The 253,461-nt window shown below is 29.2% G+C and overlaps 1 protein-coding gene across 4 annotated transcripts; it reads left to right on the top strand.

Annotated features, from left to right (window-relative positions):
* Positions 1–76,477: 76,477 nt before the first annotated feature.
* On the top strand, positions 76,478–251,107 carry LOC129974931 (leucine-rich repeat serine/threonine-protein kinase 1-like). Of its 4 annotated transcripts, none has more exons than XM_056087731.1 (35): positions 76,478–76,681; positions 78,179–78,296; positions 109,196–109,298; positions 146,198–146,238; positions 146,334–146,499; positions 203,783–203,818; positions 209,837–209,960; positions 211,433–211,577; positions 212,964–214,622; positions 217,968–218,310; positions 219,972–220,192; positions 222,153–222,451; positions 225,328–225,448; positions 226,133–226,300; positions 226,399–226,521; positions 227,791–228,040; positions 229,159–229,288; positions 229,465–229,559; positions 229,664–229,786; positions 230,607–230,803; positions 232,700–233,492; positions 234,759–235,065; positions 236,948–237,146; positions 237,411–237,524; positions 237,637–237,729; positions 238,763–239,014; positions 239,801–240,055; positions 242,599–242,721; positions 242,803–243,001; positions 244,634–244,734; positions 245,311–245,405; positions 246,243–246,518; positions 247,379–247,557; positions 247,646–247,765; positions 249,210–251,107. In XM_056087731.1, the coding sequence occupies exons 2-35, from the start codon at positions 78,192–78,194 to the stop codon at positions 249,557–249,559; spliced, it is 7,905 nt and encodes a 2,634-aa protein (XP_055943706.1). In that variant the 5' UTR covers positions 76,478–76,681; positions 78,179–78,191; the 3' UTR covers positions 249,560–251,107. The 4 variants fall into 4 exon arrangements, with proteins under 4 accessions (XP_055943706.1, XP_055943707.1, XP_055943708.1 ...); XM_056087732.1 differs by having other exon boundaries at positions 76,533–76,556; XM_056087733.1 differs by lacking the exons at positions 76,478–76,681; positions 78,179–78,296; positions 109,196–109,298; positions 146,198–146,238; positions 146,334–146,499 and adding an exon at positions 153,826–154,014.
* Positions 251,108–253,461: the final 2,354 nt, after the last annotated feature.

Here is a 253,461-nt window from a genome sequence, read left to right as displayed (position 1 = left end):
GACAGATTTTTTATTTCTTTATATTTAGTGTAATCTATCTATACGAAAAGGAAACTTTTTCTTTTGGTAATACGAAAATAAATTTCAATAGAAAAATTTAGAAGTTTACTCTAATCAAGATCCAAGCATAAACCATAAAAAACGACTGCATGCATTAACTTCACTTAAATTTGTTTGAAGTTATTATTTTTGCATTCTGAGAACTGACCCTTTACAGCACCCTCAGATACAATTGCTTCAGTTTTTAAAAGAAATATTGGTAATATTATTGACATTTGCCTTTTGTCCATCTAGAATTTAAGATTATTACTTTAAATAACTTTTTATAATAACAATTTGATGCAGCTCCACGTAGCCTCACAGCCCATAAAAAAAGCGTTTTCAACTCTCAGGTTCAGCTCAGAATTATTCGAAAAATAAATAAATGTGGGTGAGATATGAGCTAAAGCGATAAATAAATGTCCAAACGACTATAAATGGTGTTATTGGCGTTCCAGAGTTGAATATGGTACACTTTCTTCTACTTTTAGTTATGGCTTTACGATTAGGCAAATTAGAAAGGCATTTAAGGCTACAAGCAAGTCATTTAAAAATGACTTCTTAGCCTAATTGTGACATAAATAAATTTGTTAAAAGAATAAAGTCCCTGAATTATAAAATATTAGGAACCTGACAAAATTATGCTTGATATTATGAATTATGAAAATTATCACTTTTTATTTTTTGTTTGCAAAATCGACGAATTTTTCAGAAAAGAGTGTCGGTTTTGCCATTGAAGCCAATTTTCACGATGTAAAAAAATCCTTATTACAAATTTAAAAAGTTTAGAGAAAAAAATTAAAAAGTAATTTCAGTCTTAAGCACTTCAAAGCGATGTAAACAAATCCTTTGAAAAAAAATAATGATGGAAAAAAAAAAAAAAGAGCATTGGAGATATGTGATTTAAAATTTAATCTCAATTAACCAAATTTTCGATTTCCATAATGATTATATCTCAAAAAATCCAGATAATTGATGTTATACCAATGCTAGAGCAATGAAATCTCGATTAAATAAACGTATTAAGACCATAATCATCTGTTTTATTGAGTTTCCATAGAATTAATTAATAAACTCAGAATTCAAAACGGATCAAGAAACAATATTGCGCAAGAAATATTTATCCGAGATTATTTGTAATATGAAAAATTAGAATAAGAACTAGAATATAAAAAAATGGGACTTGAAGATTGCCACATTTGAAAGCCTGTCTTTATTAAATGTCTTCAGTTTCCTCAGATATATATATACATATATATTTTACAGGTTCTATTAAACTTCCGAATATTTCATGTTTTCAGACGAGCACAATAAAAATCGTGGCATATTTACACTTTTATACATATTTATTTAACTTGACTTATTCCAAATATCAAAAATGAAACTTTGTTACCGATTTTTCTTTTATTTCTGCTGGATTAGAATTTTGAAATTTTGCACATTTTCGTGTTCTCGGCGATAATGTAATATTTTAATATCGCCCAAACTTGATTATAAATTATTCGATTTACTGAATTATAGTTTAATTGGAGATTTAATTGATTGGGAGGCTTCTCTTGGATGTGAATTAGAAAAAAAGGGGATTACAAAATTCTGTACTGTTTATAACAATTAATTCTAAATTAAATTCGAAAATAAGAGCGTAGCTAATTTTTTCAATTATACTCGTTAGTGCAAAAATAAAGTTGTTAAAGAATTTTTTATTTAAGGTGTACATACACACTTAAAACTTCGAAAATCGTTCAAAATATCGAATATTTTTTTTTTTTATTGTTTTAAAATGTTCTCTGGTTCTTTAGCTTTCAAACGATACCAAGATGTTGTCAATATTCGGAATATTTCTCGAGTTATAATTATTTTTCTTCAGATAGTTTCACTAAAAACTATTGTTCCGGCTTTTTTTAAACTCATTTTGTGAAGAATGATATTTTTCCACTATGTTGCTTCATTCAAACAATCATAACCCAACAAGAACCAAATATAATTATTTATATATCAAAATAATCTGTATGAAACAATGGATGTTTTGTGCCTCAATCAAAGTTATGTTTAAATAAATAAATTTTTAATTGCTATTTAAAAGTTAAAATTACAGAAAAAATCTCGCTTTTTCTATTTATTGTTGATGAAAAAATGGTTTAAAAAAACTATATATTTTTATAACTTGATTGAGGCAGACAACATGAAGACTAATATCAGGCATCATTTCCCACTAGAATTGTGTGTCTGTACAAATGAGAATTTAAGATATCGTGTTTCAAAAAATATGCTAATTAGCTCATTAAATATTATTTAATTAATAATTAGTTTAATATAGTTTTTTCTCACTGAAATTAGTTTAAACATATATTTATGACCTTCTGTGAAAAAACTGGATTTTTAAAGTTAAAATTTTTAAAAAATAATCTTCTAGTGTGTAATATTTGATTAATGCAAATTAATTCCAGAAATGTTAATTATAATTTTTTTTGAGATTCCATTCATAAATATCTCTCATTGATAAAAATATCGAAGCTAAAGGCGTACAGACATTTTGAAATGGTGCCAAGCATCCAGACAAGAAATCTTTCTTTAGGAAGTAAAAATGTTCACACGCCCGTTCAAAATATTAATAAATCTTTGTGAACGAACTTCCGTGGATATTACCTTTCAAATTCTTGACTACTGTTTTATCAAAAATGTCAAATGTTATACTACCTTTTTTACTTTCTCGTATACGATGTACAGAGAAAATATTGAAATTGTAGAAAAAATTTGAATTCGGAACTTTGATGAATATCCATTTTCAGACCACTCTGAATAAAAAAAAAGCATTATCAGAATAATGTTTTAATGAATATTTGCTAACCAACTATGCTGAACGCTTTGGGATAAACAGACGACATTTGAAATAATTTTTCAAAAATGTTTGAAAATATTTTTTTCGCCAAATTTGTAGACTTTTACCAAATTTTGAACAAAATCCTATACATCTAGATGAGGGCAAGTGAACACGAAAATGTAAAACATAAAAAGCTAGATGGATAAAATGTGCATACAGTTTTAGGTAAAGTTTAATATTTGACATGTAGGTTTGTACAAAATTTTGTGCCAAATCTTTCAAAGGGTTAGTAGATCTGTGCATTCGCGTGAATGTAAACGAAATAATTTAAAAACGCAATGATAGTCTGATATGTGATCTTGTTTGTAATTCTGTTCAAATTTTGGTTTCAGTTAATAGACAAAAATATACTCAAAATACTAACTTAGTTTTCTTTACTATACTATGAAGTACAAGACGCTTATGATTTTGAAAATAAGAATGAACACTCATTGCGTACCTTGTTGAAGGTTCGCAATTTTTAGCCTGAGGAGAGGGAAGTCAGCCATCTGACTCTCCGACCCGCCACGAAGGCACACGGATTTATACCATAAAACTGAATGACCGGACGGCCGCAACAGCAATATTGGCTGGAACTATGGATGAGTCCTAAGGGCCATCACCGGCCACGGTACAAACCACCCCAAAGGAAGAACGTCCCGTCATCGATGTGAGGAGTCAGATCCCCCACCTATTTGTGTACCCTCCAGGGTGGCGAGTTCCAACCACCATGCCGGAAGCATCTCATCCTCATTACGAGGTGCCCCCTGGGGGTTCTGAGGAGAGGGAATATATAAACAATACGAGAAGGAATATTATACGAGAATATATAAACAATATACAAGAACATTTTGCGTGACAAAACTTCTGCTAATTACTTCATACAATATGATCAAAAAGTGATACATTTAAAAACCTTTTTAATTTAATTTTAACTAGAAGTATATCGGCATTTCCGGTTATTTTTAATCAATTCCTTGTGAGAGACAAGAAATGAAATATATATATATATAATAACATATTACTGATTGATAATATTGTTACGAAAAAAATAAATCATCTGTCCGTTGGTTGTATGGTGAATGTGCAATGTCTTATAGGCTCAATAACGGACACAGATGCTTTATTCTGTACGAAAACAAGAATATACAGAAGCATAATACAACCGAAGAGTGCACAAGAACAGCACTTGCATTAAATATCAGCACACAAGAAGACAATCGTTATTTAATAACGACAACAGCAAAGAGCGTCCAGAAGATACTCGTTTGAGCTTAACTCATCTGTCGACTATTCTTGATTCGATTATTCCTACTGATTCTGCCACTCGGAGTTTCCGTGACGGAGTATCGAACGTTCTAGAACACATATAGGAACTCGAGTCAAAATGTAACTGTCGCCAAAATTCTCAAAGTTACGGGATCCTTTAGTTTTGATTCGAATTCGCTAAATTCTTCGCTAAGTCGCCAAATGGTCACTAAAACAGAAAGTTATTAACTCGACATCCATTCAATACCCGTTAGAGATATCTGCAAATCTTTCTTCCTTATGGCGAAACTAAAGGTGCAAAGAGAAATAAAAGAAGAATGATTAAAAGTTCGTAAAAATATTTTATTCACTAAATATTGCTTGAATTCCAGAAAATAAGAATATAATAATTTTCTTCTTGATAGTACAATAACAATTTTTTCATATCATTTCTACATTATGTGGCCAGTTTGGTGTTTTCTTCATAATTAAGGAGTCCTGAACATAAAAGTTTCATACTAATCACTTCATTTGTTATTGTCGTCGCTTTTCTATCATTTATCTTCAGATTTTTTATATTGTAGATTATGAATTTCAATCTTTAGATTTAATTTTAACTCGCCATACTTTAAGTTATACGAGTTGAAACAAGTGAATCAAACATCTAGACGGCTCATATCCATCCTTCTTTGAAAAGAGAGGTATGAAGTGGCTCGCTCCATCAATATTTTAACCTACCAATGACAAACAAAGCATAAAATTTTATCAAAATTTCTCCAGGCGATCTGGTCAAACATTTCTATTTGCCTTACGGAGAGTTATTATAGAGAAGATGTAACTTAACCCAACTATATTTCAATTCTATGAGCTGAAATACGGGAAGCAAACTTCGTGATAATAGGACATTTGTTATTTTTATTTAAACGATTCACCCTCATCCTCTCCAGTAGGGAGTGGTTTGAGTTGATTCCCTTTCAATACTGTTAGTCAGTAAATGAACAACTTGGGAAAATTTACATCAAAATTTCTTCAGTTGTTCTGTTCAAACATTCGCATGCATCTTAAAGATAGTTATTATCCCTAAGGCTACCTTAGAGGTGATGTAATTTAGCCCAAGCATATTTTAAGTTCTATGAGGTGGAATATATGATTCAAACGTCATGATGACAGGTCATTTGTTATTTTTATTTAAACGATTCATCTTCATCCTCTCCAGTAGGGAGGGGTTTGAGTTGATTCCCTTTCAATACTGTTAGTCAGTAAATGAGAAACTTGGGAAAATTTACATCAAAATTTCTTCAGTTGTTCTGTTCAAACATTCGCATGCATCTTAAAGATAGTTATTATCCCTAAGGGCACCTTAGAGGTGATGTAATTTAGCCCAAGCATATTTTAAGTTCTATGAGGTGAAATATATGATTCAAACGTCATGATAACAGACCATTTGTTATTTTTATTCAAACGATTCATCCTCATCCTCTCCAGTAGGGAGGGGTTTGAGTTGATTCCCTTTCAATACTGTTAGTCAGTAAATGAACAACTTGGGAAAATTTACATCAAAATTTCTTCATTTGTTCTGTTCAAACATTCGCATGCATCTTAAAGATAGTTATTATCCCTAAGGCTACCTTAGAGGTGATGTAATTTAGCCCAAGCATATTTTAAGTTCTATGAGGTGGAATATATGATTCAAACGTCATGATGACAGGTCATTTGTTATTTTTATTTAAACGATTCATCTTCATCCTCTCCAGTAGGGAAGGGTTTGAGTTGATTCCCTTTCAATACTGTTAGTCAGTAAATGAGAAACTTGGGAAAATTTACATCAAAATTTCCTCACTTGTTCTGTTCAAACATTCGCATGCATCTTAAAGATAGTTATTATCCCTAAGGGCACCTTAGAGGTGATGTAATTTAGCCCAAGCATATTTTAAGTTCTATGAGGTGAAATATATGATTCAAACGTCATGATAACAGGCCATTTGTTATTTTTATTCAAACGATTCATCCTCATCCTCTCCAGTAGGGAGGGGTTTGAGTTGATTCCCTTTCAATACTGTTAGTCAGTAAATGAACAACTTGGGAAAATTTACATCAAAATTTCTTCAGTTGTTCTGTTCAAACATTCGCATGCATCTTAAAGATAGTTATTATCCCTAAGGCCACCTTAGAGGTGATGTAATTTAGCCCAAGCATATTTTAAGTTCTATGAGGTGGAATATATGATTCAAACGTCATGATGACAGGTCATTTGTTATTTTTATTTAAACGATTCATCTTCATCCTCTCCAGTAGGGAGGGGTTTGAGTTGATTCCCTTTCAATACTGTTAGTCAGTAAATGAGAAACTTGGGAAAATTTACATCAAAATTTCTTAAGTTGTTCTGTTCAAACATTCGCATGCTTCTTAAAGATAGTTATTATCCCTAAGGACACATTAGAGATGATATAATTTAGCCTAAGCATATTTTAAGTTCTACGAGTTGAAATATATGATTCAAATGTCATGATAACAGACCATTTGTTATTTTTATTTAAATGAATCACCTTCAACCTTTCCAGTTGGGGACGACTTCAGTTGATTTACATTTTCGACACTGTTAAGCAGCTAATGAGAATCATGTAAAATCTTACATCAAGATTTCTTCAGCCTTTCTTTTCAAACATTCGTACATGTCTTAAAGGTAGTTATCATCTCAAAGAACTCATTAAAGAAGATGTAACTTAGCCCCAAGTATATTTTAAGTTCTACGAGTTGAAATACGTAAATCAAACTCATGACAATGGGTCATTTGTTATTTTTATTTAAATGACTCAAGCTCATCCTATCTCGACTTGAGCTGATTTATCTCAGCAGTAGGCTTAATTAGTTAACAAGAAATATATGTCACATCTTTAATCAAAATCTCGAAAGAAATAAGTTTCCTAATTCAGAGAGCAGTAAAATGCGTTCCACAGGTCCAAATGAGATAAAATTTGAACTACAGATAATTGAAAAGATGAGCTTGACATTTATTAAATAAATAATTTTAGCACCAAAATTCATCAATAGATCATGGTACAATACAAATGCTACTTATTTGCATTTTTGAAAATGTGAAATATCATGCGATATATGCTTATTAGCACTGTTCTTTGGATTAAAAAAATAGCAGTTTCTGCTCGAAACTTTAATTCCTTTTTCGTATATCATACCTACAATACAAAAGATTTAAAAAAAAAAAATGTGAATCGTGTGTTTGTAAGCATCTAGAAGGTCATATCTATGCAAACCCATTTTTTTAAGCTAAGCTATACATTAATTCAAAAGATTCTACTCGATTGCGTCAACATATCTTAATTCTTGAAATCAGAAATTCATTCTTTCTAATTCAAAGAATAATTTTTTATTCTATAAAGATTCTTCTAATGTCGTACTTTTCAAAAATTATTTGTTTAACCCTTTAAAGGGCCATTTTTTTCTAGTCATATTATGTTAAAATATTTTTAGGCTTGAAATTAGAATAAGAAAAAGGGATTCATTTAGCTTATTAGATAAATTTAATTTGATTAATTAATTAATTGGTTAATTAATAATTAAGTAACTAATTAAGACACATCATTTTGTCTGAGATGAAGAACTGAATCATCTAAGTTTCTGAATTACTAAAAAATTTGTCAGAACTTATGCCAACTTACGTAATTTCATACAAAGATTGAGAAATTTGGTGGGAAGCATACTTCCTACGGCCCCAGAAAGGGTTAAATAACGCGCTATGGGATTTTTCATACTTTTGTTTATTTATATTATTCTAATTACATTTTATTTTATTATTGTTGTGATACTTGTGGTTCATCATAATTGATCACTAAATTAATCTTATTAACATTAGCCGTCTTCAGGAATCATATCAATGCTATTAATGTAGTCATGTCGACCAAATTTGATATAATAAATTTTATAAAACAAAAGAAAATGCTAAACATTTTTTCTACTTCTTATTATTATTGCGTAATAAAGAAGAGCGTACTATTTAGTTAGCTATGCTTGCAAAGTGGCAAAATCAATCGTTGTTGAGATTAGAGATTCTGTCAAGTTTTAATCTTTATAATATCTCTTCAAAATAGAGGAGGAGTGGCAGAGGGGCCCTTGATGACTTATCTAGGGATCATGAGTTGCCATATGAAATAAAAATGAGCGAAATCAGTTACATTAGATATTTTATGTAGTGGTTATGATTAGAGAACTCTGTCAAAGTTTTTCTCACGCACAGAATATACACTGAAGTAATGTTCTCAAAAGTGGTCGGTATTGTAATCAGGGAACTTTTGAAGAGGAAGACATGTCTAGATATCATTAATTTTTAAATGAAATAAAAAATGGCGAAATCGGTCCCTGATTGTCTGAGGGAGTGGTCCTTTGGATTTGTCAATAATTTTAAATATAAAGGACAGGGATGAGATGGTTATTTAAAATTGAATGTATAGATAATTTTATGTTTCTGAAAAATAAAATTAAATAATATCTTATAATCACCACGATATTATCACATGAAAAATACCCATTTCTTAAATTAAGGGCATGCACCTTCTGCGAATATCTGCGTTCTTGCAAAAATGTTGTTGGGTACTAAAAATTCACTGCGAATTTTAGACATTGAAGCGTCAACATAGCAACACGGACAAAAATGAACATGCTTCGAAGCAGTCCACGTTCATTTTTTCAGATTTCATCCTCATAATTTTTTAATTAATGTATAAAAATATTAGCAATAATCTTCAACTTGATCTGTGAAGGGAGAATATGATGAATTACTATAAATATAAAATAATAAAAAAAATACAGTCCTCAGTTCACCTTTTCTATTTAATTATTTATTAGCATACAAACAAGTTTGTCAACTTAAACAAACACAAAACTGCCTCAGTTGCTAGACACCAATCCAGATGTTAGAATTTCGCATCCGATAAGGACACAGAGCAAAGGAGTGGGATATTTATAACTCTGCCCAGCATTATAGACAGCTGCGTACGATTATATGCACTGGTGTTTTTTGAAAATCAATCGATAAAAAAATAAGAATTTTTCTTTTTAAGGATATAATTTTCTCCTTTTGGACCAATACGATGCCATTTCAAAACGTAGGAAAACGCTTTTAGAATACGTTTTTCTTTCTTTTTTTTTAAGTCTGTGAATTCTAATGATAGGAAAGCATAACAGTTTTTCAAGAGCTCGAGATTTTTTGGATAAAATCGAATATTTCAAATACTAATGCAGATATCGGTCTAAGATTTATACTAAATATGTATTTTTTTTAATGTAGCATGTATTTAAACGAACTTCTGACATTTTCGCTAAAATAAAAAATAAAGGAAAGATTTTTTTTTTTTAATTTGCATCTTTAAAAACTTTACTCTTGATCTAATTAAACTATCATTGCAGTTTACAGCTCGCTATACAAGTTTCGTTTATATCTAAAGCATTTTAATTTAATGTTTTTCTCTCAGATAAATAATTTTTTATTCAAACGCGAAAAACTGTTGTTCAAACTTCCACCTCTTTATCTCCTTATCCAGTAGCATATCCGGATGCAAACTTAGTGGCATGCTTTGGATAATTATTTCAACAACTTAAGCTAATAAAATTGCCGCTATATTACGAAAAAGTACAATATACAAGTTTTCGTTTATATCTATAGCATTATAATTTAATGTTTTTCTCTCAGATAAATAATTTTTTATTCAAACGCGAAAAACTGTTGTTCAAACTTCCACCTCTTTATCTCCTTATCCAGTAGCATATCCGGATGCAAACTTAGTGGCATGTTTTGGATAATTATTTCAACAACTTAAGCTAATAAAATTGCCGCTATATTACGAAAAAGTACAATATACAAGTTTTCGTTTATATCTATAGCATTATAATTTAATGTTTTTCTCTCAGATAAATAATTTTTTATTCAAACGCGAAAAACTGTTGTTCAAACTTCCACCTCTTTATCTCCTTATCTAGTAGCATATCCGGATGCAAACTTAGTGGCATGTTTTGGATAATTATTTCAACAACTTAAGCCAATAAAATTGCCGCTATATTACGAAAAAGTACAATATACAAGTTTTCGTTTATATCTATAGCATTATAATTTAATGTTTTTCTCTCAGATAAATAATTTTTTATTCAAACGCGAAAAACTGTTGTTCAAACTTCCACCTCTTTATCTCCTTATCCAGTAGCATATCCGGATGCAAACTTAGTGGCATGCTTTGGATAATTATTTCAACAACTTAAGCTAATAAAATTGCCGCTATATTACGAAAAAGTACAATATACAAGTTTTCGTTTATATCTATAGCATTATAATTTAATGTTTTTCTCTCAGATAAATAATTTTTTATTCAAACGCGAAAAACTGTTGTTCAAACTTCCACCTCTTTATCTCCTTATCTAGTAGCATATCCGGATGCAAACTTAGTGGCATGTTTTGGATAATTATTTCAACAACTTAAGCTAATAAAATTGCCGCTATATTACGAAAAAGTACAATATACAAGTTTTCGTTTATATCTATAGCATTATAATTTTATGTTTTTCTCTCAGATAAATAATTTTTTATTCAAACGCGAAAAACTGTTGTTCAAACTTCCACCTCTTTATCTCCTTATCTAGTAGAATATCCGGATGCAAACTTAGTGGCATGTTTTGGATAATTATTTCAACAACTTAAGCCAATAAAATTGCCGCTATGTTACGAAAAAGTACAATTCAGCTGGACTCTATTTATATATCCACTTTCTGAATCAATACTGGCCCCAACATAGCAACGTAGTGTAAATAGTAACTAAATGTAATAGTTAAAGATTGCTGCCAGACCTTGACTCGTTAGCATATAAACGGAAAAGCGTCTTTATACTTACAAAATTGGCATTAGTTCAATTTTTACTTTCTCGTATAAGTATAAAGTATAGTAATCGTCAAAAAAATACGAACTCTAGATTTTGATGACCCTTTCTACACGTTTTTGACCTCCCTAAGTTCGAAAAACACCTTTTTAGAAAATGTTGTCCGTCCCTCTGCCTGTCTGTCTATGACGAAGATAACAAAGACGCTTCGAGCTACACGGTTGACATTTTTTGAGTAAAATTTTTCAACAGTCGATAAAAGTATTTGAAATACCAATTCGATTTTCCTGCATGCCAGGGTTTAAGGTTTAATTGCCAAGGATGACACGACAGATACAGTAAAAATGCTAAGTTCACACCAAAAGTTAATATTTCGTAACTCTTGAACGCCAATGCCGCGTAAGATGTTTTTTAGCATGAAAAATTTATTAAAGAATGCATGAGAAAGTTTTGAAAGACCACTCCCGCTGTTTGACTGGAAGCCATTTACAAGAGAAATTTTATGATGCTGTTTCACCTGTAGAGATTCACGTATTAATCTATGACAAAACATTAATTTGCGATTTGTGCAATTATTAGCAATTAGATATGTTATAGATAGATTAGATAGATTAGTGCAATTAGTGCAATAGATAGATTAATGTTAGATTGATTAGTGCAATTAGATATGTTATATTACACTTTAAACGTCTTGAATGTTTTCTATGAACTTAATTTAATCTTAAGTGTTATGCTTCAGCAATATATAACGTTTAATGTCACATTATAAAATAGTAACGTTTTTATACCCATCTTTAATCTTATATAAATAATATCTATGCATAATTCCAGCAGTTTTAAGGTATACTAAATTTGTAAATAAAAAGAAACTCGAGTTTTCATCGAATGTATTGAAAACCATAATTGCATGTTGTATTTCACGATTCCAATAAAAATAATTAAATCAGAAAGTATACTATAAACTGCTCTTTAGAACATACACACATCACGAAAAGAACATTTGCAGCAGATGATTTTCAGAGATGTTTAAATATTACATCTGCTTTTTTACTTTTTATTTTTACCTATGAGAATTTTCCATAATTATTATCTTAAAAGAATTAATAGATGAAAATTCTACAGTTCTTAATGCATAAAAAAACGATTTCTCCAATAAAGAATTTTTTTTATTCTCACGATTCAAATTTAAGCCAAAAGGATTTTATCATTTTTCCATTTATTCATGAGAATCTCTAATAATTTCCCATCAAACATAAAATGTTTAATCGCAACATTAGTTTTGAATTTCGAATGAATTTGTGGCAGAAATTCTTCGTTCAATTCATCAAAACATTTTGAAAATGAATATTGAATGTTTTGATATTTTATATTCAACATTCTATGTCAATTCTTATAGTGCCTCTTTATTTTGAAGCTTATGGAATTTTTGGACATTTTATAAAGAATTTTACTTTCTGTATATATGCTTATAATCAAGGAATTTCGTAAAAGATATCTCTCTCAATTTCTCTTGAATTTTATAGTTGTTTATTACCGATAATGATGCATCATATTTTGGACTTTATTATCAACCAATAGAGTAATTTTAACTGATTTTGATCTTATTTCAGAGGCGCCGTTTGGGAATTTAAAGAAAATATTTATTACAAGAAAACTTTTATAAATATAATACAGTGTTATGAAATAAAGTAAAATTTTTGAGGGTAGAAAATAATAGCATAAAAATATTTATAAAACACATTTTTTTTAGTTCATTAAAAAGAAGACTGCAGTTTTTTTTTTTTTTTTTTTTTTTTTTTTTTTTTTTTTTTTAAGAAAAGTCTAGAGGATTTAGATAAAATTATGAAATTATTAAAGCCAATACTTTACAGAAATTCCATCGCAATAAATACTATAATGACGAAAATTCCAAAATATTACTTAAAAATCAGAAATATATCATAAAAGTGATTAAACTTCCAATTCACATAGAGAACTTGTATATTAATTGCAACCTTTTACGATTTCGTTTTGATATTCATATTTTTAATAAAAATATTATCTCTTACTTTTTAAAACATGAAAAAAGTGTGTGTGTGAAAATTTTTTTTTTATTAATTATGAACTTTATATGATAAAAATTTAAAGAAAATTCGAATCTCTAACCCAAAAAATCGTAACATAATAATGTTTTTGGCCTTGATTCTTCTATATTTATTTTATTTTTAATATTTTCGCTTAATTATATAGTATAGAAGCAAAAAGATTGTATTAAATATTGTCACAAAGCGCGTGAGTATAAATTTAGAAACTAAAACAAAGAAAAGAATTGCTATAAAACGTACTTTTTATTATTAATAATTAATAATTTTAAAAAACGTAAACATATATATTTTTTAATTATTTGTATGAGAGAAAAATGAATAGAAATAAAATTTTTGTCATTGAAAAGGAATATTTCATAGAGATTCGAAGTTTTAAACATCGTAGAATGATTTTTTAAGGCTTAATTTTCTTGATTTTATTTTTAAAATTTACTCTTAATTATGTAACAGTGGTAAGGTTCACATAAAATTGCATTAAATGTTGTGGCAATGCATGTGTAAATAAATACATTGACTAGAATTGTGAAAAATATTGTTAAAAATATGTTGTTAAAAAATGTTGTTTAAAATTTATTAAAATTACAGGAAAAGAAATTATATGGTATCATTTAAAAGTTTATTTTTTGAATTCTAAAGTGATGCAAAAAAATATGCAATGAAATATTCAGAAATTGTCGAAGGAAAAATGTTAAAATATTGATTAATTTTTAATTAAAAATCTAACAAAATTTCAGAAAAAAAAAAACCTTTTCTAAGGAGCATTTATTGCTCAGAAAATAACCAAATTCAACCGAAAGTAACCAAATTCTAAAGGAACATTTATTGCTCAGAAAATAACCAAATTCAACCGAAAGTTACCAAATTCTAAAGGAACATTTATTGCTCAGAAAATAACCAAATTCAACCGAAAGTTACCAAATTCTAAAGGAACATTTATTGCTCAGAAAATAACCAAATTCAACCGAAAGTTACCAAATTCTAAAGGAACATTTATTGCTCAGAAAATAACCAAATTCAACCGAAAGTTACCAAATTCTAAAGGAACATTTATTGCTCAGAAAATAACCAAATTCAACCGAAAGTTACCAAATTCTAAAGGAACATTTATTGCTCAGAAAATAACCAAATTCAACCGAAAGTTACCAAATTCTAAAGGAACATTTATTGCTCAGAAAATAACCAAATTCAACCGAAAGTTACCAAATTCTAAAGGAACATTTATTGCTCAGAAAATAACCAAATTCAACCGAAAGTTACCAAATTCTAAAGGAACATTTATTGCTCAGAAAATAACCAAATTCAACCGAAAGTAACCAAATTCTAAAGGAACATTTATTGCTCAGAAAATAACCAAATTCAACCGAAAGTTACCAAATTCTAAAGGAACATTTATTGCTCAGAAAATAACCAAATTCTAAAGGAACATTTATTGCTCAGAAAATAACCAAATTCAACCGAAAGTTACCAAATTCTAAAGGAACATTTATTGCTCAGAAAATAACCAAATTCAACCGAAAGTTACCAAATTCTAAAGGAACATTTATTGCTCAGAAAATAACCAAATTCAACCGAAAGTAACCAAATTCTAAAGGAACATTTATTGCTCAGAAAATAACCAAATTCAACCGAAAGTTACCAAATTCTAAAGGAACATTTATTGCTCAGAAAATAACCAAATTCAACCGAAAGTAACCAAATTCTAAAGGAACATTTATTGCTCAGAAAATAACCAAATTCAACCGAAAGTTACCAAATTCTAAAGGAACATTTATTGCTCAGAAAATAACCAAATTCTAAAGGAACATTTATTGCTCAGAAAATAACCAAATTCAACCGAAAGTTACCAAATTCTAAAGGAACATTTATTGCTCAGAAAATAACCAAATTCAACCGAAAGTTACCAAATTCTAAAGGAACATTTATTGCTCAGAAAATAACCAAATTCAACCGAAAGTAACCAAATTCTAAAGGAACATTTATTGCTCAGAAAATAACCAAATTCAACCGAAAGTTACCAAATTCTAAAGGAACATTTATTGCTCAGAAAATAACCAAATTCAACCGAAAGTAACCAAATTCTAAAGGAACATTTATTGCTCAGAAAATAACCAAATTCAACCGAAAGTTACCAAATTCTAAAGGAACATTTATTGCTCAGAAAATAACCAAATTCAACCGAAAGTAACCAAATTCTAAAGGAACATTTATTGCTCAGAAAATAACCAAATTCAACCGAAAGTTACCAAATTCTAAGCCGAACAGTCAGCACTGTAGAGCATTTTGAAATTTTTTTTCTCCTTTATACAATTTGTGTCCAGTTTATCTCATTATGTAATCTGACAAATATTATGCAAGCCTATGATTATCAGTGGTGGATTTCCAACGAAGTTACTAGGCCTATTACTGCTGGGCTGAAAAATAGTCCATTGGAAATATATTTAAAAACTTTCTTTTTCCGTTTGCCAAATAAATAAATCAGTGCAAAATACAAGTTCTATGAATGAAGAAATATGAAAATAAAATCAACATTTTACCAAGCTCAATTGGTCAGATTGATTTCATTATGTTCCCTTAGTTATTAAAGGCCGAACATAACTTTAATAATATTGTAAGCAAAAATACATGCAAGGTAGTCTGGAATCATCTGTATTTCTATTACTAATTAAGACGAACGTGTTTCTCTGTGTAATATTGGAGCTTTTGCCTTGCAACAACCAAATTTGGCACATATATACCCTGGAAAGTAAAAATGAGCACCTTGAAGAAATGTTTTAAATTTTTTTAGAATTTTAATGAATTAAAAATTAAATTGAATTTTCCGTTTTTTCCCCCGAGATAACTTCCGAAAATATTACTGCACAAAAATAAATTTTATATCGTTTGAAAGTTTAAAAAATTGTCTCTTTTTAGTGATATCAGATGATCAACAGCTGTTCAAAATTTTACTGAATCACGGCAATTTAATATATATATATATATATATGTACTATGAATATGTACTGAATATGTATGAATATGTGTAATATATGTACTTAATACTATGAAGTTCTTTTTTTGGTTTTAGTTTAAATAGGTTATAAATTTTAGTTGCGATTTCGAAACTGTTTTTGTTTCGTTTTCATTTTAGTTTCGTTTTCAAACTTTTTCTTACTTAAGATTGGTTACTATATATATATATATATATAATAATCATTTTCATTGCTTCTTCAAATATTTAATTGCATGAATTATTTTTCGATTGTTAAAAGCTAATGAAGAAGAATTTTGTTTAACATTTGTATAATTTACAAAGCGAATAAAAAAAAAAGAGAGATTACAATAATGCGAAATTTTGAAGATAGATGAACCGAATATTTAAACTTTTAATAGCGCCATAATGTTATGAGATTGTTCTCCAATAGAAAGCTACATGCACGGGTAAATAAAATTTAAGTTTCAAAATTAAAATAACATGGCACTAATGTCAGTTAATTTGGCGGAATCATTTACATGAAGTTATATCCAAACGATCTATTTGCAATCAAATATAACTAATATCCTCTGCAAATCAGCTAATCCCTTGGGACGATTAGTAATCTATATCTATACTTATAACAAAGCTCAATGTGTGTGTGTGTGTGTGTGTGTGTGTGTGTGTGTGTGTGTGTGTGTTGGCGCTCTACAGGCCAGGTCATTTGACATACAGCTATCAAATTTGGTACATGTATAGCTTAGAGGTTGGGAATGTGCACCTGGGGTCCCTTTTTTTGAAATTTTAATTATTAATTAAAAACTAACTTTACCGCCAAAAAAATCTTCCATTTTCCCCACCGCCAACTTTTCCGCCAAAAAAAAAAATCTTCCATTTTCCCCACCGCCAAATGAGTAAAGCTTCAGTTTCTTTTTTCTCCCAACAGTAATGAGGCTAGGGTTAACATTTTTCGGCGGATTATTTTAAACGATTCTGTTTATTTTCTTAATGTTTTATGCATTTACAATTAAACATTGTTAATTAATCCATGTTTCAGATTCATTCTGAAGTACTTTTGAATTAAAATAACACAGAATAAAGGAAATTAAAAATGTATAATCTGAATAGCGTTACCCCAACTGGCGTAGAAAAATTCACGCATTTGCGTTACCTAACTGGCGAAGAAAATTCACGCATGCGCATTGTTCTGATTGTTGTCATGACAACCACTTCCAACGGATGATTTAAATTATTTTTAGGTTAGTTGCATGCTTTTGTAAGTAAATTGTATTTATGTTAGTTATACATTTTTTTGTATATGCTTATAGTTTTAAGTACATCGTTTTTAAAGTAGTTTTTTTAAACCTGTTTTAGACCGATTATTTTAAACGATTCATTTTATTTTCTTAGTGTTTGATGCATTTAAAATTAAGCATTGTTAATTAATCGATCTGTTCACGATGAATCTGAGAAAATTTTGTTGACAAATTCTTGAGATATTACATAAGAAAGATATTCTTTAGTGCCCATAAAGTTTAAACGCTCAGTGACTCTATTATCAGTAATCATATTATTAAAAAAATGCTTTGTTTCAGTACAAAATATTATTATATTAATTGCAGATTAATCATTTACACTTTAATTTAAAGTATAAATTCTACGAGGGGTAACAGTAAATTAGAGAGATACATATCACGTTATGACTGAAGTCCTTTATAATATTATGAGTGAATTATATGACTATCAAAATGTGAAGTTTTAAAATATTTTGCTGAAGAATCTATTAAAGTTGGAATTGCATAAAATATTTCATTATTAAAATTTTAACGAACATTAAGATTGGCGAACCGGCTGGTCGCCAAAGGCGGCTAGTAAGTAAATAAAAGCAGATTTACAAACTTAATAATATAAAAAATATTAACCTAAAATAAATCATTAAAACATAAAAAATGCGCCGAGATTTGAAGCATTATATCTTATTAAAAGAAGAGCATCATAATGTGCACACCATGGGGCCATAAAATACCTAAATCCACCATTTATATTGCTAAAACTCTTCGAGAACGTCGAGATCATAAACTTTCCAACTTGTCTCTTATGTAACATTATGTTACAAGCTAACCGCAAGAAAGTCTTAATTTTTTTTACTACCGCGACTTCCCAGGTTGACAGCTTGAGAATCGGAATGAAAGTAAAAGCGATCCTCTCTTTGTTTCTCATTTAACAGAGCATAAAGTATGCGGAAGAAGAAGAAGAAGAAGAACCAAACTTCTTTCAAGGGAAGGAGAGAGAAAAAAAAAGCAAAATCTGTTGAGAAAAGCTTTTTTTCTCTTTTTTATATATAATTACTCGAAAGGTTAGTAAACCTTTCTCTTGGCCACAAGCCATATCATCGCATCAAACCCACAATTACTGCTTGTCCTTAATATGACAGCCAACACACATTTTGGCTCGTAAATACTTAATGACAGAATCAGACGATTTTGACATGCGGATATGTTTGTGGATAGTGTATAATTCTTTTGCTTTTTTTTTAGGATGAAATTTTATTTCTTCCGCATCTTAAGTGATTACTTTTCCTGGAAGTAATCATTCGTTGGCGAAATGATCGATACTTGTAGGCACCAATGGATATAAGGCAGTAATATTATGTTTTCTGCACTTTTTGTAAGTATTGAACACTCAACCGGCCTCAATAAAACAGCCTAACTCCACTGATGCATCATATCTGAGTGCAGTGATGGTTTAACTATGGGCGGTGTCGATATATGGCCCACTTATAGATTCTATACAGACCACCTTATATTTTAAAATGATAATTAAATTAAATATTATGTAATAATATATTGATGCTCAAAATTCAAGTCATGAAAATTCTGGTAATTAAAAAAATATTTGATTTATTGCAACAAATTTTGACTCAGAAATATATTATTACTATTTGAAAAAGCATATAACAACATAACAATATAGAAAAGAAGAGAATTGTATGAGGACTGACTTGAGGAGGAGACTGGGGCTCATATTATATTAAAATCCATTAAATCTTGGTATATTTTATATCGGTGAAAGGGCCTTCTAATATGGAATGTGGCCATTGTGCACTAATCTGCATGAATTACAATAGACCGTCATGAGGATATCAAGAAATGCTTGCGCCAATAAATATCATTCTTTTAAAAACGTGCATTTTAATGCTTAAAGGGTCCGGGTGTAACGTTCATTCGATGGCTCTTCCTAGACCATCCCAATTATGTTCCAAAGGATTTAGATCCAGAGACTTCTCAGGCCATTACACAAGGCGAATATCCTCTTCTTCAAGAAAATCATCCACAATGTAGATTTTGCAGCGTCCAAACAGGCGATAAATGACTGTTTGTTTCGCCAGCTGGCGATAAGCATCAATCATACCTATGGAGATGAACTTTGCTCTCCAACGAAAACCAGTGACTCACTTCCTGGCTTCGTCGGCTTGCTCCGAACTTCTGCCTCGTGCTGCTCGATGGAATTACGGCCAATGTATCATGATCTATATTTGTTAATTTAATTTGTAATTAAAATTTATTTTTGTAATCTACATGGCTGGCAGTTTTCATTAAGTAAAAATGTTTTAATACTTTAATTTAAAGTAAATTTGACAATGTGTGTTAAGCCACGCACCAAAATTTCATCTGGCTTCGCATTATCATCCATAAAAAAGGAAGTTCGTGCCTACAGTACCCCGGACCTCACACAAGCTTCAAAGGCCCAACAGCGCTATGCGGTGACACTCTTCTTATCAATGGCGTGCAGCTGTGTAAGATTTCCCAGCGTGTCATTCCAGACAAGGATTTCTTTCCACTAAAATGGTCGATTTGCCTTATGTTGTGAAAGCAAGATTCAGATACTTTCCTGATGAAGAATTCATCGAGAATCATTGTCGGTGCTGAATCTCAACTCACCAGTGGAAAGAATACCCTCCCCATCCATCCGATTCCTGGTGAGTCCAATAATAGTGTGTTCGGTACACGACAAATGCGTTTACCTGTGTCATACGCGTAGGAGGACATTTAGATATTGTACTAAATTCCGGTTGGAAAAGGCCTTGTCTGCTAGGTATCTGTCGTCGGGCACTTAATGTCAGGTATCGACCCTATGCATATGTCGTCGTTCTTGGGAAGCTTTGGTCGCTCTCCTAGTCATTATACCTTTCATTTGGAATTGATTCCACAACACGGATATCACTTTTGATGGCATCTATAACTTCCGCTTGTGACTACGTAATTTCAAGACTGTCAACAGCTCTCCATCTCAATGGATAATCTAAGCGATTAGTGCTCATTCTCACTGCAAAAAAGACAAACTGGTTCATTTTAATGCAATATGCACACGTTGCAGCAAAAATCTCTCAGATACTTAGACGGTCAAATTTCACATTCTGCTATAAGACTTATGCTACACACCATTTATTCAAATATTATCACCATGGTGATAGTATTGAATTACCTATTCAAAAAGTATACAAAATTTATCAGTTTTACTTGTAGCAGTTCTGATTTATTGAGAAAACATGTTCGTGACTTTAATTTTGGACATAAAGGTATAATAAGTACATTCCGGCTCGAATTAATATATGAAGAACTTGGGAAAAAAACTAATCCCATTTTCATTTAAAAGATTAGTTTTAAGGGATTTTGAAAATAATATAGGGTGGCTATTAAATAAATTTTCCTGCTTGGAGGCATGTGTAGCTAAAACTAAAAAAACGGAGTAAAGAACAAATTTCATAAGTAAATTGTCAAAGGCATGTCAAGAAGAATTTTTTAAAAATCTAACAAAAAATAGTAGCAAAAGTTACCAACAAGATAGATTTCTCCACTTTCGGAAACAACAAAAGCTTGGTAAATGGAACATGCAATATTTCATTAATGATGGAATATTAAAAAAAATATTCACATGGAAATACAGATAATATGGAAATATAGATAAAAATATACATGCAGATAATACATAGTAAAAAACTCACAAAAATTTTGTTTTTTCTTTAACAACGTTAGGGTTACATTCTCAATGAACCAATCTTATATTTCTGTGCAAGATCAATGGTGGACTTTTAACTAAGTAGCTTCCTAAGACCGATTAGCTGAAGGGACCACAAGCAGGTCGATTGAAAAATCCTGTTAAGTTAGTTGCTAAACAAATAGATTTGTAAAAAAAAAAATAATAATATGAATTATAATATTTTAGGACAGCAATTTGAATGAAAAACATTAAGAAAAAAAATAATTTATTACTTATTTATAATATATTAAAATATTGATTATTCATTTAACTCGCTATGTTATGTTCCATTTGGTCGGTCCTGAAAAATAATAATTTTTATTGCTATATTTGTTCGAAATTAATTATTTTCTTATAATATAATCTACTATAATTATTAAATGCTTTAACTAGAAAGTAAGAAAGTAGTTAAATAAATTTGTCTTTCTTTCCAAATATCAATATAAAAAATTAAATATATAAAAACATGGTTGCAAAATGCTACTGAATTAAAAATATTAAATTAAAATAAATCATTTACATGTTGATATTACATGTTGATCGGGTTACATGTGAAATTAAAATAGCCAAAAAATTATAGAGAGCTCTCATAATAGAGAGCTCTCACTTACTGGGACAACAAAATTCCTAAAAGTGATTTCTAAACGGCTAAAAATATTGCATCGTCAATTTTTTTAAAATCAGAATCCATCTCTCCATATCATTAAAAGTTTTCATGTGAAATTTAATTTTATTTATTTCATTAGTTTTAGCTGCGGATGCTTAAAAGCAGGAAAAACTACTTCATGGCCATGTTGTGCTTTTTTTAAAAAATCTTTATTTTATTTAAGTAAAATAAATAATATTGGCAAACAAAAATCTTCCTTTTTTTATTCAATCCTGAAAATATTTGCCAATTTGCAACAGTAATTTTTTGTGATTCTGACTTTTTTTCGTGTTTTCAATCTCTCTTAAACTATTTCTTTACAGAACCTTAAATCACCTCGATTATAATAAAGAGCACATTCCATGAAAGGTTATCGGAGCATAGAATCTTCTTGGAAAATATTCTTAATTCTTCGTAAAGATTTTTTTTTTTCTTAAATCAATTTTGAATGTTGAGATTTGTCTCGAATTACATTGCAACATTATTGTTAGTATATTTTTATTCCTCAGAAAATCGGAAATCCAACAAATTATAATCGTTACTTCTTACTCTAAATAATAAGCCAGACGAATTTCTCTATTTTCGAAAAGGCACACATTATGAAAAACAAAAAAACCACATATCTCTACTTTTGTCTGCGTCATACCTCATCAAGCCATAAATGGCTTTTAGAATTCTTTCAAATACAAGGCTTCTTTACTAATTCTAGAGAAAAAGAGTTGGGTCTGCAATGCTCGATTGATTTTCAAGCAATTTTCAATACATAAGAAAGAGAAGCCGCCGAAATTTCAGAATGGTTGTTATGGCGTTATCTATCCGGTCACTGGGTCCTCAGTCAACAAAAAATATGAGGACATTGGATCACGCTGAACTGCGGGAATGGCTTACTTCACCTTTAGTGTAATGAGATTCCGTGTATTCTTCGAGACATAAGAACGATATTCTTGTAAAACATTTCAAGATTACCATCTTAAAAAAATAATCACTTGAAGCCAGAAAAAATCACTGATCCATATAATACATTTCTGAGACATCGTTTGTTGGCTAGCCTAAACTTTAGAAGACTCAGCTGAGCATGCATTAGGGAAATGAACTGATTTTGAAGTTAGAGATGAGTTTAATTTAAAAGAAATATTTGTGCTATTTATTTAAGTGTATGATTTTTGAATAGAATAAAAAAATAATCAGTTATCTGCTAAAAATTGCAAAATCGAAATTGGAAGAGTTAAGCTTAGAAGAATAATAACGGAATAAACAACGGTAATATAATTAAATTTTTCTCGAAGAATGATTTCTATTATTGAAAAGTGACCAAACGATAAAATATTTCATCTTTAAATCAAATGAATAATAATAACAGAATAAACAACGGAAATATAATTAAATTTTTCTCGAAGAATGATTTCTATTAATGAAAAGTGACCAAACGATAAAATATTTCATCTTTAAATCAAATGAATAATAATAACAGAATAAACAACGGAAATATAATTAAATTTTTCTCGAAGAATGATTTCTATTAATGAAAAGTGACCAAACGATAAAATATTTCATCTTTAAATCAAATGAATAATAATAACAGAATAAACAACGGAAATATAATTAAATTTTTCTCGAAGAATGATTTCTATTAATGAAAAGTGACCAAACGATAAAATATTTCATCTTTAAATCAAATGAATAATAATAACAGAATAAACAACGGAAATATAATTAAATTTTTCTCGAAGAATGATTTCTATTAATGAAAAGTGACCAAACGATAAAATATTTCATTTTAAAATCAAATGAACAATTGATTAATTCAACCAAAATTGAAGAAAAATATTGTTGGGAAATTATGAATTGAGTCAAAAAATAATTTCAAAATTAAAACCGAATTTTTTTTTTGATTTAACCAGTTTTGTAGTTATTTCCTGTAACTTATAAAATTTCCTTTAAAAACACAAATTCATTTTTTTTGTGAATGGGCAATTGCATTTTAATTAACTATAAGCTCACCCTTCAGTTTCGCACGTTATAGTCGAAATATGATTTTGCTTCAATAAACCTTTGACAGACCAAACCAACTAATCTTTTTACTTTCTCGCATATCTAGTATAGAGAAAGTATAGTAATCATTAAAAAAAAAAAAAATCGAAATCGAGATTTTGACGAATCTCCGCATTTTAGATCTCTCTTAGTTCGAAAAACACATTTATGGAAAATGTCCATCTTCTGTCTGTGACAAAGATAACTCAGAGACGCTTTGAACTAACTGTTGACATTTGGTATACATTATTTAAATCAAATTTACCAATATCTATCAAATTTTGAACAAAATCTGTTCAGAGGAAGTCCATCTGTCCGGCTGTTCGAATATAAGTAAACACGATAACTGCAAAATAAAGAGAGCTAGATAAATAAGATTTGGTACACATATTTAACAGCTATAATGTAGACTTCTGTCAAATTTTGAGCCAAAATCAACTATGGGTTGACTGTTTGTCAGCCTGTACTTTCAGAAACATGTAAACGCGATAATTCAAAAATGTAATGGCTTAAATATATGAAATTAGATATGGGATTTTGTGACCTGCAGGTGCAATTTTGTGTCCGAACTATGTTTCAATAGATTGAGAAAAATGTGTTTAAAGCACAAATTCGATATTCGGATACTATTAACCGCATTCTTGGGATTCATCTCAAAAATACTCGCCAAGGATGGTACGATAGATTCAATAAAAAGGATAAATTCAAGCCAAAAGTTAATATTTTGTAACTATTGTACGCCAGTGCCATGTAAGGCGTTCTTTAAGACGACAAATTTATTAGAGAGTATGAGAGAAAGTTCTAGGGAGACCACTATCACTGGTTTACGAATGAAATACTTATGCTAGTGACCTGTTAACAAAAATACGACGAAGAAAAATTTTTAAATGTTCGTTATATATTAAGTTACAGCATACTTGGATTATGTTTATTGAAAATTTTAATATTTCGAAATCAATCTAGATGTGGCATTGTTAGCATACTTTTGGAAGTAGAAACAAAACGTTCGAAAATATTGCCATTTTATTTTAGGGTGGGGTGGGGACAACTGTATCTCCTTCCTGGAAGAAGCATGCATTTAGAACCTTTGGATGCTCTTCACGTAGAGTTAAATAGGGTAATAAATCAGTCATCATTTCGAAGGGTGGAAAATAATTTCACTCCCAGGCATTAGAGGGTGGAGTAGAAAAAAAATCAATATGAACTAGCTGGAAAACTCAACGGAAAAGTTATACAGTGTTCTGAATACCTGAATGGAAATTTCTTTTTTCAGAGAAAAAGAATCCATTAGCCATTCCCTGGAATTCGTAATGTTCTTTTTGAAATAAATGATTATAAGAATTTGGATACGAGACTTTGTTCTTCATAGGAAAAATGATCATCAAAATGAAAAGCAATATTTGGTTAAATCATAAACAAATTAGGTAGCAAATGCACGTTTTTTTTTAACTAAATCAGTAATAGAACTGCCTTATATCTCACTTCATACCGTTAACGTTTACTTATCTTTAGAATATTTTTCCTCATTCAGTAGGTCATCTTTTTAATGAATTTAAATTGTATTAGTCAGGCGTCAAAATTTTTATTTATTTTTTAGAAGCGTTGCTTTGCTCTGGTAAGCACCCATTAATTATTTTTCAAGAACAGAATAATATTGCATGGATTCTTTTAATGATTTTGTTCCATTTTTTTTTATTAATCTTCGTAGAAACATTTCTTTTAATAGAGTTCTGAAAAAAATATGATAAAAACTGGATTTACAAATATATCAAGTATTATGATTATTATCTTTTACAAATTGAAAGATTAAATAGAAACTCCAAAATAAAATAAAAAAAAACACAAAAAATAAATAAAAATCCGCGAATTACAAATTTGTAGTTAAAAGACGAAATGTAGCTAATTTCCTTGATACTTCCTCCAATTTATTTCAAATTTAAAAAAAACTAGCAGTTTGAATGTTTGGTGATTTGGTACATGTTCAATTAAGAATCCTTTAATTTATAAATAGATTTTTTTTCTTAGAAAAGAAGTCTATCAAGTTGATAATGATAATATATAATAATGTCCAAGCAAACAATACTTCAAACAACCTATATTTTATATGTCAATTGAGTGGTACAAATAACTAAATTTCTTATAATAAAGTTGTTAGATTCTTTAAGATGTGTTTTTCAAGAAATAAGAAACTAATTCATGAAAGAGATTCAGATATTTAGGAAAACTTATGTTTTTATAATCAATAGAGTCATTTCTATCAAAGCAAGTTTTAGTAAAAGTCTGACTTATAATTCAATAATATTCTTAAGTTATTACAATCGAGCAACATTACAAACACACTATCTTTTTGAAAGATATATATATATATTTTCAATATTAACATGGCCACACTTACACTCTATAGTTTTTGCATAAATCCATTATTTCAGAATGTTTAATTTTAAATGAGATATATATATATATATAGATTTCGCTACATGATTCTAGCATTTGCAAAGTTTATTCAACATTTTCATGAAATATATTTCAAATGAAAGCTTTTAATCCTAAAAAACTTTATTACACAGAACGATATAGAAATCAGAAAACTATAAAAATCAATAATTAATAAATAAATGAAAGTACAACGAGACAGTTTGTTGACTGAAGAAATAAAAGAAAAATCATATGATTTGCTATGGAACGAAAATTCACTGGAAGCGTAGTTTACAATAGATACTATCTGAAGCTGGTGAAAAGATGAATTGGATAGAAGAAGTTGCTGGATGGATTAACAATATTGAAATGTTATTCAAAGGACGAGTGCGACTTCTGAGCTGGCACCCCCTCTCCAAACTTCCATACCACACTACTAGCGGTGGGACGTTTGGCCCCAATGGATTTAACTTACACCTTACCAGTTTACACGACGGTTCTTCGAATATGGTTCTTGAATCGAGTCTCATGCCTGAAACCCATCGGTTCCGAAGCCGAGACCTAACCACCAGGCTACCACGGCCCCTTTGTTTGAGAAACACAGCTGTCAGATAATTAAATCCCTTATTCATAGCGTATTTATGTAAGTAAACCAGAACAAATATTACCGAATGGAATGTTCCACTGTCGTGAATATATTAGATGATCCAGACACACATATGAATGATTCGTATTCAGTTGCCATCGAGAACACCATGAATATGTGGATGAAAAGCTGACGTATAAATAAGTATGATGGGTACAGCAATGTCGAACAATCCACTTCAATGATGAGACGTAACTCCTATGTGAGGGAATAGGCAGCGACCGGTATTAGCCCTTAGGACTAAAACTTCAATTTCCGTCTGATGAGTGGATAATCTCCAGTCTGAGATATACTTGGATAATTTCTTTATGATTATGATGCGAGTATTTCAAGTTGTCTTTCAGCTATAAATCATATGGTGATAGGTCGAACGATCTAAATAACTAGTCCTGCTAGTGTGATTAGATAGCACGTTTTCCCTTAAATGTAAAATATAGAGATTGTTGTAATGCAAGCAGTTTGAGATGCAGCATATGCCTGTATACAGTCAGAAGTTGATTTAGATACTTTATAGCTCTATGAAATGCACATTATGAGGCGCCTTTTTTCAGTAAGATGATCAATTTAATCTCATATTTCAGTATATTTGTACCATATGAATGACTTATTTTAGATTAATATTTTTTTATTTTATTAAGTTCGTGAAATATTTTTTATAATAAACGAATCAAATAAGAAATTGCTTTTGAATCCATGCAACTGATACTTTTTGTTGATATAAGGAATCATCAATTTCAGTACATTTAGCGTTGCATTTTGTTCTGTAATATTTTTAATTTTAAATGAGAAACTAACTGTACTAGAATCAGTTGCGAATTTCCGACTAGATAGCTGATTAGGGCAACTAGGCTGAGAAAGTGGAGCCGACAGTTGGATTAAAAAAATTTCCTAGTTGGCAAATAAATGAATAAGTTATAATTCTATTAATTACAAAATATTATGGTAATATTAACACTTTTTTAAAAATGTAACTGGAAGGTTTCGATGTTAGTTTTGTTACGCTCACTTTTATTATATTATTTAAAAACACTAAACTTTTGCTTCAATGATAATTTTTACAAAATTTCCGAAAAACTAAACTTTGCTCGGCAGTTTTTTTTTTTTTTTTTTTTGTAAAACTATGTTTTTTTCGGAGAAAATGTTTAGATACGAATCAGATACTGATTACATATGAATAATTTTCGGCCTTTCCTCATCGCACATCCATCAGCGCCGCCTCTAAAAATTTTGAGATACCAATAACTTAACACCCTATGGCAACAATGCAAGTAAGACAAAAATTTTCGAAACGGCATTACATGACATTATCAGCATGAGAGCAGATAGAAAAATGATCTAATATTTAGTTATAAAAAATGTTTTGTGTGTGTAACATAGCATTTTTTCAAGAAAGATACCTACATAGATAAAATTAAAAAGAAAAACTTTATTTAAGTATGAAATTTGATCCAAATTGTTTGAGCCGTTTCCAAGATACATGAAATAAATAAATTTATATATGTATGTAATGATATTTTAAATTTTAATTTCAATTTAATTAATTTCCAAGATTTTATCTTAATTTAGCCCATAGTAAGTTCTTTCTCTTATTTCTTGATCCAATTCCACTTTCTCAACTTAATTAATTCAAGAGAAGCTTTATAAAATTGCTGACTCGACTACACGCCGACACATTCTCACGCTCCACGTGAAGGGTAGGAAAGATGTCCAGAAAGCACATTCTTTTTAAAAGATCCCTGTGTTTCCTTTACATGTGATTGACATGCGTGAGAAATCCCTATCAGAAACTTAATAATATATTAGCACTTTGAAGAAATATTTTCCCTATCAAAATCTCAGGTTAATTAAGACCAGGGATAAAATGTGCAAGAGCTTTTTCCTCATTCCTTTTCTGTTTCGCTCTGTGTGCTCATTGCTTGTACATATGCCTGCTTCTTCAAAATGAAATAAAACGCCGTCACGAAATCACGAAATCAAAAGTATCTTCACTGTCTTCAAAATTTTCACAAAATTAATGAAATAATAAATAGCTTAAAATAAATAATTAACATGTTCATCAATTAAAAAAATGCATCATAATATAAAACTGAAGTTACCAATTTATTAAAAGAAGACCCTCATAATGTAGGCTTCCTAGAGCCACAAAATGTCTAAATCCACACAAACTGGAGTGAAACCATTTGATTGAAATCATGCATTGTTAGAAGGTTACATACAGCGAAATTAGTATTATAATTAATACAGAAACTTTCTGTTAGATCTGGACGATATGTATCGATAATTTTGTCATGTGACTTTTCCCGATTTTTACTTACCAGCTGTATAGAAACATTTAAGTTCCTTAAGATAACCATAGCTTATCATTTGTTGAACAAAATAAAAAGATATATTGCCCAGATTCTACAAGGCCTTCGTCAGACAATAGATCGGCAGCATACGCACCGAACTTGACCTACGAAAAGGAAAGAAAAGAAAAGAGAAGGCGGTCAAGCGAGATTATTTAATCCCTTTGTTAAATACAGCGGGGATAATGAAAAAAGTTTTTTATTAGATTGAATCAAAGGCCCAATTACCTTTCCCTTTTTTTAATTAAATCAAAATTCCTCTCCGCTCGGCTGTGAACATACCGTAAATTAGTTTTAAACCAATATTGCGAAGAGTTCGTTGAACTGCTGGTGCAACAGGTTGGATAAGCTGCATGGAAGCACGCTTGACTTATGGTAGAGTCTCCATGAAGAATCTGCCCGCAATAGTCAGGTATTTAAAAAAAATAGTAATAAGTGGAAGAAGATTACTGCTAAATAGGATTTATAATCGATAAATGATAGAAACTAATCTAAAAAAAGATCCTCTAATGGGACGCTCTTTTTTTTAAAAAAAATTGATGCTGCTATTTTTGTTAAGCTGTTCAACAAAAAATTCTTTTCATAAATTTATCTTTGAAGAATAAAGGAAATAATCTGTTTTTTCTATTGGGATGTTTACGTGGATTATTTCACTGTCTGTATTATGGTATTAAATTTATTACAAGCTTTTCTTTTGATAACGGAAAAACTGGCTGTTCAAAAAAATGTAAGCTCATTATATTCAATAACTGATGATATGATATATAACCAATAATTAACGTTTAACATTGAAGTAATGGACACAATAATTAAATATACTTTTAACAGAATTTCAACTAATGAAGGTATTATTGTTATATTATATGAAAATAAACAGATTCATATTTTAAGGAAACTTTACTAATTACTTTATTTAAAGAAGGGGCTAATTACCTTTTATAAGAAAGATTTCTTTTAAAATCTTAAATGTGGAATAAAAAAGAAAAAACAATCGTTAAAACTCGACCTTTGATGAATCACCCCAGCTTAAATAAACCGAAGTTTAAAAAAATGGAATTATGTCCGACGGTACATTTTAACAAAGCCAATCTCAGACAATAAGCAAATTTGCAGCCGCTTTAGGTTCGAGAAAAAAATTATATAGATGTAGTATAATATTGCCACGAAAATTCTAGAAATCGTAAAAGATAGTTTACCAATAAACTGGATTAATTATCTCAAAGTAAGCGATGGCCTGGTGGCAAGGTGGGAGGGTTTCAGGTTTGAGACCCGATTCCAACGAAGAACCTTCGTGTAAGGAGATCTGTTGCACGTTAATTCCATCAGGGCCAAATGTCCCCCAGCTGGTGTAGTGTGGAGAGAGGGCTGCCAGCTAAGGTGTCGTCCTCGTCATCTGACCGAGGTTCAAAATTACGAGGCCCATCCCAAAATAGCCCTAGTGTTGCTTTACAACGGGACGTTAATATAACTAAACTAAACTAAATTAAACTAAGGTAACAGAAAATTTCCCATTTTTGGGAATGAATTAAGAAAATCATGAGCAATTACCTAGAATTCTTAAGAAAGATCTATAACATGAATAGCAGCAAATAGCATTTGGACTAAAAATCGCACTTTTTATGGCTGGTACTCGAACAATAAACAAACAGAGACGCAGTCCTATACTTATTGAACTACGTATAATACGAGAAAAGCTTTTTTAAATGCCTCAAACTTCATAAATATTGTACATAAAACAATGATACATAAAAGAAGCATCAACCTTATAATACAATCGCTGCGCCAGTTATAAATTCATTCAACGATAATAGTGTAATTGGGCGTCTATCAAATTCTGAGGTGTAGTTAAACATAAATATCTTAAGGTAACTTTCTTGTAAACAAACGAACAAAAAATGCATTATAAATAATAAATTATATTATTATGAATTTGTTTGAATATTTTTTTTTTCTGAATGGAACGAATGCATTGTTTTTTTACATGGATTTCTATGAAAAAAAAATGTTTTGCTTAATGAGTGTTTCTTATTGCGATTAAGATTCGGGAAACATAGTTAAGAAAACTTTCATTGCACAATAAAAAGAATCGTATTGCTTATAATTACCACTGAGTTGAGAAGAGACCATTTGCGCGATCTCTTTTCCCCCCTGTGGAATACCTCAGACCTACGCCGTGCAAAATATGAAGGGATGAGAAATTTTATTTATTAATTCTTTCTAATTTTATTTAATTGGATACATTTAAGATGCTATTGTAAATAAAGTTTACTTGAGAGTGGAGGAAGATTTCATTCACTTTGGAGTAAACAAATACAATACAATATATTGAGATATGCCTATCTCACATAAATTTCTTTAAAGTCCTTTCCTTGTACTGCAGCACACTTTCCTTTAGTTCTGTCATTAAAGGAAGCAACGCTGAAAAGTTTTTTTTTTTTGAAATATTGCGCAAATGGTTTATAGCATACTGTAAGCAGAAGCAGATATAGGCATTGTGGCTGTAGTAATGCACTTTATAAGGATAATTTATTATTAAGATAGCTTATTTAATTTTACAATTCATGTTTTTAACTTAATCAACATGTTAAAGATCAATCTCTGATTAAATTTTTTTGTGTGTGTGCAACTTTGAGAAAAACTATACGTTTTTATTTGTTTATCATGACTCACAATCGCGTGGCATTTTTGCTTGTAAACAGTGCGCGAAAAAAGTATAAGGACAACATGTAATTGCATGAAAATATGCTTTATTTCCATTTCACTTAAATGAACTTTTTATATTTCTTACTTTTCTGCATAATTTTGTGATAACACTTATATTACATAAAAATATAATTTAGCTTCAAAATATTGATTTTACAAAATATAACATTAAAGGAAATACGGAAAAAATTATAAGGACATGTTGTAAAATACTTAAAAAATGTTTCAATAATCAAGAAAACTACCTTTTTTTTTCAATCACTTGAATAAGCCGAGAAGTCATAGATCCTGAAAAATCTTTTAAAATATCCACAGATATTTTTCCCAAGCGTCTTTGATAGCGACGACAAGATCTTGTGTACATTGATACTGTGTGCCGTCTTTATAAACTTCTCGGGCTAGAAGTCCCCATAAGTTTTCGATTGGATTAAGATCGCGACTTCTCGCCGGCCAATCAAGTAAATTTACAGAATTAGCTTCAAACCAGAGTTTTGCACTCTTAGAAACGTGTATCGTAGCATTATCCTGCTGAAAAATATAGTCCCCTGAAGTAGTTAGTGGCGCTTCAGGTAACAAAATTTCTCCTAACATATCAACATACCTGTCCGAATTCATGTTACGGTTGATAAATACAAGTGGAGTGGTTCCATTTGCCGCAAAAGCGCCCCATACCATAAACGAGCCACCATCATATTGACGCCTGAAAAACACTTCCTTGGTCTTTCGCAGATCATACCAAAAATAATGAAAACCATCAGGTCTATCAAGATTAAACTTTTTTTCGTCCGAAAAAATTACATCAGCCCACTTTTGACCAAGAGAAATGCATTTTTTGGCAAAGTAAACTCTTCTTTTCTTATGATGATTTGTAAGAGGGGGGCGTGACACTAATTTCCCATAAGAAACTTGAGGATGTTTACTCAAAACATTTTGAACAGTCCTTGTTGAGCATGGTAAACTCAAATTTTGTCTAACTTCATTTGCGGTTTCTCTTTTCTCGCAAGCTCTCCTTACAATCATTCTTTTTTATCGACGAGTGAGAATTTCTGGTCTCCCAGTTCGCTTTTTCATACCATACATCCCAGGATTTTTTAGAAAATTATAAACCACCGTTTTAGATATCTTGATTCTTTTTGAAATTTTCCATCCACTTAATCCATATTCTCGAAAAGCAACAATTTTTCCTTTTTCAGAGTCAGAAAGTTGAGTTTCTTTGGGCATCGTTTAAAAATTCACACTGAAAGTCACCGAGTGGGAAATTCTTTTCGCAAATGAATCTTTTAACTCGGAATTGTCATTTTATGTTTTCAAATATGCAAATGTTTAAATAATTACTGGAGAAAAAGCAATGTTCTTTATAATTTTTTCCGTTTTCATTTAGGTTTAAAAATCAAAATTTAAATTTTAGCAGATTTAAAATTGAAAATTTTAATTACTTTACGCATAAAATATTTTAGTTTTACTTCTATTTTTGCTACAAAAATTTGCATACGATTCTGTAAACAAGGCTTCTAGATTTGGCGATTTTTCGCGTGTCCTTATAATTTTTTCAGGCACTGTAAAATAAGAAAACAGCAAAATGATATTAAATTCTTGAAATATAATTGCTCAAATAGCTGTTGGATGAGAAGCGTTTCATATAGTTTTATTTGTTTTATAGATATAAAATGATGCAAAGATTTTATTTGTGGAATATAAAATTATTCTCAAAGATCCAATCTTTTGTTAGTAATTCAGATAATTATATTTTACTTTGAAGAAGCGTATTCAAAGAATTTCACACAATGTCGTATTTTATATCGTCTTTGGTATATCAAAATAAGGTATTTCTAATTTTTCAAAAGATATACTTGATGCAAAATTCTTGCATAGGTTCATCTGTTCTTAAATTTGAGTATGTTGTCGTATATCGCTATTTTTTTCAATCGTAAAATCAGTATTTTATTTATTTTACTACATGTGAATTTTGACTACGATATTTTGTTATGATAATGAAAGATTAAGTATTAAATTGGGTTACAAAATATATAATTTTTTCACATCTGATGCTAAATTTGTTGATCATATTATAACATATCTGCAATTCTTTTGATTCTGTGACATCTGGTTTTTTTTCCCTATCTCAAAATATCTCTTAAAGAGAACAGAGAATATGTAACATAGGCGTATTTCATCAGAATTAATAGACATTTTGAATAATATGTCCACTAATTCTGATGAAATAATAATCTAAATTTCTTGCTTTATTTTATTTTTATTGCGTTAATAAACACAGAATCCTGTTTGAATAAGAATATACGTATGAACATAAATGTAATAAACTCTTTTCTTCTTATCATTGCCTAATAGCATCGATTGCAAATGATTTTAAGTAACAGTAAAGCTTGTCTATAATTAACTGTGTATGTGAGGCTTCGATGACCAGAATATCCAGAATTAGATGATGCACAAATTATGATTTGGAACAGAGGGTCGAGATAGCAATAAGGTAACTGAGTGAAATCATGGTCCATGAGTCAAATGAGTCTTATTTAAACATTATATCTAGCCTACAGCAGATTTTAAAATATTAGTACAAGAACGTTTTAGCAATTAGAAATGCTATAATTAAAGTAAAACATATCTTTTAGGAATGCAAACATAGGTGCCTAAAAATAAAGAATTTTAAAACATTTTGAAAGTCTTGATTGGTTTTATAATAATTTATTTGGGTCGCTAAAATCTATTGGAAAGTAGAGTCCACGAAAGCAACATATGATTGCACATCGATCTATTCATATGACATCATAACCGTGTTAAAAACAGAACTACACACAAGCCATCTGTTGATGCATTTGTATCATTTAATGCAGATGTGTCTGTCATTATGTCCTATGCTTTGTTTATACTTTGCGAAACTTTTTGAGTAGAAAAAATGCATTTTCATTCGTTTTTGCTGACATAATGCAAAAAAGAGACTTGACACACGCGAATATCTTCAAATTTATATTTAATAATCTTGATTTATTAAAAACCATGTATTGTGATGATTCAGTGGAATTTTTTAAAATACAAGTTTCCCACTGTTCTTTTGGGCTTTAATAATGACGATATTCATGTTTATTAACTGAATGGAAGATTTTTTTTAAGTACAAGTTTTCCCTTATTCTTTTGAGGTTTAATAATGATCGTATTCCTACTTATTAACTGAATAGATGATTTTTTAAAGTACACGTTTTCCAATGTTCGTTTGAGCTTTAGTAATGTTGGTATTCTATTTGTTAACTGAATAGATGAAAATAAAATGCCAACTTACAAATAATTCAAGCAAAATTCAATTAATTAACTAATTATGTCGTGTTAAATATATTAATAATTCTAAAAAACATTAATATATAATTTCGATAGCACTTTTAAAAAAATAATAGTAGCGAAGACTAATATTTCTAATGTAAGGAGAAAAAAAAAAGGATATAAATTAAAACAGGAAAATTAACGTAAAACGAAACGAAATTAAGTTGATCGCAATTGTGCAAGTTAGAAATATTTTACTGAAGAAACAATACAGTAAAAAAAAAAAAAGAGAGAGATTTATTTTAATCTTCAAAGAATTATTCTTACTTTCAAAATAAGTAATGCCATGATGAACAATCAACTCAAAATTCAAAATAATATGTGTAGCTTTATGTTTATAATGTGAGTATTAATTGATTCTATTCCCTCGAAGAATCCTGCACTTCCTATTTAGAAATCGACACTTATATATGGACTACATGAGAAATACTAACAAATACGACTTGTTAATTCAATCTACCTTTTGGACCACAGAAATTATCTCTACTAATTATTAAGAAGAATATTTCTGTTTGCTGATGCTCTATATCTCAGACATTTTGACCTTGAGTCACCAAATTTGGTATAAATATACTTTGAAAGGTGAGACTATGCAGCTCGGAGTGACTTTTGTTGAAATTTTAATTTAATTAAAAATTAAATGTGATTTTGGTGGTTCTTCGCTATAATTTTCAGAAATTTACTTGCACAAAAAGAATTTTTACACTATTTTAAAATTTAAAAAGATTTCTCTCTAATGATGGTAATTCATTAGACATGTAGGTTTTTAATTTTTTTATTTTAACAATTTCTTAAAAAAAGATTGGTTTGCATGATCTTCCATTTTAAAGTTAAAAAGATATCTCTTTAATAATTGTAATTCATTTGGCATGTGTTTCGTTTTTGTATTTTAACAATTTCTTAAATAAAGATTAGTTTGTATAATCTTCCATTTTAAAGTTTAAAAAGATTTCTCTTTAATGATGGTAATTCATTAGGCATGTAGTTTTTTTTTTAGCATTTTAAAAATATCTTAAAATAAAAGATTGGTTAATATAATTTTCCATTGTTGCACGAAATTCAAACTGCCTTTAATTCTTTCGTCTGATTTTCTTCCATTACTGATATTGAAGAAACATTCTGTTTATTGTGTGGTCAGTTTGCATGAGAAATACGAAAAAAGAAATTACTGAAAAGTGAAAGGCAACGTACAGTTAGAAAGACACTCGCATTTTAAAGGTTCTATGATGTAATGGGACTTGATACAAATAGAAAAATTTAAGTTAGCAATATAGAGAACAGATGCAAGACTTAAAATAACACAGAGTTAATTTTAATCACAATTTAATGTGTGAAAATATTTTGATGAGGTATTTTTTTAAATCATGAGCATCCAGTTATGCTAAGAAATTTAACTGAAATGAAATACAATCATTATTCTGACGAACCAGCTAGTTGCCAATACTGAACGCACTGCATTTTTTTAGGATTTGGTTCATCTAATGAATTCTAAAATCGTCATTCTTCAACCAACCGCACAAAGACGTGGCTGGCGCAGGAGGAAACGTTGGAATCTCGCCAAAAGTTTCGTCAGCGATGAATTTCTTGTCGAAAATGGGTCTCCCACTCTAATTTTTAAAGGAATTTACATCGTAGAATCATTTATTGGTCAGAAGCTAGGATGTACCGACCACTAAACCAGATTGACATCATATTTCTAAATATTCATGTATTTCAAATGTTCTTTCATATGATGCTTACACTATTAGAAGAGATATTTTATTGGGGAGGTAAATTCTTATTATTATTCGTAAATGCTTCAATAGATACCTTACTTGTTGACGGTAAACATGTCGTAAGATTTAAAATTAATTTTCACAAGTATGTAAATAGGATGATGGAAAAATATAACGACTTACATATTTAAAATCTAACATGTAATTTTGAAATTACAATTGCAATTATGAGTTAATTTTGGCTTCGGTTAAATTGGCTAACGAAATTGGACGTTCAAAATTCCTATTTGGTTTTATGTTGCTTGTGCATTAGCGTCACCCCAATGATTAATTGCCAGAAATATACGCTATTAGTTTCTTTCGCAACTTTTGCTCGCCCGTAACATGAATTTAATAATACACAAATACATTTACTACAGAGTATAAGAGAAACTTCAGAGAAACTACTCCTGTTAATCAATGAATTAAATTCATTTACCAGAAGTATTGCATTCAGCATTGGTAACAAAATGTTCCAAATAGGCACTATAATATTTTTGATTGGATGCATCTCATGAAGCATCATCTTACAGCAAATTTGTATTTCCAGCATTTATTTGAAATAAAATTTCGTATCGAATAGTATAAAGATTATGAAAGAGCAATGTCTAAAAGTTTATAATGGTTATTCTAGCATAGAAATTAAAAAAAAAAAAAAATGTATGAAGATATGAAAGATCTTCATGTGCTATAGAATTTACAATCACCATTGACTTATGATCCGGAACATATATAAACATGAAACACAAGTTAAACAAACTAACTAAATCAACATTGCCGATTCTTTGTTCTGAAACAAAATTAAGGATTTAAGAAGTGATTCTGCCCCTCCCCAATTGTGTGAATGGAAGCGCCCACAGTCTATTGCTATGGTTACATCGCTTACTGACTCACGTAATTATGTGGGGAATGGAAGTAATGCTCGCTTCCGAGAAAATCGCAGACTTATTATTAGATCAACTGTAGAAGTCGCATCCATCAGCAACAAAATGATTACAAATAAATATCAGTTTATTTCTTGCTTTTTGTACATTTTTCACAATATAATTAACTTTGTTTTTAATTTAATAAGTATGAGTAGAAGTGAATATGTATTTTGTTTCTTTTCCCAATGACCGATCTAGTCCAAAATTTGATAAAAATCCAAAATTTTGGTATCAAAACTACATGTCTGGTTATAATTTGTCTGGAGTTTCAAATTACTTGCACTCACGTGCATATTAACACACAAACAGATGAACAGACTTCTCTTCAACAATAAGTATGAGTAGAATTTACAAGTAGAATTTAACACTAGAATTAACACTATCTGTATTACAAGTAGAATTTAACACTATCTGTATTTTGATATAAAAGACTATTTGCTAAAATTCATTCTTCTGACTAGTTCCTTTTTGAGTTGTTATATTCACCAACAGGCAGCTACATTTCAAAAATTGTTTATTTTATTTCCTTCTGACTTCTAAGATCTAAGATCCTAGAAATTTAAAGAATCAAAAAATATCGAAGTTAATTTTTTTTATCATTATATTACTCGAAAAATCAAAAATAACGCGGAAGCAGTGAAAAAGAATCAGGAATGATCCAGGAAGAGTCTGGAAAAAGAAGCAGGAATTTTGTCAGAAAACATTTTCTTTTATTTATATTTTACCCAGAAAATAAACAGAGATTATTTTTTTTTTTATCTGAAAACAACCTTACTATTAATTTTCCTTTTTGAGTTTTATATTTACTGACAGGCAGACGCAATTAAAAATTATAGAAATTTATTCTTTATTTTATTTGCTTTTTTTTTTCTGAATTCTGAGATCCTAGAAATTTAAAGCAACATAAAATATGGAGGTTAATTTTTTTTTATCATTATAATGTTTTTTTTATTCAAAAAAAAACAAAAATAACGCGGAAGCTATAGAATGGAGTCAGGAATACATTATCTTCTCGGAAAACATTTTCTTTTAGTTATATTTTGCTGAGAAAACACACCGAAATTTTTTTTTATTTGGAAACAACCTTACTATTAACTTTCCTTTTTGAATTATTATAGACACAAAGAACAGGCTATTATGGAGTTATTATAGACACAAAGATAGGGAGACACAATTCGAAAATTGAAGGGTTTTATTCTTTATTTTATTTATTTATTTTCGGAATTCTGAGATCCTAGAAATTTAAATAATCAAAAAATAGCAATGTCAAATATTTTTTATCATTACAATATTTTTATTTCTTATTCGAAGAAACAAAAATAACACAGAAGTAGTTAAAAGGAATCAGGAATTCATTATCTTGTCGGAAAACATTTTTTAAAATTATTTTACTAAAAAAATAAATAATTTTTTTTTTAAATCTGAAAACAACCCGACTGCTATTTTTCCATGAATTGTCTGATACAAGCTGAAAGAAAAATTTGCAACAGATGCCTCTGTGATCTGATGACGAAGTTGACGCCAAAACCTGTGATACCTCTGGAAATATGGTATCAGATTTATTTCAAGCCCAGATTTATCCTGATCTAGACACGGTTAACAAATTCTGTTATACATTGAGACAAGTCTTGTATTTCGTCTTTGACCGAAAATGTCCGAAACTATTGCTGCTGAAGCATAAAGAACATTGCATATGCATGTTTGAAGATTTCTTTATTTACTTGTTTAACGCCCACAAGAGAAAGAAAACGCCTGCACTGCCTGCCTATTGTCAGGTAAAGGAGATACGGTTGAAGTACAAAAGAAAAGGAAAGTAAACGTAATTTACCTCCAAGAACATACTTCCGCCGTTCACTCTTCTAATGCATCAACAATTCATTTGAAATCTCATCTTAAAGAAGAATAAGAATCATTAGGAATCTTTTTTTAAATATTTTATTTTATCTGTTACTCATTCTCTACTTTGCCTCAATGAACTCTCCCGTTTTCATTACAGAAATCGTTTGCGCTGGAAAGTGATCAGAATAATATCGTTTGCAGAAGAACGCTTTTCACATATCTGCTAGCTTTATTATTTTATTTTTCATTGTTTTTCTTCCATTTCTATTGGAAAGATAATTTTTTTAACCTCATTTTTTCCCCAAAGGTTATTATTGGAAACGACTTAAACCTATCATTAAGTGTTCACAGTTCAGCGATAGAGCTTTTACAAGCTGCAATTTTTTACATGGTATTTCAAAAGTACAATTTTTCGAAGTTGTGACTTAAAAGATTGATCTGCTATTGAATGGAAGTAAAAAAGGTTTACTATTACTATCATTGCTCTTTTTTGTTTTTAATCGTTTTTAGTACATTTTCAGTTATTTGCATACTCTTAGAAATTGTAATCGGACCAGTAAAACACCTCTCTGTATAACTATAAATGTTTCCAGGACTTATATAATAAAATTTAGTTTTTGACCCGTTTTGATGAAATTTATTTTAGTTGGTTTCTAGAAAATTGGGAGATCACTGTTATATTTTCAAAGACCAAAAGATAATTAAAATATCACTAATTAAAAATTCAGCAAGTTTTTTTGTATTTTTCAACTGTATCTTTTGAAAATATAATGTAACAAAATGATTTTTATTCCATCTTAAGACTTCAAAAAAAAAAAAAAAAAATTATATTTTTAATGATGCCAATATCATTTCAGAACAATTTTCTTTTAACTTCGGCAATTTTTAAAAGTTTAATTTGAAAGACTGTCTGTAACTACGTTATTTTATTATAATGAAACTGGAACTAATGCCGAGTTTACACTCGGCCAGTTATAAGACGGCCAGTAAGCAGAGCATGCGTAGAAAAGATGAGATGAAAAATGCTATTCGGTCGATGGCAAGTAATTGTCCCGACGGGGCAACAACATGCCGCTGCAATGTATTTTTTTCTTATTGCGCATGCTCTTGTAGAATTTTTCTTTTTTGGGGGGGGTGTGTGTGAAAAAATTGATTACTTATCATAGACTGATTCCTGCATTTTTTGCTCTTTATTCTTTCTGATGCGACGTTGTTGTTTTTTATTTGCCATTTTTTTTATTGTAGTTTCCAAATTTAGATATGTTGATTAGGTATTTTACTATGTTTCTTTGTGTAAACATCCATTATTTTAATACAATACGCAGTGGAAAAAAAAATTCAGAGACACCAAAACGGCAGTTTATAGCCAAACAGGGAATACCTAAATTTATCTTATGAAATTAGGGCAAACATAAATCAGTCTCCTTCTGCGCATGCGCTGCGTACTGGCCGTCTTATAACTGGCTGAGTGTAAACCCGGCACAAGTCTTTGTTTGACCATTCAATCGCACACTTTTGCCAATGTTAAAATTAAACTAAAATGTTGCTCTCTCTTTGGATCTAATTCCGAAGTAGTATTTTCATTTTTGCTGTTATTTCAGAAAAGGCACTTCCACTTTTAATTAGTAAGCCTCACAATTCGAAAAAATACTGCTTCCACTAAACTTATATTTTTCAGTTTTATCATATGGCAAAGTGCAATAAATGCATTCCTTAGTAGTTTAACAAGCAGGAAAGCCAATATTCTAAGCTAACAAGCTGGTTGCCAATGGCAACTAGTTAAATATATTTATATAAATGCAAGATATTAAGATTAATTGTAATTAAAATGAATTTTAAAAAAATCGAGGAAACCAGAGGAAAAAAGTAACACGCAATCAAATAAGAATTAATACCCAAATATTATTTTAATTTTTAGTTGGCATCATTTTAATCTCCCTTTTTTTTTTAATAACAGTTTTGTCATTATCACTGGAAAACATTAAAATCAGGAAATTTCAAAACCGACATTAATAAAGTAGTGTTTATACTCAGGCAGCTACAATCTATCAAGACCAAGACCAGGCATGTACACAACCTGTACAATAGCAAGTACTTGTCTTGTCAAGACAAGAACTTGCTATTGTCCGCCTTTCAGAGCATTTACAATCTTCTTTCTGCTCATTCATGACTTACTGGAATCTTATTACTGGCTGAATGTAAACACATCTTAAGTCTTCGAGGCAGATGATTTTAAAGAAAATAAAAACCTTAGTTGCACAGAATTTTTTAATTATAAAAAGTAGAAAAAACATTAATTTTGATGATTTAACATAAAACGTTAGTCAAAATAAGAAAGAAAAATAATAAAATTTTAATGTCCTTTTTTTTTTACTGGGTAGGGCATATAAAATCCCCCCCCCATTTTTGCAGCTTCAAAATTTTTATAAAAATATCTAATAGTAGTTTTTTATTATAAAACAATTCATTCATTCGTAATAAAACAACACATGCCGCTATGAAGGATAAATTTTAGTTTAGTTTAGTTATATTAACGTCCCGTTGTAAAGCAACACTAGAGCTATTTTGGAAAATTAAAGTATAAGTTTTGAAAAATTTTTATTAACATGTTCTTATTTCGTACCTTCTTTTGAATTGTTTTGCAATGTGCATTGTTCACTTCTCTAATAAGCAAAGAATTAAACCACGTTTCAATTTTTTTGGGACAACCAGTAATAAAAATCTTTTTAAAAGTTGATTAAATTTGGGCTAAAGAAATTTTCAGCAACTAAATTGGTATCATTGGAAATATAATTTTATGTTCTTTAAAGTGGTGTAAAAATCATTTTTGTGCGTTAATATTTTCGCTGGTTATTGCTAAAAACATTGAAACCTAGCTTTTTTGTTAATTAAGTAAAATTCTAATTGTTTTTTTAAAACAAACCTAGATGCATATTCGAACTTTATCTCTCCACACAAACACTTTCTCTTTATTATAAGTAAAGGTAGAAAAATAACTTTATTTTTTTAAAAATTTGCAATTAGAAATATTTTACTGACATCTCAATTTTTTATTTAAGGAATTTTTCCTTTTTGGTTTAATTCAAAGGAAACAAAAATCTCATCATTAACATGTCTTGCTTGAAATTGTTTTCAAATTTGCACTGAATGCAAAATTTGTTATTATTATTATTATTTTACAAAAACAGGATAGAGCTGTCGTTTAGTGTTGAAGATATTTTCCCACGCTTCTGAGTACGACATCTGATTAATCATTAAATATAACGAACTGATTTTCTTTCTATTCTCCATATATAAGTATTATATTTAACAAAACTTGAATTTCTTAAGGTGGACAAGTCATTTTAATACTGGAAATAGTTATAACATTTTTTTCTCATATCATTAAGTTTTAATTGTTATTATTCTCTTTTTTAATAAAATAATAAAACATTTTCTCATCCAGAAAATAAGTTGTTGCTTCCTAAAAACATAGGAATGTGTTGTGATAAGTAAAATAAAACTGGCCAAATTCTGCCTTGCTTTGAAAAGGCAAACATATAAAATCTTGATAAAAATCAAGAATATAAACCAATTTTAAAGCAATTTCTACTTTCCTTGACGATAAAAATTTTAACTGCCTTTCGAAAAACATATTTCATATCATTTTGATGAATAATGTTGAGTAATGAAAATTCAGACAGACAGAGAAAAAAAGAAAAAAAAAAAAAAAAGCCAAACGATAAAACAATGAGACTATGAAGCATTAACAAAGCTGAAAATTTTTTATGTCTTTATCAAAACAACGATCCATTTTCTCAACGTATATTGGAAAGCTAAAAAAGAGTAGCATTTCAAAACATGTTCGCCATTTTATTTTAATTTATTTTTTAATTTACTTTTTCTGGAGTAAGTCTTGACTATACCTATATGGTCATAAAAGAATCCGAATGAATATTCAAATCTACATCAAATAAAACATTCTTCTGGGAATCTATATGGATTTCCCTGATGTCTGTATTTCCCCAATTTCTGCGATGTAAATATTCGATGTATAATATTGGATAATAAATATAAATTGCTATTTTTTATTATTTTGGAACTAAATAGAGCTCTGCATAAGTATTCCTTTAAATTTAAATAGAACTTAAAAACTAAGCAGTTAAAAGAATTTGTTTAAAATATGCATGTATACACCTAATTTGCCAATTTCTGCTAAAACTGCGTCTTCAATCTCCTTCTAGATGAACAAATGTACAAACAGTCACAAAAAATCTCTGTTTATAAGCTTAGATCTGTGGTAATGGACTGACTGGCTGTGTAATTAAACACACACACACACACAAAATGACCAGGGAGCGGTGATCTAACAGTCAGCTCTAGGCTTTAGGGGCGAAAGAATCGAGATTCGAACTACTACAGATTCTTAGTGTATGCGATTCTGGTACGTTAAATTTGATGAGGGCTAAACGTGATGTCCGTGGAATCCTTGGTGTAATGTGAAAATTTGGAGAGGGGGGGGGTCAAGCTTAAGCACATCCTTATCATCTGATTGGGACTCAAAATTACAAAGTTCGTCCTAATATACCCCTAGTATTGCTTTCAAACGGGACTTTAAGGCAATAAAACCAAGATGGATCGAAATTTTATAAATATACATAGATTTTTTTATTCATAGATAGATTATGGAAGTCACATATCATTTTCTAGTTAAAACTTCATAACATTTTTTTTTTTGCTAAGTATTTTCTGCGCCTTTTATCAAGCTGTATTTCTCTTTCGCACTTAAAGATTTCCATTTATAAGATACACGCATCATCAGAAATTTAAAGGTAAGCTGAATAACTGAATAAGTAAAGTTAGTTTAATTATATTAAATCCTGTTTTAAAACAACCCTAGGGCCATATTTCGGCGGAACCTCGTGATTTTGAAACACGGTCAGATGATGAGAACAGCACCTGAGCCGGAACCCCTCCCCTTTCCAAACCTCCATGCCACAGCCACACCAGCGGAAGGGCATTTGACCCCAACGGGTTTGACGTGCACCAGACCTGCTTACACGACGGTTCTTCGGTAAAATCAGGTGGTTTTCCCTTTTGGGGCTGCAAACATATCTCATGACTACTACTAAATTTCGGAATGAAATTCCATGCACGTACTTGAAAAGTTTCTGCATCGAATTATTTATAAATCTCGATTTTCGTAATGGGAGAATTTCGAAATAATAGTTTATTATTATTTAACTATTATTTCGAAATAATAATCTTATCAATTTGTCTATCTGAAAAAACCTGCCCCTTTAAGCCATTTCCATTGACACCAATTTTGCGAAGATGTAATAATAAATAAAAAAGTTATAGTGGTATTGACGATTGGTATATATTTCTTATTGATGGTATATATTATACATACAGTACATACATATTATACATGGTACATATTATACATACATATATTATACATATTGTAATCCGTTGGATTTTCCCTATTACATACTAGTAAATGTAACATCTCCTTTCATGTTTCCTTTCACCCCTATTTTGAAGAATTACTTGCTGAACTATATATATTTCTTATTGACGACTGTACAAGGTCAAAATAATTAACTGCAACATAATAGTCTTAAGTTTTGCATTCAGTCGCAACGCTCATGTGATGCAATTCAATTAACATACATGCGGGGCCGTTTTTTCTTTTCTCCTAGAATCCTTTTAGATGGTGACTGAAAGCGTTTTACTCTATTCAATTTAAAACTTGAAGCCTATTTCAGATAATCAGCAAACTGACGAAAAAAAATCTGCAAAAATAAAGTGAATCATGCTAAAGAGTAGTAAGGTATTTTGCATTAAGCTGAAACAAATTTCAAAAAAAAAAAAAAAATCTTTTGCTTATTCTATTTTTAAATTTTTGATCGCCTCGAATCTGGAAAGAACATTTTTGGAATAAGGTCCTTCTTCGAATATTATAATTCGATAACGGGACAAAGAATTAAAAAAAAATTGATGTACAATTTCTACATTGTATTGACATTACAGTGTGCTATTTCCTCCCAGATTTGATACAGATTACAGATATATACCAAATTTGGTAGAAAAAAAAAGGAACTTATCATGTCTTCCTTATCTGTGCATGTCAACATGATAATTCAAAAATATAAGAAGCTAGATGGATAATTATATTTAAAATAGTGAATTAACTCCATAATTTGGCATACTATCTAACAGTTTGTCTGTAAATGCGGCGCTTCAAAAAGTCCAGAAGCCAACACAATAACTTTAATACAATCAAATTGCTAATTGGTTTCAAATTTTCGACAAATTTGAAGAATAGTAAATTGTATTATTTTTTCCATGTACGTGCTAACACAGTAAGAAGCCACAAGCTGACAAAATTCATGTTAGTGTACTGTTTCTACATTCAGTTTAGATCTGTTTTAAAATTCGTGTCCCAATAAATAATGGGAAAATTCTAAAAAAAAGAAAATTTAATTTTCTGCCAAATGGAATGACATGAAAAATTTTGTATTCTAAAAAAATGTCGCATGCTATTTTCGTTTCGTAATAGTATTCGAAATATTACTGCTAGATACATTGTGAAAACAGTGCCTTAATATAAATCGGAAACAAATCAGTTTAATTGTTGTAAATAGTCGAATTTCTCGCCCCCAAACAATTGTTGTGATGAGTAATAGCTCATTCCAATAATGAATTCATTATATCAAAGGTCTCTATTGTTGCAAGCAGAATACTGTTTATTCTGCAAAACACAAGAAAACTCAGAATGTAATTTTACATTGAGAGAAAAGCAACATAGCCTTCTCACTGCGAATTATCATATTATTTGGACTTAAAAAACTGAAACTGTATTGAAAAAAAAATGAATGTGAAAAATATGGAAAATACTGTGCTGCTCTTATGGGTCTGGTTTATCATCAGAATGTTTTATTTCTCCTTTTTCGATCTTATCATCAATTTGGCACTTTTACTGATAATAGAAATCACCGACGACAAAGAAGAATTCCAAGCAGATCATCATCAGCAGATTTCAGAAAAATACAAAAAAGAAGCATCAAAATTAAACAGCGAGGAAGAAGACATTATTTCAATAGATTGCAGATTAGTTCCTATAGAATTTTGGATGTACAGAGAAATTTTAAAATTTGAAGAATCAACAATAGGAAAATCAAAATAAGAAACTGCAGCATATCTGCGAAAAAAAAATAATAAAAGGAAAGAAAAGGACAAAAAAAAATTAAATTGATGGAAAGGGACAAAAAAAAAAGACTCATCCAATCATTGAAATTATGAGAATCATTAAAAATTCTTAAAGGCAGCAAAATTTTTTCAATAGACGTATTTCAACGAAGCAAAATTTTCGAAAATTCAAATTCTAAATCATCAGCCGGATAGTAAGAAAATTGTGAAATAAGAAGAAATTAAAATAAAAAAGCATAAAATATCCATCCAAGAAATCACCATAAAAAAGAACAAAAAAAAAAAAAAAAAAAAAAAAAACTCAGTACCTAAACCAGAACCAGAAGAGCACTACAAAAAAAAAAAAAAAAAAAAAAAAAAAAAAAAACCTTTAAATTTTTTTGAGAAGCTATGTTATTTGAAAAAAGATTTTTAAAAATTTTGTATATATTGTAAATATCTGTGTGTTTTTTTGTCCTTTTGTAAAAAGTTGTATATATTGTAAATATCTGTGTTTTTCTGTCCTTTTGTAAAATTTTGTATATATTGTAAATATCTTTGTTTTTCTGTCTATTTGTAAAAATTGTATATATTGTAAATAATTTGTAAATACTTTTTGTGTATATAATTATGTAATTTTTAACAAATATATAAAAATAATATTATAAACAAAACATGAAAAAAAAATTTTAAACGTATACTACGATTAATAAAAACTATATAACATAAAAAATTAAATATTAAAAATATTAAAAATTTAAAAATAAAATGATAAAAAATAATAAAAATGTAAAAATATAGAAATTATTTACGTTTTTTAACGTATGTTTGTATACTGTTGGTGTATAATAAATATACACGAAAAAATATGTGTTTGTCATTTATTTTTTGTTGTTGTGTGAAATTATTTTATACAAGCTCTCTTATAATCTTTCTTTTCAATAAATTACCCTTTTTCTATAAAATAACATTCTTCATCAGAAGAGAATACGATAGAACGAACATTTAACATTTTTTTTTTCAAAATTATTGTTCCACTGTTAAATAGCTGCGCGTAAGAATTGAAATAAATGAAGGAAGTATTAAAAAAGTTTGCAATGCATTTATACAAATAATTCAAATTCTTTGGAGACCGAAAGCAATTCACATCAGAATCCCAAATTTTGACAATTAGTGAAAGCATATTTCAACATATTTTCAATTTGAGTCACATGCTAATGTATCATTTTAGTATAATGTTTTAATATTAATAATCTTGTAAAAAATATTTCATTCGTTGTTTTTTTTACCATTTTTATCAAGACAAAATAATAAAAGAAGTAAAATTCTTGAAAAATCAGCTACAATTATTAGTTAATAAATTCCAATATAGAAATAAAAATAGTTAATTTTTTGACTAATTATAAGGAAATAATAGACTTAGCAAAATATAGAATTAAAATTATTATTTTACTTGAATTTTAAAAAGAATGAAATATAACCTGTTAAGTAATAATTATCTTTTCATTATGTTATAAATGAGTAATTTATAATACTTTAATCTATTCAAAAATGATTTTATTAACTCACTGTAAATATAGATCGTAATCCTGATATTTCATAATTCATAGAATATGTATTTTTACGAATTATTTATCTGGTTATCAAAACTAATAACATTTTTTTTAATTAATCAGCCTGCTTTCCAATTTCCACAGTCTGAAATTAGTCATAGTGCAGACTGGGTTAAAGTTTTTATAACATCCTACTATCATGGGGGTGAATGTTTTAACTAGAAAAAATAATCTGTAGTTTTAAGAAATACGCAATATGTGTTTTTATTGAGGATATTATCTGAGAGATTCTGAGAGTTTTAAAAACTAATCAGCAGAAGTCACCTGCAGCATTTGCTCTTTCATAGTATATTATGAATATAGTGAAATGGTCCCGCGATTCGTAAATATTTAATTATTTAATCCTTCGCACCACGATGTAACAAACTGAATGTACAATACATAGTACTACACATTATACCACTACACAACGCACATTGAGGTAGTGACTTTTATTCATTTACCTGAGCTTAATTTACCAATCAGGTCTCATATGAGCTCCTTACTAAAGCTCATATGGGCTGCTTTACAAAATGCGCATGCATGAAATTGACCGACCATAGGGGGCTATATGGTCTGCCTAAGCAAAACGAAGCCTCAGCCAAAGGTTTGTCTCTTCACATCGAATATCGCTGACTAGTTTCAGAATTAAATGGACACAAGCAATACGTGAAATGCTACTCGATCATGTACGAAGCAGGAAAATGAAAGTGACGCATTATTTAGTTTTTATTTGTACAATCTTTATTGTTGTCTTTTTTTCAAAGAAAGTAATATCGACATTCACTATACATTCAGAATTTTATTAACGAAATAATTGAATTTATCGCTGAATCATTCAATAGGACAAACAAGTTTCTTTTAACTAAGAAGAAATCATCCTTGTTTTTGTTATAAAGTAACTCAAGATGGTTTCTAATTGTAAATACATTATTTAGAAGTCGAAGAATGGTATTATAATAATCGGGACGGGTACAATTAGTTAGCATATCGTGGTTATGTCATTCGAACCGGATCTATTATCAATGCAATTGGGGGGATCCGGCATTTTGAGAATTTCTCAAAATACCGGAAGACGTTTACAAAAATGAAATATATACTTGCATGTGGGTTATATGTAATTCTTAGCTTCTGTTTTCATAAATCTCTTTTTTATCTAACTTCGAGCGAGTTTTTTTTATTTTAACATTAGCTCAGTTTTAGTTTTCTTATATTGGATCTGGCACCTAAATGGAGATCCTTAAATGTGAGACAGAAGACCAGCTTAATAATAAGTGGTCCAACGGAAGTGGTTGCCCCCAAATTTTCTCGTGTACTCTCTAATATACTAGTCAAGACAGAGAACGTCTTGCATGACACTGGCATACAATAGTTACGAAATATCAACATTTGACGTGAATTTAACATTTTTACTAAATCTACGGGGTCATTCTTGGCGAGTTTTTTGGTGATTAATCGATTGATTTGGTGAGGCAGTAAAAAAAACATTATGAAAATTCTAGAAATCTGACTTTAACAATATTGAAAAATCATTGCTATCTGCCTTTTTTTGATAGATTTTTTTTGCTAATTTAATAATTAATTTTATGTTTTCATCAATCCTGAAAAATTAATTCTATCCGTATTAGTTTTTAACTGAAAAAAATGTTAAAAATTTTTCAGTGTGCATTTTTGCATATTGAAATAATTACATATCTAAGTGTTTTTTTTTTCAAGAATATTCAAATTTGATGTATAAAGTTTTTTCTTATTTTGAGTCGAGTACATAATAGTATACTTAACTGTTTTGGACCAAGAGAAAAGCTTTCCGAGTATTCTAATTCTAAAAACGTTTCTATATATAAGGTGTTTAATAGAGGCCCAACATTTTGTTTCTGGTGAAAGCTTATAAGCCAGTTAACAGCTACGCTATCCGAGCAGTTGCTTTTGTATTGTGGTCATGTTACTGGGCTGCCAACCACAAGGTCCCAGGTTCTATCCTCGTTCATTCCAATCCGCCAGAACAGACATATACTTCCAATTGTCAAAATGCTTTAAAAGTTGTATTTTCAGTTGTTTGTGAAAATGAATGCACTACTGAAAATATTATGAAGTTTAAATTTTTATGAAATCTTTCGGTCCTATTTCTCATGATTCGTAAAATATTTTTCTGGGACTAAAACCTATCGATTCATGAAGCTCTGCAATTTGTTCATTTGACGCCATTGAAAAACGCCTCCAGCTAGCTGTGACAGTTAATTGACGGATTTTCCTAGAGGTGGCCATTGAAATAGTCTAAAATACTGATATTCGAAGCAATTTAAATCTTAGTATGTAAAAATTTGATTTCTAAATAGGACTTATTATGTAGAAGCCACAATACTGATCAGAAGATTCTGCAAAATATAAATAAAATTTAATTTTTATCTAGGTATATTTAATTACTAAAATTTTAACTTCTTATGTTTCTTTTGATGGTATTAAATGATATTTTACCTGTATACTTCTTTGCGAGGAATGGTATATTGGTATAATCTTCACTGTGACATTGAAGGCCTCACGGAATCGGCCCAAGTATTTCTTGCAGAAACACCCATGCAATAGAAAGTTTACAACTAGAAGTTACATTCGCAATAATTATATACATTTGGGTGCAATTAAACTATAGGGAATGTTATGTACTTTACGTTATAAAAGTGAAAAGTAATTAACAGCCCTATTGTGTACTAAATACATGTAATGCACTATTTAATTTGGAGTAATAAAGCATCATAGGTTTTACATTTTGTTATACGAAATACAAAACATACTCTTATCGTCAAAAAATTCGAGATCGACATTTTGACGAATCTTTTTGCTTTCGACTTGAAATTCATATTCTCGGCATCAAGTTTGTTTTTCAAATTCAAATGGACTTTGAAAAAATATAATGCAACAGAAAATTTACCAGAATAAATTGTATTCGCTAAATTATAGACATCTGGGTGCCTTTAAGCCATAGGGAACCATTTTGCGAGTATTGATTTCAATACTATTTCAATAGTAGAACATAAAAGTTAAATTACATTTAATGCATTATTTTAGTTGGAGAAACTGAGGATCACAGTTTTTACTTTTTTTTTCATACGGAATACAAAAAAATAATGTTAACATCAAAACAATTACAAATGGAATTCTTGACGAATCTTCTCATTTTAGATCTAGAATTTACATTCTCGTAATCATGTTTGTATTTCAAACTCAAATGAACTTGAAAGGAAAATAAACATAATGAAGAATGTGCCGATTGGCTTCTTGCACATTTCCAGAAATCGAATAAAACTATAGAAAACCATGTATGGAAGGTATAAAACCCATATTAGGAATGAAATTTCATTTTTCATTATACCAATATACGATTTTTCATTATACCATAAACTTATTTAAGAAATACTGTATAATTAATGGGCAAGGATAATCTTAAAAGTTAATATTTTCGTTCAGACATCTGATCTCTCTCCGTTACTTTCATTGTTTCTACTTCTGGAGATACTTATAGTGGACACGATAGGACTTATAGTGGAGGAAGGGATACTTTCGCCTCAAAATGGGAACTTTTGACTTTCATTTCCTTGAAATCAACGGAATATTTGACCAAATTTTACAACTTTATATTTCTTTCTTTTTTTAAAAAAAATTATCTTTATATTTTTTTAAGATTGATGTCGATGAAAATTACTCTGGAAAATAGATTTATTCCAGTCAACAAACTGATTAACCGAGTTAATTAACTGCAATCTATAAATTTTTCTGTTACGGAAATCAATATTTTTACTAAATAAATTTTTTCGTCATGAAATTAACCACTCAATAAAATTTTGTGGAATTCTGATGATAATTTCGGAAATTACCGGATTTTGAACTTTCTGTATGAAATTTAGTCTGATGAACTTTCGATAACGCCTTGGAAACTATTATATATTTCTCAACATTCATTAAAAGAAAGTTATCTTTTTTTTAAATTGAATCATGAAACAAATGCATAAACAATACAAATTTAATATTTTTTTGAATTTTCAAACATGTATGTGGGAAAAAGTGATTTGTGACATGTTAAAAATTTTATATGAGAGTAAAATTGACTCGCTAAAATGTCAGAATCCAAAAAAAATAACGTACACACCCCACATAACTTTCAAAATATTCATAAAAATTTTTAAATTTCCCCAGTCAATCAGCAACGCTCTCTTTTTGAAGGACTGTATAAAAATATATTTGTATTTATATATCTACCCTTCGTGCAACAGGATCTTCAAATCCCATTATAATAACATAGTTGGTTAATTTTCTATTTACTTTCAGATCAAACGATTTAAATATAAATTTTGCATAAATTAATTTAAATTATTTTATTAGTTTTTTTAAATTTATCTTTGTATTCACTCAAATGATATAAGATTTGAGTGCACGAAGATTGGTTGAATTAATATACAAAGTATCCTTGAATACACGTACAAATTTTAAGTATAGTTTAACTTCATATAAAGATTCATGGATTGGAAATGGAAAGGGTAGGCGAAAAAAACAAGAAACTCTGAGGATCGGGGATCCACAGCCAGTTTTTTTGACATAAAACGAACCCTTCTCGCACAGTTGGACATGTAAATACCGAAAATTTGTGAGATCCTATTTTTTCCTATTGGGAAAGTATTCATGGAACAAACTTCATGCCTATTGTAACAATTTATAAATGCATATCTGTTTTCTCAGAAACCTTAAATTGCTCCATTATGCGAAACTATTCGAATTGAAAAGAATCGTTTGAAGTTCACTTAATGTCATACAAACTAAATAAAAATGTTTTTCAGATGACTGGAAAATGTGAACCAAAAATCTTCCGAAAAATTCATCTTTATTTACGCTACGACGATGAATTTGTATATCATCTGCTCTAAAAATTTTTAATAATAAAATATTTATTTCTTTATAACTAAATTTCACGTTTCTAGCATGTTTCTTTTATAAGTAATAACTCTTCAATATTTAGGAAAATACAGGTTGAGAGACACTATCTTTTAATAGAACTTGTAGCGAGAATTCTTTCCAATCTCCAGAAATGTAATGCTTCGCCAAATAAGATAGCCAAACTCTGCATTCGGCGACTTGGCAAACATTGACTGGTAACTCCTCACAACGGAAAACAAACTTTTCAAGATTTCTTCAGTCGATGTATGACTCCTTGAGTGTATGCGGTAACCCATTGTTTTATAGTATTGGTAAATGAAAACTTATGTCAAATATTATTTGACTAATTCCTATAAAATGAAATTTCTAAATCAGGTTCAGATAAACAAGTCAGATGATAAAGCCCGTACAAAATTTCACCTATTTAGCTTTGTTTTTATTTATCATGTCCGTATAAATTTAGGTAGCGAGATAGATAGATTTCTTTTAAACGATTCTATCCAAAACGTCATTCAAATTAAGGGTTTAATAAACACAACTTTCATCCTTTTAACTCGTTCCATTTTGAGTTAAAATGTCACAGACCGACAGATGGAATTTCAAATATGCTTTTTCTTTTTGCTCCGAAATGTTAAAATTTATTTGAAAGCTGTAGCTCTATGCCTTTTATAACTCACATATGAACAAATAAAAACTATTAGCACAGAATATTGTGTCATCACCATTAATATTACCTTCATGCAGCATCATTATATAACAAGATAAGTGAAATTTCACCCTGCTAATTAACTTTTACATCCGAAATATTTTCATCATTTAATAGTATAGAGTTGTTAAAAAAATCTTTAAATATTTAACATTTACTAAAGCGTTGAAATAATTAAAATATCGTTGAATATTTATAGAAATTGATATTTTTATTATAATGACATTACCTCTTTAAATTTAATAAATCTTCCATCCAATTAACAATCCTTTCCACCTATAATAAAATTCGCTTCTTTTTAATGAAAATTTCATCGGATTAAAATCTAATATATAAAAATCTCGTGTCACGGTGTTTGTGTTCGTACTTCTCTGAAACGGCTCGACCGATTTTTATGAAATTTTTTATGTGTATTTGGTAGGTATGAGAATAGGTCGTAAAGTATATTTCATAACGTTAGGTAATTAGGGTGTCCCTATCCACGTTCAACGTACGCTGATGAGATCAACGCTTGCTTGAAATCATCGCCACTGTGGCGTAATATTGAAAAAGTTCAGCTAAAAATAAACATGCGCATCCAAATGCTACGAGATCCATCTGCTGACACATTCTCGGACCAATTGTTAGATATCGGCGATGGAAAAGTTGCTGTTTAGGAAAATACTGGTTGCATAAAATTGCCCACTAATTTTTGCACTGTCGTTGATTCGAAAAATGCTCTCATTGACCGCATATTTCCCGATGTAAGCACACAATACATAAATCATGCGTGGCTGGCAGAAAGAGCCATTTTGGCAGCAAAAAATGTGGACGTCGACGATTTAAACTTCAAGATACAGCAGTCGGTGCTAGGCGATTTAGTATTATACAAATCGATCGATACAGTTTGCGATGATAACGAAGCTGTAAATTATCCAACAAAGTTTTTGAATTCCCTGGATTTACCAGGCATGTCACCACACCTTCTACAACTGATAGTTGGATCACCGGTTATTTTACTTCGGAATTTGAACCCATCAATCGATGGTCATCAAAAAATTGATGAAAAACGTTATCGAAGCCACCATTTTGAATGGCAAATTCCGAGCCGAAAATGTTTTGCTGCCACGAATTCCAATGATTCTCACAGATGTGCCAATTGAATTCAAATGCGTTCAATTTCCTATTAGATTGGCATTCGCAATTACAATCAATAAGTTGCAAGGTCAAACGATGTCTGTTTGTGGCTTGGATTTGGGCATACGATGTTTTTCACACGGACAATTATACATGGCATGTTCTTGCGTGGGTCAACCATCGAGCTTATTTGTATTGGCTAAAGACAGACTAATAAAAAATATCGTACACTCAATTGCTCTTCGAAATGAATATTGATTTTCTTTATTTCATTTTTATACTTTAGAATAAAAAAATATATTACTTTTTTCACTTTACGTTTAACTTTTAAGAGATCAAACAATGTATATGTTCGTTACGTTAATACATTGCATTGAGGAAATGAATGGTTTTGTTTTTATCGGTGATAAACGTCTACAGCGCTCCATTCCTCTTTCTGTCATAGATCCCAACCCCACACACTTACAACACATTCGTTATTTTTTAATTAACCACCAAAATATTCACTAGAAATAATTTATAAGGCAGAACATCGTTTGCCGGGTCAACTAGTATCTTTATAATATTCGCATGTCACCAATCAGTGATTTTTTAAGAATTGACTAAACAACGTATTTAATTCGCCAGTATTATTCGACTGTTAATTTCTTTGGGCAGGATCAGCTATAAAAGCTGAATGGCCAATTCGTTTTAAAATTATTATAAATGCCTCAATATTTATAGAAAAAGCAAGAAAGCTTTTATAATTTGAAAAATCGTTATCGTGTTAAGGATAAACCTGAATCGTGATGTTTATTCTTCCAAAATTTCTGTGATTAAAAACAATAAGAATCTCCCCTCCCTCCCCCCCTTTTTTTTTGGTTATTAATAAGGTAAAGGTTGTCTAATATACGGTCGCCGGCAGTTGAGCTCTCTTTGGGCGGAAATTTTCAGCAAACAAAATTAAGTATATCTTAGGGAAAACTGCGTATTTCAGAGTGATATTTATGCCGTGTTTACACTCGGCCAATTATAAGATGGCAAGTAGGCATCGCATGCGTAGAAAGGCTGAAAAATGCTATTCGGCTGATGGCTAGTAATTGTCTGGGCGGGACAACAACGTACCACTGTAATGTATTTTTTTTTCCTTACTGCGCATGCGTTTGTAAAATTTGGCGGTGTTTTATGACTTGAAAATTTGATCACTTATCACAGATTAATTTTGACATATTTTGCTCTTTGTACTTTGTGATGTGAAGTTGTGTGTTTTTTTTTTAAATTTTCTTTACCATTTTTTTTTTTTTTACTGTTTTCCAAATTTAAGTATGTTGACCTTATTATTATTATTATTATTTTAATTTGACCATGCCATGTTTCTTTAAGTAAATATCCATCATTTTAATACGATGCGCAGTGAAAAAAAAAATTTCAGGGCAATTCCAAAACGGCATTTTATAGTCAAGGATGGAATGCTTGAATCCATCTTATGAAATTATGGCAAACATAAATCAATCCCTTTCTACGCATGCGCTGTCTACTGGCCGTCTTATAACTGATTGAATGTAAACCCGGTGTTATTGCATATACTTAAAAAAGAGCCTGATTTATCGAATTATTGAAAAATCTCGATTTCTGTAACGGATAAAATTTCCAGAAAGAAGTTAATTAACTATGTTAATTAACACTATTAATCAATTCGTTTATCTAAACGAACCTAACTCCTTTACGTACCTCCACCGAGTCGCCATTTTTGTTATATAGAGACGTTTCATTTTGCGATATTTGTTGACGAATGTTCAAGATTTGAATAATAATAATCAATAATTGGTTTCAGCAATATAATAGATTTACGCTTTGCTTTTAGTTCCACACAACATCTTTAATTCATGCATCATACATGTGATAAAATTCTCTTCTTATCTACGAGAATGATTTTTTAGAGATTGATTGAAAACTTTCCAACAAATTAAATTTAAAATTTCAAGCCTATTTCAGACAGGCAGCAAACTGACGAAAAAAAATCTACAGAAGATAAAGTGAATTAGGTTAAAGAGTAGTAAGGTATTTTGCATTGAATCGAATCGAATTTTGGAGAAAAAAAAACATTTTTTTTTTTTTTTTTCTACACAGCCTATTTCGAAATTTCAGATCTCCCTGAATTTAGAAAATAAATGTTTGGAACAAGGTCTGTCTATGTATGGCATGGCTCAATATTGTAACTAAGAAACAAAATAAATTTGGTGTTTTGCTTCTATACTAAATTGCAGGTCGATATCAAATTTGGCAGCAAATTCTACAAAGAGAAGTTACCAGGTCTTCCTTACTTCTGCTTATAAACACGGCAACCCGAAAATATAAGAAACTACATGGATAAATATATTTAAAATTGTTGGTTTCCATCAGCCGGTTCATTATCTAACCATCTGTCTGTTCCCAAACAAGGCAAGACGAAAAGCCAACTCGATAGTTTTAATACGTGATTTTCATACCAAAATTGCTAATTGGTTTCAAATTTTCAACAAATTTGAGCAATAGAGAACTGTATTCGTTTTTTCAAGTGCGTATTAACTTGATAAATGAAAGAAGCAGCAAGCTGGAAAAATGCAGTTTAGTATATTATTTTTACCTTTTCCTTTTACCTTTAAATCTTCTATTAGGGATATTTTGTCAAATCTTTTGTAGTTAGCTCTTTCCTAATGTCAAAAGCTAACACTCATTTAATGTTTTTTATGCATTTCAATGTTTTACAATTTAATATATAATGTAAAATGTAATGTTTTTTATTTTTCTGTTCTTTTTCTGTACCAATTTGCGTCTTTTCTAGAGGGTTATTTATTGTTTGCAAGGGTCTAACGTCATGAAATGTAATTTGTTCCTTCCGACTAAGTGGGGTGGCTCTTCGGCGGCCTTGTCAAGTTTCCAGCATGGCCTTTTGGCTAAGTCGGGGTATTGCACAGTATATTGTTTTTACCTAACTTTAGGTCTATCTGAAAATTTGTGTCCCAATAAATATTGTGAAAATTCTAAAAACAACATTGAATTTTCTGCGCAATGCAATTACATAATATGTTCCATATTCTAAAACTATGTCCCTAACCATTTTGGTTTCTTCATAGTATTGTTATCAAAAACATTATTACTCGATACATTATGGAAACACCGCCTTAATATAAATTAAAACAAATAAGTTTAGTTGTTGGAAACAGTGGAATTTCTCGTCCTCAAACAATTGCTATGATAAATAATAGTTCATTCCAATAATGAATTCATTATTTCAAAAGCGTCCATTGTTGAAAGTTGGCTATTGTTCATGCTGCAAAACACAAGAAAACTCAGAATGTAATTTTACATTGAGAGAAACGCAACATAGCCTTCTCACTGCGAATTATCATATTATTTGGACTTAAAAAACTGAAACTGTATTGAAAAAAAAAAAATGAATGTGAAAAAGATGGAAAATACTGTGCTGCTCCTATGGGTCTGGTTCATCATCAGAATGTTTTATTTCTCCTTTTTCGATCTTATAATCAATTTGGCATTGTTACTGATAATAGAAAGCACCAGCGACAAAGAAGAAATCCAGTCAGATCAGCAACAGCAGATTTCAGAAAAAGACAAAAAAGAAACATCAAAATTAAACAACGAAGAAGAAGATATCATTTCAATAGACTGCAGATTAGTTCCTATCGAATTTTGGATGTACAGAGAAATTTTAAAATTTGAAGAATCAACAACTGGAAAATGGAAATAAAAATTGCAGCAACTCTGCGAAAAAAAATCATAAAAGCAAAGAAAAGGACAAAAAAAAAAAAAAAAAAAATGAAAAGGGGAAAAAAAAAAAATCTTATCGAATTTAAAATTCCAAAAAGACAGTAAAAATCTTCCAATAGAGATCTTTCAGCTCAACAAAATTTCTGAAAATTGAAATTCAAAAACGTCAATAACAAAAATATCATGAAAATATCACAAAAAAAGTATAAAATAAACATCCAAGAAAACATAAAAAAAGCAGTACCAAGACCAGATCCAGACGGGCAGCCAAAAAAAAAAAAAAAAAAAAAAACTGCTAAATTTTTTTTGAGAAGCTATGTTATTTTAAAAAGATTTAAAAATATTTTTGTATATATTGTAAATATCTATGTTTTGTATTATTTATCTATGTATGTTTTTTTTTTGTATATATTGTAAATATCCGTGTTTTTGTAATTTTTGTAGAATGTTGTACATATTGTAAATAATTTGTAAATATTTTTCATGTATAAATGTATAATGTAAAAACATACTTAATTTATATAATATTGTAAAAAAGGATAAAATTTGAAACTGTTTAAAAAATATAAAATTTATTGTTAAAAATTATAAAAACTAAAAATATAAATAAAAATATTAAAAGTAAAAATATATAAAAATTAACAAAATTCAAATAATAAAAAAAAATAATAATAAAAAGTAAAAACATTGAAATTATTTACGTTTTTGAACGTATGTTTGTACATTGTTGGTGTATAATAAATATACACGAAAAAATATGTGTTTGTCATTTTTTTTGAGTTGTTGTATTGAAATTTTTTTTTATCTTATAATCTTTTCTCTCGATAAATTTCTTTCATTTGTCGATGAACAACATTTAAAAGACTCTTTGTCACAAAATTAACCCAAAACCTCTTTCAGCTATATGGTAGAAATTTAGTATATGGTCTTAATACCAATTCTGTCAAATTTTGAGCGAAATCTATTCAGAGGAAGTCTGCCTGTTTGGCTTTTTGAATATAAATTAGCATGATAATTTCTAAACAAAGAGAGCTAGATGGATAAAATTTGGTAATCAAATTTAACATCAAAAATATAGATTTGTGTCAAATTTTGAATCAAATCTCGCCAAGGGTTGACCGTCTGTCGATGGTACTTTCACAAACATTCAAACCCAATAACTCCGAAACTTAATCACTTAAATATGTGAAGTTGGCATGAAATTTTGGGACTACAATTACAGTTCTGAGTCAGATTTTGGTTTCAACCAGTTGGAAAATACCCGTGTAAAACACAAATTTGATTAACCGTATGCTAGAGATTCATCACCTATAAACGTGTCAAGAATCGCACTATAGATTCAGTAAAAACGCTGGATTCAAGCCAAATATCAATATTTCGTAACTATCGTAAAGCCGTATAGCAATGCAAGGCGTTCTCTGTCTTACTCAAGATCCACAGCTTTTTGAAGGAGGAGGGGAGGATAACATTTTTATTTAAGGTTAGTTTAGTTATAATAACATCCCGTTTTAAAGCAACACTAGGACTATTTTGGGAACGAACTTCTTAATTTTGTACCACGGTCAGATGACGAGGACGACACCTGAGCTAAGGCGAAGAAGTTTTGGAGTGGCCATTTCCGCAGAATTTATACTATTACTAGCTTTTACCCACGACTTCGTAAGCGTGGAAATTTTGATGCATATGTCTGAGAACTGACGGTCTGATCACAGTGTGAAATGTTATCAAACCATATCATTATGGTGCTGTTGAAAACTGAGTCTGATATGATATAATCAAGAAACTTGTAACTGATTGAAAGATCTACGGGAAAATTTCAAAATTTATTTTTATTCCAGTAACGTTTTGTATATAACATTAAATGATTTATTATTTTCCGTCAGCACATGCAAGTTTGGGGCACTTGAAACGCGTGAACAACCAACATATAATTGACCGTGTGAGAAGCATGGAGGGCTCAAATGAATGTCTGCCACTTTTAAGGTTTGGCCCTGGGATTTGTTGAACGTCATTGTAAAAGTCAATTATAAGGGAAATTGCAACCTCTTGAAACAAAATGGCAAGTTGTTTGGAATAACAGGTATGCGGTTAATTAAAACGCTGCCTCCTTTAGCAGCTCCTGTAATAATGGTGGCTTTTATAATGCTACTGCCAAGCTCTGTGATACGAAGCCTGGTGCAGAGTCTGGGTGCATCAAGATTTCCCATCAGCAAAGCTGCAACGCCAACTTTAAGTTCCAGCTTATGGGAAGGTACACCTGTTAACTGTAGGGAGTTGAGGAATTCAATGGGGTAGGCAATACTATCGTCAATAGCCATCACAGTGTCTATGGATGTGTATAATTTTGAATTTCTGACGATCATGTCTAAAATTTTATTGTTTATTTTATTGACCGACTCGTTCTTTATTGACAGCACTGCCCTCTCACACGACCACTCTTCATTATTTATATTAATCTCAAAATCGGGAAAAATTTGCATGATAATGCCATCTTTGTAGCCACTGAATGGGAAAACTCTTCAGAAAATAGAATTTTCCCACCTGCGTCCGTTTCTAGACGACCCTCTCCAATTTGCAGAAGCTTATTTGCAAAGACACCCGATTCATGGTGTCTAGAAACAAACAATTGGACGCACATGTTGCACAGAAGATGGAGCTTTTCAGTCCTAGACCACAGAGGCGATGCCTTCAGATATGCGTTTATTTCATCCGTCGGTGTGCCTCTCTCAATAACTGGCAGTGTCTGTCTAAAATCGCTTGCGAGCAAAACGACAACGCCGTCCATCACCGTCTGATTACCGCTGATATCCTGCAGACATCGGTTTAACGCCTCTAATGCATGTTTGTGTGACATTGTGCACTCGTCCCAAGCTATTAACTTGCACTGCTGCAAAAGGACTCCTCGGGTGCTGTTTTTGGTGATGTTGCATGTTGGGGTATCTTCGCTTGCAAGATTAAGCGGCAGTTTGAAAACGGAATGTGCAGTTCGACCACCACAAAGTTGCAGCAATGCCTGAGGAAGCTACAGCCAGAGCTATATTACGGTCCTTGCGGAGTTAGGCTAACAGAAGATTCAGCACAAACGTCTTACCCGTACCCTCTGGGCGTCAAGAAAGAATAATCCCTCCTCTCCACTATTTACTCGGAGTCAAGTCTACTGTTTCGTAGACTTGACACTGCTCGGGAAGTAATCGTGGTGTCATTTCATTGACCTGCTCTTCTAAAACCGCGGTGTCGTAGTTTAGCTCCTTCGCGACTTCGCGTGATAATTCCCTTCTTCGCTGAGGTGTGGGTATGCCGAAATCAGCGAGACATTTTCCAGATATGGAAATCATTTTATCCTCAAGGAGTATCAAAGCTTCGTTAATGGTTAGATCATTGCGAGTGCCATCCAGCCTATGCACGATATCTTCTGAAAAAGTGTCCTTGTATCTGTCCCACAGCTACTATACTATATTATATATTTATACTAAATTAATTATTATATTAATATATTAATTATATTAATATATTAATAATATTTATACTATTATTAAATCCATGTCCTAGCAACTAAAAACGGCGTTGCCATAACTTTAAATATTAAAACTAACAAAAAGTCTTAGTGATAATCAACTATTTAAATGGGAGATAATTTCAAATGGTATAAAACTGCTTTTCATGCTATAATATGTTCAAAAGGAAAAAATTTGAAATTTTAATAAAATCTTGTATAAGTTAGGGAAGTCTGTTCTGAGTAAGCATTCAATATCCAAGAAATAACTACATGCTTAATTTGAGAGTTCTTAGTTTAGATGTCTGCCTGTAGATCATGTAAAATGATTTTGCAACTAAAGTTTACAAGTCTGAAAAACATTAAATTAACTTTTCAAAATGTTAATTTTAAAATTCATTGCAAGGTGAGGAAAACTGAACAAAAATCATTGTTGCAGCGATAGGGAGTTGAGCACTATTAAAATCTGAGACATTGACGTCACTAATGACAGTTTGAGAAGTGCAAACCTCTTTTGAAAAGGGATGTTTTCAATTCAGCTTCACTGGAATTTCGCTGGTTAGAGCTCTAATCGTAATATGTGATCATCTGTTTCAATCAAACCCTAAATAACTTTCGGCTTTGAAAAAAAATTCCTAATATCTCTTAATTTATAACATCCTTACACAGTTATGGCATCATGAGAGCAATATATTTTTTCTCAACAGCTGTCAAATCGCCCACAGCGTCATGTGACCCATTTTCTTCTTATAAGTTTGTAAAATGGCTTTTTAATGACAATAAAGACAGAGACAAAAAAAAAAAAAAAAAACTCTCTAGACTGATTAAAATTTATTTTAAACTGAAATAACCAGACTCCGCAAATTAGCGGAAATTGATGTATTTTTTTGTCTCTAATTTAGAAAAGGATTCAGCAATTTATGAAATGTAAAATATTTTCTCGCTTTACTACACACAATATCGTTAATTACTTATGCATTAACAAAAATAAACAAGCTAAAATTTAAGAATACAATTTTATTAGTGCGCTAAAAAGTAGAATTATTTTATTTAAACTTTTAAAAAATATTTTAATTTTTAATTTATTATTATAAATTATAGAAAATTTTCATTTCAACTGTTTTTGAAATAAATTACCGGGTGGCGCCACTATCTTAGAAGCAAAATTTATTTAAATGAATCCATAATTTAAGAATCCGAGGAAGAAATACCTAGGACCTTTTTATCATTAAACATTAGGATACTTAAGAAGTGATTTGCATTAATATGAATGATTTTTTTTCACAAATGAAAACTGTTATTGTTGCGAATGTATAAGTCTCTTCTGAAAAGGTAGAATTGTTATTTCTTCACTTATATTGTATATTTATTAGAGAGTATGCAAAGAAATTTTGCTAGTTGGTTTATTATATTCACGTACAAAACGAAGAGATATGCTAACATACTGTCAAGCATTTGATAGATTAGATCTAAATTTCGATACAGATAGAGATTTGATGATACAGCCAAATTTTGTCCATGTTATCCACTGCGATTTTTTTAAAGTTATAGTATTCGCATGCTCAGGTCTGGATAGAATTTACTTCGACGAATTTTATTCATAATTTAAGAGAAATTTAGAAGTTGAGTGAGAAAAGCAGATACCGTATTTTATTTGTTAAACCATTTCGGTCTTTTATTTTCTTATTTAAAAAAATGCGTTTTTGTAATTATCTGTGAGCCCCATAACTCAAAAAAAGATTTAAAATTATTTATATTAAAGTCTATACTTGCTGTTTATAACAAATTTGTAGATACATACCAAATTTTGATATCCATTCACAGGACACTTATCTTTGTGCCTACCCAAATGTAAGCAAGCACAAGGATTATAATACATAAAGAGCTATACTGATAAAATTCAGCGCAATGTTTTAGCATTTGAAACGTACTTATGAATTAATTTTTGAACCAAATGCGTCAAAAGGTATTTTTTTCTATATTCGAATGCATATAAATTCGAGTAACTTAACAAAGATTTAAATAAATGAAATGTTGTTATTTGTTATGAAATCTTGCTGTGATCTTGTTACTAAAATTATAGTTATACATTAAATTTCGAGTTCTACCTATCCTAAGGAAGAATCTCCAAAATACATATTCCATTTCCTTCACTATACTAAGAAGCACAAAACTCATATGCAGGACCATGTCACATTCTAAGGAAAGCTCGAAAAGGGTGAGATACTATTCTTTTGTTGTATTCTTTTATCTTCTCGCCTTGTCCCGGTCTCCAGTTCCTTGGGTAGTGAAATTCTGAGCATTCATGGCATATACGGCTGGTTTCAAGGCTCACAACTTTTAAGTAGGGTCGCCAAAATATATTTATTAAGGAGCATGCAAGTTTCGAAAAGAACCACTTATGCTTGTTGAGTTGTAACGTTTACAGAAAGCGTTGACTGAAAGATAGACAGACGCAATTCTAAAAATGTTTTTATATGTGAATATTTTAGAGAAAAGCAGAACCAGAAGAATTATTAAAATTTTGAAGCTGAATTTTTTTTTACCGCAACTTATTTTCCCTTTCTGTATTATATATTTTTTATGAAAAAATAATAAAAAATATTATTAAGGTGTACGTACACACTTGAAACTTCAAAAATCGTTCAAAATATCGTTTTTTTAAAATTTTTTTTATTGTCTTAAAATGTTCTCTGATTCTTTAGCATTCAAACGATACCAAAATGTAGTCAATATTTGGAATATTTCTCTAGTTATAATTATTTTTTCTTGAGGTGCTTTCACCAAAAACTATTGTTCCGGCTTTTTTTAAACTCATTTTATGAAGAATGATATTTTCCCACTATGTTGCTGCATTCAAACAATCATAACTCAACAAGAAATGAACCAAACACAATTATTTATACATCAAAATAATATGTATGAAACAGTGGATGTTTTGTGCCTCAATCAAAGTTATATTTATAGAAATAAATTTTTAATGGCAATTTAAAAGTTAAAATTACAGAAAAAATCTCGCTTTTTCTATTCATCGTTGATGAAAAAATTGTTAAAAAAAACTATATATTTTTATAACTTGATTGAGGTAGACAACATGAAGACTAATATTAGGCATCATTTCCAACTAGAATTGTGTGTCTGTACAAATTAGAATTTAAGATATGTTTCAAAAAAATATGCTAATTAGCTCATTAAATATTATTTAATTATTAAGTAGTGTAATATGGTTTTTTCTCACTGAAATGCGTTTAAACATATATGAAACTGTGAAACCTACTGTAAAAAAACTGGATTTTTAAAGTTAAAATTTTTTAAAAAGTCTTCTAGTGTGTAAGTAGACCTTATGTGTCAGAAAATGTTTAAAAAAAACATCCTTGCGAAAGTGGATGATAATGCGATGAGAGAAAAAGCAAAGCAATTCCTGCCAACGAAGCAAGTTACGTACATAAAAGAGATGGCGATCGCCAAACTGATATGATCTGGCATCTCAATACCTATTAAAAGAGAAAACTGTTAGCCATTGTGTAAGTTACTATAATTGACGAGATAGCATCTATATTGACGGAATAATTTCTTTACTTTTTATAAATCTCGAAAGTAAATAATCTCTGTCATTTTGTAAATTTATAAAAGGATTAAAACTTGTACAGGACAAGCTTAGATTCGTGGCAAGCAGTGGAAACAAATCCAAAATAACATAAGTAGTTTCCACTCAACTATACATGATATTTAGATGGAGAGACTCTTAATTCTAGATTAAATTTATCATATAGCAACAGATGACCCTCTCACAATTTATTATTGAGCACATCAATGCGCATATTTTCCAGCAGGGTCGGAAGCTCTATGGAAAATACAATTGGTTTAAAACCAACCAGTCATCCTCTTCCCACACTCTTGGTATTGAAGTTTTATCAAAAACCGATATTTTAAAGAATCCAATTTCATATATCGACTTTTTAGAAGTTTTTGGATTCATGGAAAAGATCTATTAACCCCTTAACTGTTTTGTTTTCTGTACTATCTAATAAGATGACACCTTCTATTTTGGGGATATTTTCTTATTTTGATTCAAATGGAAATCCATTGAATACTTGACTTATCTATGTATTCGAAGTAATTTTAATATTGAATTATAATCCTTATGAATGGTTAATTTTTTGCTTATAACTATCAAAATTTGATAAATCGATGCACTCGGGCAAACCAGGTAAGCGGTTAAAGCTAGACCATCTAGGATTAGTATCACCAATTACAACAAACATTCGATATATAAAAATTTCAATATATAGAAACATATACATCAATTTTTTTCATCAATTTCTTATTAAAAACAATTATGCGTGGTTATTATTTTGTGTTTTACAGAATTAAACAATTAAAGAAATTTATTTTAAGAAAATATAAAATTTACAATGATTTTTCAAAATCTGATACCGTATTTATCAAAATTTCATACTTTTTTACAGCTTTTTTATTTTTTATCTTGCTTTTTATGTCTTTTTTAGGAAATAAAATTTCTTTCTTTCGCATTTTTTAAAATTAATTTAGGAGTCACTGTAAGAGATCTACAGCTACACTGAATTTTAAAATAAAAATCTTGTTTTATTCTAGGAGAGTTATAGAGTACTATTTTACATGAAATAAAAGTAAAATATAATTTTAAATATTAAAATTTAAAAGAAAAATTTTAGAGATACCGTGTCGTCTAATTTTGATTTAGAATGATATTTACTATTTACGAGTTATTTATTCTCTATATTATGGAAAATAATTTCTATTCAATGAAGTTTTTCCAATCTTTTTTTATTAACATTTTAGATTTTTTTATGTCTTATTGCGTCTTCTTATTTAGAAGTATAGAGTTATTGAATTTTCTCCACATAGCTGATGACATTGAGTCACTGAACATCCTGTCGTATTGCAAAGAGTTACGAAAATAACGAAGACAGCGAGTGATAAAGATGATAATGAACATGTCATTAAAAAACTTTCATAAAAAGGAAATGTTATCAATTCTTGATTTAGTCTGCACAAAAGGAACTACAGTTATTAGCAATTAATATAAATTGTGTGTTTTAATCTTCTCAAAAATGTAAGAAATTTTACGCAAAATATACTTTTTATATTAAATCCGTACAAAGCGAAATCGCAGTCTTTTTTATGGATTAGGATATATGCAGAGTCTATAAAACTGATAGGCAGGTTTTAGACTTTTTTTAATAACTTAATTTAAAAATTTCTATTTCACATATTTTCTTTATAACAAATTTATTAACTGGAAAGTTGAGACTTTGTTAAGTAGATACTTGTCAGTAATAAAAATCATCTTATAAGTGTAGTCAACCAACTGACTCTCCGACCCGCCACGTAGGCACATGGATTTAAACCAAAGGCTGAATGACCGGACTGCCGCAACAGCAACACTGGTGGGAACTGTGGTTGAGTCCTAATGGCCATCACCGGCCACGGTACAACCCTCCCCGAAGGAAGTACGTCCCGTCATCGATGGAAGGAGTCAGATCCCCCCACCTATTTGTGTACCCTCCAGGGTGGCGAGATCCAACCACATGCCGGAAGCATCTCAACCTCATTTCGAGGTGCCCCCCCAGGGGTTATCTTATAAGTGTATTCCGAATCTAAGTACTACCAATACCAATAAAAGCATATAGTCGAACAGTAAGAGTTTGACATGATGATTCTTTTCTATTTATAGCTATATGCAGCATCGTAATTGGCGTGTTTTGTAATCCGTTTTACTTTATCGTATACAAAGTATACAAAAAAGTTCGAGATTTTGACAAATCTCCACGTTTCAGATTTCCTTGAATTCGAAAAACATATTTTTAGTATTATATCCTTATGTGTGTGAACTCGATAAATAAAAAACGCTTTGAGCTACACGGATGAAATTTTGTATATGGACGGAAGACCAAATTTATAAATTTCTAACAAATTTTGAACGTAATCTATTCAAAGCAAATCTGTCAGTCTGACTGTTCAAATACAAATGCAATCGATAACTTCAAAATGTAAAGAGCTGGATAAATAAAGTTTGGAACACAAATGTGGCATTTAAAATGTAGATTCTTATAAACTTTTTGAACCGTTATCTGTCGAAGAGCTGGTCATCTGTTGATCTGTACTTTCGGAATCATGTAAACACAATAATTCATAAACACAATTAGTTAATCAATGAAATTCGATATGTGATCATGTGACTACAATTACAATTCCATGTTAAATTTTGTATTTAATCAGTCGGAAAAAAAAGACAAAATACATATTCGTAAATTGATTGATTCAGTAAAAAAATGCTATATTCGCGCCAAAAATCTAAATTTCGTAAGAGTATTGTTAGCCAATATTATGCAAGGCACTCGTGATTTTACCCAAGGAGGAGAGGATAAAAATGTTATTGACGCAAGTGCGAGAAAGTTTCGGTGAGAACACTTCCACTGGTTTCATTAAAGATTCGAATAAATATTTTATGTTGTTGTAGTTGAAGGAAGTTTCTATTGATATTTTTAAGATAAAAATTAGTAGAGTATAGTATATTGTATTAATAATGTAAAGTAGTAAAACAAATGAGCTGATATATGAGAACTTCGGGATGTTTTTCTTGCACGACCTGTAACGTCATTACCATACCTGTCGTGGCTGGTTCGTGAGTGCTTTGAATAAATAGGCAAATAGAAAACTTAACAACAAATTTATTGCAGATTCGTTCGAGTAACTCCTGCTTCTCCAAGAACCAACATTCGAATGACATCACTCTTTTAATTACACTCGCGCTAGTTGTCTAGCGCCATCTATGAACGTTTATTTCCTAACGCTTCAAAATCCAATCACTACAAGAGCTTTACAATATCGTTCATCACCAAGGATAACAAGAGATAGTTTAAAATAGTTACACGTTACAATTGCGCTTTTAGTGCCGAATTTCCGACTAAGCTCATAAGTCAATTTGCTAGGACCGTTCATCTAATAATTAGTCGTAGTCAAGTCGATTTAAACATTTTTATTGGCCCAGTTGCCAAATAAATTTGTAAAAAATAGATTTTACGAATTATGAAATAAAACGGATAATATTAGCACTTTTTCAAGCACGATTGATTACTTTCCTATTTGTTTCATTATTGCCATTAATTATTACAGTATTTATCAACACCAAACATCATAAATTTAATACCGATATGTTGATGCCACTCAGTTATGACTCATATAATAAATAAAACTAAAATAAAAAAAGAAACTAAATTAACCAAAAAATGGGGTCTCATAATATGTCATTGTCTAGGATGCAAAATGTCTCCACTGATATTAGTAGAGTATATTTCTTTGAGCACGATTTTTAACATAATGTAGAAAGTTTAAGAAATATATATGGAAAATAAACAAAAAATGAATAAGGTCTGAGAATCTGTAGTTCAGAAAAAGAAAGAAACTTCCATATGAACTCCAAATATTTCAAAACTATGTTTTCTTTCTCTTTCTTTCATCTCTTTAAAAATGTGATCGGTCAAAGTACAGAAATTACATTTTATATTAATATCCCATAAACATCATTGAAGCCTAAAATGTAAAATAACGATAAATGATAACAAATTCTATGCAAATCTCCAAAATCTTTAAAATTCAGGCAATATTTTTTTTTAAATTAAAAATCAAATTATTTATTTTTTTGATCTCGTACTATAATTATTTAAACATATGGCGCTGTAGAAAAATCGATATATACGTATGTGCATATTCGGTTTGATTGTAGCGAAACATTTCAAAGAAAATTTATTTTTAAAAATGATGAATAAAAGTGCACTAAAACTAATAAATATTAATTATTCAATGATTAATTCCACCTCTTCTAGTTTATTGCAGTTCCCCAAAGCATAAACATTTATGCTTTGAAACATAATATTTCATTCATATGTTTACTGCTAGATGGCTGCACAAGTCACTTTAGAAACTGCTGATTTCCTGATAAATTCGTAAACCAGCGGGAGTGATCTCAAATTTTCTCGCATACTCTCTATTATATAGGTCTTATACCTTACTACCCTAGAAAATTATGAAGCTTGTGCAAAGCCGTGAATGCCTTTTATGGCATTGATGAACTACTGTCAGGAAATATAGGTCTTTGGCTATGCCTTTTTTCTGACTAATTGAAAAAATTTTGCACGGAATTTTAACTGCAGTCGCCGAATCAATGTACAGAAATTCATCATTTTATGCCATTATGTTTGTGTGCTGTTGCGCTTTTATGCTTGCGAAAATACAGACCAACAGACAGTCAGCCCCTGGTCAAATTTGGTAAAAATTTGACTAGAATCTGCATTTTAGATGCTATTTTTGAAGAATATTGTTTAAAATAATAAAAAATATGTGGATAAGTTTACTAGTTAATATTAATAAAACAAGCTTATATTAAAAGTTCTTGGAGCAAATGAAAATTGAAAATCAAAAGCTTATTTTCTGAAGCATTCCTTTATAATTGAAACATAAATAATTATTATGATTGATTTGCATGTTAAAGTTACAACTAAAAGATATTTGAAATAATTTTTAAGAATTTTTTATACTTAATTTTTGTTAGCGAGTAAAATATAAAAATAGCCACTAAAACGTTTATAAATTTTTGTTTAATTTTTAAAAAGTATTTTATGAAAATTTAGTGACGCTGCATAATCCATCCAGAAAGAGTTCCTTTCATATTTTGTTTTATTTATTCATAAGCTTCAATTTATTAATAAATGAAGCAAAAATTCCAAATGTAATCGACTCGCATTTTTCTCAAACAAAACTTCTCTTGAAATGTCATCGGAGTAGAATCTGTTTCAAGCATCAATTTTTTCTTAACACTAGCATTTATTTTGAAAAGAAAATTATCCTTAATCTAAAATAACGTTGAAAGATTTCCTTTTCATTTTTTAGTTCGTTTGTTTCATAGTAACGATTTTTTTTTTTTTTTTTTTTTTTTTGTTCCTCTTAGAGAGTACATTTGTCAAATTGAAATGCCTTTCCCTCTCCTCAAAAAATGGGAAATGCATTCTGTTCTGGAAGTTTTTGGTTATTGCTACATATCTTACAAATTACTTGATAGAAATTGATAAAAGTTGGAATAATGATATTTTAAGTCTTGTTCCTTCGGTTAGCATCAAAGTTTTCATCACTTTCAATTCAAAACTTTTTAATATTTAATTTAGAAATTAATTAAAAACATAAAATATACTTTAATACTTCTAAAAATGATACATTTTTTCTTTCCTTTTGAGTATTTTCCTTTATAATAAGAATTATTTTCAAAGATACATTATATCTTGAAACATATTGAAAAAACTGTAACTCTAATTTAGAAACTCAAATTTTCAATTGCTTATAACTATCTACTGTTTATTCAAAATTGTAAAATGTTATATATATATATATAAGCTATTTTAATCTGAAAAATTCAGATATATATTCAAAAGTGATGTTGTCACTTGGAAAAAAAAATGAGCTTGAGTAAATATAAATATGGTGATGGCACACATAGAGATGAAAAAAGATGTCATTTGTTTTAGAGAACATATTTCTGCAGAGACAAGCATTTACAATTTCATTGTGCGGTAATTAACTTCTGAATAAAGAACAATGTCAGGATACTTTCCTGAAAGACTGTACAAATGGACCAAGCTCCTTAAGAAATGTGCTTTTAGTATAAATTGTATCAGAATGAACAAATTAATGAAACTTTGAATTGAAATTTCACAGTTCAAATCAAGTTATGCATCATCATCAGCAACAACTGCTGACAAACTTTTGAAGATGAAAGATCATATTTATCCAAAAGAGAATGACGCTCTTTTCAAGCGTTTAGTGAAAATCAAAATCTATAAAGCACTCAATTTTGGAGGGAAAGTAAACTAGAATATAAAATTAATTATGGAATTCATAAAGAAACTTTGACACAAAATATAAGAGGTGCTGGTGAGAAAAAGAACATGCACATACTTAGAAAAAAATTGCATATATATATATGTAATGATATTTTAATTCTAATTTCAATTTAATTAATTTTCAAGATTTTATCTTAATTTAGCCCATAGTAAGTTCATTCTCTTATTTCGTGATCCAATTCCACTGTCTCTACTTAATTAATTCAAGAGAAGCTTTGTTGAATCAGCTAAAATCTAACTTTCCCACACTGCGCGTGAAGAGATAAAATACCGCTGATCAGGCAAATTATTTTTTAAAATCTCCCTCTGTTTCCCCTACCTTCTCCACGCATGTAACGAAAATTCCTATTGAAATCTCATAATACCTTAGCACTGTAAAGAAATATTTTCCCTATCAAAATCATAGGTTATAAAAGACCAGGGATAAAATGTCCAAGAGCTCTTCCCTCACTCTTTTTCTGTGTCACTCTGTGTGCTCATCGCTTGTACATATGCTTGCTTCTTCAAAATGAAATAAAACGACGTTTCAACTTAATTAATTTCCAAGATTTTATCTTAATTTAACCCACAGTAACTTCATTCTAAAAATATTCTCTTATTTCGTGATCCAATTCCACTTTCTCTTCTTAATTAATTCAAGATATAGGCTTTATAAAATTACTGACTCGGCTAAACGCCGATACTTTCACACGCTCAGCGTGAAGGGGTAAAAAATATCCAGTAAGCACATTCTTTCTTAAAAGATCCCTGTGTTTCCCTTACATGTGATTGACATGCGTCAGAAATCCCTATCAGAATCTTATTAATACATTAGCACTATGAAGAAATGTTTTCCCTATCAAAATCTAAGGTTATATAAGGCGAGGGATAATTTATTTCTGCCCTTCTTTCCCACTTCGGCTTTTGTACTGAGCTGCGGCGGACGTCTTGTCCGCGTCTCTGTTTGTAAATAATTATGCTTTCCCGATGGATTAAAAAGAATTTAAAAAGATAAAAATTGTCTTCACTGTCTTCAATCTGCATCCTGCTTCACAACAAATAATGTTACACACACACACACACACACACACACACACACACACACACACACACACACACACACACACACACACACACACACACACACACACACACACATATAAATCTACCCTTTTCGAGAGGGGAAAAAACTTACCCTCCTCAGGAGAGGGAGTGGGGGGGGGAGCAAACTGATTTTTCAAACTGTGTATTAAAGAAAATAGATAAAAATACGCTAACAAATGAATTTTTGAAAAATAATCAATATTTTTTTTAATAGTTCGAATGGGAAAAAATAGAATATTCTGTTAAATTCTATGAAAATTTGTTTAACAGAATTTAATAAATATAACTGTTTAGTAAATAATATAAAATGTTTTTGGTCGAAAATGGCGACTACAGATTGTTTATCGAAAGATCATGAACTTTCATACGAATTAAAAAGTATCGAAACTGGTCCTATGATTTGGTCTGGCACTTACTTTCTTCTGCTTTATTTCTTCAACAATGAATGTGCAGTGAAATAGTGTCTTAGAGACTCCGCTAGAAAATGAGAATGGGGGAGGGGGATAAGTGTCTAGTGATGACATTTCTAGAAGACATGAGCATTCTAAAGAAGGAAAGACTGATAAAAGCAGGCCAGTTTTTGAGACCTGGAGATGGCAAATTCTTTGATTTCCCTAATTATTTTTCCTAATTAGCTTATTTTTTAATCTTGTAAAAGTTTTTAAAACAAACATGTATGAAATTTGAAATAAGGCTTAAATGGATTTTTAACAACCTCTTGTGAATGAATCTCGATTCTATGACAAGATAATATGCATTTCCTTAATACATATTTTGTTGCATTGCTCTGATTTTAAACACTCAGTGAAGTATTAAGGATGAGGACGATGTAGGAATGCTGATTCTCCAGATTTCTGTCTTTGTATGACATTGTGAAGACAAGACAACAACGAGTATATATTACCTTTTGATGGCGAATCTTTACTAATAATAAAGGAATGTGTATTTGTGTATGCCGACACTACATAGGCCAGTTCATTGCTTGCAAAACGTGGTATATATAAATTTTAGAAGATGGTTTGTGTATCTCCAAGATATTTTAATAAATGAAAAATTAAGTGAGCGTTTGGTGTTTTTACCGCAATAACTTCTGAAAATATTAATACACAGAAATCATTTTTACACCCTCTTTAAATACAAAAAATAATCTTTTTAATAATAATACCATTTTATTTAATAATACGATCCAGAGCAGAACAAAAATATAACAAATCAGTAGTGATTCATTGTAGAACATTTCTTGTAAAGTAACACCCCATCAGCAAAAAATATTACATATCCGTTCGATGTTGTTGATATTCTGAAGGCCGTAGAGTATTTTGAAAATATTGTAACAATATTATTAGGATTGATGAAAAGCGGAAATTTGTGTCTAATTTTTCTTATAAATACTCTCGAATTTTAACAATTAAAGACACAAGACTAGGAAAATAATTATTTGGATGAAAAGCATATAATTAAGAATGTAGTTTTCATTCATGTCAATTGAATATAGTTGATATTAAAATAATTATTACGCAAGAGTTATTTAATGTTGTTAGATTCATAATATCTAACAAATTCATTGGCAGTTCAACAACTTTTTTTTGTCACTCTTCGAACTTCCCCGTAGTAAATTCATATAATTCTTTATTCCTTACTTTATTTTTTTCTTTTAAATTTTAGTTCTTTTTCAAGTGAAACTAAACCTTTTGTCAATGCAATTGCAAACTTTGCAATATATAATCTAATCTGTCGGCTATCGTAAAAGAAATTTGCTCATGTATCTCTAAAAGATACTGGACTGACAGCTGTCCGTTACATGAGTCTATAGCTCATTGATATCATTACTATCAACTTCCACATACCATTCTCGGCAAGAAAGACAAATTCTTCTAATTATATGAGGCTGATCAATATCTGGAGTTATTTCTCACTTATTTCTTATATTTATTCTGACATTCGTAATATGAATTTTGCATTTATTTAAATGGATTCCTTATGGATATGTATATACTGATGTATCCAATAGGAAATCACGCCTGCCGTAGGAAGATCACGTGTTTATGATGGAAAGATGACAAATAACTGACTCGATAATTTTGTTTTAACTATTAACGACAGAGACATAATTATTGTGCGCAATAAACAGGGCCCCATTAAGCTCTCTAGGGTGTCTTAGGCGAAGCAAGTCCCTTATCCTTCCCAGTTTTTCAAACTAGTTTTTTTATTATTTTAATCTCTATATAGCAATTTTAAGAAGTGAATTTTGGCAAACTCACATGATAAATAATTTAATTTTGGGTAATTTTCAAATTTATTTCAGTAGCTCATCTATAAAATTGTTTTAATTATTCAAATTTAAAAATAATTTTAGACAAAGTAGTAAAAAAAACGGCAACTTTTTAAAACGCAATCTAACCACTATTTAATTATTTGATCGGACAGCTTTAAAATTTTAAGTAAGCATCTCTCATTAAAGTCATAAAACAGCATATGATCATTAGTTAAAAATGTTATTATAATGGACCAAAATGTAAATGTTATTTTACATGAATAAGTTTGAGCATATGACCCTTATAAATTAAATTTTTCAGACAATACCTCGAAAGAAAAAAAACAAATCATCAGGCGTTTCTAGAACTGTGTGGCTCCTAGGCAGTTGCCTATTTGTTAATTTGGCCCAAATCAATTGTTAGTCTCGTGTAAACACTCCTTGATTTCGAATTCGTATAGGTCGGAGTGAATATTATAAAAAATTACTGTATTTCGAGCTGCACTGTTATTCGTTTTCCCTTATGAATGACGTCAAATTCTGCTGCCTGCCTTCCCTTTAACGACTAGTATGGTGGCGGTCTCTATTGGAAACAAAAGAATACAGCGTTCCAATTTATGATACGCATTTGCATCGTAATGTGTTCTCTATATTTATCATATATATCTCAGTTTAAGTTGATACGGTATCAAAATAATGTGCTCAAGTCAGATGCAGCTGGAAGATCGGATTAAAAAACTGTTGGAACCAAAACATTGGATAAGTCGTAAAATGACATAAGAAAGCAGACGATCGTGCGTTGAATTTTAGAATTTTTTTGTTTTGCATTATCATAAAAAAGTGAATTCGTATGCGGTTTTTTTCTGCAAACGATTATTTAATTTTTTATTCTTTTTGTTTTCTTGAGTTTACCTTTTAAGTAAGTGACAAAAGCTATGTTCTATTCTTAATTTTCATATTCATTAATTTTTTTCTCTGTATTTTGAAATAAGTTAGTGAGTTTGAGTTCCATTAATTTTTCAAAAAATATTATGTAAATCGTCATCGAATTTCTTACAGTTTTTAATTGATCAACCTGAATTCAAATCTATATTTTAAATTTTTTTTAAAAAATATTTGTGTACTTTCATTTTTTTTTTTGAAAATAAGAACAAGAGTTTGTAAATAAATAACATAACAAAAAATAAAATTTATGATTAAATAGTCTTTGATTTAAATAGGATTTCTGTGCAAAATTTATTAAGCATTAAATGTTAAATGTTGCATCATCATTTTATTCTTAAAAATTCTTTTGTATTCTGTATTTAGTAAGATTTCATGCAATATTATATTAACGCTTTATTTACTTTTATTATTTTTTAAATCATAAACTTTATTATTTAGTTCTATGCTTCTCAATCTGTAATTCTTGCACTTCTTTGAAATATACTCTGAAATTCTATTGGAATTGTCTTGATAAATTAAAGATTATTAGTTTTGATACCACTAACTTGTATATTTGCAACTTTTATATTAATTAATAACTTAGAATTAAGTAATAAAGTCAGCACTAAGCATACATTTTTTGAATTGTTCACTTTTTGTTATTGTTTAATTCAATGAATATACATGTTGTTATATTCTTTTTTATGCTGCTTCTAATAAAATTAATGTAAATAATTTTTTGGTATTTAAGCTGTACTAGTATGTATATTTTAAGTGAATCTCAAGTTTGCTATTTTAAGATTTCTTGGAACATTCTGAATAGAAGGTTTTTATATGTTGCTAATATATCTTGAGATATGAACAGGATTTGCATGATTGCATTATATACTAATAGTTTTTTTTTGTTATTAAATAAATGTTTTTGTTTCAATATTAAATATTTGTTATTTACAAGAGTAAGCTGTAGTAATGAAACTTCAGCATGTGATTCTCAAATGCATAAATTAAAGAAAATAAATATTATTATTACATTTTAATTTTATGTATATTAAATAATTTTTTTTAGATTTGTAAGATATTATATATGAGATGCTTCTATGTGTTTTTTTCTTTATGACATTTCTTTCATAGAATTATTATCTTTGTATTATCAGCTCTAAATATATTGTATTATCACTGCTCTTCAATAAAAATTTTTTTTTTCTTCTGCAAATTTTTTAACAAAAGTAGAAAAACATGGTTGAGGGGTTTAAACACATTAAATAATTAAAATACATATAAATATTTTCCATCTTTCTTATGTCAGACTTCACACAAAATTTTTAAAATTGCATTTAGAAGTATTTAGTATACCCTTAACTTGTAAATGGTTAAAATATCTTAAAATTAGGTACCTTGCAGATATTTTAAAATATTATATATATATGTTGAATTTATGGAAAATTTGAAACAATTTTAAGTGAAATTTATTGATATGAATAATTTTGTTTAGGTTTACTCCATTAATGGCTCAAGAAGAAAATGAAGAAGACTTTCCTGGTCGTTTATTGCACCAAGCTGCTTTGTGGGGAAATGCTGAGTTACTGGAAGATCTCCTTCATGGGGAAATGGTAATTCATATTTGTTTTCTATCATTGTCATAATTAAATAACATAGCATTTCCGGCAAAGTTTAAAATTGGATTAATTTTTCAATGTGAAAAAAAGTAGTATCCATGTGTCAATGTAATTGTAACACCTTGGGTTAAGGCCCCTTAAAGTTGTAGATCCCTGACATATTACTAGTCCTGTTATCTTATAGCTATGCCATTGTTTTCAACAATTCTTTATTATAAATTTATTTGTGTAGATTCTTGTCTGAATTTCCTATAAAGGGACTAACTGAATTTCCTATATACTCGAGACAATAATTATTGATAATAATATAATCTGAACATATTATTCCAGGGAGATTTAAGCATATTTTCTGCAAAATTTTAATTTTAAATATTAAATATGATTTTTTTATTAAAGAATAAATATAATGGTGTGATCAAGTTATGTTATAAAATACTTATCCTAAACAATGCCTATTATTGCTCATGTTAAAAATACTTTTAGTTTAATATTTGGAATAGGCAAAAAGTAGTTTTAGAAATTAGTGAAATGAACAAATTTGTTGATCAATCCATGCCAAAATGTTAGACAACATATGAGAGAATCATATTAATGCGTAAATAAAAAAGATGCAAAATAAATTATATTAAATTATATGCTGAATGATTGTAAAATCTATTATATCAGTATGCTTTTTTTTTAAAAATAAATTAGAGTATTATAAATTATTTGTATAGTTTAGCTTAAGTATAAATATATTTGAAACCTAAAATATGTGGATTATGACATATTTTAAAACTAATACCTTATTTTTCTGAAATTCTTCTGATATTTGAATAGTTTTCTATGAAGTGTGAATGAGCTTATAAATTTTTTTTCTTTTTATATTTTTATGTGCAAGCTGCATAATTACAAAATATATTCGTAAGAAAATATAACAGTCTCTTAACTGGTGCCCCATTCACTAATTCAACGTTATATTATTTTTGAAATATTTGATTTTTTCCAAGTTTAATTTAATTTCAAACCTGCCAGTGTGGCAGTCTTCTGAATTAAGACTTGGCATTGCAACCCTTCAACCTCAAATCTTATTGCAATTCTGAATGAATTTTAATCAATATGCACATGTGAAAGCCAAAGAAGTGCTTTCAAATAGATATAACTATTGTATCCTAATGGATTTATGCAGTGTTATTTTAGAGCTCTGGCTATTGCAAAATTTATTTGTTGTTAATATATGCTAGAAAGAGAACTTGTGGGATTTTAAAAAGGTTGCTGACTGTATGGATGAATAATTTAATTTTTATTTTACTAATTAAGTATAACTGTTATTAAGTATTTTTTTGGAGTTATAAATCAGTAACAAAATATCAAATTGCTTATCATTTTTTTTTATCTGCATGATATAAATTTATCCTTTTCTGTAACTCTATCTAACCCATTTGTCAATTTCTTTATTTTTAATCAATAAATATAATTATGGATATCTTATACATCGCCTTATACATTTATTAGAAGTCATTAATATGCATCCTTAATATGCACATAGGTGTATCTTTCATATTAATTTTTATCGATTGAAAATTCGATTTAAATAATAGAGACTTTGTCCCCCTGTTTATGCAAATTTTATGAATTATTTTTATTTTATGTTTTATTTTTATCTCATTTATCAAAAATTTTAAGTGAATCATAAAATATTAATTTTAATGGAATAATTTGAAAAATACTTATCAGTAAGAATAAATTTATGTATGAAAACCTATTTTAAAATTTCTTTGGAAGCATTGCTATTACAAATCTTTTTTAAATTACATTAAGACTGTATACATTATGAAATATTATATTAAAACCGATAAAGCTCTTTATGTGTATTATGAAATCTCTCTAAAAGATTAAATAGTATTCATTTAAATATAAAATTAGATGGCAATTTTACAAGTTTTTAAAATTCAATGTGCATGTATTATAAATCTCTAGCCTTAAAATGTTTTAAAAAATGAATCAAAATAATTATTTAAGAAATTAGGCCAATTTCCTAAATATTAGTAATAGATATTAAAATGAACATCTGGTTAAGAAACAGAATTTCAGTTTTTACTGAATGAAATATAGTATTTTGTAGTTTCTAGACGCATTTTAAATAAAAATCAGACTCTTTCATAAGCTAAAAGTTTTAAGACAGATCTCATTCGCGAAGTTGGCACTAAACAAATTATACGTTTAGGCGGTACCTAATAGCACCTATTTTAAAGAAATGCATTCAAGGCGTAATATTTATTTATTTATTATGTGAAACTCAGACTTTAAAAAAACAACACCCCGCGAATGTTAGGATTATAATTAAAATTTGAAAAGGAAATAAATAGACGATTCCGAATGAGATCAAGTTCTCAAATGAGTTCGAGAATTTCGGTCAAACTCTAATTGATCAGAAAAATCGTGACTACTTTAAATTAATCTCAAATTTAATTTGTCCCGATAACTCTTTTCTCATCATTAACTTTGGTAGTCTTGTCATATGCTTATAGAATAGAATCCTTAATCCGACAAAATATCCATAATTTCTCACCATCTGCGTGACATAGTAGAACTTTATTAATTGGAAGCTAACTGGAATACAATACCAATTCGATTTATTCGCGAATTCGAACTCAGAAAAATTGGGTATAAATTTGAATACTGCTAGAGTAACGTTTATTTTTAAAATTAAAAAATAGCAGTATTTATTATATTTAATATTCATTTATATTTTTTATAATAAATATGATTTATTTATAATATTTGATAATTATAATATATAATCAATAAGTAATTTTTGATAAATAAAATGATAACCACATAATATAAAATTTTATATATATATTAGTTAATTTTGTATGACTGATCAAACTGTTATCCTTTCTTTTTTCTGTATCAAATAAAATGCGTAACTTATATGACCTTCTCACTAATTATCTGTGGCGATATCTAATGAATCGTCTGTTACGAAATAAATCCCAAGGTTAAGACACCCCTCCGAGATTATTCTCGTCATTTTCAGAGAGAAATTCTTCATTTAGGCTATGCATACATTTTTCCACTTCAAAACATGATTAAAATTTCTTTTTATATTTTTTGAACTTACGTAATGCTTTTATAGTAAAGGTTGCTAAAAAAAAATGAACTGCTTGTGATTGTTATTCAGTTCACATGTAACCGAATAGTTGTCATATTAAAATTGTATACCTGGTTGGAAATGACGAGGAATGATTCATCTGAGGATATCCTGTTACGATCTCTCGTATACATTTTAATTCCAATCATAGGTCAAATTCACGAATTTTATTTTATTCGTTTCCTTATATACGATTACTTTTTATACTTTGAGAATCGTTTTAACACATTTTTGACGGCTAACTGTTTTGACAATTATCTCATTTAAAGCTTTTCAGATATATTTTAACTTGTAATTTTTAAAATCATTTTTACTTTTTTATGTACATAAAGAAAATATTGTATTCTGAAACGAAACGATTTAAAGGACTGAAATTCGTACTAAAGTGTTCAAATTCTATTTACTGAAAAAATCAATTACACCAGAATTATAGATGTATATCAAATTTTGAACGAAACTATTCCTGTGCATATGAGTGCGAAAAACGTAATAAACTAAATGGATACAATTTGGGATATGATTTTATCACCAAAATTGCAGATTTGTATTAAATTTTGTACCATATCTGTCTATTCAAGTTTATATAAATGCGATAATAGTAGAAGGTAACAAGCTACATGAATGAAATTTAATATATGGTCACGACAGCAAGAACTCTAGATGTCAATAATATTCGATCTGTTTTGTCCATAAGACGCCAAAATCCATACTCGATCCATACTCCAAGTTCGATTTAGACGCCAAAATCCATACTTGAGTCTTTTTATTATGCTACGAAGCTATGCACAAAAAGCGCCTATATGTTAATATATGAGAAAGTTGTAGGAAGAATACTGCCATAAATAATTTCGTATTTTCTAAATATTCGACTTGCATCCGCTGATATTTCTTACACTAGAATTTTTTAACTTTTGGAAAGTTCAGTTTTTGATATGTCTAATTCCGTTCGAGTACTATTAGTAAATGGGAAATCATAACCCTTTCATAATGTGTTTGTGCGAACATCTGTAGCCATTTCCAATTCTGCATTCATAAGTTGAATCGTTAATTCGGAATATCATTTACAATCATTTCAATTCTTTTGAAAATTCATAAATGTCTTTATCTGTCCTTCCATTCCTCATTTCAATGATTTTTTTCGACTTTCAAGATATTATCGAGTGAACCTGATCTCCAAATATAATTTCTGATCTGATTTTGCCAATTTTTATTTTTTATTAAGACGCATGATTTATATATATATATATATATATATATATATATATATATATATATCGTTAATGGTTGCCTGTTCTTCTTTCACCATTTTTGCGAAAATACTAATACACTGTTGTTGTTGTTGTTACTTATGGCACTTGTCCTAGACAAGCCCACTGACGTAGGCAGCGATTTTAAGCCGAGTTTGTGCAGTAGCTTCTCAGGGTAAAGGCCCCTGAGCACCCAAGGGCTCAAGTCTGATTTCTAGCTTATATGAAGATGAAACTCACACACTTGCTTGCACAATCTCTTTTTACAAGGGGGTTCTTTCACACATCTCACAGATAGAGCACAAGGTAAAGAACAACCATGTCCGAACCAGGACTCGGAACTCGGGACGCCCAGATCACGGGGAAGACGTGCTACCGCTTGGCCAAGACACCGGCACTAATTTACTGTACATTCCCGGTGAGGGAATCTTAGTAGAATCCCCATTTTTTAATTACTGTACTGTTTTTGACATTTTTTTTATATGAAAGTTCACGGATTCATTGTTCACGAAGGCGGCTGATGTTATTTAAATATGATTTTAAAATTTCTCAGATAAATGCTTATTAACCTTCCGAAATCTTACATTAATATATAACCATGCAATATATTTACTGGAAATTAATTTATTTTCTGCTGCACCTTGCAAATTCAGCGGATTAACGTGCTTCTTTTTCTGTATGTTGAATTATAGTAGAATTCTATTTATTCAGATTCATTTTATTCGTATAATAAAATATTAGGATGTTTTGATAATTTTCAAAGGAAAAAAATAAAAGAAAAAAGAGAGAGAGAGAGAGAGATCAATTCTTAGAAAATAAACAAACAATCAAGCGAAAATTGTATATAACGCATTAATTTAGCGATGTTGCCTGCATTGTATACATCAACCACATTGAAACACCAATAAGCTTTATAGCCTGATAATAAAGTCTTGATTTCGATTTTCAGCTTCTAAACACGAATTCATAGCAGAATCACCTTTTAAGTAGGACTGTTGCGCGTTAAATCCATCGGGATCAAAAATTCTGCCACTTGTGTAGTGCGGCAGTGCGAAGAACAATTACTGGAATGCCGTTTTCACCTTTTAAAATTATGATGTTAGTCTCAAAGTAGTCCAGTCCCCGAGTTGCTTCAAATCTGGGCGTAAATACAACTTCACGAAACTAAAATAGCACGGCTTGAATATACGAATCAAAATCAATCTTTTACAAGTTTTTGCTTTGATTGTTTGTAGATTCCCCTCCCCTCTTTTCAAAACGATCTGATAATTGTAGTTCTGTTCTGTTTTCATAGAATTATAATATTTTGTATAAATAACAATTAGTTTTTATGTAAGAATAATTGGTCGTATTTACAAATGTTTCGTCTCGATTGCAATGTAAAATTCTGCAGTCGGAGGTGCTATTTCCTAAATGCTTTGCTTTTTTTTAAATAAATTATTATTGATTAGATAACATTTACCATTTCATAAATGTGTTGTCATACTCATTCAACTAAGAACCCATAGAATGCTAATAATGTATAATTTTTGTATCAAATTATCGTACTTTTGAAAGGAAATAGTATTTTTATGAAAAAGAAGCTTACGTATGTTTGTAAAGGGTGTCCCAAAATTAAAACAAGATTTGAATTTGCCTCCATTCATGCAGTAAAGTGTTGGTGTCCCTATTAAAATAAAGCCATTTGACAGCTGAGGTTAGTAAAAATGGAGTGTTACATGAAGGAACAATGTGTTTTTATTGGTGAACAATATTTCAAAAATAATGAAAGTCTGGAGACCACAATTCCAAAATTTGAGAAGTGGCCTCCTAGATTTAACACCAGTGCATTTCTTTTTATGAGATTATTTGAAATCAAAAGTTTATGCTTAGAAGCCCACCAGCGTGCGTGCATTGAAGGAAGAAATTCAACGCTGCATCAATGAAATTCAGCCACATTTATGCAAAATGGCCATGGAAAATTTCGACAAAGGAGTGCGTATGTATCAGCAAAGTCGTGGAGGCCATTTGTCTTATGTATTATTCCATACATAACCCTATAGTGTGTACTTTACATTTCAATAAAAATATAATAATCTAAATTTTTTTTTTTTTAAATTTCAAATGTTGTTTTTTTTAAATTCAAATCTTACGTTAATGCGTCGTTCTATCGTGTAGCCCTCCATTTTTATTGATCCTAACCTTTCAACTATCAGACGGTTTTTTTATAAGGTTGCCAATACTTAATTGCACGAACGAGGACAAATTCAAATTTTGCGTTAATTTTAGGACATTTTTTACATTTAATAAGTCTATTTAGATTCTGAAAGGATAAAAATAAAATAAATAAAAACTAAGATTAGTAATGCTTTTACATTTAAATCTCATTAAGCTGATTTTTTAAAAATGAAATTTTATTGCAAGTTTTGATTGAGTAAGCAATAGGTTTTACAAACAAACATCACCGTCCATGATCACTCAACCTGAATCAACTTAATGAATTAACCTGAACGAATCATTTATTTGTTTAAAGACCATTCTATTTTCTAAGCATTTATTTACATTCCAGCTATGCACGGTCTTGAAATAAATCGATTTTATGTTTAACCATGTAACCGAAGTATAAGGGAGAAGTGATGCATTATAAGGTTAAGAGGAGGTCAGCCCGACGCCTTAACTCTGGGATTCTTGTTATCAGCACATGACGATTTTCTAATTGCATTATAAATAAAAGTCCATTGTGAACATGTAGTTCCACATCCCTACCTAAATAATTGGGCCGAATTCAACCACATTTTGCTCATTTATTATTTAAAAAAGTAAAAAAAATTAATATCAACCTTTCAAAGTTCAAAAATTTAAATTCAATTCATTAACCGTGATTATGCCGTTTGTCTTCTGTAACCTTGGGGCAGATTATTACATGAGAAATACTTTTATATCTTCTTAAAATTAGAAATTTTACCTTTTCAATAATACCAGTTTCATTTCCATGAAATTTGTCCATCAAGGTTTATTTATTTTTCAAAATTTGATAATAGAATAGATGCAGACGATTTTGAAATAAGAAAATTTATTGAAAATTCGTTACTAGACTAATGAGACTTTGAATTACCTTTATTTTTTATATTTTTGTTTTATTTTTTAAAGATATTTTGGTCAGGTTTTTTAATGATATTTTAAAAATTATCGTCTGTTTAATTAGATGAAAAATTACCACCACTACGTTCTCATGTTATTTTTACTGTATCTTTTTCAAAGTAATCTCTGTTTCTACTAATAATAAAGATGAAACTGAGTGCACGTTTCTGTGTCTGCATATGTATTGGCCAGATCGTTTGATTACAAGAGAGAGGGCATGAATTGAAAAATTGAGTTTGCGATAGAATTTAGAATAATTGTATCATAACTTTAGGATGCCTATTCATAAAAATTTTAAATCTCAATATCCAGCCTGATCCTAATAAGATGTGAGCATCATTGATCGTCTTGACAGCATAATCAGAGCATTAGCATCATATCCGCAGGACCAGGATTTCAAAATTATTTCATATTGAAATTTTGCAAATAGTTTTAATTAATATGATTTTCATTTTTTAGGTAAAAATAACTGTTCACTCTCCTTATTCTAAAATTATGATTTAATTTAAAAAAAAATTACAAATTTAAAGACGATTTTTAAAAAGAAATCTAAAAATTATTTAAATTAAATTTACATATGGTTCAATTTATATGCTATTAATTTTTTTGCAAAATTATATTATATTTAAAATTTTAATGAATGTATATGCTAAAGGTATACTACCATTATATTAAATTCCATTTCAAACTCAATTTTCTACCACGTGCTCTATTAGAGCTACCAAACTTGGCACATGTATACTTTAAAGGATGAGAATATGCATATCGGAACGGGTTTTTCGGGACATTAATTATAATTTTAGTTAATCAAAAAAGGAGCGAAATGTTGACATTTTTTTACTATAATTTTCGAAAATATTATTGCACAAGTATAAATTTTGCAACATTTCAAAATTAAAAAAAAAAAAAAATCTTTTTAATGATACCAGTTTAGTCGTGCGAATTTTCCCTTAATTTTGGTTATTTTTTAAAAAAATGTCTTTCTCCTAATTTCCAACAATAAATTACGTTTTTTTTTTTTTTTCTGAAATTCACGAAATCATTTGAAATCACTTTACTGAAATATTTAATTGTATGATTTTCTTCCATTGTTGGAAATCAAAGAAGTAAAGAAGAACCAAAGAAGTAAAATTCTGTTTAATATTTGTTTAATTGATAAGACAAATAAAAGAGTAATATTAAATATCGCGAAATTTAGAAAATAAATGAACTGGTTATTTATTTTTCTAATAATGCTGTTGTGTCATGGAAATATCTCCATTAGAAAGACTCTTGCACACAGTAAATAAACTTAGGTAAGACAGTTAAAATTATGTGCTGTTAATGTCGGGCAGTTTGCGATATCATGGACATGAATTTATATCTAAACGATTTATTTGAAATGAAAAATTACTAATGTCAATGGCCAACCATTTGGTAGTTTGAGGCAACTACTAAATAAATAATATTTTAATTGAGAAGAATTATGAAACAGTGAGACATTTGGATCAAACATTTAAAAAAAAAAGCATATTTTATATCCAGAATTATTATTGATTTAAATTAATTTTTTCATAGATAAATAATTAACTATATATTTAAATGTCCCAAAATGTTCATTGAAATATCTCTAATACTTCAATATTCTGTGAATAAAATTTTTAGCACTTATGTAACAAATATTAATGACTTATGCCGGCGTCCTGGCATAGGGGAATTGCGTCTTCACCGTGACCTGAGCGTCCTGGGTTCGAGTTCCGGTTCGGGCATGGTTGTTCTCTTCCTTGTCTTCTCTCTGTCAGGTGCGCGAATGAGCCCCCCCCCCTGTAAAAAAGGGGTTGTGCAAGTGAGTGTGTGTGTGCTATCTTCATTTGAGCTAGAAGTCAGACTTCCGCCCTCGGGTGCTCAGGGGCTTTTACCCTCAGAAGCTACTGAGCAAAATTTTTCTTAATAGTTACACGACAAAAAAAGAAAAAATAATAATGACTTATCTAGTAAATTAGCTATTAGCAGTTTTTAAAAGTCATCCGATTCACTTGAATTCTCAGTTTAAATTTAAAAAAACCCCATTTTAACCGATGAAAGGATTTTTTTTTATCATATAATATTTTGTGATAGTAGATTTTGCATTAAAATATTAGATATGAAAATATTTTAATTACGATTAGTGATGCATATATTGGCTAGTTTATTAATATAATTATTGCCTAGAAATATTTTTGAAATGCACCTATGAGATTTCGAAAAAGCCACTAATTCGATTTTAATCTGTAACCCTATTATATTTGAAACAACTGCTTTTAATCAGTTAGTTGACGAATATACATTTTGCGTTATGACGAGTTTATTCGTCAGGAGTAATAAGTAGTGACAATTTGCAATTTGAATTTCAATTTTAGTAAAAACTCAAACATATTCGTAAATTTCAAGATGTTTAAAATATTTTGTGGCCAAATCGAAATCAAAGGAACAAGTAAGAGATTACTATGAGTTGTACCATGTTTTGCTCAATACCATTTTCTAACAGCAAATTCAAATAATAAATGAATTTTTTATGACTATTAAAATGAAAAAAATTGATTATTGAAATAAAAAAAATAATAGTCATTTCATTACAACATAATTTTATATTACACATACTCTGTATTGGTCAGTATACTCGCTAAATTTTTGCGACACAATTGAGATACGCGTTTTCCGAAGAGGTCGAAACAATTATTGAGAACAGTTAATATTCAACATTCATTATCTGCACTCATATCTTTAATGGCAGCAGTATCTAGACACAGATGAATAAAAATTTTTTTAACGAATTATTGAATTATTCTGAATTAAATTAATTTCGAAGATTTTTGATAAAATATTTCCCAATTATTTTTTCATTATTTAATTTTGTTTTACCAAATAATAATTTCTGTTCAAATGGGTTAATAGTCATATGTTTGTTTTGCAATGGAAACGACAAACATTCGAATGTGCAGATTCTTCGATAAGAACTTACTAACGACTGAAAAATTGATAATACGAAGAACGCACGCACGCACGCACACACACACACACACACACACACACACACACACACACGCATTTTCATCTTTATTATAAGTAGAGATAAACAATTGAATTTTAAAACTGAATTCTATTGAATATATCAGTTTCTTTTAAATACATTAAAATCATATTCGGGAGAATTGTTCTGATACATTTTGTTGCTATTTCAACTTTTAGTTGCCTCTCTAACTTTAACATATCTGTAAAATTTTATTTGCCTCATTAATATGAATGGCTTGCAGTACTTGATTTTCAGTGCGTCTGTCGGTTGCGAAATTTCCAGGAAACTTTTCAGTTTTAGTTACGAAAGTCATTTATTTTTATGAAAGAGCACGTTTTTATTCAGATACGTGATCTTTCTCAATTTTTTTTTTTTAAATTACTCTTTTTCTTGGGAAGTATTTTTATTAAAGACGACTCAAGTTAAACCTAAAGTTTCTTTTTCGTTTAATTCTCATCTTGTGGTTACGGGAAAATAGCCCTTTAAACTGAATGTTATTATGTTCGAAATAAATAGAATTTCCTCTCTGATTTACCATATACTTTTGATTTTTTTTCATTTATTACTGGTTTTGATTCTCTATTAGTTCCTTTAAATTTACTTTTGTTTGTCATAGCAAATTTAATTTCAAAAGTAAGTAGAATAGCTTTTGTTCGAAAAAGTGTTTCATTAACTTGACGATTAATTTCTTTACCTTTAGTTACATGATATGCCCTATTCGAAACATTTATTTATTGATTTTTTATATGTTTGTTTTATATTTTATATGTTCTAGTATGTTCGAAATAAGCAGAATTTCCTCTCTCATTTACCATAAACCATTGATTTTTTTTTTTTCATTTATCGCTGGTTTTTATTCTTTATTAGTTCCTTTAAATTTATTTTTGCTATCGTAGCAGACTTAATTTCAGAATAAGAATAGCTTTTGCTGGAAAAAGTCTTTGAATCACAAGACGATTAATTTCTTTACCTTTAGTTACATGAGATGCCCTATTTGGATTATTTTTTTTTAAATATGTTTTTTATATTTTATATGCGTTTTATTTGTTCTAATATGTTCGAAATAAGTAGAATGTTCTCTCTTATTTACCATAAACCATTAATTTTTTTTTCATTTATCACTGGTTTTTATTCTTTATTAGTTTCTTTAAATTTATTTTTGTCATTGTAACACATTTAACACACTAAGAACTTTAGAAAAAGTCTTTGAATCATTAAACGATTAATTAATTTACCTTTAGTTAGAGATGTATATGCCCTATTCGGAAAATAGGATTGCGCAAAAACCATAATTTTTTTTTATTTATGTAACTTTTTAAAGAAATGAATTGTTGCAATAACTTAAATACATTTTTTTCAAACCACTAAATGTCTGGAATTTGAAATACAAGTCAGACTCATTATTCAAGGCAAAAGGTTATCGTGATACAATAGATTAAATCAAATCAATCACAATTGCTGAAGATAGTCTTTTCGACCAACCTAGCAATTTCCCACCTTTTAGCCGCTTTTTTTTTCTTTTTTACTTTACTTTTGCTTGGCAACCCTTCGACGCCGAGTAACTAACTGCAGCTGTCTGCAGTTTCCGTTTTCCAATAAACGGTTAACTGCTTTGAAGGTTTTGGGTTGGAAAATAGGAGCTTCATTTTAACACTTTTGAGACAATTTTTACCTTTAATATTGGTATATGGAAATTTTTAATTAGGATTGATTTAAAAATGGATATTAATTTAAATTAACTTGCTTATTTCGATTTACTATATTTTTTTATAATATGGAATCTATGTTTTAAAATTTAAATTGAAAAAAGGCATGTACTAGCTATAATTTTTAAAAATTTAGTCTTGTTACTTTTGAATAAAATTAAGTTTATTGTATCAAAGTTTTTTTTTCTCTTAATTAGCATTATTGTAAAGTATTGTTGAATATCCATAAATCGAACTTCCATGTATAAAAAAGTACTATTTCATATCGACTTTTTTTTTTTGTTGAAATTTTGCACTTTTAATTGAAAAATGGCTTCTATATTTGTAATAAAGTATATAAATATTGTATTAAACAAAAATTTTTAGAAAAAAAAAATTTTAGTCTATTGCCTTCAAAAAGTAATAATTTATTTAAAAAAATAAATTGTATAAGGAAGAGAAAAAAAAAAAAAAAAAAAGGGAAAAGAGATAAAAAAAAGATTTGTTTTGCTAATTCTTATTGAAATAGAATTGATTAGGAAGATTAGAAATCGTTTACGAAAATGCAATTATCTGTGAATTATGCATTATTCTTAGCTTCTGTTGTAAAAAAAACCTTTTCTTAATCAGAAGCGAGATTTTTATTTTCAATTTAGCATAGTTTTTAGATTTCTTATTATGAGCATGGTACCAAAAAAAAAAAAAAAAAAAAAAGACTTGTCAAAAAAGTATGGAACTTCAACAAATATGGTATCAATAATTTTGAAAATTATTGGCATGTCTACGTTGTTAAAAATTAATTTCTGAGATTGTTTAAATCCGGTAAATCCTTTGAAATTTAACTGGGCATTGTGGGTTTTTTTTGTTTGAAATTTTGAAAAATTTGCAACATGTGTTCCTGTGATGAATAATTTCTAATTTATGTTCGAAAAATAATGACCTAATGACTCGAGCTCCACTTAACTTTTATTACTTATGAGTTGCATTTGCTATATATATATATATATATATATATATATATATATATATATATATATATATATATATATATATATATATATCCATAGAACCCAAACACTGTGTCGGCAAATTCCTTTTAATTCCTTATATAAGCTCAGAATACTTTTTCATGAACTCTATATTTTCTGCCTTATTATTCAATATGCTGTACCATGCTCATGACTTTCAGCACACTAATAGTGACAAAAGATTAAAATTGGATAATTTATTTCAAATCATAAAGAATAAAATTAATTTCCTAATTTTTCGCTCAATTCATCACATATTAACTTCATTCTAAAATATTCTTTTATTTCCTGATCCCATTCCACTTTTTCTATTTAATGAATGCAATAGAAAGCGCTACAAAAATCCTTTCATCAGCGATTCCCACTCTCCGAGTAAAGGGATAAATAATCCATGACTTAAATAAATTCTTGTAAATTATCCCTATGATTCCCTTGCCTGTGGTCGACAAGTGTAAGAAATCCTTATCACAATCTTATAGTATATAAGCACCGGGAAACTCTTTCCCCCTCTTCTTTCTTCTGCTCTTGTGCCGCATATGTTTCTTCTGCTCTTGTGCCGCACTGTGAGCGGACATGTTTTGTTCGGGCTGCTTGTGCCTCCCGGGATGGAAATAAAACGAAGTTAAAAATCTAAAGTATATATATATATATATATATATATATATATATAATGTTTATAAAAAATAAAAATATGTATAATTTAAATATTTGTTATTTTCATAATTTTTATCTTAATTTAGCCCATATTAGCTTCATTCTAAAATGCTCTCTTATTTCATTATCTAATTCCCATTTTCTATTTAATTATTTTTAACATGCTTTCTAGAAAACTGATGGCTTATTTATTTTTTTACGCTCCGAGGAAGAGATAACAATCCTTTACACTTGTACATATCTTCCAAAGATACTAAAGATTCCTTTGTCTAAATCGAGACGTGATAAAGAATCCTTCTCAGAATCTCATAATAAAATCACTGAAGGGAAAAATTTCTGTCCTTTTGAGACGTCATTTTATTATCGCTTCTCTTCTCCACTGTGCAAAGTATGGTCCCCTTGATTAAACCGATAATAAACCGGTGAATAAACCGATGTTAAAATTTCAAAATCTCTTCTTTTTCGGCCACGCATCTGCAAATTTTTTTAAAAAATAATGTACAGTATCATTTTTTTAAAAAGGAAAAATATATTCAAATACCATAAAACTCAAATAAGTGCTCTACAAATCATTGTCACAATAAATTATTCCTATGCAGTCAGGGTGACTCGATAACAAATATAACCATTGTATAACTTTCGAACTTGCTTCGCCGTGAAACAGCGTCATCATAAAATTTTCGAATTCTTTTCTTTTTTCCACATTACTTGAATTTATGGATCGAGAACGATATCGTAAGTACAACATTATGTAAGAATAATGCTTAGAGCTCATATTTGATGGTGGTGATTCTAAAGAACGTGTGAGCTAAAATGATGTTTTGGAAGATGAAGAATTGTTATGACGAAAAAGAAAACATAAGAACAGGTACTTGCCGATGGAAAAGTTAGATATCAATGTAGTGAATAACTGAAGTTCTTGTAGAAACTTTTGTGTTATATGTATCAGAAAATTGCCTTCTTAATGGTATTATGCTTGCGTGATCCTGTATCACAGAGATTAAATGACTGACTGCCTGCCATTCTATTATTGTTGTGGACTGTGGCGGCTCCTGCATTATATTTGTAATCTACCTTATATTGCACAGTAATGTTTTTTGGTATAAGATAAGTTTTGTCTTTAATAATTAATTTTCAATTATAAAATTATTAAAAATAATAAAAAAGATTTTTGTTTTGATCTTGATAAGTTTTAACTGAGGAATAAGTAATTTTAAATTAATTAAAAACGAAACTGCAAAATAAATGTTTCTTGTCATTTTTCTTGCCATCATTCTCATTTGCTATAGTATGATTTAAAATAATCATAAGGCTTTTATATTAAAATTAATATGATGTGAGAATGTTATTTTAATGTCCATTTATGACAAAAAAAAATAATAATGCAGTTTTTTAAATTTGATTTTTATTTGTCATTATTTATGTTTCTTTTTGTTTTTTAAATGTAATTTTTCAAATTTTGGCTCAAGTAAAACTTTTTTAGCAAAAATTCATTTAAAAGCTCTCTTCTCTCTTGTCTGGAAGATGTGTGTATTCAAGTGATGTATTCAAAAAGTACCTTACTACCTTCACAAACGAAAGAACAGAAGAAATGCTCTTTGTTACGGCAATATATTTTTTGAAACTGCAAAAGAATCAATATTTCTGCAAAAAAATGCATAGCGTGTTTTGCTGTATTGCACTTATTTATTGAAATTTCTAAAAGGAATGCTATTAGTTTATTGAGGGATTTAGAAATCGAATGCAAAATTAATAATATAGTGATTATATTACACTTAAAACAATTTTGTGGTGCTGTAGTTTTGGCATTGCAGATGCTTAAGTCCGAGAATCGTTTTCTTTGAACTGCATGTTATATGTAGATATTGTTTGCCTACGGGTTCTAAAATCCTCCTCGCTTTTGCGCATGCGTTAGGATGAGTTTAATTAGGCAAAATAGGGGTGAGAGGAAAGGAGGAGATGTTTGCATTTAACAATAAGGTAAATTCCGGAAATGACGCACATCCTTCCGTGTGTCGCCCTTTAGAGAGATAGAACTATTGAAAGTGTTCATCACAGAATACTGAAACGAACAGTATATGCAAAGATTTTATAAATTTTATTTTAGAATGAATAATATATAATACTAGGAGACTAAGCCCCTGCTCGCTACCGCTACGCTACTCTCGGTTATTTTGCCGATAAATACGTTCAGTTTCAGAATATTCAGCTGTCGATAGCGTTAATAATAATCAGATTATTAGCCATTTTCAATCAAAATTAATGCACACAAACAACGTAAACAAGTTCTTTAGAATTTGAATTTAGAAGCGATGTTATGTTGAGTTGAGTTGTAACTTTTCAGCAGATATGTATTCTCGTTTCTGATTGGCTGTTTAGTGCAACTGATTGTTACGTCTTTTGTGATTGGCTACGTGTTATCGTTTTATTAGCTTTTTATATTATACAGCGATGTGTTTTTTCCCATATTTATACTAATTGGAACTATATGATAAATTAATTCGAAGCTTTTTTTGTCATAAATTAGTTGAATTTTAATACAACTTATTAGTTTTTAAATTATCGTTTTTTGTCAAATTTTTTATCACAATTTTAATTTGTTTATGAACTGATTGTACAAAATAAACGTGGTTTGTTATTTTTTTTAACCTGAACAAAACGTTTTCATAATAGTTATTAGATAGCGGTTATTGCAAAATTTCGTTATGGCAAACATTATTAGAAATTATCACCATATATAAAAATTAATGAACATTTCTACCCTGTTCTGTTTAAAATGGAATAAATAAATAAATAAAAGTGGAATTATGAACGCATGAATCTTTTTATTTTGAACGTGAAATATGCTTTGCTAAAGTGAAGTCCATTCGACAGTCTTTAGCAAAAACCACTTTTATTTCGAATATATTTTTGATGAAGTGATTATTCGACTGTAACAAAAATAACTATCACTGATCCGATATTCAAACTTATTCGACGCGTCTGTTCGAACATATTTGGAATATACTTGGTAACGAACCACTAAAATTATAACAAACTTCTCTTTAAAAATCTTCATTCTTTCAGTATATATGATTTGTTTGTTTAATTTCGCTGTTATTTAACACTTTAATAAAGTAATTTCAATCGTTTGTCTCACGCAGAAAAATAGGTCATTGTATAATTCAGTATTGTCTGTTTGATTCTTTGTAATCCGGATATTCTGCGCAATCCCATATGTGCCGTAGTAGAGAGAATCTACTAAATAAAATAATAACTTTTGCAATTATAATATATTTAACAATTATAATATATGATGTAATGTATTTTATTTTTAGCAATTATAATATATGATATAATTTATTTTATTTTTAGCAATTATATGATGTAATTTTTTTTTTAATGCATCACACAAATTCGGTTGGTTTGTAAGCTATAATATTAATACTGCAGTTGATTTGTGACTTACAATCTAACTAAAATATTAACATTGAGCATGTTTTTGTGATGCATTTTCTTTCGAAAAAGTAAAAATGCAATATTGGATGAAATTGAAATAACACAGTTACAAATCATAGATTTTTGTTTCTAAATTTAATTTTGCGAATCAGTGCTACACATTTCGGTTTGAATATACAAACAATTGACTAAAACATCAGATTGTTTTAATTCCGCTTAGATTTTCTATTTTTTGTTGTCAACAGCCAAAACATACTGTAAATTGACCATAACACTTTAACTTCCATCTATCATTTATTTGAGCTTCAGTTTTAGCATCATTTGTTACAGTTTATAGCTAAATGATTCTCCGACATAAAAATATGAACCTATAAAGAAAAAAGGTTATCGACTTTATGGAAGACTTTTAATGGGATAATTTATTTGATGAGTAGGTTGCGTGTTCAAAGGTTCGTATTGGATCATTATTTTTTTTTTTGGTAGAATTCAGTTCAATTTTATTTATTGAATTGAGTTAATGGGGCTGAACAACAATTAATTATTGGACAATTTTTCTTTCGCCAAGGAATCAAATTAAAAGACTTTTTGAAAATAGCATAAATTTGACATTTTATTTTTTTAAAAAAGCCAAGAAATTGATGAAACTCTTGTTCTTTAGTGCATAAAGAAATATATATATATATCGACCATCAAAAACGAGCAGTGAGAAATAATTGCTGTAAATTTTCACAATGTTTGTATTCAGAGGAGCTAATATATTTGTTGTTGATCGGAATAAAAAATATTTCCATGCCTAATATTTTTAATGTAAAAGATACTTTTGTATAAAATGTTACTATATATAAATCTCTTTTATCGTCTGAAACATTTTTTGAAATTCAAATGAAAATATCAGTTGAACCAGACGATTTTTAATAGCTGCCAATAGCTATTTTTCATAATTTATTAACATTGTATATATAAGTATTTTTAATTTATTTACAAATATTTAAACATTTCTAGCAACGGAATATCGATAAATTTTCTTATTCTGAAAATCGTCTGCATCCATTCAGTTTTTACATCTTGAAAAATTATTTAAAATTAATGGACAAACTGCACGAAAACGAAATTAGTATCATTGGAAAAATAAAATTTTGAGTTTTAAGATTATATAAAAATATTTATTGTGTGAAAATTAACTCCAAAATTATTGCAAAGGCAAGATTTCGATTAATTTTTAATAAATTGAATATTTGATTAACTTTTGTGTTTTGAAAATTTGACAATATTCTTTCTTTTTTCGTGTATAATAAATGTGTATAGTTAAATTCAGTCTATTTGTTTAGAAGATACAGTGGCTCAAAAAATTGAGAGTACACTTTACTTTTACTTAATAAATCCGACTTTCAATATAAATAACACATTAACAGGAAGTGCAAACATGTTTTTATATTTACACATAACAAATGGTTTAATTTAGAGTAAAAGTAAAGAAAAATCAATGAAAAACTTCTAAATCGAAAAGTTTCAGAAGCATTTTAAATAAACATACTCAGAATTTTGCCTCAAAAAATTGAGAATACACCAATGAAATTCTTGTAATATCTCGCATAGAAAGATCGTGTTAGTATACAGTTGCATGTCTTGGATTTTATAATGGTCTCTAAACGTCGTGGTACCGATTCGATCAATTTTTTGTGGTGTCTGAACATATTTTACCCCATTTTTCTTGCATCACTTGTTTTAAATGGGTTTTGTTTCTAATTTTGTGTTTTTGAACCCCTTTTTCGAGTATTGCCCACGAATTTTCAATGGCATTGATGTCGGGGTACTGTGGTGGTGTGTGTAGCTGCTGTTTACAATGAAAAAGACACCATATTTTGACGTTACGTGCATTCTCTTTGGGGTCATTGTCCTACTGTAAAATGAAATTTCATTCTAAACTCACATTTTTAGCACTTTCCTTTAGATTGCTGCGAAGTACATCCAAGTAAACCATATCGTTTATAATGCCATCTCTAAAAATTAAATTTTCTACCCTAGATGAAACCATGCAACCTCAAATCATGAGGGAGTCACCATCATTTTTAAATGTAGAACGTACATTTTTTGAATCCTAAGCAGTATTGGGCTTTCTCCATACAGTACGATGGTCGTCACTGCCAAAAATGTTGAGTTTTCTTTCATTACTGAATATAGCTTTCTTCCAAAGGTTATTGGTCTTCAGTTGATGAATTTTTGCAGCAGGACAACGACCCCAAACAGAATGCACGTAACGTCAAAATATGGTGTCTTTTTCATTGTAAACAGCAGTTACACGCACCACCACAGTACCCTGACATCAATGCCATTGAAAATTCGTGGGCCATACTCGAAAAAGTGGTTCAAAAGCACAAAATTAGAAACAAAACCCATTTAAAACAAGAGGTACATGAAGGTAAAATATTTTCAGATATCATCAAAAATGGGTCGAATCTGTACCACAAAGTTTAGAGGCCATTATAAAAGCCAAACGACATGCGATTAAATACTGACACGTTCTTTCTATGCGAGATATTACAAGAATTTCATTGGTGTATTCTCAATTTTTTGAGGCAAAATTCTGCGTATGTTTATTTAAAATGCTTCTGAAACTTTTCAGTTTAGAAGTTTTTCGTTGATTTTTCTTTATTTTTACTCTAAATTAAACCATTTGTTATGTGTAAAATCAAAAACACGTTTGCACTTCTCAGTAATGTGTTATTTATATTGAAAGTCGGATTTATCAAGTAAAAGTAAGGTGTACTCTCAATTTTTTGAGCCACTGTATGAAATATAATACCTACTTGTATTTACATTAATATTTATCAGTTACTGTATTGTCTTTATCATCACGTGACGAGCAGCTTGTCTAGGGCCACCATAACTTTTGTATGGTTTATTGAATTCCAGTCAAGTAAAATTATTGGATTTCTTATCAGTTTATAAATTTAAAAATAATGATATAATTCATTACTTTCAGTTGAAGTTCAATTCAAAATAAAGCTACTAAAAGATGTCATCTCGCGATCTGATTTTCTCTAAATTTGAATCTTATCGCTTAGAAAAATTGCTTCCCATTTCTTTCATACATAAAACCTTATCGGAGCATTTACCAAAAATTCATAATCGGCTTTGCGGAGTGAATGGTTTTCTTAAGAGGGTTTGCTTAAGTCATGTTCACATTCATTCGCCAGTACTTGAAGCACAAAAACGTGAGCACGTACGTGACTTGAACAAAAGCCTAGTCGTGTATCTTTTCAATCTTGATAATTCAGTCTTTTTCGCTTCGTTTAAGAAATATTGATTGAACTTCCTACTGCAGCCAATGCGAGTATGCGTTGGTGTAGTATGTCGCAAAATGGAAAAAGTACAAGTAAAACCGATTTAAATTTGAATTAATATTTATAAAATTTATTAGACAGCGTGTTTCATACTTCTTTTCTTATAAGAACTGATGTTAGTATTACATGGATAATAAATAACTTATTTTTCGATGATTTTGTTTTTTAAAATTGTGATATGAATTATTTCTAATCTTTCAATATTAAATTATGATTCTTTAAAACTTTTAACAATCAAACCTCCATTTATCGAATATATTTATATATCAAATCGGCGAAACACTTTCTTTCTTATTTAATTTTCTTCTTGTGAACGAAATGAACTATTGTAATAGATAGATATACCTAATTTTTTTCGTGCTAAACTTTTTGTACGACTTATAGAAATTTTATTCGATATACAAATTTTGTTTTCTAATAAAAATTGAACACATTTCAATATATAAGGATTCTTGATTTTTGAAAGTTACTTATGGGAGTTCCATTGTACTTTTTAATTCTATAATTATTTTTTTGTTAATTTTAAGTTATCTTGTTGATTTTTTTCCCTTCCTATTATGAAGTAATGATTCTAAATGAATGAGGTATTTGCTGAGCTATATTAACCCTTTCTAGGGCCGTGGGAAGTATGCTTTCCACCAAATTTATCAATCTTTGTATGAAATTATGTAGGTTGGCATAAGTTCTGACAAATTTTTTTTAGTAAGGCAGAAACTTAGATGCTTCAGTTCTTTATCTCAGACAAAATGATGTGTCTTGATTTGTTACTTCATTATTAATGAACCAAATTAATTAATGAATCAAATTAAATTTATCTAATAAGCTCAATGAATCCCTTTACTTATTCTAATTTCAAGTCTAAAAATATTTTAACGTAATATGACTAGAAAAAAATGGCCCTTTAAAGGGTTAAAATGGTTCGTAAAAAAGTATTATTGATGGCTGCTTGTTTAATTTTTTGACCTTTTATAACACAACAGATAGCCCTGGTTTAGTTTTGTTCTTACTAGAACAGATTTAGACTTCTAGCTTAGTTGTTATGCTAACATTTATTATTAATTTCTTCTTTATCCTATGCGATGTTTCGATTTTTTTTTTTAAAGAAAGATGTACTTGATTTCTGAAGTTTAACTTTTGTGCTAGGAAAGCAAAATACATAAATAAGAAGAAACTGTTAAATCTGAATATTAGTAATAGAAGGTGGCCTAATCTAAATGTTATTAATTGAAAAATCTTCAATTATTACTAAGTAATAGACGAAAGCCTCAACTCGATTTCAAAATCCATCTTTTTCAGTTTTTCTTTAAAAAAATTGTCATAACAACCTAACCTATGCGATTAGAATGTTGTTACGAAGTTGTGATATTGCTTTTCTGTGCAGCGTCCCCTGGTAAGGAAGTTAGTATTACAGACATAATAATGGATGCTGAATAAATGATCTTTGGTCTTGGTGACTTTTTGGTGTCTCTGTTGACAAAAATAAAGGATCCAGTATATTCCAGAATCTAATCTTGGTGGTATCTCCATTAAGACTCGAATACGAATTGTTTTGGAATATTCTAAACCTATCACAGGAGCTATAAAAAGCGAAGAAGACGCAGTCAGGAGTTTAATATTGGGAGTTAAGTTGAGCTCAGGCTAGTAGCTAAGCGAAGTTTTTCTTTGCAGTGTTGATCCCCGACGACTTCTTTCTGAGCGCTTTGTGCTGTTATGGTTGTTTGATAGCTATTTGCTGCTTGTGATTTCTGTTTTTTGCAATTACTGTTCAGTTGTAAGCTTCGGCTAAGTTCTTGTTGGTGCTGTTTATTCGTGTTTATCCATTATCAGTATAGAATAAAACGTCTTTATTCATTATCGAGCTTTTTAGATTTTTCACTATGCAGCTACCGGATGGATTTTCTCTTAATAATTTGTTTCTGTACGCTAGAATAGTGTAAAAGTTTAGGAAATATTTCCTCTAATATGAAATTATGTTAATTACTCTATTACAAATATTGTTAAAAAAACAACAAAAATCCCTGTTTTCCATCTCTTTACATTTTTTTGCAATGAAGTAAACAGACAAGAAACACACGCATTTAAAAACAAATGTATAAAAACAATGAATATTATTTGGAGAAATAGGTTTGTAAAAGATACAAAAATAAATAACCAGCGAGAATCTACTCGAGAGTCAAGAGCCTTCTACACTTGAATCTTTCATATACTTGCACAGTGCGGTGCACTTTATGTTCAGCTTTGTTGTATAGTGAAGAGAAATGAGTATATTTTAAGATTTCTTCTCGTAGATCTATTGGGTCCAAAATTTGATATATATATCTGCAATTTTGATGTGAAGACCACTTATCATATCTCATTTATCTAGCGTATATCTTTTTCTATTATAGCAAGCTCTCCCCCTCTTTGGAGCCCAAGCATTTCACTCTAATCGCATTCTCATTTTAGGCCATGAGTGAACATCTATTCCAGATGGCATTATAGAAATGGACCGAAGGGAAATTAAAATGGGTTAGATTTACAAACTTTCAATTCACGCCAATTCTGATCTATTTTTCGCTTTGGTTTTTGGTGTGTCACCACTCCATTGGCATGGAATAATCGTGAATCTTGTTATCGGGTTCTTTAGAGACAATAATTACCATGCTAATTCTGAAAACGATTCTTTGGTGGTGGCACTTACATTACCTATTTTATTTCGGTAACTGGGCGGGGATAGCCTGGTTGGTAGAACGTTGGATTCGCGTACCTTAGGTTGCGAGTTCGAACCTCGCCGGTCGAATATTCCTCGCTTGCTTGGTGGCTGACGCGCGTATAAATCTGTCGTGGTCACAAAGTCTCCATGTCGAGAGTAATACCACTGGGGGTACTGGATCAGGGGTGATCGTTTTCTGATTCAGGTCTAAATTACGATCTGTGAATGAAATGCGTGAATGAAGTCCGCCCCGTAAAATGTGTTGTGTGTAACTAAGTCGTTCTCTTGGCCCTAGATGGCGCTACTATAAAAATAAGAGACACTCCCCCATCGGCTTAAAATCGCTGTCTTCGCAACAACTGGCTTGTCCATGGCAAGTGCCATAAGAAACAACAACAACATTTCGGTAACTGCTCGGATTCACACAGGCTTAAAGTGAGAAAATGGGCTTTTGAAGTTGAATTTTTGATGTTAACAATACTTGTTCCTTATATACTTCGGATAGGAGGAAGTAAACCAGTGAAAGTGCCTTCTCCTTAACTTTCATGTAAACCTAAACAAACAAGATCTTCTTTTAATTCTCTTTTTATCCTATTCTACATCCCTGGAACATATAGCGTGAATTGGTTGATGTAGAGATACAAAAGGGCGTTTTTTTCTGATCGTAATATATTGAACAAAACGAATTATGTATTTTAGATGCTTTTCTTTCCAGCGATTGGATTGATATAGATTTATAAGTTTAGTACAAAACTGCTTACAAAATTTTAGTTATAAATCTTTGTGTATTTGAGTTATTACTTTCATGTACAAGTAAATATACATATTAAAAAATGGTTCTTCTTTTTGACAGACTTGGTCAAAAATTTAAAAGTTGTGATGATAAGTCGGTATATTAAACTTCATAGAGTTAGTTTTCTATTTTTCATGTATACGGACAGACATATATATATTATCAGTTGCGTGACCGAATAGAAGAAACTTTTGGCGATTTTAAAACTTCGATTGATTTCTCTATGAGATACATATTATGCACAAGAAAGGATGATAAAACTGACCTCCGTTTACATCGCGATACAAATGTAAAAGAGAGAGAAATTTTTCCCTTCAGTGATTTTACTGTGAGATTTTGATAGGGATTTATTTGACAAGTGTAGATTTTGATTTGATAGAAATGGAATCGTAGATATCTTTAAAAGAATGTTGTATTAAGGATTTTTATTCCTTCTTTCAGAGCGTGAGAACCTGCTGAAGTAAGCGGTTTTATAGAGCGTGTGCAGAATTAATCGAATAAAAAGTGGGAATGGGATCAGGAAATAAAAGAACATTTTAAACTGAAGTTTATGTGGGTTAATTTCAAATAAAAGTTATAAAATAAATTAAGATTTAAATTGTTTTAAGATATATATATATATATATATATATATATATATATATATATATATATATATATATATATATATATATATATATATATATATATACGGCAAAAAATATTGAAAAATTAAAAATTATCAATGTATGAGTTACTTTATATTTTGTCGAATTAATTAAATATATTTAGACATAATTTTGAATTTTCATATTTAATCAGCTGTGTATTCATTTTACGTAATATCAGATTGCAGTTACCAAAAATTTAAAATGTTTTTCATATTTTGATTGTAATAATTAATGGATATATTAGATGTCTTGATTATATTCATCACAATTATCAGTTAACAGGGCTGATGAATTTCCGCTGGTTGGCGGATTTCCTTGTCTTTTTCCACACTTTATTTTTGAATTTCCTGTAGTTAGTTGTATTATTTCGAAAATGACCTCTTTTTCACCTACTTTTCATTTTCTAATTCTTTTATTAATTTTATATATTTTTTTTAAATTAATTTTTCCTTTGTATGTGGAATTTGGGAGGTGGAAGTTTCTTATAAAAATTTTTTTCATTGTACTCATTTAAAGCTGAAAGAAGAAAAATATTGAAACAGTTACTAATCCAAAATCAAATTTAAAAATTTGAAACTTGTCCGAAAAGTACTTTGTGAATGAAAATTAGAAAAATCCCCAAGGTTCTCTTGCATAGATAAGACCTTGGGAGATAAGACTTTTCTACTATAGGTCTTATCTCCTTTCCTTCATATAAACTTGTGGACTCTGAGTAAAACCGTACTAATTACATGGCATTTGTGAATGATAGTCCCTAAGTATAGATGATCTTTGACGTGAATCTAACATTTTTGCTAAATCTATTGTATGAATATGTATTGCCAGTGGACACTAAAATTTGACGCAAAGATACACTTTTTGTCTCTAGATAACATCGGGGCCGCGGTGACCTGGTGCAAGGTCTCGGCTTCGGAACCGGAGGGTTTCAGGTTCGTGTCCCGATTCCACCGAAGAACCGTCGTGTAAGGGGGTCTTTTGCACGTTAAATTCGTCATGATCAAATGCCCCCTCGCTGGTGGGGAGAGGGGGGTGCCAGCTCATTTGTCGTCCTCGTCATCTGAACGAGGTTCAAAATTACGAGGTACGTCCCAAAATAGCCCTAGTGTTGCTTTAAACGGGACGTTAATATAACCGAACTGAACTGAACTCTAGATAACATTCTGATCTAAGCCATTGTGTTTATGAGTTATTGCGTTTACATGGATGCGAAAGTACATACCAACAGACAGTTAACTGGGTAATTCAAATTTTGATAGGTATCTATATTTTAGATACTAAACCTGTGTACCAAATTTTATCTACTTAGCTCCTTAAGTTTTGGAGTTATCCTGATGTAATGTCCTGATCTCGACTGATCAAATAACGAAGCAGAATTTCCAGACAATTCTTTATTTTGCAGCCCTATATATACAAGGAACAACTTGTTCTAATCTTGTTTAAATAAATATTTATTTACACCTGTAGTAGGAGATACAACAGTTAAAGTCAAAGGGTTTCTTGAAACTCAGTTGGTTCACGGACTCCGAACTCGTGGGCATAGTCCAAGAGTCTAATGCAATTTGTTTCTTCTCTCCTAAAAAAAAATAATCTCCGCGCTTTTTTTCGGCGACAATCTCCGCCTGTTAATTTTCATTGGTCATTTTAGCTCTCTTTCGGCCAATCGGGGTTCAGCAATATGCTCTCTCAGCGGTGCCTGTAGGTCGTGGGAAGGTCCTTTCACAAAGAGAAACATCTAGCATCCAGATGTTTGGACACTCCTTTCTCTTTGAAGATACTATCAATACCTCTTGCTCGAGGAATTCCACATGTGGTCTTTCATTGTTGTCGCTAAGGAACAGATGCGAGACCACCCAGGTGAAAAGATCCACCATCTGTTTTTCTCGAGGCAGTTAGTAAAGTAACAGCGACGACACAGCTGGCTGTAAATGTCTTATCAGTACTGGGAAATGGGGAATGTTACACTGCTCACTTGTACTTGCGCAGCTAGACAAACAGGCTTCTTGTGAAAGAACTTCCTTCAAAACTTGATAGAAATCTACAAATGTGATTATAATTCAGATACCAAATTTCAGCCTTCCAGCTCAAAGCGTTTTTGGAGTTATTGTATTCATAGACTGGCTGACAGACAGACATGATGCCAAAAATGTGTTTTTTCGGACTCAAGGCGGTCTGAAATGTGGAATTTCATTAAAAATCTCGAGTTCGAATTTTTTTGATGAATTTAGTACTTCTTCTATATGTCATATATCAAAAAGTAAAAAAAAGTTTGTAAATTTCCTCTTGTACCGAGGAAGATAAATACATTAAAAATTTAAAATTTATGTTGTATTTTCTTTTGGTTTGTACGGTATAACGTGCATGCAGAAATAATTTTGTAAATATTGTATTACTTTAATTATTTCCGTAAAATTAGTAAGATTATTTAATACAGAAAAAAAAAAAAACGAGTGAAACGAGATTTATCACAATCTTGAACTCCAAGTTTTTAACGATTATAAGACTTTCCCGTTGTATAAATAAGATATTCTAGAAAATGAATGTAACCTAATTAATTTTTGTTATTTTTTGTTTTGTTCTATAATAACACAAAATAATTCTTGTTATTTTGTTTAAAATGAAATTTATTGTTAAGAGGAAGTAATTTGCTGGGAAAAAAGATGGGCAAATATAGTGATATCATAACAAATATTTCTCGTTTTATGGGGTAAATCACATAAATAGCGAAAAATTACTGCACTATTACAAAACATATAATTTGTTTTTGATAATCTTAAACAAAATCATTCATTCCATAATATTTTCATATAAACAGAAGTAAGAAAAAAGTAGAATTTACCAAAAGAATGAAATTTTATACTATTAAAATTACAAACCGAAGAGTTATCTCCGACCTTTTTAGGCTGCGCATGTAAGAGTAAAGTGTTTTAGCATATTTGACAGCCACTATATATTTATTGCTTCGAATACAATGGTGACGGTTTTTCTTCTTTGTTAGCGATAATTATAAGCTACCCAGGCTTTGAAAACATATATATACGAGAAGCATCTAGGCACTTCCACTTACCCTAATGGCCTATTTTAGGGACATGGAAGAATGGGTTTACTATGTGTAGAGTCCGTTTTTTAAGATTCAGGTAATCTTTTCTAAAGAACTTCGCATAAGCTCTTTAAAAAGTCTGAAATTCAAATTGTGTCTAAGTCTCGCTGATAGCTTTTTAACTTCTGCATATTTGCAAAATTTTAATTTCTACATGTTTGTATCTAGAAAGCTGTAGAAATTATAATGTCTGTTATTTGAAATTGTTAATTATGCTGTGAATTTCATATTTACTTGCAACCTAAATAATGCATAGGTAAGATTGCATTTTTTAAAATTTTAATTTTAACTTTTTTAAATTCAAAATCTTAATTTCTTTACCTGTCATTAAAATCATTTACATTTTTATGCATTTAATGTAGTGCTGGTTGGTGTGCAAAGGTTGATCCCATAGATAAAAATGGCTGATGAATGTTTTAATCGCTGCTTCAGTTTATTAGCAAATGATTTATTTGCGATTTTTAGTAAAGGAAAATCTATTTTTATATAATAAACAATTTTATTTTTATTTTTTATTTCAAATTTTTATTAAACACGATTTAAGTGTTTGCTTTGTTTGTGTAATTTGGGAAACAATTCTAAGCATGATACTTTCATAAAAGCAGTTAACAAATGTTTTTTGTAAATCTTGCAATTTAATTTTAGAAATTTGTATAATGTCTTAACTGCTAATTTCTTTGCTTCAGTTATAGGAACAATTATTGATTTCAGATAATTGCCATTATGCATGCTAATAAATATTTGCTGACATGTAATAAACAGTGTACAAATTTTTTGAATGTTTTCTGTTTAAATAGAGCATTGAAAATAATTTTCTATTATCGCTACGCAATAATTGATTGTACGCTAACTATGCAGATTTCATATAACTATATTATATATATTTAAACTCATTTTCATTTATAATGAAACTTTAATTAGAAATCTAATTAAAGAAAAATTAATTAGAAATCTAATTAGATTTCTAATTAAAGTTTTTAAATTTTTATTTTTGTTATTATTTACTGTCACACACATTCATTCAGTAACCCCTTCACGCAAATAAATTTTTACTAATAATGTTAAGATTTTATGTTAAAAGTCAAACAAATCAAATCAACATTTATCAGATTTGTTTTTAATTTTACATTTTTATTTCATTTTGTATAATATTATTAATTTCTTGACTTACAAATGAAAATAGCATTAAAATACTTTTCATTTACTCATGATATGTAACAGTTAAGTGGAAAATAATATAAGTTAAATCTTCAATTTCTTTCAGGAAGTTGGGTTTTATAAAATTAGCTTTTAGCCTAATTCTTTTGCACTGAGTTCTTAATATATTTCTTTCTTTGCTACTGTTCTTATTGAAATTGTGTAAATTATTTCTTAAAGTATTTAAATAATAAATATATACTTTGCAAAAATTTTAAAGAAAGTCGAATATCTAGTCCTTAACATCATACCATGATAATGTTACAGGATTGCTCCGTCTATCTTTATGTTATTTTTTAAAAAGTGACTCTTAATTATAACAACAATAATGTGTACATAAAAATGCTGTTGAGACGTAGTTACTGAAATAATGAAAACTGTAATAATATCATATATGTAAGAATAATTTTGAAAGTTCATTAAAATTCGAGAAATGATTGGATGAAAATAAAATCAATGTCATTGAAGAGCTAATTTTTAAATTTTCAAATAGTGTTAAAATGGTTTTTGTTCGATTATATGCTCCGAAATTAGAGAGGAAAAAACATTACAATTTCGATTAAATTTTAATTAGAAATCTAATTAAAATTTTATAAAATCCTTCCTTATTATCTACTATCCGCCTTTGGCGACCAACCGGTTCGCCAATCTTAATCCTCGTTTAAATTTTAATAATTAAATATTTTATGTAATTCCTACTTTAATAGCTTCTTCATCAAAATATTTTAGAACTTCAAATTTTGATTGTCATATAATTCACTCATAATATTATAAAGTCCTTCAGTCATAACGTAGTATGTATATATCTAATTTTCTGTTAGCTCCCGTAGAATTTATGCTTTAAATTAAAGTGGAAAGGATGAATCTGCTATTAATATAACAATATTTTTTACTGAAACAAAGCATTTTTTTAATAATATGATTTCTGAAAACAGAGTCACTGAGCATTTAAACCTTATTGGCACTAAAGAATGTCTTTCTTAATTTATGTAATATCTCAAGAATTTGTCAACAAAATTTTTTCAGATTCATCATGAGCAGATCGATTAATTAACAATGTTTAATTTTAAATGCATCAAACACTAAGAAAATAAACAGATAGCCTATATCCCAAATTTGATAGCTTTATCTTCTTTTGAGCGATTTTAAACGCTTTTTTTTTCACTATATTATATTTACAAACATTATATCATACGCTATCGTATTAAAATTGATACTTGTCAGTTATAACGGCGACCGAAAAGCGCAAAGAAAAAATTTCAATTTGGCGGTTTCAATTATCAAACTATATAGCATGTCATTGCGCTTTTTATTTTTATAATTTGGCGAAATTTTTCTTGGCGTTTTTTGGTTGCCGTTAAAACCGAATTTAAATTTAAAGTTAAATAAAATATGCGCAACGTGTGATTAATTTCAATTACATTTGATGGACTAATTTTTATGAGGAATTATCACAGAAACAAACAGTGCTGAATAATTAGCTTGATTACCATACCACACGCAAATTCTGAATAGGAATCTGTTCCGCAATCACCCGCAAAGATGGATCCATTTACTTGCCTTTAACCAAATCATGCCAGAGGCTGAATTGGTTCATCAGATAGTGAATCAATTCTCTCCCATTCAGAACTTGTGAACGATGCAGATGGAACATTAGATCCTCTCTGATTGTTAAAAGAACAATACAATGTGATACACTCTATCGAAGCACTTAGCGCAATTACATGATGTTTGTTGTTCAAAGATGTTTGTGAAAGGACTGTTTATCTTTTATTTTGTAGTTGGAGTTTCTGAATGCGAATGATTCTCACGGTAGGACTGCCCTTCATGCTGCTGCTACGAACGAGAACGAAACTTGTACAAGAATTCTTTTACAAGCTGGAGGTAAGAACTGCGTTTTTTTTTAAATCTTACTTTTGATACGAAGATAAATTATAGTTTGCAATTTTTTAAACTATGCGTTAATTAACTTTTACTGTGACTTGATTTGTAAAATGCATGGCAGAAATAGCTTGGGAATTTGCTTTCCGTTTTGATGTGGTTCGAATTTGAATGGTTTTAGTTTCTTGAAGCTAGGCCTAAACTTAGAAAGAAAATGGAAAATATAGAAATGATAATAATAATAATAAAGAGATATTGAAAAAATAAATTATGGTAGAACTTCGTTTATCCGATCTTGTATCAACCGTTCTGAATTTTTCCGGAAAAAATATCGGCATTGGTGTCAATTTGCATGAAGCGAAGGCTTGTGAAGTGTCTTTACCGAGAGCTGGTCTTTTATAACTCTGGAGGATATTTAGAAGAAATAAAAAATAAAATAATTCAAGAAAGTTGCGCATTGTTTAGCGGGTAAAAAAAAATTAAAAAAAAAAAAAAAACCATTGGAAAATTGTTTTAATCAGTCTTTGAAAAAATACAAAAGGCCTCACGAAAACTAAATTACATTTGCGAATTCTTTTGCTAGATGTTAGATAATTAATAAAAGTGCTTGTTTAAGTATTAATACCTAGTACTATCTGATGACTTATTTTTATACTCTTCGAGAAACAGTTATGGAAACCTTGAAATAGAGAAAAAAAGTCACCATTGGAAATTAAGTTCCTTTAATTGATATTATAAGTTAAAATTAATACACGCTTTAAATTCTCTTTCGTGCTATTTTTAAGGATTATCCAAGATTTCTTTGTTTTCCGATAAAAAAGAACTGTAAGTAATTTTTATAAGAAAATTTTAATTGTACATATTTATTTAATAAATAATAATAAAGATAAATTAATTTCAATTTCTCTCGCCAATTTCTTATTTGTTTCCATTTTTTTAAGAAATCCCAATATTGCTCGAAGGCACTTGATCTAAATTAAGACACTTACATTAACTAAGTTTAAAATAATTCTCTTAAATTGACCACATGTTGAATTTCATATTGAAACTCTATAATTCCCATGATAGTCAGAAGAAAAATTAATTTTTTTTTTTCGCTACCCTCGTTTCTAGACTGAAAATCTCTCGATTGTTATATTTATTGTGATCTTGTTTTTCACTCGAGATCCAAGTAAGTTAAGCTTTGAAACAAGAAACTGTTCAGATTGTCACGCTTTAAATGATACTCTTCAAAAATAAATACAATGATAGATAGATTTGAACATAGAAATTAAGTAGCAATTAACAGAATAATTATGTGGTAAAGGATTAATAATGTTTATAAACAACTGCACACAATTCACAAAAACATGCTAATGCTTCCATATTTTTATATATCATCTATGTTTATATTAAATCTTTCTTAGCTACGATAAGGTTGTGAGTTTTAGCATAGATTTTCCAAAGAATTATCATTTTCAAAAATATTGATACTAAATCTCACAGTTTTGTTTATGTGATTGCATACCTACGTATTGAATATATTTGGTTATTTGAGCACCAGTTCAGATTCTCTTAGTATATAACTTTGTTTCAAATATGATAGATGTCCTTGCTTCATGGTGTATTAATCGAGTAAATCAAATGGTACATTTTAAAATCAGACCATGCATGCCATTTCTAACATGAAGTTGGAGATTTTTTCTTATGCTTGGTTGCATAATTTTCTTTCGAATTTGGTAGTTTCGAGAAAGTTGTTATTATATTGATCAAATCCCTATTTTACCATGGCTAATCCTATGTATGTGAAGTTTAATGCAGATTTTCTCTTCCATAACATATTTTTTTTTATGATATAAATTTTTCTTTCAAATTCATTTCACTTCCTGGATTATAGTCTTAAGAGAATTGTTTGAAAGTTAAATTTATTAAACTTTGAAAGAAAAATTAAATTTATTGAGTTTCGAAAGCTTTAAATTTTCTCATTTCACGATGTTCTTCAAAATATTGATTTGTTACTAATTGCTTTATTGGATTTTCCATTTGAAGGCGAAGTAAAATTTAAATAATTTTCTAAAAAAAATGTTTTTGTAACCTTTTTAAAAAAATTCTCTCTCATATATGAAATATGAAAAACAATGTCGACTTATTCAGTAGAACTGTTCAGACGCACCAGTTCCCGAAATTATTTTAAAAGCTTGATATTTCACTTTCAATCTTGTTTATTTAATTATTTGTTTTTCAAATTAAAATTTCGACGAATATGAAAATAGAAAATAATAATAAAAAAAACGAAGAAAGAAACGAATCAATTAGTAAGAGGTGCACAAGTTGGGGATAGTTTCTGAACGGATTCAGAATTTATCAGAATTCATAAGAGGTGTGCGAACATGCATACACACACATTCATCTTCGTTATTCGTTGAGATACCAATTCTATGAATAATAAAAATTTTTATAATCAATCATAATAACTAAATAATAAAATAAAATAAAATCATTAACATGTTGATTAAACTAATTTATTTGAAATTGAAACTGAATTGATCAGTTATCAAATGAAAGACCTTGTTATATGCAGTACATGGAACATCTACATCCGCCTATAACTAAATGTGAAGGTCGAAAGAGATACTAATTTCGAGTTTGATTGGACCTAGACAATGAGCTACCAAAAAGATTGGCTAGTTACTGATTATTATATGAATTGAAATTTACTATTTAACTTTACATTTCGGGTAGAAAATTGGAATGCTATATATTTCACACATTATATCAAACATTTTTTTGTTTAAATTTGAGACAAAAATTTTAGTAAATAGTCATTCACCTCAATAAACTAAACGTTTTCTCTTTGAGTCACTGCATGTTTATCGCTTCAGTTAACTTCTGAACTGTTCTCATTAAAGTTAAGTGAGGGAAAAAAAAAAAAAAGACACCGTCTGTGGAAACATAACTTTCATCCCTACCTTCCAGCTGTTATTTTTTGAAAGCTTTTGTAATTAAGATATAGCGTGAACCCATTTTACGGTGTTTGATTTATTGAAGCCGGAAGAGAAAGGAAACAGTGAATATTAGCTTTTTCTGTATTTTATTTCAACACTATCTTATTGGCTGTTACAAATATGCGGCTTCTCATTAGGACGGCAATGGCAATGTCGTGATGTTTCGGAGTTTCGCTATGTGACAGAGTGGTCACGAGCACCTCCACATCTTAATTTGGAATAATTACTTTAATTTGTAATTTTAGTGAAACTATGAAGCTAAACACTTTTTGAATTTTCTATTATCGGACGGTTGTGACAAAATAAAAATGCAATAAAATAATAAAATTGATCATTTTCTAAAGATATAGAAATTCAAATGTGATTTCTGATTCTAGTTCGGAAATCGTTACATAATAATGTTTTTATTTAAAATTTATTATTTATTTATTATTATCAAGGTATCCGACTAGGTTCAGAGGGAATTTTAAAAAAAATAAACATTTTAATTTTTATATGATATTTTTTTATTAATATAAAGATAAAATGATGAATAAAAGTGAAATTATTTAAGCATATATATGTATCTTTTGAAGAGAGAGCATATTTTGATGTAAATTTTAGTATTTATTTACAAAAACTAGAATTATTCCAGAGAAAAAAAATTGTAAACTTCATTAAACTACCTTGATTATTTTTTAAGAGACGAAGATACTGTTATTGTAGAATTATGGAAAAAAAAAAACCCCTCGTTTTTTGGAAAATGCATTTAAAGTTTTTAAATGCTTATAAATAAGCATCATTTACATGTCAATAGTTAACTCTAACTTAGCTTCTAATTGACATCGAGACAAAATAAAGATATCACTGAAAACAAAAGAGTTCCTATTTCTTGAAACTGAATAAATAGACAAATAAATAAAGATGGAATTTTCATACAAATTCATATTTTCAACATAGTCGGATACCTTAATTAATTTTAACTATTATGCTAATTATTTAAACGTCTCAAAATTTTTATTATAATAATAAAAAAATATAAATGAAAATAAAGTTATTTTCACTGAAAAGCTAATATTTTTACATTTAAATAAGTTTTCGTGCATTTTTATGCAACGGAATTATAAGAGAAAAATATTAAATTTTGGTTAATTTTCAACTAAAATGGAGCAGTTATCTAGACAAGCTTCTCCCACCATACTATTTTTATTCCTCAAACAGGTTGATTTAAGCTTTGTTGTCGTGAGTGCTTCCCACAGGTAGTCCATTTTTCTCTTGCATCTTATGATAAAGAGCTTTTTATTTCGATTTATTAACAGGAAACGCGTAAATAACTGCTAAAATCTGTTTCTTTTTTTGTCCTCTTTTAGTTTGACATGTACTGCATTTTTGTTCAAGAATGAATTTCTTTTTAAAAGCCGTTTCTTGTGCATTTTGATATTGTAGTAATAAATGCTATGTTCTATCAATTAGAAAAGCATTTCATTTAACGCCGACAACATTAAAATAATTTATTTAATTACATGAATATCCCATTTGGGAGTTGCATGGGGGCTATTTTGAGATAGAACGGATTTTGAACTATAGTCAGTTGACGAGTACGATACCTGCGTTGGCAAACTCCTTTCCAAACTCCTCTCGCTACCAAACCTACTACCTCACTCTACCTAATCTACTACCTCTACCAACTACGTCGGAATGGCTAAATAATCATCACTTGAATCTGTGATTTTCCGGTTTCGAAACCAAGACTTTGCTACCCGATCATAACGGTATGTTATAACTAAATTAAACTAAACTAAGTCAAACTATGAGGTCTTCATAGTTAAAGAATTAGAAAAAATTATACTGACGGAAAAAAGAGAAGTATACGTTATAATTATTTATTATTCTATTCCATTCCGCCATCCACATCAATATCCCATTTTGAAGCTACATTGGGGCTATTTTAAGATGGACCTGATTTTGAACCGTAGTTAGTTGACGAGTACGATACCTGTGCTAGCAAATTTCTTCCCAAACTCTTTTCTCTACCAGACCTACATGTACGGCTGAGTAATCATAATTTGAACCTGTGATTCTCCGCTCTTGAAACTTAGACTTTGCCACCCTGTTAATTGTGAACGGCTTGTTATAACTAAACTAAGCCAAACTACGAGACCTCCATGGTCAAAGAATTAGAAAAAATTATATTAATAAAAATAGAGGAATACCTAGTAATTTTTTATATTTTCCCATCGCCTGCCCCCCCACCCCCCCACCCATCCACTTCTTTCCAGTGAAAACTTTTCAATTTACGTTCTCAAATTCAAATTTTGCACAGGTTTTTAGAATGTAAAGAAATACATCTCTGGTTGGGCTTTGTAAATCCAAATTATCATTTGAAAGTGAGCCATTTAGGTATAAAATGTTTCTCCGGATTATTTATATTTCATTTAAAATTCAAAATGTGTATTTTTTCATATATTTAAGTTTAAAATTGTAATAATCAACATTATCATCAAACATCATTGAGGCAATAAATCCAATAAAATGCAATCAATCGCATTTGGTCTTCTATCAAAATCCTATTGTTAAAATGATTTTTAGCTAATACGAGGGGTGATCCAAAAAACAGTTTACATGCAGCAGCATTTGGAAAGTAAAAATTGTAGAGAGTGGAGACAGATGACACTAGTTGTCTTAAACCGGTCGTTCGAGCAGATAATGTTAGTACTGAGACCTGAAAAAGCGACAGTAATGGCAAGACGTCTAGAGAAGTGGTTTCGCACAGAGGTGCGAGCAGTGATACGATTGCTACGGGCCAAGAATGTGTCCGCATTGGCCATTCACAAACAAATTGCTGAATTGTGCGGGGGCGAAGCAATGAGTAGACAACAGGTGGCGAAATGGTATCATTCTTTTAAAGCGGGTAGAGAGATTGCTGGAAACATTTAGGTGGGAGGTCTGAAGCCACCCCCTATATAGCCCCGATTTGTCTCCCATTGACTATTTCTTTTTCCCGGCATTGAAGAAAGACTTATCCGAAACAAGGTTCATATCAAACGCGTATGTTCAAAAAGGTGCCGAGAACTGGCTCAGTAGCCAGGAACCTGATTATTACCAAGACGGGTCAAACAAAGTGGTCCAGCGGAGTGATAAATACCTCAACAGGTTTGGTGATTATGTAGAGAAGTGATCGCCACTCGCCACATATGTCTCTTAATTACCATTTGTATCCTGTATCTATTGTTGATAAAGCATTTTTCCTTTGCCTTGTAAACTTTTTTTGAATCACCCCTCGTATTTTAAGAAGAACGTTAACGCAAAGTTTCATATTTTCTCAATCTTTTTCTATTACATAACAATGAAAACAACTATAACTAAAACTGTCTCACCTAGAAATGAATCCCACTTTACCGTCTAATCTTCTGTAACATTCAATTCACCGCCTTTCATGAGTTTTCAAACAAAAAACTCTTTTATTCGCCCACTGTTTGAACGAAATTGACGTGAGGTAAGACGTTGGACACTGTTACGCCTTCAATTGTTTACTCTTCGAATTTCAAGAGAAATGAAATCTCTAGTTTTAGAAAAGCTGTCATAGAGTGAAATAACCTTGGTTGAATTGTTATTTTTAGAAATTTAGATATGTGTCGCCAAGCTGTAAACGTATTTGCTTTTAGTAGTATCTATAATAATTCAATAGTGATTGTGAAATTGGATTTAAAAAAATAAAGGAAGAAATTTGAATTCTGTATGCTTATGCTGAAACAAATGAATTTAATTACCCCCTGCGCAAAGCTTAGAGTAAAAATTACATTACTTTTTTTGTACAACTTGCATTCACATTTTATTATTTTATTTTTCTTTCAACTTTCAACCGATTTTATTAAGTTCGAACTGAACGATGTTTATTCCCCCATTTCGTTGTTTAATTTTGTTGATGTTTTTTTATGAAAGTAAGGTGGTATGAATAATTTAATATTTTATAAATCATCTCGGGAATGGATTTATTAAATTGCCACATAGAGTGTATTACAATTTAAAGTTTTTTTTTATTGCTTAATGTTTAATGTTTTTTATTGATTTATTGATACTTTTTGTATATTTTATCCATAAAACACATATTAATAGGTTGTTTGATTTTAATTATATATCGTAAACCGCAATGTCAATATTATCATTCTAAAAGTTTTGGTGAAAACTCATTCCTAATCTAAAACTTGTTTTTTCCTTTGATGATATAAGCATCTGGAAACTCTTTTGTGATTTTAGTTTCTTTTGAGTTTTTTACATTATTTCAAGTTTTATTAATTATGCTATTATCACAGTAACTGCCGTTGAATGTTATCACTTCGAAATTTAAGAATTTTAATTATATAAACCCTTTATTTGTTTGGATTTTTCTGGCGCAAGAGCCATAGTTTTGACTATGCTGCGCCAAACCAGGGTTAAAATCATATCAAATAAACCCTCTATAAAATCAATCGAATCGGGTAAAATCAACTATAATTTTATCTCATCAAGGGGAAAGGATAAAAACACCTCAGAACCATCTATAAATTATTTCAGAAATGAAAATTAAAAGATTGATTAATTTTGGTTTGTCGATAATTATTCTTCAGCATACATTTTTATATATATTTCCATACTTGTAATGTTTTCTAAAATTTGTTGAACTACTGCACACCACGTTTGAAAATATCTAGATCTGTTTCGATATTCATTAAAAGGATTTTCTTCAACATATTTGTTTCCGTCAGAATCATCAACATTTATTGCTTAGTCTTGTTCACAAAAAACGAACGATTTTTTGAAACTTTACAAAGAAGAGGCTGTGAAGTTTACATCTGCGTCGCAGCATGGTGTCGACTCATTTTAAGTGTACTTTCATATTTGTTAAGTATCTTAGTTTTGTCTTTAACATTCAATTCAGCCTTTTTTATATATTTTTTCCTAGTTCAAACGTAGATAGCAATGGTTTATGATTACTCAGATGTCAACCCAAACCTGACAGTATAGCTTTCTTTTTAAGCCAATCCAGATCACTCTAGTTTAGATAAATTAATATGAAAAAATAGAATTCCATTGGATTAATGACTACCAGTTGTTTCCTTGCAAGTATAACGAGAAATTTTTCGAATATCAATGAAGGATCGGTCAGTTCTTAACTTCAAATCTAATAATATTAAACAATGTAGGGATTAGTTCCAAATGAATATTTTTGTGTACATTAGATCACATCGGTTTGGGACCAGAGAAGTTTTACAATATAAAGCATTATATTGTAAAACTTAACTGCATTCGCATTAAGCAACATCCATTGTAGAACGAAAGTCAAAATGATTAAATTTATGTATTTGGATTCCATGGCCAAAAACTGCTTTTGTGTCTAAATAAACCACTTTAATTTGAGTAAACTGATTCAATAAATATAATTCTATGGATTGATATTATAACACCGACAATATTGGCAAGACTTTAGCAAAACTAAAACTTCAAAAAAAAAAAAAAAAAAAAAAACCCTCTAAAATAACAATATCTGGAACAACATGAAACATTTTGAAAAAGGACTTGAAGATAAAATAATGCAAAATAATAATCAAGACAAAGGTTTGGAATGTCAGCTACGTAAAGAAAGAAAATTAAAAGGAAATATCGAGCTCTTAATAAAGTGATAAGCACGTTAATAAAATTAATAAAAAAAAATTTAAAAAACACATAGAGACTGATTTCACGGTTGAGCTACTTTTTACTTTTGTAAAAGTTCCGATTCACATTCCTATCCAAACGTTCTCAGCTTACGTATAGTTTCCTCTTGGGGGGAAAAAAATCATTATTATATTTTCAATCGAATTTCCCCTCACTTGCTGACACTTTGTGCACGATGGAAAAGGTGGAAAAAGTCTCAAGTTTTCATAAATCTTCAGGTTTAGAAATATTTTGTTATTGTGACAAAATAAAACTCACTTATAAATTTGAAGAAGAGAAAAACAAACAAACAATGCCCAGAATTTATTATTTATTGCCTAAAGTTATAATTAGCAGTTGTATGTTAAATCGAAATATAGGATCTAACCAGGACTATAAAAAAAAATCCTCTGGACTTCTGTGTACATTCTCACAAGACCTTGTGCGGAGAAGATCACATGAAATACTGAAAGTGAAACCTTCTACAAGTTCTCAATTTACCGGAGATTAAACCCCTCCTTCCGACCGGGGCTAGGCACTCCGTGAATCAAATCATTATCCGAAATATAGAATATAATTTTTGTTTGTTTGTTGTAAAGATTTTGTTTTTAAGACAAATTGAATCTGCATCAGACACTAACGCACATCAGACCTTTTGCAGAATGTCGAGACATGAATGCTCCGCATGTATATATGGAGAGAATTGATATTTTATTGAAATAAAAGTGTGTAACTATGGCCTACAGACTTACTTTTATTTCAATGAAACATCTAGGCTCATTTATTAGATCTGAATAGCTGCAGGCCCACTGAAATAATAAATCTTTTTTAATTTTCTTTTCACCCTCTATAACAAATTTTACAGTTAATGAAAATGGATAAAAATCAAGACAAAAATTGAATCAATAAGTCGGAGTGACGCCACATGATGTTGCACCTGAAAAGTTCAGGAAAATATCAAATTTTTTTCATTGCACCTCAGTTGAAACTTACGTTTGTTGTAAAACGTCTGCCATTTTCAAAATAGGACTCATATAGTTACATTTAAAAGCATTGGGTCATTTAAAGTTTTTTTTTTTTTTCGAATATTGAGTTTGTTTGCATTAACTTGAAAATATTTTTTCAGCATTGCTCGTTTCTGAGCTGATGAACCGACTCTGCTCACGTAATATCAGAATCTAAGTTGCATGATGCAAAGAGAAAGTTTAGTTTTAGTAATATTATGTGATAGATCTTTTATGGAACCGGGTTTCGAACTAGCTAGCTACAGTTTCGGAACTGAGACTGGTAATGAGGATTTTGAGGCTCTAATAGGATCTATGTGATTGGAGTGAATAATCTGATCTTTATGTTGCACAAAAATCAGGAGTTTAGTTGAAAAATCCTTTTTTTTTTTTATATGCATTATATGCTCATAATTTTCTTTGTGATTGAAAAGTGAGACATCATGTAGAAAAAAATTTCTTATTCATTTTTCGATCTATAATAAAGTAACGCTCAGAAATTTTTGAAGTAATTTGGAATGCTTTTATTTTAAAATGTCGGAATAGGTATTTTTTCCCCTTAATCACATTCAAGAACAAATAACGGGAATTGCCTTGACATTGTATTTTGTAAGGTTAAATGAGATTAAACCGTCATTTTGTGCCTACGCGGTTAAGGTTATGTGGGTTTGAAAAAAGTAATCTTAATTTCATTTCAGTTTACAATCTTAATTTCATTTCAGTTTACAATTTTCCAGTTTATCTTTTCCTGATTTACGAAATATGCATCAGAGTATGTTATTCGAAATCTTTTAGTGTATTAGTTTTGAAAAACTTTTAATTTGCGACTTAGGAAAAATTGGTTATTTTCATATTTTTTTTTTGTATTCTTTTAAGTTCTTGATAATCCTTTCATTCCGATAATCCATCAGTATTCAGATCTAAATGATAGACCGAAGAATCATTTTATCTAAATCCTTATTATGATTTTTTTTTATTTCAGTCTTGCATCACCATTTAGTTTTGTGGCACATTTCATGATTTGCATATATGTACATGTTAACTTCATTTTTTTTTTCCAATTATAACTGATATAAAATTAAGAGGACCCTCTGTAATATATATATATATATATATATATATATATATATATATATATATATATATATATATATATATATATGTAATGATATTTTAAACTCTTTATTTCAATTTAATTAATTTCCAAGATTTTATCTTAATTTAGCTCATAGTAACTTCATTCTAAAAATATTCTCTTATTTCGTGATCCAATTCCACTTTCTCTACTTAATTAATTCAAGAGAAGCTTTATAAAATTGCTTAGTCAGCTAAACGCCGATATTTTCACACGCTCACACGCTCGGTGTGAAGGGGTAAAAATGTCCAGTAAGCACATTCTTTCTTAAAAGATCCCTGTGTTTCCCTTACATGTGACTGACATGCGTCAGAAATCCCTATCAGAATCTTATTAATATATTGGCACTGTGAAGAAATATTTTCCCTATCAAAATCTAAGGTTATATAAGGCGAGGGATAATTTATTTCACCCTTCTTCCCCACTTCGGCTTTCGTACTGCGCTGCGGCGGACGTCTTGTCCGCGTCTCTGCTTGTAAATAATTATGCTTTCCCAGTGGATATTAAAAAGAATTTAAAAATGTTAAAAGTATCTTCAAGGTCTTCAAACTGCATTCTGCTTCACATAAAATAATGTTACATATTAAAGAGCCGACAGGATTCCCGAAAAGTATTACATATTAAAAAAGCCGACAGGATTCGAAAAGTATTACATATTAAAAAGTCGACAGGATTCGAACCTGTGCGGGGAAACCCCAATGGATTTCGAATCCTGTCGGCTTTTTTTAATATGTAATACTTTTCGGGAATCCTGTCGGCTCTTTAATATGTAACATTATTTTATGTGAAGCTGAGTGCAGTTTGAAGACCTTGAAGATACTTTTAACATTTTTAAATTCTTTTTAATATCCACTGGGAAAGCATAATTATTTACAAGCAGAGACGCGGACAAGACGTCCGCCGCAGCGCAGTACGAAAGCCGAAGTGGGGAAGAAGGGTGAAATAAATTATCCCTCGCCTTATATAACCTTAGATTTTGATAGGGAAAATATTTCTTCACAGTGCCAATATATTAATAAGATTCTGATAGGGATTTCTGACGCATGTCAGTCACATGTAAGGGAAACACAGGGATCTTTTAAGAAAGAATGTGCTTACTGGACATTTTTACCCCTTCACACCGAGCGTGTGAGCGTGTGAAAATATCGGCGTTTAGCTGACTAAGCAATTTTATAAAGCTTCTCTTGAATTAATTAAGTAGAGAAAGTGGAATTGGATCACGAAATAAGAGAATATTTTTAGAATGAAGTTACTATGAGCTAAATTAAGATAAAATCTTGGAAATTAATTAAATTGAAATAAAGAGTTTAAAATATCATTACATATATATATATATATATATCAGGGGTGTTTGTGCTCCGGGGAAACCCCGGAATTCCGGGGATTTTGAACTTCGATCCCCGGAATTTCCGGGGATCGTCGTTCAAAAGGAAGTAGGAATAATAATGAATTATTTATTTTGATCTGGGTAATTTTGTTTGCTTTTAAAGCAGAAAACGCAAGGTCAGTGTGTGTGGTGAAAACTTTTGTTTCTTTCTCCAAAGGCAGTGATAATGCGTGAAAAGGGGGAAAAAACTTCTTTTTTGTTCTTTCCTTATTGCGAGTTATGACTCATTCCCCCGGTTCTCGGACATTCTCTTCTGGATTCTTTTCGGCAAGTAGGCGCGGCAGAAAAAAAAGGGGGAGACTTCGTTCGACCAGATGTGCGATAACGTGACTCTGGGTTCAAAGGTCTTATCTCTCCTGGCGTGGCGCCAATAAGTAGAGAAGGGGGATTTTTCGCCGTATTAGCTATTTGTCATTGATCGCTTCGCAACTTTTTTTTCTTCGCTGTGTAAAATTTTCGTTTCATTTATTGATGCACGTGTAAATTTTTCGTTTCGCTTATTGAAATATTTTTTTATTTATGTACGCAAGAGAATTTCATTTAGAAATTTCAGCATATGAAACAGAAATTACCCCTTAAAAATTCATATCTAATTAGTTTTACAGCATTAGATCCAGAGCTAAGAGGTAAAACCAGTACAATATTAGCTTTTGAAAAATTATCATCTTTTATGTCCCATATTTTTAGTGATAATGAAAAGTCAAAAGTAGAAGCTGAAATAAGGTTATACCAGAGTGATATTGATATCACCAAAGAAATGCTCTACACATCTGATGAAAGTGGAAATCAAGTCAAGTGTACAATTGATAAATATTGGTCTAAAGTTTTTAATTTAAAAGATGATTTCACAAATGATTATAAGTATCCTACATTGGCTAAATTGGTCAAAGCCTGCCTTAGCTGCTTCCATGGCCCATTAGTGGAAAGTGCATTCAACTTAATGGATACACTTGTCACTGACCATAGAACCTCTCTTAAGATTGATTCCCTAGATGCAGTGCAGACTATTAAATATGATTTAATGGCTTCTAAAGAAACCTCATGTGAAAAATATGGCTCAAAAAATCCAATGACTGATCCAATTCACAAAGATCTCTTACTGAATATGAACAGAAGTTGGAAAACATATCAAGAGGACTTAAAAACATGTATTTCAGATGAGTCACCTATAAAAGTCTCTGAAAAACCTTCTACATTAGCAGAAAAGCAAACTGCTTCTACCTCTGCATGTGCAGTTCTCGAGGAAATTTCTTCAACTGTAAATGAGGAAAATAAAAGTCAACCTTCCTGCAATTATGAAGTTCACCACAAAAGAAAGACAAGCCCACAAACATCAGAAAATAAAAAAAAAACAGCAGAAATTAGATAATTTTTTTTAAAAGAATTAATTCAGGTAATTTAAAAGATTTGCATAAAATGTAGTAGTTTATATGTTTGAAAATTTATGGTTATTAATTTTGCAAAAAAAGTAATTCATTGAACTTTTATAATTAGGTCATTCAATACTTCATAATTGTAATTTTTCATTCCCCCCCCCCTTCTCGAAACTCCAAAATGCCGGTAGTAAGTCCGTAAAAGTTTCAGGGGATTTTTTGGGGTCCCACAAACACCCCTGTATATATATATATATATATATATATATATATATATATATATATATATATATATATATATATATATATATATATATATATATATATATATATATATATAAAATATTACATTGGATGCTTATTTGAGGTAAGTATCAGAATAAGCATCAGAAATACTCTGTAATAATATTAATAAGGTGCATTTATGAAAATTTACTTTTTTTTCCTGATCATTTTTATTTATCTAAATGTTTCTGGAGAATTGCATTTTCCTTGCAGTTACATCACTATTCCTTTGATGTCTTGAAAAATATAAAAGCCTGGTAATAATGTGTATGAAAACCTAATGTACACGTCATTTTGATGCCGAATTCTATTGGGAAAGCAAATAACTGAATATAATTCTATCGAATGAAAATTTTTTCTTTTTCTTTTTTTTTCTGTAAATAGATAAACTGGTGATTTTTTTTCTCCCTATCTAATCTGTAATTGTATTTTATTACTATTTTTTTTCACGCTTCTTCTGAATTAAAAAAAATGTGATTATGCGTGATATTTTGAAACTATGTGTATTAGAAAGTATATAAATCATTGAAGAATAAACTTGCGGAAAGAACGCGATATAAGATCGCAAAGGTTTTCGATACACTAAAAAAACATTTTTGTTTCTTACTTCGTCAAAAGGTGTTTGACACTTATTCCCTCCATCCTACAAACTGTCAACTCGAATGCCATTTCTGGCACCGCCTGTCTTTGAGAGTGGCCTGAACAAGTAAGAACTTAACGTGCCGCCCACACCTGCACATGTCTGTGGCCAGTGAACTGAAACCTGTTGAGAACGCTAAATACCTACGCTATGCCTGTTTATATTTCTAGTTAGCTGTTTTTTGTTCTGCATCACCTGCAGTTAAATACATCCGTAGGATTCAAATTAACCGTACCGTTGAACTCCTACCGTTGGATTCGATGTGTATAAATGTTGTTCCTCTCTTGCATAACAGCGCGCATCATAATAGTGGTGTGTGCACTAAATAGAAAAATGAGAAATTCGTGTGAACGTGATGCCCTGCATAAGACTAATTTTTTTTTTTCTGTTTAAACTCAAACCGAATATTCAGTTTTTGTTTCGGCGGGGTTTAAAATTATAATATTTTCAATCTTATTCCGCTGGTCCATTGTAAGGAAAAATACATAATGCATAAAGAGGAAATATATCATCAGCACATTATCTGTTTATATGTTACGTATTGAAAATATGTAAAACAGCAATAAATAAAACAATAATACAGTAAAACAATAACAGTAAAACGATAATACAAACAGTAAAACAATAATAATTAAATTTGCTTTCTATATGCATTAAAAAATCTATTGCTTTCTATATGCATTAGAAAATTTATTGCTTTCTATATGCATTAGAAAATCTATTGCTTTCTATATGCATTAGAAAATTTATTGCTTTCTATATGCATTAGAAAATCTATTGCTTTCTATATGCATTAGAAAATTTATTGCTTTCTATATGCATTAGGGAAAAAAAAAAGTTAATTTGTGTGTGTGTGTGTTTTTGTGTTGTTTTAAATATTTGATATCAAGGTTTAAATATTTGCTAAAGTCTGTCTTTTTTTTAATTTTTTTTTATTGAATTATTTTCCACTGATATACAACTTGAACCCATTGCTTCAAAAAATAGACTAGTTATTAATTATCAAAGAATATAATAGTATACAAAAATTAAAAGAAAGTTATGACAGTAGAGTATAATCCAAAATATATAACAATAGAACATCTGGAATAGAGATGTTATTAGTTATGAAACCTAAAAAATCTACATTTTTCAATTTTATTCTTTTTTCTTTGGCTTCCGCAATTTTGACTATTTTTGATTTGATTTTTTGATAAATATTTATATTGCAATTATCTAAATAATGGTCCCCAACTTTTAATTCCTCCTACATCCCATCTTTTTTATTTTTGAATATCCCATATATACTAGCCATTCTTAAGCTTTTTTTTTCTTATAAAATAAAGTCTTGGCTTGCTTTAAAAAGTCAAGCGATGTGAATTAACTTAGCATTTATTTTTTTTTAACTTCGTATAAATTTTATCCAATTAGAATTTTTAGAGTTTGTTTTTTCTTTTAACATTTTATCACCTATTTTATGATTATATTAATTATTGAACAAATGACAATACAACTGGGCATCACAATTAGTAGAAACAGTACTTAAAATAATTTCATATTAACAATTATTCATTATTGGGCGTCTTTGATAACCAGCTGGATCATCAGAGATATTTTTGTGCTATTTTGAATTAAATCTTGTGCATAACTAATTGTTCATGATTCCCCCAGAAAATATCAAAGCATCAAATTGTGATAGACGTCAAAGTTATGTAATTTTAATAGCCTTATATATGTTCCATTCATCGAATGTATGAATCCTCCTAATAGAATCAAGTCCCATGACATCATATTGTTATTAAAAACAAAACTTTTTGGGAAAACTATGTTCTAACTTTCATAATATTGTAACTTTTATTTTTTTATTTCTTTTGAAAACTACGCAGATTTTGAACAGAATCCTTCTTCAGCTTTCTAAACGGGATAAAATATTTAGCGATAAATTTCAGAACAAAATAATCGTGTTTAAAATCCGACTTTATATATATATATATATATATATATATATATATATATATAATATTGACAAAATTCAGGAAATATTTAGACACTATTAAATTTGAAATATTTAGAAGACCTTTTTTTTTTATTTTGAAACGTGTAAAATCAATTTTGATGCAAAAATATTTTCGTAAATTATCGTGGAAAAACGACAACATTTGACTTAATTTTTAATTAATTAAGATTTTATATGCCAAATTTGGTCGCTCTTGGTCAAACGGTCGAGCCTATTGAGTGGCAGTACACGTACACACACATGCACACACTCACACAAGCGCGCCCGCGCGCGTTTTTATTGTAAGAAAAAATAAAGATTTAAACATCTTCTTCTAAATCTTTATTCTCAATTCTATTTTGGCGAAATCAAGATTTCCTGGCACAAGCTTTTGAAATCTCACATCTTTAATATATATATCACAGTTTGATGCTTAAAAATACTTTGTTGAAAAAATCGTCAAGATTAAGTAATAATGCGGGAGAGATTTAATAGAAATTAAACTTAACCAATATTCGCGAAGAATCCACGGCCGGCTGGTCATCCACGCTGGCTAGCAAAATATTATAGTATGTTTATCTTACTGCTACAAACATTTTCTAAAACATCTGTTTGAAGTAACTCCTTTGCATCACAATATGCTGATACAATTTTTAGACGGAGTAGACTAGTTCATGGATTTTCCGTCGCTATGGTAACAATCTCCTTCGACGGCCACAAATATTTCCCATACAGCTGTTCTTCCATACATTCAAATAATAAAATATCACACTCAGCAAAGTACGATGACGCATGAAGATTAGATTGATCAAATTCTGTGTTTCAGAGGCGTGGATTTTAGAAAGGATATAGTTCCACTCTCCCTAGGGATTAATGCAAATAAATATCGTAGTATGGCTACACTTGTGATTAAGTTCTCTTCACTGGAATGCGTTTAACCCTTTCTAAGGCCGTGGGAAGTATGCTTCCCACCAAATTTATCAATCTTTGTATGAAATTATGTAGGTTGGCATCAGTTCTGACACATTTTTTTAGTAAGTCAGAAACTTAGATGCTTCAGTTCTTTATCTCACACAAAATGATGTGTCTTGGTTTGTTACCTAATTATTAATTAACCAAATTAATTAATGAATCAGATTAAATCTATCTAATAAGCTAAATGAATCCCTTTTCTTATTCTAATTTCAAGCCTAAAAATATTTTAACATACTATGACTAGAAAAAAAATGGTCCTTTAAAGGGTTAATGTATGCATCATCTCAAGAGTAGAATGAGTTGTTTCAGAATAAATTATTATGGAATTAAATTCTTGTTTACTTGCTACGCCTTTTCTGCTGCGTACGATTTTGATATTTTCAATCCATTGTAATTTTTGCTGGAGGGGAAAAAATTAAAGGAGATCCGAACTTCCTGTACAAGTCATTGTAGTCTAATAATGTATTTGAACTTGATTCCCACTTATATTTATTTAATTAAAAAAAAATTACTCCTAATTTTATATAACTGCTATAACGCACGCATGCACACATAGAAAATGTATTTAATATATTCGCAAAATGAGTGTGTATCGACATGATAAAATAATGAAAAATATTATAATAAGATAGATTTTAAAATATTTTTACAAATTTAGTAAAATTGGAGAACAATATACGAAAATAAAATTGATATCACTGAAAAACTTTTTATTTGAATTTTAATGTGGTATAAAAATTCTTGAGCAATAATATGGTTTGAATTTACCATTAAAAATGTTAAAATTTTGATTAAGTTTTATTAAAAATGTAATTAAAATTTCTAAAACCTATTCTTATTAAACACCCAGTCCTGTTCGGTTATCAAATGTCTGTTCATAGACACGTAGCTGTAATTTCAAAAATATATCTTTTGGACTAAATATATCCTTCGAAACATAAAGACTGAAGATTCATCCATATCACGTGATCAAATTTTTTGACGATCATAATACTTTTTCTTCTTACACTCCTTATACGAGAAAGTAACAGCATTCGAAGCGTAAGAAGCAGCAAATCTTTTGACTTTACTTTAAGTGCTCGAAAGATTTATTTTTGATACTAGCCGCCTTTGGCGACCAGCCGGTTCGCCAATCTTAATGTTCGTTAAAATTTTAATAATTAAATATTTTATGCAATTTCTACTTTAATAGCTTTTTCATCAAAATATTTTAAAACTTCAAATTTTGATTATCATATAATTCATTCATAATATTATAAAGGCTTTCAGTCATAACGTTATATGTATCTCTCTCATTTTCTGTTAGCACCCGTAGAATTTATGCTTTAAATTAAAGTGGAAAGAATTTATCTTCAATTAATATAATAATATTTTTTACTGAAACAAAGCATTTTTTTATAATCTGATTACTGAAAATAGAGTCACTCAGCGTTTAAACTTTATGGGCACTAAACAATATCTTTTTTAATTTATGTAATATCTCAAGAGTTGGTCAACAAAATTTTCTTAGATTCATTATGAGCAGATCGATTCATTAACAATGTTTAAATTTAAATGCATCCAACACTAAGAAAATAAAACGAATCGTTTAAAATAAACGGTTGAAAACAGGTTTTAAAAAAACTACTTAAAAAACGATGTACTTAAAACTATAAGCATATACAAAAAATATATAACTAACATAAATACAATTTACTTACAAAAGCATGCAACTAACCCAAAAATAATTTAAATCATCCATTGATAACGTTGTCATGGCAACCATCAGAACAGAATGCGCATGCGTTAATTTTCTTCGCCGGTTACGTAACGCAAATACGTGATTTTTTCTACGCCAGTTGGGGTAACGCTATGCGGATTAGAAATTTTTAATTTCCTTTATTCTTTTTTATTTTAATTCAAAAGTACTTCAGAATGAATCTGAAAGATTGATTCATTAACAATGTTTAATTTTAAATGCATCAAACATTAAGAAAATAAACAGAATCGATTGAAATAATCCGCCGAAAAATTTTAACCCTATCCTCATTACTGTTGGGAGAAAAAAAAAAAAAACTGAAGCCTTTCTCGTTTGGCGCTGGGGATAATGGAAGATTTTTTTGGCGGAAAAGTTGGCGGTGGGGAAAATGGAAGATTTTTTTGGCGGGAAAGTTAGTTTTTAATTAATAATTAAAATTCTAATTAAAAATTCGAAAAAAGAAACCCCAGGTGCACATTCCCAACCTCCAAGGTATACATGTACCAAATTTGGTAGCTGTATGTCAAACGGTCTGGCCTGTAGAGCGCCAACACACACACACACACACACACACACACACACACACACACACACACACACACACACACACACACACACACACACACACACACACTGAGCTTTATTATAAGTATAGATTTCTTCCTATTTTCTATTGTGCATGTGGCATTGCGTGCGACTTGTAATAGTATTATTATGGAGCTATGTTACTGTACTTTTGTGGTTTTTATTTTATTAAATGTGCACTGTTTATTTTATGTAGAGTACCCATTTTTTTTTCAATATGCTGGTAAAGATCCTTTGTCTCACCAGCTACCCATTTTCCACTAATATATGTGGTCTAGAAAAATCTGTTATGTACCGCTACAAAGCAGGAAGCATCAAGAAGTATGACTACATTTGAAAAGAATCTTTGCAAAAATTATATTAAATACTTACATTTTTTTAATTTTTTGCATAAAAGAGATTGAGAAAAAATCTCATATGGAGTAAAGTTATTCATTAAAAGCCAAAAATGTTTGTAAAATCTGATGGATTTTTTTTTAACGTAAAATAAATAAAAAGCAATTTTTTTTTTATTTTAGAAGTTTTTCAAATTATTTGTTCAAAATCTTTCAGATAACTTAAGAAATATATTACCTAGTTTCTGAACTAAGAAATTAGACGTATTTTTTAGCCAATATTTAAATATTGGGGCTGTGCTAATAAATAATATCAAATTTACATTTTTCATTTTTTTTTCTCATTTGCGCCGATATGAAGCATTAAAGCAGATGTAAGATTTTTTTTTAAACGACAGATTGTTTATTTTGTAATTCAGGAAGCACAAAGCATGAAGCTAAGACATTCTCACACGAAATTTGAATTTTAAAAAATGCATTAGATTCGAATTTATGAGATTTTTTAAAGCAGATTTTAATAAAATTTAGAGTTTGAGAAAATAATTTTTAAAGATGTAAATATAACCCTAAAACTTAATTATGAAAATATAAAAAGCAATTAAATTCTCAAAGAATGAATGCAAAAACAAAATTCAAACGATTTTTTTTATAAGAAAAACTGTTTGGAGATTAAGAATAACAAATAAAAATATTTTTGATATTTTCGTTAAAAGTCGATTTTTCAAACTTATCACTTATCTTAATGTGTTTTCGTTCTAAATTATCATGTACGCTACATTTGAAAGTACTTGTCTTGTAAAAGCTTCAGAATTGTTTTATTAGGATGGATTATCTTTAGATGCATCGTTATTTATGCTTACAGTTTTGTTGAAAATTTTACTAAAGACTGAAATGCCTGTGATGACACCAAATAAGGCTGCAATATAGCTAAGTAAATACCCCTCCTGCCCCATTTTAAGGTTCTTCCTTTCATCTTCAATGACATAAAATGCAAAAATGACAAAAAAAAAAAAAAAAAAAAAAAAAAAATCAGAACAATGCTTTAATCCTTTATTTACCGAATTATTTTACCATCAATTTTTCAAATTTATTTTTGAACCGTTAGTTACGTTTTGGTACAGAATAAACACAGGAAGAAGAAGAAAAATAATTTAACTAATTTAATTATTAAGAAAATTTTTTAATGTTATTTTTAGTTGATATCTACTGCTTTCTATTGGAAATACGTTCTTCGTGTTCTTTCAAATACTGTTAAGAAAAAAAATGGTCATATTGTGAAGATATCAGCTGGATTTAAACGGTACTTTAAAGTACCTTCGGTAAATAAAGGGTTAAATTCTTATATTCAGTGGTATAAGAATTCCCCCCCCCCCCTCTCTCAGAAAACGAATGGAGAATAAAGTAATTTATTTTTTCAACTCTTAGCATTATGTAAATATATTTGCTTTGCTTGCTATGAGAGTGTATTCAATATTTAGGTTGTAAAAAAATCTAAGAAAACAGCATTTTACATTCAGTGGTATGCAAAGTGCCTGCCTTTTCTGACACTTTTCTCATGAGGCGCTAGAATTTCTAAAATTTTCCCGCGAAGAGGTGGGATGTTTTTCCAGAATTTAGGAAAAAGAAGCCGCTGAAGTGTTAACTTTAACCTAGTTTTGTCACTGGTTAGGAAGAATACACATATATATATTTTTTTTTCGCTCCTACGCTCTCGCTTTTCTTTAACGCTAAATTTTTTTTCTATTTATTATTTCTTTTTCTGTTAAAACTGAACTAGCAGATGACGCATTAACTGGAACCGTGTCTGCATCCATGATGCGCGAAATGGTGCGGGGTAATTCTTCCGATTGGCTGGCGAAGCGCATTGGAGCACATAATGAGAGTGTACCGTTTTTCCTGCCTTCACAAAATTGGTCAAATTCGCGTGTGAGTTTTATTTTTAGACCGAGAACTCATTCTCTCTCTCTCTCTTTTTTATAGAAAAAGAGACAATTTCCGTCATCTGACAATTTGATTCAATCGAACTCTTTCCTGATGTTGTGATGAGAATGATGGAAGCTACAAGATAGTCAGCCTTGACCATCGTAGCGGATGTGGGATTGTTCTTTTGGGGGAAATTAGTTGAAATTAAACCTCGTTGTGTATTCTCTGGGAAGTGGTAGTTGTTGCGGTTTGTGTTCGACCGCGGGTGAATGCATGAAGGTGACCATCTGTTGCAAAGACAATCTCGGCTTCTAGTCTGCGTCCTTGCTGTTAAACATATTAACAGACTGCAGTTTTTGTTTTATTTGGGGCTATTATTTGCTTTTCATGCTTAAACGCATTTAATGTACATTAATTGTGCAATCAGGGATGTTAAAATTCTTGTATGATTGGCGGATTTCCGCTTTTTATATATTATTTTTCCTATCTTTTACTTTTTTTCGCCCTTTATTTAGAAAGTTTTTTTTTTAATTATTTAGATAATTCGTCTTATTTATAAATCTTAGTCATAAAATAGATTTGTTTCTTTTCCTTTGAATGTTCCTTTTGTTAATGATTTATATTCGTTAATTTCATGTAAAACCGAAAATAGTTACTATAAAAGTCTTTATCATCTATTAAAAAATAAAACAATGGAAAGCATAGAATTAGTTGCAAATGTTTAGTATTCTTCACTTGTTTGTTAAAGATATAATATTTATTATCCTTATTATGCTGAGAGGAGGAACATTACTTTAAAAAATAATAATGCTTATTAATGAGAGAGAAAAATGAACCCTGCAAATATATTACAATTTCGAATACTATAAATTTGCCGTGTTTATTTATTAATATTCGGAAATACGATATAAAATGATTCGCAGATGAAATATCGAATAAAATACCATTTACGTAATCCAATTGTCCAACAAACAACCACTTCTTTTTTTTTTTAATAAAATACCCTAATTTATTCTGTGATTGTTTATAGAATATTATCAATAACGTCTTATTACAGTGTTTATTTAAACACGGCAGTACTTATATGTTGGTCTAACTGTCTAGAAATTGTATCATGCAACTGCATGATAGAAAAAAAAATCCTAAAAAATGCTCTTCAAAACAGAATGCTCGAGCTAGAGCTGTGAAAATTGGCACATAGTTACTTATCGGGTAGCAGACACTTACTAAGAAAATGTTTCAAAATTTAAATGAAATTTTCAGATTAGATTAATCCAAATTAAAAAATTTTTCTTCGATATCTTTAGAGCATATTATAGCACAAATATCTTTTCCCCACCAATTTGTTAAGCTTTTCAGTGATTCCAGCGTTATTTCTTCTAATATTATTAAATTTTCAAAAATATATTTACTATATTTTACAATAATAATTTATTTTAGTTACTGAACTTCAATTCGCACCTATTGCAACGATTTTAGCGAGTGATAGTGTATATTTTATTTTTGTGTGCACGTTATTTATTTTCATGCTTTATAATCAATTGTAAGTTATAAAAAATTAAGTAAAGATACCTAGTTGAATCAAGCGTAAACATTATCATGCTATGATTATTTCTGATTAATGGTTTAAATATTTTAAATATTTGAGCTTTCATTGAATAAAAACTGTTTCATTTAATCAAAACTAATTTATGCTATATTTCACTCACTGCAAATTTATTATTATTTTCTTATTGTAACAATAAATGCAAAATAAGATATTATACTATCAATGTTCTTTTTTTCCTTTCAATATTTCTTCAATGTAGGTTTCTCTCAATATTTTATTTAAAGCAAATTAGTTTCCCGCTCTTTTATTGAAATAAAATCCCTTCTTTTAATTACGATTCATACTTCTCTCGGGCGCCTTACAGATTCCTCCCCTCAATAGCTACCGAGTACTTATAAAAAGAAATATTAATCTTAAAAAATCTATCAATAATTTAAAAAATATATTAAATTCTATTGAAGATAGTAACTTTTTTTTTATTGAGGTCATTTAATTTCTACGTTTAATTTAGAAATTATGCTTTATTTTATAATTTTTATTAAGTTTATTAAATTCTATTGAAGGTAATTAAGAAATTTTTTTATTTGTTTCATTTAATTTCTACAATTAATTTAGAAATCATACTTTGTTTTATAATCGTTATTAATAATTAATTAAATTCTTTTGAAGATAATTAAAATTTTTTTTATTCAAGTCATTTAATTTCTACATTTAATTTAGAAATCATACTTTATAATCGTTATTAATAAGTTAATTAAATTCTATTGAAGGTAATTAAGGAATTTTTTTTATTCATGTCATTTAATTTCTGCTTTTAATTTTGAAATCATGCTTTATTTTATAATTTTTATTAATAAGTTAATTAAATTCTGATGAAGGTAATTAAGAATTTTTTTTATTCATGTCATTTAATTCCTGCATTTAATTTGAAATCATACTTTATAATCATGATTAATAAATTAATTTTTTTACTAAATTTGCTTATTTACATTTTATACCTTTGGATATTTAATACTTATATACATTTATACTTATGTTTGTGTTGACTTCAAAGAACATAATTATGTAATTTCTGTTAAGACAAGTTTATGATATTAGACGACTGTACGCACGATGGAATTTTCTACGAAATCAAATACTATCTGTTATTTCTATCAATATTTGTTTAATAGATCGGATTTGTTTTCACTTCTTTGCGGTACTTCAATAATTCCGACGTATTTATCTCAGCTTTTTTTTTTTTTTTTTTTTTTTTTTTTCTCTTCAGCAGTCATTGACTTTTCATAATTCAGTGATCTCCAGGATTTCGGTGTATGTCATATATGTAGCGAAAACTCTGATTAAAACATTTTCGGAATTCAGAAATTTATATACATGTATCAAAAATTGTCTGAAGTGTGCTTCTTTATTGTATTCTTAGCAATGATAACAATGTCAATCATTTTTCACTCGCTTCGCGAGTTCCGATGCGATTCAAAACATCATTTTCTTACGTAAGTGTTTTTGATGAGTTTTTTGGATGTGGTTATTAAACCGAGGAACCGTAATAATGTTAACTTCCGGTCCATTTACGCAATGGCTTCGTTCCTAAACTGTGTCATTCACAGAGATGCTTTATCAGAAATATTTAGCTGACAGTGAAATTAATGTTCGTAATGCTGGCTTGCCGACTGCAAGACCGTTTTATTTAATTCGAGGGACGTTAAACTATGTTATTGTTATTTATTGCAAAAAGTTGCAAAGAATGAATTCGGCATTTTGTTATATGTTTTATGATGTACCATTTTATCTGTAAATCCATTGTCTTTCTTGCTTTGGGAAAAGTATAAGATAAATTAAACTATAATATTGATCATGTATCTGTGACATCACATCTTTATTTAGTTAAAAATTGCCTTTATTTCTGGATTAAGTGTTCAAAAAAATTTTTCATTCATATTTCCATTTTGAAGTGAAAATATTTTCTTTTTTTCTAGAAATGTTTTTATAAATTAAGACATTACTCCTGATGACACGTTCCGTGCTAGCTCAGGTGTCATCCTCGTCATCTGACAGCGGTATAAAATTACGAGGTCCTTCCCAAAATAGCCCTAGTGCTGCTTTATAACGAGACGTTAATATAACTAAACTAACTAAATCGAATTTTCCATATTTATAAGGTAAATGCTTTTAGATTTATGAAATATATCCGTTATGTATATTTTACAATGTATCGTTATTGTATACCAGGACAAATGTGATAATTCTTTCAATGGTCACTGTAACCTCCATCTATGTTAAAAAAAAAAAAAAAAAACGCAAATGAAAAAAAGGAGGGAAACAAGAACCGATATTATGGTGTAAAGTGAAAATTAAAATAATTTCTTTTCTTTGTACTTATATACATTAAAAATTATTTATTAGCTTAACTTATATATACTTAATATTGCTTTTATACATATTCAGAAGTTTGAATTCTTCGTGTGATAGAAGAATATCTTTAATGTCTTATTTATAAAGATTAGAAATATAAAGTGACAGCCATATAATTACATTCGATACAGCGTAAGTGATACCTTCAAACTTTTATATCATTTCGATGTCGTAATCTCGGTTTCGTAAATTCGATTCGTTTTAAAAATCTCCGAGACAATTCGATACCAAATGCTACAAAATAGCTATTTTTTTCTTTAGACTCAAATCATACTGCCTCAAGTATTCTACGACTTTCACATTTCTAAAAAACAAAAATTTTACACATAGCTATACTTGTAGCCATAAAATTACATACCAAATTTGATATATTAAGTTATTGCGTTTTCGGGGTATCGCATTTACATACTCCTGAATGACAGACCGATTGATGTTCAACCCCTTGTTGGATTCGGTTCAAAAATTTGATAGGTGTCTAAAATATTGATGTTAAATTTGCACATCGAATTTTATCTGTCCATCTCTCTTCGTTTTGCAATTATTGTGTTAATATATATTCGGACAGCCGGACAGACGAACTTTCTTTAAACGGATTTTGCTCAAAATTTTAGAAATCTACAAATTTAGTGAAAACGCCATATATCAAATTTCATCTTTCTAGCTCAAACGTCCTGGCCTAGGGGTAGTTGCGTCTTCCCCTTGATCTAGGCGTCCCAGGTTCGAGTCTTGGTTCGGGCATGGTTGTTCTCTTCCTTGTGTTCTTTCTGTGAGGTGCGTGAATGAGCCCCCCCCCTCCCCTGTAAAAAGGGGTTGTGCAAGCGAGTGTGTGTGTGTGCTATCTTTCCTTTGAGCTAGAAGTCAGACTTCTGCCCTCGGGTGCACAGGGATCTTTACCCTCAGAAGCTACTGCGCAACATTTGGCTTAAATAGTCACACGACAAAAAAAAAAAAAAAAAAAAAAAAAAAAAAATCTTTGTCACAGATAGACAGACGGTTGTTTTTTAAAAATATGTTTTTCGAACTCGTGAGATCTGAAACGTGGAGATTTGTCAAAATCCCGAATTCGAATTCTTTGTCAATTATAATAGTTTCTGCATACGAGAAAGTAAAGAATTGCTGTTTCTAAAATTCGTTTATCATTTAAATTGGTTAGTTTCAAAACCAAAAGATGTTTAGGAGCATTTGGTTACCAAATTTTTCCTCTAGAAATCTGTTGGATACTGTGCTTGAGTAACAACCGTAAATTCTAAATTCTGCTTTCAGAATTCCATTATCATAAGAAATAGACCGCCGTCATTCACTTAACGTTAAAGATACGACTCCGTCTGAGTCATTAAAGTACCTAAAATTTCGTCATCCCCTCTGCGACACCTATGGATAGATGTTCTAAAAAGGGAAATTGCACAATACACGCCCGACCGGTTCCTCTTCCATCGCATTTTTTATTCAAAAATTAATCTGAGTAAATTCTCCGGATGACTTAAGTTCCGACTCTCATCTCAGAAAGCCAAGACTTTCTCTAAATCTTTCACCTCACCTGCAAGGGAAATGACCTTGCCGTCTTCCGCTTCGCCACATTGTTTCCAGGAGTCTGTTGGATCTTTGTCAAAATTTTAAGGGAAATACTGTAGTCATCGTTCTGTGGGGTTAAGTTAAAAATAAGCGATCTGTGTTTGGGAACTGAAGGTTTTATTGTATTGTTGATTTTCCGTGATGTATCGTTTTTGCAAGATTGGTGATGATTATAGTCAAATCAGTTTTTAATTGTTTATTTGCAAAGTATTACAATTAATGTTCCTCATTGTGAAATGAAAAATAATTGTTAGTGCATATCTTTATTCTTTCATCATGTTTGCATCACTCAAATTGTTGAAATTTGAGTTTTAAATTATTATATTTTCTCTAATTCTTAGTATATATATATAGAGAGAAAAATGGGTTGTTCCCTTTTTAAAATAGTATAAAACATTTGTTTTTTAAAGTATTTTATTTCATTAGTAAATCAAAAATATTTTGTAATGTGATAATCTCCAAATTCAGGATACATGTTACTCGAAAAAAGAATAAAAATAATTCAAAAATTAACTTAGTATGCGAGTAAATATTCAATCACTATAGTGAACTTATTTTAATTTTAATATATTTAAAATAAAAATTAGAAAAATATTAAATATCATGTAATTTGTAACTTTGAAAATTGCTTGTTACAGCGGAACCTCGCTTAGAGAGCTTGATTCGTTTCCGAATCTTACTAGTAACGTGAAACATTTGTTAACCGAAACAATTTTTCCCCATAATATCAGTGCAAAATTGAATAATGCTTTCTGTTCTGAATAAATAAATAAACGAATTTATAATAATGTAATATATTATTTATAATATATACATGAATAATACATGCTTTTTTTGTAAAGAAGTTATATAAGCATTTATTTTTGTTTTCTCTTAAAAATTTAAGGAAATTGAGATGCGTTAAATAAATAAATTTATCGCAAATAATTTTATGAAAAGATTTATAAAATCGTTAAATAAATCTATAGCGCGCCTAGCTACTGTCTTATTTGAACGATGCTTCTCGACATACGATGCAACAATTTTCCATGCTTTCAGTATCTCTCTTATATCATTGGAAGATTGATGATACACTGGGGCAGTTATATCCTCCTCTACATATGAAATCTCCTCCGCAACTTGTTGCTGTGACACAGAATGCATTTCATGGCCATGCTTTATTTGTGCTTGCCTGTTATTGAAATACTTCCCCCTCATATCGCAGTTTGAAACTGTGACGTTTATTAAAGTTTTTCGCATTTTTATTTATTTATTTATTTATTGAAGCTTCAATTAGTGTATATTTTACAGTTCCTCCGCTTTTTAAATTTAAAAAAAAAAAAATCTACTAACAAGCGTTAAACATATGATATAGCCGAGATATAGACACGATTCTGAATGTGATGTCCCAATGTCACTTCCTCGCTCGTTTTACGAAGCATTGCTCGTTGAGCGAATCATTTTGCTTTACTTATAAAGGTAATCACTCGCTAAGCGAGCTTGACTGTATATTTTATTAAAAGCTAGCTTTTCAAATTATATTACACCTCAGAAACAAAAATGAATTAACGGATGCATATTACTTGTAAATATTATAGTATAATATCTTATAAGACTGCATTAAAAGATTTTATATATGTATATACTAAATTTGAAAGGAAAAAATATGTACTATGAGAAAAATGCGACTCCTGTTAATCACATTTTTAAAAGCTAATGTTTGAGTTTCGCTTTCCAAATCTGTACAAGTGAAACATTTCCGTAAGCAGCTAAATGACTTCTTAAAATGACTTCTTCTTATTACATAGCTAAACAAAAAGAAGAGGGACGGGGATGATTTTTTTGAAGGTACCATCCATTCCGTTTAAGGGCAGTAAACTTTAAATCATTACGATTATTATTTAATAGTTTGTAACGTAATGCATGAATGCGCACAGGCATAACTTTGGAAATTCCTGAAGCGAAAGTTAATTATATATATCTTAAATGTCGTTATTTTTCTGCGCCATTGTATATCGTAAAAATATCATTAACGTTGTATTTTTAAGCCATTAGATATGGCTTTTTCAAATTGCGTTACTGGTTTGGAAAAATTACTTTAGTTTTAGAAAGTTTTGTTTAGTTTTCCTTAAGAAAGGTGTGGCTTTTTTTGGAGCATGTCGTACCCATGGTGATATACAATTCATAGTCGTTTTTGTTGATCGATACATATGAATAAGTTATGAAGTATATAAGAGAAAATTTATGAAGAAGATAAATTTTTTGTCATTTTACTTGAAAAATGGTTGATTTACTATCCTTTGAAAGAAAAAAATTAGAAAAACTATATTATCAATAATATGATGGGATTCTCAATATACAATATTTTATTTTAATAACAATATTCATATGTTTGCTTATATATATATATGTGTGTGTGTGTGTGTGTGTGTGTTTTAATTTTTACCAATTTATTGAAATTCCTTCTAATGCAAAATTTGAAATCGTCGAATATTTGTTATATGCACTTTTTAATTTACGCATGCAGTTTTTTGTACTCGATTGATTTCCATTAAATTTATATTTTTCAAACTTATTGAATAACAAAGTGAGATTTAATAAATATATTCCTTATTAATACTTTAACAGTCGGAAAAACCAATATTCTCATCTAACAAACTGGTCGCTAAAAGTGAATAGAATGTGATAAAAGAACAGAGAGATTTAGAGTATAAGCAGATGCATCTGTTGATCTATCAGCTGATTCATGTGCATTATATACGGATTAGCGCTTTTATGGAGTTAATTCCATTCAGTCACATGACAAAGGACTGTATAAACTCTCGCTTATATCATTTACGGTGTGCTGAGACGTGTTGTCGTTTTTTTCTCTTGTCAGTAGCACATTGGATTCTACAATTAAAATGATGTGGCGTGGGGTGTCACTTTTTGATAACTTTTAATTTTTTTCACACTTTATTTTTTATCACTTTTTTCACTAGATGATTTATGATAGACATTTACTACAGGCGTATTTAATTTGTATCACGTGAGCATGATTTGTTCAATTATTATTTGAAATCATGTAAATGTAAAAAGAATTAATAATAACTTCATTAGAATAAGATGATTTTAATTTTACATTCCATGCCTTAATTTATTAAAGCTATTGTTAGGTACTTTGCTACTATTGTGGCAAGTTGGCGACCTCCCGTTTTAGAGTTGCATTTTTTTTTTTTTTTAACTGCGCGGGTCATGACTCAATAATAGAATTTAAAACCTAACTCGATGCAATATCGTTGGTAGCGGAGCGACTTTATGTCCCTTCTTATAGTTCAATAATCCGCCTTTTATAGAAGATCGTATTCATCAATTTTAGCTACATCGCAATTATTGGTTTTTTTCATTAGCATTTTAAGAGCCAACATCGGCCACTACAGCTATCCTAAAAAATAGGTATTTTTTTTTTTTTGGTAAAAAAAAAGATTTGTTTATTTTTATTACATTCGTTAATTAGCAGTATCAGAGCGGGAATGCATTTATTTTTTTCTGTCACTAAGTGAGGATGCTTTTTAAAAAAAATCCTAACTTCTCTATGCAACTTTTATATTTAGTGCTACTTATATTTTATATTTGTTGCTTATTCTTTATATGCTACTCAATCTAAGCATGAGATAATTTAACGTTGTAATAAAAAAAGATCAATGTCTTTAGCCTTCGAAAGTCGTGGGCACGCACTCGCAGAAATTGCGGTTAAATTCGTAGAGGGTTAATGAATGCATCTCAGTGATTTGAAACATTTACTGCATGAATTTCTTTTGCTTTGGTATTCCTGTTGCCAACTTCTATCAGATATAATCAATTCTTAACCAATAATTTTTGAAACTTAGAAATATGATTGTGAGTATAACGAATAAAGTCAACTAATACAATTGAACGGCTAGGGCGATTTCATTTCATGGTTGTATATTAATAATAAAAGTCACCTTTTTTACTTTCTAGTATACGACATACACAAAATAAAAGTAGTATAATCGTTAAAAAAAACTAACTTGGGATTTTGTAGAATTTCTGTGTTACAGATATCTGGATCTAAAAAAACTCAATTTTAGAATTATATCTGCCTTTCTATCTGTGAACAAAATAATTCAAAAACTTATTAAGCAAGAGATTTGAAATTCGAATGTGGTCTACAACAAATTTGTTGACTTTTACTAAATTTTTTGGCAAAAACCATCGATAGGAAGTCTTTGCGTCCATATGCATGTGAGTGCAGTAATTCGAAATAGAATTGCTGTAGGAATGAAATATGATTTTTGGATTTTTTGAATTTTGGATCAAATTCATCAAAGAGTAGGATATGTTTCATGATCTTGTAGTGAATGCCTATCATAAATCATATATACCTATCGTAAATCATATCAGATATCTGTAAACTACAGGCTCCGTCGAGGCTGTGTGCGACGTAATTGCCGCCCGCTCATCATCCGGGTATGCTATTATTCTCTCTCCTTCTCTTCAGAACTATCTCGTGCACTGCCTCGGTGAAGCTCGTAGTAAAAATCAAATGTTTAATTTCCTTAGTTAAATTGTAAATAAAATTATTTTTCTAAAACATTACAATAATTGGAATCGCAACAAATACACGCAACCCTAATTACGATACTCTATATCGCTACCGCGTTTGTATCACGGTAGCGATAATTTAAAAGAATAGAAGTAGGAATGTGATCCTTTGGCTAACTTTGTTATTCCAATCGTACGCCAAAATAAAGAAAACCACAATGCGAATTCGATTTTTTTTCCCATTATGTTACGAAGCACAAAAGGCGCTATACTGCTTCATTATGCGCGAAAGTCGGGGGAGGATGTAACTCATTACTAGTGACTGCCTTGATATTGAAAAGTTTGCCACGTTCTTTCCTACACTACCTTAATACGTTCAGAGAAAGAGAAAAGTGAAAAAGAAAGAAAAAGAGCGCGCGAGAGAGAGTAGGTGAAAGAAGGGATTAATGGAGGTCTACCAGTCCAAATTGGAAGTTCTCAACTCTTAGAAATTTGCGGATCTCTAAACCTAAACAAGATGTGCGGATCACCCTCCCCACTCCACTTATAGGTGAAATTTTCGGGTGGCTATGGAAAAACGCAGACAAAATGAAAGTCCGATGACCCCTCCCCCCGGAAATTTTTTGAAAATTAAGATATTAAATAGTACATTTTCAGGCGCTTATACTACATTTACCTATTATGCACATTTCTTATATATGCTGCATGACCCCCCTCACACACGGTGACCATTTCTGAAGCTCTCGCAAATCATCTAGAGTATGCAGACCATTGGAAAAATACTGATCTAAATTTGGGAACCACTGGTCTAAATATATAAGAATGTCGAGGGGAGAACTCTCCTGATGGTTTATTTCAATAATAAGCATAAGCACGTAATATTTCTGCTTATAATCAGTTTGTCTTCAGCTTTATATTTTAAAATCCTAAATGTCATTGCATTGATCCTTGCCATCTACTTTACTTTTATGATTGATAAAATCAGACAATTTTCACCCTGAGTTAGTGAACTAAATTTCAAGAACTTTCAATTCTTTTAAGTTCTTAATTGCGCAAGCCTCTTTGGATCAGATATTATCTTACCGTACCCTAAGCAACACGTTTTCTGTTGTTATTTGATTAAAAAAAATGGAATCTCAATTTCTGTTTCGTTTCCTTAAGTAGCACACTCAAGTGTAGAATAAACATAATAAAGTCTTGCCGATTATGTATTTCGATATGGTATGGCGTTTTTGCTTGTTCTTGCCTTTTGTTATCGAAGTTCTTGTTTTTATCAAATTTTATTAGAACACCTTGTAGTTCTAGCTTCTTTATTCTTGTTTTTTGGTTCGTATATTCTTGGAAAAGGATAAATGCCATTATTATGTTCTCCTTTATCTCTTATCTTCAAAACTCTTTTGCTGTGAAATTTCTGAGTATGTATGGCGTTCACTGTAACCATACTCCAATTATTTATTTCTAACTTGCTAAAGATAAGCATGGGCTTTCTGTTGAAAAAATTCTTTAAATGACATAAGTAATAATAATTCGTGTTGTTTCAGTCAATAAATATTTTGCTGGAAACATTGTGAAATCTAATTTTTATGAGGTTTGCTGGTCCTGCTTGTAAATTTCTGACAAAATGCTTTTGACACACTGATATTATAAACAAAAGATTTCCACTGTTCTACGATTAAAACTGACTGAATTATTAAGCTTCGAAATTTATTATTTTAACTGTTTTTTAAACAATTTCTGCCATTCCCTTAGGGAAGATCACTTAATAAGGGACTCTGTTTCCTCTAGATCTCCATTGATGGATATAAAATACTTGAAGTTCAAAGATTCTTAATTCGTCAATTTTATTTAAGATGTTAATGCATCAATAATGTTTTCTTCAATATAATTAATAGGATCGGCAGATTGTATAAAAAATGTGGCTTTCATGATTTTTAAACAATACATTTATAGATTGAAATAATGCTGAATACAATTTTTTATGCCATTTGTATATAGAAAAATGGGAGAACAATTGGCTATATATAAACAGAACTTTTCTAAATGGTCCGACTCCTGATTCAAGGGAAGTTATGCTATAATATAAGAAGAGAAAGAAATTCACACTGCTACTCCCTTAGCATAACTTTCTAATTAATATTCCCTTATAAGGTAGAAGAGAAACTATTTATTTACATATGTACAGAGGAAAAAAACAACTACAATAAGCAGAATTGCACCATCTGGTGTGGGAAACACAAATTATTTCTATCATATATATCAATTAAAACATCCCTTCACCAATTAGAGATATGCACCTTTCTGAAATGGCGTAATGGCCTAGCTATTAGGCCATGATTAGAGTTGGAATCCTTTAAAAATTTCTAATTAATACTCTAAGTTGTTTCCATTTGTTTTATTCTTATGAAAAAGATTTTTCTTTCTGTCTTATAATTCTTTCTATCCACTATTTTATAGTATGCAATTTCGAGAATTGTAGTGATTTATATGGGTATCATCAAGGAGGGAGAGGTTTACTTGAAGATTAAAGAACTTCAAAAATGATCCTCGTAGTTTTAAATCATATTAAATCATGAGGATAAATCCCCTTTTAGGACTTTTACATTCATTTCAGTTTAAAAGCGATTTACCCAAAGAGAGAAGAGAGATTTAACATGCACTTATGCTCTTACAAATGGTAAAATCTCGCTATAATTGAGTTTAGATCTGGCAGTTTTAAGATTGCGACATCGAAATTCTGTGAGCTGATTGTAACAATCATCTGGCGCACCTAAGGCTTAAAAAAACCCTAGAGAATGATCTTAGTAGTTTCGTCTCATAAAGGAATATTGACTATAAGACTTTATTTCCAGGCTTTTACGCCGCTCCAATTTATTTGTGTTTTACTCCAAGAAAGAGAAAGATATTTAACATACACTATAACCACTTTATTGAAATCTCATTAGAATCTGGTATATTAAGACATTTTTTTTTCCGGTATTTCATGTTAAGCTGTTAAAATTTGCATGCGCTACTAGTGGATATTATAACCAGCTGGATTGGTCTTCCCAAAACTTTCTCGTATATTCTCTAATAAATTTGTGATGCCAGTTGGTTTTGGCGTACAATAGTTACGAAATATTAACTTTTGGCGTGAATTTAACAGTTTTACTAAATCTGTCGTAACATCCTCGGCGAGCTATTTGGCGATTTATATCTGGCTCCTCGTTAATAGTATTCAAAAATTGAATTTGTGTTTTAGACACGTTTTTCCCAACCGAATGAAAGAAAAATTGACACAAAACTGCCCTTGTAGACACAAAATCCCATAACATATTTGATATATTTAAGTCATAACATATTTGATATATTTTGAATTATCGCGTTTACTTGTTTTTGAAGCCGGCGTCCTGGCATAGGGGTAGCGTGTCTTCCCCTTGATCTGGGCGTTCCGGGTTCGAATCCCGGTTTGGGCATGGTTGTTCTTCATCTGTGTTCTATCTGTGAAGTGTGTGAATGTGCCCCCCCCCGTAAAAAGGGGTTGTGCAAGCGAATGTGTGTGAGTTTCATGAGCTAGAAGTCAGACTTCTGCCCTCGGGTGCTCAGGGGTCTTAACCCTCAGAAGCTACTTCAACCCCTTTCATCATCACTTGTTTTTGAAAATACTCACAGACAAACAGTTAACCGGGAGTTGAATTTGGCTCAGAATTTGACAGATATCTGAATTATAGATGTTAAATCTGTGTATCGAATGTTTGCCATCTAACTGTCTTCGCTTTCTAGTTAACTTATATTCGAGAGCCGGACAGACGGACTTCCTCTGAACAGATTTTGGGTGAACCGGAGTTTAAGCCCCTTCTTCGCCTGCGATAACGCGCCAAAGTTGACAATCTTTATTATGCGCTGTGATTGGACATCTGCTCAATCGCTTTTGAGCATTTCACGAGACCGTTGTTGGCAATTTTTGGAAATTGCACCAAGCAGGGGGTTAAACTCCGGTCGCACCCAGATTTTACACAAAATTCGATAGAAATCTGCAAATATGTTGTAAAGACTGTTTACTAGATTTTAACCGTCTAGCTCTCAAAGCGTTTTTGAGTTATTTTTATCACAGAGAGACAGACGGACATTTTCCAGAAATGCGTTTTTCGAACTCAGGGTAGTCTAAAACGTGGAGATTCATCGAAATCTCGAGTTCTAATTTTTTAACGATTGTTATACTTTCTCTGTACCACGTATACGAGAAAGTAAAAATGAAGCCTTGTTTAGAAAACAATCATTTATTTACGCAATCAAAACATAGATTAATTTAAAAAAACAAAAAAAACAACGGCGAATGATCTGGTTCACAAGAGTTGAGTTGTTCGTGACAATTGATCACAAAATTAAGAAAATAAAAAAAAAATATTATCTGTTTCAAAACACTAGGATATGTATCAGAAAAATTGTATTTAGCAATTATTAAGTAATGCTGATAAGATGTTTTAATGACACATTAAAATATTTTCATTCTTTAAAAAATATTTTAATGTATCAGCGTGTTTTTTCTTCTTATTGCTATTTACTTCTGCTAATTAATTTTTATCATGTAATTGATATTTTACTTATTAATTAGTTAAGTTAAATAGAACATTTTCTTGTTCTCGAAATTCTATCTGACATAAATTCTTTTTTTCCCCCCTTGCAATTAAAAAAAAAAATGTTTGTCAAACAAGTTGATGACAAAATTATTGTCATTTAATTTTAAACTTTTTGAGAATCAAAAATATCTTTTTTAGTTGTAAATGCTGTGTCGAAAAACATTCAGCTATTGTTTATTTTCATTCTTTTACGACATTTTCAAGAAATACTAACGTATTTTTTTCCCTTTCATTTCAGCCAATCCGAATATAGCTGCTGATTCGACAGAACAATTCAAGGTAAACAATTTTTTTTAAAAAAAGAAATCATTGTTTTCTTTAATCAGTTTGGTAAATATTTTTGGATCTACAACATCGATTTCTTTTGTGTTTAGACCCCTTTGCATATTGCTGCAGAGAACGGACATTTGGATATCGCTCGTATTTTGCTGGAGCACGACGCCGACATATTGGCGAAAGACAGCTCTGGACTGACTGCTATGGACCTTGCCGAAAAAGCGGATCACCCGCATGTGATGGAATTGCTGAAAGCGACTGCGAGTAAGTGTTCTACATATTATCAAATGTTTTTTTTTTCTTGGAAATAATTGCTTTTTTCCGTCAAGTTCATAATCTGTAATGCATCCCTAAGATTAGGATTTAATAAGTATCGGCAGCCAGACGAAATGGAAATAAAATTAAATAAAATAAAATTAATTAAACGTAAATTTTTAAATAAAATAAAATTAAACGTAAATTTTTATGAACATTAAAAGGTAAATAAAATGAGAATATAAATTTTATTTATTTATTTTTTATGAACACAATTATAGATAGTTTCCTATTGTAAAATTGTAAGTTCTCTGCAATTATATCTTAATGCTCTTTTAGAGTTGCAACTGAAGCCTGAACTGAGTTCAAATAAATACTATGAACAGTCATTAAACTTCTTTTATAAAGGGGTTTTTATGACTCTTTCATTTGACGAATATCATGGCATTGATTTCACTTCTTACAAGTAGGAGGGATTTCCTAAGATTTAGAAAATTGGTGTGATGCAATGTCAATCTTTCAGTTTCTTATATATATATATATATATATATATATATATAAGCATATTTAACAGTGTGTGACCGAAAAGATGGAACTTTTTTGAAATTTTAACTTTAATTAGTTTCTCTACTGAAGTCATATTATGTACAGAGATAAAATGGTAGGAGATGCATTAGTCTACATAGCGATACAAGAGCAAAAGAGACAGAAATTTTTCCCTTCAGCGATTTTAATTCAGAGATTTCTTTGACAGGTGTACACTTAGGAAAGGGAATCTTAAGTATTTTTAAAAGAATGTTGTAAGCATTAAGGATTTTTATCCTTTCGCTCGGGGCGTGAAAAAAATGCTGAAGTCATCAGTTTTCTAGAGCCGTGTAGAATTAATTAAATAAAAAAAGTGGAAATTGGATCAGAAAATAAGAGAACATTTTAAAATGAAACTATCATGGACAAATTGAAGAGTCGGTTCAATACTTTCAGTACGGGAAAATTTCTGGGAAAACTCTGACCAACAGTTTTTGGGGAATCCTGAAAAATGCAAAGTTTTGTGCGGTTTATTACATAACAGTTGAAGTATGTATTTTTATTTTTGAAAATCGTGATGTGTTAAAAGAATTTATTTCAAAAGTGCAGATTAATAAAATTTATCATATGTCTGCTATAATCGTGGCGCATTTTCTAATTTCTAAATTATTAGAGATTGGAATATATTTTATATTAAAAAAAACTCTAGATGATGTAAAGAATTATATTTTGTGTTGTTTTTGTCAGAAAATATAATGCTAAAAACATTTCGATGCCTAAATCTTTATACAATTTGCCCTCTTTACTTTTTTTTGTACGTAGTATTGAGAAAGTATAGTAACGTCAAAATATTCGAAATAGAGGTTTTGACGAATCTCCACGTTTCATACCACCCTCAATTCGAAAAACATATTTTTGGGAAATATCCGTCTGTCTGTCTACCTGTGACAACGATAATTCAAAGACATTTTAAGTTGGACGGTTAAATTTAATATATGGTCTTTGCATTGAATTTCTATCAAATTGTGAGTAAAATCTGTTCAGAGTAAGACCGTCTGTACGAATATAAGTTAATACAATTACAAAACGAAGGGAGCTAGATGGATAAAATTTGGTATACAGATTTAACATCTGTAGTGCAGACTGTCAGATTTTGAGTCTAATGCAACTACGGGCTTATGTCAGTCTTTATTTTCAGAACCGTGTAAACACTATAATGCAAAAACGCAATGACATAAATATATGAAATTTGGTATAGGATTTTGACTATTCACAATATAGTGTAGTAGTCATAATTTTGTGAAAACTACACTATATAGACTATTTTGTGTAGTTTTGTGTCAAATTTTTGTTTCAATCGATTGAGTTAAACTTGTTTAAAACACAAATTCGATTTATGGATAGTATTATCGCATGCCAGGTATTAATCGCCAAATAACTCGCCAAGAATGGCTCGATAGATTCAGTACAAATGTTAAATCACGCCAAAAGTTAATATTTCGTAACTATTCTATGTCAATGCCTTGTTAGGCGTTCTCTGGCATGACAAGTTTGTTAGAGAGTAGGAGAGAAAATTTGGGCCTTTCTTCTGATTCTATTTTTCATATTTAATTAAATGCTGTTGACCTACAATTCTTTGAAAGAAAAAAATTCTACATATCATTGTTTGAAACAAGCAGATTTATGAAGCTTTGAATGTTATTATTTTTAGAGAATTTTGAACCGCCTCATTGGCTTCCTCGAAGAAAATCAGTCAGTTAATGTGAAATGTTTACATAAAGAGGCAATTGATTGATATAAAATAAAGAAATTCAAAGCTTCATAAATAGACGAATTTTGGTTGCAGAGAATGGAATTTGGAATGGATTGGAATTTTATTTCTGTTTCATTTGTGAATGCGTGAAGGATAGTTTAACAAAGAGAAAAAAAATGGAATAATATTTTTAAAAAATCAATATTATTTTAATTTTTTTTTTTTTGAAATTCTTGTATTTTAGAAATTAAAAAACTGTCAGAAGGCTTTAAAATATTGTCAATAAAAAGAGAAAAGGAGGAAAGAAAAGTATAAGAAAAGATTGAGGGCAAATAATTTGGTGGGTTTTTTTTTCTTTAAAAGAATAAAATATCATTACCCTCAAAATAGTATATTATTCGCAATTTTACTGATCAACTGAAACTGAACTTTATCACTGATGGTATCCAATATAGACATGCGCAGGATTATTTTGCCTGAGTTACATCGACTCCAAAAATTGGTACTTTAAAGATTTATCTGGTGAGCGAACTGAGCGAGGGGTGGAGACCCTTTATAGAAGCTTTGAAATGCCTGTGTAGAACGCTGAGCCGATTTAAAATTAGATCCTCATGACAATTGCTAATGTGCAGGGAATATAAAAGAATATTTGATTAATATTCATCATTCGAGACAATTATAATGTCTGAAAAGGAGATTTTGCATTTTCGTCAGCGGTTTTTGTCAAAGTAGGGCAAAATAAATTCGACTTAATTCAGTACTTACTGATGCTCATCTTTTATGATGACACAAATTAGAAATTTTATCTTTTTTTATTATCATCTTTTTTTTTTATGTATAAAAAAACTCAAAACTTCGGATTCAATTGCAAGAATTAGAAGAAAAAAGTTATTATTTGTTTTATAATTTAATGAAAAGTTTCATTTAAGCAACGTTCACCAGAAGTATGAGTAATGATGTATTGAATAATGATTTATTTTAATTTTTCTTCACAAACTGATAAGTGACATGGCGAAGAGATCTCGTCGGAAAATCATTAACTAGGAGCGGTTTTCTGACTTTCACGAAAACGAAGTATAGAAAGTTTTATAATCATCAAAACATTCGAACTCGAGGTTTTGATAAATATTCAGAACTCAGTGAGTTCAAAAAACATATTTTTGGTATTAAACATGTTCATATGTCTCTCTGTGAGCATGAAAATTCAAAAACGCTTTGAGCTGAATGGATGAAATTTGGTTTATGGTCTTTAGATTGCGTTTGCAAATTTCATCAAATTTTGAACGAAATTCATTCTGAGGAAGTCTAAATATAAATGAACTCGATAACTATAAAACGTAAAATGCTGGATAGATGAAATTTGGTATACAGGTGTAGCATCTAAAATGTAGATGCGTATCAAATTTTGAATCAAAACTGTCAAATTATTGACCGTCTATCGGTCAAGCATGTGAACTCAATAATTCATTGTTGTAATGACTTAAATCAATGAAATTCGTTATTTGATCTTGTGGCTATAACTATAGCTCAAATTTTGGTTGCAATCATTTGGGAATAAAAACGTCCAAATTACATATTTGCCTGAGATTCAGTAGAAATGCTAAATTCAGGCCATATTACATAATTATTGTTCGTTGCCATATTATAAATAGAAACAGAAAATTGCTTGGTTTTAAATTGTATTAAAGTGAAATTTCATGTACAAAATAAATAAAAAATTCAAAATAAATTTAAAGATACTGTTATCAAATTTGATACAACATCCGCTTTAAATGGGACATATTTTGCTCGTGAAAAGTTTCGTTTCATGTTTGTTCATTTGTGTCATTTTTGATCTTGTTTTGTATGAGTGGAGTTTCACCAGAATATGTGAAGCGTGTAAATAAATTTATCGTATTGTATAAGTCTTACATGTTTTTAAATTTTATATAAAAATTGATAACAATTAACGTAGTTGATTTTGATAAATAGCATTGGAAAGTTTCATTTTAAATTTTTTTCATTTGATTTAAATTTTTTCTGAGTTATTAATATATCTTGGAAAGTTATATCTTGTTAATTTTCTTCCATTATGAACTATAAATAATGTAAGTATTAATATTTTCAAATTCCTTTTCTCTACTGCGATTTCCTCACCCACCTGTTTTAAAACTTCTGATAGAAAAAAAAAAGAAAAAAAAAGAGAGAGAGAGAGAGAGAGAGAGAGACAAAGTGGTGATTTTTAAATTTGATAAATCCAATTCGCAGTCTGGAGGCTGTTTAAATATCTCATTTCCTTCGCGTGCAGTTAGATTAAACTAGTTTAAATCCCAAACCTACCTTTACGAATATGATTTTATTAAACCTGTTTCGATTAAAAAAAAAGATTATTGGTAAACAATATTACAACAACCGAATATGACATAAAATGTGTTATAATCTCATTTCTTAATAATAAAAAATTAATGATTTTAATAATAGATGTTTCACTTGCTCTTTCCAATCATACAATCGCAATCTTAATTGTGAAAATTTTCGTTGCGCCATCACATTGTCATGAGACTTACCATAAAAACCCGAGAACAAGCTATAACAATCGGCTATCGCGTTGAAAAAAGCCTCATAATGAAATATGGGCTGTACTTTTTAATTGTGGAATGGGTTATTTGCGTCCTATGTGAGTCACTTTCACAAGTGGTAGTTAACTGTGTGAACGAAACGCAACACAGATTTTTTGTTTTCGATTTCGTTCGCGTGCGGGTTAAGGTCAGGCGGCTGTATTTGTTCTACCTTGGACGCACACGTTGACCTCTGCTTTTAAACTAAGCGTATTAACCTACTGGCTTACAAAGAACATTGGATGGCCGAGATTATTCGAATAAATCAGTGAAGTAGTTCTTGATTATTCTAACTAGATAGAGTGGTGCTTTTAAACAAATGCTTCATTTTTATGCTCTTGTGATATTTCATTGTATTTATCATTTTCTGTTTTTTATCTATAATTCATTGTCATTGTCATATTTATAAAGCATTCTTTTTTTTTTGTATAGTTTTAAGCAATAGCAGGGGGAGGGGACCCTTCACATATTTTTTCTTTCCTTATTTTACTTTCGATATAAGCTGACGCTGTTATACACCGATGCCTAAAACTAGGTTGCCTTTTTAATATTATCTTAGTTACTCTTACTTTACCAAACTTTTATTTGCGTGCCAGCGCTGTTTATTAAAATCTCAGTGAAAAATATAAATAAAAACAGTATTTAATTCCTAGAACGTCCACTCATGTGGCATTGCGATATACCGTTAGCTTGGAATTGCAATTTTTTTTATTACTTTAACCTTCATTTTTTTTGTAGACGTTAACTCTCTAATCAAATAAACATGTTGGTACAATAAATGAGATCTTATCTAACTCTGCGCTGTGGGATTTTTTTTTTTTTTTTTTTTTTTTTGTATTCTACCATAGCTGTACAACTCTGTACTAATAAGTATAAGGATTGCAAAAAATAAAAATTAGAAATTAATTTTAAACTATAATTGTTATTGAAATTAAATTATAATTTTGTAATTAAAACGTTTTTCCTACAAAATTGTTATTCTGAAAGAAAAAGTGAAATAAGTATATTATTTTATTTATTAATTTGCTCAAAATGACAATAATATATCCCAAGCAATTTAAAATTTTTAATCTGATTATGTTTGTACGTAGATATCCTATCTGTAAAATAATAATAGAAAAATTTTAAATGCTCTACCAGGCAAATCATTGAAATTAGCGATAGGAAATTTGGTACTAATTATTGCTTAAATAACGAGTACTCATTAAAGAAAAAGTTTCTCAAAATTGCAATTAGTTTTTTTTTAAATTCAAAATTAATCGAAATTTTAAGGTTTTTCTTCACTGACCCTGCAGCATATTTACGTACTAAAATCGTTTTTACTGTACTAAAATAATAAAAATAAATCTGTGACAATTCTGTTTCTGTGAAATTAATTTTCTTTTTTACATTTATTTACACATAATTTTCTTTCCTACAATAAGTTTTGAAATTGTTTTTTTATTATATTTTTGAGAAATACTTTTCATTATTTTAGTTACTGAATATATACTCTCGCTCATTGCGGCGATATTAAATATATATCTTTGCATGCATATTATCGCTGCTATATAACAAAGAATACATTTTGGAAGTATCATTAAGATAGGCTGAAAAATTATCCTGCTACAGTGTTTCGGACTTCAGGCTCGAATCTACTTAGCTTATTTGTATTTATTTTTTATTCGCAGAATAAAATTTTCATATTACATTTTTCTTATTTGTTATTATTTTGAAAAACAACAAAACAGTGAAAATCGAACATAAATAATTAAAAATTTTATATATAATATATGTTTATTTGATCAATTTCAATAAAAAGTTTTCAATCAAAGTAGATTTATTTTGCATGTTTTTAAAGAATTTTTTCGAGATTTATTTCAAAATTTTTAAATTAAAAAGATATTAATTTATTTTTTACTTATCAGCTAATAGATTGTACATTATATCTTGCTACTTTATAAATTAATGTCAACACTATTTCTTTATTCGATTTGATTCGAATTACGAATTATTCAATTCGATTTGCGAATTGATTTTTTTTTTTTTTTTCTGTAGAAGAATATATTTAGCGTAACAGAATTTCATGTTTTAATAATTCTAAATGTCATAAAATAAGATCAATTTTTTTAAACTGGAAATTTAAATAATTTAGTATTCTAAAATTGACAACTCATTTTAAATCAGCTGAAAGAATTATAAAATTATTTACTGGCTCAACAAAAATTTAATTTTGTATACCTCAATGACATAATACTGATAATTTTCTTCCTCTTTTACGTAGTAGCATTTGTAATCTGTATCTGATAATAAGCGAAAGTTGATGATACTAAAGTTACACTTACGCCTCTTTTTAAACATAAACATTACGTCATAATAAATCATGATTTTATTCGTGATTCGATTGTCATATCAACAGATCTTTCAATGTTTGCATTTCTGCAAGATTTGTGGTAGTGTAATAACACTGATGAAAATTTCACATTGTTCCAGTATGTGTTCGTGTTATGTTAAGACCAAACAGAATTCTTTATTTATGTTCGTGCGAGGATGAAATATTTGCCAATTTCGAGGACATTTTGCTGAGTTGTCAGTATTCTGCTGATTATATTATTTTATTGGAGTATTGTGTTCAAGACTTAACATTGTTACCTTGGGATGTTTTTCTGGGTATGATTTTTTTTTCTCACCCTTTTTTTTTAATAAAGGTTTTTTTTAATTATTAAATAAATATTAAATTTTGATGGAATATTGTCTTGCATTTGTAATTAAAAAAGTTTAATTACTGGATTCTTAAATATAATTAGTTTAAGTTTGATTCAATGACATCAATTAAATTTATCGTCTGCTCTTTAAAGTAGGAATTATACGTGATGTGTTCTTTAAAGTAAGAATAGCTGCGGAAGTTATTGAACTAGAATATAAAGAAATTTCTATTTAATTTCTGTTTTTATGATTAAAAAGAATTTAGCTTGTATGGAAGATGAGAAGTGAATTGTGATATTTTTGAAATTTCCTTTCTTTAACTTTTACACTTCATAATGTTTCCACATTTAAATAGAAATATCTATCTATCTATCTATATATATATAAAGTAACTTAGAATGATATTATCTATACATTTTCATGAGAATTATTTTATCAGCAGACGAAATTTTGTAATGTAATTTTTAAAGTGATGTGATATCTTTATTGGTGAGTATAAAATATGTTAACATGTATTATTTAATTAAAGAATTCTGTATGTTGTTAATTTTAATTTTAAACTTATAAGTTATTAAAAGGAATTTTTGAATAGATTTGAATGAAAAAAAAACTTGTTCTCTAAAATGATTCTGCGATGTAAAAATGCTTAACCAAATTCTTTAATTAAAATATTTTTTTTTTAACATTCCGAATTAAGTTTATTATTGTTATAAAAATACTTCACTATAACAATATTTTTGATTAATGCTTAAAAGTGCATTATTATTACATGTTTACCATTATTATTTAGACAGCATTCTATTAAGATTATATATTTTTGACACCTGTAAAATAGCTCTGAGATTTTGATTTGTAGTTATAAAAAAGTTATATTCAATATTTAAACTCTATCCCAAGAATTTGTTTCAGCAATCTACTTTTCTGTTTGTGTTGATGTCTTATTGAATGATATTGATTATCGAATTGGAAATCTCCCCAGGGATAAACATTTTCTTGTTTTCATACGTTCTTTGTGAATTTTCAAGGATTCAAATATTTTGCTATGCGTTTTCATGTGATATCAACAGGTGGATATAAATTTTCCCTTAAAAATAGATTTGCATTACAGTGCCTACAAAGTTTTAGTTACTAATCTGTCAATCAATCTTTAAATATTTTTGGACAGATTCAATAGATGTTTTTCAAATTTTTTGCAATAATATTGTAATAGTACAGCATCAACGCTGCAAAGCCAAGTTCTAGTTTTCAATGTTTTCATGTTGAAATTCTGTGACACGTTTTCTATCTATAAGATTTTATGACTAGTGAGGTTTTTTGAAAGAAGCTTCAGTGTAAAAAAGGACCCGTTATATCTTGCGATAATTTTATTGGAAAAATTCTTTTTCTCTTTTCTCTGTAATGTTAAATTGAAGTGAGTTATTTATGAATGTTTAGAAATGTTATAAAAATTTTGTTGTGACTCTATACGTTGAGTAGTAATAGTAACACATTTTCAATAAAAACAGAGTTCCAGAAAAATCATTATTTTTCAATTTTTATTTCATTGAATACTGAATTTAACCTTTGGTATGTATTTAAAGGTTAATTCAATAGTTTAAAAGTCAATTTTTTCTGCTTTTGTTTAGAATGAAATCAAAATATTGAATTCTCTGACATTTTTTAATATAAATATTTTACCAAATACATACCATTTTTTTCCATTTCTTAATTTAAAAATTCCAAGTATTGTTTCTTTTTTTGTTATACGTCGCTTGTGTGTTTGTTTCTAGTATGTAACTAAATATTCTACATCTACAAAAATTATATTATTTGTATTCAGTATCTTTGCGCCTTTTTGAAGGAATTCAAAAATTCAGTTATATTCCATTATTTTTTAATAAATAAAGGACATTAATTTCTGTTCTTTATTTTCGAATTAACCCTTATGTTCATTTTGTATAGTATACCATACATACAACTTTATAAAAATATACTACCACTATAAAATAATTTTTAACTTAGTTTTAATAAACGATTTTTATCACGCGATTTATTTATTTATTTTCCGATGTCTTTTATAGCGTAAAAAAGCTACCTATATACATTTTTTTTTTTTTTTTTGCTTTTCTTCAAAAAAGCAATCTTGCCACGATAAGGGTTAAGTATTCATTTGTATTCTGTTTTTCTTGTTTTATTTAAGCATTTACATTCAGCAAGAGAATATTTATTTTTAAAATTAAACTATCTGAAAAGTGAGGACATAAGTTCATATATAACAAATGTACGTTTCTTTGAAAAGAGCGATAAAAATAATTTTTCTCTTAGTCTTTTTTTTCCCCCTCTTTTTCTTCTTTTGAATGGTTTTATTATTATTTGCTTCCATTTTATTCTTAGACTTTTTTTTCTTATTCTATTTCTTTTAGTGCCTTCTGTGAAATTCAATAATCCATTTTCCTCTGCATGAAAGGCAGTTTTCAGTTTCACTACCATTACCAACTTTTTGTTCTGTAGTTTCCTTTCTTTCTTTTTTTCTTTTTTTAATTCTAAGCGATGCGATCAAAGAATAACTTTGCTTTATTAAAAAGGCAATATTTTCTACATTTGCCTATTAATTTTTCACATTTGAAATGTTTAATAGCTAAGGAATTTTTTATAATATGTATTTTAAAATCAGCTTTTGAATCCTATGTTTTAATTTTTCATATTTAGAGTACTCTCTTATAGTTGCTTCTAATCGTTATATTTTTTTATTTAAATTTTTAAAAAAGGGGCAAATTTGATTTTTATTTCTTAAAATTGACAAAATATCATAAGAAAGTGGAAACAAAATTAATCATGTCAGTATTTGTGACAATAGTAAAAGAAGTTAGTTGGGTATTTTTAGATATTTTCTAATATATTATTATCATTTCTGGTTTTATTAAATAATTATCTAAATGTCGTATTGTGGTTTCTTAGTTCTCATTCAGATTTTTACGAATTCGGAAAGTCTCGGAAGCCCTTGCTCGTGCTGCCATCTAATGTTTAAACGGAAAACATATGACGTTTCAAGTCATGAAAATAATTGGTATTTGTGGATGTTATAGAATGCAAATCATTGCGTCAGCTTTCAACAATAGTTTTCTATGTAACATTTAAGTTCAAATTCCATAATACTTTTAAAAAAGAATGATTTTTGTTACAAAAATCAATTTATGTAATTATATTTTTTGTTCTCCACCAATTGTTTCCATCTGAAAATTCCCAAATTTTAGTTTAGGAATTATAAATATATTGTTTTACTGTACATGCGAGTCTCAGCATTAGACGTCTTTTATTTTAAGGCAGCTTAAGAATAAATTGTATTATTCAGTGAAGTCTTGATAATATAACAATTGTCTTAACTTGATTATTTAATTAGTTTGGATACCAAAACTCGTATGTCTTCTATTATTACTGTTTTTTTTTTTTATAAATATGTACATTTTGTGGATTTAATGTTTCTAAAATTCATATATTTTCTATTTTTTTCTTCTTGAATTTGTACATTTTGTGGATTTAACGTTTCTGTATCACATATCAGTTTTCAGATCTAAATTAAGCCACAAATTTGAAGATTACATTTCTTAATTTTAATTTGGCATGCCTTTGACTTGTCTTGTTTCAACTTTTTTGCTTTTGGATGACTTATTCAATCTTTGTCAATAAAAAATAGATATTATAATAGATTTTGAAGTTAACCAGTATATAGCATAAATTTAAAACGTTTATTGTTATAGTGTTAAAAATTTATTTTAATATACCTTCTCGAATTCTGGCAAAATAACATTATTATTTATTCGATTTTTCAGGATAAATTGAGGGAATATACGTGTATTTATTCAGTTATCTGCAAACACTATTTCAACAAACATTCTTTTTGAGGAAATAAATATTTATGTTTCCATTTTTAAAACAGTGGAAGCCTATTTTAGCTATGATGACAAATACGTAACTGGCTTGAGAAATACCTTACTGGTTTCTTAAAATATCATTCTGCGCGCAATTTCTGTGCTAAATTTGTTTTTAAATTCTAAAACAAATTAAAAATAGGTTTAAAAATTTTAAATTTTTTTTTCGAAACTTAAAGTATTTTCAAATACTTATCTCTTAAAATGTTGAAAAGCGAAGCTAGTATGAAAATATGTACGAGTACTTTTTAAAAGATTAAATCAGATTCATAATTTTTTTCTAATTTTCATACTTTTATAAAGAAAAAAAAGTAATAATTTTTAAAACGAAAAATTTTTCTTAATACTTTGAAACTGTCCTAATATATAATCATTTCATTTGAATTTTAAAATCATAAGTTGTACATATACTACTATAATTTTTTGACAAACAAAATAAATTTTTAAGAATTTTTACGTTGTTTTAAATTTTTGTATTATACATTTTCATTTATTTAAATTTAATATAAAACAACTCAAGCATTCAACTTATTTCTTGAACTTCATGCTTCCGTTTGTGCGTACAAATTTGATTGCGAATATAAGATGACATTCTTAATTCCATTTTATTATATTATATTTAACACTAGTTGTCGTGGTGAACTATCTGGTTCGCCGAAAATATTGGTTATATTTGCAGTGAAATCGCTTAGACATGATTTCATGTCCATGATTCTGTCAAATTGTCAGACAATAAAGCGTGTTATTTTAATTTTTGTACTTATATTCTATTTTACTTTCTTAATGGAGATCAGTCCCGTGATATCATAGCGCTATTAAAAACTCACAGTATCGATATATCTCTTTTTTAACTTTCACAGTATTGTAAATTTACATTTTAATTGTCTACAGAGATATTATCATAATCCTCCTTCCTTATCTAACAACTATAGAAGAAAATCCCTGATTAAATATTTAATGAAACGATGAAAGCGGTTGAAATTTCAGGTCAACAATGTAATTTATTATTGGGAATTGAAGTTTATTTTTTTTTTAATTGGCAAAACTAAAGACAAACCTACAAAAAAAAAAAAATCTATTTTTTTTATTTTATAAAATGGTATACGTTTCGCTGTTTGCAAAAATGTATAAAATATGTAGATTTAAAAGCCGAAAGTTTATAAATTTACTTAAAAATGTAATTAACTGAAGCTTCAATGATACAAATAAATAATATTTTGACTTTTTTGAAAAATACATTTTTTCTATCTCCTTCTCGAATTTCATTACTATTATATAAAATCTTTTCTCACGAATTCTTTTAAGCTCGAGTACAGACGATCAATAAAGTTGTGTAGATGAAACTTAGCTTTTTTTTCAGGAATATCATGTGACTCACCTGTTCTTTTATATATTCAGCAGATTTGCTTTAGTACCGTCTGTTTTGTTCGAGATCTTTGAGCTGTCTGGAATTTTATTTATCCCCCCCCCCCTTGACATCGAATCCATTTCAACAATTATTTGATTCTGAATATAATTACTTCATTCAGTAAGTAATAATAATAGCACAATTAAATTACTGCACATTTGATTTTTGTGAAGTGTTGAAAATATCACTAGTTTGATTTTTATTTGCTTAGCTTTTTTTTAAAGATATAGAAAAAGATATAGATATAGAAATATAATTGACTTGTACTTTTTTTTAGAAAGATAGAAATATAACTTGAATGTACTTCGTTTGAAATTGTTTGAAACAATTGCGAACATCATTTTATATTTGCAAGAAAGCATGGAATGTTTTCTCTCTAGGGCAAAATTAATGAGAGACACAATACTTACATTTGATTCGTTGACAAAAATCTGTTTAACAGAAATTCTTCCATTGTTTATTCCTTTTGGAATACTTTGATGGTATTTTGTTATTAAGGTGCATTGTGTTTATAGCTAATTATTAAATCATTTAGAAAGCATAATTATCGAATTATATTATTGAACGCAGAAATTTATATCTTATATTTTGCTACGTTATTGACGTTTCTGAAAATGAATTTTCCTTCTTATCACTGCCAATAAATACTCAAATATGTAATTACATTGTAATATGATTACAGAAGCGCATATTCTATGCATTTCTACCAAGATTTTGTTTATTCAGTTGGCTCTTGCCAAATTTATATGATAGTTTTAGAAGAATTCATTACATAATTCTTCCTTGAACTTTTGCTATATGGTGTATTTACATTTCATGGCTGAACAAAAAGCTAGGGAAAATACGATTTTAGTTTTTTTCTTATATCATATCAATTATATGAATTTTTATAAAAGTATTAAAAGAATAAATTAATTTTAATTCAGAATTTAAAAATTTTAAGAATTGGCTTGCGATATTTATTGTACTTTTTTTTTTCGGAAAGGATAATGCATATATTTATCGCCCATTAGTGAATAGTTTGAATTATAGTTTGTTCCAAACTATTATTTAAAATTTTTCGAAATCATGAAATATGCACATTTGTAAAATAATTAAAAAAAACTAGGTAGCTCCTCTTTTTTTCTCTACTACTTCTACTTAGGATGATGATGTATTAGGTTTGATTCATCTGCCTTTATTTTATTTCTTAAATTATTGTCTTAATTGTATAGAAAATCTAAAGTACACACAAAGAAGTATTTAATGTGATAGCAACGCACGTGCATATTAATGCAATTACTAAAATAATGGAAAACATTATTGTAAATTGTATTTAAAAAATCATCTTAAAAAATTCATTAAGATTGTGAAAAAAAAAAAATTGTTGTGAAATAAAAAAGATATCACTAAAAAATTTATTTTTTAAAAATTTAAAGCAGTGTAAAAATGTTTTTAGTTCTATAATATGTTCCGAAGTTATTGTAGAATAACGTTAAAACTGATCAATTTCCTTTAAAGATATAATTAAATTTTTGGAAACCCTTTCTTAATCAGCACCTGCATCCAAAAAAAGTAACTGTATGTCAAATTCGGGATTGTAAGTTTTATTAATAATTTTGGAGGATTTTTTTTAATCATGCGTGGTGTAATTTACTGATAATATGCCTGTCTAGAAAAATTTTTATGAAAAAGAAAATGATTAAGTGAATTTCTATTGAAGGAAGAAAGATAATTTATTTATTACTAGCCGCCTTTGGCGACCAGCCGGTTCGTCAATCTTAATGTTCGTTTAAATTTTAATAATTAAATATTTTACGCAATTCCAACTTTAATAGATTCTTCATCAAAATATATTAAAACTTCAAATTTTGATAGTCATATAATTCACTCATAATATTATAAAGGCCTTCAGTCATAACGTAATATGTATCTCTCTCATTTTCTGTTACCTCTCTTAGAATTTATGTTTTAAATTAAAATGGAAAGAATTAATCTGCAATTAATATAATAATATTTTTTACTGAAACAAAGCATTTTTTTATAATATGATTACTGATAACAGAGTCACTGAGCGTTTAAACTTTATGGACACTAAAGAATATCTTTCTTAATTTATGTAATATCTCAAGAATTTGTCAACAAAATTTTCTCAGATTCATCAATGACAGATCGATTCATTAACAATGTTTAATTTTAAATGCATCAAACACTAAGAAAATAAAATGAATCGTTTAAAATAATCGATCGAAAACAGGTTTAAAAAAACTACTTAAAAAATGATGTACTTAAAACTGTAAGCATATACAAAAAAAATATATAACTAACATAAATACGATTTACTTACAAAAGCATGCAACGAACCTAAAAATAATTTAAATCATCCGTTGATAGTGGTTGCCATGACAACAATAAGAACAATGCGCATGCGTGAATTTTCTTCGCCAGTTGGGTAACGCAAATGCGTGAATTTTTCTACGCCAGTTGGGGTAACGCTATGCAGATTATACATTTTTAATTTCCTTTATCCTGTGTTATTTTAATTCAAAAGTACTTCAGAATGAATCTGAAACATGGATTAATTAACAATGTTTAATTTTAAATGCATCAAACATTAAGAAAATAAACAGAATTGTTTGAAATAATCCGCCGAAAAATGTTAACCATAGCCTTATTACTGTTGGGAGAAAAAAAAGCTGAAGTCTCACTCATTTGGCGGTGGAGAAAATGGAAGATTTTTTTGGCGGGAAAGTTGGCGGTGGGGAAAGTTAGTTTTTAATTAATAATTAAAATTCTAATTAAAAATTCAAAAAAAGGGACCCCAGGTGCACATTCCCGACCTCTAAGGTATACATGTACCAAATTTGGTAGCTGTATGTCAAATGACCTGGCCTGTAGAGCGCTAACACACACACACACACACACACACACACACACACACACACACACACACACACACACACACACATTGAGCTTTATTATAAGTATAGTAAGTATAGATTATATAAAAGCAATGCAAACTACCATTAGTTATGTAAGGACGGGTTTTAAGGAAGGATACTAGATTCAGTTACCATCGTTGTCATCTTCCCACTATTCAAAAATCACGAGGTCCATTGGAAAATAATGCGCCTCTAACTTCGGAACAGGACGTTACGAGCTTCAGTTTTATGATCTAAAGAAAAAACAAAGAACATTAGTGATTATTTCTCCATGCATAAGACTTAATTGGTCTTTGTGTCCTTGCATCTGAAAACAAAATAGTTTGACCCATCTTTGAGCTCACTCTCTTTAATGCGTTTGCGCCTGCTTCCTTTATGTTACTCTGCATGATACCATGTGAACGTTATGCAATTGATTTACCATTAAAGAAAATGACTCATTTCATCAGCTGATATTTAAGTAAGCTTGAGGAAAAGCTGTATGACTTCCTTAACTTTCTGGATTTTTTTTAGAAGAGTAGATTTTACCAGTCATATACCGTAAATGCGGATTAAAATTGTCTTGTTTCGTTAATGGTTTATTACATATATATACCTGAACTTTTTCTGCTGACCATCGAACAAACGGAAAAGGTTGTGTATTGTTTTATATGACGAGGAAAAGAAAGCAAATAATGCATTATTCAAGACTAAAATATATACATTTTTTTCATCATTCAGTACCATTCGGCAAAAGGATGTACTGAGCATAGTGGTACGTAATTGAAAAATATTGCGAATTTTGAGAAATTTCCCTAAAATTTTGTCAACGCAATATTAAATTCAAAATGTTTCAAAAGTTATGAGTGGTTTTGAATAGTTGAAGGAAATTTTCTTTCTTTTTTATATCCAAATTTCCTTCTTTATTGCAATAGTGCTTCGGCCTTAAAATTCGCAGGAAGCATTGTATCTTAAATGTTGCATTTAAGGGTGAATGATCCTTTGGAATTGTTTTTTTTGTTTGCTTTTTTATATATGATATATATTTTTTAATATTTATCGGGATATTGGTTATATTTGATTTCAATGAAGTTGTGTAGATACATCTTGTCATAATTTTATTAAATTGTCACACATTAAAGTCGTGCTTTTTTAATAATCTTACACATGTTCTGATCATTGTGTACATGAGCGCTCCTAATGGAAATTAGTCTAATAACATCATAACTTTATTAAAAATGTAATTAGGCTTTTTCATCTGTCTTCTAACTTCTTTATTCGTCATGTATGCTCCTACACAGAAACTTTATTCCTTTGCTTTCAATGATGAAAGAAAATGCAATTAAATATTTGCTGAAACTGTGAAAATGTTTATATATATATATATATGTGTGTGTGTGTGCGTGTGTGTGTGTGTGTGTGTGTGTGTGTCTGTGTCTGTGTGTGTGTGTGTGTGTGTGTGTGTGTGTGTGTGTGCGTGCGTGTGTGTGTGTGTGAATGCAGTTTGAAGACATTGAAGAGACTTTTTAAATTTTTAAATTATTTTTAATATCCATCGAGAAAGCATAATTATTTACAAACAGAAACGCGGACAAGACGTCCGCCACAGCGCAGTACAAAAGCTGAAGTGGGGAAGAAGCGCGAAATAAATTATCCCTCGCCTTATATAACCTTAGATTTTGATAGGGAAAATATTTCTTCACAGTGCTAATATATTAATAAGATTCTGATAGGGATTTCCGACGCATGTCAATCACATGTAAGGAAAACACATGGATCTTTTAAGAAAGAATGTGCTTACTGGACATTTTTTACCCCTTCACGCCGAGCGTGTGAAAGTATCGGCGTTTAGCCGATTCAGCAGTTTTATAAAGCTTATCTTGAATTAATTAAGTAGAGAAAGTGGAATTGGATCACGAAATAACAGAATATTTTTAGAATGAAGTTACTATGGGCTAAATTATGATCAAATCTTAGAAATTAATTAAATTGAAATTAAAAGTTTAAAATATCATATATATATATATATATATATATATATATATATATATATATATATATATATATATATATATATATATATATATATATTAAAACGTCAAAGAATTCTGAAGTGCACACTTCCGCTTCCAAGGTATATATGTGCAATATTTGATGGCGTACGTCAAACAGTTTGGCTTATAGAGCTCCAACAGACACATACACGAACGCACACGTACACGCGCGTACGCACACACACACGCATATCTTTATTATTAGTAAAGTTGGTTGCTTGCGCTTAATTATGTATTCAAATTGTTATTTGCCCATTTGGAGGATAACTTTGGATGTTTCATACCTATATCAGATTAAGAAGAGTAATAAGAAAGGTACTTAAATAACTTAATGCAAAATTAGAAATGTAAATGCAAGATTAGACCATTTCAAAAAGCTGAGATTGAAATTTATATCATTTTTATTAGTTTCATGAAATGGAATTCAGGTTGGCATAGTAAAAATATTTTTTCTTATACCCTGTCAAAAACATAGGAAGAGCTTTTCGTTCCAAATTTCAGAAATCCCACTGCTGGTGTGTTGGAACATATCCTTATGGAACTAAATATCTGATAGTGTAAAACTTTATATTTAGTCTTAAATATTAAAAAGTTTGATATAAAAATTATTTGCGATTCTTTCTATCATGCATTAAAATATCTTGTTGGGATTTTGGGAAAGTTTAAATCGCTTTTAAATAAATCTTGAACTTTTAGATTAATATAAAAAAAATCAAAATAAGGAACGATTCGATATTCTCATGGGATTGCTAAAAATTACTTTTATAATTTTAATAAACGTAGTTCATTTGTATAGCCTGTCTAACTGTCATATAAGTTAATATAAGTGAAAGTTCATAGAATTAAATATATCTTTGTAATATTTTTTTTATTCTGTAAGTAAAATATTTTTTTTTACTGGATATTGCTTGCAAAATTTTGCCCTTGACATTCTTGTTTAGTACTTTTTGAAACTTGATTGGTCTTGTGACTTTCTATTCTGGCGATGAACTGTACCTAGTAGATTACAGGTGTTTGTTATATAATGCCAGATGAAGTTGTAGCAGCCACCTCCATAAATTGACCAAAAGTCTACCTAAAACTTGTTTCAAAACCACTCATGTGGTAGAAAACGTGAGCTGATGTGCCCTGAAAATATAATGAGGCTGATCTTAGCCGTACAATTCGTGATGGTTCTTCTAAATTCAAATTAAACCATATCGTTAAGTTATTTCCGTTTCATCCTTCTTTCTGTTTATTCATCAATTCTTTTTTTGACACAGTAAAACACAGCCCCGCTTGAATGAGCCTTAAAATCAGTCCTTGAATAACCTTGCCATCCATATCTATAAGGCATTTCCCCCCAAGCGTTGTTACTCGTTTCTTATTCGTAAACACTATCGTTATGTAATAGCTCCCATTGTTGTTTTCCATCCGTATAAATGGGCACGATATCTTGCCTGTGCTTTTGGCTTTTCTTCTCAGGAAATTTATGATTGAGTTGTTTGATCCCAATTCTTTCGTTTTTTTGAAAGTGAAGTCAATATTTGAGCGTGATTGTACTTGTTTACTTTAGTAGGTTATTGTTTGGTCAGTTTCAGCATTCAGAATGCCGATGTGATTGTTTTATATGAAGTAGGTATGAATGATATTTATGTTAATGATAACAATCGGAATTTCAATGTAAAAATAATAAACCATCAACTGGAGTTGATTTTGAAAAGTTGGAAATCTCAAAATATAAGCATCTGTCCATTTATATAAAATGCTAACGTATTTCGCACAAGACGTATTTATTGCCGAGTGACAATAGTCAAATGTAAACATATCAATGTAGGAACGTTTCAGTTAGCTTCACTGAATGTTTTTAAAGCTGCATTTAATTCAACGTTTCGTTGATTAATAGTGATACGAAATATTATTAGAAATGCTCTGGAGAGACTCGCCGTGCTCCCTCATCCTCAAAACTCCATTTAGGCAAAGGAAACAAAATTTTAAAGAAGCGAAGAAATACACGTCAAACAGAAAGTTTAAGTGAGCGCGAAAATATGTTTAATCGTCACCAATGACTAATCATTATGACCTAATTATAGAAATTGATGACCATATCTTTCGGAATATTATCGCATAAAAATGGATTTTGTATTATCTGAAAACTTAAAAATTACCTGTTTACTGATATCAGTTTCATTTCTGTAAATTTTTAGCTTCATATTTAATAAATTTCTTAAATTTAATTTAATATGCAATCTGCAACAATGCTGTTAATGCCAAGATTAAATTTGAACTTATCCATCAAGACATTCAATCGCAATGTTAAAATAAAGATATTATAATGCTTTCTTTGGTTTTTAATTTCGAAATAGGATTTTCTGATATCGTAGCTTGTGAAAAGTCTATGACTTTTAAATTTGCACTCATGGTAATTTGTACGAGATTAAATTAATTCGTATTTTTTAGTTTTATTAAATAAGAAGGCGAAAATTTTAAAGAATGCATTCCATATTGACAATTATAATATTAATAAAGATAATTGATAACTTAAAAAGTTAATTGTTTTTACAAATAAGCTGAATGAAAATTAAACCGGAATTTTATTCCCATGGGTATCCAAACTATAAAACCGATTTTCTTCAAAACTTGTTCACATATATACTATCAGGCATAAGAAGGATTTTAAGGAAAGTTTCATGAATATAATTAAACTGTTTAATTTATTATTTATTGAAATTATATTCCCATTGCTCCTGTGCTGCAATGCGTAAACAAACAACATAGTAGCACTCATTGTCTTATTAAACCAAGTTTAAAACAGCCAAAATGTAGAAAAATGATTTCATTTACCTTATTAATATTGAAAAATGTCTTTTTAATTTGAAAAAAATGCTTTCAGGTTCCTTGTTAATTAAACATTGGTTCTTTAAACTTCTACTTGCTTTTAATAGTAGATGAAAATATAAATTCATTGTTCAAAATGATTGTCTTCATATTCCGTTCTGTAAACATATATTTAAGTTGCCGCTCACAATGAGTATTTAAATTTTATATCATTCTTTAAAAATTATTAATTGCCAATTAAAAAATGAGAATTCTACATTTTTTTTAAAAAACAATTTGGGCAGTCTCTGATTTTTCGAGAAGTTACGAAATTTTAAAATTCTTTGGAATAAAAAAAATTTTCCTTGTTAAGTGAAAATAAAGTTACAGACGGCAGGGATGTTTTGTTTATTGTAATAATATATTTTAAAATATCTTTTACATTAAAAAGTAGCTTGTTAAATACTATACTAGCTCTGTACAGCTGATTTGATGTGTGATTAATTTTAATCTTTACTATATATATATTTATATATTTTAAATATTTCAAATTTCGCACACAAATTCTGAATTATGAAAAAAATGTTTTAATGAAGCTTTAATTACTTATGTTTAAGTTTTTAATTTTTCATTTGTGAAAGGTATGTAAATAATTTATCCTGAGCAACGCTGTATAAATCGGATTGTATAAAATTTGATCTATCGTCTTATGTTCTCTCGTATTCTTGTATTCTTTGATGGATTAAACAAGATTTTTTCCTAAGCAAAATGATTTACATCAAGTTATCAAGTTTATTTTTGTTAGATTTGTTGGAAGCAATTTAAAAATAATGTTCACTTGCAATTTTTTTTTTTTTTTTTTTTTTGTAAAGCTTTTCATTCAGTAGTTTTAGTCCCTGGACATTTTTTGTACTATGTATTGTATGTATAAATAGCAAGAAAAATAACTGACGTCTTTAAATGACGTGATATATTGTACGCCTCTGCAAATGTGACGTATTTTCTGTATTTTTGACGATGGGAATTCAATATTCTTTCTAAATAAAATTTATATTTCAGCAGCAAATACTAAGTTTCTCAATGATGACGTAGATGTCGAAGACAGAATTTCATTTTTTAATATCCTAAATTCTTCATCCTGTCATCCGTCTTTTCTTGAAGTATCATCCGTGATGAAAAAGTCTGTGGAACTGAGCTCTCATTCAAAGTGTCAAAATGACGTATTTATTTTCTGATCTTACATTTTCTGCCTTACAAAAAGGAATTCAATATCCGTCGTTTTTCTGGAGGCATTCTGAATGAAATCATTTTGAAAAGATCTCAGCAAATACAAGGTTTTATTTTTTTTCTTTCACTGGACTGTTTTTAGACTATTTTTCCTCGACAATTTACTCGTGAAAATGAAAACGTGATAAAGAGAACGTAGTCTAGACTTTTCATGTTTTTATTTTGTCTAATGTAGCACGTGACTAGAATTGATTCCTGAATCTCAGCACGTGTTAAGATTTAATTACCAAATTTTATTGTTTGGATTAATAACACTGATTCTATCTAAAAAATTAAATATCAGAATATACAGGGTATTTAAAATAAAGATTGGCTTTCTGTGACGGATTATCTGATTGAGCATTTTATCTGCAAGTCTTATTTCCTGCCATTGATAAAGATTATTGTTTTATTTTTTAACTTTCAGAAACCGAGTGTCCAGGTATTGAGTACAAATGTATTCAGTAATTAGCATTTCAAGTAATTTATTAGCTGAAATACTATATACTTTATCCATTGATTAAATGTTATTTTATTTATCCCCAAATGATAAATTCAACATACCTTAGAGGGTGAAGACATTTTTCATACCTGTTTCTTAAAGTTTGTAATTGAATGTTAAAAAACATTCAATTTTAATGTAAAAAAAATATTTTATATAAAATAATAATTTTATATAAAATAATAAGCAAATATTTTATATAAAATGTGCAAAATCTTCTTTTGCAAATTTTGATTGACAGCCTTTAGTGATCTGTTGGTTGGTTGTGATTAATGATTGCTAAAAATATCAATTAGATATTTTGTGTAATTTAGCCTTAACATCTTCCTTAGTGAAGTGTTTTTAAGCTTCAAATTTTAACAAACATATAATTCATATTATTTTAGAATAATGTGAATTATACGTCTATTTAAATTTAAAATAGCATATCTTATTCCTTTAGTATGCCTTAGTACACTATATATTAACATGTGCCGGCGTCCTAGCATAGGGGTAGCGCATCTTCCCCATGATCTGGGCGTCCCAGGTTCGAGTCCCGGTTTGGGCATGGCTGTTCTTCCTCTTCTATCTGTGAGATGTGTGAATGTGCCCTCCTGTAAAAAGGGGTTGTGCAAGCGAATGAGTGATGCTTGAGTAGTCAAATCGTACTCTTGGCACAAGTTGGCTCTACGATAAAAACAAGAGGCTCTCCCCCTCAGGCTTAAATCGGCTGTCTTTGAACAGCGGGCTTGTCCGTGGCAAGTACCATAAGAAACAACAACAATATTAACATGTAAGGTATAAGACATCAATATCTTGTGCTATGCATTTCCCTAGTTTCCCTCTATCTTTATACATTTAAAATATCAGAGGAAAAAGCAACAGGAATAAATAAAATTAACAACATAAAAAAATTGAGTGTTATTTTATAATTTTATCAAAAAGTTAGTTTTCTAGAAATATTTTTTTAGAAAGTTAGTTACTTAATTACTTAATTTTCATAAGAATGTTTTCATAAGAATTACTTAAGTTAGTTACTTATAGTTACTTAATTTTCATAAGAATGTTCAGTTTTTATGAACTAAAATTAGCGTCATTTTCTAAAAGCAGTCGAAGCGTATGCTGCACGCCAAAATTTGTTTTAACAATAACGAGTACTTTTATTATAAATTTTATATTATTTCCACAAAATTAAAACGCCTTGATTAGCTCAGGCATTTAAATCTATAAACATATTATTTTGAAATAAAGTCACTGAAATATCGTTTCAGGAATAGGAAATAACAAATAAGGTCGCCATATTCAGCTTTGTTTTTTCATTTCTCAGACACGTTTATTTACTTATATGAAAAGTTTTTGTAATTATACCTGTTTTGATAATAAAAGATATAAGAGGAAATGAAACATTTAAACTGATTTAAGATAACATTTTCGTTTGTCCTATATAGTAAAAACTAGTTTCGGAAGAAATGGCCAATTTTCTTCAACAATATTTGGTTGTTTGATACCGAGAGAACAGAGTACTATTGTTTTATTATAGGGCCTTATAGGCAATATAAAACCAAAGAGTTTTGTATTATATGTTTCCATAATGCCAAAATGAATAAATAATGAAACCCTTGATTTTTTAAAAATCAATCTCCTAAATTTTAGCAAGAAAAAAAAATTAAATGTTTTTTCACCATAATTTACAAAAGTATAGCAATACAAAAAAATATCTTTTAATTAAAAAAATGTAATTTAAAATTTTAGCAACATTTAATTTTTAAAAAAAATTCTATATTATGATAACAATTGGGCTATTGGGGATTTTTTTCCTCTAAAATTTGAAATTTTTAAAATGCTTTAAAACCTTTTCCTACAATACTTTCATTATTTCTTTGAAAACTGGACCATTATCATTATTTCTTTTCATTCAAACCAAATATTTAATAGCATGATTTTCTTCTGCTGTTGAAAAATCAAGAATGAAAGATATATTGTTTACTTGAGGAATAATAATAATAATAATAATAATAATAACAAAAATAAAGTTACAGTATCCTGAAAGGCATCATGCAGTTGGAGGATAAATTACACAGACAATTACTTTTTTAATGACACTATGATGCCATGAAATATGACATCATTAAAAAAGAAAAGCTCACTCGTAAGCATAAAAGACGTGAAGCTATTAAAGTAATATGATTTAAATGTTTATCTCAATTTGATCTTTAAAATACTTTATTGAGGAAAATCAATCAAGTTATGCTTAAGAGATTCTATTGATACTAAACAGAAGCAATATTTTTGGTGAAATAACTGCTGCCAGAAGCGGCTAGAAATGAATAAAGAATGAGTTGAAACTACTCCGTACGAAACAGGTTAATATAGCTAGTATCCACATATTATTTTTTCCATGTAAAATATTTATCAGAAAATTTGTACACTATATTCCAACTATTTTTTAATCCAAATTTATATAGTATGTATTTTTTGTAGACGAAAGCTTTACTAATCAGAACCTTTATAGTTAACATGCAAATTCACTTCTGTTGTTGTTGCCATGGGCAAGCTCGCTGACGAAATCAGCGATTTTAAGCCAAGGATGCGTCTCTTGTTTTCCTAACTAGGGCCAAGAGTACATCTTAGCTACTCACGCATCATATTCGCTTACACAGCCCACAGCCCATTTTTACTGGGGGGAGGGGACACATTCACACATCTCAGAGATAGAACCGATGAAGAACAACCATGCCCGAACCGGGACTCGAACCCAGGAAGCTCCGATCAAGGGGAAGACGCGCTACCCCCATGCGAGGACGCCGGCACTTCTACTATTAAATTAGTCTTCCATCCAAATGGTTTTAATAGGTAGAATAGATGTTCTGCAATCAGTCTTCACGCCGTGTAAACACTTGTGCATTTATGTTCTTGGAGAGTTCGATTTCTTAAGAAATGCTGCTCTATTCCTTCAGGATTTAGGTCAGGGTTACCTGAATGCGTGATTTATAGCGGAGATTTGGCGACATTATTGAAATGTGATAAATTACCTGGAAGACATTTTATTTTGCATTAAATATTGGAGCAAACAGTTTCTTGCAAAAAAAAAAAAAAAAGATTAATTTCAAGTTGAATAAGTTGTTTCCCATGGATATTGAAACAGTTTTTAGAAATTTTGGACCATTGAATTCTTTCTATGAATCAATTTTCTATAATATATTCTATTTGAGAATTGCAGATTTTTTTTTTATCTTTACTCGGTCCAAAAACTTTACCAAATATAAGAATAAGAAGTAAGTTGTTTTAAATAAACACGGTTATTGTATGGTATAATTTTAGCGTAATACTGTTAATTACTAATGTAATTAATGTTCTAAATTTTCAGATTCTTGTTTCAAATCAATTGTAGTTAAATGTTATATGATGACCATTTTTTTGTTATTATAAAATTATGGTAAATGTGATGCTTCTACTTTTAATAATTTTTTTAAAATATCCTTTTCTTTATGCCTTGAAAAATACGAAGCACGCCTATTTTAGTGAGAGATTTTATGAAAGGACTGAAAAACATAATTACTAAAAATGATTGAAAGTCAATTATGCATTTAAAAAATAGAACAATATCTGACATTTGTCAGAAAATAAATGACTTTCTTCACAATAAAACTTTTCTTTTTATATCAATTTCATTGATATTTGAATCTAAAATTATTATATCTTTCCAAAAGATCAAAGAACTTTTACTTCCAAAATGGAAGCAGAATTTCAAAAATTGTCAAACATGTTACCTTATCTGCGCCAGAGTCTAAATACATTATAACATTCTTCATACTCATTGCAGAACATGAAATAATTCTATTTCTGTTGTTTTCCTTTGTAATTTTCATATACATACACGGCCGATTTTTTGTATGATCATTTGATAAAGAAGTATGCATCTGTTTTATCACCTCACTGCTCGAGGCGACATCTTTTTGACTGTGTCTCCATATCTTCACGCATGACTTCATTGTGGAGTTGGGTTTCTTCACCTCCAGGGGTTGTGCATTTATAAATTATGCATGTATGGACATAGAATAATTTTAAGTTACCATGGGAACGGAATTTTAGATGCAATTAATCATTAGGTATTCAGTTTTACAAATGTGCTGGTTTGTCTTTCTTGTTAGAAAGGGATTGAAAATCAATACTGATATTATTTATTAATTTGTTTAAAATTCCGGTTACAAAAATACTGTTACAAATCAAACGATTTTTTGAGTTTTCCCCTTTTTTTTTCTAAGATTTTCATTATTTTATTGATTGCGAAATTGTTGATAAATTGCCAAATAAGGATAATTTTTTTAAATTCTATGCTATAAGTTATGGAGGCCGTGGTGGCCTAGTAGTAAGGTTTAGGCTTTGGAACCGGAGGGTTTCAGGTTCGAGGCCCGCCGAAGAACCGTCGTGTAAGCGGGTCTGGTGCACGTTAAATCCGGCGGGACCAACCGTCCTCCCGCTGGTATGTGTGGAAGTTTGGAGGGGGGGGGGGGGTGTCAGCTTAGGTGTCGCCCTTGTTATCTGACCGCGGTTCAAAAGTATGAGGTTCATCCCAAATTAGCCCTATTGTTGCTTTAAAAAGGGATGTTGATATAACTTACCTATAAGTTATGAAATGCATCTGCAAAGTTGTTTATGTACTTTAAATACTCTTAAAATAATATACTTATCCATAAATAAATACTTATCTATAATTTAGTATACAGAAATTTCACATCAAATTTCAATAATGTTAAAATTAGTTGAAAATGTATTTAAAAGTATTAAATCGAAATTTTAAAACAATATGTATTTAACTTGATTTTAAAATATATATTTTAACAGGTTTAAAGGTAACTTTCATCACTAGCGTATAGACTTTTACTTTGCAAGTCGGATTAATGACATTAATTATATGTTATGGCTAAAAGTTTGCTAATCTCTGATATGTTTAAAAGACATATTTGCCATAATTTATCTATACTTATAATAAAGCTCAATGTGTGTGTGTGTGTGTGTGTGTGTGTGTGTTGGCGCTCTACAGGCCAGACCGTTTGACATACAGCTACCAAATTTGGTACATGTATACCTTGGAGGTTGGGAATGTGCACCTGGGGTTTCTTTTTTCGAATTTTTAATTAGAATTTTAATTATTAATTAAAAACTAACTTTCCCGCCAAAAAAATCTTTCATTTTCCCCACCGCCAACTTTTCCGCCAAAAAAATCTTCCATTATATCCAGCGCCAAACGAGAAAGGCTTCAGTTTTTTTTTTCTCCCAACAGTAATGAGGCTAGGGTTAAAATTTTTCGGCGGATTATTTCAATCGGTTCTGTTTATTTTCTTAATGTTTGATGCATTTAAAATTGAACATTGTTAATGAATCAATCTTTCAGATTCATTCTGAAGTACTTTTGAATTAAAATAAAACAGAATAAAGGAAATTAAAAATTTCTAATCCGTATAGCGTTACCCCAACTGGCGTAGAAAAAATCACGTATTTGCGTTACGTAACCGGCGAAGAAAATTTACGCATGCGCATTCTGTTCTGATGGTTGCCATGACAACGTTATCAATGGATGATTTAAATTATTTTTGGGTTAGTTCCATGCTTTTGTAAGTAAATTGTATTTATGTTAGTTATACATTTTTTGTATATGCTTATAGTTTTAAGTACATCGTTTTTTAAGTAGTTTTTTTAAAACCTGTTTTCAACCGTTTATTTTAAACGATTCGTTTTATTTTCTTAGTGTTTGATGCATTTAAATGTAAACATTGTTAATGAATCGATCTGCTCATAATGAATCTAAGAAAATTTTGTTCACCAACTCTTGAGATATTACATAAATTTAAAAAGATATTCTTTAGTGCCCATAAAGTTTAAACGCTGAGTGACTCTATTTTCAGTAATCAGATTATAAAAAAACGCTTTGTTTCAGTAAAAAATATTATTATATTAATTGAAGATAAATTCTTTCCACTTTAATTTAAAGCATAAATTCTACCGTTTTCAACCGTTTATTTTAAACGATTCGTTTTATTTTCTTAGTGTTTGATGCATTTAAATTTAAACATTGTTAATGAATCGATCTGCTCATAATGAATCTAAGAAAATTTTGTTGACCAACTCTTGAGATATTGCATAAATTTAAAAAGATATTCTTTAGTGTCCATAAAGATTAAATGCTGAGTGACTCTATTTTCAGTAATCAGATTATAAAAAAAATGCTTTGTTTCAGTAAAAAATATTATTATATCAATTGAAGATAAATTCTTTCCACTTTAATTTAAAGCATAAATTCTACGGGTGCTAACAGAAAATGAGAGAGATACATATTACGTTATGACTGAAGGCCTTTGTAATATTATGAATGAATTATATGATAATGAAAATTTGAAGTTTTAAAATATTTTGATGAAGAAGCTATTAAAGTAGAAATTGCATAAAATATTTAATAATTAAAATTTTAACGAACATTAAGATTGGCAAACCGGCTGGTCGCCAAAGGCGGCTAGTATTAAATAAAGACTAGAAATGTAAGTTTTCTAATTCTGGTGATATTCTTATACAAATTATATTTGAACTGTATTGAACTTTTTAGTAAGCCTTTTGTCTATAAAAGTCCGAGACAGATGCAAAATTCTTATCTTTATTGCTGTCTTGTTTTTACATTTAATTATTTATTATTTTCATGATCTCGTGAAGTTCCAAGTGTTAAAAGTTCTCTGTTATTTAGCGCAGATCTAGTTAAAAACGAGTTCCGAAATCTTCTACGACTGTTTCATGAAAGGAAAACAGGTGTTAGTTTGTTCAAAAGAAACTCAGTTTTTCTTGCTAATTGTTAAGAAATGGATGGAAACGATGTTCACATTTATTAATCAATTACCATACAAGTTCACTGGCCGATTTTATAATATTTACAGGGAAGACAGCGTTAAATTTATTTATGCGTGCCGGTCAGAGAAAAGCAGGCCGCACCCCCTTTTAAACAAAATGTATCAAAATAGAAACTAACTTGCCATTTCAGACATTGGGAAAATGGGTCGACCTTAAGAAAGCTGGTTCTGCGCCGATGGCAGAAGAAGATCTTAAATTTTATTTATTTAGTTATATTATAATAAGTGTTTAAACTTTACCTAGAAGTCGAATATCATTTTATGAAACCATTAAACTGTAGCACGATAAATTATAATTAAAATAAGATTTGCATTACCTGTCTATTCTTATGTCGGTATAAATCTAACGATTTATTCCAAATAAGAATGAGATTAATTTGATATTCCCATATATATCATATAATTGAATCATTCTATTGTATTCATGCTAACATATTATTTTAAAAATAATTAAAAGATGTCCTTCGCTTTGACCTAATTTTTAAAATATTCAGATAAATAAGATTAAAGTTCTTTAAAATAAATGCCGCAGCTCGTTTATTTAACTCATAGAACGTAGTGGAAGACATCTTTTTATTCTTATTCAAAATAAATAAAATAAAAAAATCACCTGCAATATCCGTTCTTTGTAATGGAAATATTTTGTTCATCTGTGCTGGATATCAAAAGATAAAAGATTTTCTAGATTTATAATGCCTGATCATTAGGCTTTATTACCTATCGTGAGATTTTACCTGCAGCAAAAGTAAGTAATTTTTCAGATCATTGATTTGGATGCATTAGTGATTAAATATTTATGAATAATACAAAATATTGAAAAGGATTTTAATTGTCACGGACGACGTTTTAATATTCCTCATTTTAAATTTTCAATGCTGTTAAAAGGGAACCTTATTAAATTAATGTAGAAAATCGAATTCTTAAAAGATTGAATACTTCTACTCAAGCTGATTTTAAAAGCGATTTACTGATGCTCAGGTGTTTGACTAAAAATGTAAAATTGGAAGGTTCTGATTTTCTGCTCAATTTAAACGCACGAATGTTCTTCCTCTTCGCCATTTTTTTAATCATGACTTATCATTGCACCTACTCAGATACTCACTAGCAGGAATGAATTAAATTTATCACCTGCTTTGTGTAGGTTTATCAAGTTCTGATACGTGTGGAAGTAGAAGGTTGGAATAAATTATCCCTCGATGCAATTGTAGAGGAGCTTTTATATAATTGCGGAAAACCACTTTTTGTTACAACGATGCTGCTAGGAAAATTTTTTACGATTGTCATAAAAAAGCTAATGGTCTGCAGTTATTGATATATAAAAACTTCATCGCTAATTTTTTTTTTACTACGTATACACTGCCACATAAATCTTCCTGTTTGTTTACTTTTGTTTGGTAGTTTTCAGTAGCATAGTAATGTTTTTATCACATACTAGATTTTTATCAGCCGCTATAAACTGCCTGTTACTTTCGGGCATTGTAAAAAAAATATACAGCTTTTAAAATGTATTTTATGAATTAAATTTCAGTTTCTTGTCAATGGATTATTGCAGCTTTAAAAATTCTATTTATGTAGAGATTATGAATATTATTTTTAAAGATATTTATTTAAATTTTCTATTAAAAATATTTTTTTGTAAAGACCTAGAATTCATTTACATTTCAGTTATCGGTCGATATCTTCAAATGTTTTGTATTTTCTAATCAATTTACCTTTGCTAAGAAATTTTCAAATCAATATAGTTGAAAAGCAGATCATAACATTCTTTATGGTTAAAAATTGCCCGTCATTAAAAATTAATAAATTAATTATTTTCAAAGGAAAGGAAGAAATTAAATTCTACTTATAAAACTTGAATAAGGCAAGAAGAAACCATTTTTATTCTCAGTGCCAATTTAAAGCTTAACTTCATTTTTATTTTCTAGAAGTGAAATTTTTTCATTTACGGTTTATGAAAATTCGTTTAAAAATATCTTCACGATTGACGTTCATATTTTCTCCCCCTCCCCCATCGGAAAAAAGTCTTCAAATTTCACTCAAATTTTTATACAATTTAATTTTTTTTTAGGTATTATTAAAATTTTAGTTCAATCTCTAGTTAAGATTGCTATTTATTTAATTCAATATATATAAAGAAAAATGTCGCTATGGTATTTGTTTTTGGTAGGGAATATTTGACAAAAAGTCGAATTTAATAGAAATAATTTAAATTTACTTAAAAATTTCAAGAAATATTTATTTGCTGAAGCTTTTTTGTATCATTTATTAGTCCCTCCCCCTCCAAAAAAAAAAAAAAAAAAAAGAATGCTTATAAAAAAGTAAAAACTTTGAGTATAACATTCTTGGCATGTTCCCCCCTCCCCTTTCCATTATATGTCCTGTGTTTTACCTTAAGAAGTATCATAATAGTAGCGGCTATAATACGTTTAAATCCTAAAGCTGTCTTGTTAAATTTGCATTAAGATGTATTTTTGTTGCAAAAAAGTAATATATAATCAACTTATTATCAAAGATACCATAGAGTATTTCTTAAAGCGTAAAGAGTATCATATATCATAGAGTATTGTTTAAAGGGTTGCAAAGTTATTTTATATATAAATAAAATATTTTATGTTTAATATTTACGAAGAAAATTAACATTTCACAAACGAAGTGTAATTTGGTAAATGTATACTATTTTTCTTTTCTCATGGTAGGGAACTTACATTAGCTCTAGAAAATTCTTCATATTTTTTTGTCATGTTTATTTTTTAACACGAAAGGGAACTTGCTTTTCCAATACATATGTGCTGCAAGAATTTTAGTTCCACTTCCATTGTATTTTCTTTCTAGAATTTTCCAATAAATAAAATATGTTCTTATAGAGTAATTTATGAGTGTAGGTGTACCGCATATCCTGCTCCTACTTTATTTTTTCAATGTTCTTATTATTCCCCATCTGTAAAAAATGTCTGGTGTCTGACGAGCCGAATCTCCACCGAGACAAAAATCGAAGCGATTTCGACGGCGCTCAGCCGTTTGTCTCTCCAGCTGCATAATATGGTTTAGTATGACACAATCGATTTTTATGTAAAACGTGGTAAGTTTTCGTCCGTCTTGTTCTTTGCATTTTTCCGTTTAATTATATTATGAGCTGAACTGAACATAGCTTTTAATATACTATATAGCTTAAATGTCAGGTGGTTTTAAGTTTTCTATATGTTATTGCAAAATTGCGAAGCAAGTGTCGAACTTCAATAAAATCCTACTGATAATATTGTTAAAATTATGGAACGAAATTTTCTATTTGCTTTCAACTAAATATATATCGAAAATAATTTTTTAAATGTATAATTTCAAAAATATATTAACATTCTTTTGTTTATTACTTTGAAAAATAATAAAAATTAAGTTTTATAGTATCACTGAGTATTATGTTACATTATTACTCAAAAAACAACTAATCAATGATTTTATTTTATTTCGTACAACTGATAATTTTTTAAACGTTTGAATCTGGAATCTGCGTTTTTTTTTCTTTTTTTTTTTCTCTAAGTTTATATTCATTATTTGTTTACTTGACAACTATTTTATTTTTATTTTTAGTGATTTTTTTTAATGTTATGATACTTCTAATTCTGCTTAACCACATCGTTCCTAAGCCTATTAAAAAATTTTGTAACTAATTTGAATAACAAAAATAGTATAATTCAAAAATGATTGCTAATTTTTTTTTTAAAACATGCAGCTTTTCAAAAAATGAGTTATTGTTTCCCGAAACCTAAATTTTAAACTTATATGCATATTTATGGATCGTGTGCTTTCAATATATAAATAGTGCCAATTCCTTCAAACTATTTCTTTTGATATTTTGCTGAGGATTATTTTGTTTTGTTCATCATGTACCGTGATTTTTTTATATTTGATGAAAAAATTATTTGAAGGGTAACCTATTTAGTTTAATTAGTTATAAAGAGTCCTCACCTGTGAAACATACGTTAGCATGAAATTGAAATGCTGTTCACGTTGATTTCTTTTTAAAGGTGAAAGAGTTGCTTAAATTGTTGAGCATGCTCTAAGCTGGAATAATTTTTTTGTAATGCTAATTTGAAATTTTTCCTTTACAATGATTTAATTCATTTTCTTTGTTATATTTAATATCAAAATATTATATATAATCTCGACGTTATGTGTATATATTACAAATTTATCATATCATAGCAAACTGTTATGACATTATATATAATTCCAACAGAAAAAAAAAAAAAAAAAGTGAAACTTTCCAAAATTTTATTGAGTTATTGCGTTTGGAGGTTTTTTTTTTTTTTTTTTTTTTTTTTTTTTAAGTATTTATTCTTGAATGTAATATTCTTTGAAACTAAGCTTCATTTATTTTAACAAGTGATTATTCAGTCATTATATATTTTAGAAATTATATATTTAGAATAGTTTAGAACATTATATATTTAGAATATTTTAGAAAAAAATTTCAAAACCATTTTCAAAATTTTTTATCCATTTTATTTACGGGAGATCCTATTTTCATTCCTCAAATTTAATTATTCGTTTTATGATAGAGAGCAAAAATGTACTATTCTTTATTTTGTACTAAATCCGAAAAGATTCGTAATTTTTTATTTATTTTTGTGGTAATAGGTTTTATAAAATCGTATGGTAATTTCTCACATTTATCTATATCAAAATATACACATGAATATTAATACGATCATCATATTGTGGGTTAAATTCTACAAATAGAGAATTACAGAAGCGATGAAATATGAGCGGAGGCATAAAAAGGTAAGTGAGCCAGATTCCCAACATGATGCAACTTATATAATTATATAATTTTTTAATGTAGTTAACAATGATTGGTTAAAGGAATATAATGAAACTTTATGAATCAAATTGAGAAGCGAAAAATATTATTTTTTACGAACTTCATTGCAGATTATTCCTTTTCTTTATTAATCGATAATTAGAAGGCATTGTTTAAAAAACATACCTGGGCCAAAGATTTTATTTTTAACTCCCATTTTTAAACTGTCTTTTTTTATTGTGCATTGTTCATTTTTTTTCAAACAATACCATTACCATATTAATTGCGTTCAACTCTTATTAAAGGAGCTATGGGAATTATATTAGACTAATTTTAAGGACACAATAGCCATTGGCTATGCTACGCTATAAACAGAGCAAGATAATGAAACGAAATAGAATCATGAAGCAAACGTATAGTGGCAGCGCGTAAAACAATAATAGAACACGAGTAATAAAATTTCATACATGTTGTAAAATTCGTAAAAGCATTTCTAACAGAATAAAAACAAAATAATGATTATAAAAAGGAATTATTAAATTTCGGATAAAAAGTCAATACTTGTAAGAAAGAAAAAAAGCAAACAGGCGTGGATGAGGTCTTATCCCCACCGAGTAATTTTGAAATTAGTAACTATAAATAATTAAATAATCGAGAGTTCACTGTCTATTTATGAGTTATATTTATTTTGAATTGATATTGCTTGAACTATATTAATTTGGCCTGAACCATGTTAATTTGTGTGTATAAGAGTTATAAGTTTAAGTTTTATCTCTCTTTTTATCTGTTGTTTTATTTTTTAATTGATTGAAGTTTTGATTATGCACTTTACATTTAATCAATATGTGATTTCTTGATTCTTTTTCTCTTGATCCTTTTCTCTTTTGCTAAATTTAGTTACATAGTTTTTTATATGTAAATCTGTCTCAGCTGATAGCTTTAGGCTTGTTTTCCATGAATGTAACAATCTGTTAAAATAAAAATAATATGAAATGTTCATTGAGAAACAATCTTGGCGCATTTTTCAGCACTCGTTATTTTGTTAAAGCAATCATTAATAACTTCTTCTCCCAAGTTTCTACTCAGAGATTTGTGAAGGGGAAAAAAAAGAAAAAAAAAAAGAAAAAATCGCTTCAGACTTCTAAATGTTCACTTACATTCACCAGAAACTAATTAGAATCGATTTACATTCAAAAAAGGAGGATGTGCCGTGATGTAGTAGTAGTAGTAGTCCATATAAAAAAAAAATGAAAAACTAGTAGTCTATATGAAAAATGAATTCTAAGATACTTATTCTTTAAAATAAAGCAAATGATTTTGGAAATCTATTACTATTTTTCAAAAATCAATATCGAATTTCAATTTTATATTCATAATTCTATTTCTTTTTAAGATAATCTTGAATTTACCCAAGAAATTAACGTAACTTCAAGGGGAAAAATAAATCCATATGTTTTTAAGAAAATTTGCTATTTTCTTTTCAAAGTGATATTGGAAAAAAAATAAAAAAATTGATGTACATTGAATGAATTTACTGAAATCGTTTTTTATATTTCATTCCTAGATATAAATCAAATCAACAACATTCATTGTTCAGTAAATTACTGAATTTATTTTAAATTAAAGTTTTTATGAATACTTAATAAACATTGGCTCCTATAATTCCCAGACCTTTTATAAGTAAAAAGAATAGTTTGAACAAAAATGAGATTCAAATCTGCTTTAAAAAAAGGTAATCAGCTTAGCTATTTCAGACCTTTAAACCGCAACCAAAATGTAAATTACGTAATTTTCTTCTCTGCTATTTAATAGTGTTTTCTTCAGAATAGAATGTGCTAATTTAGCTGCAATTTAAGGAAAATATGCGTTTTTAAATGTATACTGCAATTTAAGAAAAATATGCGTTTTTAAATGTGCATAGTCAGCATGAATGCTTGTTTACTATTTTAAGCAAGAGAATATACTTAATTTAGTGAATGAATAGTCCGTAAGCTGGATATACTGGTTTCTAAAGTCATTGCCTTTTTGCCTGACAAAACAGGTAGTTAAGTCTTTAGAAGCAAAAGTCGAAATGGAAATGCATTCATTTTCATTTTATGACGACATTTGGACAGTACACAATGGAGGTGGTCATTTTAAAGACGCGCTAATTATCTTGAATTGGTTTCTTGTCTTTGTGGTCTTAAATTTTTGTTATTATTCAGTGCAATAATGATGTCAATACCCTGCAATATCTTTTACATGATTTAGTTGAACAGAATGTGCGTTTATATACAAATCCTTTCTTCTTATGCTTAATTTTAATGGCTTTTGTATATTAACAGATAATACCTTAAATGATAAAATTAGAAAAAACAAAACTTTAATCACATTTTTAGATTAGTTTATCAAAAACACAGATTTAGTACACCGTCTTTTTGATGTGGTTAAGCAAAATTTTCTTTAAAAACTAGTAAGATTTGACCCAGAAAGCGTTTAAAAGCCTCTATGTAATTTTGGCCTCACCTGAAAAACTAGTCCATGCTGTGGTTATCTTCAATTGTTTTCATCTTTCCCACGATCTTCGTAGTAGGTTGTCGTCAGTTGAAAGTTATTAAACTAATTTGGGAGCGATCTTTATATATATATATATAATAACATAATTGGAATCGTACATTTTACATAAATTGGAATCGTATAGAAATAAAAGAACAATTACTTATATCTTCCAGATCAATGAATGTTAAATCTTTTAAAGCTCAGCGGATCATAATACAATCTTCTAAAAATGGCTGACTCGTTTTAAATTTGCTGAGTTTTTAAAGAATTCATCTGTAAAATATGTCATAAATATATTTATAGAGAAATCTTAATAACTGCTAAATAAAATTTCATTTCAGTTCTTGCTTGAGATTATCAAATAGGGGGGGGGGGAAACCTAAATACTGCTCTTAAGTGTGCTATACATTTGTAAAGTTCCAGTCATAATTTTTTATGAAAATTTTTATTTATTTTTTAACAGGTAAAACTGATAATATATTTCTATAAATATTTTCTTTATGATTTGAAACTATTCAAACTGTAAAGGAAAGAAACTATAAATATCATATTCGTGTAATCTAATACATAGTATTTTATAATTTTGAGTATATTTGAAGAAAATAGCCTGTTTTTAGAACAGTTTTAGTGAAAGTATGAAATTTCATACGTAAGCTCATTGTATAGTCTATTTTGATTTAAAATTTAATTAAATATTTTTATTTGACTGTTTCATATACATCTTTGCTTAGAAATGGGTATTATTTATTTTTATGCTTTTACGGTGCATTTCAATAGATTCGAGAAGAAGATTTTCTAGATAATTATCATAATTTTTTACTATGGACTAACAAAAATGTTACGAAACTAAAATTTATCGAAATGAACAGAAATTATCCTGAAATTGAATATGTATGTGTATGTCTACAAAATATTTTTTTTTTTTTTGAGAATTTATGATATTATATATGTACATATGCATTTTAGGAATAATAAAGGAAACATTTACGTTTTAAATAAAGTTTTTGTTTTTAGAACTTTTCTGTCCCTCGATGTATTATAGCTTCTTCCTTTCATTTTTATTAATTACAATCATCTCTTCTGGTGTTATCGCGGAAAGGATGGCAGTTCCTCGAAGGTCAAGGTAAAGTCCGAAGATGAAGTGCTTTATCTCCCCGCCCCGACCTTTGTTTTTCGTAATATAAAATGAATTAAGCCGAAAATAAATTCTATCTTCCTCTATTTGTTTAGATTCCTTTTTATTTTTCGAAGTCGTTGTGTTTTTGAGTTTACAACGTATGCACATACAAGCAAATATGCAGGCCATCAGATGACTAATTAATTAATTTCACATCTACATTTCTGATGATAATATAACTCAGATATATAATGTCACATATATAACTCTTTGCGTCTTAAAACTACCATGTTTTTTACAAACGGACAGACAGATATGATTCTTTTGAGACGCATTTCATCCAAAATCTGATACAAATATATCTTCTTGGAGGTAGTGCTATATACCGAATTTTATCACTTTAGCTTTATGTGTTTTTGAGTTATCATTTTCACAAATAAACCGATCGATAGATATAGTTTCAAAAATACGTTTCTCTGAAAGAAAGAAAAAAAAAAAAAATCTAAAATGTGGAAGCATCAAAATATCGTCGCAGGGGCGTGTATGGGTGATGCGATTATGACCCCCGCAGCTTTAGACAATATTCGTGATCTGGAAGAAATGCTGCCGTAAGGTTGATTGCATTCAAACAATTAATCGGGCTGTATATGATTGTTTAATAATAATATTAAAAACGTAAGGCAAATGAATAAAATAAATCTGTTAATTTTTTATAATCCATATTTTATGGCCTTGCATACCGTGTTTATAAAAGAGCACTATATGTTACATATTTAATAATATGTTTATAAGAAGCTTCTTTAATAAGAAGCAAAGAAGTTGTAATATTCTCATATAAGATTAATTAACTAATGTTTGGAAATATCAGCTCTAATTTTGCGTTTAAAATAAAGTCATACGGCATATAATAACGATTCAGTTCTGTCCCAAACGCCTTATTGATTTGGTGCTTTTTATTGACTCTCAAACTTCTCCAGAACATTTCCAGAAATCTGTATTATGAGCCCCGCCCTAAGAAAATGTTAATCTGTGTTTTCCTTTCTCAGCATCGAATTGTTTGCCCATTGCAATACTTTCTCTTTGCATATTTCATATACGAGAAGGTTAAAATAATAGTGGGACAACTGCTGACTGACACAACGTTATTCTTGGGCAATTTCCCTCTGCCTTTGTCTTGAAGACCTGTGGTGAAATTGCTTTGTTTATTCTTGTATTATTATCTTCGCAACGGCGCAATTTGTTAATTAAATCCGTGTAGTAGACTGTTAACTATATGGTGTGTGAGAAGCAAGGATGTTCTTTTAAGGTTTCTAAAAATTGCTTCATTTTTTTCTTCTTTTGGAATCATGCAATTGTTCTTACACTGTTTCTTTCCTTATTTTACATATATTCCTTTTTTCGTTTCCCTGTTAGCATGTTTTATTATGTGAGTGAAAAGGACCAGAATAGGGAACAAAGCAATAATATTCCGTTGTCTAAATAACCTTCTTCTTATGCAGACGAGGAGATTGTAGATTTGATAGCTAAAACCTTCTCACATTTCTCGGACAATCAAAACAAAGCGTGCCTGCCATTTCCCGTTCACTAGCCAAGACGCATCCAGATTTTCCTCATGCGATCTGACAGTACCACCAATTCGTTCTTGTGTTTCTTTCTTCTTTTTCCATCAGAATTCAAGGGCATATTTGTATCCTTACAGAACAAGAGAAGTATTCACGCTTCAAAACACGCCACTTTTTATAAGAGGATAAAAAAACGATAGTGTTCATTCACGGCCTGTTACGATCACACTGTTGACAGGGAAAGTGGATTGAATTTCAAAGAATGAAAACAAAACGACCCTTAGATAGGATTAGAAATTATTACATGATTTTTATCTGGAAGTATTGTCGATACGTAGAAAATTAGCTTATTGATGTGTGTATATCAAGGTAAAAGGAATATGTCGTCAAGTTGGCGATAAAAAAATATTTTCAGTAGAAATTTAATATCTTGATTTCGGACTTTATATATTTTTTTTAAGGTTTATCTATCATCCACGTACGCCTTAAACATCTCGTGATTCAAATTTTTTATCTAATTAAGATTTTAATAAATAATTACTTATGTAAAGTTAGTATTAAAGTTGTGATAATTTATTAAAATTACGTATTATACCATATATGAAACATAAAACCATTAGCTAAGGCTTAAATATAAAATTGATAATAATAAGAATTAGTATAAATAAAAGTCATTATGGCGACTTTTCATCCAAACTTTCCACATTTCTTTGGGCAAGAGAAATAATATTATCGTCTTTCCAAAATGCAAAAGTTAATTAAACATTCAATGAATCAATTAACCGAAATTTCGCCGTTTCCACAAGAAATACTTTGATACCATCTTAAAATTCAGAGTCTTACAATATCGGTTTCATTTCTACAAAGTATTTCTTTCAATTTGTTATTAATTTTTTAAAATTAAAAGTATCAAATTAATCTTAATTGTTCTTTTATTTTAATGCATATCTTTTACAAAGTTTTCATTTGTTTTAAAATAATTAACAATCCCTAAAAGCTGGAATAAATCAATTGCTCAAACAGAGACAGAAAAAAAAAAAAAATAGGTTCTTATGGGCAAGTAAAACTGATGATTGACGACTTTAATAGCTTTAGATTATTAGAAATATTAATTATAGCTTTATTAATTATAGCTATTATAAATTATATTATTATAATAGCTTAGATTATTAGAAATTGACAAGCATTTTTTGCCTTTTCTCCACAGAAATTTCGGAGGGAATTTTTCTGAAAAAAATTTCACATCATCATAAAATTGAAAATGTTACCTTTTTAACGATTTCACTTGCATTTTTGTGCAATTTTTTTTTTTCTCAATTGTTATAAATTCTTAAGAAAATGTAATTCAGATTATTTTGAAGTAAAGAAATTTATAGGTACTTCTTTGCTAGGCAACCTTGCAATTTTAATCTACTCTACCACTTTTTTTTTTTAATTTCTCATTTCCATACATATGTCTAGAAAAGGGTTTTGTATATTGTACTTTATACAAAAAAAAAAAAAAAAAAAAAAAAAAACGCATGAAAGAGTTTTTATCCCGAGAATGTCGAGTATATCTGTTGTATATAAATGAGAATATGAAACTAATGATTTGGAGAAAAGAATATATCAATTGAAATGAATAATGCTGTGATAATTTTTTACTATGAATTTACACCCAAGGCTCTTGTAACATTACGTCCTTGTGATTGAAGTCCTACGCAAGGTTTCAATTCTGTTTTGTTTCTGAAATCTGTCCCTATTTTACCGTTACATGATTAAACTGGTTGTCCAAAAAAATCCAATATCCATGGTCAATGGACAAAAATGCTTTGGTTATTTTTGAGAGAAAAAAATTCAAAGGTCTATATTAATAGCTTTATGACATAATATTCTATTCTATAAATATATTTTTATTTTTAAGATTAGAGATTGAATGTTTACGTGAAGTGATAACTAATGAGAATCTTAATGAGGTCTACTGTTGGAAACCTGTTTTCCTACAAGCTCAAACTTTCCCCCCTTGTTTCGAATGCGATAGAATTCGTTATATTTTCCACTTAACTAAGCCCACCATTACCAGACAAGAATATTCAAAATGTCGCTGTGACATATTTCGCTTTTTTATACCGATTGCTGTAATCTTTAATGATTTCTGATTTTTTAAAAAATGATATTCTTTCATTAAGCCTAATCCGTAATTTTGTTTAAATTAAAATATTTCTATTAGGCAAAGTAATTTTCTGTTATGGTTCAGATTTCAGTTACAAAGTAATAACTTCCTTCTCATAAAGGATAAATCATTTAAATGTATAAGTATGTATACATTGGTCCTATTTGATATTCCTGCCCTCCCCCTCCTACTTTTGAAAAATACTTACATTGTATCGTTATTTCAGTTGCTTCGATTTGTATTTTCTATACTGTGTGTAACAGGTTTTTTAAATTAAAGCAGTCTTCGTCGTTCACCGTTATTTCTAAAATACATCATTTTTCAAATTTACGATTTTTTACGTAGAAAAACATAAATGTCTTTCGATACTTATGAGTTCATTGTACTATATCATTATTTGCATAAAATATTTTTTGGCTTTTTATTTTCTTTGCAAAATAGTTATTTCAAGATTAAAAAAAAGATTAACTTGAAATATGTTAATTGTTTTAAAATATATTTTTGACATGAACTTAATGAAAATAGAAAAAGCAATTCTTCAATGCAAAAATCAATTACAAAATGAAATGAATTGTAGCCAATACTTTTTAATTTTGTTCTATCTATATGAATTGAAGGATATCTTTTTTCTTTGTTAGTAGTAATCAAATCTATTCTTTGTTTATATTTCAAGCTAATTGAATAAGGAATATTGAATAAAGAGCTTTCTTATCCTTTAAACATTGTATAAGGAGCTTCCATACTCTTTCCTTTGGCATGGAATTTAATAGTGAACGCAGTAATAATAATAATTATAAGTAAAGGAAATTCAAGCGAGTTTGCATTAGGCATGATGATCTTTGAATTCATTTTTATTTTTAAAGTTTGCTCTTTATTAAATTGCATCGATAACGTTCACACACAATATATGCTTTTCCGTTCTTATTTATAACTAAAAAATAGAAAAAATGTTGTAAAACATACAAAAAGTATGTTTAAAAAAGTTTGCATAAAAACTAAAAATATGTAAAAAAAAGTTATTTAAAATTAATTTTGAGATGATAATATGTTTTGAAGTTATTGAAGAAAAATGTCCCCATTCTGATTAATTTTAAATTAAAAATCCAGCTAGAAATTTAAAAAAGTCAAATTTTACTGTCTAGGAATCAGCTATATTTCAAGTTTAACAGATACAACAGTTTGTACTGTAAAGTATTTTTAACGGGTTTCCATCGTAAATGTCGTATTTCACTATTTACAGTTAATATACGCCGGCGTCCTGGCATAGGGGTAGCGCGTCTTAGCGCGTCCCGCGATCAGGGCGTCCTGTGTTCGAGTCCCGGTTCGGGCATGGTTGTTCTCTTCCTTGTATTCTCTCTGTGAGGTGAATGTGCCCCCCTGTAAAAAGGGGTTGTGCAAGCGAATGTGTAAGTTTCATCTTCATATGAGCTACAATTCAGACTTCTGCCCTCGGTGCTCAGGGATCTTTACCCTCAGAAGCTACTGCAGCCCCCTTCCGTGGTAACGCGGACACGACATCATCATCATCATCACAGATAATATACCAGATGTTAAATGTTATATTAAATGATGTGTTCATCTGAGATTGACTTTTTAAAACAATGTGGGATTTCGTTTTTGTCAAATTTTATTATAGTTTTAAAAAATGTTACTGGATATAGAACTTCTTAATATTTTTTTAATTCTGCATATTTACTGCCAAAATGAATATTAAATTGAAATGTTTTAACTCATAATATAATGCGATAAACCTTCAAAAAATATAATATGTTTGATTTAAAAGAATGAACATGTGTAAAATTCCTCTCCTTTTCTGTTTTTTAAAAAATAGTTTAGGTTTAAATTGCAGAAAGCCGTGAGTGCTGAACAGTTGCAAAAGTTTTCTTACTTCACTAAGAGTAGTCACCCCTTTTTTTTTCCTTCAAAAAGAAGGAAATATAGTCATAATAACTCCTTACTAAATATTCAATCATTTTCATTCAACTGTATTTCATATTTTGCTGATTAAAAATGTAATTCTGATTTCACTCATTAACTGTTTTTATGCAATTATTTGTTGCATTGATGGGCGGACAAAATAAATAACTTGGAATTTGATAACTTTGGAAATGGTTGCTTAGGTTAAGTTCTATTTCCTAACACGAGAGACTATTTGGAGACTCGGAATTTTATCCTTAATAAAATAAACTGAATGATACTGGAAATAGTAGCACATTGTACAAATTTTAACACCCATTCCAGCGGACGGAAGTTTCATTTTGATGGATTTAACGAGTACCCCGCGGTATACGCGACGAATTTTCGATGGAGTCTAGAACTATAATCTTTTGGAACTGAGAATTTGATTATCACCTCGGTTCCATAAATTATTATGATGATTAGTTTCAAAAACTATTAGGTGATAAGCATTTATGAAAGCGTTAAAATCATTAGTGGCGCCTTATTCGTCTAGTCCCAAATGTGGAAGGGTGGGGGTGGGGGAGAGAAACATCATTTTCTGTGGTAATAAATTCTTGGGGTAATATCATGATTTCCCCATAAACAGAATTTCCATTTGCCTTTGCAACTTGAGGTTATTTAACTTAGAATATTATTGGTATTCATATCTTGTAACATAGTGTAAGACCTTTAATATATTGAAAAGTCTTGTTTTCTTACGTGGTTAAAATTATTATTGTACTCTTTAGCCTTCGTTGTTATTTTAAAATTGAATATAATATCATTAAAAATCTAATATGTAATAGTTTAGTATGCCTTTAATATGTAAATAAATTTGTACACATATAAAATTAAAACTTTACACATATAGATTTAATATGTAATAAATAATGCATTTGGTGAAGCATATTAGTTTTTACAAAAGGGAAGCATGTTCGATTGGTAAAGAAATTGAGATGTTATTTTATATGTTTAACGGATGAAAATCATGTGCAAATTACTTTCAAATTAATTATCAATTCGCATTTTATGTGCAATTAGTTGATATACTCGGCGTAGCTCACGTTTAAAATCCTTTCTTGTATAAAATCTTTGTTTGATTTCAACATTACATTTGTATAAAATAATATAAGGCACAAAATCCTTTTATCGTCTGATATATTTTGAATTAAAATTAAAATATCAGTCGAACCAGACGATTTTTTAAGAATCGCTGATAACTGAATTTCTCATTATAGTATTTGCTATATTAATATTTTAAATTTTGTTCACAAATGCTGAGATGTTAGAAAGATAGTCTTCGTTTAAGCTATTGACTTACGCTTGGTTATTAGTGTAATTGTATCACTTGATCAATAATAACTTTTTCAAAAAAATGTATAAAATTGAAAATAATTTTTTAAAGTATATATTAGTGCGGTATTTCAAAGCATAAAAAAATTCATTACTTTCTAATTAATTCATTACTTAATTATTTTTTTTTTCTTGAAAAGATATTCTTTATCATGTTTTATATACTAAATGATGTCGAAATTTGATGAAATTCGGCTTGTTGCTTAATAGGTGATTAGATTATATGTATATACACTTGGCCAATGACTTTTTATTTATATTAAGATAAAGTGATGTTATATTCTACTTGAATTTGAACAAATTATCACTAAATAAATATATTGTTCGACAGAAGTAAATTGAGTGAAGTACCATTTATCGTTTGATTTTAAATATTTTAAGTCTGATGGGCTATAGTCATGTGCAAACCAGTTTCAAGCTGGATTATCAATTGATATGTTGTTCCCCACTTCAGCTTGAACAGATTATCGCTAAATAAATATGCTCAACAGATGTAATTGATTGAAGTAGCAGTTATCATTGATTTTAAATATATATATATTTTTTTAACTTTCCATAGAGATATTTTTTGCTTGTATTATTTGATCTTCATCTCCAGTCACCGTCCGTTTTATCACTTAAGCAACCTGCTTTTCTTTCTTCACCCCCCCCCCCCCCCGCCATTGCCAATGCCTTTCTTCCATTCTTAAGTGTTCTTTGTTCCGATACAAACTCCATAAATTTTCGCAGGGATACACCAGCAGATTAGAATCGTTGAGATTTTTGGATGAGAAAACCGGCTCGAACACATTTGCCTGAACGTCACTTCCTTCACATAGTTTCGTCACTTCCCCGGCTCACTTTTTCCTTTTTAATTTCGCGCAAATGGGATGTAGATCTGCTAGGATCTGCACTTTATATAATGCGGCTTAAAGCTTGTCAGACGATTTTGTTAGGGAGCTCTTTATGTGGTGAAAACTGTGATTCGTTGTTAAAGATTTGGACGTCGTGTATCAATAGAGAACAAAGTTAAAAATGTGTTGGAATTTTTTTTATTGCTAACTTTACATCGAATTCTTTAAGAATAATTCTTATCAACTTTATTTTGAAAAATTCTTCTTATTAGATTGCTTCGTTAACAAATCAGGAAAGCATTTTTTAGAGTGTGCATGCAACGGAATGTTGTTTGTAATAATAATTGAAAAAAATTATAGTTCTTGCAAATTTTTGAAAAAATTCTCAGATAATAATTTTTTTTAACTCTGTTGCTGTTTTCTTTAATTATAGACAAAGCAACTGTCATATTAAAGTGCTACTAGAATATTAAAGATAAAATGTTGCATGAGAGCAAAATATCGCTTTTGGTTAAGAAAAAATGTGATTAAATCATGAAAACTAATTTCAATTCTGGACTCTGCCTTATGGCAGCATCCATTAAATCGTCTGCACATTATGAGAAATTTTATAATTTATTGCAATTTTTAAGAAATTCTTTGCTAGTTTCCTTGCTATGGAATATATTTAAAACATTATTTAATGCTTTGAGAAATAAAAAGCTTTAATAATGCATGCGCTTGATTGTAAAAGTAACAGTGATTGGCTGCATTGTACTCAAGATGTACTTGGCATTGAAGTTAGTTGTGAAGCTTACACGCATTTTGTGGATACTTTTGATATTCATGTTGGTAAGTGATCAATTTTTGTTCAAACCTTACAATAATTTTAATTTTGATTTTTTTCTTACTTGTATTTTGATTCAAAATACATAAGAAAAACATTTTAACACTTTATTAAGAAACTTTTTATAATCTTGCATGTGCTATTTTAGTAATTTAAGCTTGGTTATTTTATATTTAGTTGAAGTATAATTGTTTTCTATGGTTTTCAAATTCATTTCCTTGCCTGTACTTATATTCAGTCTTTCAGCATTATTTCAAAGAGATAATTAAATTGTTTTATTGTTTTTATGATTAAATTTGCTATTTTATAATTATCCATGCTATTCGATATCATGTTATCCAGCGTCGTGAGGCATGATTCGGTAGCTATATTTTTGGAATATTAAACTACACTTTTTGTTTATGTTTTCATAAGCTTTCTAGATTGTTTTCATTTTGAGCTGCAGGTGTTTATAAATTCTAATTACTAGCGCAGGTGGTTTTAACTTTTGTTTCTCTTCTAATAATATTTTTTTTTCAATCAATCGTGATTATAAATCTTAATGCAACAATATCCTTAAAAAAATTGGGAAGAAAATAAGCTATGCCGTTAAAGAATTTTTAACACTGAAAATATTATAGTTTAACTTAACCCGTTATTTACAGACATTTATTTACTTTTAATGAAATTATTTTTGAATATCCTGACCAGGTATCTACTTCGTTAGTAGTTTTTTCTTTCTTTTTGCTAATATTAAATATAAATTCTGCATAATTCCCTTTTAATAACTATTTATTTCATGCTTGGACTTTTGTTTTGTTTTAATTTAATTTAAAAATCCTTCGTTTTAAGAATATTTTATAAACAATAAACTTAATCGATTGTTGTTTCAAAATGAGTTAGAAACCAATGACAGCTGTGGTTTATTTACTTTTCTTTATTTTTCTCTAAATCTTCAGCCGATAATGATCATCTACATATTCCACATGTTTTGATTACTGTATTGAAATTAATTGGCTGAAAAAGAATTTGTTTAATCCTGATGATTCCATAGCAAATCGTGTAATATGTAGCATTTTCAGAAAAAAGTAAATGTAAAATGCTACTCCAGTGTCCAGATTCCAGTTATTGAGAACGTTTTGGGGGGGGGGGAGGGAGGAATTCGAAGACAAAAATGTTCCAAATGAAAACAAGAAAAATCAGCGAAAAAACTCATTTATTTAACTGCGATATTCAGACGTTTATATTTTTAAATATTTTAGTTTGTAAGTATACAAAATGCAATTAGCGTTGTTTTTAGTCATTAAGTGTACTCTTTTTAAACAAACGTTTTCCTTTCTCTTTAAAAAATAATAATCAGTTATGCAGCTAACAGGATTCGGCCTGGTCTCAGTTAATCTTGATAGTTGGCGTTTTTTGTGGCTTGAGATTTATTGCAATTCGACTAGAATTATTTGTTCGATTTTCATTGATAAAAAGTAAAAATTGGTGATAAATTCGCTTCAAAAACTATTCAGTGAATATTGAAATATGCTTAATATGGTACAAAGAAGAAAAAAATTCCAAAATATTAGATTTATAGTCGTTAACGAAGCTACTTTTGATTTTTTTTTTCTGCGCTTATAAATTACTGAAATTATCTCTTAACTTATTATAGATAGCGCTTATAAATTATTGAAATTGAATTACCCGAGGAGATTATTCTTCAAATTTCAACATTTTCGTAGTCAATTAAATTAAAACGTTTATAAGTTTCAGAGCAGCTTAAATAATTTTACTTCTTTTTTTTTTCTCTTTATTTAATATAGATTAGTGAGAATTTATTCTTCCTCAAAACCCATACTAGATGTCAATTATCTCATCCAGCATTTTGAAATGTCACTTCTATTCGATTCCTCTATCCAAAAATGTAATTTTTAATTATATTTGTGTATATATGCAGAAAAAAGAAGAAAACTGACTGTCTTCGTTAAGTTTATTATGTTAATTCATCACTAAGATTATAAATCTGTTTCTAATTTTGATGCAGATGCATCAATCATTTCTGCACTTGTTCGCTTATTCATTTTTCTTGCTACATTAAGAAATTATGCAAACAATATTTATAAAGGTTCTCTAATAATCGCATTGCATTCACTTTGATTAATTAATTACATGCATTTATAATTACCATTTTTTTTATCTATATGTCGCCACTCATTAAAAAATACTTCATTATTTTTAAGTATTATATTTATTAGCTTGCATGTTGCCATTCTGCTTAGTGAAAATATTAAATAATTACCGCACGAAGACAATTAAATTAATGCAGCTCTGAATTGTTTATAATACTTCTTAGCATGAAGCAATGTTATTTGTTTTATCTTTTCCTTCTTATGAAGTCGGCTATACTTATGCGATAAACGTCCAATGTGCAGCTCTTACTTGATTTTAGAATCCATAGAAACATGATCTGATTGCATAACATAAAATAACACCAGTTTGATACTAAATGCCATGCGCTGCTACTTTTAAGGTGTGTTTATCACATTTTATAAGTTAAATCCTTTTCAGATTTTTTTTTTTTTTTTTTTTTGCTGTTAACTGCTGATGTATACCTTCTTGCAATGCAACATTTTATTCATTTATATAAAGAGTTAAAATAACATTTCGTATAATACAAGTATTTCAGGTTGCTACTGTACAGTTCATTTGAATTAATTCATGACACGAAAGACTAAGTTAGCGATCAGGCACAAAATTTGCTTCACAGATCAAGCATTCGATCAGACTTACTTAGAGATCAGTAACCGTCACAAGGTTAAGGAAATGTAAATGCCTCACTATAATCTCTTAAAGTCTTGCATAACGACCTTAGAATTAAACCTATTTTGAGGCAAGTCAAAGATAGTTTGGCCAAATTTTCATAAAAACTGTCTTAGATTCATAACGACATTTTTCAGGGTCTCTTTGTTTATGATTCTCTATCCCAAGTTCTTAAAAATGGCCTCGTACCATTTCATGTCCTTTTCATGTACAAATTCTAAGTGACCTTTAAAAAAAATTTCGAAATTATTTCTAAAATATCCAAAACACGTTGCGTTTCACGTGTCGCGATCATTTATTGAATTCCTAATTTTTGTCAACCTCATTTTCTTCATTAATTAAAAACCTTTTTCTTTTTGTGAAATGTTACTTCAGAAACCTTTTTTTATGGAATTGTTTCTCAAACAAAATTGAAAGTTAATTTCTTTTTTTAAAAAATAAAATTAAAAATTGTATTTGAATTACTTCATTTCCTTCTGATTATGATGATTCAGGATTCTCATTGAATCAATCAGGATAGCATATTTTTGATTCCGCTGTTTATCGTCTAAATATTATTTAATTTAGCCGGACCTAGTTAGATATCGAATTTATAATTCCAAAATGTTTGCATTATGTAAACATTTTTTATTGTAATTTACAAAAATCCGAATCAGTAGTATTCTCAATGTTTTCTTTTAAAGTTTACGAAGAAATTTGTAGAATGAATGAACATTTATAACATTTCATAAAAAAATATCATTTATAAAAAAAAATTATTCAACTTTTTGAAAATCAGATTAACTATTATCTAGCTATTTGATTTTTTTAAAAATATTATCTGATATGAAACGAAACTGTTCATCGCTTCTTATCAAAATATTTAAAAGTAAAGATAATCGAACAAATTTTCTCTTGACAAAATAATCATTGAATGTTTTCTCTTCAGTTCAATCCAATTTTAGTCACTCCCATATTTTATGTGTGTGTGTTTATATACATACAGTGTTTTTGTCTAATTCACTTGTTAATTCAAATTTTTTAAAAATATTAGTGACACCAACTTATTCTGATTAACCTGTTTGTTCTAATTATAAAACAACAGAATAAAATTATTTATTGAACACCTCGTGGTAAGTATAAGGATTCGTAGAATAGGAGTGTAGAGTTAATTCAATCACAAATGTAATTTCATCTTGGATCAAGTGGTTTTGCCTCTGTTGCTATCCAATTCACGATATCATATCTAAAAGATGCCGCGACCTGGCCTAGGGATAGCGCGTCTTCCCCGTGATCTGGGCGTCCCGGGTTCGAGTTCTGATTCGGGCATGGTTGCTCTCTTCCTTGTGTTCTTTCTGTGAGGTGTGCGAAAGACCCCCTCCCCTTTAAACAGGGGTTGTGCAAGCGAATGTGTGTGAGTAACATCTTCATATGAGATAGAAGCCAGGATTCTGCCCTCGGGTGCTCAGGGGCCTTTTCCTTCAGAAGCTACTGCAGATTCGGTTTAAATCGCTTACACTTTCGGCGGGCTTGTAAAGTACCATAAGTAACAGCAACAACAAATATCCGAAAGATCCTCCAGTGTGGAATTGCTTATGAAAACAGTAATCCAATGAAATTACTGTTTTCATTGGATTGGATTCATGCTGGATAACACAAAATTGGGAATTCACGATTACTCAACGCCACGCCGTTGTGTTAATGATAGTACTATAAAACTCTCAGAATCGTCCTGGAATGGAATGGAAGGGTTGAATATCCAACTTATCCTAACTATGCATGATGGATAACACAAACCGGACATTCATGATTACTCAACAATATGCCATTGGCAAATGGATAAAATATAGACCAAATGACTATTGTCCTAGATGAAACTGTTTTTTTTTTTTTTCCCAATTCGCAAGCCCGTATCAAAAGAATCTTTCAATTTGAGATGGCTTACAGTGTCCAGTCAGAATTGGCATGGCGTGAATTGGAAGGCTATATATCTAACTCGCCCTAATTTAACCTCAGACCATTTTTGCCTTTATCTGGTTTGTGCATTCACTGAATGCGGATGGAGAGGCAGAAGGTGGGTTATAAAAGGAGATTTACAGTGTATTCTAGAAAAGGTTCACCGGGGATGTTGGAGTGAAGCTTCCATGGAGTGCTCGTAAATGACTGGTTTAAATGTATGATTGAAAAAATGGAAGAGAGTGGAGTGCCAGCAATCCATTGGCATGGCTCGGAGAGGTTGTTAATAATCGCCTCAATGGGCAATGGTTAATTCATCATAACGAAGAACACTTATATATATAATGTACAATTGTATTGTACAATGCACAATGTACATTGAGTATTGTACAATGCAATGTACTATTGAACTAAATCGAATCAGATAAAGATGATGATTGTGTATTAGAACAATTATACTTTTATCATAGCAAGAATTAAAGTAGTAATTCGTACGTATACCGATATTGAACACTTACACATTTTCAAACCGATACGTACACCGATATTGATTATGTATAGATTGAGAATACAAAGACAAGCAAAATCTCATTATAATCTGCACAGTTACAAACATAGATATCGATTATGAAATGAAAATAGCAACATGTTTATCGCAATATTACAACAAGAGTGAAAGTAGTATCCCTTGGTGATTTCCATGACTATCTGCTTAAAACTGAAAAACACTCACCAACAAATTGGCATAGTCATTAGTGGGAATGAGTCGCCCGCGGATTTACATAGATTTGACTAACTTAAAATTTTAAAGGTATAAACTTTTGTATAAGCACAAAGTATTTATTACTCTTTCTTTTTATTCTAATCTTAGAGAACCGATGTAATATATCATCAAGATAAAATTGTCATTTTTTTTTAAAGTATACTCTTCTTTAATGTAATTAAAATGAAAAAAAGATAGATCAATTGCATTTTAGTCATGCTTTCAGGTTAACAGCATCAACAAAATCAAATGATCGATTCTCTGAACTTGCTCATGTGTCGGGTGCCCAAACGATTACTTTTCCTTGTTTATAGTTCATTGCTGTGAGAAAATGAATAGTTTAACAAGCTCACGTGTATTGTAATGTGTCAGCCTTGTTTCTTCAAAAACGTTTTATGAAAGTTTCCTGTACTTGCACCGTAAAGATCAATTCTAATTCCAGTAGTTCTTTAATTAGATAATTTGCATTGGACAGCCAAATTCAAAAGAAGATGATTGTGTTTATCACTGTTACTTAACGTTCTGTTAGCATGTTGTCGAACGTGTTTTACATCTTTAAACTTCTTATCATGTGTGGGAATGTGATTTCAGATTAGTCTAGCAAAAATTATCAGTTTCGTTTTAAACAAAAAGGAAATTACATGGTTTCCCAGATGTCCGTAATGGGTACGGATTGTGAATTTCATTTTGTGGCCCATCCTCCCCCCTCCTCCCCCTTTTTTTTCCCCTTATAAAGCAATATAATCACCTTTCCTCGAAGTATTGCATCCTTCTTTAATCATTTTAATAATTCAATATGTACACAGCTTGAAGACCTATTATTTTATAATTAAAAATATTTATATCCTGTAAATTTATTTATTTGATAACATTTTTAATCAACATGCTTGCTGCGCCACTTAAGTCCAACTAACATAGGTAATCATTGTTCCGCTTTAAAAAAAAAGAAAAGGAAATGTTCATTGAAAAATTTAATTTTTTGAAAGGCAAAAAATTATTTATTTTTATCCTCTTCGTTCATTTGTAATTCCATTAATATTGTGTTTAGAGTTATTTTGTTTAACACCTATTTAAAGCGATTAAAAATATCGGCTGATTAACGAGTTTCTTTTAAATGATTCGTGCATAATTCAAGCTTTAAAATGAAACCGGTATCTCTTGTATATGTATATGTATCTTTAAGAAAATTTAAATCTTAAATTTCTATTAAATATTTGGGCGATAATCCACACATTTAAACGAGCAATGTCTTTTTGGAAACATTAAAATATATTTTTTGAATTTTCTTTTTACAGCTGAGATATACTGGAATAAAAATTGATATATTTTTGCTTTTTAAATTAATTTATTCATTATTCGATTACAAATTTATATTCGCTAAAAATACGGTACTTTTGGAATTAGAAATTAAAACAATTACTAAAACATACGTCATCCTAAGTATGAAATTTATTACCTTGTTTACACTCTAAATTTGAGAACTTTAAAGCATGATCATTTATTTCACTTCGAACAACTGAGGCAATTTTTACTTTTTCTAATTTAAACATCTTGATTCTTAAATTGAAGATTTTGATGGGTTGAAGAAAATCACCATTTTTTCTGTCTTTGAGAAAAGTGATATGTACAATTCCATACTAGTCTATTTATTCCATATTCCTAATTATGAGTATACTAGACGCCATTGGTGACATGCTTGTTCTTTTGGAATATTATTTTTTTTATTGTTAAACTATTAATACTGAATACATTTATTAAAAAATAATTTTGTTATTTAATAAGACAGAAATAAATGAATCCGATGGAATATATCTTTTTCAAATTATTGTTCATGAAGTTAAAACTGCATTAAAACGAAATAGAAGTGGAAGTGAACATCTTATTGTGAAGTTAATGCTTAAAGAGAGAAATTTTTTAAGCCTTAATTTTAATATTGGCAAAATCACGTGATTGATGATCACCTTGATGAATACTGAAATTAGTTTGAATTTCATCATAACATTGTAAATATTATTACAGATTGTGTTAAATTAATTTAAAAAAAAAAACGGTTTTGAATTAGAGAAACTAAGTGTACGGAAATAAAATGTTTATAATTATAAAAGCAAGTTTTTGAGTTTTAAGGTAATGTAAAAATTATTACTGCGAGATTATGTTTTCGAAAAATATAGCTGGAAAACATCAAAAACTATCTTGAATTTTGACTACTTTATATTTTTTTTAATTATTTTTGGACTTTTCTTCAACTTTTCTTTTTTCTGAAGAGCACGTCTGCCAGTCTTACTCAAAATCGAATTAAAACTTTAAATTTGTATTAGAAATCATGCACCATGATCGAAGAAGATGCGCAGTATTTTTCCCGAAGTAGTACCATGAAAATCATTGCAATAGATAGACTTCCTAAAAGGTATCTGCCTATGAGAGCGTGAGTATCAGTAAGTGTAAATGAAAAAGAAATCAGGTCTGGATTTAAAATTAATGTATAGTCGCCAAATTTGAAATATTTTGGTAATACTCTTCATCTTATGTAATTGTGAGTTTTAGCAACCTTAAAAGCGATTTCATTATCATGTTCCAGATGGCTAATTTTTGACAAGTTTTTGGACAATTGGTACTGTTTTGACGTGCCTTTCGAGAAACTGTATATTAACATTAAATCTTATCGAAATCAGGAATCAAATATGTAATAAAAGTGTGCTGCCGGAGAATAATAAAATGCTGCACAAAAGACTTGGAAGAATCAAACGATTTCAGTCATATTTTGAAACGAAGAAACGTGACTGATGAATGGTTTGAGAAACATAATTTTCGAAACCGCGGGGAACAGCGCACAAGATACCTCTTCTCAAACATTCAAGACAATTTTGACCTTTTGAACTGAAATTGCTTTATTCTCATATTGTGCGGGCTAGCTTTGACAGTTTAAAATTGTTTATAAATGTGTTTCGTGCAAAAAATTTGATACGGTTTTTGATGATATAAAAGAATTTCTCTTTACTTGAAGCAGACCATCAATTGTTATTCAGTAAGCCTTTGTAGTGATTGCTAAACTACTGTACTGAGATTCTTCGACTCTCTTTTGCTTTAATTTACAATCTTTTAATTCTGCTATTTTTTTAATACAAATAAATGTACATTATGGAAAATGAGTAGAAATTATACTTAGATTTTATTATCTGATTATCTGAAATGCAAATAGCAGTAGCTTTTTATTTTAAAAGTTTTTGACTGAAAACTAATTATTGTATTTTTCTTCCTTATTTTTCTCTGTCAGATGTTTATTAATGATTTTCAAAATTAGTTCAGATCAGTTCAGTTATATTAACGTCCAGTTTTAAAGCAACCCTGACCTCGTAATTTTGAGCCGCGGTTAAATGATGAGGACGACGCTTGAGTTGTCACCTCCTCTCCAACTTCTACACCACGATAGCGGGAGGACGTTTGGCCCCGACGGATACAACATGCACCAGACCCGCATACACGACGGTTCTTCAGTGGAATCTGATCTCGAACCTGAAACCCTCCTTTTCCAAAGCCGAGACCGTACCACTAGGCTCCCGTGGCGCTTTTCTTAAAAAGAATGAAATGTTTCGCTATTTGCTACAAAGGAGTTATAGAGTGTTAATGGGTGTTGATTCTGCTTCCTATAAATCTATGTGTCCTTATATATATTCATCGATGATGTGCACAGTGTGCATATTTAACCTTTTTCTTATAGCAGTTATAGTTACCGAATTAATAGATATTTATTTTTACGTACAGGATGTTGCATGTATTGCATCACTAACTACTAAGGTATAATTCTTCTTATAGCCCTATCTCCGTCATATCAACTGTCAAAATGTGGGTACTATAGCTTCCTTCTAGTTTACTTAGACATTAATGATTATTGAGTTTATTTCTTTTATTATGAGGTTAGTTTGATATTTTAATGAGGGAATACAAGGATGTAGTGAAAAGACAATGCAAGTGTTCCAATTTCTTTGCTACCCTTCCCCTCCTTCAGTAAGAGGGAACTTGGATTTTGAATTCTCAACATTTATCCCTGATTCTCTCTCTCTCTCTCTCTCTCTCTCTTTGAACTGTAGTCTTCCTGCTGATGTGGTGCGGAAGTTTGAAGAGAGAGTGTCGGCTTGGGTAGTTCGAAACGGGGTATTTGTCTAAGTAAATTAAATTTTTCCGATCCACAGTTGTATTTACATGGTGTATTCTTAGAATTTGAATTAAATATTTAAATAGCAATGCATATTTTGGGTATATGTATGTTATAAAGTGAATTCTCAATTTAAAAAAAAAAAAACGGGGGGCATTTTTATTTTTTTAAATTGTGTAAACTTATAAACTGTCTCTTCTTCAAATTAATAGATAATATGTCAAAATATAGTCTACTCTATGAAAAGTGTCCAAAAATATTCTTGCTTTCATATTATATTTGATACTATAAAAATATATCAAAATTGAACTCTTGATTGAATATAGCAATTTATTTTAAATTATATATATAGTATTAACCAATTATATATAGTGTAATTTTCTCATGCTGTATCTGATAAATATGGATTTTAATAAGAAGAATGAAAGACTACATAAGTAATAGGAATAATTACTTTGCATTATAATTACGTTGAATTATTACCTTTTTTGCGTAACTATATACATCACAGTGAAGTCACATCTTTTTCTCAAAGAGAATCTTGACCTAAAAATTATAATGTATACAAATTACAAATCCCATTGTAATTTTAAATAATAATTTATTTATAAATGAGAAGTGCGTTTTAATGTATCTACTACTCGAATATATTTAAAATAAAGTTGATTTCATATTTATTCACAATACTATGAATTTTTTTTTCCTGTCATTCAATATCACTTAATGATTCAACTGCATTCCGTAATTTATCTTCCTGACTTTTATCATGGAGATCACCTCTATTACCTTTTCCTTATCTCTCAGCACGTGATGCACTTGATTCAGTTATTTTTTTTTTAATTTATCCTATGAATCCATCTTTAATATTTTCCGAAAAAACTCAATCGATTTTTTCGTATCCACGTGAGGCGTTCACTGAAACAGTATGACTCATCGTATCGCTGCTGCTTCGTTGATAAACAATAAGTTCATTATTAAAAATTCTGCCTTCTCTTTACTTGCATAATCGAATATTGTTTTATGCTTAGCTTTTTCCGCTATCTCACCTGTTTCCACGTCGAACGTACTCGTAGTTCAGCCCGCAGCTGTTCATCTTCAGATTGTTTTATTCAGGTAATCGCGATACACCTTTACCATGCAATAATGCACTTGGCATTTGATGTGTTGTTTTGTTTTGTCATGAGATGGTCAAGATAAGCTCTCTATTTTTATGGATAATATACTATTTAGACCCCCTGAAACCTTATTTACGGGATTTATTTTTCTTCCAGATGATCGCGAGCAACACCGGGAAGAACTTCATGTCGGTAAGTTTGATTCTGATTACTATTATCTGTGTTCACAAATTTGTTTGATATCACCGTCCCCTCATCTGTACTACTAATAAAGATGAATGCGTGTGTGTATTGGCACTCTTTGGACCAGACTGTTTTTCCTTTTTGCCATCAGATTTTGTACATATATACCTTGGGGAGTGAGAATGTGCATCTCGAAGCGAAGTTTTGAAATTTTAATTAATTAAAAATTAAGCTAATTTTGGCGTTTGCCCGTGGTAGCATAAAAAATATTGCACAAAAATAAATTTTGCACGATTTCAAAATTAAAAAAAAAAATGTCTTTTTAATGTTAACGATTTTAAAGCCATGCAAATTGTTCTTGAATATCGGCAATTATTTTTAAATATTTTTTTTGTCTAATTTCCAACAATAGATTCACTATTGCGTTAGAATTCCAACTGTGTTCATTGTTTCGTCAAATATTTAATCGAATGATTTTCTTTCCGATGTTGGAAACTAAGAATGAAGGATTATGCTTAATATTTGTGTAGTTTACATGGCGGAAAAAAAAAAAACATAGTTACAACGTTACAAAATTTAAAGATAGATACATCGCAATTTGCGTTTTTAGCAGTGTTATGTTGCTACAGGACTGGTTTCTATTGGAAAGGATAAAGTACACAATGAACAGATGTTAGACAATTAAAATAGCATGGCTTAAATGTCAGATAATTATTACCTGATTCTTTTAGCGACTAATAACAAATAATCAAGAATCTGATCTGGCAGTTAAAAACAAATCATAACTAAATTATGGTAAAGCGTTATTTATATGTTTCTTATTCATACATTTTTTTATTAGTGACAATTCATGTAAGCTTTGTAATAATAAAATACTTCGTATGTATGATAAAAAGCTTTAGTTATACATCATTTCTCTCTTTTTTTTTTAAATTCCAAAATTTTCGGCTCTAATTATTATTTCTCCGTGCCTATTAAAAAACCCTTTTTTTTTTTTTTTTTTTTTTCGATCTTTTCTCTCTTTCTATTCGCAAATTAGGACGCGGGAAAGTGGCTGCAGTGAGGGAACGGACGATTAGAAAATCACTTCACTGCACTGGTTTGTCTGATATGCACGGCATTTTCGAAATCATATATCTTTGAGGATCTACATTTTCTCTGTTTTGTTTCTTGGAAACCTGAAATGTCTCGAAATCTTAAGTCACTTTAATTGAAAGATGAAATTAGAATTTTAAAGTCTGTGGTAAGAATAAGGAGGGGAACAAAAATAAAATTGAAAGAAGGGGGGAAAAAGGAGTATTGCATTTTTCAACTCCGAAAACCATCGAATCTGACAAAATAAAAAAGTAAATAAAAAATCGGGGATTTTTTAAGCAGTTAATGAAGACTCTGTTTATTGAAAGTGCGTGAGCAGAAAAGCAAACTTCTTTAACTAAAAGACATTTAGATTAAGCTTTAGTATAATAGCGTGCATCAAATATCCCTGTGAGGAAAAGAAAGGGGATTCAGCCATCTAACTCTCCGACCCGCCACGAAGGCACACGGATTTAAACCATAAAAACTGAATCACCGGACCGCCGCAACAGCAACATTGGCGGGAACTGTAGTTGAGTCCTAAGGGCCGTCACCGGCCACGGTACAACCTTCCCCGAAGGAAGTACGTCCTGTCATCGATGGGAGGAGTCAGATCCCCCACCTATTAGTGTACCGTAGGGTGGCGAGATCCAACCACCATGCCGGAAGCATCTCATCCTCATTTCGAGGTGTGCCCGGGGGTCCTAAAAGACAGGGGAAGCGGAAAAAAAATAAGAAGAAAAAAAATGCTTTTTTTTTGTTGTATGAATTTGCATGTTTCGCATTGTTTGCAATAATCATTTTTTTTCCCTTTAATTTTCGATTATCTCTTTACATTCAAACATCGTTTTAAGCCAATTCGATGTTTTGTATTCTTCCAATAATACAACAATAAGAACACAACTCGGTATTTTTAGGATTAAGGATGCATAAAAAAATATATATAAAAAAATAGATTAAAAAAATATATTTAAAAAAATTTACTGACTATAGTTCTAGCGAGTTCTGAGCTGTGGAAATAAATTTTGTAAATTCGAGGAATTGTGAGAAAATGATTTAGAGCAATTGTTGGAAAGTATACAGACGTTATAACTACCTGGATCTTACCTTTCTACAGCTAAATTAATAAACTTTTCAGTGACTTATATAAGAGTTATTCATCACATTTTGAAAGATATTAAAATTGCTTTCAGATACAATTGCATAATATTATCTTCAATTCGTAAACACCCTGACAAGATTATGTTTACGAAATCAAAATAAAAGCAATAACTCTGGAAAGCAAATAAATGCAGTTTTCCTCATCTACGGAAAAATTTATTAGATTAATTCAGCTCATTGTGCAACTTTTTTCTAAGCTTTCTTGTCAAAGTAGTGGATCACTTTTTCTTAAAAGGTTAAAGTATCGTTTAGACCTGCAACTGACTGACAGCATTACCTTCAAATATTTCATACAGTTTAATCGTCTTGCCAATTTGTCAGAATAATTGTTTCTAGTGTGATAAAGTTGGTTTATTTTCATAAACGTTTGACAAAAAAAAAAAAAAAAAAAATATGAAGGAAAAAAAAATCATATTTTACGAAATTGCTAATGGAATGCATTAAAATTATCGCACAAATAATATTTGTTTCCGTGTATAAAAACAATTAAATCTCTAAAAAGACAATTTAAAAAGTTTATATCACTTTTTTCTCATCTGAATTGATGGAATAAAGAAATGTGAAGCTTTTAGAACATAGACTTATAAACTTTTCGTCAAAATTAATAATCCTTTTTTTTTTTCTTCTAAATACTGATTTTTGATTATAGTAATTTTCCTTTCAATATGACGGAAAATTTCTGCGTGACAAATAACGTGCTTTTCATATTAAATTTTTATTTGACACGAATGACAGGCCGATCATGTCAGGTACTTCTTATAGCGCTGTCTTGAACACAATTCATTTTGATATGTTTGTTCAGTAATTCAAGTTGAAAAGGCCGTCTTAAAACACCTGCTCGATTCCCCCCCCTTTTTTTTGCTTATTTTTATTCTTTATTATACTTTAAAAATGGTTAGTTGTAAATTTTACTATTTATCGATTTTTTTTAAAATTTTGGATTAAAAAAAAATAAGAGAAATTTTAAGTGATTTTGCTACTAAAAACCAAAAGTAGGTTTTAATTTTTTTAATTTTTATGTTTTTGGTATAATTTCAGTATTTTTATTTACATTATGTTAATTTAAATAGAGAAAAGTTCTTTTAAAAATATCTTTTTTTTTAACATATTAGTTTTTAAGTAAGATTCATTTTAACTATTGATATAAAATTTTGAATGCTTGAAAAGTTCATTTCCATGCCGTGGCAAAAAAAAAAAAAAAAAAAAAAATCATATTTTTAATGTATTTTACCTCCTACCCCCCCCCCCCTTTATTTTTAACTACATGAAAAATTCCAACCATGTAAAAAAATATAGAGTTTTTGTTTTATTTTTTAGGAATTTAAATTTTAAAAAAAATATCTATAATTTGAATAGTAAAATTGATGCGATCTTTAAACTTTCTTAATTTGTGAAATGGAAAATTTTATTTAGGAATATTTTATTAAAATAATTAATATCATTAATTAAGTTATGGGAAGTTAAATTAATGAATGAATTTTAATATGATGTCATTTATGAAGGTTAAAAAATGGAATTCGCATCTGTATTATTATAATTTTTTATATTAAATTTTATTGTTATCACTGTTAAAGAAAATCAATCCCCCCCCCTCTTATTTTATATTTTTGTAACATTCTAAATAGCGTACGTCAAAAATATTCGAAATGAAATCTTTTTCTCCCATTCAGAAGATATATTTTAAAGTACAAATAACCTGAAAAGTTTTAAGATGACAATGAATAAATGAATTCAAAATATGTTTAGATTTCAAAACTGCAATTTTAAAAAGAATGTTATTCAGAACTTTATTAGTTAAAGTCCATATATTTAAAAATATATGTTCTGTGTTGCTGGGTTACTTAATCTGATACCTTTTACTAATTTCATATCATTATTTTCTATCTATAGAAACTCAGTGTACTGACACCTGATATTGTTATCAGATGATTGATATCTTATCTAAATTGCATTTCAAGATAATCCTTTCATGAGTTCTCGAGTTTAACGTATTGCCATTGTTTTCTGCAAGTTATTTCATCTGACGTTCATATAATATAATCGCATTTACATATAGCGGCGTTGTGACAACCATGTGCATTATCCCTTCCTAGATAATGACATGCGAAATCGTGATCTATAATAGAATTACGCTGTCATCCGAACGCAGTCCATTAATCAGGTATTCATGTGCCAGTAACTTGACTATGAATGCATATAATTTCTGGTTAGTGTTTTATTGCAGATATTCTTGGCATAATGGCATGTTGTTGTGATACTAAATATTAAATTTTAATGTTTGGTTTCGTATTCTTATGCTTCTCATATGTTGATATCAAAATTGAGCAATAATAAACTAATTAATCAGTTCTTATTACGTCGTAGCAAAATTATCAATATTATTTGTGGCTTTCAAAATAATTTAATTTTATTCTCTTCCTATTATTAGATTACTAGTCATCTTTGGCGACCATTTGTTGAGTATATTTTATTTCAGTGAAATCGTTTAGATATAACGTTCAAATAGTTATCAGACATTGAACCGTATTTTGTTGTTGTTGTTGTCTTACATATGTTCTGTTCATTGTATACTTGAATCTTTTTATTGGAGGCCATTGCCATGACATTAGCGCTATTAAAAATTTAAATATCCGATTCATCTAATTTTGGCAGTATTGTAACTTCAGCTTATTATTTGTTTTGTAAACAACATTAATATGAAATTAAATCATTCTTTAGCATTCAACAATGGTAGAAAATTGTACGCTTAAATATTTAATGAAATAATGAAAGCGGTTGGAATTTCAGGTCATGTAATCTGTTTTTAGAAATTAAACAAGCAAAAAAAAAAAAAAAAAAATTAAAAAAATTGTTAAAATTTAGGAAAAATTTGCAATTAAAGAATATTTATTAAATAGAATTGATTTTTTGAATTTTAAAATGATGCGAAAATTATTTTTATGCTGTAATATTTTCAGAGATATAGGTGGGAAACGTCAAAATTTTTCTTAATTTTTAATAAATTTAAATTTTAATGAAAATTTTTAAAAAATGATCCGAAGTGCACATTTTCACCCTCCAAAGTATATATGCATTGAATTTGGTAGTTCTAAATCAAACGGGTCTGGCATGTAAAATGCAAATATATAAAATATATATATCTACACAAACGCCCTATACTCATCTTTATTATTAGTCAGGATTGTTTTTGATTCAAGTTTACTTGACACAAGACTAAGATTTCTAACAAAGAACAACAAAGGGGAACGCTTGACTCTTCCCCTTTTCCTAATTTTAGAAAATTGTTTAATTTGTGGACCTTATTTTTAAAATTCATTATAATCTTTTATTAAAACCATAACTTAATTCATTTTGCATATAAATATTCATTACTGAATATTTTTAAATAACTTGTTTATTTGAAAATACCTTTTCAAGGGAAGCGGAAGTATTTCAAATAATAATATTTATTAACTATTATTTTTAAACTTTTCTTTTTTCCATTTGTGAATGAGAAATTTATGTTAAGCATTTTCGAAACTTTTTACATATGTCAATTATCCAAGATTATTTAATTAATTTTGTAATTGTTTTATTTATAAATATAATTCAAATGAATGGTAGAGGAAGAAGATAAATAAGACAGATAAAATAATTTATAAAATGGAAATACGCTATTAATCATAATATATTAAGTTAAAATTTAAAGATATGTTAAACGTTCTGTTATTCATTAAAGTTCCATATGTATTGATACAGCCTGTCACTGTTAATTCTATAGCTCATTTTTTAACAATTATCTTTTATTTACAGCTTTATGGGAAGCTTGCAGTAAAGGTGATGTAAATAAAGCAAAGCAATTAATAAAACAGCTTGGAAGAGAAACTGAATTGATCATCAATAGTACTCCAAATGGTTGCAGTACTTTGCTTTTCAAGTAAGAATTTGTTTAAAATAACTAATGGCAAAGCATTAGGCATAATAGAAATCATTTAATCACAATTCGAAATAATAAAAGATTTATCCTATACCTTTTAGAATTTCTGAAAAAATTTGTCATGTTCTATTTATGCTTTTTTAAAGAATTTTATAGATTAAAATTTTTCTATTATTATAATTCTGACCTATGCTATTATTTTTTTATTCTTTACTTCTTTTCTGTATGGATGTGTATATTATATATTTCATTGGAGAAAAAAAATGCTTCATGAAAATCAAATAATTTCTTTACAATTACGGTTGAACACCTACATATTGTAAATCCTTATCAATCAAAAACTTTTCTGGTTTGTCGAATTTGCTCTGGGAAATCAGGTTTTATATATCAAATGAAATTTCTGTATATGGTACAAAAATTTCACCTTAAAAATTATGCAAACCTTTTGCAGTCAAAACTCGCTCTTGGATTTTATTCATAAAAAAGAAAATAAATTTTAAAACTATTGTTTCACCGATTCTTACTATAGTAGAAAATCATAATGGCAAGAGTATTTTTAATAATAGTTAAAAAAAATTAACTCTCGCTATTGAATTCTTTTTATGTTATTTTTGATTTCTGTTCTATTAATTCCCTTCTTAACTTGAGCGAAATTTCAGTTTTAAAAGTTGTTTAAGATATCGTGCATACACATGGTCAGAAAAATTAAGGATGTTAAACGTAAAAAAAAATATTTTTAAAAAATGTACAAATATATTTATATATATATGTAATTCGAATTATATAATTATTATATATTTAAAAATGTTCTAATATGTTTATAATTCATTTTCCATAATTTAATTTTTAAATCATATTTAAACATAATAATTAACTTGCATGGTTATTTTAGAGAGAAAATGATGAAAAATTAACAGAATATATTTTTCTCTTGGTCAAAATTTCTGTATCTCGAATTTTTTATTTGCAATTTTCAACTTCGATTGTAATTTCTTATTGAGAGGTAAAATAAGTTTTGAAAATTCATTCTTCATAGATACTGCAGAAATTTACAGTTTTGCGTTGTAAATATGCTCATTGACATTTTTATGGTTATGGTAAAGGAAGTTGCTTACTTTCTTTTTATATCAACCAGCTTGGCGAAATCTTCTATAATTGTTATAATAAAGCTTGGCTAGATTAGAAAAACGCCAAGCAAATCCAAAGACTGTAAAAATAAGCAAGTACCCACGCATCTGTATTAAAACTATATTTAACATGTTTTGAAAGCAACCTCGAAGTTTTAAGTTTTAAAAGATTTTTTTCCTTTCATTTGTCAATTTCAATCTGTTTTTTAACTATAAAGTATCATTATGGGCAATTAAATAAATAAATAATTTTCGATATATTTACATGAAAAAGAAAGTGTACTGACTTTATTTGTATAATGATTCATTTACAATCTGCTGCAATGTTTGAATTTTCATTACTAGAGCCTGTGAGGAGGGACAAAAAGAAATAGTCAAACTGCTCCTAGAAAATGGTGCTGATGGTCGGATTCATCCCATTACTAAATATTCTCCACTGTATATTGCTTGCTACTACGGACGTAAAGACATCGTTGAAATTTTAATCAAAGTAAAGTGTTTTTCATCTCACAGTCAGTGAAAATAATTTAATTCTTAAATACTGATTTTTCACTAATGTTTTAAATTCTTGGAAAAAACCTTTTCCCTGAATTTTATTCTGTTATAAATATTATAAATACAGTTATCTTTTAATTTCATAAGATTTATTATTTTCTCTCTTTTTTTTCTTTCTCTCATACTTTTTCCCCCAAAATTCTTTATTTTAGAATTATACTTGAATTTTATAAAATATTCATTTATTAATGAAATTCATTTCAAATGTTAAACAAAATGCATCTTTCATTTTAAAATGAGTAAATACAATAGTAAAAGAGTGCTGTGAATATTTTTCTTTTCTTAGTAATTTTTAAATTTTCTCTGCGTCTTTTTGAAATTTTGATTGATTAATAAGTGATTGAAGTGCTTTTAAATTAATATTGTGCCATTTTAATAATTTATAAAAGTATTTTCTCACATGCTGACAGCTACTGATTTATATTGAAAAACCGAAATAAAATTTCCTCCCGTTTTTTCCGAAAAAAAAAAAAAATCTTTTTGCTGCAATGAGGCCATTAATTAATTCATCATGTGATTAATTTAATAATTTTCCATGACCGAAAAATTACATCAGGTGTCCATTCTGTTATTCACTAATTATCTAATTTCTATATCACTAGAGATAAGCGTATATTTTGAGTTGGAAAATATGTTAATTGATTTAAAGAATTATGTTTTTTGTTGTTTAAGTTAATAGATGTATTGCTTAAAAAGTACGGAATCTTAATTTTTACACAGTTCCTCTGTATTGTTAGTTATATTGAGCAAAATAATCTTGACACACTGATATTTTAGGCAAAAAAACCCTCTTTTATAATTAAAAGTAATTAAATTATAAAGCTTTGAATATTATTATTTTATTATTGATTTTGGGCTATTTCAATGGTCGCTTGGAAAATAGACTCTCAAATCAACGCATAGCTAATTGATGCACCATTTCTTAATCTAAGATAATAAAAGTTTTCATAACTTGGTCAGTTTTGATTCAGAAAAGTGGAATTTTAAAAAAAATGCTAGTGTGCTAAAACTATTTTTCTAAATATGACAAATAAGACCGAAAAATTGTATAAAAATTTAGATAAGAATATAATTACATGTCAATTTTTTAGCTATCTATTGTACCTCGATTTGTGTGAACACTTTATATATAAATAATTTTTAATTTTTTTACTATCAAAATTTTGTGAACTATTAAAATAATTTTGAAAGCGTATTTATACAAGTTTAGCTACTTTGAATATTCACATAAAGACTAATTGGCTATTCATATAATGGCTTACTAGTTATTTATTCACATAATGGCTAACTAATTGATGGGTTTTATTATTTATATCTATAGAAATTTCCCGAGCTTGTGAATGTGGCTACAGTGGAGAAGTGGCTTCCTATTCATGCTGCAGTTATAAATGGCCATATTGCTGTGTTAGATCTCTTGCTCAAATTCCCATATGACTCCTCTGTCTTGCAGAGATTCATGGATAAAACACAGCAATGGGAGTACTTCTTTCCATTTGATGTGAATGCGAAAGACGTTACAGAGCAAACCATTTTATACGTAGCTTGTCTTGTTGGAAATCAAAGGATAGTCGATCTTCTTTTAAAATTTAAATTGCCTGCAAAACGAATTAAGAAAGATGACTCACCTGATGAGAAAAAAGATGAAAGTCAAAAGTCCGATTCCAATATCAGCCCCACTAAGAAACGCCTGTCCAATGGCATCCAGAATATGATATCAAAATTGAGTTTGAGAAATAATGTTGAAAAAGAAGAAGAGCGAACAGAAACTGAAGTCTGCCCAATAGATTTAGATCTTTATTGCAACAATAACACAGAAACTGCGTTACATATCGCTGTTAAAAAGAAGCATCACAGCATTGTGCAACTTTTGCTCCTAAACTCTGCCAATCCGAACCTTAGTATCAAGCAATCAGTCGAGGAACTCAATCGAGCTAGTGATAATTCTGGTTCTTCATCTACAGCTCTTGTTGAGGCTTGCAAAAATCGTGACGTCAACATGGTCGATTGCCTTGTGCGATACGGTGCACGAGATGATAATTGCAAGGCGCTGAAAGTGGCAAGCTCCAACAAAGATGAATACATAGCATCTAAATTACTAACTTTAAAAGCATATCAAGACCCCGAGTTTAAAATTAACAAAAAGGCTTTGGAAATCGTCCCGTCTGCACATCTTGGTGGGTTGCTAGGAAGTGTAACATTTAGTTCTATGTTTCCGACTACACCTGTCATGATTAACTGGCATGGTCAAAAGTGCTTACAGTACATCAAGGAAGAGTGGTTAATAAATGCTAGTATGGCCCACAATGTGAAACTAAAACTGACAGCTCGAAATCAGAGCAGTGCTTTGATGGCCATTACAAGATTGGACATATCCAATAACCAACTAACTGAACTGCCACTTTGTATATTCCAAATGTCGTCATTGCGTCATTTCAATGCTGCCAATAATAAAATATTTAAATTGCCTGAAGCTGACAAGAATTCATCTTCCTCACCCAAAAATAAACAGGATTTTCGAACTGCTAATCAGTCAGGTTGGTGTTGTCCGGTACTTGAAGAAATCCATTTACATGACAATAGGCTGGACAGCGTGCCTCCATGTCTTTTCACCTTGCCATCTCTAACAGTTTTAGATTTATCTAATAATAAACTTCAGACTTTGCCTTTCAAAATGTGGTCAGCACCGAAACTACGAGAACTGAATCTCTCATTAAATATGCTTCATGATTTGCCATCGAGACCTCCACCTGTTCGATCCATTTCTGCATCCCGGTTGGCACCCAGCATCAGTGAAGATCAAGTCAATTCAACTGAATCTAGTCCTCGCCATTCTACTATTGAATCTTCATCTTTTGATGGATCTGGGGATGTTCCGAATCTATTATCACCGACACAAGATATTGAAAAGAGATTAAAAATGGACGGTGATCTACGACAGCAGGAATTGTTGCATCATAACTTATGGAGTAGCTCCATAAAGGTAATAATATAATAATTTAGTTTCACACTTTTATTGCTTTTTTCAAAAAAATTAATATATACCATATTTACCGGCCAACTGGTTTGCCTTGATTATTGAATGGGAAAAAGTTCAATGAAATTCTTGTAAGTTGCTCTTGCAAAATATTTTTAAATTTCAAATGCTAATGGACATAACTTTTACTTTTTTTAAAGCTTTGTACCTCTTCTGTTCATAATGCAATACAGTTCTCTAATTCTCCCTATCAGCTATTTCACACAAAAGTTTTAGCCTGAAATCACAAATGATTGATTGAACATTAAATAACTCAATAATCTTGCTGAATCAAAACTTACATAAATAAAAACCTTAGCATAGAAGTGTTTACTAATACTGAAAATTGATAATTTTTTTCATTTAATTCAATTGAAAAAATCGTACTACATTAAGAAAGTAAAACAGTGACAATGTGTTTCAAGCTAAAAAAGTGATAATGTATCTTTATATATCCAATTAAATTATGAAAAAGTGCAATGGACAAACTTAGGAAATTTTCATAAAATTTCTTTTGAAGCTAAACCTTTAACTTTTATTACAATTACCATTAACAAAATGTTAAAATGGTTATTAAAAGCATCTTTTTAAAAAGAAACCTATATGTGCAAAAAATAAGTCAGTCTTTTTACCTTACTTATCAATAATAAAAGAAAGGTACAGAATGAAATATTAATAGTAATAATAGAAAAGTTTTAAATTTCATTATTACAGCGATGTAATATACAAAAAAAAAACTATTATAACTGAACGGCGACAAAATATAATGGAAAGGATACTTTTTTAATATTCTGTTAACATAAAAATAATTCTTATGCTGCAATGTTTTCAGTAGAAGAAAAATATCAAAGCTTCAATCGATTTTTAATTAATTAAAATTGTAATATAACTTTAAAAAATAGCTGCAAATTGCACATCTCCATCTTTCAAATATACTGGCACAAATGGTAATTTTAGGCAGTGATGTAGCTTGGGTAATCGGTCCACATGATATATATAGTTTTTTCATTTTTTTATCATCAGCAGTTTAGTAAGCGTAAATGTTTTTTTTTTGATCAAAATATCCATTGGAAAGGAAACAAGAATCATAATAGTTGAGAAATTTAAAAAAAAAAAAAAAAAAAAAAAAAAAAACTATGATTAGAAAGAAGAGCATTATCATTATCACATTTTAAAAAACAGATTTGAATCTGATGTGAAAAAAATGTTGTACAGAACAAAACATATCAAATAAAGGTTGTTGTTTTTTTTAATCACTTAATTCAATGAGGGTGAGTCGATACACACGTTTAAAAAAAATGCAAAGCTTCCAGTTATGGATAATTGAAAATCTATTTTATAATTGAATTATTCGGGAGCGCAAATTTTGTTAACCAGAGCTTTAAGAATGGAAAAAGGTAATGCGTTTAAAATATTTGTTAAAAGGTGTAATGTGAAATATTGCAATATTCAAATCATTAGAAAACTAGTTTTAAAAATTTTATCAACAATAGGAGGGAAAACACAACAATTAATTTGGTATCATTTATAAGTTTGAAAATTATAAAATGATATAAAAATCATCCTCGTGAAACAATATTTTTAGAAGATATAGCGGGAAAATGATCAAAACTTGCTTAACTTTTATACGTTGAAGAAATGACTGTAATTTTTGAAGAGAACATGTGCCGAAATCCCACAAAATTGAACGAAAGCTGTAAATTTATATAAGGAACGCATACAAAGGCATACATTTTGTTTCATTTACATGTAGATATAGAAGGTACTGATAAATTGCCATTTGCCAATTCGATTCTTTCTTTATCCAATCAAAACTTCTTAATTATTCATTTTTAAGAGTTGAATCTTTGATTCTAATATGCTTCAAAAAGCTCTCAGAAATTGTAAGGAAAAATGGTAATTGAAATATCTATAAAATATTAACATACGTGGCACAGAAATCGATCTTTTTACATACTGTAGAATGGCAACAGTCAAATATAAACAAATCACTAGATGAACATTTCAAACTGCTTCATTGAATGTTTTTGCAGTTGCGCTTAGTTCAACGCTTCACTAATTAATGCTGCTGCAGAATATTATAAGAAATGTTTTGGATAGTGCTCATCAAAAAATTATGTTCTATCAGAGAAAACAGGATGTGAAAAAATTTAAGAAATATGCGTCAAACAAAGTTTAATCAAACTCAAAAATAGGGCTATCAATTGCCAGATGGGTTATTGCTATGATTTAGCTATGCGTCTAAAATTATTATCTCACTAAGATAGTTTTTTGTTTGTTTGTTTGTTTGTTTTGTTTTCGTTAGCTTAAAACTAAAAAAAATTACCTTTTTGTTTATATCAGTTTCATCTCTGTGCAATGATTTCTTTATTTTTGATAATTTTTTAATGTAATACTAATTTGTAATAATTAATTTTAAATGTTACGTTAAAATTCAAACTCTTCCAACAAAATATTCAAGCGTTTGCTTTTGCTAATGTTAAAGTTAAGATTTAAAAATTTTTTACTTGGATGTTAATTCTGAAGTAGGATTTTCATTTCCTCTTTTATTTCATAGTACATGCTTATTTCCATATATTATAATTTGTTTTGTTTTATCCAATTCATGTTTTTCAGTCATCAAATAACAAGTTAAATTTTTAAAAAATATATATGCATTCCATATAAATATTTAGCAATTCAAAAAGTCAAGAAGAAGCTAGTTGTCTAAGGGCTGCTAATTTTATTAAATGAAACGGTAAAACCAAATAAGTGTACTGCATGCTTGCTTAACTGCTTTGAAATACGCAAAATTATATTTTAGCCTTTAGAAAGAATAGTGATTATTATAATTGAAATAATTGCTGCATTGACTTAGTAGTAAGGTACCAGCTTTGGGAATGAATGATTGAAGGCTCGAAATCTGATTCCACCAAATCTGGACTGTGTATGAGGTTAAATCTGGCGCTGTAACGTAAACTTGTTTCCACTAATGTAATGTGGAAATTTGAGAAGTGTTGGCTGAGGTAATATCAGGCTCCTTTGATCATGATTCAAAAGCAAAGATGATCATCCCAGAATACTCCGCATTTTGCTTCATAACATAAAATTAATTTTATTAAATTAAATTTAAAGCCAGGTTCGTATTTATAACGATAGCTTTGTATAGGCAATTACTTATTATGTCTTAAAATTTCCCCCGTAATTTATTACAATTAGTTGTATTAAAAAATGCTTTTAAACCAAATTTTATTTGTTAATAATAGTGTCATATTTTACTTCAATGTCATGAAAATAACATATCAAAACTAATCTTTTTATTTCCTCGCGCAGGTTGTTGAATCAGCCAATGGAAACGACACTGACAAGAATCATCGATGCCAGTTAGCCGCCTTGAACCTGGCTCATAATGCGTATGAAAGTGTTCCTCCAATTCTGTCCTGTTTTGCTGTCAATTTAGCTCGTTTGAATATGAGCTATAATCGCCTCACCGAAATGGGACCTGTTAGCAGTTACCCTGCTTGTCTAAAGCATTTAGATCTTTCCCATAATCGAATTAAAACTTGGCTTTCAACAAGAAGGATTGATCCTGATATCAACGTCGATGGAACTGGATGCTACAGCCAATTCGAATCCTGCTCTGTCAAAATGAAATCGAGTGGATCATCTAGCTCTGGTAAATTTCTTGTTTTTGTTAATCGTTTGTAAAATTTATTTTGTAGCACAATATTTTATATTAGATAAATATTGAGACTCGTTTCTAATTGCATATAATTTATGGACTCTATACATTGTACCAAAGTCGTCAGACTCACTTGATGCAGCAACCAAAGTCGCCAGACTTACTTGGCGCAACAGCATCAGCAAACACTCACTCACACACGCTCGCCATAACGCTTGGCGTTACTCAAATGGGTACAGGCACATTAGATTCAACAGCTAATAAATAATCACCAATCAACAGCCATATCGTTCGTCTCACCTCTGACTCACTGGAGGGAGAGTCTGTAGTGAATAGCTTATAAGCCAGTTAACAGCTACACTACCCGAGCAATTGCTTTTGTATCATGGTCATGTTACTGGACTGCGAACCGCTAGGTCCCAGGTTCTATCCTCGCTCATAACAAATCCTCTACAACATCCTGGTAAGTCTTTTACGAATTTGGATTAAATGTAAAGAAAAGAAACGAGCGAGAGTCATCTACCTGAAATTTTCTCACATAATCTCTTATAAATGTACTTGTGTATTGTTAATTATATAAAAATGATGAACAATAGTTGCGAAAGAGCTTATTAGGGTGCGATCTTTGCTTTTTATTTTTGGCGATTAATCGCTGGAGTGCGGTTAATATAGAAGTATCAGAAGAAAACAAAATGTAAAATATGAAATGCATTTCCGATGCTCAGTAATGTGACTTTTAAAGGACACATTTAATTTAGTTGATCAAATCACATTACATTTTAATTTTTACCTAGCTTTTAGGTTCAAGTTTTCCTGACTTTTACATATTATTGATTATTTTGCACGATGTATAAAAACATCATGAAAAATAATCAATATCAATCAAAATATGAAAATGTATCAATATATATTGATTATTTTTCATATAAAAACATATATGAAAAATAATCAATATTTCACGATGCAAAACAATAAACTGCATTGTGAAATGTTACAACACTTTTGCATTTGAGAAATTTTATACTAAATGCCGTTTATAAGCGGAAGAAATCGGGGGAAAACGACATCTTGATCAATCAGGCAATGACAATTTAGAGGCTAAAGATAAATTTGATAATCTTTATAAATTTAAAACACAAATGAAGGACATAAGGGATATGAGAGACAAACGGAAACTCATGTTAGATTATTCCAGTAGGAAATAGTAATTTTTATTTATGGATATTGTAAATACAAAACTAATTATTGAAATTTTTTTTCGTGTAGAAAAGGAACATTAATTGCATCTTCGGTAATTCCATATCTGTTCTATAAGAGGTATTTAACTTAAAAGAATATATTACACAATATTTTAAATAACCTTCTCATGGCTATTTTATAAGCAGAATTATAAAGACGGAGTAATATTAGCAATTAATTTATATTGTATATTACCTGTTATATTGTAAATTACCTGTTTCTTCCTGAGAATTTTCTCCTTTAAGTATTTTCCTGCAATTTGTCGGACTCCTTAACCAAGTAAAAGTGGTGTAATACAGTACTTATTTTATTTTTTGAAAGTGACCTCTAAATATTTGTGCTAATTCTTTACTTAAAAGTATTAATTTATTTATTTTGACCTTAAATTTACGTTTTGACTTTTAAATTTCTTCAAGGTCGAACGCAGTCTCCATCTTTACATTCATGGGGATCTGCGAAATCTCTCACTGGCCTAGTATGCTCCCACAGGCGTCACGTGAAGCTGGATAATTTAAGAACATTGATCTTAGCCGACAACGAACTTGATAGACTTCTGCTGGTGTTAGAAGACGATGATTTCGAAGAGGAGGATTCTAGATCATCTGAATCCTTTGAAACAATAGATGCAACTGGAAAGGTAAATTGAATCTTGTGATTTTATATTTGACTAGCAAGGCTGGCTCGGATAGGGGCGAAGCGGAATTTCAATATCTCCAGTGTTTTCCAACGCAACTCATTTATTTAATTTTGTTCACGATATCGAAATCCATAAACAAAATTATACAAAGGGTGTTTACTTATTTTTAGAATGGTTTTGTGGGATTTTAATTAATATTTAAAATGTAAAGACTATTTTGTAAATGTCGGTCTGGTAGCCTCTTTTCTGTACTTAAAATTAGCTTTGTGATTTCCATGATAGAAAGGCTTTCATTAAATTTCCAGAGGTATTGATTTCCTATCTATTACTTTCTAGAGTTCACCAATCGTGTTGGGTTTGCATTTAGAAAAGGCTATTTTCAATAAATTAAAGCCATTGATAGGTGAAATGTCAGGGGAATTCGCAAGAATATGTAGAAAAGTTGTATATGCAATACGTGTATCTTCACTTTTTCAAAGACTGCAGTGGTACTTTTCGAAGTATGACTTACAGCTTCATTTTGAAGAAATTGCATACTTTAAAATTGATTGGAATAAAAAAAAATGGAATTTATTCTGTAAATATCGAACGTAAAACTTTTTCTTGATAGTACGTTAAATTGATTTTAATGGGTTCCCCCCCCCATTCTTCGTATTTTTAATTCCTTATTGCAGGAGAATTTTATAATAATTATAAACCTCGTACTGAAACTATCTTCCCATTGATAGAACCAGGATTCTACATTTTCTCTCTCTCTCCGTTTTCAACAAATAGGCCTATTTAAGTAGATCATGCATTTCCATTTATCTCCTTTTAAATGATTTTCATACAAGGTTCTATAAACTATTTTTTGAATAATGCGCCTTGGCTAAAGTCAATTATTATTATTATTATTTTTTTTTGTTAATCTTGATTTATCATTTTATTTATAGTTGGCTAGATGTATTTAAAGACGTTGCAATTGATTTCTAATTTAATGGTTTTTTTCTTTTTCCAGTGATTTCACTTTAAACATATTAAAAGCGTTACTACCTTTTTTGGGTGTTCGTCTGGGAGTCTCTTTTCATGTAGAAGTAATGATTGGTGGGTTTTTTTCCCCCTTTCGGATTAATAATTTTGTTTAATTTAAATATCATGCATTTCATAACGAATCATGGAATAGAAATACTTCTTTTTAGAAAGCACAAACATATGTCCTTCAGCTTGTTTATAAGCGACATTTTGAAAGAAGAATAAATTTGAAAATAGTAGGTGATATTTTTAATCTCAAATAATAAGCTATTGCTAAAAATTATTTCAAAACATTTACTCTTTTTGAATTCTTTATCAAAATCGTTTTAAAAAAAGATGTGTAAATACCCTCTGTACCATTCCTTTAAAACTTCAAATATGTAGGAAGAACGTAGTAAAAATAATTATCCCTCTTTCTCTGTGAAAAAATTTCTAACTACCGCTATAAATCTCTAGTGTGCAGAGACGGTGCCAGAAAAAGAATGGAACCCTTCTGTGTTAGTAAACTACTGCTGAAATGTCATGTATGGAACATCTCTAATTTCATAAAATTAGGACAATAAAGAAATATCTTTCTAAAATTAATGATTAAAATAAATCATACTATAGTGTTTTTAACGGATATTTGAAGTTTTAAAAGAATGTCTCGACATTTCCTGTATTGTTAAATGCCTACATTTTGCCATGCTTTTGTTTATAGTTTTATTTTAATGATAATTGATATATTTGATTAGATTCAACTAATCCTATGCTTTCACTGTAATTTTCGAAATCAGCACGTCAAAATTAGTACCAGTTTTCTTAGTTCATTACTGAAACAAATGAAACTTTGTAATTTGTTGGATTTTGATTAAAATACTTGCATATTTTGTAGTATCTCAAAATTCTAAAAAATTTAGTAGAATTTAAGCTTTCAATATTTTATTGTATGATTTTTTTTCCCTTCCAGGTTATGCAGTCAGATATCAAGAGTCGCATTTTGTTCCCAAATTTATCCATGTTGGATGTGAGTAATAACAGAATAAGTGAAGTCCCTGCTGTTATATCGGAGTTTAGTAACCTCTCCGTTTTGAATCTGAGTGGAAACAGTGGCATTTGCCAGTTGCCTCCAGAAATGGGTTTGCTTAGTAAACTGTGGAATTTAAACACTCGAATGTGCAACCTCAGCGAACCGTTAAGAAGCATGATCGATAGCAAGAAGTACAAAACCATGGATGTTATCGGATATTTGAAATCAATATTAGAAGAGTAAGTATTTTCAATTTCATTTTATTGAATGATTATAAAATCAGGGATCAACCCATTAGATCGATAGCTCAGAATCGGGCCCCGTGCAGAAATGCTTCTCCTATTATAATTAGGGAAAGGCAGGCAAAGTATATATCCTGGACGTCATTAGTAGAGAACGCAAAATTGAGTTTAAGAATTTTATTAATTTACCTCTCTCATATTACGAATAATATATAGCATTATCATCAAAAATTTGACCTCAGAATTTTTATTCACCTCTCAACGTTAAATCTGGAAGTCATATTTTTAAAATTATGTCTGACTGTCTGTCTGTAGACACGATAACTTCAAAAGGAAACGGCTTTAATGGATCGAATTTTGTATGCGATCATAACATCAAAATTATAAATTGCCGTCTAGTTTTGGACGAAATATGTTCATGGAAAATTTGTTTGTCCGTCGATGCGTGTACATTATGAATCGATAACGGGAAAAACAAGAACAACTAGTTGGATTAAATTTATCAATATCGATTTTACTAACCAAATTGTAGATCTGAATCATATTTTGGTTCACAACCTGAACCAACCTGAAATGTCTTAAATGCATTCTTTGGTTTCTTCATTATATAAAGTATAAAACGCGTCTCCTATTGGGCTTAGTATGCGAAGAAGCCGAGGAGCAACGCCGCACCCGCTGGTTTTTGTTGAACTCTTAATTCTAAAGTTCTAAAAAAAAACTCTCCAAAAAAATGTTGACTTACTTGTTTCCAACGAGACTCCGCACGTCTTAAAGCTTGCTCTGTATATAAAGCATCACATTTTTATCGTCAGGCATACGTGGTCGGAATAGAAGATCACTTGCTTGGAACACTGTTCCATCAAAGATGCATAATCTATATGAACTTGAAGCATTTTTACCTTGTCATCATAAGGCAAACATTCTCACATTAATACAGTGGAAGTTAGGGAGAAGATGCTTGTTCAAGTGCCTTATCTGGACATAAATTATTGGATTCATCAATAAATTAAAGATTGATTAAAAACTTCGTTAATTTAATGAGCCAATATAATTTATTGAATGAATACACTATTCGAACTAAGAATAAATAATTTTGGCATGTATTATATGTGGACTTTTATTATATGTAAACTTTTAGTGTAAAAACTTTATTTCGAACTTTATTTGAAAATTACAGTGAATTTGATGTATAATAATTCATTGGTTTGCTTTTTGTCTTTATCTTCCACAAAACTTATATATATATATATATATATATATATATATATATATATATATATATATATATATATACAGGGGGTTCATTAATTATTGTCGGGGTTTCCGTACCTCATAACATTCGAATAAAAAATATTACACAAAAACCGATTACGTATTCGTAAATTACAACTCAAAGAATTTTATTAATGATATTAAAGTGTAAAGCTTGCACAATTTGCATTTTGTAGGCATTCAGCTGAAGGCTATTATGTATTCTTAAATTCGCTGAACAAATTTTGACTCGAATTGAGGATGATGAAAATTACCTTCGGAAATGGTTCTTCAGTGACGAATCCACTTTTCATGTGTCAGAAAAAGTGAATAAACATAACTGTAGAATATGGGGCTCGGAGAAGCCGCACGATTATCGAGAATTGGAAAGAGATAGCCCAAAGGTGAATGTTTGGTGCGCTTTATCATATACTGAAGTTATTGGACCTTTCTTCTTTGCTGAAACAACAATAAACTCCGTGACAAGCCTTGACATTCTGGAGATGTATGCTGTTCCTCAGATGCAGCAACATCAGCCAGATGTGATATTTCAACAGGATGGTGCACCCCTACATCAGGGCATGATTGTACGTGACTTTTTAGACGAGAACTTTCCCGACAGATGGTGTGGAAGAGGTGGACCAATCTCATGGCCTCCGAGATCACCAGATATAACACCGCTGGACTTCTTTCTATGAGGGTTTGTCAAGAATATTGTATACAAGACCCCTGTGCCCTCCCTTGATGAACTGAAGCCCAGAATTGCTACTGCGATCCAAAATGTTACCCCACAAATGCTGGAAAACACTTGGAGGGAAAGCGAATTTCGTCTCGAGGGCAGCCATGTGCAAATTCATTAATCTTTTTAATATCATTAATAAAATTCTTTGAGTTGTAATTTTCGAATACGTAATCGGTTTTTGCGTAATGTTTTTTATTCGAAAGTTATGAGGTACGGAAACCCCGACAATAATTAATGAACACCCTATATAAATAAGAATCTTCTATAGGAGCAACAAGATTCATGCAATGACTTGGTATTTTTTGTCATGAATAATTAAAGAATCCGTGTAGAATATGAATTTAAAGAACTTTTTGCATAAAAACCAAATTCAAATTGTAAAAATTGTTTTTTTTTTTAATTTTATTTGTATGAATTTAATTAGAATAAAAAATGATTGTGCATTATATAGAAGGAAATCGGAAGCATATTTCTGTAATCTTTTTTTGTTCATTTTTTTAATAAATTATAAAGATTAAAAAAAATGCCTACACGGAAAACAGTCCACCAAGTTTATTGAAATCCGTTTTTTATATAAAAATTGAAGTAATTAATTTTTCAGATTTAAATAGAATATCTATTTAACTTGAAGGATATGAATTAAAGTCACGAATTTTCAACTAAACAATAAAATACAAATAAAACCCTCTTTTAGAGGTTATATTTCTCTCTTCTGACAATGTTATAAAATGTCATATAATGAAATAATTTCTGTTGCACGTATATTTTGAAATAAAACTATTCATTGTTAAGTATAATATTCAGACTTTTTTATGTATATAAATAGATTCATTTTAAATATTTTAACCTTTTTTAATGAGTTTACATGTTTTGTTTTCAGTGCTAAACCTTATGCTCGCATGAAGCTTATGATTGTTGGCATTGAAGGAATTGGGAAAACATCATTATTAGAACAGTTAAGAATTGAAGGCACTGGCAGTTATCGAAAGAAGCCACCTGAGGTTAGTTGTAAATTTTTCCTATGACATTCATTTTTCTAAGCATTGATATTTGGTCACCTGATAATGACTATGTAACTTGGATAGAGAAGAAAAATTTTAGAAATTCCATCATATAGATTTATTTTATGATTCAATTGACAGCAATTATTTTTTATTATTACATTTCGCTATTTCTCGAAACAAGAAACTATATAATAGAATTCAGAATATGTTATTAAATAGAAAGAAGAAGAAAAAAAAGTCTATTTAAAAAATGACGGTTGGTATTTCGAAACGAAGCAGAAATGTAATCGTTCCAATAGTGTTAGCGAATAATTTTGAAGCTTAATTGTAAAAACAAAAGTCTGTTTAGCAAAATTCCCATGCGTTTTTCAAATTTCTCTTCTTTGCCATTTTCTTGAGCTATTTCGTTACCGACTATCTAGTGCTCGTCTATATCTTTGGGCCGTCGGATAATTTTGCTCCGAAATGCATAAGCCATTGACAAATGCTTTGGAACATTTTATGCTATTTAAACACATTGGTAAAGAATTTTAATGATGCCTATCTATTTCATTTATGCTGCAAATTTCATTTATTTTCTGAATTGCATTTGTCTCAATTTGATACATTTAATATAAACTTGAATTATCGTTTTGAAAAACATGATTGTGGTTTAATTATTTTAATCTTTTTCTCACTTAGCACTGGGCTAAAAGAACAGGCAACAAGAATATAAATCTTAAAACAGCAAAAGGTATAAACATATCTACCGTGGGAGTTGATGTGGGTGATTGGGTGTACGAGAAAAAAATTCGAGGACAATCTAGTTATGGTCCTGTCGTTTTCAGAACATGGGATTTTGGAGGCCAAGTAAGTTCTTTTTAAGTTCAACATTTTTTTTAATAATCCTAGATTATAATTTATGTATGATAAATTTTCTAATAACTTATTTCTCTCCACATATTTAGAAAGAATACTATGCAACCCATCAATATTTCCTGTCTAAAAGATCTTTATATCTAGTCGTGTGGCGTATAATTGATGGTGAAAGAGGTGTTGATGGTATATTGCAGTGGTTAGTCAATATACAGGCAAGTTTTGCTTCTATTCTATTTTCTTTAAATATTTTTAATATTAATTTTAAAAATGTAAAAACTTTAAGAGTAATACAAAATAAAGAAGGTTTGCTGTAAACTCAAGGCATTTTCTCTTCATAATCTTATTTGATAGCAGTTATTTTTAAAAATATCTAACAAACTGTATGTGTGTGAATATCCATCTCAGAACTTTTTTTTTTTTTAATTTATTAAATAATAAGAGAAAATGGGTGCTTTTCCTTATAACTTCCTAAAATCTTTTAGTGCAAAAGTGATTTTTACATCATCTGGAATTTTTTTTTTTTTTTTTTACTTATCTTTTTTACAATACCGATTCCATTATTGTCCAGGTCTTTTCTTTAATTTTAATAATTTTTAAGATATTTTAAATAAATTTTGAACAATTATTTTCATTGTCGGAAGAAAAATAAATCGCTCTCATTATTACATCAAATAGTTTATCCTGAGTTTTTTGTATATTGTTAATATCCAAAGTTTGAAGATTTTTTTTTCCCCTTTGTAGTAATAAATAGGCTTCTGTTTGAAATATGGTTTTAATTTAAATTTTTTGTAAGGTTTACAATAATTACAATAAGATAACAGCTTCAAATATAAGCAATGGTGAAAAATTTTTAATAAAATTTATATTTTTAACACTGCTACTTTTTTTTCATAATACAAATGAACACATAAACATTTGATAACATTCTTAAAAATTCTTCTATTTTAATGCAATAAATTTTTATTGCATTGATTAACAAAAACTCTTTAAAAAATTCCAAAAATTATAAAATATGTTAATTTTTTTATACAAAAGAAATACTCCATTGCTGAATGATTTCATTCATTAACCTTATATATTTTATGTGTATGTTTTAATTTAGTAAGCAAGTTATTGGGTTATCTGAAAGTTAGTCATTTCCCGTTTCAAATTAAATACTTAATACTTTAAGTGTGACGTCAGATAAAGAGAATCAGGGCATGTATGCATTGCACACTGAACAGAATAAGTGTATATTTTCTTAAATAATACGATTAAGTCTATCAGAATGAAATTTAAAAAAGCTTTTAAAAGAATTATTAATAAACTGAAATTATTTTACTGACATTTTTTCATATGAAGAAATTTTGGCAAATCAGTTGATCGATTAAATGACGCGATTTTCAGTAATACTTTTACTATGTGTATCTGTGAGATGTTTATTTATTTATTTATTGAATATATGTTCATTTATTTTAATATAAGTCAAATTATTTTCACAGGCCCGTGCTCCTAATGCTCCAGTAATAATCATCGGAACTCATTACGATCTCGTAAAAGAACGCTTTCCACCTTCATACTCTGAAGATTTGCAGCAGATGATTCGTGATAGATTCATCAATGTTGTTGATGCAGATAAATGCGGCTTGCCTCGAGTCATAGATACTATAGAAATAAGCTGCAAAACTAGGCATAATATCAAGCTTCTATGCAATCTCATATATGATACAGTTTTTGAATTGAAATGCCCAGGTAAGTTTTTTTATTTAAACAGTTGCACCTATTGCCATTTATGTAACTCTTTTGCTGATTAATTATTAGCTTTGTTATTATTCTTGGTAATAGCTTTCTCATAAAGATTTTTCAACAAATATATATATATATATATATTGTATTACTGTTATTAATGTTGTTGAAAAAAATATTAGAATAAAACATTATACTAAATTAGATATAACTATTTTCAAATGTTTTAAAAATGAGATATAAATGTTTAAAGTTTTTTTAAATATAATTACATTAATAGACTGAATACCATGGATAAATTCCATCATTCAGTATGCATGATGCAAAACACTTTACAGGCTGACCACTGACTTTAGTTAGCTTTTAGTTATTTCTTGAGTAATAGGTGCTTACTAAATAGTATTTTTTAAAATTTCATTTGAATTTTTAACTAAGAATTCTTCGAAATTGTAAATTTTTCCTTATATAAATTCGGAGCATAATATCTCTCACAAACGATTTTTACAAATTTTTGAAATTGAAAAAATAAACTTTTTAATTATACTAATTTTATTTGCATATAATTTTTTCCCTAATTTCAAAATTTTCTTAAAAATATTTTTAGTGTATTTTGCAATAAAATATATATATATTTTTTTTTTTCAATTCATATATTTATACTCACACTGATTGTTAAAATGTGAAATATTTTTTTTTATGTTGGTTATCACTGCTATATAAATAAAAGTAGATTTTAAGAATAAAAGAAATATATAAGTGAATCTATCTTAAAACTTCTTGCAACTTGAGGTTTGAGTTTATTTACTTCATCATACTATTCTTATTTCATTTTTTTAAATACAAGAACATCTGGAAGGTTTGTAAAAATAGCATTAAATAAAATTTTTTTACTGTGTGTAGTATTTTCAAATGATTTTTAGATACAATTGTTTAAAGTTCTTTTTATTTTAAAAATTATCAGGCAAATAGTTAATACTCATAAAATGCAACTATATATTCAAAAACACAACACTGCTTTTAAGGTTTGGATTTATTTTATAAAATGTTCTTCATTTTCTATAAATTGGGCAGTTATTAAATTTTTATTCTGTTACTAAGATTTTTTTGTATTTTTTTTTCCATAGGAAGCAAAGAAAGACTGCTGGAGCAAAAAATTCCTGCAACTTATTTAGCTTTAGAAGATGTAGTCGGTATCCTTGCTGTTGATAGACATATACAAGGGAAAGATCCTGTATTAAGGGCTGAAGCATATAGGTAAAATACTGAATATCAGAGCTTTTCAATATTAAAATAAATGCAGTCTTTTTTTAAAAGAATTTTCTGAAATCAATTTCATATCAAATTTTGCTTGGACCTGTTATCCTTTTATCTAAATTTAAAGAATCATAACTAGATTAATATTTATTTTGTATATTACATATGACTTTTAGGAATTTGGTTATGCACGAAATGATGCAAAGGTATAACATCGCCTTCCGAGATCTCTCGGAACTGAATCAGGCCTCCACCTTCCTACATGAAAATGGTGAGAATGCATCCTATAAGCTTCATATTTAAGCAATTACAGAATATTAAAAAAAATTAATTAATCATTCGTATGTTAAAAATAATTATGAAACTTCTTTTCAGGAATACTTTTGCATTATGAAGATGCAACTTTGAAAGACCTTTACTTCTTGGACCCACAGTGGTTATGCGACATGTTGGCGCATGTAGTTACCATCAGGGAGATTAATCCCTTTGCCAGAAATGGTAATTTTTTACTGCTAAATAATGCATTTAAATTTATTTTTTCTCCAGAACATTTGTATAATGCTATTGTCAAATTTCCTTATATCAAAAATCTCTATATATCTATTTTCTTTCTGGAATTCTGTATTTTCAAATGAAAATGACTTCTATGTAATGAAATTTATTTATATCCAAATGAAGATCCAAGTTTACGTATAGTATTAAAAAAAAATATGCATACCATTTGCAGTCAAAACATACTGTGGATTTCAATAATAATAATAATAATAAAAGTAACTAAATAAAAAAAAACTATTTCCTGTAGATCAGAATTCGTTAACGAAAGAAAAGGGGGTGGGGGTAGTTACCATTTGTCAGTAAGTCATATGTTATTCTTTTCTTCAATTTTACTAATCAGTTTTCAAATTTGAAGTGATACTTTTGCTATAAATTTAGTTTTAAGCTCTTGATAGTGGACATTGTTCCTGAACAGAATAAATGAGAAAAAGATCGCTAAAATGAAGACTTAAAAACTGGAATGTTAAATAAGGATAAATAGAAGTGCAGTATCAGCAATTCCGAAATATATATATATACATATTGTTTATACATTTTGTAAAATGAATTTTCTTGGTAATTTAATTCTTTTTAGTCTTCTCTATCCTTAAAATTTTAGAAATGGATAGTTATTTTTAATGTGAAAGTAATTAAAAGTTTACAATATGTATTTCTATATATTTTAATTTCTATATATATTATTTCCTTTATTTATATGCATGTAGAAAATGAACAATAAGTTGAATATTTTCACAAATTCTGCTTTTCTTCTTATTTTTTGAAGGTATCATGAAAATAGAAGATCTGAAACATGTTTTTAAATCGTCTCAATTTGCTCCATCTGATGCACAAACTTATATATTAAATTTACTGAATAAATTTGAAGTGGCATTAACTTGGGACAATCGTACTATCATCATCCCTTCACTTTTACCCTCTGAAGAGCAGTTAAGAGCTGGTTTTCCTGGCTGTGATGTGAGGGTAAGAATTATGTAATATTTATTTATCTTTTTTTTATTTGTATGTAATCTGTACAAAAATTGTCATTCATTAATTAACTATAGATATCTTATTATTCTTTCTAAAAGTATCTTTTGTTTGCTTTTATACTTATGATTGCCATATGAAATTTTATTATTATTAGCAAAATAGTGGCATTTGTTTTTTATAATAATTAACTAACATGGTTTGATAAAAAAAAAAAATAGTGTATATTTCATTGACCTTAAATATTAAGAAAAAGCAAAATTAATATTAACATAGTCATATCTTAAAATTAATATCAAATTTAGACTTTTTTTTTGATGCTATGTCATTTCATATTAATGTTTTAAATGGCATTATAAGAAAGTGCAGTTTGATCTTGTGATGTAGAATTTGAAAATAAAGAGAAAAAAAAAATCTAAACTTTATGTGAAACGAAAAAAGTATAACAAATTAAAAGCGATTCAAACCTGTAGTCTGATGTATAATTTGTCTATTTTTTGTTATATTTTCAATAATGTTTATATTTCAATAATGAGCACACAAATAACTGTTTAATACCATTGCAAAATGCATGAGTAAAATATCAAGTTCTTAAACAAAGTAAATTATTATTGTTAAAATATAATTAAGATGCATTTTAAAAATTTATTAAAATAAGTGAAAATTTTATATGGAAATACAATCAATATCACTGAAAAACTAAATCTTAATTCAAATTTAATTTTAAAGTAATATAAAAATAATCTTTGGTCAGTAATATGCTTTGAAGTTATTGAAATCGAAAGTTGAAATTTCAGTTAGTTTTTATTTAAAAATTAACTAAAATTTTCAATACATTCATTCTTAACAAGTAGCTATTACCCAAGAAGTAAATATGTATCAAATTTGTTAGCTCTTATTCCAACTGTCTGCCTTAGAGAGCATTTCGAACAATTCGTTCATTGTTCCAATTTACAGATAATATGCCAGCCATTTAAAAACTGTCATATTACAAATTCAGTGTCTGCTGTTTTTAAAATGTGTATCGTAATTTTCCTCAGACGTGAGTAGCAGTTCCTGTCACATTAATTTTCAAAAACTGCAATATTCTAGCCTTTCAGAGTACAATTAAGAAGTTTTTGCCATTTTTTTCACTCGTAGTTTGTAAAAAAATTGCTTCAAATTCCCAATTTGTTGTAAATATCCCCTTTTTTGTTGAAAGACGGTCTTTTATTAGTGACTATTTCCGTTCATAATTATAAATTAGTGTGATATGTAGATTGTGTATACAGATTAAAAAGCATACTAAACACTCTGCAGGACGAAACTTTAGATCTAGTGAAAAAAATTTGGCAGGAACTTGCTCCTAGTGTAGTAAATGCACTGTATAAAAAAAAAAAAAAAACTTTTCAATTTTTTTTTTTTTTTTAATTTTTAATTAAACAAATTTTTTATATTTTTCTCAAAAGTTTAGTCACATGTTATTATGCAAAAATTATTTGTACACCACTGTAGAAATTTTTTTAAAAGTGCGCCTTTCCTGATGCCAATTTCATGTCCGTATAACTTTTTTCTCTGATTTTTATAAATAAAAAAAGCATTTTTAAAATAATACTTATAAGTATATCATACAATGGTATTTTTTTTATTGTTTTAGTAACTGCATTTAAACAAAGGCCTGGTGAAATGATATTGAATACTCTTTTTGTTTTCTCATTACCGCTCTCTATAATTAAGGGAAAGTTATAAAATTAAAATAAAAGGGCCAAATCAAAAAGAAACATTATCATGCTACATTGTTTTGGACTACAAATTCGAATTTCTTTTAGATGTTTTTCGCCAATGCTTATTTAGAACTTTTTTATTGAATGGGATTCATTAAATAAGTAATTTTTATTATCTTACATGTAGGTTCCAGTGAGATCACGAGTCTGGGCCATGCGTAAAAGTTATGGAAACAGATATTCTGTTGGCAATACACCCTTGACGTTGAAATTAACTACAACTGAAAAAAGACCTCAGCGTCCAGTCAGTGACGTCCCTCTTACAGCAGAAAGCATTAGTTCTCCCAAAGTGACCGACCCCTTAGAAAAAGATTCTGAAAATCCTGGCATAACTTGTTATGTCCGTCACAAGACGCAGATTGAAAATGTAATTCGACGTTTACTTCTAATGTCGTACTTTCCAAGTGGCTTCTGGTCAAGACTGATGACAAGGATGCTAGCCGATGATATTGTTGTAGAAATCATCCGCTCTTACTTCCTACTTCCTAAAGATGTAGATATGGATCCATTACTTGCCGCTGTGTTCAACCGACGAGCCGAATGGATTTGTTGGCAGACAGGCATGGAGCTCAGGTATCTAGATACCACTCTGTTTCGTATGAAGGAGCATTTAAGCCACCTGAACAACGCTCCTTTTGAGTATCGCCAGATGAAGTTCTTTGTTCAGCAAGAAGGAAGCTGGAGTGACATAGAGATAATGAATTCTGCTATTCTGGAGATTATCTTGCCGAATCAGACCGTCGTTATTCAGATTCCGAAAGTTGATTCTGAAGGTATTGTGATTGCTTATGATAATGTAGAGCTTCAACCTAACCCGGAATGCGTTGCAAAACTGCTTTCTGTTTCGGTGGATCACATTGATACACTTCTAGAAGACTGGTATCCAACGTTGGGAACTCGATTTGTACATACCTCTGAAGGTAAGATAAGTCTGGAGACTCTTTTTATTCTTATTTATGCATTGTATATTTTTGAAAAAAAAACTAAGCATTTTAGAAATTTCTTTTTAAAGAAATATTTCGAAATGGCGAAAAAACAATGCCATGAAAGTGGCACATTGTGCCCTCCCCATAATATTGCATAGAATATATAAAGAAAAAGTGTTGTAATTGTCAGAAAAGTTAACTTCGAAATTTATTTTATCACTCCGTTTTCTATCTTCCTATTTTCTGATAAAAAAACACTTTTAGAATTATATCTGTCTGTGAACTGCATGACTCAAAAACGATCGATTCCTGAATAATGATTGAGTCTTGATTACTCAATAACTCTACAATTTATTTAAATGAAGTTAAGCATATAACCTTGATTCTTAAATCTCAATTTTGTATCAAATTATAGATTCTATTGATCAAAAAGAAGGGACCCAAAATATTGTTATTTTTTTCTCTTATTTCTCTTTTTCCTTGTTTTTTTTTTTTTTTTTTTTTTTTTTTTCGCTATATTGCAAACTTTAACACAAAACATGCTTATTAGATAAGTGTATGAGAAAATGGAAGAGAGAATACTCGTTTTGGATAAACTTCTAATCATAAATTTCTCTGTTTGAAATGTTTGGGATGATTAGAAACTAATAAACATGAAATTGCTCCTTCGTTTAGTTTAATTATATTAACATCTGGTTTGGAGCAATACGAGGTCTATTTTGAGATGGATTGATTAATTTTGAATCCCATCTCAGATGACGAAAACAACACCTGAATTACCTTTCCCTACAATCTTTTGGATCCACAGGCGGACGTCTGATTCACGCTATCATACTTATCCTGTATTAGGTCCGCATATACGACGAATCTTCGGAGAATCAGATCTCGAGAACTCTCCAGGTCTGAAGCAGAGACTTAATCAATAGGCCACGATGCTTCAAATTGCTCATTCACACGTATAATTTTATTTGTTAAATTAATAAATAAAGGCGCAGTTGATAATGAACGTTAATAATTTGATGTGGGGCATGTTATTGATTCTTCACTTTTTTTAAAAACTTTCTTATTTCCATTTTTAATAGGTTTTTTTTTTTTTTTTTTTTTTTTTTTTTATGAAACATATTAGTGTTTTATTTTTAGATCTTGAAACTGTAGAAAATACCTTTCAATAATTTTGTGCATACAATTTCATGGGGATAATCATAAGATTAGAATTCAACTATTAAATTATAATAACCGTTTTCTTTTTAATATTTTCAGGAAAATTTCTAGTGACTCGACTTGTGCCATGCACTCAGTGCATTGTTGCTCATGTCAAAGAGGAAACTGGCTGCTCTGATAGAGGTCACTTTTCTGTGACTGACCATGCTTGGGAACCAGGCCTTTGGCATGGAGATCCACCATGGAAGACGGGGCTAGACTCCTGTTCATCTCGAAATTTATCCATGGGTAGCAGTGGCAAGCTTTCGTATTCGCCTAATCTCGCTCAGAAAAATAGAGGCTCACGCAGCAGCACAATGTCTCATGATAGTGATAGTGGAGTAGGACCTGACAGCAATAGCTCTAGGTATTAGACTTATCTTGATTACTTTTTTAATTAAGAATTGGTAATTAAGTTATTTTTAAAATGAGTTATTTTAAGTAATTTTTTTCTCTCGTATATCCTTTACTAAATTAGAAAGATAGGGGTTTTTCGTTTAAAAAAAACAAGATTAATGCAAAATGTTGATGTCACATAATTAGTAGAGGAACAACTATATAATATAACAGAGTCACTGAGCGTTTAAACTTTATGAGCACTAAAGAATATCTTTCTTAATTTATGTAATATCTCAAGAATTTAACAACAAAATTTTCTCAGATTCATTATGAACAGATCGATTAATGAACAATGTTTACTTTTAAATGCATTAAACACTAAGAAAATAAAATGAATCGTTTAAAATAATCGGTCGAAAACAGGTTTTAAAAAACTACTTAAAAAACAATGTACTTAAAACTATAAGCATATACAAAAAATATATAACTAACATAAATACAGTTTAATTACAAAAGCATGCAATTAACCTAAAAATAATTTAAATCAAGAATCATCCGTTGATAATATTGTCAACAATCAGAACACAATGCGCATGCATGAATTTTCAACGCCAGTTACGGTAACGCAAATGCGTGAATTTTTCTACGCCAGTTGGAGTAACGCTATGCAGATTAGAAATTTTTAATTTTCTTTATTCGGTGTTATTTTAATTCAAAAGTACTTCAGAATGAATCTGAAAGATCGATTAATTAACAATGTTTAATTTTAAATGCATAAAACATAGAAAAAAAATTAATAAATAAACAGAATCGTTTGAAATAATCGGCCGAAAAGCTTAACCTTGAGCCTCATTACTGTTGGGAAAAAAAACTGAAGCCTTACTCATTTGGCGTTGGGGAAAATGAAAAGATTTTTTGGCGGGAAAGTTAGTTTTTAATTAATAATTAAAATTTCAAAAAAAGGGACCCCAGGTGAACATTCCCGACCTCCAAGGTATACATGTACCAAATTTGGTAGCTGTAGATCAAACGGTTTGCCTGTAAAGCGCCAACACACACACACACACATTGAGCTTTATGTCAGTATACATAGATGAATCATTTAACGTAATGTATACGTTCCTTATTCCAAATGATAATCTATTATGAGTTTGATTCTGAATTTTAAATAATAAGAATCTGCATCAATTTTTATTTTTGAATTTCACCATATTATTAAATAGCTATTGCCTAGGGGCTTTAGGGCTCCCAACCTCTTAAAAGTTTTTGCTGCATTTTGAAAGTTATTTAATTTTATTCTTTCATTTAATTATAAAGACTGTGCAATTAAACTTTATTTAAATTAAAAGCAAGATTGTTTAAATTATTTTTGGGACACTAGTCTAATAAGTTTGATAATTAATTACTATTTGAAAGTTTTATTTTATCTTATTATTCTAAAAACATATAGGGTTTTATAATTTAAAAACAAGTCCAATTCAAATATTAAATTTTATTTATAGGGATGTAAAAAAATTGTTCAAAATTACTTTTAATTTCAATTTTGCATTTTTTTATTTTTTAGAAAAGGACTTATGACTTAATGTTTTGCTATTTCAATTTTTCAAAATTTTGCTACTTAAAACTATTTATTTTAAATTTAGATCAATATAAAAGTTAATTCAATTTTGAAAAGTTTGGAAGGAAAGGGACACCTTGCATTTTCTAAAGCCTCTACAAAAGCTTTAATATAGCCCTGCTGCTGAGAAATGATTCTGATACTTCAGATTTTGTAAAAAAACAGTTTATTCCACCACTGTACTTTTTATAGTTTTCATTAATATCGATATGCAGTTTTCTTTTGGCATTTTTTTTTTTTTTTTTCGATGCTGATACCCTGTTGTTAATTATTGTGTTTTTCTTTTCTTAAGTCGTAAACCTTCTACTGAAAGTCGACCGGAGGGTGAATTGGCATCCAGTATGGAAAATAATATGTGCATTGAATCTTTACCTGAAACTGTTATATATAGTTTTATGGTTGAAGAATGCATTTTGACTGCATATGAACAAAGAATGCTTCAGTGTCCTTTACATGGAAATCAGTCATTACTGCAAATAGCTCCAGATACAGTAAGATGAAAACAATTTTTAAATTTATATTTTGTGATAAATATTTTATTTGATATATTAATATTGAATACCTTCTAGACATAATTTACAAGGAAAATGTTTGGAATTTTTTTAGTTCTTAAATATTTTTAATGCTTAGCAATTAAATATTTTGCATGAAACTCTTTGTTCTTAATATAGTTTTATATCATAATGCTTTATAAAATTTTAATGGAGTAATCTAGTAATAAAATACTTTAAACAAATATTTTTTAACATTTTTAGATTTTTGTTGATCTTGGAGAACGTTATTTGATCCCACCTGATTCTGTGCGACGAGGAAAAATGCTTGGAAGAGGAGCATTTGGATTTGTGTTCAAAGCCAATATTAAGCAAAGAGTATGTTTATTATTATATTTTAAGATTTATTTTCTGAAAGTGTCTTGTATTTATTCTAATACGTTTTATTTTATTCTTATATGTTCTACATTTTGTTTTCTCAATTTTTTAGGGTTGTAACACTTACACTGAAGTAGCAATGAAAATGTTGCAACCTGTTGATCCAGGATTTGGTGCCAAGCAGTCAGATACTGCAGCATACAAAGTAAGTACTTCAAAGTCATGCATCATTGGCAGAAACGTTTGGCATTTAATAAATGAATTTTATATTATACTTCTAAAACAATCAATAAGTTTGCTAGGAATATTGTTTGAGTTTATTTCAATTAAAAAATTTAGCGTATTTGTTCAAAATTCTCCCATTAAAGTATTTTTAAGTATCAATTTGTAACAGACATTAACACCTTGTTATTTTAACAGTCTTACACTTGCTGTATTGTTGTTCACATGAACTTTCTAATGGAGTTGAGTATCATTATATCATAGTACTATTAAAAATGTAACTATGCAGGTAATCTATCTTTTAATTGCACATTGTTAGTCTTATCCTTCACACTTATGTAATTTCACTTTCTTTTCCGAAGCTGTAGAAATAATTAGCAGAATTTTCCTACCTTAATTTTTGACAATTGAAATGGTTTTAATTTAACTGTGAAAACTGAAAATTTTTGAATTAAATTACAACAATTATTATTAAAAATTAAATTATAAATATTTTTAAAAATTGTTAAAATTTTGAAAAAAATTATATAACTATTAAACTAATATCATTTAAAAGCAAATTTTTTAAAATGTGAAAAGCATTTTTGCGCAATAATTTTTCTAAAGCCACCCTGGATAAATATCAAATCTCACTTAATTTTAAATTAATTAAAATTTCAAAAATATTGCTTTGCACATCACATGCACATTCCCTTTCTCCAAATTATAAAAAAATGCAAAATATGATAGTTGCAAGACAAACTTTTTGCCTATAGAATAGATGTTTACATGAGATAGATGAAATAGAATAGATGATTATAGATAAACAAAAATACACATGTCTCTGCAAATAGAAATACATACATGTGTATTTTCCTTCATTATTGATAGCTATTAAGTACTTATTCACTACAATTTACATAAAATACATGAAGACTTTTTAATGAACATTTACCATATTGCATTTTTTTAATTATTTATTAATAAACAGTTGAAAGAAGTAATTTTTTAAAAATTAATTTTATATTTTTTTGCAGGCCGCCTGGAATAAGTGGCAGCGCGATCCTTTACAATATGCTTGCAAGGCTTATTGCACAGCACGCCAAGAACTGAATATTTTGTTATCTTTACGCCATCAGAATATAGTTCCTCTAGTTGGAGTCTGTACTAGACCCTTAGCCCTAGTCCTTCAGCTGGCACCTATGGGAGCCTTGGATTCTATTTTAAAGAATTATAGGCGATCAGGGGCTAAGCTAAATGTTTATGTTTTACAGAGAATTGTTTTTCAGGTATGTTAAATTCTCTTTAAAAAGTGTTTTCTTTTTTATATGTCATTTTGAAAGATTATATATGTTAAAAAAATTTTGAATGTTATAACAAAAACAAAGAGAAACAAATGGAAAATTTTATTTCATTAACCACTTTCGTGTTTTTGAATACAGTAGAGTCATGAATACCCGAATCTCAAGCAACTGATTGCTCTGTTAATTAAATTGGTATCCGAAAAATCGAATTGGGTTTTCCATTTTTTAAAAATATTTTAATACCGAATTTGCAAAAAAGGGATTATATATATATATATATATATATATATATATATATATATATATATATATATATATATAATGATATTTTAATATCTAATTTAATCCAAATTAATTTTCTAAATTTTTTGGCCTAATTTGGCCCATGTCGGGGTCATTCTAAAGTATTCTGTTGTTTCCTGATCCCATTCGACGTATGGAACTGTGTAAAAAATTACCGCGCAATCAGTTCTACATATCAAGTGAAAATGGTCCCTCCGTTACCCTGGTCAAAGGTCAACACGTGTATTCAATCGCTACGTGGCCGGAAATCCCATATTATATAAGACTAGTGATAATTTGTTTTGTGCCGCACTGTGGCGGACGTGCCTTGTCCGCATCTCTAACTTGTAAATAATAATTTGTAATTTTTTGCTTCTAATTTTTTTTAATTCTTTGTGTAATTACAATTAGTATATGTGCAATATTTTATCATTATTCAGATTCCATTTTTTAAATATTTGTATTAATCTGTAACATTTGTCTTTTCAGATTGCCAAAGCATTAGAATATCTGCATCAACAACATATTATCTATCGTGATCTAAAATCTGAAAATGTGCTTGTTTGGGAACTTCCTCCTCCATTCCATCCGTCTACTCCCATTCCACCGGTGGAAACAAAGTTAGCTGATTATGGAATCAGTAGATCCACTTTGCCTACTGGTACTAAAGGCTTTGGTGGCACGGAAGGCTTCATGGCACCCGAAATCATGCGTTACAATGGTGAAGAAGAATACACAGAAAAGGTAATGCTCCTTCAAATACACCATTACGCATCTATTTCCAGTTCCACTGCTTTAATATCCTTTTTAAATTTGAAGGAAAATCGGATTGGTAATTTTTTCATATACTTGATGTAGATGTTACATCTGAGTTCGTTTCAGAAGTGTTTCGATATATCAGGTTCTTTAAATCTACCCGATTTCTTCTTTAATTTGGTGAATTACTCAAAAAGATGATAAAATCCAGCAGCAAACACAATCGCAACAGCAAATACAGACGCAACATATTTTTATCAATTCACACTCAAAACACGGCTATGTACAATGCTTATATGCAATCAGTTACGAAACATATTTTCATTGATGGAACAAGAGCACGCAGGTTCGTGAACAGTCCGTTTACTTCAGTTTGTTTTTAAACGTAGATGGTCTTCTTCACTGTAGATTTACGTGGTGATTGTGAAAAACTTTTGTGTATGTAAGATCGTGAAAATTCATTAATGGAGAATGAATTAAAAAGTTTTTCTAATCAATATTTTTTTATATATAGTTGATTGATTTAAAGTTTTTTTTTTCACTTAAATCATTTGAATTTATAACCTTTAGCCAAGGAAGAAACTATATTATTACACATGGACAAAATTTAAATAGGAGTCCTACCGATGTTTGAAAATACTATACACCAGAAGCATGTACATTCACTAAGCAAATACTTTCTTCAATCTTTCTACTTCCTGAGTTTATTTTATTTTTTTTTAAATTTCTCACTATCAGATTCTTTAATTTGCAGAATTTCTGCAGAAAATTTGATTATAATGTGTAGCAAATAAATTAAAATATATGTATCTAAAATAATTGCCAAAATTAAAAAAGAAAAAAAGAAAAGGAACTAGTTCGCACAATTGCAACCACTGGGCCTATATTGCAAATTTTTATTTTATATGAGAGGTGAAGGCTCTGCATCATTGGTCTGATTGCATCAGAAATCTGAGAACTTTCTATAAGGAAAATCTTGACTTCCCTCCACTATTACCAATATTGTCAATTTTTATTTCATATGAGATCTCACCCCACCCCAGATATGTCATTAGTGGTTGTCTGCCCTTCCATTTTTGTGAGAAAATTTAGACAGTACTTCATTGTACATATTTTGTGCATAGCATAATGAACAGAAAAGTATAAGGCTTCTAAAACAGTGCAAATTAAAAGTTTATCAAAATTTCGAAATATTTTGCTGAAAAAGCCATTAAGACAAAACTACATATAAATATTTAACTCAAATTTTCTATTCCCTAATCTTTAAGTAACCAAATGATTGTCAGAAGCAGCTAATACATATTTAAAATTAAACCTAAAAAATTCCCCCACTAATTGAAATTCATACATTTCATGTACTATTAATTTTATCAAATTTTTCCTCAAACTGTGGATAAGGTTAAAATTTCTACAAAAACGAGTTTTTTTTAAAATTAGATGTTAAATTTTAATTACTAAAATTATTAATAAAAATTATTTCTAGGAAATTTATTAATCCTTCTGTTTACTACAAAATTAGATATCTTGGAAAAACTAAATACATTTTAGAAGATATTTATTCAATCTTCTATTAATATCAAGTAATAACTTTATTTTATATAATACATGTTTTTGAAGTGTAAAGGTTTCTTGGATTATAACATAGCATTTTTTTCTATATATATATATATATGTGTGTGTGTGTGTAAGGATATTTTAACTCTAATTTTAATTTAATTAATTTTCAAGATTTTATCTTAATTTAGCCCATAGTAACTTCATTCTAAAATATTTCGTGATCCAATTCCACTGTCTCTACTTAATTCATTCAAGAGAAGCTTTGTTAAACTGCTGAATCAGCTAAAACTAACTTTCCCACACTCTGCGTGAAGAGACAAAATACCGTTTATGAGGCAAATTCTTTTTTAAAATCTCCCTGTGTTTCCCCTACCTTCTCCGCGCGTGTAACGAAAATCCCTATCGAAATCTCATAATATATTAGCATTATGAAGAAATATTTTCACCTATCAAAATCATAAGTTATATAAGACCAGGGATAAAATGTCCAAGAACTTTTTCCTCATTCCTTTCTGTGTCGTTCTGTGTGCTCATCGCTTATACATATGCCTGCTTCTTCAAAATGAAATAAAACGACGTCATGAAATCAAAAGTCTCTTCACTGTCTTCAAACTGCATTCTGCTTCACATAAAATAATGCTTACATATATATATATATATATATATTTCTCGTTATTTGTTCAGATGAAACATTTTTCTTTAAAAAAATTATGGTGACTTAAATCATGATGAAATATATAAATGATCTTACATTCGAAATTTTAACACAATTCTTTCGTATGTGCCTGCACGCGTATGTCTATCATTTCTGTGGACCTGCTATGATCACCCACATTTGAAGAGTTGTCATATATGGAAATAAATCCAAAATGAACTGTAAAATTTTAAACGAATATTCATTATAAATAAATTTCACAGTATTTTTTTAAATAACGAAATTTTATATAAATTTTTACCTGAAACATTTTTCATAGGTTGACTGTTTCTCATTTGGCATGTTCATGTACGAGCTAATTACTCTTCATCAACCATTTGAAGGCCAAGAATGCGTGAAAGATCATATCTTAGATGGTGGACGACCTTCGGTGACAAAACGGGTACTTATATTTCCCATTACCTTTCAACTTAGCTTTTAACTAAATTAAGCATTCATTTACTCACTAAGTGTCCCGTTTTAGGATATGGCTTATCCAACATATCTCTTGGACTTGATGACGCTGTGTTGGGCACAACATCCAAAAGATCGACCTTCAGCTAGTCAAATAGTTTCAATTGCACAGGCCCCAGAACTCACACATTTGGTGGATGTGGCATCTCTGCATGATCAGATGGCAGTGCTAAGTGCATGCGTTACGACTTTGCCTCCTAAAAATGATGGTATGGAAACATTATGTTGCAATTATGTTAAGATCTCCCCTCTTCAATATAGATACAAAAACTTATGATTCAGTTAAAAAAATTTTCTTATTGGAATTCATGTAAAGATAAAAAAAATCTAAACTTGAAACAAATAAGAATACTACAAATTCAGAAAAAGATCTCTGAATTTTATTCCACCTGATTATCGGCCGATTGGCTGATTACTTTCATTTGGTCCAAGCTTTTACGGGGCCTTGTGCCAAAGTGCAGAATACTTTTGGCTCAATTGATTAGGGTATTTTGAGTTGGACAAGAAGAACACATACACTGAGTACCATTACAAAAGAACCCAAATTATTTTTTTATTAACTAATAGCTCTTAAGGGGGAAAAAATGATTCCAGTTATGTCCAAAAAAATTAAAATATACGCTTTTTTTAATAATAATTTTAGATAATTTTTTTCACATCAAATTTATTTTCGCACCATTAGTTGGAAATGCCAAAATTCTGTGCAGACAGATTATACTATAAATAAAACAAAGAAGTTTGTCATCGTTTTTAAAAATAATATATATATTTTTTTATATATAAATTTCAATGAAATGTGTAGTTGTTAGTGTTTCCGCGCCCCCAAGTGCACTCCCTTTTTTTTCTTTTTTCACTCTATCTTTGAAAGCAGGTGGTGGTGATGGAGGGAGGAGGTAGATCGTTTCTGTCCAAATTTTCTAGAAACCAGGAAGGTTAACTAATATTGTTTTCAAAACGAAGTCCCATGTCTCTTAAGGCCGATCCGTATTTAACCACTTCTAGAAAAGTTCCGACTTGCATTTCAGTATACGTGGAATATAAAAACTAACACTGATTTCGCACAAAGAATAACGCCACTATTAAAGATAGTATCACAAATTTACTTTCACCTCATGCCACTTTTCCTAAACAGTGGATGTTCTTCCATTAGACAACACCCATGATTTGCAGTCTCCAGAATCTGAAATGAGTACATTTGAGAATGACATTAACTGCAACATGTATGAAGAATTAGAGGAGTCCTCTAAAAATGTTTGTACTCCAACCTGCCCCACTTCCAAAGCACGAAAACGAGAGAAAATACTATTCGGTATGAAAGCATCCAAATTCGCATGTTATCATCCCAGCAAAAAACAAATAACAATTATGTTTTTACCATTCTCATATTATTAATAGTGCATTGGTTGCAATTTATTGTAACATAATTTTGGTGTGTCAATTACTAACTCGACAAATATAATAATCCATGCATTCCATTTTTGCAGAAATTACTTTTAATTTTGCTTTATTTAACACCTTGAAAATATTCTAGCTCTTGTGCAAAAAAGAATCCCCCCCCAACTAATATACCTAAATGAATCAACTTATAAATGTTGACTGTGTGGAAACTTTATATTGTCTATAACTTATTTTTGAGAAAAAAAAGTGTTTAAATTAACATAAAAAAGAAAGTAAATATTAAAATTAAATTAAATTTAAATTATAAATAAAAATTATCAATCCTTGAACTGATGGAATAAAATGACTCATAAATGAAAAATTAAGTACAAAAATGATTACATGATATTGTTGTTACTTACATGCACAATTTGATAATTTTGAATTTCACATCCTTCTTTCAGAGCAAAGTGCACAAGATACTCAGTGGGAGCTATGGTTTAGTCGGTTAGGAAAGCAGATGGACATACTGACCTGCAGTAAAAAGTCATGGCTTGAATATAAGGTACTTTTTATTTACTTTTTCTTCTACTGTTTAATGGGATTATTATGTAACTTCATATCACCCAAATTAATTTTGACCAGAAATCATCTTATTTATAAAAATGAAAAAAAATATATAAAAAAAATCCTCTAATAATAATTCTTAAAAAAAAATCATTAAATAGAAGATTAATGAAGTCAGAAACAAGTATAAAATATATTTTGTTTCTGACTATAATTTTCGTAGTTATCATCTACTAATTACTTAAATTGTATGTTTAAAATTTTAAAGGTCTTATTTTTCAAAAAACTTGTTTAAATTCCTGAAAATAAGATACACATGTTTTTTTTCTTACATGGAAATAATTTTACGGGTATTTTTTAAAAGAAATTATTAATAGTTTCGTGATTTTGATAAAATTGGTATTTTATAATAGATGCATATTTGCAAGATTATTTGAAAAGTTTTTATATTCTTTAAAAACTGTTTTTTTTTGTTTTTGTTTTTTTTTTTTTTCTGCTTAAGTTGTCACTTAAAAATAAGCTGTTTTCAGATAATTAAGAATATATTTGCTAAAAACTTTTATCATTATTTCAGACCTTGACATTGGAAACTGTCACTGTCACATGTTTGTGTGTTGTTGGAGACGACTTGTGGCTGGGAGATTCCAAGGCACGAATTCACATTTATAAGTAAGATTTCTGCCTCTTTGTTGTGTTTGTATATTAGATTTTAAAATTTAGCTAAAAAACAATCAAATGAAACTGTAAAATTGATGGGGGAGGATTGATGTTGAAAATTGCAGCAAAATTAATTTTAGTCCAGAAATATGAACCTATTACCTTTTTAATTTGAATTTTATGTTATTATCCCAAAATTCTTGCCATTTGCAACTGATAAATGATAACTTTTTAAGTTCTTCATATTCCAATTGTTACATAGGAGGTAAGGTATAACAATATTCTAGATTATTTATATCCAGCTGTATCATTTTTAATATGTAGAATATAAAGCAAGTACAGTGTAAAATATTCTACCATTGGTTATGCTTAACTATCATGTTAAAACTCTTTTAAGAGGGAGGTATTTATTTCAAAAGATGAAATTCTCTTTTATCATATATAATACATGATAATTAATGTGTATCTTCATTTACCTTCCAAATTACAATAGATATGTATGTTTGTTTTTGTCAATGAAAAGGATTTTTTGGTACTTATTAATTAACGGTGAAATGATTGGCATTTTTTTTTTTTCACTTTCAGCATTGTTATTACAGTGAAAATTATAAATGTGACACACTTTGACACCAATAATTTTGTCATCTTTTGATAAACATCATAAACAGATGCTTGTTTTCTTCTCGTAAGGTAGAAGCGCGCTCAATGCTAATTTGGTTTTGACGAGTTTGGCTCTTTCACCATTAATTAATTAATAAGTACCAATTTATTCAGCCATGAACATATACAGGATAGCTTCTCTGACTTAAGATTTCTTGCAAAATATTAATTTAGAATCCTTTTTTGCAGTATTGCAGATCACACAATGACCACCTCCTTTTCTGTGGACCCTTATGCTCCCACAGTGTCAGCTATTAGAAGCATGTGCACATTGCCTGGACAGAATGGTGTTGCTATGGCAACAAGTGGAGGCCAGCTGTGGCTTTGTTGCATGAATAGTCCAGAAGTAGAGGAGGCTGTAGAAGATGCTGAAGAACATGATTCTTCACATTATAACATTGAAGAGCTTGTGAATAGCGGAGGATCCATCTTTTGTATTACTGCCATTGATTTAGGGGATAAGAAGTAAGTATTTCTTAAATCTTTATTTTATATTTGATTCACCAAATAACTTAAATGTTCATTTTTCAACACATAACCAGCGGAAGTGGTCTCCCAAAAACTTTCTCGCATACTTTCTAATAATTTTGCCATGCCAGAGAACGCCTTGCATGGCATTGGCGTACAATAGTTATGAAATATTAAACTTTTGTGTGAATTTAGCATGTTTATTGAATCTATCGTGTCACCTTTGGCGAGTTTTTTGGTGATTAATCCCTGGCATGCGGATTAGATTATCCCAAAATCGAATTTGTATTTTTGACGTGTTTTTCCCAACCAATTTAAAACTAATATTTGCGAAAAACTATACTTATAACTATAAAATCCCATACCAAATTTCATATATTTACATCATTGTGTTTTTGAGTTATTGCGTTTAATATTTCTGAAAGTACAGACAGATAGAAGGTGAACTCTTCACTGGATTTAGCTCAACATTTGACAAGTGTCTACACTATAGATATGAAATCTCTATACCAAATTTTATCTATCTAGCTCCCTTCGTTTTGTAGTTATCGTGTTAATTTATTTGATGGAAATCTTCAAATTTTGTGTAAAGACTGTATACTAAATTCCCACCATCTAGCTTGAAGCATTTTTGAGTTATCAGTGTCATAAACATAAAGGCATTCATAGACAGAAAGACGGACGGACATTTTCTAAAAATGTGTTTTACAAACTCAGGTTTGAAAACGTGGAGATTCGTCAAAATCTCAAGTTTAATTTCTTGACGATTACTATACTTTCTCTATACTACGTATACAAATACAAATAAAAGTGATAGTCAAAAATAATTTATCTAATAATTTTCTTTTTATTTTCAGATGTGAGTTGTGGTGTGGGCAAACACAGGGAAAGATATCTATATATTCCACTGTTGATTCTACAGTTACAAACCAGGAAATCGTGTACCATTATGATCCTATTGTGGACAACTTGGATGTTTATCAGTTAGTTGGAGGATTTTGTGACAAACCAATTGTTTGGTCTTATGTTTATCCAGGTAAACTTACAGTTCCTTCAAAATCATGAATTTTAAGGAAATGAAATAATATTAATATTTTGCTAATACATTTTATTTGCTTGAATAGGCTGTGTCGCATATCAGTGGGATACTGCTAATAGAACGATTTTGCACAAATTAGACTGCTCAAAACTTGCACCTTGTTCAGAAAGTCTCATGTCTATCAGTATTGAAGAACATTTGAGCCGTAAGTGCATTTTTTTAAATTATTAAAATACATTACATGTACAAAAGTGTTTTTTATCTTTAATATTTAAAATATAAAAAGAATAGCATGTGATAAATAAAATGAACACTAATCTAAATTTTATGTCTTTATATAAGGTACCCAAATGTTCGTTCTTATATAAGAACTAAGTACTTAAAAGATATTTAAATCATCTAGTATATTAATCATCCAATGCGAAAACAGGTATGAACATTTTGTATTATGATAATTATATAAATTTATACTATGCAGTTTCAAAATTGGTAAATTTGACTAATTATTGTATACGTGAATAACGAAAATAAATGAAATTTGAATTTTTGTTTATGCTACAAATATTTCCTATAATCGTGGTTTAATAGTTAATTTTTAAACCGTTAAGAATAAACATAGTTCCAATCGGAAAAATGCTTTAAACGAAAAGAAAACTTGTATTTTGTGTTGTTTGTAAATGTATTGCTAAAAAAATTACAAAACCTAAATTTTTGCAAATTTATATTTAGAAAAATATTTTTGATACACTAACTTTTGAAATAAATGTTGTTGTTTTTAAATTCAACTTTTGTGTGACTAAAACTAACATAGTTATGTAACTTTGGATATCGTGATATTTTTTAGACATTCCAGATTGAAGAACTGCATAAAAATTTAGATTTCGTAACACTTTTAGCAGTACGCGAATTGACTCACATTTCATAAAATATATTCATTTATATCATTTCAACAGCTTTTCCAATTGGATGTGCTTACCTCTAAGGATTTAAAAATCGGATATTGAGTTTCAATTACAGCATACTCTATATATACAATTAAAAATAAAATATAGTGGCTAGAATGTATTCAGAGATTTTAATTTTGTATCTTTATATCCGAGATTTATTTTTATTGAAAAAAGCTCTGTTTTATCACCTCATTTTTCTGAATATTAACCCTCTCATTCCTAAAATCATTCAAGTTCAGATACCTAAGAATACTGGAATATCTGAGTTTCTCTTTTGAAAATAAGAAAACTTCCCTATTCAACCCTTCCTTGGGGGGAGGGGGGCAAAGACCGCAATGACGACAGCACATATTCTTAAGCGAATCCCTCTTTCGTATATCAGACTCTTAACTGGTGGCTAATAAGCATATGTAGGCTCGGTCATAATTCAACAGGTGTCAGAAAACCTCCCTGTGCCCAAAACTCATCTGGGCGAGAATATAAAAGAATAACAAAGAACGCGACATAAGTATTCAGTTATTCTGACTTAAATAAAAAGAGGTAGAAATTTAGCAGCGATTTTCAGGCATCCCGGGCGCCCACCGTAATTTCGTTGAGCGGATATTTGGGATCTTTCAGTATTGATAAGAGTTAATAAATGCTTCTTTCGTAGAAACTAATAGAATTTGGTACTCATACTCCTGTATTTTGACGCTTTTTCAGCTGGGCGATGTCAAGTGACTGCCATGGCCAGTGTTGGTAGTGACTTGTACATAGGTACAACGTGGGGGTGTATTGTGGTTGCTGAAGGAACAACCATGCGACCCATCACGGTTTTCCGCCCCTTTGAAGAAGAGGTAAAAGCCATCCTACCCCTCCTCAGCAGAAGACCACCTGACAGTAAAGACCAGTCCTCTTCTCAAAACAATGCCGATTATATTCCTTACATAGCAACTGTTGGCAAAGGTTACAGAAACCTTATTGGACGGTATATATCCATCAATGCACCTGCACTGCTCCAAGATAACATGTTCTTGTTACTCTGGAGAGCGGATAATTGGGCTTCTGCATAAGTAATAACTTTGCAGAAATCAACATCACACGAGGCATTTTACTTTTCATGAAATGTGATATGTACATTTGAATATATATAACTTGTAAATATTATCCTAAACTTTGTAAATAGTATAAATTGTAAATATTTTCTGTGTATGTTTTCGTCTGAAGATTAACTTATGTTGTTCTTTCTTATGTTTCATCTCAAAATGACTAATCACAAGTTATTTTTTGATCACTAAATGAATCTTGTTTTATAATAGTTTAGACTCGAAGAACTAATAAGGAAATATCATTTCCTCATACGTAAGAAATGCAATTGATAGATATGTATATGCTGTAAAAAAGAAGCAAAAGAAAGAAAATCTAGTCAATTTTAAATGTTACTAAATAATCAGTAATTGAAAATTTGCTTAAGAAAGCTAGAACTATTTGTAGTAAAGTTTGAAAAAATACACTGGAAGTATGTGAAATCTACAGAATCATTAATTATATAAATCTAAAAAAAAAAATGTGAATAATAGTATATTTTTGTCCTTTAACAATGACAGAATTATATGACAGTTGTTCTATAAATATTAATATTGTTTTCAATATATTTTGATTGAATAATATCTTAGTTTGAAACGACGTAACTGGTAATTGAGAAATATTACTATATTCAATCTAATCAGCAAAATCTTCACAGAAGATTTTCTTATCCATTGCATTAGAGCATTCTTGAATAACAGAGAAAAATATGTTTATAAACATATAGCTAACGGATATTATTCTTGTGTAAATAACATAAACTGCATAAAATACTTTAAAAATTTGAGGTGTACTTGCAAATAAAATGAAGAATACACGTATATTTTGCAGGAAATTCTATATTCCACCTTCAATTTCAGAAGTGACTTTTAAAAAGTATCTTTATATTATGATAAAAGATCTAAATTATTAACATATACATTTTCTTAAATACAATAAAATTTAAGTGATGAAGCATTTTTGTTTTCTCTTAGCGCTATTTTTTGATCAAGATGCTAAAAATTTACAAAATTATTATGCTCCTTGATTGCTACAAATTATCTACAGATTAAAAAGGGTTTGAAAAAAATCTCATGTTATGTTATTATCTTTTTTTTTTTTCTTTTTTTTTTTACTGTTTTTACCTTGTATTAAACTGTTACTTTTTTCTCAAATAGCCATATCTTGTTAACACATTGTATTTTTAAATTATTTCACCTTTAATATATAGTAATCATAGCGGAAATTCAATAGCTGGTAATTTCATAGATAGTTTGAAGTTTTATGCAAAATTTACATATTAGTTTCTTTTTAATTTTATTGGCTATAGTCAATTTCATATTTTATTAGTAGATTTCTTGTGTAAGTTTTGAATGTTTAGCCATAGACAACGATTTTATTAAACAATAGATCAGAGTTCAATGTAATATTACTTTTAAAACTTGCTAGTTTTTCGATTTGTGTGTTTTAGTCATAGATCACGTTTTTATTCAAGTTATACACAGGTTATAGGTTTACTAACTGTCAATATTTTTAACAATTTTTGAATCATTTTTTTTTTTAAAAAATCTTCTCAATGTGTTTTGTATGTACTTGACAAATTTTGAATTAAATTATGCATACAAAAGTGAGTTCTCAACAATAATGAACCGCATACTGAAATATTTATTCTCTATTTTGACATTTTACTGCCTTGTAATATGCTCTAAACAACGATGAATAAACTGTCAAATTCTAGTGATTGGCATTTATTTCTTTCCTTTTAAATTCGATACACGCCGATATTTGAATTTTTACTTTTAGGCAATTGTCTCCAAAAGTACTGGCCAGATTTTAATGAAATTGATTATGGAAAAATGCTGATATAATACAAAAAGAAATACAACTGTGATGGTCCATATGTATAATCATCTCCACAATTCAAAAGTAAAACAGATGTTACAAGACAGAACATAAAAAAGAAAAATTAATAAAGAACATGTCACCACTTACTTAGCCTCTTTCCAACATGAATTCATATTGAAAATCAACCATTTTACAAGTTTCACTGAATGGTTGCACCCATTCTCTGCTAATTGTTTTTAGATTCTGAGAAGGAAAGATGAGTTGCAATCACAAGCCCTGTCATGCTGTATTGAGTTTAAGGTCCAGACATCTGGCTGGCCAATCCATACCAAATATTCCGACTTTTCAGAAATTTGCCAATCAGAGAATGATCACAAAATAAGGGCCAACTGCATCCTTGGAAAGGGCTCCTAAATCTCTTTCTATAACTGATAGCAGTCACAAATAGAAGAGTCCATTTAGCATGATACAGAGAACATCAACATTGAAGCAGGAATAGGATACCATTTTATTTACTGCTGAGACTAGATAATCTTAATCTCGATTCTCGGTATATATTTATACAGGGAGAATTTGAGACCCACTATTTGCACACCAACGTCTGAGAAAAAGACAGTGGAGATTTTATAGTCTAAACATTTATCCTATTGGATGGATTAAATTGTGTCCAGATTTTAATGTTTTTGATATTGTGTTTTTAAAATCCAGTAAAGCTAAAGCTTTTGCAAATTGTTCGATGACAAATACATAAGTATATAATATGACATGTAATGGGAATGCTGATGATAATCACTTGCCAACCAATCTTGCCAATCTGGTATTCCTTAATTCATTCCTTCCTATTTTATGAATAACATTTCAGATTTTTCACTTTTCATGCAAAGTTTTAGAAATAAAATTCAGATTTAAAAAAAATCTTTTATGTTTTGTATCATTATCAAAATCAAATTTGCATCTCCTAACTGATCCACCATGTATCTCTAGGAATACACATACTACAGATTAGGAATTAATATGATATAGGGTAAATAACTGAAAAATGTGCCTGCATTAACAGAATAACAAAAGTGAAAAAAAAAAGTTATACAAAGGTTTCTTTTTAATATGCTTCAATATGATAATATATGAAGGATAACTAATGTGGTTATAAGATTACATTTTTAAAGAACCAGCTACTGTGAAGGCAATAATAATGAAAAACTTTATAATTTGAGAATGAATTCAAATTCTTTGAATAAAAGATGGAAGAAGCAAAGTTTTTTTTTAATAAAATTTTTAATTACATCTCTAAGTCATGATTTTTAGCTTGTAATTTCTCCATTTAAACAGCACTTGATATTCAACCTAATATAAGACCTCCAAATCAAAATGTTATTTCACATGAGTTTTGTTCAATTAACTGTATATATATTTTTAAAGAGAAATTCAGATTCTAATTATGTTATTTAAATTTACATGATATATTTTTAGTAATTCAACAATAAAACAATTGGAAGATAATTAATTAAAGCTAAAAAAAACTCTGTAGAAAATTCCAGAATTAAAAAAAATCATACTATTCATAAACATCAATGCCAGAATTTCTGAAACTATAGTACATAACAGTATTTTTGATTTTAAAATTTTGGAACAAAAGACTTAAATGAATGATCAAAATATCAAGTGATTATGCTGCTTTTAACAGAAGATAACTTCTACGCCTTTCAACAAATTATATCTTCCCAAACTAGATTTTTGGCTAGTTTGGGCTCCTTTTAATTAAAAACAAATATAAGGATGGTTACAATTTGAACTGATCTGTCAAATTAATCGTCTTTAATAATAAATCTTAATATTTGCATTAATATATTATTCATCACAATATGCAGTATCCTGTAATTTATTATAATGTGAAAGCTTCAATCACAATATTATAATTAAAAAATATAAATTTAAAAAATTATATACTTTAATCATAAACACTACTTAAACATGCTTTAATTTTTAATCATACAATATATTTAAAATAATGTGCATCTTTTTGTTATGTGAGAACATGATTTAAAACTAGTTTAAGCTGATTTTT

The sequence above is a fragment of the Argiope bruennichi genome, chromosome 7 (genome assembly GCF_947563725.1).
Source record: "Argiope bruennichi chromosome 7, qqArgBrue1.1, whole genome shotgun sequence".
Lineage (NCBI taxonomy): Eukaryota > Metazoa > Arthropoda > Arachnida > Araneae > Araneidae > Argiope > Argiope bruennichi.
Note: the sequence above shows the minus strand (reverse complement) of the source record. Positions and strands in the feature narration are given on the sequence as shown.

What these genes read in the sequence shown, in the direction of transcription:
- LOC129974931 (XM_056087731.1), top strand. Translation starts at nt 78,192, where the DNA reads ATGGCTCAAGAAGAAAATGAAGAAGACTTTCCTGGTCGTTTATTGCAC. An exon ending in TATGGAGTAGCTCCATAAAG is followed by an intron (nt 214,623 to 217,967) that starts GTAATAATATAA and finishes TTCCTCGCGCAG; the next exon opens with GTTGTTGAATCAGCCAATGG. An exon ending in ATTGATTTAGGGGATAAGAA is followed by an intron (nt 246,519 to 247,378) that starts GTAAGTATTTCT and finishes TTTTATTTTCAG; the next exon opens with ATGTGAGTTGTGGTGTGGGC.